This window comes from Agelaius phoeniceus, chromosome 1 (assembly GCF_051311805.1).
Source record: "Agelaius phoeniceus isolate bAgePho1 chromosome 1, bAgePho1.hap1, whole genome shotgun sequence".
Taxonomy (NCBI): Eukaryota; Metazoa; Chordata; class Aves; order Passeriformes; family Icteridae; genus Agelaius; species Agelaius phoeniceus.
The window spans coordinates 17169223-17411103 of record NC_135265.1 but is presented as its reverse complement, the minus strand read 5'-3'; the positions used below and the strand labels follow the sequence as shown (position 1 = coordinate 17411103).

The window sequence follows — 241881 nt, the reverse complement described above, 5'->3', positions numbered from 1 at the left end:
TTTAGATGACAAATCAAGCTTCTCTAATTGCCAAATTGTATCTGCTCCTTCACCAAGAGACACCTTACAGAGTTTCTGAGTCAGAGTAACCAGGCAACCCTAAGCCTCTAGACTAGGAGGCAAAGGAAAATGTGTACTCCTACAGCAAGAAGAAAAATTATCATTTCAATCTCTATTCAAAAATTTGTCATAATAGAAATAATGTTTGCTGTGACTCAAACATTTCAAAGGGTGATATAAATCCTCAAGCTCAAGATGGCCCAGTCAGAAGCTGAGGAGTTTCTTTACAGCTCTCCCAATGCTGCTGAGCAAACTGGAATCCTGGCAAGAGCTGGTCAGACAGCTCTGGGCCTCTGAGCTCCAGCATGGTAGTTTCTTTTGATTCCTGTTAACTATGTAAAGTCATACCAGGGAGATACCAAATGCCAATATGTTGTTTTTCCTGGGGAGAAATCCCCTGATGGTGCAGTCAAAGCCAAGTCTTTACAGTGCAAATTTCTGCTAATCCCAATCATGACCTTCCAGCAAGGTGGGGTGGGCATTGTAAGCCCAGCTTTGCCCTGCCTCCCTGAGGTTTGGCCAATGACCTGACAGAGACCACAAAATCATATTTATTACAAAAAAAACCCAACCTTAAAAATAATTAAATATGCATATATATGTGTATCTTGGAAGAAGAAGCCAGAGGAAAGGACCATCAGCACTGGTCATGGTTCAAAAGGTGGCTAAACTGAGAAGCTAGGGCATTCCTTGTGGTGCCCCCCCTTTGCGAGAAGTGCAAAGAACAGTGCTGCCATGGCTTCAGCAAGGAAAGCAGTGGTCTGGAGGGCCAAATATTCCATGGTGATTGTGTGCATGTCCTTCTCTCAGAGCATCTCCCACAGCTGGGAGACCTAGATGAAATCCACTTTCCACAGAAGCAGCAGTTTAGGCCATCAAACCATTGTCCTGATTGCTTCTGATCAGCTTGGCTGCTGGATGTAGAGTGCTAAAATAGCAGCAAAGTGACAGATACTCCTCCCCCCAGCTCTCCAACCTTCCCTTCTCTACAAGGATGTGTGTGCTTGCTGATGCCCAGCCTCTTCCCTGCTCCCTCTGGGGAGCTTTTCCCCCACTTGTGGCTGTCAGTGAGGTCTGGTAAGTCTCTTTTGCATTGGTGGCTGTGGTTTAAAGCCTTTCATTGCAGCCTAAAGAAATGCTCTTCTGCCTTTAAAAAGCTGACACAACACCCCCAGATTATTCAACAGCACTTAGGCACCACAGTGTGCCTCAGGATCAGTAACACAAGACCATGAAATGTCTCAGCTACACTTCAGGTACACAATTCCCAGGGGTGCAATGATTTGTGCAAGTGAACATCAGACTTCCTTTACCTAAAAAGGGAAATGAAAACTAAACACTGGAATTATCTTTGCATATATGTGTTGCATTTAGTGTCCTGTTTTCAATGCTGGAGTTACCCTATGGCAAAGACTTACAACAAAATCCTCTGTGACTATTACTCCTTGCACCTGTTTGCAGGTCTGTTCTCTCTCTGAGAGGAGCAGGAGGGAAAAAAGACTTTGGTGGTCCCTCTGGTATCCTCTGACAAGGCTCTTGGAAGATATTCACAGGTCTAGGAAGAGCCCCTCTCCCTCTCCCTCTCCCTCTCCTCTCCTCCCCTCCTCTCCTCTCCTCTCTCCCAATTTTTTTGTATTTTCCCTTTCTTCTCCACTCCTCACCCTGCATTTCCTCTCTGTTTTTTCTTTCTCACACAGATCCATCAGTTTCTTCCAGTCGTTTGCACGCTGGGCACTGGCCCAGGGGCTGACACTGGTGCCTCTGTCACAGAATTCAACATCCTCACCAAGAAAAATTCTGCTCAGAGCATTTCCCCTCATGGCCCCATGAGGTGAGGAGGAGGAGGCCAGGGCCTTAGTCCTGGATAGCAACCAGCTGCGGGCTTAACCTCAGCCATGGACCTAGCTCCATTGGTTTCAGATATTTCCATGATTTGCCACAGGTAAAGGCATTTAGATATTTGTAAGAACGCATAAATTAAGGCCTTAATTGACCATTTGTTTTAAGTACGGCCGTTCCTGGATTTGGAGGCATGAAGGGATGTGACTGGGCCTCACACTGAGTAATTTTTGATTCTTGCTGTTCTTAGAAGCGTATTGGATTACTGTGTTGGAGTGCTGGGAAAAAAAATCTCAGCGTGAGGAACGCTGTGACCTTGGTGCCCAAGAAATGCTGTGATCCTGGCACCTGGCTGGGCAACCTGGCCGGGCCTGAGCCATGGGCGGAAGGCACGGGGGCAGGGCCGGGTTCCCGCAGCCGGGCCGGGCACGGGAGCGGGGAAGGCGGGAGTGACGGGCAGGGGAAGGGCTGCCGGGGATACGGCACGGGAAGGGCAGCCGGTGACAGGGCAGGGGAAAGGGTGCCGGGGACACGGCAGGAGAAAGGCTGCCGGGGACATGGCAGGGGAAGGGTTGCCGGAGATACGGCAGGGGAAAGGGTGCCGGGGACATGGCAGGGGAAGAGCAGCCGGTGACACGGCAGGGGAAAGGCTGCCGGGGACAGGCACGGGGCATTTCCCTGCAAACGCGCCGGTACCATGTAGGACCGAGCATGGAGCTCGGAGGCCCTTCCTGGACGCCTCCGGAGCTCGCAGGAGGAGCGGGCCCGCCTGGCAGGCGGAATTTCGGGATTTTCGGGAGCGTTTCCAGGCTGGCCGCGGGGCAGCGCGCCCCCTGGTGGCGCCGAGGCGGCGGCGGCTCTGCGCCCCTCCCGCTCGCACCTTCTGCCCAGGAGGGCCCGAACTCTTTAATAAAGGAGTTTAAATAAAGGAGTTGTGAGCGGGAAAATCCATGCAAGATCTATACTGATTTGTGCCGAACAAGTTTCTATTGTGACATTACCCTAACTGGTCATCAAGTCCTATTTTGCAACTAAATAATATTTCCCCATTTGTGTAGGTCTCGATACAGTTCAAGGTTTTAAAAGAGGTTTTTCAGTGCCAGTTCAATGCTTAATTAGACACTCACTCAAAAGCAAACTTTCCCAAACTATATGATCAGAGTAACAAATCTAAAGAATGGTTTATCTGCAAATGTCCTGAGTATTTGACATTTCTAAGTGAAATCTGCTGTGAATAAAAATCTGCTGAATATCTTCTGTGATATGCAGTGATCATAAAAGCAGCTGAGTCAGATCAGTATGTATTTTTGATAATACAGTCTTTTACCTGTAATTAACTGCGATGGGAGAAGTTCCCCCAAGTGGTTTCCAAGTCTATTGCAACATAAAGTAAAAGACACAGATAGCAGTGGAAGGAAAAAATCCTTTATTTATATGGTGGTTACAAAACAATAGAAAAGAGAGAGGCAGGTAAGTAAGTGAAAATATAACGATGCTACACAGTTTTTATGCCTCTCCTCTTTGCTGTATTGCCCAGTTATTTCCAGGAGACATTTTGGTAATCAGAATAAAAGGAAGTGCCTGTGCTTCCAGGACGGGTGTTTTACACCTTGGTTTTAGGCGATGAGAGTGAAAGGGGAGCACCCTCCCCGAGGGCTGCCCTTAGCCCAGGCTGCAGAGGGCAGGCACAGGAACTGAGAGCAGCCCTGGTGCAGAGAACTGGGTGGCAGCACTGTCACACCCATAGGCAGCCCCCTCTGAGCAGGCATGGCATGGGAAGAGCAAGTCATCCCAGCATACTTCTGGGTTTGCAAGCACTGGACAACAAAGGGTAAAGAAAAGGGCAAAAAACAAAGGTGGGGGCTTAAAATACTCTTCTTCTCCTGTGAGCAACTCTGTGGACTCCTTGGGCTCTGCTTGGATGCAAGGCATGTGATGTTCAAGGGACTTCATACAAAACAAAACTACAGCATCTGTAGCTCATGTTCTGGTGCTTTCTGACACCCTGCAAGTAAAGAATGACAGCAAAAGTAGTTTAAAATTCACAATAATGTGTCTGCAAACAGACATAAAGTCACATTGGTTGTAGGCAGTGGGAGGATGGGACTATTTAACCAAGTCTGTCTAAGGAATGGGCTAACAAGCACCACGCTTTCCACCCCCATAAAATCATCTTCTCAAATGAGAGTGGATACAGAGGGAAAAGGAACAATATCTACTGCTGAGCATTACGTGCAGCTCTGGGGGCTCTCATCATAAAAGCAGAAGCTGATCTTTTGATCTTTGTCAAAATGCACAGGGTAAAGGAACAAAAAGGAGAGCAGAGACAGTGGGGGTGTAACAGCTGGGACACATCAGTCTCTTATTACTTCCATACTCATCCTCTTACTCCAAGAAGGCATTTAGCCTACAAGTTAGTGAGCACAAATCCTAAATTTGTGCTCACTAACTTGTAGGCTAAATGCCTTCCTGGAGTAAGAGGATGTAAAATTTAGGATTCTCTAAATTTTCCATGCACATGTAATCCCCCTGAAAAATGGGGGATTTAAATTTAAATAAATAGTTGAAGTTTGATGCCAGGATGCTGATGGCACTGAGGTGCCAGGCCTTACTGGGGCCCCCATAATCCTCTCAGGTTGTGCAGGTGGCCATGCCTTACCCTTGCTGCAGGAATGGCAGGTGAGCAGGAGACAAAATACCAGCTGCAAATGGAAAGTGGCCCCTGAATCGGTGAGAAAAACTTCTCAGAGTCCTAGAAAACTTCAGCCCTATTCCTGATAGCAGCCAAAGAGGAAAATTAAATATTCAGGAATTAACACTGGGAGAGTAGTAACTAAAAGAGGCAATGTCACATGCCACAGTGTAAATACTGTAAAATTTGGAGCCACCTTCTTTCCCCACACTATAAAAGCATAAAATAGACCTAAAAAGGTGTTCTTTAAGATGATCAGTGTATGTAGCAGCTACTGTTTGAAGAGAATATCACTGAAAACATTATGATCAAAGGAGGAATTGCTAGAACATTTTATAAGTGACAGCTTTTACAAAGTTAGCACTTATTCAGCAGGGCTCCACCTACAACAGCTGGGAGTCACTCTGCAGAATTTGTACACAAAAGACTTAAAACAAAATGAAGTCTTTAAAAATTTTTTTTATTCACCCACTGTGGGAATGACAGCACAGGAGAATGGAGCAACAGCCATTGCTCCTCCCCATGGCCAAAACCCTTGGAGTCACACATATTCATGTTTGAAATTCAACCTGTGGATTTGGCACCATGTTTTTCATAGTGGCAGCTGTTTCTCTCATAGCTATTAAATCCTCTTTCTGCCTCAGTTTCAAAACATGCACTTACTATGAAATTAGCAAGATGAGAATGTTTTGGAGGCTATATAAAATGGAGATGGGCAGGTTTGGGTGGCAGAGCTGCAGGGCTGCTGTTGGCTGAGCTGTGCACAAGGAGGAACTAAAACTCATTGTGAGTGGGCATGGTGTGTGAGGTGACAGGGAAGCCCACAACCTTTGCAGTGTGAGTCTTGGCCCCTCCAGGAAGGCAAAAGGAGCCAGAGAGTTCAGTGAGGTTCCAGATGATCAGGAGATGGTATTTCTTAGAGCTCCAAGTTTTTATCTTTGTGCAAACAGCATGAGACAATGTGCATTTCAGTCATGCTTTGGGGGAGAGAAATGGGCTTGGGACAAGTTCATCCAGTCACCTCTGAAGTTGGGTTTTCACAGAAGATGGAATATTCATTTTCCTTCAGTCTGCCCTCACAGTAATACTCTAGATCTGCTTTGTTGCAAAGTAAATTGTTCTAAGCATACCAATTCTTCCTCCTTCAGTCAATGTGCCTCCCTATGAAAAATTGCCCCCTGACCTTGAGTTGTTGTAAACCATATCATGAAAAAGAGGCACCAAAATGTGGTTAAAATTGCATCAGTTATTATCTTGTGGTCAGGAAAGAGCAATGGAAATATCAATATCAATAATATTAATATGTTTGTTTCTGGGAAGGAAGAAATGAGATACTGAGTGGCAAAGGTCTCTAAATTTTCCATGCACATGTAATTTAGATGGCAATATAGTTATAAAATAAATATAAAAATACTTATTAGATTTAATTTCAATATACAAAAAAGGAAAGATATTAAGCATCCTTCCCCCTTTTTCATAAAGAATACCTCTATTCACTTAGAAAAAGAGATGCATAAATCTTTTATGTGACTAGAATAAAGATTGTCAGATATTTTATTCAAGGAAAGATCTATAGAAAGAAACCAGAAAGCATTGACATACCCTAAAAGGACATGTTTAACAAATGCCCTCATTATGAGTAATTCAGTTCAAGCTGCAGAGCTGTGCATGGAAGTCTGTGCTTGAACAGCCATAAAATCAGAGCCTCATTTAGGCTGGAAGGGACCTTCAGAAGTCCAATGTGTGGTGGCAGGAGGGCTGGAGTGAGCAAATGTCAGACACAGCACAGGAATGGAAATCACAGCACAGCTGTTGATCTTGTTCTTGGCATTCTAATAAGATGTTGCCAGGGCAGATCACAGCATTTTTCAGTAAGTTGAAAGAAAGCTTTCACTAAGAGACATTCAGCTGAGAGCTCAGTAAGAGACCAGACTGAGATTAGTCCAAACCCCAATTTCTTAACCTCATATTTCACCCTTATAAATTTGGATACCATCCAAGAATACTTATGATATAACAAATTTAAAAGGCCACTAAACCTCCACAACATGACAGCTACAGAGAAAAGCAGTTATGTGACAGGGCAAGCACTATGACTGCTCAGGAGAGTGTGAGGTGTTCCCTAAAACCAGTCTCCATTGGTCCATGGGGAGAGAACTATAATAGAGGAAATGTTTGGAATTTGAATATCTGTATAGAGGCTTTGCCCCAGAGGTCCTGGTTGCCCTTGATGGGCTGCAGCTGTAGCCAATGAAGATAACTGGGATAAAAGGGGGTGGGTTAGCCAGTCAGGGAGAGCCTTGGAGGAGCCCTGAACTGAGAGAGAACAGCATGCAGAAGAAAGAGTCAGTGAAGATCTGCAGCCATAAGAACACACCAAAGAGGTATGGACTTTAGAAGTCTGATAATATTGTTATGGGACTCTAGAAATAATAGAACAACAATTGGTGACCCTGATGTGATAGTTAACAGAAGATAAGACAGCTGAGAGCTGTGGCAGCCAAGAGCTGCAAAAGAACATAGCCTTTGGGTCAAGGAGCTGTGAAAGAGTATGGCCTTTGAGCAAGGAGCTATGGGTGTTGTACATGGCCTGTGAGTCATGGAGAAATGTACGTATTGTACTCAACATCTGTACAACTGTTAACTCAAGTAAAAGAAAAGGGGGAAATATAGTAGAGGAAATGTATTTGAATATCTGTATAGAGGCTTTGCCCCAGAGGTCCTGGTTGCCCTTAATTGGGCTGCAGCTGTAGCTAATGAAGATGACTGGGATAAAAGGGGGCAGGTTAGCCAGTCAGGGAGAGCCTTGGAGGAGCCCTGAACTGAGAGAGAACAGCATGCAGAAGAAGGAGTCAGTGAAGATCTGTAGCCATAAGAACACACCAAAGAGTTACAGACTTTAGAAGTCTGATAATATCATTATGGGACTCTAGAGAAATAATAGAACAACAGAGAAGTGAGTAAAACAAGTTGTGCTTTAATACATGTGCTGGGTACCTGGGTGCCCAGCGCAGGCTTTCCCTCTGCTCTGACATGGGAGAGCATCTGCCAGGGGAGGGGATGAGGATGACAGGGCAGGCTCTGCTTTGGCAGCTGCAGCATCTCCCTGATGCCTCTCTAGTTTAAATTTGAAATGTGAAATATCTCTACTCTGGATCTGGAGAAAATCATGACACAGTTATGTGCCATCTTCTGCTCCTTCCCATTTCAGTAGTGGGAACAAAACAGTGTTCAAATAGCAAAAAATTTCTAGTTTAGAAGGTAAATTCTGGCTAGATCTGACATGGTTTTGTCATAATATATGTGAACTTACCTCATTCACTCCTGTCATCTCAGGAGAATGTCACTCTCCCAAGGGGATGGCAATGTGTTTTGGTAGCACCTCTTCCACCTTTCTTCCTCCCTGGGGGAGTGTTACTTCTCCTCCTGCTGCTGTGATTGAAACATTTTAAATGACAAAGCATCTGCCAGGTCCCCAGACTTGCTGTGACTCTGGGCTCACACCCCAAGGCAGCACTAGGCAACCCTGCCTCCCTCCTGTCCTCCTCAGAGCCACTCTTAAGGAACTAAAACATGGGTCAAAGTTTTTTGGGTTTTTGTTTGGTTGGTTGTTTGTGGGGGTTTTTTTGTGGTTTTGTTTTTTTGTTTTTGTTTTTTTTTTTTTTTGGTTGGTTGTTGTTTTTTGGGGTTTTTTTTGGGGTGAGGATGTTTTCCTTGCCCATGGATCAGCAGAGAAAGCTGTGGAGGAGAGAGGGAACCTGATCTGGAGAATGAGTGGCACCTCAAAACAGGATGCTTCTGTGGTGAGGGGCTAGCTACCTGTGGTCTGCAAATGCCTGCCTTAGGTGGGAGTGAATTCTTAAGGACTGTCTTAAGCCACTGATTTTTTTCACTGAGGTAATTATTTCAGCAGAAATATTTGCATTTTAACTTTCCTAAATTAGACAAGAGAAATCTCAGGCACAGACCGAGAACAGCACAGACACAGACATGGCAGAAATACCAAGGATGACTGGACAGATGCAGACAGCAGACTAAAGTTCAAGACTCTGGAATATGTCTTGTCTTTCTCTAATATAACTTAAACCAGGCTACAGTATTTACAGTAGTCCTGTAACAATAGCAGTGCAGGAATACTCTTTACTGACACTGGCTCTATTTTACTTCTATCTTTTTAATTTCTGAAAAGAATAATGTGAGGCCCATCAGAAACTAGACTTTCTCAAAAAGATGCAATCGTTCACATTTTGATCCACTCTTGTTTTGATCCATCCTAATGTTGAGAAAACACAAATAATCCTGTGTCCAAGAGGCAGGGGATCCTGTGTGGCTGTGGAAGGGGACAGGGCTCTGGCCATTCCTCCTGCTGTGGCTGTCCATGTTGCCAATTCACAGAGCCAGTCCTGCCAGGGAATTGAAGGAAAACAGGCAGTTCTGTGTTTTCTGTAATCCCCATCAAATCCAACTCCCTGGCTTTTTCACAGGAGATAACAAACTGGTGACAACGTAAAGAAATATCTTTGACACTGCAAAGAAATTACTTTGAAAGACACAGAAACAAGTAGATCACAATGTGTCCACAAGCCACTGTACAAACCTTGTTTGGCTTTGCTGCTTGATCTCGCTTATATCCCAGCACAGAAATCCATGCAGCATCCACTGTTGTCAGCAGGGTTAAAGAGCTCAAACTTCTATGCATTTTCTGATTTAATCTTTTTGAGGTGTAGATGTGGATGGAGATGAAAAGTTTTGCTTTGTTTGAAGAACAGACCCTTGTGAATGCATTCTTCTGAGATACAGAGAACATATTTTTCTTTTTTTTATCAGACCAGCAATTCCTGCACCTAATTCCTCGATCCCAGAGTCAAAATTTCTCATTTCCAGGAAAGCAGGGCTCCATCACACATAATGGTTATTTAGAAAGGCAAGCACAAAATAACCCTCCTTTCTTCTTTTTTTTACCTCCAAATTTTATTGCTGAGGACCACTTAATTCACTATGAGGTATCCCTCTGGTCAGTTGGGGTCAGCTCTGTCCCTGCCCAGCACCTTGGCCACTGCCAGCATATTTACTGAGGGAGGAGCATGACAAAAAGAACAGGTATAGAAGGTATGCATTTTTGCAAGCACTATTAAGAAACAACCAAAACATTGGTGTATTGTCAACACTGTTTTGGTCACAAATCCAAAGTACAGTCCACAAATCTGAACTGCTACACAGGAAATAAACTCCATCCAGCAAAAATCAGTACACACAGAGAGGAAGGACAGTTGTGATACCTACAGTCCATATTTATGGATGGTCATTTGCACTTCTATTACCATCACTCAGCACAAATTACAATTTGCAGGTTGCCCTCCTGTGGCATTCTGTAATTGACAAGCAATGAAATTGCTCCACTGGGTTGTTCTCCTAATCCAAAACTGGAATTGAGTCAATTGCTACAGTACAAGCCCCCCCTCATAACAGTCAGTGACAACATTATATAGACATTTTGCTTCCTTTGAAAACTTAGCATGGCCCCTGAGAAATTAACAGCACCACATCTTCCTACATTGACTGCTCTGAACAGTCTCAAACTGAGAGGTGATATATGGATCTAGATTTGTCCTGCAGAAAGCCAGTCTGGCCAGCTCAGCATTACTTCCTCAGGAGTGTAGGCAAATTTGCTGATAGAATAAAGCAAATTAACCAGGAAGCATTTAACCTAGTCTGGTAGTAAATATAAATTGCCCTGAAAGCTGACACTCAATCCCAGGTATAAGGTCATGCATATTGGAAGCTGCCTGTTACCAGGTACAGGTCACAGAGCCTTTTTGGAGAAAACATTCGTGCTTTACTTGATTTCTCAGAGCCAGACAGGTATTTGTGCCATCAGAGCACACCAGTACCACAGATCACTGGTGGGAGGGGATGGCTGGTGCTCCTTGGGTGAGCAGCAGCAGGCCCATAGTGGCCCAGCAAATGCACAGCCAGTCCAGCTGTGTGCACACTGGGAGCCCTGTGCTGGTGAGTGAGCACCACTGTTCTTCTGTGATACATGGACAGTGCACTGCAGGCTTCCCTGGGACCAGATGGAGTCTTAAACTGTTATCAATTGAGTACTTTCCATTGGAGTACTTAGAAATTGAGTCCAGGCCACTTCACTGCCAGGTGGTTACTGACAAAAGAGCTGAACAAATGTCAGGGAAACAGAAAACAATGTTAATTACACAGTTTTTAAAGGCTCCTTAAAAAATATAGTATTCTACAAAAGCCAAGAGGCAGAGGGGTGACTCCCTGTGAAAGCACCACAGTAGATGGCAAAGTTCAGTAAAAGACTGAAAATGATATCACTTTGCTTAAGCAGCATTTTCTCTGCTTAATGTTTAAATCATCCTACTAACCAGTTATTTTCAGCATAAGATTTTGCTTGCTAAATGGTAAAGCTACTCAGCTAATCATGTACATGCTCAGTTTAAAGATAACTGCACTTGGAGCTCAGATGCAGCCTCAGGCAAGCACAGAGCCTTCATTTAACCAGTGCAGTGCCAGAATCCCCCCCTGAGCCAGGGAAGTTAGCAGGGATGTGCAGGAGTGTCTTGGCCCTCGGGGGATGTTGGTCCTTACAGCCCCAGGTGGAGGCACAACAGGACAGTGTTTGTAAAATCCAGGCCCTGCAAGGTTTCCAGAGAAGGGGGAACATCATCCAGAGTGGGATTCTGCTTTTGTCTGGGACATTGGAATGTAGATGTAGCCAGTGAGATCTGGGCTCCACGAATTTCAGCTGCATCAGGATGAGGGAGAGCAGAGGTGCCTGACCCAGTCCCATGGCCAGATTCCCAACCAACCTACATGGCTGTGGGCAGGCTGGCTCTTGGAGCCTGAGAGGGATGAAGCCCACTCTGCCAGGGAAACCAAATCTGTGACAGCCTCACTCACACCCTAGGCTTCACCAACATTATTGACTTCTGCTGCTGCAATGTGGTTTACATGCTTAGCTCACAGACATGTGAATATAGATGTGGATTACTCTCATGCTGAATTCAACCACGCACAGAGACCCAGGTAGTGAAAGACAACCAAGCCACTGAATTCCAGCTTAATTATACAGCTACTTGTAAATTTAGGAAAGGATAACTGGAACAGCTTAATGTAACAACTTCATAAAAGATGGGGAAGCTCTTCTTAGAGCTGGGAGGCGTCTTTATTTTCCCCTCAAACTAAGAATAAATAAAGCAGTTTCTTTCTGCATTGAGGAAATCTAGAGCACTATGCCATGTGTTTTCTCCCTTGCACAGCACAAGTCTGATCATGATTGTTTCACCCAGCATTGGGATACCATGCACACAGTGCATATTAACCTACTCCCTATGGTGTGTGACTGTCAGAAGACAACAGGATGAGCCCTTTTCCTTGGCTGACCTTCTCCTTGATGCACCTGCACCCACAACCCAAATTGCAATTGGTTTCCTCATCAAAAGGCTGCAGAAAAAAAAATGAAATTAAGGCAGGCTGCTACACTGAGGAGATGCCAGCATGGTCATAACACTGTTGCCAAGTGAGTGTAAGTGATCCCAGCTGCAAAATAGACTAGCTGGCTGTTAGATCATCTTTTTAAAGTAGCCCCCCAAGTTATTAAATTCTATCTCATATCTTAAATATGTTTTGTGCTACCACTATGATGGAGCCAGCCTTGTTAGCTTTCCTTTTGACAGGCTCTGTCAAAGTCCCAAACACAAATAATGTCTGCTGTGCTGTGCCTCATTTAAAAATAATAATAAAAAAAGCTCCACCTTAAATGTTTGTTCCTAAAATTGGTGCATCTCTGTACAAATGCAAAGTAGGTGACTAAATGTTCTAGGACATGTGGCATGGTGACAGTCTAAATCAGGTGCTGTAATCACCAATTTGCTTATCCTTACGGGTATCCAATCTGAGCAATTCAGCATCCTGAACTGTGCCAGCTGTGAGCATGGGTGCCTTGCAACTCTACAATACAGATCTATGATGCATTTTGGTTTCCTTCTTGTACTCCACCAGCAGGAGTATAAGCAGTGCCCTTGCTGTGTGCTGTCACTGTTCTGATGGCACTTACCCATTTACTCTTTGGCTGAAGGTGTATCACAGCAAACCTGTCAGAGCTCGGTCACATTATGCACGTGCTTTTGGATTCCTGAGCAGTGAAACTGGTGATAATCACTCAAAGCTCAACAAACTTCCTCTTCTTAGACTAGGCAGCATCTGCTGATATTTAAGCAGCATCTACCTATCCACCATATCCAGGGCATTTTGCTTCAGGCTTATGGATGCAAAGGGAGGAAAGCAGAGCCAACTTTAGTTATAACCACTCATGAAGGTGCCAATTCTCCTTCCCCTCAGGCTTGGGAAGAGATGTGAACTGTGATGTTTGAAAGATCCCTTGCACCTGCTGCAGCACCCAGCAGAGCTGTCAGAGTGACACTGCCCCACAAGCCATGGGCATGTCCCCTGGGGCAAGGGCAGCACTGCCTCTGAGCAGCTGTGAGACCATGCAGCCAGCACAGGGGCACTTAACTCACAGTTACCTAATAATACAGGCTTTATAAGGTGTGGATTTTCACTCAGCTACTTCTACAGGCTGGTCATGATTTACTGAAAACTTCATTTAATTCTGAGTAAGAAATAAAAGTTGTAAGTTATTGGTATACTTGAGGGTACTCTCAGGCTTATCATCTTCATTCAAATGCTGACTGGACTTAATGGATGCATTCCAAATGAACAGAACTTTAGGATAATTAAAAACTCCAAAGGAGGGAAAGTTACCAGTGGTATGGCAGTTACTTAATACAGATGAGTAAGAAATAGACTAACACTTGCACAAGGCTGCATATGCCATCCAGAACATAAAACTCATACTTGGCATGTAAGTCACAACATTTGAGCATTTCAGTCCTTTCTGTAGCATCAATAAATATTTTGAAAGTTAAGTGTTGAAACATTTGGTGTCATCCTCCAAATTATGAGAATGGAGCTCAAATACTGTGGCTGAGGATTTTAAAAATGATTTTTGGCCTAAATTTATAAAATAAAGCAGAAACTGAAATGCTAAGGATGCTCCTTATCTCCAGGAACTGAGACTTTAGAAGAACACAAAATATTAAAGGAAAGCTGAAAACTTGTGAGAGTTGGCACAGGTAGAACACTACATAAACAGACAGGTAAAATTGTACTAGCTCTGTCAGACTGAGCAAAATGCTGTTTTGCACAAAACAATTGAAATTCTTTTCTTTAAGGCTGTCATATCCATCTCCTGTAAATATGAAAATGAGGTAATCTATTAGTTCACCATTCACTGTGACGCCAGTTCCCAGTTCCTGCCACCAGCTCCAGCATCCCACACTTCTCCCTGTCAGCATTTTACTGCCCTCAGACACTTAACAACCTTTCTTGTTAAGAGTCAATCTATTACATAGCTGCCATGGAAATTTGTGGTGAAATATCTGTTTATGCTTGAAGGGACTGAGGCTTCAGTTTGTTCCCCTGCTCTGCAGTGCCTGGTAGCTTCCACAGGGACCTCCCAGGATCATGCACTGCCAAAGCCAAGGATTTTGTGGAGGTAAAGCTGCCTGGATAACATGGCATTTCCCGCTGGGGAGCTTCCTTCTGGTCAGCAGTGTAAAGGAAAGTTCTTTTTGTGCCATTCGAGCTGGCATGTCATTTGGGCATCAGCTGAATGGATTTGTAAAGTCACAAGAGCAGTTTCTGTGTGACTTGAGGCAGGCAGCCAGGGAAGATGAGCTCCCACCCTGGGGGCTGGAATCTGTAAGCAGTAACAGCAGCACATCCCCTCTGTTATCAGAGGTAGGACACACAGAGGCAGCGTCCTCACCAAGTTATGTCTCTTTGGAAGTAGAGAGGCCACTCATGTGGTCTCTGATGAAGAAGTTCTGCTGATGAGTCCCCAGATTCCCAAGGCTGGCTCTCCTACCAGGGGTCATTCCTAGAAACATTCAGGAGATGGTGGAGAAAACATGTGCAGGGATGGAAAAGAGCTGAGCTAGGATGTGACTTTGGTGTCAGGGTGTGCACTGCCCAGCCTCCCACCTGCTCGTGATTCCCTGTTCCACACCAGGCGTGGTGGCCTGGGTGAGTACACAGTGAAGCTTGGAGCACCCTCCCAACCCAAACCTGCTATGCATAATGGTTGAACAGATTTTGGCTGGAGGGAATTGGATTAAATTACTTTGTTTTCTACTGATAAAATATTGACATGAGTTTGGAAGGAACTGCCTTTCAATCATCTCTTTGAAATGTTTGGGAGAGGTGTGATCCATGTAGTACCACTTCCCTGTGTGACCTGTCTCTACCATGACATGCTTCTACCAGCTCTTGGAGATGTAGGGTTGACAAATCTCAGCTTTCATCTTTTGAAAAATAACTGCAGTTGTGAAGACAGACATAAAAACACAATGCAAGAGCAGTCTGTAGGTACAAAATTGAAAATACCCATCATGCTTCCACTGTAAAGGGAATCAGTTCATTTTTGTCTGTTAATGAGATGGTTCAGAAACTTTGCAGCATTTTCAGGCTCGAAATGACTGGGAGGGGACTCTGTTCCAGAAAAGCCTGGGCTGCTGAAGTGAAGCCAGTGAAGTCAGTGGTACTAATGAAAGTGAAGGTTTGCAAAATAAAACTTTTAAAATGCACATAAGCAAAACAAATGAGATTTGTCATCCTTTCAGGGTCTCTCTAAGTAATTGCTTTTTCTGCAGTGACTGTCATCTATCATGCAATGAGGCAATGCTGCCAATGTAACTAACCACCTGCATCCGCCATGACTCCAAATCCAGATTCTCAGAAATTTCACCTGTATGAAATAGTGGCGTCAGTTTTGGGAGCCCAGCCTGCCCTGGGACTGCACATGACAACAGCCCCAGCAGTGCTGTTCTCTGGTTGAGTGCAGAAATGCACTTTCTAGGTACTTTATGGCACCAAATGTCATCTTGACTACATTGAGATGAAGATTATGGATTACTTCTATTAATTGACTGCGCATACAAAGACTTGTGATGCAGAGCAGCAGGTATGTGATGTGTCTGGCATATGGAAGCATGGAGCTCCTGTTTTCACCAGGGTGCCCACCCTGTGCAGCCAGCCCTGCCCACCCCCATTGCAGGAGTCCAGATCCCCACGCACCCACCGAGGCCAATGCAGTTGTGACTTTGGCTCACCCTGTACTTACAGCTCTTACTTAGGAGAAAATTATTTTGCTTTTTTAGCAACTGGTTTTGAGGTAAGTCTTTTACATTTCCAGGATATTAACAACTCTCAGTTGTTTGTTTCTAATGCAGAACCCATTTATATTTATGAAAAGGAATGTGTCAGAAAGTACTAGCAAATTATACCAAGGAAATCTCAAGATGGTTTCACAAGTCATTATTATCATCCTGTGAGGTCAGGAGGAAACTGGTTTGTTTAGTGACACATTGTTTGATTTAGCAGCTGAGTGACTCACACCAAATTGAAGATTTGTTGCTACATTGAATGCTTAATTGCAAAGATAAGCTGTGCTGTTAGTTCAAAGATAGTGTGTAGGCTGAGATGAGCAGATGCCAAAATTGTGAAGACAATTGCTGAAGTTTAAATTACAAAGTCTGAATTGAAAGCTGTGATTAAATAAGGACTGTTCTTCATTAATCACTATTTAGGTTTCCCCCTCTTTGTTTCATTCTTCACTTCAGCAGAAGCAACACTATAGAGAGGACCTGAAGCAGAGCTAAATATCAGTGACTGATTTGAATCTTGCTTACATGGATCCTCCATTTCCACTATGTAATTAACACCAGTAAAGCTACCCAGGTGCAAAAGTAATCAGAATTTTGGCTTTATTAATTCATTTATTCTGAGATGGGCTGACAGCATGCAGACCCCTCCCATCACCTCTGTGTCCCGTGCTTTTCCCAAAAGCCATGTGTGTGAGCACCATGTGATCTGTTCCATGTAATTACTGAAGCTCACTCCTTCCTCACTTGCTGTCTGCTGCAAACAGGAGCAGCTCAGCTGAGCACCCAATATGAGCTCACTGGTGGCAGAGAGTCAGCAGGGTCATGGAAAAACTGGGATGCTGAGTTGGGTGAGAGCCCTCCTGCTGGGATTGCCCCCGGCTGGGCAGGAGGACAACAAGGAAGGGCAAGAGCCACTTCTTTTAAGTCTGTTTTAAAAGAGCTGGCAGAGGCAACCCTGTTTCTTACCTGGGAGCCGAAAGTCTTGTCTCTGTGTCCTGATGTCCTTGGGGATTTAGAAGGGAGGTGACAGAGATTAAGCTCTCTCTGGATAATCAACTATGTATGTTTAATCTTAACTTTTCAACTGGTAAAGGAATGACATAAACCTTGGGGACAGGAAAAGTGTGTTTGGTTTCGAGTGGCAGGTGGAGGCAGAGGGATTCGCCATAGTGGGTTGGCAGGACGAGGCTCCCGGTACCCTTGGGGAGCCTCGGGCACCAGAAATGGCCGAGACATCTCTGTCCACAGCGGGGGAACAAGATGCAGAAAATTCCCCTCGTTGTTGCGAGCTTCTTGCTTTGCTCACCAGCAGATGGGGTAATGTCTGACACCAGCAGCAGCTCTAGGTATAAAACAGGAAAAGCTTAACTATTCATGAAGGAGAACCCGGATGATCCCCGCTTCCTCTCCGCCTCCAGTTTGAGGGTTTGAGGGCTCGCTGCCGGCTGCTGCCCGCTCGGATACAGACGAGCGCATCCGCTGTCTAAATCAGGTGCTGTGGCTGACAGAAGCAAAGATAAAACTGCGGGGCAATGATGCCGTGGCTCCCGCGGATGCCAGCACGCCGTATTTGCAGGGACACTGCTGGTGCTCATTACGGACTCACGGAGCGCAGCCAGGGCCGGCAGCTCCGCAGCACAGGGGGGGCAGATCCGCAGCACAGGGGGGCAGATCCCCAACACAGAGGGGGCAGATCCGCAGCACAGGAGGGGCAGATCCCCAGCACAGGAGGGGCAGACCCGCAGCACAGGAGGAGCAGATCCGCAGCACAGAGGGGGCAGATCCGCAGCACAGGAGGGGCAGATCCCCAGCACAGGAGGGGCAGATCCGCAGCACAGGAGGGGCAGACCCGCAGCACAGGGGCGGCAGATCCCCAGCACAGGGGGGGCAGATCCCCAGCACAGGGGGGGCAGATCCCCAGCACAGGAGGGGCAGATCCCCAGCACAGGGGCGGCAGCTCCGCAGCCAGGGGGGGCAGACCCGCAGCACAGGGGCGGCAGATCCCCAACACAGAGGGGGCAGATACGCAGCACAGGAGGGGCAGATCCCCAGCACAGGGGCGGCAGATCCCCAGCACAGGGGGGGCAGATCCCCAGCACAGGAGGGGCAGACCCGCAGCCAGGGGCGGCAGATCCGCAGCACAGGGGGGGCAGATCCGCAGCACAGGGGGGGCAGATCCGCAGCACAGGAGGGGCAGACCCGCAGCACAGGAGGGGCAGATCCGCAGCACAGGGGGGGCAGACCCGCAGCACAGGAGGGGCAGACCCGCAGCACAGGAGGGGCAGACCCGCAGCACAGACGGGGCACATCCCCAGCACAGGGGCGGCAGCTCCGCAGCCAGGGCCGGCAGATCCGCAGCCAGGCGCCTCCGTCACGCCGCGTCCTTGGGTGGCGGGGCGGGTTCACCCCGTCCTGCGCGTCGGGAATCGTGTCTGCCACAGCACTGCCCGCTTTTTCGCTAAGACACCGGCTTAAAAACGCGCTCTGCATTTCCCGCAGCCCGGGGGAGAAGGAACACGCTGTTCATTGCCGTGGCTCCCCGGGAAGCTGCAGTGCGGCCGGCTGGCAGCTGTCGGCGGCGTGGCTCGGCTCGGATGCTCACCCCGCAGCACGAGTTTGGCTCGGGGGAAACTAGGGGAGGTATTTGAGCAGGGTAAGCACACAGTGAAAGCTAAGAACAGAAATCATCGATAAATAAACCCCAAAGCTGTTGGCTGAAATCCCACTGAATGGGCGCCGGGAAAGGCGCAGGCGTAGGTTTGTGATGCTGCCGGCACGACACGGCGTGGTTCGTGCCATAGATCGGGACAGCAGCCCAAGGGGACGCGACGCGGTTCTCAGTGTGCCTGCCTGCGTGACAGTCCCTGAGTGTCACCACAAACCCAAACCTGAGCAGAGATGGCAGTGCCCTTCATCTGCAGGGGGCACCCCAAGCACACCCCGTTGCTCTCATCACACCCCCACATCAGAACTCAACAGCTATCGTAGTTTTATGGAAGTTACAGAAAATAGTATTTATTATCGACCCCAAGCCAACAGTTTCCCATTGCCTTGGGGAAGATTAAATAAGGACCCATGAGTGGGATGTAAAGAAGCAAAGCGATGATTTGATTCAGAAATCATGGGTCTGGGGGGCAAATTTCAAAGCAAAGCTTATCCTTTTTCTAAGCGGGGGTACGACAACACCGAGTGAATCATCACTCCCAGGGGAAAAATAGGAGGGTGAAAACCCTCCTACCCCTCCTGTGAAAGCGCTGTCTGTGCCCAGTTGTTCCCATGAAATAACAATATTGGCTGCCGGGCTTGTTCTCCCTTGCAAATAGATTAGGCTGCTGCTGTTTAAGCTTATTGAAGATAATGCCCTCAACTCCCAGGATTACCTTATCAGCAGCAACCAGATGGAGCGTATCAGTCATTCCACACCTGTTGATCCTACATGGGAGCCAAAAAATTAATTGCTTAGAAATGTAAAAGTAAAAACCTAAAATCATGGAGGGGGGAAGAGAAAGAGAAAAAAAAAGATTAAAGGGAAAAAGTGGGGAGGGATGGGAACTTCTTGCCTGATACTGGTATGAGTGTCAGCACATTTTGGAGGATGTCTTATGCGGCATCTGATGCAGTTTGCAAACGCGTGAGGATGGAGACCCCAGAGAGCAGGTATTTTTGGCAAGAAATAGCTATTTAGCTGCTACCAGCCGTGTTTAATTTGCATACATATGACTCGTGGAGATAACAGCAAATGCAAAAAGCTTTCTGAAAGGATGCTGCACAGGGATGCTGTCAGCTTCCCGCTCCCGGGGTGCCGCTTCCCCGCCCCGAAGCGCTGCCAGCGGGAATGGGGCTCCCCGTTCGGAGCCGCGAGGAGGAGCTCCCGCCTCGGCTGAGTCCCCCCACGGGCCCGTGTCTGTTCCCAGCCTCCCCGTGCTGCGGAGCGTGGGGGAACAAAGGCTCCCAGCCCGTGACGATCTCCAAGTGCCCGAGCCACGAGTGTGAAGCAGATTAGATCTCCACGGCTGCCACGGGAACGTGTACCGTGAAACAGCTTGGGGAGCAAACACATGAGAGAAGGATCAGGCTTCTTCCATCTTCTATTAATCACTAGCCAGAGTTTAAGTGATGGGAATAATGGCACCAGATTAGGGCAAAATTCATACAATGACAAATATAGAAAACCTGATACTTTCAGTGTTGCCCTCTGTCCTGAGGAGCCCCGGGGCTGGGGACGAAGTGAGGGTGCAGGGATGTTACTCAGCTCTCCGCACCCGTGGGGCAGCGTGCAACCACCGCAGCCCGGGAGGAGGCAGCGGGGCGGGATCTCACCCTGCCCCACACCTCGCACGTCTCTCCGGGCACTCTGCAGACTCCTTATTCCATGCACATGATGCGGCTGCAGGTGCCTGTCAGGTTGGCGGGCTGCGGCCGGCGGGCAGCGCAGCAGCCCCGGCTCCTCGGCAGCCCCCGATAGCGAGCGGGGAGCATGGGCTGGAGCCCCGGGGCACACAGAGTGCCCGAGGCTGCCCGGCAGGTACAAACCTCCCGGTGCCCATCCAAATAAGACCTAGAAGATGCAGCTAGAGTGCGTGTGCACGCACTGGGGAGACAAGTTACCTGCTTTTGTCACTGTAGGTAGCAGTAGCCCGAAGACGCAGGTGGTGGCAGAGGTTTGTGCCGTGGAGAAGTGGAGGAATTGCCTATCACACCCCAGGGGAGCCCCACTCTAAGCAATTACTCTATAAGGCCTTATTTTTAGAAATGTCTTATCATTTCAATTCCCTGAAACTAACTTTGCATGATTCAGACATTTTGCTGTGCTGTATTAAATTACAGCAGTCTTTCCACACTCCTTTATTTATAGATAGGAAATTAAAAGAGTGCTGCTAGAAACAGCCGGCACTTAAGAGTCTCCTGATCAATTTGCACAGCACACATTATTCCTCCTTGTTGATTTAGCATAATTTTTAATTAAAATTGGCAAATCTCTTAGGCCAGTCTGCATTCACGACCTTTAGCCCCAAATATGTTAACTCCTCACTGGAATACTTGGGCATTTATTCTCGATCTTTGTCTCTTCTTTTAATTTTCTCCCATTAAGTGATTTCTGACAGTGACAACTGTCAGAAATTTCTTATTCTCCTTATTTACCCTATTTAGACTTGCATAACCTCTTAAGAGCTCCTTAAGAGGAGCTGGACTCTCATACTTTACTTCTGTGCAGGAGTCCACATCTGCTGTGACATTGCATGGACCAGTCATGTTGGGGAAGGTTGGTGATGTCTTAAAGAGTTCTATAGCACTGTTATAGTGTTATATCTAGTTATAGTTATACACTGTTATAGTGTTATATCTGTAACACTGTGGCTTGAAATAGGTGTGAGAGGGAGAATGGTTTACAGAGCTGAGCTATTTTCATGCAAATAGAGGACCACTTTCTCAGCATTGCATTTCATGTCCTGTCATATGTAACAACAGTTTTGTTGTCCTCAGTGTAGCAGATAAACCTCTGGGAGCTGAGTGCTGAAACAGAAGTCTATGTAGCTGCCACCAACAGATTTTTTTTTCCCTAATCTGCAGCACTGCTTATGAAATAGCACCAGAAGCCTTGTTGGGCACAGCAGTGCCCTGTCCATACTGCCAAATTGCTGGGTTAGCTCCTGGTGTGTTTCAGTAGGGCTGTTGAGGGCTCTCCTGATTCATTCTCAGTCCCTGGATGGAGAGAGCAGAGCTCCTGATGGGCAGTTCAGGGTGAGTCACTGGGCATCGTGAGCCTTTTCTGGCATCTTCAGCATTAGGGAAATGTGTAGAAGGTCACCTCAAAGATGATTAATAATGAAGTGGAGATTATGTAGAAAAGGTCTGCCTACTGGTTCACAAAAAAACTGCTGTAGAAGTGCCTATACCAGGAAAAATGGGTAGGAATCTTCTTGTGTGACTGGTCACTGAAGGTTTCTGCAGTGTTACATGGCAGAAATAGATGCCTAAAAGCCTTTACCTACCTCACCTGTCTGTTACAAGTGTTCTTTCAGATGGGATGAATCACTTCCCTGGAATTGCCTGTTCCTCTTCACTGGCTCTAAAGAGAGTTATTTGTCTTCATTTGGCCAGCTAAATACAACCCCAGGCAACCAAAGGGGAAGAAAAAAGAGCTTTTTCCTCTGTAAGGAATAGGGTCTGAGTTTCTCACTGACTCTCAGTACAGGAGGTACAGGAGATTTAGGGTCAGTCTCTGCACACTCTGTAACAGTGGAGGGAAGCAGACAGCTCCAGGGTAATCCTGATTTATGGGCAGCACTACCCTGGCAGTGCCCAGCTCTCTGGGCTCCACACAGACAGCACCAGAATCTGCTGCTCCACAGGCAGCTCACACCTTTGTCCCAGCACTGCTGCAATCAGTCCAGCCAAGGTGAGTTGAAATAATTCCCTGGAAATAAAACGAATGAAAGAAAAGAAACCCCAGAACAACTGAAATCTATTGTGGCAGCTCTGCCACACTCTACGTCTATCACAGCAGAAAGCAATCCTTTATGAAAGAGATGCCTCTTGGAGTGCCACAAAAGGACCCATAAACACAGTCTCTATAAAAATAGTCATCAAAAATGTGAGTGAGAGCCACGAGGCTGCACAGACTTTCTGTAATTTCAATCCTTTTGCAGAAAATTGCGGGAAAGAGACTAGAAATACATGTATATATTTATGTACTAAACATTATCTGTCAAAAAGATCACAGTAAGATTTTTGTCTTTTATGAAACAACAGTGACATCCAGTGGTGCTGTAGGTGTAGCCAAGGAAAGGTAAAGCTTTTCACCCTCATGGGAGGCTCCCTGCCCCTCGTGGGAGGCTGGCAGGAGGCAGGCAGCTCCAGCTGCCCCCTGCCTTCAGCAGCTCCTCTGTAAGGGATGAACCTGCAAAGGAAAAGAGAAAGAGGAAAAAAACCGGTGTTTTTCAGAGCACGGAGTGACGATGCATGCATTTCAGGGGCTTTGTAACAGCACACACAGGTAAAAAAAAAAGCAGCCAGTTTTCAGAAAAACAACATCTTCATGTCAATTAAAGTCTACTTCCATGTAAACAGATGCATCCTATAAAAACCTACTCCCAGGCACTTAATTTCACTTACTTTAAGACATAATTAAAATTGCCTTTTTCGTTTCTTTAATTTCTCTCCCATTTTCTGTTTTGTGTACTGATTTGTAACCTTTAAAAAAATTTCCTTGGGCTTTTTCTCTAATCTCTTCCAATTCCCCCTTATTTTTCTACCATTTAGATTTGGATTGGCTCAATTAAATTTTCTTTTCTACTTCTGACTGGTTCTCTTGAATAAGCTCTCAGGGAGTGTCTGCCTCCTTCTGCTGTCATTTTGACTTGCTTGCTTATCGCTTTTCATCGATTTTCCTGTAGGATTTCATTTAAATCCAATTTACAGTGTCAGTAATCTGGGTCATTTCTTTTAGTTAGATTTAGATTCCAACTAATTTCCTTTCCATTGACAACTGTCCAGCTCGCTCCATTTAAATCATTGTACTCACTCTGTCTCGGCCACGCTGTTCCCTTTCCAGCTGGGGCTTGCTGGCTCTCCCTGCTGCTGGCTGGGAAGGGAGGGAAGGGCTGGATGGCTGCGAGATCAGGTGGCAGGAGGCAGGGCATCGCAGGCAGACACCCTCCCCAGCCTGGCCTCCAGTTATTTACTTGTGCAAGTGGTGGGAGTGCAAATCTTCCCTCTGTGCCAGCACCCCCGGCAGTCTCAATGCCGGGTCCAGCTGGGTGCAGGAGCGCAGCGCCAGGGACAGCAGCCCCAGCATCCCCAGGGACAGCAGCCCCAGCATCCCCAGGGACAGCAACCCCAGCATCCCCAGGGACAGCAGCTCCAGCATCCCCAGGGACAGCAGCCCCAGCATCCCCAGGGACAGCAGCTCCAGCATCCCCAGGGACACCAGCCCCAGCATCCCCAGAGATATCTGATCCAGCATCCCCAGGGACAGCAGCCCCAGCATCCCCAGGGACAGCAGCTCCAGCATCCCCAGGGACACCAGCCCCAGCATCCCCAGAGATATCTGATCCAGCATCCCCAGGGACACCAGCTCCAGCATCCCCAGGGACACCAGCCCCAGCCTCCCATGGACACTGATGGGAGCCAGGCTCTGTCTGCATGGGTGTGCCACTCCTTGGCTTTGTCGAGGAAGAGTTATTTGCCAGAGCACATCTAAAGAGCCATTAATTAGTGGTGTGAAGCCAATACTCAGTAAGAAAAGCATTTGAAACCCTCCCCCTCATCCCTGAACCATGATGCATGCTCTTGTTCCCAGAGTAAAATGGTCAAAATTTGTTTGTCAGGCATGACAGCGAGCTGTGAATGCTCTTCTTTCCAGGGTAACTCCAGGAGGTATTTGTAGCTGTATTATGGTCCTCTCATTTTTGCTTTCTTTCTTTTTCTTCTGTCTTATTTTCTTTTCTTGCATAATTCACCCATCCAATTCCATCCTTGAAATGTAAATGAAGAAGTTGTTTCATCAGATCTATATGGAAAATCATAAATTCTCTTATCTCTAACAGCCTAACCACACATTTGGGAAAAAAACCCCACACTATAACATTTTTTTTCTCTCAGAAGTGTACTTCTTTATAATATTTAATTAAAGATATAAAAATAGTCTCTCCAGCTATTTTCCAATAGATCTGTCTTGGCTTTCTTCTGTGAAAAAATTAGGAAAATTCTTAAAAAGGAATTAAAAAGTAGCTATGCTTGGAAGCAAAGCTGCAGTTTGCAGCTTACATTGAATATCACTACCACAAACCTCAGCTGTATCTATTAGAAAACATTATGTGCTCTTTCCCTGCCATACACCCATCTTTTGTCCAGTTGCCAACTGGCTTAATCTTTCATCAGCAACTAATTTTCACTTAATGAGAATTTACTCTTAAGTGCCTTTTCCCTCAGGAACACACATTTCCCCTTCATCCAGCATGAGTCTTCCTATGCAGATTGCAGCAGTTATTGGAGCATGATGAGCCTTATTACAGATATTGATTTGTCTTAGGCTGCTGCCTGGACAACTATTAGCACTGAACCACCACACACAAGGATCTGCCTTCATTTTTCAGTGGCTGTTTGTTTTCCTGGTGGGGGCATAGGCAGGACCACCCTGGTCAGCTCCTGATCCTGCTCTGTGCCTTGTGAGGACACACTGACCAAAGGCAAGGTGGAGGCTGCAATGGGCTCTCACCTCTCACAGATGGTGCAGGGTTATTTTTAGACCTGCACATCAGACACAGATTTGACTGATGGGAGCTTGCTTTCAGCTGCTCTGCCTCTCAGTGAGTTTTTGAAGCAGCTCCGTGCTGCTCCCCACCGTGACTCCTCTGGGTTTCCACTCTTCAGAGCCAGGAGAGCAATGGCTGCCTGAGCACTGCAGGAGGAAACTGGAGAGAGATAAGAGGACAGCAAGGGTAGCACCTTGTTGTAAACATGGGCAGGGTGAAAGTCACTGTAAATATCTTCAAGATGTCCTGAAGTGTTCTTATCATGACATGGGCCCACTTCTTGCTGTAATCCATGCACTTACTTAACTTTTATCAAGTGGCAAGTCTGACCAGGATCTAATAACATTCAAAACCACTTGAAGGAAGCTGGACAAGCAATATCCTATTATGCATTGATACTTGCTGCATGGCATATTAAATGTGTAAACACTTGCTCTCAAGGTATGCCTCACTTGTGAGGAAACTGCTGCAATAACAGCCTGTATGCAGATCTGGGCACAACTTTCTGAGGAGCAATCAGCAAACAAAAAGAAAGTTTCTTCCAAAAAAATTCTCTGAGAGAGATGAATCCTGTTTCTTAACTGTCTCTAACATCATACTGGGTCTGCTATTCATGTACCTGGAGGTCTTTACTGAAGTTGTTCAGTACCTCTGTCCAGTGTTTGTGCCTTCTTTTTTTTTTAAGGCCTACAGTGTTATTTGCAGTCTCCATTTTTCTTCTTTCAAAGGGGAAAAATGAGCACTATTATCTTGTCTGGTAAAAGATGAAAGCAGGCTTCTAGAACAATTTTACAATCATGAGGCTGTTTCTCTTTAACAAGGTGTGTTATAGCTGTGCTTTATCCCCTGCTCACCTCTGCTGGAGCTCTGGTCTCAGCTTCCCAGAGCCCATGGTCCCCTGAATGAATGAGAAGCATGCCAGGCTGGGGACAGGGAGCAGATGCCTGCTCTGCAGGCTTCTTTGGGCTGCACTGTGGTCCCTCAGGCCTCCCCAAGCTGTCTTGGAGGGAGTGAGGCTCTCACAGGGGGTGGGACAGGTCCTTACCTACAGCACCTTTCTCCATGGGATACAGAAGCTGGGAGAGCCAATAAGAGTTCTGGGGACACAGCAGCCAAATTAAACTCCTAAAGTGAAAATAGGTCTGCCTCACACATGCCCTAGAAACACAGAGCTGCCAGATACCCTTCCCTTCTTTGCTTTCACCATTTGATCGAGTTAGGACATTAGGCATAATTAGTTTTACTGCTGCATTGGCAATCAATTTAAAATTAGCAACTTCAGTCTGTTTGTTTGTTTGTTTGTTTGTTATCAATGAAACTATCCAAGGGTCTAAAAGTAAGTGCAAATTAAGAAATAATTGCAGAGGTTTATAGTTCAAGTCAGGCAATCTCCTTAGAGATTTGGGGCTGTTTAAAGGATACCTGTTTTCAACCACCACTGCACCCTGATCCCACCAGCACTTGCATGCACACAGTCAGCAGCTTACATCTTCAGAAATGACTAATGGTTATTATTGAGGTTTAATATGAAGGAATTGCTATCTGCCTGCACACACCTACTCTTGTGCCTAAAATCAGACCTCAAACATGCAGACTTGTGAGGCCACTGGCTGCTTGGTCAATACAGGGCAAAGTGTGTCTGTTGTTTTCAGCTCTTTGGCATACACATTTAGCTCCTTGTATTTCATGAGCAGTTTGCAAAGTGGGGTAATAGAACCATGAGTAAATCTAAGATGCAGAAGTAGGTATCTGGGTGTTCAACCCTGAGTAAAGGAGGTGTTTTCAAAGAAATTTTCAGTTTTAACTGACATAACTGCTATGCATGCTCTCTTAGAAAATTTATGTTAAAGGGAAATTATCTGGAGAAAGACAATCCTATTGGTAATTAGGGCAACCCTGACGATGGGGAGAAATAGTGCATTTGATTCTATTTATATCAGAAGGTTAATGAATTACTTTATTATACTATATTATTCTATACTATATTACACTATATTATATTACATTTAAACTGAATCTGCACAAAGCACTTCACTCAACTGCTCAGAATTTCGTGACCATCTCCTGACTGACAGTCTGCACACAGGCTTGGCCCTGATAGGGCAAGGAAACAAAACACCATCACTTTGGGCAAACAATCTTTATCTTGCATTCTACTTCAACACAACACAGGAGCAGAAAATGAGATAAGAATTGTTTTGATCATTCTTTTCTCTGCTTCTCTCAGTGTTTCTCTCAGGTTTAGAGAATGTGAGTGCCACACATCCTGCACTGACACAGGAACAAAGGAGTGGTTTGAGGATGCTTGAAAGGACAGTGGCTCTTGCAGGGAGCTGGATGGGAGCAGAGCTGGTGTTTGCTGGTTCCTGCTTCAGTGCAGCTCACAGGGGCATGCAGCTCTGTTACCATAGCACCAGGCTCTCCTGCAGCACATCTTCCAGCAAGTGCTGGTTAAGATCTTTTTTCTTAAATCCAAGAATCCAAAGCAAGTGACACGTTAATGGAATGTCTTCAAAAGAAAATATACACTCTGATACTATTATATTGTAATAAAGATGCTGAATCTGCAAGTTTCCCTTTGATTTTTCTCTCTCCTCTCTCTCCAGATTTTGAATCATCTTCCATCAATATACTATAATTTCCACTAGCTGGAGTGGAAATTTGCCATGAACAATGGAAAATGGATAAGAGGATAAATATAGGTGCTCGATCTTAGCACAGCATTCTGGGTTTTGTTTCTTATCATGGCATGTATTACAGATACTGAACAAACTGAGGGATAGTAAGGGCAAATCCCTATCCAGTCTTGGTTCAAGACCAAATTCAACATATAAAATAACAAAGGAATGGCAACATGGCAGTAATGCCCTCTTATATTTTCAACCTATGGCCTGGAGCTTCAGGTATTTTTGTGCATTGTAAAAAATAGAAGCCTGATCACCCTGGGTCCCTCAGTCCTGAGTAAAGAAATAGTCACCTTCAGAGCACTTCTGATCCCATTGCACCAAGAGACAGCCCAGGATGTTGATGGTCAGCTAGGTGTTATAATTAAATAGGGTAATTTCAGCCCCATGTTTACAGTTTTTAAGCAGGGAGAGATTTTTAAAAGTGTTCAGTTTTTGTCTCTAAGTCCAGGAAGCAGTTAATCATTTACAAATATCTAAAAGCATATTTTTTAGTTACACCAAAAAGGTTTTGACTCAATCTATACATTTTTATTGGTTTCTCTGCTCTCATAAATCAGTTTGTTCCCAATAAGTGTCAAGGAAGGTGCATCACTGCTGTGATTACTTCCCATAAATTTAGTACCTTTTAATCAAAGAAGGAAGCTTTGTATTGTGGCAGGCAGCTTATAAAGTGGCTTTTACCAAGCTGAGCCACTTATTTGTAAGCCTCTCTATTAGGGAGTTACAGATAAGCCATTTGAGAACTGAGCAAGCTCTGATGGCTGGAGACCAGGGGTAGTTTCCAGTGATACTGATGCAGATTTGGAGCAACTGCCCTGGAGTTAATAGCTGGATGGATAAAAGCTGAAAAGTCCTCCAGCCACATCCTCATCATCCTCAATGCGCAGGTCTTTCTTCTCCAGAGCTTCCTGCTGCTATGGAATATTTTGTTCAGAGGGAAACAGGAGCACCACTTTGTTTTTCAGCACCCTTTTAATCTTGCAGCAGGATTAAAATGCTTTTTGGTTTAATGCTAATCATATGCCACCTGATTTCAGAGTGGCCTGGAGTTCCTCTAAATGGTTTGTGTGGTGTGACGAGGCTGCTTCTGAGAGGATTAGAGAATTGTGCATGTCATTTAAGGTCAAAAAGGCCTCCCCTTCATTTTTAAAATAACAAAACTTATTTTCCTAAAAATTCTGTCTCCCTGTAAATATAATAATAATGATGATGATGATGATGATGATGATGATGATGATGATGATGATGATGATGAAAGATATTATTATAAAGTATTGTCCACTTCAGAGGCCTTGCTGGTAAGGGAAGCACCCCCATGTGATCAGCAGTGATTACTGTGTGCTCTCACTGCCAGAGGGGATGCCCTGAGGTACCTCCAGCCTCTGTTCCTGGGTGATAATCCCCTTTGGAACCCTGGTGTCACCAGCAGGGCATATCCCAGGCATGGGGCTGGCTTCTTATCAGACTTCTCCTTTCACCAAGTTGGGATAGTGGGATTTCTTTCATCTATTCCTATTTCCTCTACCTTGTTTTTCCCCTCAGGCAAGGCTACCTAAAAACTTAGGATCAGGGTTGTGAAAATGTGAATTAAAATCTCCTTAAGGACCAGAACATCTGTCTGCAGATCTACTGCACATTTTGAAAAGAGCTATTTTGCTGACATAGCCAGCTAATTTCTTAGACACAGTCATGAAAGATAGACTAAATCACCTTGAGAATGAAATTATTTTCTTATAAATTAGCCCTTGCCACTTTTCTAGTTGATAAATTTAGCTAAATTTTCAATATCTATTTTTAACCATCTTTTACATTTAATTTTAGTTCATGCAATATAGCATGATGCAAGGTATCTGAATGTTTGGAGTCCTTGTCAGCAGAAATGATTGGCAGCCTGAAGCAAAAATAACTCACTATGATGGGAAATATATAGAATAGAATAATTTCTTTTTGCATTCAAATTCTTTTGGGGAGGGAATTTTCTATGCTAGGTTAAACTCCTACTCCCTTTCCTCCTGCCTCCTCTCACTTCTCCACGCATACTTTGGTGGTTCCTGCTGATATTTTTACTGCTTCTTTATTGCAATATATATATTTTCAAATATTTGAGTGTTTTAATTTTTCCCAAGAGCAAAGGATCAAACAGTGAAAATAATTTTACCTATCTCAGTGCAATCTGAACTGATCTCCATCTTAAAATAGGTATTCTTCTGAGGCGTATTAGCTTTATTTAAAAACATTTCATTACATTACTTGATTTGCAAATTAGTCATTTAACATTCAAATCTTGTCTGTGGGAATATGTTCCATATAAGATCAGATTGAAACTCCTGACTTGGGAAAGAGACATATAGAGAAGGTGAAAAGGTAGTGACTGTTTCTCACTAAAAAGCAACTTAAGGACATTAAATGACATTTCCAGCAAGTCTCAAAAGATGAAGCAATTTGCTACAGAATCCCTAATGGAACTGTGGAATCAGTTTTTGCCACAAAATGCCAAATGTGGATCCTTAGGCAATGCTGGGCACTGGAGATATGGCAATGAGCTCACTTCAGCTTTTGTCCAGCTCACCCTGTTGGGTCTTACACTCTCAGGTTACTCTTGTGTTTCTTACCCTACATCTAGAAAATTAATCTAGTTTCAGATTAATAGATAACAAGTTCATGCTAATCCATGGATGTAGTGCTGTTATGAAGGCATAACTCCCTCATTCCATGGGGGCAGGACACATAAGGCTCAGGACGAATTCCCACTCCTATCCTCATGGCCCATTCAGCAGGTGAAACAAATTCCCCTTTTTGTTTCTTAGCCCTCAAGGAGACTGATTACACTCAGATGGTAGATGGCTTTTTGAAAATAAGAAAACAGAAGTTGAATAGACATGCACCAACACTTTGGCAGGGAAAAAATGTTTCCTTTCTGTGCCAGTCCTTCATTGCCCTATCAGGTAAATACACTGCCTGCCAAGGAGATCTACTCTTTGCACATAGACAGACAAAAAATAAATATGCAAATCCTCCACTGGGTTCCAGGGAAGGCAATAGGAATCAAGCAACCTGGACTTGAAAAATCTCATAATGGTCAGACTTCAGATTCATGTTTTTCCCTTCCCTTTAAAAAAGAAAGGATACATCTGTGTTTCTTGCAAAGTTGTGCCTGAAAGCTGCTGACAGTAAGAGTTTTGCATCACCCACTGCCATGAGCAAGCCCAAACTCTGGTGAGGGGAGCATTGCACAGCCCCAGGATATGGCTCAGCAGAGGGGCCCAGCTCTGGGCTGCTCCTCCCTGAGCTGTCTGCTAACCCAGCTTGACCATGGAGTTCAGGTCAGGCCCTTGGAAGAGGTCAGCTTGACCATGAGCTCAGGTCAGATCGCTGGAGTTCATGACCATGGAGTTCAGGTCATGTCCTCAGTTTAGCTAATCCACAGTTTGCAAAAGGAAAAGAGGGCACAGAGCTTCCTGAGGGGCCTTTCATAGCTGACCCCCAAGAACAAGCAGTGATTAATGCATCCAACTTTTTCCAGAAAGTGCTGATAACATCACAAATGCTCCTATCCCCCCAAAGAACTAGAGCAAAGATAAACAGAATTTTCTTTACTTCAAGGGAAATCATGTGGCTTGGTAGCCTGTTATAAGAGAAATAAAAATTTGATCTCTTTGATTCCTTGTGCCCGAATGACTTAGAAATATCAGACTTTCCAGGTGGGTCCCACTCCCTTAGGAGTCAGAGTGTTCTGTGATTCTCTCCTCCCTCCCAATTACAGCAGAGCTTATAAGTAGTATTGATGGCTTTTTATATTTATAGCTTATTTGTGCACATTTTTTTGCAAAGTTAGAAGAGTATTTGACAGCGCACAAGAGGAAATACCTCTGTCATTCTGTGGCTGCCCATGATGCCAGCGACCATTTGCTCACCAAACAGAAAGGATTGCCTCCTGTAGAAAAGAAAGACAGTGCAGTGTAGAAAGAAGCTCCACAGCATTTCCCCAGCACTTTGGCCTTTAGGACTCCCTGAAGGATCAGCACACATCCATTTCTTGTAACACTGGGGAAGGTACAATCCTGCTTTATGGTCACCCTAATGCTGTTTTTCTAGCCTGATGCACTATGTCAAAGTCAGGCAGCTTCATATGGCAGCACTTTGGCTCCTTCTGATTGAGGTTTTTTGTCCCCTCCGTCTTGGCAGTTCAAAAAATGAGCTCCATTTAATTTGAAATAAAGACAATGGATGTCAGCACTGAAAATTTCCAGTCTTTGAGAGGAGAAGAAGGAGTCAAGCAGCTGCCACGTGCACAAGGCTTCTGAGAGGGCTTTTCTCAGACTCAGCAGGGAAAATGAGATTCAGGCAGACTGTGTAATCAGTGATTCTTTCCAGCTCCTGAAAAAGAGGAAATAGACTTAAACATTCAAATTAAAACATGCAGCTGAACAAGCCATGAAATACAGTACCTACAAAACCAGCCTGGTTTGAGCTGTGCACTTTGCAGAGAATGTGGCTCCTGTGCATGAATAGCTGTGAGGAGATAAGAAAGAAAACAGAAGACAGCTGTTCAAAATAAATATTACTTTACTTCTGTTTTAAGAATAAGATATCTCTAGGCTCATCTAGAGCTCATCCTTAGAGTTTGTAATAGAGTGGTATTATTTTTTATAAATGAAAATGTCAGAAGTCCAATGTACAGGTTTCTGAGTTTAATAGAAATAGTTTCTGTTGTGATGATAAGCTTTATATTCTAGTCACGATGCATCAGCAGTTTATTCTGGAGTTCATTCTGAGGAGGTAATGACTAGGAAAATGACAAAGAAAACTGTTACTGACCATTAGTGAGCAATCACTCTGTCATATTACCAAGATAATTTAGATAAATATGGGGTTTAGCTGTCTCCAAGGGAGACGGGATGCTGATATCTTAGATAGTGCTGCTTTTTAAAGCTTTTCCATTTGATGAATATAGATTTTTGCCTCAAAGACACAGACTAGTTCCCCATATCTTCCTGATGGAAATAGTAATAGCTCATTTCAGTGCTGTCATCTTTGCTCAGTTGTGTAAAGCATGAAGCTACTGAGTTTTGCAGCAAATATGGAAAACTCTGTTTGGAAACATAAGGTATTTAATAAATGAATGTAGAGTATACCATGTTTTTCTTCAATTGGCTTCCATTATTTTAGCAGCTGCTAATTATGCAGTGTTGATATTTAGAGAAAGAGTAACAGATTTATCTGTTCCATCTGGATAATCAGGCTTTTAGAGCATGTCCTTCTACCAACATCAGACTTAACTCTTCCTGTTTCTTTTTTTGATCCTGAGGCCATATCAGGTTAAATTAAAAGGTGGAAATTTCAGTTGAAATAACTAGACATTTTTGTTCTAGTTTTTAAAATAGTTTCACTGTTGTCATTACTGGCATAAGATGGCTTAGAAGGAGCTGCATTGGATCAGCTGGATATTAAGATTTGGATTAATAATACACAGTCCAAAGACTTCCAAGATCCATCTGCCAACACTAGGTTTAAGCAATCCGTATAATATGGGGTTTTCCATGTTGTACATCAAATATCACATTTTTCTCCAAAAACATATAGTTTTGCAGGAAGGTTTTGCAGCAGCCAGAAGACTGCTAAGGTCTAAAATCAGATATTCAGGTGCAGGGGACACAGAAAAGCAGCATTTGCACTTTGTACGTGCAACTGCACTATACATGCACGAGACAATCCTGCCCAGTATGTGGAAGTGCTGTAAAGCCACTGCTGTAAAGAATTCAGTCCCCATTGTCCCCACAATCTCCATATACCCATGCACAGCCCCAAAATGGATGTGCTACACATCATCCTTGGCACGAGCAACTCAGCTCCTGTTCTGTAATCTGAGCTTTCATCTTTAAATTGATTCCGTGTTCTTGTGCATTGTCAAAGTGATGAGATCTACCTGGAGTGGAAAATATCCAGAGCCAGGACCAGAAGGATGTGCAAATCACCCTGATTCACCTGCAAGGACAGTAACTCTCCAGGCACAAATGACAATTTGTATCTTCAACTTCAGCAATCTTTTAACAAGGGATCAAACTAAACAGAAGAGGGGCTCAAGAGTCCTAAGAATTGATGTTGCAATAGACTCAGGATCAGACCCTGCTACTCCTGAACTTGTGGTCAATTTTTTCCTTGCAGCATGATGATTTTGCATCAATTTAAGTGGCACAGCTGTTGAATAATAGAAGGTCAAAATTAGGTCAATGGATGGGATGTGATAGAGCTGAAAGGACAGAACTGTCACATAGGGGTTGTCAGATGGGCGGGCTGGAGATGAAGCCTACCATGTCTTGGAGTTTGATGGGACAGAAGAGATATCTGTACAGAGCACCTGGTTTAATTTGGGGTGTGGAATAAACTGATACAGGCTTTCTGTGGGGCTGAAACCTTATGAGGCCATCCCAATCCATGAGAATAATCAGTAGCCCTGACTGCAGTCCCCATTCACACAGTCCCCTGGAGCAGGGAGCCTTTGCTCTCCAAAAACTACATTGTTTTTTGCAGACTTAAGTCCTGATTTCCCAGCCCTAAGTGTCAGCACTGCTGAGTGAGAGCAGATACAACCACTCCAACTAAACATATACTCAGCACAATAGTGAACTCATTTTGGGTACTTGGGGGCAAGTAATTCTTCTCTGTTGCACTCACCCAGCCTGGTGGGAGGCAGTTCCTCCGATGAGCCAATGAAAGTACAATTAATAAAGGCTAAATTTTCACCATTCTTGTATCCTTGATGTAATTCACTCAGTTTGCTTACTCTGTTGTTTTATTTTACTCAGTCCAGACTTTCCTGTTTTTTCAACCTATTTTTAGCCCAGCAGAAGTCATACTGGATGCCATGGCTATTTCCATAGCAACAGGCTGTTCTAAATCTTGATTAGGATTTCTTGGCAGTGCTGTTTTCTCCATGTCTGTTTTTTGAAGAAGGAAGCTTTAGTCAACCACAAACCTTTAAAGAAGACATACACCAACAACTGTAAGTGGATATAATTATTTTCTGGAAAAGGACACCAGAATTCAGTAGGATGTGTTTTTATAGGATTTTTGAATGTAGAACTGCGATATAACATATATGCTAAATACACCACGCAGTATGTGGTTCCAGAAGATGACTAAAAACATCAGCCTCAGGAGAACACTTGTTTCTTCATATTTAATCCACACACTTTCCTTCCAAATTGTGTGTCACAATGCTTTGTCTTTCTGTACAATGCATTTTTTTAGTGTTCAGGTTCCTCTTTTCAGTCAGATGTGTTTTCATCAGGGCTGTCTGGCCTTTAACCAGGGACCAAAGGGAGATTATATGCTTCTGAAGTCACTAAGCAGGCACTCAATTTTGGTTGTTTTCTTTTCCCCCCATCTCAACTTTTCTGAATCTTTCTGCCTCTATGTGTTTAATTCACTGGCAGTACAGTTCTCAAAGGAGATAGTGGAAGGATATATACCTGTTATGCAGTCAAAAAACTTGTGACTTAAGTTGCTGATGAACTGGCATGATCTCTGTAATACTGTGTAAAGGTTTCAGGAGCTTTCAGATTAATCTGAATTAATTCTAAGAAATAACAGAAGAATAACAAAGCCCCAGTGCACTTTCTGCAAACAGTAGCATAAAGGCCAGCAATTATTTAATTTGGTTATCTTATACAAGCAAAAAATTTTTCATTTATCCTAGCTGGTAAATTAATATGAGCATGATGGTCCTCCAGGTTCCAATCAGTTCTGTGCTGGTAGAGTAGAGCTGCAGAGCTGGGTCAGTTATAAAATACCAGTATTGACCTCTTTGTCAGGCTGAACTCTGCAGGTTAACTTCACAGAAAGTCCCTCTTTGGTCTGTCTGACCATTGCTCAAAATGTTCAAGCCTACCACAGATGGACAAAACATAGATATGTATCTCCCAGACAGACCCTAGTGGGACAGCAGCTACCACTTTTTTCAATTATTTTCTTATATTTGTATTTAAAGAATTACTGAAAAACATGGGAAAGTGTATTTATTGTTCAACACTTTTCTGGCAAGAGTTGTAGCAGTGGCCAGATCACAACCACAGGCAGCCCAGGGCCTTGCCCTGAGCAGTACCCAGCAGCTAGAGAGCAGTAAAAGCACAGGGCAAGCTTGGAATAAGCTCTACCATTCCAGCCTTTGAAAAAATACATCTCTGACACTTTCTGAGAGAGAAATAAATATATATTTCACTTTTGTCAGTGGATTTTTCTTTGTGGAATTTATCTCATTGGTCCTGTGGAAATGACATTTAGAAGACATAATTCTGCAGCAAGGAATAGCAGTTTTACTCTTCTTTATGGGGGAAAACCCCCCTTATTTGATTTGCTTTGGGCCTATGAATTTTTCATCTGAAGTCCATCTACTCTTTCCTCCCTGCTATGTTCATCTTGTCCAGGACACTTGTGCTCTCAGAGAGTAACTCTGCTTTATTGTTAAGCAAATGTATTCCAGTGTAATTAATAGAAGTTGCATTATATCCATAACCATCCAATTTCCCTTCCTCTAAACTTCTTCCATTATGTTCCCTGTGGGCAGAAATCTGTGGACCAGAACTACCTAAACAAGTGAAATCCAAATACATCATGCGCTGCTACAGAGGCACAACCATGTTCACTGGTTTGTTCTCTGTTCCTTTCTTGTAATTCCTCATGTTTGGTGCATTTCTTTGACTGCTGAACTTTGAGCTTGCAATTTTAGTATGATACTTACAGCCCAAGATTTTGCTTGTCAGGTCAAACAAGTTTTCATTGTGCTTTATGTTTATCTGAATTCAGCCTAATTTTTTTTTTTTTTTTGCACAGTCCAACATCACTTTTAGGTTCTTCTGCTGCTCTTAATAACCAGCCCTAGTTTTTTTCTTTCTGCATAGCTCTGTGTCATCAGCAGCCCACATCACCTCCCTGCTCATTCCATTTCCAGGTTGTCTATGATTATGCTGCACCACTCACCCCACTCATAATCACCTCTACTGTTAAAACTGGTCACTTACTCTCTTTTTTGTACCTTGAAACCAATGAACATGTTTAGGCCAGAGCCATCTTTTCTTCCTCCCTTGCAGCTGAACTACTTTGACAAGTGTGACAAGACCCATGGTCCAGTCCACATCCAAGAACTCTTGGGTGTCTAAATTCACAACACATGTAAGTCAATGTCTAGATCTCTTGATGATGGGTGGAAATTATCTGATCTTCTCAAGTTGTTGCAGTTTTCTTCATCCATATTTGCTCCATTACTTTGCTTGCTGGCAAACTCATGTTTTTGCCCCTGTGTTTGTAACCAAGTGTCACTGGCACAGCGCGATGTCTCCCAGGCGGGACTGGAGCACAGGCTGTGCAAGGGCACTGAAGGTAAAACAACATGAGCATTACCAGGGCTCTCATTTCACACCTTCCTCATTTTTGAAAGTGCTTCTAACACTTGTGCTTCCATGAACAATATGGATACAGTTTTAACACACACTTGTTCATTGTTGATACTGGATAAGTGATTTAATGAATATGGTAACTGGCATGCTGAAAAAAGGAAAAAAGTGTCATGTTTGTAGACATCCCCACAGGCACCATCACAGCCACCCCTTACAGACAGCCCTGCAGCCTGGTATGCCCCAGCCTCCCCACAGCCACACACAGCTGAAAAGACAGTGTGTTTTAACATGGGAGGAGGGAAAACACAGACTGAAACAGCAACAAGCACTGCCAGTCAAACCACCCTCCAAGCTGTTATACTTCCCTGAAATGGATGCTCTTACACAGCCTAGGGAGATTTTTAAATTGGTGTTTCTCACAGTACCTTTATTCAGGTTGTAGATACCTGATAGCAGAGAGGCACAGACTGTGCTGATGGCAAAATGTGGGCTGTTCACCAGCAGCTGGGGAGAGACACGACACAGAGTTACAAGTTAAAAAGCACAGTCTTTATTTTGTTCTATTTTTAATGGTGAAAACAATTTGATGTTATATGTAGTAAGTGACACTACAACATTATTTTTGTTTTCTGTCAAGACACATTTCCCCCACAAAGTCTTTATTTTACAAAAAACAGAAGGAAAAAAGTCAGCCTTCTGTCACAGTTTTCTAACATTTTGCAGTCAGCTGCACCATTACATGCCAGCCCTTTTTTGAGCAGGGATTTTGGTATATCATAGCCAGTGTTTATATTCTTGTGTTGGTCTATTTGGGAATAGAAAATCTATGCAGGATATATGAAGTAAAAGGATCTGTGGGAAGTAAATGAGTTCCCATTCTTGTTGAATCATGCATTAGAGAAGGTCACAACAAGACAAAATACGGTCACTTTCAGATAAAATATATGTAATAATATCAGCAGAAGTTTTCTTTGATTAAAGATATCTTCTAGAGGAATTAAGTGACGTTATGAAAGTGATATCCAAATATAGTTGCAAGATAACCTTTACTGCACTGCTTTTATGGCTATCAATTAAAAATACATATCCCCATGAAATTTAATATGTCAGTTGTAATAGCTCTGTAAATCTTAATGTTCTTCCATCTGTAGTTCAAGAGGTAAATTCATGGCAAAAAAGAGGACATCTTCTTTCCTGCAAGGGAATATCTGGTACTAGACAGGCATGCCAGGTGTAAATAAACATAAGCATTTATACATACTATGTACACATATGCATGCAAATACATAAAAATAAGTTAATAAAAGCCTTGTTTTTCTTTTATATGTGCTGCTTCCATGGTGCTCTTGTTGAATTACAGGATTAGTTCTGTTATTTGGGGGAACATTCTTTCAGCACCGATCACATTTTCCTTTGGCCCTAAGTTCAGCATAAACTAGACAGGCAGGGATTCTTGGTATCTAGTGCACTTCAAACAAGACAGAGAAATTAATAAAGAAATAGGTGTCATTATTTGCTTAGGTTTATACTCAAAAGACATATCCTGAGCAAACCAAGCTATTGTGTTTGGAGGACTGCTCAGTGCCCAGTGTGGTTTTGGTCCCTCATTTCCTTTTGCCTACCCTGCACATTTCAGTCCCTGGGGGTTAAGTGTGGCCTTAGCCCCACACATTTCAGATGGGGCTGGCCTACATCTGCCTTGCCAGAGCTGCTTCTGTCCACTGTGTTCACTGATAGGAGAGCCAGGTGATGTGGTGCTCCTCTGCTGCCTTAATAAGACCCCTGTCTCAGTCTACCCAAGGAATTGGCATTGATTTTCCCAACCTGTCAAAAGGTAATCCTAAAAAGGACCTCTGTGGCAAAACTTTAGGAAAATTCAGCATACACCAGAAAATACCCTTTGTGAGGCAGACACAATGTAGCATGTCTGGCTATATTGCTTTGCTCTCCAGTAAACTTTTATTATTGTGTTATGGTAACCTGGTGTGCTGGTTTGGGATGGGGTGGAGTTAATTTTCTTCACAGCAGCTGGTACAGGGCTGTGTTTTAGATTTGTGCTGAACACAGAGTTGATCATAGAGAGATGGGTTTGTTATTGCTGAGCAGGGCTTACACAGAGGCAAGGCCTTTTCTGCTTGTCCTATGGGTATACTGGCAAGGAATTTGGGGGTGAATGGAAAGATGGAAGAAGATACAGCTGGGACAGGTGACCCAAACTAACCTCCAAACCACATGACATCATGCTCAGTATATAAAGCTGTCAGGAAGAAGGAGAAAGAGGGGAATATTTGAAATTATGGCATTTTTCTTACCAAGTAACTATTGCACATGATGGGGCCCTGTTCTCCTGCAGATGGCTGCATACCTGCCTGCCCATGGGAAGAAGTGAATTAATTCCTTGCTTTCTTTGTATGCACAGCTTTTGCTTTCCCTATTAAACTGTCTTTATGCTAACCCCCGAGTTTTGTAGGTTTTACCCTCTCAATTCTCTCCCTGATCCCTGGTGGGGGAGTGAGCAGCTGTGTGTGCATGGTTGCTGACTGGGGTTAAACTACAACACCTGGATAGGACAATACAACCTCTTTATACTCAGTGGTCCCATGCATTTGACTAATTTTGCTTTCAAAATGCTGGTGGGAACATTCATTCTCCAAGACTTGTGTCATGGACATGCCATAGCCTCAATTAAAGCAATATAAAACAGTCAAGCATTGTCAAACTTGTTTTAAGTTTGGTGAGCTGCTGAACATCACAACCATACATTTTATGGCAGCATTTCTCCAGAATAAGGCTGATATCTCAGGTAAATGCTGCCACTGTTATGACAGAATCTTTTATACTCACAGAGCCTTAGTAGATTTATTAAGTTTTCTTCCCTCAAATCCTCACAGTTTACTGTATGTGACAAGTATAAACCTGGAAGAGTGACCCTTCAGAGATGCCAAGCAAATATAAAAGCATTGCAATGCCTTTTGCAAGTGCATCAGTCACTCATCTCCCAAGGCTGCAAGGTTTTTTATTTAAGTTATTGCAGCTTTTCCTACTTCTTGTTCTCTGTCTCCTTTGCCAGGTTTAGGATTGTGTGAAGCCCCAAGTAAGTGTGCTCTGCTTGCCCTACTCTTCCAAAAATCAACTGCTTCACTTCAATGGGAAAGACTATGTGGCTTTCATGCAGTGAGGCTGCTTCCTTCAGAAGGTGTCCTGGCACATCTCAATATAGTAGGCAATAATGAACTTTCATTTTGCATGCTAACCTCAGACCCCAGGTACTTTCTTTGGGTGCATGACTTTCAGAGTTTCTCTCCAATTGTAAGAAATTACTTTCTACTAAACCAAAATCTCAGCAAATTATGTCCAGCCTTTGGTTTTATAGGAGACCCCAATTCAACAAAATGTTCACACCAAATTTAGTCCTAAAGTTGGTCCCCTTCAGTCTGATGGAAATGAAAAGAGCTGCTGACACATGTTTTATAATAAAACATGACACAAATCAATCTGTTCAGTGTCATGTTTGACTTCTGGATTCTGATATCCCAGATGGCATTGATAACTCTGCATCCAGCCATTTAGTATCAATCTTTCTGACATTCTGGGGTCTCCATAGATAGAGATATCAATGCTCTAATTTATTAGACTGACATTTTCTTCTGCTATGAAACAAAAAGAAAAGGAAGAATTGAATGCCAGTGTTCATCAGAATAGTTATTTCTGATTCAGTCATTGACTATCCAGAGCATAAATATAGTTGCTTCATGTAGGAGCAAGAAGTCTTGCTTTTAGCTTTGCATTTAGGGAACAGATCATTCAATTCCCATTGCATTTAATTTTACCATAGGGAAAAACTTAATGTGACTTATGAATAAAATCATTATAATCATGATTATTGAACAAGATGAGAATAAAGTTTGCCAGGAACTGAGCAATTTCAATTCCTTGGCTTCATATTCTATTTACTGAATAATAATGTCATTTGGAAAACAAATGAAGACTAAGAATAGCCTTGCTAAAGAGAAGACAAGAACTGCTATTTAGCAACTTTTTCTTTCAGGTTGCTAGAAATAATATTCCATATGTTTCAGCATTTCTAGTGTTGTAAATATTTTTCTCTTTACATAACTGACTTAAACCATATGTCCTAGAGATTAGCCAGATCCTGCTATCATCTCAAAACTGATTAAGGCAAAGTCCATATCAAAGTGTCACACTATTGGCCATGGGAATCACAAGATGTGACTTTTCCTGCTTCTTGAGGACCCAGTGTTGATTATCATCAGAGTCAAGGCTTCTCCTGGACTGGGGCATTTCTGTGCCAGGCTTGAGGTCGTGCGTCCACATCACCACTGTGGTTTGACCATGAGACTGCAGTTTAAGCAAATCACCAGCACCTATCATACAGGGTAATCATACAGGGTAATCTGGGAGCCTGCACAGTGTCTCCCTTTAGGATGAAACAGAGCAGAAGCTGGGCTCTGCAGGAACACCTCAGGTGCTTTGATCAGTCCTGGTCAATTGGAGATTGCCCAAAGTGGCCACCAATTGTGGGCAGCATGGAAATCTGGCCCTCAGCACCCACTGCTTCTGTTGTGCCACTCTTCTGCCAACAAAGAGAGAAGTTATCTACTCATTCATCATGTCAGGAAAATGATGTTAGATGATAGACTGAAGGTATTTTGAGATGTAACTGGTAGGAGCCACAGGACTAACAGGCCAGGCTATTATAAGGGCAGAGACTGCTGTGTTCACTGTTGTACATTGCAAAGGAGAAGGATCCCTCCCATCATTAATGTCTGAACTACCCAGTCATAACACCTGAAAAAGCTGGAGGAAGCAGGGCATATTTTTCAAAAAGAAACCCAGGATATTATATTTTCAAGTGGTGGCATCAAGGACACTTTACATATAAAGATTTGTTCCGTAGCTTACTCTCCCTACTTAAAAAAGGTTTGATTTCAAAACAGCTCAGTTTGCTGAGTTCAGCTGCTCATCTTTGCATCTGTGCAGCAGTCACCTCATCCTGGATTGCTGCAGGACTATCTTGTTGAGGCTGCCCCATCCATGTCCAACCAATGCCTCATCCAACTCAACCTCTCCATGGCCCCCAGCCATGTTTGCACATGGGTTGTTGCTGCACTCCTGGTCTTTGCTGTCCCTGCCACATGCAACACGGAAAGTTTTTGAGGAGAAAGGAAGTAGTCTGAGGATTAAGCTCCTTTCCCTGAGCACTACAGCAAGAGAAAAGACAATGTGTTATCTCTGCATGTGACTAGACAATTTCCCAGCTGGTTCACCAGTGGGGTATCCTTGAGGCATTGTTGATCTGGAGCAAAGCAATATATGTAATAAAGAAATTTGTTTCCCAGGTGCTACCAAAAAGTTCTGAGACATGGGCATGGACTCAGACCCATCTCAGCCTTGGAACTGAGGGCAGCCTCTATGAGGAGCTGCTGCCTAAAGTGAATAATCCCTCTGGACTTTAGCATCAGCATCCACAGGTATTTGCAATGTAAAGTAAAGGCCAGCTCTGTATCTAAGAGATTAAAAAAACCCAAACCATAGGTTAGACAATTCTATGTTATTACTGGTTTAAAAATATTGTGTCTTGACATTTTCTCCCATAAGGTGGTCTTTGAATGAGGAGGGGTGTGTGGAAGGAGGAAAGTGTCGTTCTTATGCCCGTTCAAAACTTGTATCCAAATAAGGTTAAATTGCATAATCCCACCCAGGACAATTGCTTGGATTCCAATAAAACATGTAAATATGGTAAAGATTAAGATCCTCTTGTCAATAAAGAATTTGAATCTTTAAAAGTTCACACTAAACCAGTGGGAATATCTCCTGAGAAAGGCATTTCAGTTTGGCAGGATGGCATGACCGTGGCTTTGCAGTGGAAGTCTGGTGAAGAAACAAACTGCTGTTCTGCTGTTCCCTCTGCATCCTCCTGTACACATAATAATGTCAATTAGCTGAAGGGCTTGCAAGGCTTTCACTGCTGCTGTGCATTCATTTCAGTTCTGCAGGCACATCTGGCAGGGTCACGCTTCACTAACACTAAGTGGTAACACAGAAATAGGTGAGAAACAAATGGAGGAATATTATTAGCCAATGTGAAATTGCATCAGTCATGTTAAGACAGTTTTAAATTATTAGCTATTATAATTTTAATTGGAAAAATGTATACCATTATTAGTATCTAGCAAAAAAATTAAATAGTTCATCACCAGGAATATGCTATGCCTGCTCATTTTGTATAATATTACTGAGCTAAGTCATAGCCCTGAACTGGTTTAACAAGAAGTAGCCCCATTTTTTGTAAAATATTTGTATTTCAAGAGGTGGTTTTAATCCTTTTTGTGTGTTTGGGAGAATGTGGCATACTTTACTTTTTTCTGTTCATCTGTATGTTACAAAAGACCAAATATATTTTTCTTTTTATAAACAGGATTATGCCAATGCTGGACAAAGGCTTTGTGAAACCACTTGGTGTATGGCAACTATTTTAGCTCTTTTGTGAAAAATTTAAAAAATACGAAGCTCATGGGCCTCTACATCCAGTAGATGCTGCTGAATTTCCACAGACTACAAACTATAGCTGAGCAATGAGCTCTTCCATGCAAATAAGTTGTTTCCCAAATTCAGTATAACATTAGTGCCACTTAGCTGCTAGCAAGGCTGAAACTCCTCAGTGTCACTGGGATCAGTGAACTGACTCTGCATGGTTATATTTCAGTTAATGATAAAGAAGCAATTTAAGGATAAGTTTGTCAGGGAAATGCATCAGAATTTTATTGTGATGATGCCTGGCTTTGGAGGAGTCACATAGTTAAATCAGCAAACAGATGAATAAACAAAGCTCAGCTGACTGTAAATGCAAAGCAGTGGAGAGCAATTGATAGCAATTCATCCAACAGTGCTCCCTCCCCTTTACTTACTCGGCTTTCACTGAAGTGCAGGTATCTCTACTGAAATGATTAACATAAGGGTGTATTTTTTGCTACTAGTACCATATAATTGACATTTTTATCTTTAAAGTGTTTGCAAAGATTAACTAAGTAATCTTCACCGCTTTCCATCATATATAACCAAAGTAATTTAAAGTGATTTCTACAGAATTTGCATGTATTTGGAAAAATTTAAGGGTCTGCAAGGAGCTCAGATTGATTTTTAGAGAAAACTGTATTAAGTAGGGTGATATCTCCACATACACAAGTTCCAGTTTGATTTTGTGAACTTTCTGTGTCCTTAGGAGCAACCTTCAGGACCCACAAAGACAAGGTGATCAATTGCCTGCGTTGGTGTGAGGCTGTCACCCAGCCATGGCCCTGCTGCCTGCTCTGACTGTGCTGAGCCCTACAGCCCTGCATGGCAACTGCTGGCATTGAGGGAGGAAGATGTCAAGACCAGAAGAGAAGCAGTCACCTTCAAATGATCTGGATATATTTTCCCAGAAGCACTTACTGCCCTCTTCCACATAGCAGCAGCAGCAGAGCAGGTGTGCGAAGGAGCTTTCACTGCTCCTCTTTCCTCATTCTCAGACCCAGCCTTACCTTTATCTTCATTCTGTTGATTCTTCAATACCTTCATAGCCCCTCTCCCTTAAAGGAGGATTAAATAATTAAATTTGCCTGTACTCAGATTGTGAGCTACGTTGTGTTTCATTCTAGATGCACCCTGTGCTTGTGTTAGCAAGACAGAGAATTTGCATTCCACAAATAGATTTTGTTTGGGAAGGAAAAGGACATGGGCAGGGCAGCAGAAGAAACAGAAAAAATTCAGAGTAGAAATTGCTCTTTGGTGTAGGCTCAGAGTCCCCTGATCCTATGCCAGAGTAAAGAGGGCAGTAAGACATGGATCACACAGTTGTGTCTCGCCTCTTTGGTAGAACTAGATATTTCTAATGAAATACAAAGTGGAGAAAGAGATTTTTGCAAACAATGGAGCCAGCCATTTACCAAAGTGAGTGATCCTGAATTACTCAGTCGTATCCCATAGCATCTTCAAGTTTGGAGATACAAGGAGGGCTGCACAAAAATTCCCATCTAAGGAAAGTACCTGTGCTGGGCTGAAGAATTCCATTGTCCAGGAAATGAGAAAGGGCAGCGAGGAGGGATGCCAGAGAGGTTGAAACACAAGATAATTCTGGAACATTTCCCCAGAATATGGATGTATTTCAAAGCAAACTGAGGCAGCTGCCTTGTGTACTGGCAGCAGTACCTTGATTGCAAGCATCCATCACTCCTGCATAGCACAGCTGTGACACCAAGGGAAGGACCTCTTCATTCAAGTGTGTATCTATTTAACATCAAAATGGAAGCAGTCAGATCTCTGCAGTGTGAAGCCAAACACACAGAGAAGGGGAAGCCTTGCCCCAGTGCTATTGCAATGAGCAGCAGCCAGCAGTGCCCTGGACCAGTACACCTGCAGTGACTCACTGGTCCTGTATTGCTGTAATCAGAGAGTCCTGGAAGCCTCACACCTGCTTTGCTGCAGGATGTTCCCTTTGGTTCAGAGTGAAACCATCTTGTTTGGGTACAGAGAAGGAAAAAGGAGTCTTGTGAGGGAGCAGGAGCACAGAGCAGCTGAGGGACGAGGTGGGACACTTGCTGGGTCATTAGGAGAACAGACATGTCATGGAAGTGAACAAGGTTTGGTGCCACCCTCTGCATGGATCCAAGACCATAACAATTTTCAGGAGAATACTCTCTAAAGTATTTATCACTAGCAAAGGAGTGATAGCAGGAAACCCATTTCTTGCAATTTTTTTTTTCTTAAAAAGCATTTATGTTTCCTCCACCCACACAGAAATGGAGTGAGAATGATGCTCTCATCTACTGAGCCATATGCCATTTCTAGTTTTTTTTTTTTGTCTAAGTGAATCTTCAAGTATTTTAAAGAGCAAGGAGGACAACAGCACCTTTCACAAGGATAATTACCTAATGCACCTGCATCAGAAGAGGGCCTGGTATTTCATTACTTTAAAGAAGAAAAAGAATCCAGTGGCAAACAATGGAATTATAAATCTATTCTTTGGGAACACGCTATGACAATAAATCAATGGCTGTATCCCTCAGTTCCATTTTCAGCCTCTGTAAACTTCTCAGTACCCCTTAATTGGTTGGATTCTCTTATTGATTTTTACAGCTTGCAGGGGTCACTAAGGTTGTAGAGAAGCTGTCTCTCTCCTATGCCACTCTGTGTTGCCACCCACTGTGTAATAGGCCTCCTGCTACCTTTTAGAATTCTACCTTGCTCTCTTTCAATATTCAAAGCAAATTGTCAAAAATTAGCATTAAGTATATGAGGAGTTCATTGTCTGTAAAATGCTTGATTTTAAAGTAATTTTGAATGTAGTAAAATACTGAAGAATATTTCTACTGGAATTTTAGGATGACTGAGTTTACTTACAAATTTCAATATTTATGTCTGGAAGAGAAACAAACAAAAGGGGAAAAAACCCAGTCAAATTAAAAAAGAAGTAATTATTCAGAACTCAGCAGCTGAATTACTGCTCACAGTAGCTGTGGATGGTGTACCTCCCCTCCATCATTGTCATCACCTGCAAGGGCTGCTAATAGACATTATGAGGGTCTTTCATCTATAGAAGTGCTAATGGATGCCATTCTAATGCTGTCCATCATAACAAATTATAATAATTTACAACACGTCCACAGAGAGATGGGAACAATTCAAAAATTAGTAATTGAAATAGCGTGGTGGCAATTAAAACACTTGTGGTTAGCAGCTGCTTCCAAATTGCTATAAAGGGGTATTTACATAAACAAGGGCTTTCCTCTAGCAGAAGGGGCTTGTGTGTCTAGTAGGGTTTGTGGTTCCCTTTTCCAGTATCTGGGCATCCAGCAGCAAATGGAAGAGTTCAGCTGCATGATCATGTTTATACCTTCCCCCTTTAAAGAGCTGCTTTGGGGCATTTTTATGTCTGGGTGTCCCCTACTAACAAAGCAATTAAATTACACTGAATAATAAACTGTGTTCTTAACCTGTAATCCAAATACAGATATTTTCCTTCTAATACACTTTTTGAAAGGTCTTCCTTATGTATTCTGAGATTCATTCTGAGACTGTCTTCTAAAGAAATCTCTTTAGTATTTAGACCTTTGAGGTGATTTGTGTTTGAGGGATAGGATTTGTCTGAACTCCTCCTCTATGGAATTGCCTTCAATCTCTGAGGATATGCAGAGGAACAGCCTTGCCAGCAAAGGCCATATCACTGGCAGGTTTTCTTTTCTGATTGGTCTGGGCATTTTTCAAATATAAATAAGACATTAATAGGAATAAGATACAACTTTAATCCACTTAGTTATGTAGGTACTGTTATTAACTGACTAAATTTCTCCAGAGCCTGTAGTTTCAAGAGGAATTTCAGAATTTCAGGGACCAAGGTGTGAAGGGGCTGGGGCCAGACTTAGCTGTGGTGCAGGGCAGAGGGAGATGGAGGAGGAAGAGAGAAGGAGAAGGATGGCACTGGCTGTGAAGGAGAGTGTGTTTCAGCATTTGAGAATCAGTGGGAGGGTGTGATAGCAGGGCAGGTGTATTTGAGACACATGTCACTTGTGCCCTGTGCAAGACAGGACAGGCAGAGAAGGTTTGTACAGAGTAATATAATATAATATAATATAATATAATACAATATATTTCTGTAGTTCATGTTTCTAAAGAGTCAGAGAAGGTAAGAAGTGAGCAAAGGTGTTTGCTAACTTGTTTGCTTGCAACTCTAATGGATGTGACAAGCTGCGGAGGAGATGTTTCCAGAAAAAGCAAAAAGAGTAGTATTAGAGATCTAGAAACCTAGTTTACTTCACTTTAGACACCCCTCTCTTTACCCTCTCTGCATTGAAAGTGTACTCATAACATACATCCTAGATAGGAAAGTTTTGCTGGTGTACTATTACAGACTGAGAGAGAAATGTCACATGTTGACAAAAGGCAATTTTCACCATATATTGACAAGATGATGCACTAATAAACTGGTTTTGGTCTGTTCTTTCTTTTTTTTTTTTCTATAAGGAAAGTCTGGATAGGAGGCCAAGAGAGAACTTACATAAGAGAAAAAGAAGAAGTAAGAGAGAAAAGCTATTTTATCTGAAAGAACTGAACACTGTCAACTCAGTTATCAATATGGAACAGTAATATTTTAGAAATGTTTTTGTTAACTTTTATATACCACTGAATATGACTTGCCTACTGTCAGTAAGCATCTGGAGGGAATGAGCTCATTTTTTTTCAGGAAATAACAGTATTTAGTCAAACTGTCATATTACTCAAAGGCAATACCACCTATTAGTGAGAAATTAGAACTGGACAATGTCAACTTGATAAGAGCCATAGAATGGTTTGTGTTGGAAAAGACCTCATAGATTACCTAACTCAACCCCCCTGCACCAATCAGAGACACTTCCCACTAGACCAGGTTGACAAAGCCTCATCAAACCTGACCTTGAACACTTCCAGGGATGGAGCATCCGCAGCCTGGTCCAGTGGTTCCCCACCATTACACTACAGAATTTCTTCCTCATATCTAATCTAAACCTACTGTCCTTCAGTTTAAAGCCATTCCTCATTGTCCTGTCACTACATGCCCTTGTAAAAGGTCCCTCTCCATCTTCCTTACAGCCCCCCCAGGTACTTGCAGGCTGCTCTGTGATATCCTGGGACCATTCTCCTCTCCAGACTCCAACATCCCAAACTATCTCAGCTCCTCCTCATAGGAGAGGTGCACCCAGCCTCTGATCACATTTGTGGCCCTTCTCTGGACTTGTTCCAGTAGATCCATGTCCTTCTTATGTTGTATGTGTCCTTCATGGTATGTGCCAGTTAATAATTCAATGGAGTAGAATAATAATTAATGGAAAAGAAAGGTAGTGGTTTCTCAATTATTTGAAATCTTAAGAACACTAGTTTTTCTGAAAACATTCTCTTGAATGAAAGTCTGCAGCTACATTATGCAAGAAGTCATAACCAAAGGACTGGTGATCTCTTTCTACCTTTAAAACACATAATTTCATTTGCAATCCGCCATCTGGGCAGAAGTACCAATCCATTCGAGACTTCTTCACAGGTGTAGGACTATTCTAACACACATCTTTTGTTCATTTTATTTCTCTCACACAACTTTTCAAAGCCTTGACTAATATTTTTTCTTGAAATACCCATCTTTTGAGCCACACATAATTTCAATGTTCTCTCTAGGCTGGCAACAATTACCCTATGGAAACTACAGAACAATAGTTACTCTTATGTATTTCTGTATCTTTCTTTCTTGGCTATTACATCACTGATGAAATCTGCACATGCTGAGAGCTTTCCCACCCAGTCACCAGTAACAGCCTCATTTTCTCTTGTAGGAATAGTTATTTCACTCCTCACAGTTTATGAAGAAGGAGTCAACTGTGCTAATATGAACCTTTTCTTTGTTTTTTTCTTTTTTTCCCTTTAATATGAAATAATATACCAATCTTGTGTGATAAAGTGTCAAAGTCATTATTCTGTGCTTTTTCATTTGTCTTATATCCTTCCATTCCTTATCATTGATTAATGAATCTCATAGACTTTTGCCTTTGACTTCTTTTTTGACCATTTTTCATATTTTATGAATCTATGCAGATGTGTGTGATAAAGACTTATCAATGTCAGCCTTCTTCTACATCTTCTTCTTTCAAGAAAAATCACTCTATTTGGCTGGATCTCTGCTTACCCTTTTCAGAGAAAGGGTATTCAGGCCATCTCTCACTGACGACCTGCTTTATGTTGGCTGCAATTAGCATAGCCAAAAAAAATCATCAAAGATTAATATCTGGAGTTAGGGATTTTGGAGGATTGTTTGCTTTGTTGGTAGGATGTGTCTCAATCTGAAGGTGATGTCCCATTGCAGCTGACACAGCATTAAGGGTTTGAAAATTTCAAAGGAAAAATGTTCTTAATAGCTATTTTTGTTTATTACAGAGTGCACAAATCTTGCTGAACTACTGGTCCTTATGGGCTCCTCAGACAGAGAGGCTGACTGGACATCTCAATGCTCACAGCTGACTGGGACCTGATGCACACCAGTCACTGGCAACTGATGGCAGCTGCTTTTCCAACTCACTTCATATGCTGCATCTTCCAGCGCCCCAGTTTTCTTTGCCCATTTCCCTCCTTTTCTGGATGGCAGCTAAAGTTTCCTTCTTCTCAATGAGAGTCTCCTCTGCTGTGTCACTGGCCCTCTTTCATATCTTCACAGCAATAACAGCTTTTACTATCCCGCTCTGCTGGGGTTACCTGGCACTTGGCATGAAAGGCATCACCACATGACACAAATTTTTTAGAAGAACCAGCCACACCAGGGCACAGGCTTCCACCTGTCAGTCCCAGCATCTGGACAGTTTGTATTGCCTGGGTTTGCTCCCCAAAAAGATTAAAGAAAGGATTGGAGTGAAGGCCTTCTTACAGATTGAAAGCTGAATAAGGAGCAAGAAGCAAGCACTAGTGTTTCACAGTCCCTTTTTAAGATGAGAAGTGTGGACCAGTTCTGGGATAGTTTTGTTCAACATCTTCATCCATCACAGTGAAAATTCCAGGTTTCCAAGTGTTCAAGGATCCAACCTAATTCTTACTAAGCAACTTCTGTATCTCTCCACTGTACATCCCCAAGCCTCAAGCTGTTGATTATAGCTCATATAATGAAGTTAGCAATAAAAAAATGAGACTGAGGTTTCAGTTCCTTAGATGTCTTTTATGCCCACCATTGATGTGTGGCTGATTCTGTTAAAAAAGAGAAACAAAAAATAGTGAAGGATTTTGTACAGTTTTATCACCTTAAAGGATAAAAAGGAATGTTAAAGACCAGGAATGTAAATCCCAAGGTCAAAAGCACTGTTGTCATCATACAGTCAATGCCATTTTCATCCACAGTATTTCTGTTAAGAGTGTACTTCATGTGATGCTGCAGGAGTGATGTAGATGTTCTTCATGCCCTTGAAAATTCTCCTCTGCACTGCTTGGAAGAGGATCAGGTAGGTACCTTACTGGATGGATGGAATCAGGAACCACATCAGAGTCAGGATGTATTTCAGGAACCAGACAGACTTTATCCAGCAGCAATGTGCCAAAGTCCTTCAGAGGCCACAATGTAAGAATGATAAAAGATTTCTTCCTCTTTTTTAATAGTCTGGGGAAAGTATTATGAGCCCAGATGTCTAAGGAAAAAAAATGGACTTCCTTAACAAAACCCATGGCTTTAGTGTTCAAAAACTGGTGCCCCCAGTAAGGAAGATCTCAATTCTGATTTAACTCTCAGATGCTCCAGATTTTCTCTTACATCTCAAAATATACACTTAAAAACCTGCCACCAAAGACTTATGCTATAAGTCAGAGTGAGAACCTGAAGGACAGCCCAAATGTGAGATGGACAAATCTGACCTGTGTCTGCCACCTCTGTGCAGGAGGAAGCAGAGCACAATATCTAATCAGAGGACAGATACTTTGAATCTTGTATGCAATGTCCCAGGGATCAGCTGTGATCCTTGGAAATAACTGTTCCTCATCCACAATAGATAGCTGTGATACATAGCTGTCACTGTTGTTTTTCCCAAATGCCAATCAGAGAAATCATACGATTCATAGGAATCTGGGGAATAACTGCATCTGTCTGTGAGACAGACTGGACTGACTGTGACTTGTTTTCTTCCCTGTATCTGTCATTGCAACTGAACATCAGTAGGGAGATCCAAAACTCAAGATTGAGCAGTGCCCTAAAAATGAAAAAAAAACCAAAAAAAACCACACACACAAAAAATGCAAAATCATTGCCTGAGCTTCTGCATAAAGCCAGGCAGGCTGCCAGTTCCTGCAGAAAAGGAGATTAAGAGATGAGAGAATTACCAAGTTCAAAGGTAGAATGCAACTGCAAAACACTGAGCCTGATTCACTGCCTGTGGGTAAGCCCTGTGTGAAAACCAGGGAGTCAACCAGCTTCTAGCAGAGACTTTAAGTATTTGACTGTATAAAACTAACAGAAGTTTCTGCCTAAATGTTTCCATGCTTGTTCCAGTGTACTGCAATAATTGTTCTCAGGCTTAGTGCAGTATGAAATACTCAGTGTTTCCTTGCAATGAAAAAAGATGTTCATAACAAGAGTGACATCATCACCCGATGCAAAGCATTGGAACCTCTCACTCTGCACAAAGCTGCTTCCCAGATTATTTTTTAATTACTATTTCTAACTTTTATCTGGACCAGATAATTTTTATCTAGACCATGACATTTCCATACTCCATGGGAAAATCAGTGTTTTCACTCATGCCATTTCACTTACCTTTTTTTTGCCCCTCCTTTCTCCATACAATGGTCCAAACTCACCATTGCTGTGTTGTTTGCATTGTCCTTTCTGAGCAGTCATCTTCATCAGGTTTGGACCTTTCCTTCTTGACTCTGGGTATCTCCCTGGTACAGTACAGACCACCTGAACTGTGTCAGGAGTCTGTGGCCCATCTGGTCACTGCCCTAAGGGCAGAGCTAGCCCATGTGGAGGAGGTGTTCACACTCTCCATTGGGTGTGTCCCTAGCTGAACTGGGGTGGAGGATCTGATTTGCTGGGATTTTGAGGAGATGTACACATACCAGAGCAGGTCATAATTGGAAATTAAAGTTTAATGATCACCCTCTCAGCACCAGTAACCCCAATAGACATTACATGAAGAGGTGCAAAGTTTAAAATGGACCATAAGATGACTAGAGAGGAGGATGGAAATGCTGGGACTGACATGCTCTGTCCTAGACAAAAGGGACTGAATTCTCCTGAGCTGAATCCCATGGAGGAACTTTTGATAATGTTTCTTTGTTTGAATGCACTTTGACAGCTCAGAGGAAGAGGACAAAATAGAGAGTAATGACCAAAGTGTGTGGAAGGAGAGGACACTCAAGAGTGTAAAGAGAAAAGCTCCCAGAAGCCAGGATATCTTTAAATTGCAAATGCCATGAGTAGATATTCTCAGTAGCAGATTATTACCACAGTCCATACATTGACTTTTTCTGTGATCTGCCACATCTTACACACTTTGTCAACAATGTGGGTTATTGCTGCAGCCATACTTGCTGCAGGGCCTGTCTGTCCAGGACTTACAGAGTGGCAAATTGAGAAATCAAAGGCAGGCATAAATGCAGAGTCAATCTTTTTCTTCTAAAGTGTATTTTGTACAATAAGATGAAACACTTCAGGGCCAACCCCTCAGCCTCAGATGTCCATGTGTTGTGAAGCAGCTGATCTCCACGGGCACAGCCTCAGACACAGCACATCTCCAGGGTCAGCACATCCAGCAGAGCTCTGCATTGCACAAGACACACAGGACTTGGTGGCAAGGGGCTTCTTCTGGCCTGGCATGACATGGACCACTGTCACATGCTCCACTGTGGTTGATATGAAGGATGTGGGGGCACATCAGAAAAAAAGAGCATAGTGAGTACACTGGCCTGGGGAATGGGAAATTCCACACGAGAAAGGGGCAGGCAGGTGCCAGTTGTCAGCTCTGTGAATATATGATGGCTGGCTGCAACCCAGTACATTTGTACAATTAAAAAAAAACCCCAAAACATTAGTCTGAGAAAAGACAACAGATTGACTCAAAATGGTGGGGGTTTATTTATGTCTTCACTTTTGCATTAGTATCAGAACAACATCAATTCATTTACACAATTGTAATTCTAATATCTGATTTTTAAATGTGACAGTAGAATTTATCCATCTCTGCAATTCTCTTAATATCAGTGAGCCATCTTATCATCACACTTCAATAATCTGTCTGTGTCTGGTCTGTTCTGGTCTGTTCTTTCCATCCCTTTCCTTCAAATGAGAAAATGACAGTATTTTCCTTCCTTGTTCTTTCAGTAGAAATGATAGAAACTACCAAAATGTTAGTACATATTTCCATGCCTATATATGTGACCAAAATATTTTCTTGCTGATTTCAAAATCCTCAGCAAAAGTCACTGCAGTCAGCAAAATGGCATACTCAGGGCCTAACTAAAATTGTTTGAAAGGGAATGCTTGTATTATATTCATATTTCAAAATGATGCAGTCATTTCACTTTATCATTGACAGCATTAGACTTTTCTCTGTTTTTCCTAATGACATGCTGTGACATGGAGCAAAAATATTTGTTTAATTGCTTGAAAAAATGTTTTGAAGAAGTTTTCAAATGAAACATGCAGTGCAGGGTTCATAAAACCAAGCTTCTTTTTATGATCTAATGCATTACTGATATTGATTTCTGTAGAAATTTTTCTAGTAGAAATTTTAAACTCATCTTTCTTGTTCTACTAATTAATTCAATAGCCAGCTGATATCAAATCGGTTCTCTAGTGATTATTTCCTTCTCTCTAGGGTTTATGACATGACCTTGATGATTTGATATGATTTTCAAACCCACATTAGGCTGACTATGAAATGAAGGACTATTGCTGAATGAGCCAGCCAAGTTTTAAACAATTCTTAAATCTCATTAACATTTGAATTGGCTGTGCATTGATGAGCATAGATAAGACATGGTGCATCAGGATGCTTAGGAAAATGGTATGGAATACATACATTACATATATATATATGTGTGTGTGTGTATATATATATATATATAAAGAATTTCTCTATAAGTACAATTTATTTATTTATTTATTTCTTATTATATATTTTATTTATTCATTATATATATATATATATACATACATAATATAATTTTTTTTTTGAGAGTTAGGGTAAATCATTACTTGAAGACTTGCATTTTATCTTTGGAGATTTTCTCCAAAGATGGGAAGAAGAGATGAGTTCCGCAATTGTATTCCTTTGTTGAGGGATTTTGTGGATCTTATCCTGTGACTAAAAGTCAGAGAGAAAATATCCAAAGATGTACCTCAAAGGCCATTTACTCTGAACCCAGTGGTAGTGTGGGATAAATGACAGCCTGGATGAAAGTCACAAGACATCCCAGGCAATTTCTTCCTCCTCCCATGGAACAAGAGGTGGCCCTAGAAGAGACCCCACTCCAAATGCTACAGATCTCCACTCAATGGTGCTTCCTGGAATTATCTCTGCCCTGTCCAGCCTGCTTTCCTGCAGCAGCTTTTAAGGAGCAGTGCACAAGTCTGTGCTGTGCTCATCACCTTTGGCTGGCCCAGAAACTGCAGACCTCACAGCATTCATCCATGACTGTCTCTGCCAGGTCTGTCTACTGAAGTGCAACTGTTGTAGGTCATTCACTGAGCAGTGCTGCTGATGGAGGGAACATGAAAAGCCTTCTTGCAACATTACCTCAAATAGGTATGTGGTTTTTCTGTGATCTCTCTCGTGTATGTTTATACTGCTAAGAACAATTAAGTTCCCTTCTATATAGAAAAGTGATATAGTGACTCCTGGTATTTCATGATTTCTGTGGTGTCTCTGGTTTTAAGTGCTAATCAACTGCCTAGAATAACAAACAAGTACCTATGTAGATGAGCAGGGGTTTGTGCACATTGCATCAAAGTATAGGCAAAAAAGCTTATGACTAGCTAAATATGCTTTATGGTGAAAATGTTTGCTGATGCCAGTGTGTGGGAAAGTAAACTCAGTGTACTCAGAGGCTTAGAAGTGAGTCACTTCATTTATTAGCAGAAATAAGCACCCAGAAACTGTCTGACTACTAAGCTGCTCTGATTTTCTTTTACTTGCAAATCTTCTTCCAGGCAGGCCTAGAAAACTTCTGACGTTGTACAAGTGAAGTGTACAAAAAAAGAGAGGCATAAACACAGTGTAGCACGGTTTTTCCTGGATCTTTCCATATACTCATGTCTGCAGAGTTTGGCTGCTTTTCAGAATTCTTCTTTCCAGCAGGGCCTGATCCCCTCAAATCTTTGAAAGGCGCAGAGTTCCTGAGGTCACAAGCTGACCCAAAATTGGCAGAAATGGGGCCATTTCCTCACATTCCATGCTCCCAGCTCCTATCTCACACTCACTCACAGGCTGAGTGGCAGGGGCCATGGGAGGCACAAGCAGCTGGGTATCTGTGGCTCTATTATTTTTTCAACCTTTCATTTTTGCAGTGAAACTGAACCCCAGCAACAGCAGTGATTCCTGTTTACTGGGATTGCCCTCTGCTGGGCCAGGACAAGCTGGGCTCCCTGCACAGTGCTGCAGACACCAAGGAGCCAGAAACATCATTGTTCCCCACTCACCACTGGCTATCAGCTCCCTTGCCATCTTGATAGTCCTCGTCTGAAAAATGATTCCTAATGGCACCAGGGATTTCTAAAGCAGGGTAATGCCTTTCATTGTAGGAAAGGCTCTGGTTCACCTTCTTTCTTCCACTCACTGGAAAAAAATCAGAAAGGGTTTGATAGGGAAAGCTCAGGCACTTCACAGCCTGCCATTCCCCCTGAGAATCATAAAATCATTAAGGTTGGAAAAGATCTCCAGGATCATCAAGTCCAACCTTTGACCAAACACCACCACGTCACCTAAACCAAAGCACTGAGAGCCATATCCAGTTGTTTCTTGAACACTTCCAGGGATGGTGATTCCCTCACCTCCCTGAAGATCCCATTCCAATGCTTAACCTCCCTTTCAGTGAAAAAATTCTTCCTGATGTCCAGCATGAACCTCCCCTGGCACAGCTTGAGGCCATCCTCTTCTCCTGTCACTGGCTGCCTGGGAGATGAGACTGACCCCATGTGGCTACACCCTCCTTTCAGGCAGTTGTAGAGAGCAATAAGGTTCCTTGAGCCTCCCTTTCACCAGGCTAAACACCCCCAGCTCCCTCAGATTCTCTTCATATATATTCATATATATCAACTTACTCTCTAGACCCTGTACCAGCTTCACTGCCCATCTCTGGACATGCTCCAGCACCTCAATTTCTTTTTTGTGATGAGGAGCTCAGAACTAGACCCACGACTTGAGCAGCAGTGCTGAGCGCAGAAGGACAAACATTTCCTTGGTCCTGCTGGCCACACTATTTTTTATATAGTCTGGGATGCAAGTCATGGCTTTCTTGGCCCCTTGGGCAGACCTCTGGCTGAACATGAGAAGAAGTTTTGTTTGTTCATTTCAGAGGTTGCAGGGCTGAAACTGCACCCATGTCTCATGGGTCTGGAAATTCTACTGATGCAGTAGGTAATGCCTTTCAGTGCACTTCACACTGGCCAGGGAAAACTCCATCTAGGAAACTCTGGCTTAAATGGGTGACACAGCTGTTTAAAATGCTTTCTTGCATATTGTGTGTTAACATGTTTCTGTGAAAAGGCCTGAGAGAAAGGGCAGCAGGTGGAAGGATGCTCTTCATCCTGATGGCTCCCCTCCTGGTCTGAGGAAACCTGTAGAGGAAGAGGAGACTGTGCCATCCCTTGGGGCCACACAGCCAGCGAGGGGATGGAGGTGTTCCCCAAACACTTGCAGGCAGGGCATGGGGGCATGAAGGCTGAGGAGAATGCAGAAGTCCTGCAAGGAAGCAAAATATTGAGAAAAGTAGGATTCTGCACTACAAGAAACCACTGAAAATTGTTAGATGGAGAGTGAGATGCTGTCAGACCCAGCTTCTGTTGCCTACATGTTTGAGGTTAAGAGTATTTCCTCCAGAGGGGAGAACTAAGTCAAATGCTGTCTGTCACTTTTAGTTTGGGCACTCAAATGCTCAGGCTGATAACTCCTGTTCTGGATGCATAAAGGTCTTCCTTCTTTTCACTGTGAGTGAACATAAAGGGATATAACTTGCAGGAAACAAAAGTGAAAACTGACCTGAGACCAGTGTGTAAAAAATGAGCTTGAAATTATAGAAATTATCAATAAGTACCTCATGGTTCTGGAGAAAAATACAGCTACAAAAGGAAACAGGAAATAGAAAAATAAAATTTTATGCCCCTGGTGATGACAAAACCTATGTGGGCACTAAATGGTCATAGACAATTTTTAGCTTCAGGTGTTTTCAGAGACTTTATGTAATAATAGTTTTATATTTATGATCTGTGGCATTATCTCTAGCTGCCTGGGCTGGTTCTCCAGACTTGCCTGCATAGGTTGTGACTGTATCAGTTCTAATATAAATATGGCCAGCCTGGGTCAGTGACTGAATGAAGGAGGCTGGATCCTACAAAAAAGCAGCAGGTAGCATTCTTCCTTCTCTGTCAGTCTTATGTGGACCTTAGAATAGCTTAGGAACATCATATTACTGTCCCTTCAGTTTTAAAAACAAGGAGGGATACTTCAGGCACTGTAGAACTTGGGGTTGTCTGTCTGTGATTTCATATATACCTTTGGCATATGAAAGGACCATCAGACTCAACTTCCCATTTTGTCTTTGCATGATTGTGTCCTACTGTAGTAAAATGCCCCCTGCAATTTCCCCTGGTCATGGTAATCAGCTGTGTGTCTGAGTATGAACTGTAATCAGCCTCCAGGACTTACACTAGCAAACTCTATTTTAGATGTGGCTGAAGTGATTTTTCTTGCACATACAAACATTGCAACTTGCCCTTAGCCTTGCCTCATCTGGAACAGTAAGACTGTTAAAATATTTCACACAGACCTATTGAGCTATGGGCTCATTTAGTACTTCACTTAAAACAATATTGTGGGTGGACAGAAGTAATTTCTTGAAATACAAGACACATGCTACTGTATGATCATTACAGTTTCCAGCCTGTTTCACACCATTTGCCAGGTGTTAGCTGTAACCTGCCCCTAATGCTGAGCATTTTACTGGAGCAGTTTACTGCACAGAGCAACAAAATTAAGTCCCTTATGATACTCTTTGCAAACATTGGTGCTGATAGAGCTGATTAGAGCATTTGCAGTTCTGCTTTACTGTATTGTTGACTGAAATTTCAAGGTGAACCTTAATAGGGGAAAATAAATCACACACTGAACAAGTGTGTGCTCTGTCCCAGGCATGAACCACAAGATTCCAAGTAGTCAAGCCAACCCAATGACTGTTCTGAAGGACAACCTGCCTGTATATCTGTGGTGCTTTGACCCTGACTGGAGGCCAGAGCCTCACCAAAGCCACTCTATCTCTCCCCTCCACAACTGAGCAGGAGAAAGAAAATATAACAAAAAGTTATATATCTCATAAGTTGAGATAAGAACAGGAAGAGATCACCCACCAGTGGCCATCATGAGCAAAACAGACTTGACTTGGGAAAGTCAGTTGAATTCGTGCTAATCAAAATCAGAGTAGGATAATGAAAATAAAACAGATCCTTCTCCCCCCACCTTTCTCCTTCCTGGGCTTAACTTTTATTCCTGATTCTTGGAACGAGGTTTACAGTTAGTTCATCACATTGGTTTCATCTCTGCTTCCTCTGCTGGGAGAGCAGTTCTTCCCTCCTCCTGTAAGGGGGAGGGGGTGCTTACCACAGGACAGTCCTCCATGAAATTCTCCAACATGAGTCCTTCCCACATGCACCAGCTCTTCTTGACCTGCTCCAGTGTGGGTCCATTCCATGGGCTGCAGTCCTTCAGGAACAGGCTGCTCCAGTGTGGGCTCCCCATGGGCTGCCAGCAAACCTGCTCCCCATGGGCTTCCGACAAGGTCCCAGCCCTTTGGGCATCCACCTGCTCCTGTGTGGGGCTCCTCCATGGGCTCCAGGGGCACAGGTGCCTCATGTGTCATAGTGGAAGCTCAGCTCTGGTGCCTGAAGCACTTCCTTCCCCTCCTTCTCCACTGACCTTGCTGCCTGCAGAATCATTTGTGTCCCATATTCTCATTCCTCTCTTCTCTGGCTACAATTGCTTCTGTGCAAAACCTTTTTTTTCTCTTCTTAAACACGTTATCCAAGAGGTGCTGCCACCATGGCTGATGGGCTCAGGTTGGCCAGCTCCAGGTCCGTCCTGGAGCCAGCTGGAATTGCCTGTGTCAGGCATGGAGGAAGCTTTTAACAGACTCTCAAAGAAGCCACCTCTACAATCTGTCCCCCTCTCCCCCCGCTGCTATCAAAACCCAGCCACACAAATCCAATTCCAGTATCAGAAAACATCTATATATACATATGCAGATATAATTTGGAAAACTAAATCTCTTGCACACAGGAAAATTAGTATTTTCTTTACAAGCAGTAGTTAAAGTTTTGATGACCTTACAGAGTTGCTTAAAGTCAGAGTTTTGATTCCAGAAAGGGATTGGAGCAGACTGAAGAAAAGTTTAGCTGAGCACTTAGAGAAAAGGCAAAGCTAACAGACCACCTGGATTTCTTCATATCCTAACACTTCAGCAAGCAATTACAAGCCAAGTATGAGAAGAATCAAGAGACATGCTGCTCCTCTGTATGTGATCTTCCATTCTTATACAAAATTTTATCTTTTCATATAGCCTCTCATTAATTACCTTCTGTAAGACTTGCAGGACAAGGTCCCTTGGAATTTAATCCCAGAGTGGAGGAATTACCATCCAGTGACAGAGGTGCCGCGTGTGCTGAATGCAGACTTCTTACTGATATACTTAGCTTGAGTTTTCAAGCCTGAAAACCTGAATAAGTGCTTGAAGAATGTCTTAACGACTCTCATTTATCTTGGTTCATAAAAATGCAGCCAGATCTAATACAGAAAACCCCTTTCTTTTAAGGAAGAGAGACATTTACAGAAGGTTTAGATTAGTTCAGTAGATATTTAATGTAGGCAGAAAAGATGAGTCAGTGCTCATGGAGTGAGATAAAAGGTGCTGAGGTTTCTCTTCCATGCAAAGACATGTTAGCAGTGGTCAGACCTTTGACAATATATTAATTCATTGATGAAAAGCTGATGCTTGGCTTTTCTGTCCTTTGGTGTTCTAGAGAGACTTTCTCAAAGCACTCTGTGGTACTCTATTGCTTTTGAATATTTCTTCCTACAGTTCATTATGTATGATTTCTCCTGGTCAGAAGGTACTGCTTTGGTTAATGCCATCCTCAGTTACAAACCACCACCTATCCACCTGCAGTATATGTACACATCTGTACATTTAAATACAAAGTTTGGTTTCAAACTTTTGTTATGCTTGGGATGTTGAATTAAATAATACTTGACTCCTTCCTGCAGAGACAGCACAATGTACACACCCCTAGGTTTTGTTTGCCAGCTGGTTAACTGTGGGGATGTGAGAATGAACACCATAGGTAGATGGTTTTATCCTTTGTAGATGAGGTACTGCCCTATATTTTCACTGAATGTTCATTAGTAGCCTGGCAACTCATTGATTTGTGACTCTTAACCATAGAAATTAAAATAAAATTTTTAAAAATTTAGTAGAAGTCATTTGCCTGAAATCAATTATTTAATTGTCCAAGAATCCAACAACATGGAGTAAAGGGGGAATACTGTGTAGAGCTACTGTAAAAGAGGAGACACTGAGCATATTAGGTATTGACACTGGGTGTCACGATCAATTTTAAATGCTTGTTTTTATTCACAAAACAGAAAAACCAAAGAGCTTGTTCTGTCTCACAGAGCTTGTTACTCTGGTGGCTATTTCACAGTCCCAGCTGGCTGGGTGAGCCTGCACTGCTCCTGTAAAGATGGAAGCATTTCCAGATAGAAATCAAAAGATGCTTTTTGTTTTTCCTGCAGGCTCAGCACTCTCTCCTGTTTGTAGCATTGGTGCAGTTCTCTATCTTGTCTCCACAGCCCAGTTTTCTTTCTTGGTGGCAGCAGGATGTCTGTTAGGCAGCCTCATAGCAGTTTCTGCTGTCTTAGTTTCCTGACATATCGTGGCTCTTTTAACTACTTCAGGGCCTTTTGTCTCTCACCCAACAAGCATGTGGATGTTTGGCCCTTTGCCTCTGATGATTTCCATCAAAAGTTGCCATGCATATTTCTCACATTGCCCAATACATGGATCTCATGTCTCTTGGGCTGCCTTAGTTGTCAAATCCATTTTATTGCTTTGCTCTGGACTTCCTGCCATCCTGTGTGACTGCACACAGGCAGGTGTAGATATATGTTGTCAGCTGATGCAGCAAAGGAAATTGTAGCAACGACTGGAGCCATGGCCATGGCTGTTCTGTGTTTTTCAGTGATCTGGAAAGTCGTGCTGAGTGAGCACTCTGCAGCTCAAGCTCCATCACACCACAGTCTGTGGTGTGTGTCTGTCTAAACCCACGTGATTACTTAGTCTCCACTCAAAAGAAGTTTCTGGTTATACAAACAGAAATGTAGGTATGCTTGGACAATCCTTATACACTCTGCCCTCTATATTTCCTTTGGGTTTCATTAATGGATATCCCAATCTCTGGCAGCTGATAACATTTCTTACTTGATGACAAACGCACACCATGAATGTTCCAGACTCGTTCCTTAGGCCAGATCTCTGGCTGTAAAACTGCACTCTCTTGGGACTCCTAAGCACGACATTTTTCTCCTAGAATGTCACCATTTCCATCAATTTTGTTTTGGTATTCTTAAGTGGATAAGTTGCTATTTCCTTTTAATCCAGTGTTGAGTACAGAACCTCACAGGACTTTGTCAAAGATGGTTATGACCACAGGCCCTGTCAAGACAAGGGCTGAGCTTCAGCCAGCTGCATCCTCCAATGCTTTGCTGTTTCTTGACTTACCTGGCTCACTTCATACTCAAGACAGAGTGCCAAAACTGGGACAGCAGGAAAAATTGGGAGGTTGGCCTCAAGTACAAATATAAGCCCAAGGCTAATGTGACAAAATACATCTGAGATGATTACAAAGTCCTCTACCCATTTCTCAGTTTTAAAGAAATGATCTTAGCAGCTCATAGTGACAGAGGGCAGCTCCAAGGCAGAAGTGAGAAAGTAAAGTTTCCAGACCTTCTATAGGACATAGATTAAAGGAAAGAAAATAAATTACTGAACTACCAGCCAGAGTGACAGATGAAGCACCTTGCAGCAGCCTCCTCCCTCCTTCCTAAAGCGGAGGCCCTGATCCTGCCAGCAGTCTGAGATGCTGGTGAGGAGATCAAAGCCACAGAAAAAGCACCCCACAGCAGCCACCAGCTAGTTGCAAATGCCTGTCTCTTCTGTACACATGAGATCAGCGGAGACCTTCCTAAGGAGACTTAGTTAGGCTAACAAGAATGATACAGCTAACTCGCTGACATGGTATTGAATCCACATGCATGACCACTCATTTTCTTATAGTAAAAAAACTGTGGGGCATCAGATCACATCCAGAAAGACAGGTGGGAGCTTATGGGTAAATTTATGTAGCCAAAATCTAGAAATTCCATTATGGATGTTTTAAATCAAGAAAGAAGTCTGTAAATTTACCCCCAGAAATGGCCCTGCTCTTGATTCCAGAATGGAATGTTACTCATTGATTTGTGACTCTTAACCATAGAAATTAAAATAAAATTCTTAAAAATTTAGTAGAAGTCATTTGCCTGAAATCAATTATTTAATTGTCCAAGAATCCAACAACACAGAGTAAAGGGGGAATACTGTACTCTTACCATATAGGGTTATGGTAAACCACAAAACTCCCAGAGTCCTGAGATTTTACTTTACCAGAAAGATTCAGGTCTAGCCAAAGAACTGCATGATGGATGCTGCTTGAATTGCAGGCCAGAAGACAAATTAGGGGAGCCAAACAAAAAGTCCAGTATAAATCACAAGAAGAATATATTTTACAGGTTTGAAAACTATAGTAAATGAACTTGATGTAGGTGAGAGATGGAGTGTCATTTTGAAACTATTTTTTGGAAAGAGTTCACAAGTGTTCATACTTTCTCTAGTGGGGCCAGACTACAGTTTTGGTAAATGAAGCAACTTCTGTGCTCCTCCCCACCCCCACTACCAAGAACCATGCCAGAGAACGGTTTTATGTTAAAATGTATAAAGAAAAGTAAATTTCATGCAGCTGTAGCAGTGACAAGAAATGTATGACAGTAACATTATTTTAGTTCCTGAAGAGCTACTTCAACAGTGGTTGGCCCACTCTTCCCTTATGAGCTATCTCTCCTTTCATTTCCCCAAGAAATGTCTTGGTTTTGTTGTCTGGGATCCTCAGCTTCTTGAAAGACTTCCAAGGCATCCACAGGCCACATAAGGTACATCTTCAAACATTGAGGAGAGACACTAAGCTTCACTCCCATTGGCAATATTCTCAGTTCAGACAGCAGGACAGAGCTCTTCAAATGTGCCCCTTGACTCAACACCAGCCAGCATCAAAGCAGACCACCAAGGAACCCACTGCTTTGCACAGGGCTCACTTTTATTTCAGCGCACCAGAGGAGATTTGTCTTAGCTGGTGTCTTTTGTAGTGTCTTGATTGGCATTGAATTAGGCTACAGCCGTAACTTATATTTTATACATTTAGCAAATGCTGTTGCAATCAGAACTATATTTGGCATTCAAATGCATGCATGCAGAAAAACTGGCTGAGTTGGTTAGCTCCCCATCTCCAGCAAGAAGTGCTGGCAGTGTGTCAGTCAGGCAAGGCTGCATGGCCACTGGAAGGAAACAAGGCCCTTGAAGGGCCTTGCCAAGTCCTCCTGTTCAGTCCATAGGATGCCTCTGGGACATTTTATACATGATCCCACTGCAGTGGTAGGGAGAAACCTGAGGAGCAGATGCTCCTTACAGTGCCCCCAGCCACTCTGAGTCCCCTGTGAGCCTGTTCAAGCCCATGTCTCACCTGTAGGCAGCAAGGCATTCCTAGGGACACTCCTGGGCAAGACCTCCTAGTCCTCTTCTCTGGGCAGATATATCCAGGAGAGGATGGCATTCTGAAACCACGCATTGTGCCTCTGAGAGGTTTGTGTTGGTTCACAGCATGCACCAGACATGTTCTCATAATATGGCAATTTACTCATGAATATACAAATGGCAGAATAGAACAAAAAACTTTTGTCTCTTACAGGCACATACAAAACATTTAAACATCCATGACACAGAATTTCATCTATCCTTGCAGCATCTTCAGATGTCTCCCAACATTCGATTTTACTCTCTTTTTTCTGGTTTAGATATCTACATGTCCTCTACTAACCAGTCAATAGATTTGAATCTTCCTCACAGTTGTCCCTATAAGGTACCCTTTTAGAGCTACCATTTTTAAACAGCAGAGATAGAAATTTAAAAGATATACTCATAAGACTGATTCTGAGATAAAAGTAAAGATGCAGGATTTCAGAAGAATCTTTGCTTTTTTTGGAATATGGTTGAGGTCCCACAAACAAATAATATTTATTGGGAAGAAGGTATGAAATCACACTATAAAACCAGAAAATAGCTGAAGAATAATTTGCTGATTCCTACAGATAAGCACACATGAATATAGGACGGAAACACCCACTTAAACAAGTGAATGCAAAATTTATAAAATTTATTTGTTTTACCAAAACACAGGTAATCAAGACCTATTTTTTAACTTAGTTTTTTTTTCATTGTCTTCTCTTCAGTTCTGCCCCTAAAATGGGCTAAATATTTATATTATGCATTCCCAGGTTTTCTTAGAAGCTGGATTAATGCTATTGTAATTTAACAATATGACAGCACAGCAAAAACATCTCAGCAGAGATGGAAGAGTGAAGGGACACACTGCATTGTCTTTGTACCTGTACTGATTTGTACTGTACTGTATGGTACTAACTAGCCAAAAGTACTGTTCTGTTGATTGTTGCTGTTGTTAAATGGTTCAGGGCTCTATAGTTCCTCAAACACTAACAGTATTTTTATTCTGCAACTGAATGGATTTGTTCTCTCCCCTGCACATGAGAGATTAATATGTCACATTCCTAATAGCATTAATAGGAGCTGCTTGAAAAAATCTTTTGATGACGTTTAGCCAGGTCATGCAGCAGCAATGCAGACCTAATTCTGCTCTGGAGGAAGCTGGATGTTGTCTACAGATCTATGTGAAATGAATAAAAATTGTGCTTGCAGACTCAGTGTGCTGTGTTAGATTCTTTGCAAGTCACCCTGTTGAAGAAATGAGAATGAAGCTGTATTGGCACTGAGGAGCATTCTCTAAAATAACGAGTCTTGAATTTTGTACTCCACATTTTTGTCTTTGTCTCTTTAAAAAACAACAAAACAAGCAAAACCTCAAGCCAGCGATGCAGAGATATGGGGAAATAGCAAATAGCAAATACAGAGAACAGTACATAGTAAACGTGGAAGAAACAGCAAACAGGAAGAAAATAGTAAATAAAACCATTCCATTACTACTTTTCCCTTTGAGAAAGATTTCATGGAACATAAAAAGACAGAAGAAAAACCTCAGTGCTATGTATAACTGGACAAAGATTTCTGCTGAGTATCAAATGTAACTTTCTTCTTTCTCTGAATAGGAATATGCTCAAGTTGTAAAGGTAAAATTATAAACAATAATTAAAGTGACTGATCATCCCACTTCACCTAGTTAGATTTAGAAACTGCAGAATATGTGATACATGAGAAGAAAAACTATTTAAAGCTATTCAGAGAACATAAGCATCGGCCCTTATCTTGTGAGCAGCTTTGAGGTACTGGCAAGGACATCCAAGACAACCAACCTGGATGACAACAAACCTGACCTAGGGTGACCAACATAAGGGAGACTCAAAGAAGCCTGAAAGAAACTGAAATTAATTTTTTGAGCAGCTCCAGTCACAATTGTAAGAAAGGCACCACCAGTGAGGTTTGCCTGGAAGACACATGAACCACTTTGGCTTCTCAGAAGCTCTTTGAAAGCTGGAGGTTGGACATAAACCTCCCATGTCTTTGACTGTAAGCACTTCATTCTGTGCTGGGAGACTTCACCACCAGGCGCTTCAGTGAGGGTGGTTTTTACAGACTATGACCTCAGCTACTTTGCAAACTAAACAGATTTTGTTTGGTTCTCAGTTTTATGTAAGATGAATCTCATGTGTGATATCTCACATCTCAGTGGATACAGCCTCCTGTCTGTGGAAGAAAGCACAACTATTTTAACTAAAAAACCAAACATGTCTGCAGTTTAGTTTGAAGCTTTCAGTCATCAATCTCATAATAAAACTGAGACTGAACCTCACAACATTGTGAAACAAACATTGCAGACTAAGGATGTGTCCTCACAACGACTGGAGACAGAGATTTTGAAAAGAGAGAAAAAGAGATAATGCATCTACTAGAAGAGGCAAAACAGTGATTCATTGGTCTACCTGATCATAACTCCACTGGTGCCTTGATAAATAAATCTTATCATAACTGTGCAAGAAGACCACAAATCAGGAGATGCATAATCATCTGAGGTTTGGTACAGAACCTCCAGAAGAAGCTCAATAAATGTGGCACAAAAAAGAACTGGTAAAAAACCCCCAATTCTTTGAAGAATATTAACTCAACATTGATTTTTTTAAAATGGCCTTTTTGCAGAAAAATGTTATCACTCTTAGAGCAGCTGGTGACCTCAATAAGCCCTCTGTCCCCAAGTGAAAAACAAAAAGGCCCTGTGTTTTAGTTAAACTGCACTTGGCATCACAGCAAGCATTGTAAGATGGTACTGCCATCTTCATGAATAAGGAACATTTGATTTATTTATTAGTTTGAAAGTGAGAAGATTCTGGGAATTTGTTGTCAAGCCAGAAGACTTTCTATTGTATTACCTGTTCTTCCAATTTGTATAATGAAGCTGCGGAGAAGAAGAAACTAGCAAGTGAATTAATCTTTTATGAGTTATTTTCAGTTATTTCCTAAGTAAAGACATAGAGTCCTGTGTATTCATATTCCCTCAGTCATGGTTTAGTACCTAAGACACTTGAGCTTGTCACCTAGGTCCTAGGATGCAATCCTATGTAACAAATGCCTACAAATTAAAGTCTGCCATCACCTACATGCCAGAAAAAAAGTGGGAGATGGAAAGGCTATTTCCTACCTTGTTTTCTCATGGCTGGTCAAGAAACAGTGGTAAGAAAATGAGGAAATGCTTGCCCATGTACCTTGTTGTTTATCATTTTGCCCGTCAGGGAGTACAATTTGAAGGTAAGTTAGAACATTTATTTAATTAGTCTGCCACAAATGCTCTCAATGCAAAGTCTGAGTCAGTTAATGATACTTTGCCATTCTGGTATTTTTCTATTTTATCAGAAACTGTAAACCTCCTGCAGGCAGATGAAATACTTTTTATTAGTCCCAAGGGCTTAGCTGTTCAATAAATTAAGAGGAGGAAATCCAAGACATGTTATCTCTTCTACCTGAATTAATTGGCAAATCGTTCTCTGTTGCATAACAGGTGCAAAACACATCATATCCTGCGCCTTGCTCCTTCTGAGACAGCCATCTGAGATGCTCTGATGCTTTCTGAGCAGTGGGTCTTCTGTATTAGATTTCAAAAGCAAAATCTTGCCTGCTGCCTGTGAGCATGGAGATCTTTACTGCCTACTGCAACACCTTTGGCAATGGGCTGATGATGTGCATGTGGACTGCAGCATATTAATAATCCTGGGAATAAACAGTACCAGAAAGTGTAAAGTATTGCTCCTTATTGTTGTCTTATATCTAAAAAGGCAATAAGGGAAATAACTAATTTTCTTTTAAAAGTATTGCTGGTCAAGTGTCAGTCCCCAGCCCATTCCAAACCAACACAAGTTTTACTGTTACCTTGAATGACACTGGGGTTAGGAATGCAAATCATAATAGGTGCATCTGATAATAAGAAACACACATGTGCTCCCCCAATCAGAAAACAGTGCCATAGCAAACTCCCTCACAATCATAGTAATTCACTATTTGATACTTCATGCAGCTGCATTCTGAACACTAAACTAGAGGACATAGCTTTCACATGACAAATTTGGTAGTTTCTTGAGTCAGACAGGCCCAGGGAGCATAGAGTCAGGCTCACTGTCCTTCCAGTACACCCAAACAGAGCAGGCAGGAGGTTTGCATTGCATGGGAAATGCACGCTAAGCCCTCCTAGGTGAGATTTGGAATTTCTCCTAAGCCAAAGTCTGTTTTTAACAAAGAACCCCAAACCAAACCAAAACAAAAATAATTGTTTGTATGTGTGGAAAGTTTGTATGCAATTTGCTGCTACACATGGCTCCTTTCTTTGGATTCAAGCAGACCTGAAGGTAGAAATGTGAGCTCAATTGTCAGACGGCAGCAGGGAGCAGTGGGTGGCCCTGCTCTGGGCTGTGCTCTGCGGTGAGCGCCAGCCTCCCCCACTGCTCTGATCTGCTTTCCCTCTGCATCCCGCCGGGCCCGCGAAGCAAGGCAGCTGCCACAATCAAAGTCAGCACCTCAGGACACAAAACCATCTCTGAGAACAACCTTTCTGCTCTAGACAGGCTGATTGAGGATGGCAGTGCACACAGCAGCCCTGACCTCTGCATGACTTATCAAAAGTCAAAAATCACATTATTGTCTCAGTTGTGTGTGAAAACAAAGACTAACCAGCATGTTTTAGCTAAAAGGGATAAAGCAAACAGTCTTGGCTTGTTCTGAGGATGTTCTCCACAGGAGATTGTGTCAGGCAAAAACAAGGTAGGAAAACACCCTAATAAAATCCTGAGGCCAAGAGGCTGCAGCAGGAACACCACATTTTCACAGCTGTGAACCAAACTTGTGGGCTATCCAGTCTAGGTTTGGACCTCCAACAGTGAGCAATTTCAGCTCCACCAATGAAAGGTGCATGAAGCACTGTAACAGGTAGAGATGGGATAAGACAACCCCATATGAAATGCCTCATCCTAATTCTTCATTTGGGACTGGCTTGACATCTGGAATAAGAATTTATGGTCTGGTCTTTCCAAATAGTGTGTTTGTGGATTCCTAGTTGTGTAAGGACAGGTCAAGAAGGTGAAAAGAGCATTAGCTATTATAAATTATTCTATATCTTTATTATATATAATATATATATAATATTAAATATAGAGCTGAGATGAAGAGAATAATACTATGGTCACAGAGTCAAGAATAGGCTGTGCTTCAGACTGTCTGCGAGTGAGGCCAGATCATATCTTAAAACCAGCTCTTCTTCTCAGTACTATCTTTGTAATGGGGGGTGAAACAGCCCTACCTCTACTCCCAGCAACACACTCTCAGCCCCACTCTCTCACCCCTTGAGACACTGTGCTATGGTGTGGAAACCAGCTCAAAGTCCAGTTCACATAGGACTCTGTAAGGGAAAACCCATCACCTGATGGGTTTGGTGCATGATGCTCATAATTTAGGGTGGATTGAAATTAAATTTAACTTTGCATGATCCATTCCTCTGAGACTTTTCAGCATTAGCAGTTGCAAAGGCTGCTGATCTTGAGGAACAGAGTTTAGGCCACTCAACCTGTGCCTTACAGCACTTTCATAAAGACCATTTTCACTTTCAGGACTGAAAACTTCCATAGGGTTAGATCCATTACAGCTCCTTTTCAGGTTTCCTTAACAATCCCTTTTAAAAAGACATTTTAAAAGGCAGACTGAAGATCTAACTCTGGCACTGGAAGGCAGCTAGACACAGAAACTGCTGGACCATTATACTAATTGCAACTTAAATGTTTTAAACAACAGCCAGATAAGTTTACCTCAGCTTTGCAAAGGTGTATTATTTAACAAACACACAGAGTACAGTCTTCTTTCCTATCTAGAAAATGTGAAGGAGAAAAATTTTTACTTGATTTTTACTGACTGTTGGCTTTGAGGCTTTGAATATTGGCTATTTCATTTAGTTTAGATCTTGTTTATTGAAACCTTCAGAGCTAATTTGGACAACTTACACTGCCATGTTGTTGTGACTTATAATTCATATTGAATCATGTCAGATACCATCTGAGGTATAAGTGTACAGCAGCAAAATCAATACTACCTAATGTTACATAAACTTTCTATAAAATGCATTCTGTGATTTTAATGCAAACCATGACAGAGTACAGATAAGGTATATTTAAAAACTAAGCTTCTAGTCAGAAAAACACTAGAGGTTATTAAGTTTATCTTGATTATCTTATGAGTGTTTTTGACAGAATATATTATCAGGTATCTTCCTAAATGTGAACCCCTGCTACCTATAACAACTTACATGAAACACCAAAGCCAGTCACTCTAGATATCTTCAATTAGCCCTAAGAATCTATAAAATCAGTCCATCACCATTTGACAGACTTGAATCTGGCTACATGTAGGTTTCAAAATCTTAAGAGATTAAAAACCATTCAAAACCAGGCATGTTTTTAATACAAGTCTGTATCACTCTGTCTCCTAAAGAATTTCATTCCTGAAAATAGCTGGGAAGCAGAATTATTTTCTGATACAGTTTGCAGCTAATGGCAGAAATTGAGGGAGTTACAAATAATGGAGAGAGATGATCGTAGATAGAGCAACTGGAAGATTTAGCACACCAGCTGCCATAATCAATATGCAATTATTACTTTCAGGAACACAGAATCATTGAGGCTTTAACAGCTTTTCATTGTTTTAATTTCTTTGCCTTGATTTGAAGTTAATCTGAAGTAGACAATATACTGGTACCTTCTGTATTTTATTTCCGTGTTTTAAGTGACCCTCAGTGTTTCAAAATCCATGTTTTTATTTCAAAAAGTGCTTGTCACCTACAAAATCCTAATGACAATTTGCTTCTAAAAACCATCACCACAGAAATGTTGGAAGTACTCTGGGAGAGCAGAGGACCTTAGGTTCTGCTCCTGCTACCAGATGAGATTACAAGGCTGTCTCATCATTCAGGAGAGCACTGGGACACAAATGTGGTAACAAAGACAGATAAGTTTAAACGGATGGCACACAGCTTCCCTCCTCTTCCTTTAATTTTTTTTAATCTGTTTTTTTTTAAAAAGTAAATATGTTTTTTTTTTCAAATGTGTTTACAATCAACCAGAAAAGGAGAGGCAGCTGGGAAGACAACAAACTGCAGAGCAGAAAGCAGAACTCAGTGTGTCTGTGTCTGTGTGCCACTGACATAACCAGGCACAGAACCCTTCCAAATGTAATCCTGTTTGTGTCACTGTTTGCTATACTCTCTAACTGGATTAAAAAGAAAAAGAAGACAAATCCAAATCCTCCAAGGGCTATCTTTGGAACATCTTCAGGGATTAATGACAGGCTCACAAATAGAAAATTGTTTATAAAACTCATTTGTGGAGTGCCTCCAGATTAGGAGGCTGAGGAACTCAAAATAGTATGGGTAGAATAATGGAGAAAAACTCCAGAACAAGCTTTCCAGGTTATTCTCAGATTATGTTGTCAATCTCTTTTTGTGTCTATCTCTTCTTTTGCTTGAAAGAAAAAGAATTTTCTAGGTTTTATTTATTTTTTTGTAACTGTTTGGGATTAATAAAGCACGTATTTCCGAAGTGTGTGAAGTCTGGCAATGTGATTGTTACCTCTGGCTCCAAGGGAAGGAATAGACTGACAGCAAGCTACTGATATGTCTAAAACAGGGGAAAAAATGTGAAAAAACAAAGAATGTTGGGCAAATTCTGTTTATCCATTGGAAGTATTCTGGACATTATGTGATATTTCAAACTTCAATTTGTCCAAGAATAGTATTTTGAGTCTGAAATTTGAAAACCTCACAAGGAATTTCCATTCAAAATCAAGGTAGTTGCTTTTAAAAATGTTATTTAAAAGAAGGTACAGCCAAGTAAAGCCCACAAAATTGCTTAGGTTACCATTCTTTTCCATCTTGTTGCTGAATACCTAAATTATATTTTATAGTTCCTTACATATTATGAGGATTAGTAGTATAATTTTTCCAAATAGTAACCTCAACATCCATCTTAAGGATGTTGAGGTTACCATTTGGAAAAATTAAGATTAAGGATTAAGGATCTGGTGCCCTGTGACTCTTGCCAGGACTATTGGAACTGGTACAGTCTTGAGAGAAGTTTGTGTTAGATAAACCATAATGTCTTTAGTACCTGTACAGAAATGTATATGCTCTGGCTATCAAACAAGGAAAATTGTCTTTCCATCTCATTTGTACTAAATGAAATCTATCATTGCTGGCTAACACTTCCATTTGTGCACTGTGACCCTTTCAGAGGCAAAAGAAAAAACACACTTGTTCAACACTGAGTATTCTGTTATCACCTGATATGAAAAGAACTCTATTTGCTCCATTAAAATATGGTTAAATAGCAGGACCTGGAATGCAATGAATTGAAGAGACTGAATGCTAGATGCTAATTAGATGCACATATAAAAAATCAATTTAACTGCTTCAGTTATCAATACCCCAATGCTGCTTATACTTCACTAGTTCACAGTCCTATTTATATACCAAAGTACACTTGTGTTTAGTAGTGCCAATAGTGGTATTTGTTTAATAGGTATTTTACTTAATGTCAGACTGCTGATTACCTAAACTTTCAAGGGCTGGGAAGAATGATAACTGTGAAGAAATGCACATAACACCTCATAAGACAGGCACTGCTACTCCAGGATACAAGTGAGACCCTCCATACAACTGATTCAAAAAATGTTGCAAAAAACTATAAAGTACCAAACCTGAAATATCTAAGCAGTTAGTTTGGGAACTGCTGTATTAACAAGATGACCCATGTGACTAATAACACCATGTGACTGGTGTTATTTATTGCTTTTTTAGATTTTTAATCCCACAATTTTTAAGACAGCTTGATAACTGAGGGATATGTTGTGCACACTAGGAAATGGCAGTACTACAACCCCAGATCTTTACCTGCACATTTTCAAGACTGGCACTTTCTATTCCTCCAGGTATGCAGAAAGCAGCAATCCTCAGATGTCCCAACAGCTTCTTACTGGTTGACATCACTGCACGTAAGCAAAATCCTTTAATGTTATTTCAGTGATCAGTGTGTTCCAAGAAAAGGATAAGGGTACTAAGTAAGTAAAGGCCAGGACACATTTTACAGCATGGTTCTCTGCAGTTACCACTCAGTCTCTGAGCTTCTCTACTGCAATTTTTTAGAACTGCAAAAGGTTTTATATCTCAAATTTTCAAATGCATCTGTTCCCAGTATTTTGTTTGAAAAAATTAAGAGTACTTTTAAAAAACGAATTTGAGACACGAGTTCAAACTAACTCAGGACTTTCTTAGATGAAAAGCAACACCTGCAAAACCCTAAAACTTTGCTACCTCCACCCCAGTGAAATAGAAACAGCTGTGAAATTTCAACACAATACCTTGCACATTTTACTTGTAACATTTTTTTCCCTAGTGGGTATGAATCAATAAGCATGAGTTAGGCTATCACCATTCAAAGGTAACACTTCTGTGCTAGATGTGCAGCTCCTGGGTCTAATGACAGGGACCTACAGAGGCACATTTTAATGAAGAACTGTCATCTTCTGAAACCACTCTTACTTTCTGGCAATTTCTGTACTTATGGGCTTGTGGAGACAGTTTTGGAGTGGGAAATTCCAAAATTCTTTTGATTGCAGATTTAATTGGATTCATTAGTAACCACTGAGCTTTTAAATTATTTTCCTGTTTGTCAAATGTTCTGTATTATATGTGCAGTTAAAAAAAAGTCTGAAAAGCACATTCTGTTAATTTGAAGGAATACAAACATTTCTCCTTTAGGAACTAAGTTAGGTCATGGGACATGAAAAAACTGTTGAATAGTCACAGCTTTTCATCTGCAATGATCTGGGCTGGATGTTAAAGGTTTTGTATCCTATTAACAATCTCCTGAGCTAACCAGCCCCTTAAATGTGATTACAAGGATCACACATCTAAGACCTTCAAAAGGGGTTATGGAGCTCTTTTGATCAACTAAAGAAAATATCTGGCAAAGCTCAGGGTTGCTTTAGAGAAAACTATGCATTCAAATAAATAACTTATGCTTTTAGACATCCTTGATAATTCATTATGGTAGATGGCATTTATGATCAAAAGAATACTGAGCTAGATGTAGACAAACCCTGTGGTGGTTTTCCTAGAGGATATTTACTCAGGTGTTGCAGGAAGTACTGCTTCTCTGTAATAAACACCAAAGGGGAGGAGTTCCTTATATTTGCTACAGGCTGTGCTCAGCTAAGCAGCCAGAGAGGTCAAAAAGCACTTCCCCAGAGAGGTAAGTTCTTTTATTCCTATAGTGGTGGTCTTCTGCTAGTTAAGCATGCTTTTTTATTTTCTTAAGTTATCATTTATATACCTCCTGATCTTTTTGTGTATTGCTTGCTATTTGCATACGTACCTCATTAGCCATCAAAACAACTGCTCTTGAGTAGAATACTATTAAAAGATCAATCATAAGGAGAAAAAGAGATAAAAAGCAGGAACATATGTCTTAGGTCCCACAAACTCTCTATGGCTGAACTCTGCCCAGGATTTGGAGCCTGGCAGTCAAGGACCTCCTTTTGTAGGGAGGGTCCACTGTGTCCTGCCTATCTGCATCCTGACTTGATTTGGGTGTAGCATGATTTTTCACAATATATAAAATATTAAGTAAATTACAGCCTTAATTTGGTGCCTTAATCACAAGGGCATCTTTCCCATCCCCCCACACCTTTTTGTTATTAGAAGCTTCTAAGAGTGCAGAAGTCTGAATGTATCTGGAGTAAAAGAGGTCTATTATACTTATGTATGTTTCAGGTCCATTACTTTTTAATAATGAAGAGTAAGATATTCGAAAAGCAACTGCCTAATGTGATCTAATGATGAAGATGCTTTGAATGCTTTGAAAGGTTGTCTGTTCATACTGCTTTCATATTTGTCACATATTCATTTAAAAACAGTTTTCAGACTTGCACCCACAATGCTTCTAATGAAGGTAAAAACCATGTTGAAAGGCAAGGATAAAGTCTGAAACTAATCTTATCAGAATCTGTTAAAAAGAGAGTGTAGTATAGATGCTGTCTTGTGGCATCAAGCAAACTTAACTTCATAGCAGGTACAGCTGATGATGATCACACTTCATTTATCTTTTAATATATATATATCTGGATATTGTCAATACATAATATTTGTCCTTAATTTTTTCAAATTTATTTTGGGGCAGAGAAAGCATATACCCATATTTACTCTTGAACCTTGAAATCTCATCTGAAAGGTATTCTAGATAACAGCAAAGCAGTAATTTTTTGGGAAAATGAGGGGCAACAGCCAAGGCAGGTTGAGATGGAAAAAGAACATGAAGGAGTGAAAATAAAGGCAAAGGAGGAATGTGGCTGGGCTGCATAACACTGACTGTCATGTAATCATTTCATGACTAAATTTTCCAGCACCATCAGTTTCCATTTGATACACAGATTCCCTAAAGGCATAAATTCCCTGTTTGTTTCAACAGTGCCTAGCTCTATAGGCCTTGGACATTGGTCTTTAAACTTTGACTGGTTTAAACTAGCACCCTTTCTGCAGCAACAGGCTGCCATTACTTATATATTGTTCAGAATTACCTAAATGAAACAGATATGAGTTTTTTGGAGTTTCACAGTTCACCTGAAAAATTAATTAATGCCGAAGACATAAAGCGTTCAATACTTCAAGTGGTTTATCTGAGCCCTATCATGGGGTTTTGCCTTTGAGGTCCCTTTGACAGAGGGAGGGCTCACAGACAATTTTAGGTCTCCAGAGCTAAGGGATGGTAACGTTCATACACAGCGAGAATTAGATGAGGTGGGCAGCAGTGGCTTTAGGGCAGCAAGGAACATATCAGCTAATCACTGATGTTACTGTCTTTTCTGGTTCCTATGATTGTGTCTAAACACTTCTCAGCTCCTTGTTCCAGGTCTTGGATGCATGCAAGCTCTTTCTAGAAGAGCTATCAGTACCCATCACTCCTTTTTGCACCTGAATTTCCACTGAAAGGCTTGTAGCCTTTTTCTGATGGCACACTCTGGCCAAGCTTCTGCATGATCAGAGGATTAGACTGTCATGCTTCTGCATATGACTTGCCATCCACTAGACATGCAGCCAAAAGGGTGCCATCCACTAGACATGCAGCCAAAAGGCACTGGGGTGCCAGGCACTCCCAAGCACAACTGAAAGCAATGTGAGCTTTGCTCAGGGAGGGGGAGCTACCTGGTGTCTACTGTCCTTTTAAAAAAGATGTAAAACATAGCTCTGAAGCAGTTCCCCTTGTATCAGACCTGTCTGAAAACAAAACACAGGTTCGAATATTATCAGAAAAATGAAAGGAGACAAACTCAACTCAACAGACATAGTCTCTGATGGAGGTACCTGGTCCCTAGTGCAGACAAAGTTTTGCTGCTTCTTTGCAGTTCATTTTTTAGGGATGTTGCAAAGAAAGCCTAACCAGCATAATTAAAGCCTGGTTCATATACTATATAGCCACCGTACTTCTAAAATTTATCTACGTCCAACTTTTGAGTACTCTGTCTTCCAAATTCACCCTGCAATTACATTATTGCACTTATGTTGTGCTGTTGCGGTGCGGTCACCTCTCTGCACCAGGCATTAACGCGAGCTCGGGGCGTGCACCAGATGGGAATTATTTTTAGAGGGCCAGGTAGGTCCATTAGGTTTCCTCAGGGCAGCGCAGCCAGGGGCAGCCCCAAGGGCAGGAGCACAGCTCTCCCGTGCCAGGCCAGCAGCCTCGCCGGGGCTCGGCGGCCGCCCGGCTCCGTGTAATCCCCGCGGGGCGGATCAGGGCGCGGGGCTGTGGCCCGGCTCTGGAGGCGGCCGGCCCGGGATGCCCAGCGGCCCCGCCGGGAGGGAGCCTGGGCCGCCCCGGCGCCCCCGCCGCGCCCTGCCCGGGGCGGGCCGAGCCCTGCCGGCTTTGCCGGCGCCTGCGGGGGATTAGCGGGGCAAAGCGCTCAGCCGCCGCTGACCCCGAGGCGGGACCGCAGCCGGGCCGGGGCCGTCCGCAGGAGGAGGAGGAGGAGGGCGAAGCCGAGGCACGGTGGCCGGAGGTGGCGCGGCCCCTGCCCCCTCGGCGGGGCTGGCTCTGCGGGGACCGGAGGTTTCGCTGCGGGTAATCCCCGGCCGGGAGCGGCGGGCAAGGCACCGGGGCGAGCCCCGGCGCCGGTCCCTGAGGGGGGCTCTCCGCGGAGCTGCGCTGCCCGGCGGCCACGCCTCGCCGAGGGGCTTCGGGGCGGCCCCCGCGGGATGGTGGCCCGGCCCCCGAGGGGTGGCGCGGGCCGGGCCGGGCCGGGGCCTCCCGCCGCAGCCCCGGAGCTGACGGGAGCGGCGGGACAGGCGGGGGGTGCGCGGAGCCGGGAGCTCCAGGCACCGGGGCATGTGCGGGTGGTCTCTTGCGGTCTCTCGTTCAGATTAATTCTGCTTGTTTACACTTTTTCTTTTTTTCCTCCCCCTTTTTTTTCCCCTCCCCTCTGTTTTTTTGGGGTTTGCTTTGGTTTTTTTGGTGTTTTCGTTTTGGTTTTTTTCCGCTTGTGAGTGAGTTTCTGGATAAGAGAGGCGTGCGGAGCGGCCGGGAGGGATGCCCGCCCTGCCCGCGGTGAGGCAGCCGGGCGCTCCGGGGCGGGCACAGCGCTGCCCGCCCGGGGGACACGCGGGGCTGTGGCGTGACCGTGGCCTCGCAGGACACGTGTGCGGCCCTGCCGTGCCCGCCGTACGCTCGCACCCCGTAACTTCTTCGGCTAATGCTAAGTGCTAGCAAGTTTACTTGTTGTCTCCACTGCCTTCCTTATCTTGCTATCAAGTTACTGTATCGCTTTAATTTCAAGCCCTGACAAAGCCCATTGATACAGCAGCTAAATTAAGTTTGAGTTGCCACTTTTCTGTTGTTAGAAGTTCTGAGAAATGCGGACTGAGTGAGGTCACTCCATATTGGTTTTATAGCTTTACAAGGTTTTACTGTGTTAAAATAGGAAAATTAAGTGATGCTTTAGCTTTGAAAACCAAGTTATTTGCTAATATATTGATCTAGTGTTTAGTCACTGAAAAATTATCCTCATCATTTGCAGTGCCTCTCTTCTAGGAGCCACAAAATTAGCTGGATATAATTTTGTTCATGGATTGCTAATGTCATTTCATTACTTCTGGTGGCACAAAGTCCAAATACAATTTGACAATTCCCCCTACCATTATTAATCTTCTATCATTATTGTAATCCCCTGCAAAAATATTGTCTGTTGGACAATAATTGCCACAAAAATCTTTAGCTATCATTTGTTTTCAAAACATCAAAGCTTTTAAAATTGATGACAGTAGTTAAATTTAGTGGTTTGTTTCCTTGTTCTTTTCATACCCCCTTTCTTTAACTAAAGATTGGCTTTTAAAAAGGTTTGGGTTCTGTACTTGTACCATGTTTAAACCCTGAAGGATTGCAATCTAGTGGGTAGCCCCTATGCATGAGAATAAATTGAATGCTTACAGCCCTCGCTGATTCTTTAAGCTGCTGCTTCAAAATCCCCTCCTCCAATGGAGTTACCTTAGGTTGTGGGGCATGGCAGGGAATGGATGGAAACCAAGGTGGAACCTAGCACTGAAGTAGATCCCTTGCGTCTGAGAACATTCAGAGAGCAAAGGGCTGGAGCCTCCTGTGAGCAGGGCTGGCCAGTTCAGTCTTCAGCAAGTCAAAATGTCAAGATCAGCTGAATAATAATCCACAGATGAAATGTCAGTGTGGACACCCAATATGCATTTATCAATACCAGGAGATCAGGTACTGATACCACACAGCCCTGCTTCTCTACTGCGTGTAGAAGTTTTACAAAGGTCAAGGAGTCCAGAGGCATCAAATGTCTCTCAAAGCTGTCTTGCTTTGTTGGGAAAGTTGTCACTGGATAACAGTCACTGAAGAAAAAAAGTGTTTTTAGAAGAAGCAGTTACCCAGCCTTTCAGAGAGTAAACATTTAAAAGTGGCCTTAAAACCAGATCAATTTCTTCCATGAACAGCCCTAAGATTGATGTATGTACTTTGAATCGTGCTCAGGAGAGATATATTGCCTAAATTGATCACCACTCCTTGACTCCAAATGCTTTACATAACCATTTATTCCTGAATTTACATTAATTTAGGGATTGGTTGCTGGATTCAAAGTTTGCTTGGCAGTGTCATTACATGGTGCTTGCCTTGTTTGTGCATCATCAGACAATGTCCAAGTTGCCTGACAGCTTTCAGGTGGAGATATGGCTGGCTTGCAGTTTTCCTGTCTGTAGTAGGGAGCTGATACTCATCTTGTCAGATGTCAGACTAAAACTCTTTATTTCCAGCATTTAAGTAGATAGAATTAATTTACCTTAACATGTCTGCATCTGAAGCAGTGTAACAGGGCTCCTGTTGTAGGCAATGGAAACTTAGCCAGTAGAATCAACAGTGTCTGGAGACTGAGCTGTCTTATGCAGATAAATGCTAACCAGATGAGGTGAATCAGATTTTTATTTCTTTGTAATGGAATTATAGCATCTAACTTAGGTTCCTATAGGTGCATTCTGCACATCAGCTTAGGTGAAGCCTCCCTAAATTGATGTCTTGTGTCTTTCTTACTGGTGTAAGCACACAACAGCAAAAGACATGGACTCACTGTTAGAGAAGGTTGTTGAGTTTTATTCTTCATCTACCATAGCTGGGACTAAAGAGATCTTTTTTCCCTCTGGAAGGTTTCTTGCAGATTGGAAGGACCACTGAAAGCAATAGGGAATATATAGAGTAGAAACTAGTAAACAAATTGATGTGAAGTTGAAGAGGATAATTTGTCTAGACATATGGAAAGTGCAAAAATTATGTAATTATGCAAATCTGTTGTTTTAAAGTGAAATTACAATGCTAAGTGCATTCAGCTTTTGACAAATGAAGTAAAACCAAAACAAAACAAAAAAACAGCCTGCAAACCTGCAAACGTGTGTCTTTAACTAATGGCCAAACTAGATAATCTGCTCACACCAAGCTTAGATTTGAGTACAGTTCCCATTCAGATATAGGTTGCATCACTGTTGAAATCAGAGGCCAAATATTCCCCCAGAGTTGAATGGGAGTTATATTTGAATTTCCAGAGCAAAACTTACTCTTTGAATGATGGCTAAGATAATATGCTGTATAAATCAGTCATTATATCTCTAGCTGAGAATCTAAGCTGCAGTTCATGCTCTTAGTTGAATAATCAAATTATTTATCCAGAAATTGCTAGGTGCTAGTACAATGAAGGGCACATTGTAGCCTCATGCTTTTTGGCTTGTTGTGAGAATTCCGTGTGGCAGCCTTTAACTTTCTTATTAAGTACTTGTCAGTGTGGCATAACTTATGAAATAAGAAGAAATGTGGTTTGGGATTTGATTGTGCCATTACATTAAGTATTTGAAGGCCCCACTGTGCCTTTTGATCAGTGCCAGACCAAAGAACTTCCAAATCAGATATTGAATAAAGCAATAAATAGGGTGAAAAAGTGAGGTGAGATGGAATTTTTTATTTGATATAACAAGCTGTCTATTTTTGTTTGTTTTGTTTTTGTTGGGGTGATTACTTTTTCTGGCATCCATTAGGCAAGAGGTTGAAGTTTCACAATCTGCAGGAATGCACTGTGTCACTTTCAGAGAGGTAACAGACCTGATGTGCCATGTGTGCCATGTGTGGCACCTGGCATCTGCCAGTTGTGACATACAGGAAGATGTCTGGCACATTTCAGGGTAGGATGTGTGCAGGAACTGTCTGGTTAAACATAAGGAATATTTACAATGTGAAGGAAAGAGGAATGGGGACATATAAACCAGAAGACAACCTCAGTAGGTGTTTTTTGAACTGAACCAATGAGCTCCTGGTCCTAGTTTTCAAGACCAGAAAGTTGTGGTAGCCAGGAGACAAGATGCTGATGGGAACCTAAAGGCTGCATTTGTTGTAGTTAAATGTAAATAGATGTCTGCTTTCCTAATCCTGTAGGCTCCTGTGTGGAGGAAGATGAGTGACATGAGGCAAGGAGCTCTCATTTTATTAACTCTTTATGGAAGAAATGGATGTTTTCATCCAAGTGAGATGAAGGTCTATTCAGAAACTGTTGGGGGGGAAAGTTTTTTAGAAAGTTGCACAGTTAGGTGGTATGAAACAGTGGTGAAAATATTGGATTAACATAAAATACTCTATGTGAAATTCAGGCTCCATTGTGCTTTCACCCCAGCTGGCAGAAGCAAAACCAATTGCTTATTCCTGTGCGACTGTGTTGTCTCTAGTGCTCTGTGGCCTTGACTAAAAAGCCCTCCACAGGCCAATTGGTTTGTGTCTGAAGCTTTGGGTGTGATATATGTATTTCACTGAGTTGTCTTGGCAGCAATGAGATAGTCCAGAGGCAATATACTATGTTCTTTAGCAGGCTTCCCCTTCCCTCTCCAAACTGACTAGATACTGAAAATGATGGAGAATGCAGTGGTCTGTCAGCACAGCTGCTGAACATCTCTGCATATCAGGGCTATCTCTAATATTTGGCCTGAAATCTGCTCCATAGGGTACATATGTTTGATGTGAAGCAAAAAGTCACTTAGGAATGGCGCAAATAAATTCTCACCCAGTTTGTTATAACTGGCACCAGATCCCCCTCTCAGATAAAAAAACCACCAACCAACAAACAGAAAAAAAACCCCAAACCTTGTTTTATTGGAACTCCAAATCTATTTTTTCCTTGCCCTGAGCATCCTGAATTTATTTGCTGTGTCAGTCTGTTTGGCTCTCTCAAACTTACAGGACAATGTGCTCTGTGATTTAAACTTTGTTTCATGAACTCATTAGGAGCTATAACTAACATGACAAAGAGGGGCTCAATCCCCTTTTCCCTAGGTTAGTCTATCACGTAAATTCATTTATGCACCATTCAAGCCATCAGGTTTTGTAATTTATAACCTATAACTCTTAATTTGTACGCCTCCAAGCAAAACCAAAAAAGTAAAACCTAGCTGGGGGTAAGAGACTGCTTATCCCTTTTCCTCTGTCACGTACAAGTGTTCCCTTTATCACACCAAGTAGCAGGAAGGCCTCAGCAGTCCAGCTCCTCTTGGATTTGCTTCTAAAACTTTTTGGGTAGGCTGATATTTTATACCTTCCAGCTTGAAAATTAGGCCTATACCATTTTTTATAAGTGAGCAGATTCTGGGGAAACTCCAACAGGAAAGATGACAAGAGACAGAGATTTGCCAGTGATAATGGTGCATAATGCTTGTAATGGCTCTTGAGTTCTTTCAGACCACCTGTCTGCCTGCTTGGTGCTCTTGCTTTGACTTACTGGTGCTGTGCCAGCATTCATCAGGCCTCCCCAGCAGGTTAGCTAAATCTGAGCAGAAGCTGAGTGAACTGTCACACTGAACGCTCCAGAAGTATTTTAAAAAGTTCTTTTTTTCCTAGCGGTTCAAGGGTACATTCCCAGCTTAGAGGTTTGGATCAAGTTATAAGTTGTGGTGTGTTTTAAGTAAATTTTTAATGGTGAAGGGTATGATAAATTATCCAGTTGGTTGGGCATCTAGACATATTCCAGGAGCAGTCCAATTTATTGCTGAAATATGAAGTTAAATCATTATCAGCTTTGACAACTTCACTGAGATGTAATAAAACATTATCCATCATCCAGAATAGAACACTTGAAATCATTTTATTTAATATATTTTTTTAATAATAAAAGTGAAAAATAAACAATTTGTCTGCAAAGACTTGTTCTTAAACTTGGTGAAAATGAAGAAACATGGTATTCATTATAATTTATCCACGTTATTATTTTGAAGCTGTAAATCAAAAGAAAGAACTAGGGTGAATAAGTTTTCTGGAATAGCACTCTTAAATTATTGAACTAAATATGACAGCTACTGAATGCATATTTTTTAAGTATGTGGTGACTTTTCTTAAGACTAGATGATGTGGAACTGTTGTGATTTTCAGAAGAAAACAAAAGCACATGGCAATTTCTCTAGCACTTTTTCTCTGGTAGCCAAATAGCACCTGCAGGATCACGTTTCCTTAGCCCTTTAACAGTTCTCATTGTACCAGTCTCAGCAGACAAATAAGCAATTGATACTGGGAGTCAATGAATTTCAGCTTCATTCTATCAGTGTATAGGGAGTTAATGGAGCCTGGGAGGCTGTCTGAAGCACCAGGTTGGAATGTTACTTCTTGGAGTGTTCTGCTTAGTTTAAAATATCCCTGCGGCAGGGTGGTCTTTTGCTAATTTGAAGATTCAAGGTATCAGAGTTCCCAGCTTGGCTCTGGCACAGTCTAAATATGTGAAGCTGTTCTTTGAGTTCCTGTGTCAGAAGTGCTCATCTTCGAAAGGGAGGAAATAAATCTTCCTTTCTTCAGTGCTGCATATCTCCTACCACCTGGGTCAGAGGCTCCTGTGTTTTCTTGTAATGTGAGACACAGCAGGCTCTAGATTTCAATGGAAAATTACATATTCTGTAGAAAATAGCCTGTATGTAGACAGGCTTCAATATGGTTTGGATGCCTCAGTTCTTATGAAGGCAACCATTGATACTTTTTTACTTTTTTCCTCTTATAAAAAAAAAATCACTAGTCACAGGTTTAGTAGTATCCAGTAAGATCTTAAACAAACAGCCTCAATTTAAAATACTAAAGCTTAGAATGAGAAATTTTGAAATGCCATCATTATTGAAACCCTCAAAGCAAGGGTTTGAGATTATGAATCTTCATCCCTTTATCATCCCAAATTTAGTTATTGTTTTGTATAGTCCCCTAATTACAGCAGAGTGCAGAAGCTAATTACAAAGCATTTATGCATGAAGTGATTAAAAAATGCCAACAGAATTATAGTATTTGAGCACTACTTTAAAGGCAAAGAAAAAGAAAGTTTTGACTCAATTGTGTTCTTTTTTGGGGGCTTGACCTGAATGTGGTGAAGCTCCCAAAGCATGGATAAAGACTAGGCATAAGGTCATGCCTTAGGAAGAGACTACAATCAGTGTCCTGAGTAGAGTCTGTGAACCCCAGGGGACGGGAGAAAGAAGCAAATTTTGAATCTGGAATGGAAAACTGAGAATATACTTTTTACAGCTGTATGACTCTGGATCTTGATCTTTACTTTGACCTTAACCTGGAACAGTGTTAAGGGGGATTTCATTGTATCAGGTAAAATGGGTCATTTCATTCCCACAGTATTTGGAATCTGGCTGTATTTGGTACTGGCTGCAGTACCAAGTACACCACAGTCTGCTGCATGTTTCCTGGTGAATTGTATCTGTCATGGACCAGGGTGTTGGTGCAACCTGGTCAGTGATGGATACAATTCAGTCATTGTAAAAGGTGTTTCCTTTGCAGTATGTAAACCAGCTGTTAAAGGATGTACATTGGTAAGCATGTTTTCCATGACTGAGAGTGCTTGACTTGTCAGAGGACTATAGCATTGTGAAAAGATCTGTCACTTTGGTCTGCTTGGCCTTTTGAGATCTATATCATAATTCAAATCCTAAGAGTAGGCTTGTAAAAGTGATTGTTCGCTGTAAGAGTTTGAATGAACCTAATGCTACTATTAAAGATGTTTTGTGTGGGTTTCTTTCCACTTCTTGCCTGATTCTTGGTAATGGACCTAAATCCTTTGGAATTTTATGAACTTGACTCTCATTCCCCTGTCCCTCCAAAGATCTGGGAGTTACAAATATATTCATTGAAGTGCATGGAAAACTGGCTTCACTCAAACTTGATTTTGGTTCAAATTATCATTTGAATTTCCCTTCATTTGATATCATGTTGACTGCACAATATCAAATGAAGGTATGTGCAGTCAATGCAATATCAAATGAAGGGAAATTCAAGTGCAGCAGTTCTTATTCGTTGTGCTGTCTGTGCATGCACACTATATACAAAAACATTTCTAGAGTTTGAGGCTGGAGTGTGTATTTCTCTTCCCATTTCTAGGAAACGAATTGCTATTATCCATTTCTTGAGTGAACACTGATATCTCTTTTTCCTAGGAGCCATCATTTGAGATGCTTCCATTGTCTGGGAAAACAATAATATTTGATAGCTTTCCTGATCCTTCAGATACCTGGGAAATAATTGAGACTATTGGCAAAGGAACTTATGGAAAAGTTTTCAAGGTGTTAAATAAGAAAAATGGCAGCAAAGCAGCAGTCAAAATTTTGGATCCTGTTCATGTAAGTTACTTAAATTACTTGGTTAATTGTGAGTTTATGTAGTCTTTTTTTTTCCTCTTAATCTTTGTAGATAATTTGTATTAGAAGTGACTGTAAAATAAGCTATTTCAGCCTGCTATGTATCAGGCTAGCTATCAATGAATTTTTCTTAGCATAAGTGATCTTGGAAGTGGTTGCTTATGGTAAAAGTCAGAAATACACCTAAACTTAGGTATATTTCTTAGGTGTAGCTAAGGTACTTCGGTGTAATAGGTGTATAACTTAGGTGGAGCTGAGTTACATGCTGTGAGTGATACCTCAAAAATAAAATAGCATATTTTATTGTTACTGTTCATTCTGTGTTTTCAGAATGTGCCAAAATAAGTAGGTCTCTCAGAGGAATCCATCTTTTCAAATGGAAAATGCAAAGGGATTAGCTCTACACACAAAGCACCAGGCAACTGGGAGGTGGAATTATGAAGCTGTAGAGCACAGTTTTGTTTTCAATAACTGACATTTGTTGGGTGGCAGATTAATGCTCAAAGAATAAGGAAGAACACTAGTCTGGTTTGTACAGGCACACCCCACTGACATCAGTGGTGCTGCACGTGGCTTGGGACTTTTCTTAAGACCAAAACATGGGAAAGCAGCTGTTCCTATTTCAGAGGCCCTTTTAATTTCATCTTCTGCACTCCCAGTATGGGTTTGTTAGGTGTGTGCTTCCATGGCATGACCTCTGGGTAGGAATGGGTGAGCATGCTGTGCTGTGGGGACCCTACAGGTCTGGAAGTGCACAGCCACACAGGGCTCTTCCACCTCTGCACATCACACAGTGTCAGATTATGATCCCATAGACGCAAAAGTCTGTGAAATACATTGGTGAAAACATAGTGTCTTCCATTATCTATGCTGTGTTTCTTGCTGATCTGCTTTTTATTTCAGCATGCTTTCAAAGCAACAAAAGGGTGCTCATCTCAATTCAATACCACAACCTCTTCCTAAGTAAACATAACTTGCCAAGTGATAAGCATCTTGATGAGTTCAAATGTATTGGAAACTATTTTTGAATCTATTGCTTTCTGTAAACAAGGTTCTTGTGCTTACAATAAATAGGCATGACTTCCTTGCAGTTGGTGTTCATCTAAATGCCTGTTTGGCAGGAAATGCTTTTGCTTTCCTATGCTTCAGAAGTGTTCAGGAGTGATTCTTAAGTGGCAGCTGGCTATGGCAGGAGTTCCTGAAGAAATCAGTGAAACTTTCAATGTTCTGTACACTTGTGAGGTTGCAGAAAAAGATTAAAGGATGATGATAGGAAGAAAAAAGAAACAGTAAAGCTCATACTAGAGGAAAGTGAAATGGATAACGCAGGAAAAAGGAATAGAATGTAAAGGAGATGGAAGAAATTGGATGGATAAAGATGCAATATAAGAAATTGAAGATGGGCAAATATATAACTGATGAAAACAGGTTCCTTATTTTAATGAAAAAGTGGCAGTAGGGCAGTCAACATCAGTCTTCCAAGACTTGACTCTTAACTAAATGTTTTACCCTTTTTATTCTAAGAACACTATTCTTTGTCCTCTTCTATTTACAGGGTGTCTGGAGTAGCTGCTGTACCTCCATGTAACTGCTAAAATGACAATCCTGTATTGGAAATAAAGTGAAAGCAATAAATGAGTTCTTTTTATTTAAACTGAAAGTATTAATAATGGCTGCAGAGGGAGCCATTGCAATAAAGGAAAAGATACTTTATGTATTTTCTTCTTTATATTTTACAATTCTTTTTCTTTGGAGATTGTTTCAAAATTGTGCCTCTTGAGAGGTAGATGGGAAACAAAGCAGAAGAAATATGGTTTGGTTTAACCGATGTTTTGAAATTAAACTGGGAACCTACATTATCATGGGTGATACAAGACTGAAATAAGCTTTTAATGTTTAATCCTTTAGAGCACAGACTCTTTTTGCTGGGTAACAGCTCAGCTTTTTAAAACTGAAACAGGAAAGTAAAGGTGTTGAAATGAAGATGGGACTGAGAAGGCTTAGTCTTGTCCTCAGGACTATAAGTAAATGCCATTGTACTTTAGAACTCTTAGCCGAATTATCCTATATATAGGATGAAAATTTTCAGTCTGCCATTTCTAATACAGTTTTTTTAATGAAAGTAAATATGCTAAATTTAACTAAATATTTCAAGTTTTTTCCTTTATAAAATACCGAGGAATATTTTTCTTTCTGGTAGGCACAGAATGAATATTCTATCATTTAATTTCTCCTTATAATTGTAAAAATCTCATAAAATCTGAGTACCCCTCAGGAGACAGAAACCTCTATGAATTCACAGTAGGATAGTGGGCTAATTCTCTTCCAGTTTCCTCAAGGCAGTCAAAACTATTGTATGCTTTGTTTTTAATTTTTGGCTTTTGACTGTGTTTTTTTTTTCTTTCTTTTGTTTTTGCCAGATGTGTTTTCTGTCTTCATCACTGCTTCTTTCTCTTTCCATTCTCTGCCACCTTCAGTACTTTGGTTCTTTCTGCCTTCCTTGTATTTTTTTTTCTGTATTCTGTGTTGTGCTGGGGAAAATTACCTTAAAGTGAATTTCTCCTTTTTTAGAAAGAGGAAAATTCCTGCTGTTTTTCAATTGTTCCAATAACAAGACCTCTAAAATCCTTCCTTGTGAGAAGACTTATCCTGATAATCTTAATATGAAAGTTTAATGGCCTGATTCATGAAGATACTGGTGACAGAGGAAGTTCTTGGAGAACAGTCAAGCTGGTCTCAAGACAAAAGGTTCCTGTGAGGAACTTGATAGTAGAGACCTGTATAAGAAACAAGTAGGGAAAGTGCTCTTGGGGCAGTTGTGTTGAACAGAATGAGAAGGAGTATCATTCATTGGGAATACAGAACATCCCCTTTCTCTGCCATAGTCACTTCTGTTTGGCTTTGCTGAGACAGGTTTTTGGCACTGAGCAGAGATTTTCACTGATATGAAATCCATTCATATGGATAGTGCAGTTCATAAGGGAGCTTTCTTCTAGAATGGATTTTTCACTTCTTTTTGTGTAGTTGTAAATAGCAAATTGTATTAAAATGTTTTAAGTCTGAAATGAATGTGTTAAACTTTTTTTTTTTTTGAGATCTAAACAATGAGGGGAAAATGGCTGCAGATATTTGCTTTCATCTGTTGTCAAGGGGGATTGAATATTTTGTCAGCATGACTCAAATGCAGTGTAATCATCATCCCTCAATGAGCAATTCCAGTGCACAGATGGGAAAGGTTTACCTGAGTCATCCAATGCCTGCTAAAGCCTGCCAATGCCTGTGTCCATTTTTGACCTGAAGGGATTTGCACAGCTCCCAGTACATCTGTTGGCAAAACTGGTCCTCATATCTCACCTCCAAAAGGATTTCCCTCACTAAGAAACCCAAGGTCTGTAATGAGAGTGTGACAAAAAAAACATGATTATTATAGTTCAGTAGCAGAACCCAGAGAGACCATGGATGTCACCGGCTTCTGTGACAGCAGAAAATGAGAAGAATTCCCAGATAATTCTAGAAAGTGGGATGACAAATGAATCAGATGTGGCTGCAGTCATACTTGTTTGTGCACAAAGAGATAGAGAGGTAGTCCCAGTTGCACCATTTCTAGCTGGGGTTACCATTAAGACTAAAGCAATAACACATCCTTTCCCAAGGCATCTGCATACCTACCTACTTGTGGATTGCTCTGGTTTTGCCTTGACATCACAGAATAGTTAAGGTTGGAAGGGACCAGTGATGGGGTCATATCATCTAACCTCTGGGCAAGCAGGGTCTTGCTAGAGCACATGGCACAGGTTTATATCCGGAGAGTTCTTGAATCTCTCCAGAGAGGGACACTCCTCAGCCTCTCTGGGCAACCTGTTCCAGTGTTCTGCCACCCATGCAATAAAGAATTTCTTCCTTATATTCAGATGGAACTTCCTGTGCATCAGTTTCTGCCTGTTGCCTCTCGTCCTGTTGCTTGGCACCACTGAGAAGTGCCTGAATCCATCTTCTTGACACCCTCCCTTCAGACACTTGTAGAGGTTGTTGAGGTTCCCTCTCAGTTTTCTCTTCTTGAAGCTGAACAGGTCCAGCTCCCTCAGCCTTTCCTCATAAGAGAGATGTTCCAACCCCTTCATCATCTTTGTAGCTCTCCTCTGGACCCACTCCATTAGCTCCATGTCTTTCTTGTACTGAGGAGCCCAGAACTGGACACAGCATTCCTGTTGTGGCCTTACCAGGGCTGAATAGAGGGGCAGGATCACCTCCCTCAACCTGCTGGCAATGCTTTTCCTAATACAGCTGAGGATCCCATCGGCCTTCTTGGACCCCAGGACACACTGCTGGCTCACGGACAACTTGTCCTCCAGGATCCTTGCTCCTTCCTGAGGCTTGCTCTGTCATACTCCACATGTTCATTAGTCAAAAATGATAAAGAAAAAATAAAATAAAAAAAAAAACCACCTGTTTTTTATTCCCTAAACAGAACCAGGCTTTGTAGTTCTATAAATGCTATATTTGTGTTCTATTTGGTTTTTTTTTTTTTTGTATCATTTCAGACTACCTTTGAATTGACAGAAAATACTTTGTGGTTTTTTGGTTTTGTTTTTTTTTTTTTTATGGCTATCATTATTTATTTGTTAACTGCCATGTATTTCTCATTTTTGACACTAGGATATTGATGAAGAAATTGAAGCTGAGTACAACATTTTGAAAGCTCTCTCTGATCATCCCAATGTAGTCAAATTCTACGGCATGTATTATAAGAAAGATGTGAAAAATGGAGACCAGCTTTGGCTAGTTCTTGAGGTAAATAATACAGAAAAAAGGAGGTTTATTCTAGTTGCTATTCCATTGTTTAGTATAAACTCAGTGAATGAGATGCAAGTCATTTGTGTAATTTTTTTCAAGAGTAGTTGCGTGCAACAATGCTGTTGTTTAGTCCTTTTACTGTTCTGATTAAATTGTTCAATGTTCTTATCTTGTTATTACACTGATAGTCCTCTGCCTTCAGAATTAGGATATAAATTCTAATAAACTTACAGGATTTGCTACCTAAAATCTTTCTTTGGTGAAAGGCCTGCCATGGGAATCTTCTCGTAGTAGCATTTCTTTAAATATCACTAACATATGACATAGCAGTTAAAGAATACAGAATATAAAGAATAAGAATAAAGAATATGGTGATTTTTTTTTCCAAATGAAATTATAGAAATTATTTTATTTATAGTGATATTATTTTATTTATAGTGATATTTATTTAAATATCACTGACATATGACATAGCAGTTAAAGAATACAGAATATAAAGAATAAGAATAAAGAATATGGTGATTTTTTTTTCCAAATGAAATTATAGAAATTATTTAACTTAATTCCTTTTTTTCTGTGGGAGGTAAATGCACAAATAGATAAGTAAGCCAATAAAAGTAGCTACTGCCCAAATGCTGTTGACAGCAGCAGGAGAAGAGCATTTAATTTTCCTCAAATTAAGTTCAGACCAAGATGTGTTTGTCTTTAGTTTTGAGTAATCTGTGAGCAAAGGTCTTGATCATTACAGTTTCTATAGATTCACAGCCTGTTCCGTAAAAACTTCCTCTTGTAAAAACTTCCTCTTGTATCCAAAGGGAAATGAAGAATATTTCTGACAGCAATAGTGTGTTTTTCCTAGGAATCAAGAATTTTGCTGTCATTTGACCAGAGTTTTATAAGGTTGAGATTGAAGAATTTGGATTTGTCAGCTAATACAAATCTCCTACCAAATATCTCAATGATTCAATGGTATCAAATTCTAGAAACAAGCTATCAGCAATGCTTAAGGTATAAAAAAATCTATTCCAAATTCTTATTTGTTCCATTGGAAGATGTTTTTAAGAATGGTTTGCATTGCAAATCATAACAAATTATTAGGTTAGATTGAAATCAAAAGGTGTCAGGTCTTTGTGAAATGATCATCTTGGAAAATCCAGTAACCATTGTGTCTGCTGGGCATTGGAAACTCCCATTTGTGAAACTTCTGGCCTGTAAAGGATGGATGCCAAACAGCCAGGCTGAAGCAGACTGGGAGGAAACAGTCAAGTGTTTATATATTAGCTTCTATATTTCACATAGAATTATGTTCTTTAAGTGAAAAACACCAGCCTACGTGTGGAGTATATTTTATATTTACTCTTATTAAGCCAAGCTGTACATGAGCAAGTATGGAGTGTGTGGAACAGTCTTGGATGCTTTCTGTCACTGCACATGTTGATCTGTGAATGCAATGAATTTCAGCTGGTATGTGTAGATATGCATAAGCAGGAAAATAAATTTCAGTATTGACTTTGCTGAAGCTTTCTTATTAATAATACTGTATATGAAAGAAAACTCTCATGAAACAGATTTCTCTGTTCAAGTAGCATCTTCTTATCAGCTTGTGTGCAGCTTTACAGTTGCAGTTTGCTTTTCACAGCAGCAATTAAGGTGGCCTGCAGTTTATAAGAATGAGTATCTTTTCATCATCTCCATTTTGTGTTCTTTGATGGGATATGTGGGCAAGACAATTTGGAGAGAAAGTTTCTCAAATTCCTCTAGGAATGGGTTGTGACAGATGGTAAAACTCAGCATTTAGTAATGAATTTAGAATCACCACTGCAGGTTACCAAAAAAGTTATTCACTGGGGCGTTTGAATCCATATATTTTGATACTTGGGTTTGGGGGGTTTTTCCTAGAGGAAAAAATCTTCAGCTTTTTAAGATGTGTCCCATGCAATGTATTTTTAAGAAAACTGCTTATGGGAATGAATGTGAAACAAGAAACATCTGTAGAGAATGACGGTACTCTTGACTATCAGTTCAGAAATGCCTTTCTCTCTGTAGGCTGCACTCAGTTAAGCTGAACATCTGCTCCTCCTTGGATGTTGTTCTTATCACGTTTATAGTACACAATGTTGCAGGAAGGAGGATTCCTGCCAGGTGCATTAAGCTTTGCCATGTGTGACCAGAGACTCAGGCAGGAGGAACTCTCCTACTTAGTCTGTGTTAGAAAGAAATCCCTTACTTGGGATGAATCAGCTTAGCAGTTTGGTGTCAGCAGACAGCAGCATGATGACACAGCTGAGGCAGTGTGCTGTAGCCCATTTCATTCTGCTCTGGATGTTAATTCAGAAGGAAAAATATCTGAGATAGTTGGAAATCACCTGATGGAAGATGGAGTAGAGAGGAATCGTATCAGGGCCCTACAGGTGGGCATGTAGGTCTGGGGCAGGTGGGGAGAACAAATGGCACAGGCCTTGCCTGGTGCAAAGAACAACCTAGGCAAGAAAGAGTGAAGGCTGAAAGGCCATAGCAAGGTAAATGGTAGGTATTACACAGCTTTTACTTGCTGCTGTAAACCAGAATCATAGTGCAACACATTTCTTTGGTTCACTTCCTACAGAGATCAGGTAGAACTTTTAAGAAGCATTTCAGTCCATTTTCAAAAGATGCAAAGTTATGCATACTCTATTTGAGATTAATTTGGTTGAATTTGAGTCACATAAGTATGCTAGTGTATTTTATAGTCATCAATATATTTGTATAGGAAATAGAGGAAGCATGCATTATTTTTACAGTAAAAAAACCCCAAAACTTATTTAATGGGCTAAAACTTATCTTGGTAGGGGAAAAATTTTGGAAGGAATAACTTTCCACCCAGAAATACAGTTTTGTAATATCAAAGCGTATTGCAGAAACCTCTCACTTCTGGAGAGGTAGAGGGAATTGCCAAGTGTTACAGAAATACATCCCTTTCATTCTGCTGAATGTCAAGAAATCTGACAAAATATTCTTTTTAGGTGTTTGGTTTTTTTTTTTCCCTGAAGTATGTACATGAACATTTCAAGAACATTAGCAGCATCCTGCTGAATTAGGCCAATGGTCCTTGTAGCTCAACTTTCTGTGTACTGTGGTGGCACTAGAAGATGCTATTTAGGAAGAGTTTGTTGTCCAGTTTTTGCAGTCCATTTCCCTCATGATTTCCAGCAACCATGATTGCTGTATTACAGACTATGTCCCAGACTATTCCATTTAGTATCCATTTATGGACACACTAAACATGATGCTGATACAGGCATGCTCTATAATCTCCCCTTATGAGCATACAAGTTGAATTTTTGCATCACTATTATATGCTGATTCCTATTTGTATAATATTCCACATAGTGGAATATAATATTTTCAACATTGCAAAAATGTTGCTAAATCTAATTGAATTTCAGTGTGAAGAAATTTAGACTCCTGCTCATATGAGAAAGTTTCTTCATATGTTTCTCATATGTTACAGTTTCTAGTGGCTTTCAGGCTCTACTTTCTAGACAACTCTGTTGTTAAAAAGTACCTGCAGAGTAGTTTTGTACAGATGCACAGTCCAGACTGAGTGAACCTGATTTATCTTTATTCTATGTGGAACCTTTTGTTGATCTAGTGTAATCTTCACCAGAGAAATCATGTGGGAGTGTAGAGTAGCTTGTGCTTGGAATCAGCTTCTCTGAAAAGGTGTCATTTTACCCTTTCCTTTTCCCTCAGCCTTTTAACATGGGAGAAATCATTGAATAAATTGATAATTTGTGTAATTCTGGATTTTTTGCTAAGTGGTATACTTTGAGTTTCATTGTCTAAATGTTTTTCTTTATGTTAATTGAACCTGCTAACCAGACACTGATAACTCAAAAGAATTACAGAAATATTGTCATGATGGATTATTTTGATTCAGTTGGCAGCTATGTTTACTGATTTATAATTTGCCTGAAGTGATTCAGATTTTTTACTTACCTTTGATCATTTAAAGTTAAAATTGGGAGGGAAAAAAGTGAAATGTACACATGTCTAAATTCTCTTTTTAAGTCCTTGGGATGCTTTTACTTGAGATGGGGTTTTTTCAGAAAGAAGGAAAAAATCTTAAACCCAGTAAGCAGAAGCTCTCAGCAGTTTGAATTAAAGTAGAAAACTAGTGCATCATTTCATCTGCCACTCTTTCTGCAAACATAGACAAAGTGAAAACCCATGGTTAATCAGAGTACGACATTGTAACAATTGTAAATGTAACACCATATGGAAAAAAGGAATAATATCAAACTGCCGGGCTGCTATCCCAGGGTTGGGTTGGTCCATTACTATTAGTTTACTTCCAGTAAAGCTTGCCAAGATTCTTGTAACAGGGAGGAGCTGAAAGAGAACCAGCCAACAGTTACTGTGTCATGTGCACAGAGTAGCCCACCAGTGCAGCTCCTGCCCAGTCTCCAATCACAAGGGCAGTTGCATTTGGTGAGGTGTTTAAATGAAATGAGAATGTGACAAGCTGAGATCCCTGATAGAACTCCTTTCTGGTTTTATGGCGATCCTTTGGAAGAAGTACCATTCTTGAGTTTGCCTGGAGATGGAGATCCCAGCACAATGTGTATGTAGAGTATAAGTTTTTCACTCCTTTCCTGTCAGAAAAGTGACTCTTTGTAGCAGAGAGCTTTCTTCAAAGGTTTAAGCCAATAGAACAAATAGCTTTGGGAAAGGAGAACTGGATGGATAACAGAAGTCAGTTGTGATCTCAATCAGCAGTAAGCATTTGTCAGCCCTGTAGTACTGGGAGTTACTAAGGAGGATTTGAAGGAGGGATGGTGCTATGGTTTTCTGGTTTAGCTGCTCCTTCAAAGCAGAATGGAAAACACATTGTGCCTACAGATACCCAGTAATGGATACCACTGTGAGCTGATCAAGGATAGAAGTAGATCTCTTTTTCCATAAGAAATGGTATTAGCACTGCTAAGGGCTTTGACAGGTAAAGCATGCAGCTCATGTTTGATGTGATTGAGAAAAGGCAGCCAGTGTGAGGGTTCAAAGGAATAAGGGCATGGTTGGAGATAGCTGGTTAGGGATAAGTACTCATTAAAGCCAAGAGAGGAAAGTGTTGCGAGAACTCCTACACAAAATTAAGAATGCTGTAAAATACATGTACACGGCTGCATCTGGCCTGGAGTGAGTCTGCTGTGCTGTTGCACTGTTGTATCTGCTCTTTGGAGAGAGAAATTTAGCAAATCAGATGTTTCCACATGTTTGCAAATCTAACTGTGGTCACAAAGAGAGCCTTAGAGTTCATGGAATATTTATAAACTTTCCTCACGGATTCATAAATGAACAGTGACAGCACAATTTACATGTGTGTCAGAGAAAAATGAGTATCATTAATGCCCAAATTTTGTGTGGTTAATAGTCTTGGATCCTTCACTGACCTACTAGATGTGAAAGAGCTTCTGTTCATGTTGCTTTTAAACATAGCATGTAATTCTAATAGAGGGGGAAGCTCACAGAAGTGCATCCTCCTTATTTAAACAGCAACAACAAAAATCCTATGCTTTGTTATACAATGTCCTATCTGTGGAGTATGTTCATGTGAAGAAATAAGTCTCAGCAAGTCCAGTTGCTGAGAGGATGGGAGATTTTTTTTCCCTACTTCAGAGCTGAGATGTTGATAGTGCAATTTTAGGTTGCAGTGTGGTTTCTACAAAAGAGGTGCAACAACTGTCCAAAGATCCAGTTATTGGTATTTTTATTTTTTTAAAAAAAGGCTAAAATATTTCACTGCTGTTGCATACCTTAACTTGAATGAGGCTTCAGCTGTTTGAGACCTGGAAGTCTGTGTGATGTAAAATATAAAGAAAGACAAGAAACTGCAACAAACTAAATACCACCCTACTCCTCACCCTCCCCAGAAAAACCCAATGAATTAAAACAAACCCAAACCACCCATGACAGATTCTTTAACTTTTACAATCACCTCAGTTTTTGCAGTAGATGGCAATATATTTATGCATTCAATGTTGATTTTCTAAGCTATATAGGGAGAATGATAAGTTCTGTGTGCTAGGAAAATAGATCAAATTTTTTTTTTAATCTAGATAATCTTCTTGACTAAGCTTGTGATGCTTTCACCTCATTCCCATATCTCAGTTTAAAAGGAGTAACATGTATGGAATAGTGGCTTGTGAAGGGTCTTGTTGTGTTGGCCATGTGGGGATGGCAGCACACTCTGACAGAAACAGATCCATCCCCTGCTCCTTTTCCAGGCACAGGCCACCTCTTCAGGGGGCTGTTTATGCCCAAGCAGGCTGGGCACAAAAAAGCAAAGCTCAGGGCAGGATGAGTAGTTCTGCCTTCTCTCTTGCTGAGAGAGTGCTCAGTGCTGTGCTGTGCAAGAGTCCTGATGTGTAAAGCCAGCAGTAAAGAGTTTTCTCCCCATTAGCTTGATCTTTTTCCTTTCTCAGCTCATGGAGTTGTCACTCTTCATGGCACCTCTCTGTGCGTGGAAGAGGAAGAGAGGAGTGGCTGTCAGTGTTGTAAAGCAACTAATTCTTTTTCTAGATGTGCAAAGATATTTGGCTAAAAATATTTGCAGCCTTGGGTTCTGCAGCCTGCAAGGAAAACACAGAGCCTGGGAAGTCACTGATCATGCAAAAGTTCAGTGAGCAAATTCATGCCATTGAAGGTGTTGGGACTTCAATTGTTGAATTCCGTTTGACTGAAGATTTTTTAAAAAATCATACAATTATAATGAATCAAGAAGCATTTGGGCAACACTCTCAGACACATGGTGTGAGTCTTGGGGTTGTCCTGTGCAGGGCCAGGAGCTGATCTCAATGATCCTTGTGAGTCACTTCCAACTCAGAATATTCTGTGATTCTATAAGGAGAGGGTAGAAGTATAGACTGGAGTTGTTTTAATTGCTGTGACAGTTTAGCAAGAGTGGGAAAATCCAAATTCAGTCACTTGATTCTTTTGGTGAGGCCTCTCTGAGTAATGAACAGTGGCTGGAGTCAGCCCCACAGGAATTTGCCTTGAAGCAAGACCCAACAGTCTCTCTTTAGCTTCTAAAAAGATGAGCCTACCTGAGATGAACTAGACACATCACTGTATCAGTTACTTCTCTTTTGCATGAAATAGAGAACCCTGTGGTATGGACAATTTAATAATTTATTTAGGATTTTCCTTTGGCATGTTTACAGTATGCTTTTGTTAGATATAGGAATGACTATATGCAGATGTGTTTCCATCTATAGGAATAAAGGCAAGCTATGGATTTCAAAAAAGCTTTGAACGGAAGTTGTGCTGTTTAATGGAATATATAATAAGAGTTATAATAGGAAAACAGATATACAGCTGTTCCTGGTATGTGATATTTGCTATAAAACAGTAATGTTTCAGGCGATTAGTATAGTGGAAAATAACAAGTTCATTTAGATTTCATAAAAGGCTGAGTAAAGGGCAGGAAGCTGTCATTTGCCTAAATATTATTAGCTATTTTCAAATGGCATATATAGCAGAAAAATTAAACAATGGAAAATTGCTTTTTCATATTTCTTAACACAGGTCATTTTTCAGAAATGTCTTTGGTTATAATTGCTCTATTCAAACCAACACTGAATGTTTTGATCCATTACATGCCTGAATTGGGCTTGATTTCTCCATTTCTAATGTGTCCCTCTTTGCTTCCCAATTATAGCAATTTTTCATTCTTGAATCATATCCTATTTTTTCAAGACCAAAGATGTGTGGCTACAACTATCATTTAATGCTTCAAACTTTTACTAAATACTCATAATTTCTCTGCATAATTAATATTTCATAATACATTGTGCTTTGCACTGTTTGCATCTTTTAAATGACTGGTTATGGCCCACCTTGCTGGAGAATACTCACATGCAAAAACCTGGTTCTCAGTAACCCCTAACAATTTTTGCCACCATGCAGTAAAGCAGAAGCCCAGAAAATAGTTTTACAATACCACTATTTAATTCAGTAGCATAGGAATAATATGCCTCTCACATTCTCATATTTAACATCACTTTGCTTTCTGTGCATTTTATTTTTGAACACAATTTTTTCCAAAGATGTAAAGCAATTTAAAAACAAAATGAAACAAAACAGCAAAACCCACATTTGTGTAGTTTTTGATTAGATCCAAGATAACCAGACCTCCTTTACCTGTAATGGAGCATCATTCATTGAAAGAATGCTTGGACTGAGAGTTGTTTTTTCCTTCTTTGAGGGTTTGCTTTCTGACACCTGATGGTTAGGTGCTTAAATTCAACTGTGGTAGAACAATTTTGCTGCTTTTGTGCTCAGTTTACATGCTGGGTCTCTTTATAAAGGGAGTGACTGAAGGCAGTCCAGTGGTAGGGAGAGGGGTCTCCTCCCCATTCTTTGTCAGGCAGAGGTGGATGAAAGCTGCTGACCTAAAGGAGAAAAGTACTATAGCAAGGAACAAGGAACTGGGAGGTTCAGAAACAAGATTGGTGTCAGTGGTGATGAAAGGTTTCCTGGGGTCCAGAAATAATGCCAGCATTTGTTGCTGCTGACTTTGCTGAAATCAAAGCCTGGAAGCAGGGAACTGCCTTACACATACACAGTGAGCAGGGAGAGATTGGTTTACAAAACACTTTAATTTCAATTCTGTCCAATCTAGTCTCTCCAAGTTAATCATTCCAGTAGTTCATTAAAATAGAAAAAAAAGGAGAAGAAAAATATGGCTTCTGAGTTTAGCATCATTTTGCTTTTATAAAAAGTACCTTTAAGAAAGTCCTTCAGAATATGCTTGCTTAGTAGGGTCCTGTGACAGAGTCCCCCAGCTCCTTTCATGTGATGTGTCCCACACACTCCCATGAGGAGACAAATTGCCTTAGGGATGAGTGGGATTCAGCTTCACTCCTTTTGTAAAAACAACCTTTAGACAAGCCCCATTGTTTGGATCTGTGCTTCCCCAGCCATGATTTCAAACTCAATAGGGAAGATTTCTATTGCAGTAATTTAAATTACAGTGAATTAGGCTAAATTACTGTCTTTGTGTAGAAACACACACATAAAATGGATTATGAGTGGTGTGGACATGGCAGTACTTGGCACTACTGTCCAAACCCTGAATAATATAGAAATGATGCTACAGAAAAGGAAGGTGCTTTGAAATGTTTCTTAACTGGTGAAGAGTGAACAAAAGTAACACAGCTCCAAGCAGGAAATAAAAGCTGTGAAGTGCCTGCTGTTACCACAGGCTGCCCTATTTGCTTGGGGGTTTCTGTGTGTGTTCTAGAGCCTCAGCTAAGGTTTGCAGCACAGTAGAAATAGTTCTGTCATTATGGATCCCAAAGTTAGTCCCTGTTTTTTCTCCCTAGCCAAGGGAATGGTTTTGCCCTCTAAATGTTATTTTTACCACTGTTCCTTGGGTATGATAAAATGACGAATTGCACTGTTTGCTTTATCAAAATCTTCTTTCCTCATAAGATGCCTCTTGTATTTGCTCAGAAAGACCTAGCTTTTTACTGACCAATGCCTCTCAGTTTTGTAGTTAGGTTACCTCTTATTTTGCAAAATGACCCTTCCATTTATTTGATTATTTAAAAATTACAGCTGTGCTATGGTGTTGCCAGGCCATGAAGCTATAGTTGAAGCTCATTCACAATTTCTGTTTTAAATATATTTCGCTCACAGTTGCTTTCCAACTTTTTTTACAAAAATTGCTTGGTACCACTTCAGCTGTATAATCTTTTGAGAAGATGTGCACAGGTGATACATTGATTTCTTCATTAGCAACTTGATGGGGATGTAAATATAACATAAAGATTGTGAAATATGGGATGGTGTAATGTAAAGTTTGTGTTGGGATGAACTAGAAGGGGAATTGAGTGAGGCTCTGTCCATTAAACCTTTGTAATAGCACTATCACCTTCTTGCCCTTTTTTCACGATATTACAAATGTTTTAGAACAGAAAAATCCTTCTTTTCAGGATTAGGGTTTTCTTTTTCTTGTTTATGTAAAGTCTGTTTGGCTTCATTCAATTATGCTGATTTTGAAAGAAGAAATTTAGGCAATAATTGCATAATTGCGACTTTTCCATTTCGGCCATGATGTGAAGATATCTGTGATCTGACTGAGAAATATGAATTTGTGAAGGCCAGCATTGCATAAGATGAAACAGACAAACTTTTCCTCTGGCTGGCTGTCTTGTCAGTGCATGTGCATGGCAAAGAAAATGAGAAGTTAAAAACCAAACTGAAAGGAAAGAAATCAAAAGCAACAAATAAACACCCGTGAGGCTGTGACTAACACAGCCCTGGAGGTGCTGGATGATATAAGATAGCAAAATCATAAATACCCCATGGTTTTTGATCACTGGAGCAAAATAATTCAGGAAAGATGCCTGTTTCAGTAATACAATTTGTTCACGCTAAATTGAAAGCAATCAACTAAAAGCATAGAGAAACCATTGCTGTGGTTTCTTTGGGTTATGGGGTGTCTTGTCCAGTTGTTAGGAAAAACAGGAACTACAGTGCACATCTTTCTTCCATTGGAGATGAAGTTAGGACTGTGCTGCACAGACAGGAGCTGTGTAGTGAACCACTCAGCCCATTGAAGAAACTGATTTACTTTCCTGTAAGTTTTCACAAGAACCTTCAGGTATGGGTGGTAGGTGTTAAGTGCTGTCAGTGGAATGTGCTCTTTGGCAGTAAATAATTGTGAAAACATGTCACACTGTAGGCAGAGAGTAAGAATTACTGGTCACAGCTGAACTGTGAAATGGAAAGCCCATGGAGCTCTTGTTTGGAGAGAGAAGGCAAAGAAAGTGACTCTGGAAATGGCTGTATGAGGTAGATTCTGTTCTGTTTTGTTCTCATAGAGATCTCTTTTGAAAAGAGGTGGAAGGAAATTTGAGTGAAAAAGGCCCCAAAATAGCTGCTTTCACTCACCTAGGAAAAGAAAGGATGGTAAAATGACAGCAGGGCAAAGATAATGGGCTTAGAGAGAGTATGCTTTAGCTGGCTTCAGGAGCTGGTGGGTACCTGTACGTATGAAAAATAATGTAAAAATACAGGAAAATACCAGGGTAGCTGGCAGTTCTTTAAACACATTAAAAACACAATAACAAATTAACTGGTGCAGACAAAAACAGAAGCACAGTAAGAGACTAGTAAGAATGCAATTTCAGAATGCCTTCGAATAGGAGAAACAAAAATGCTCTCTAAAGCATTTAAAGGCAAGTTCAGAGGGTCTAATGTGGAGAGTGGTAAAGACAAGGTTACTAGAGAAATGAGATACAGTAATACTTAGTATTTGTCTTTACAAAGCAAAGAAAAATAATGTCCTAGGAAAATATAGATCAATCTTCTTAACTTTGAAACCCACAATGGTTCCAGAACCACTGTAGAACAAGCAGAACCCAGTAACATAAGTGGTCAACTTGGACTGGACCAGAACAAATTAGTACAATGTAATCTTTTAACATGATAATGTGTCTTTTGTGAGGATTTTATGTGGTCCCATGTGACATGCTTGTGAGGAAAATGTGGAAATACAGAAATTTCACAAAAACAATAAAACAAATTATCTCTTCTTCACAAAACTGGATTTAGTTCACTTTTAGGCTGGGAGAATCTCAAGTGCGCATCTGCTTTTGGTCTGTTTCTGTTCAGTAATAACTTGAGTGATGAAAAAAAGTCCACATTAAAAGTTGAAGTAGATACCTAGTTTAATTACAGGCACATTGGGGAATAGCATCAGATTCACAGCTGTGAATAGCAGAGAAATTTTTTTGAATCACAGAAGAGAGATTCATGCAAAGTACTGCTATCCATAGGAAGAAGAAATGGGACATACCTGACCAGGCTGTGGTTCTGCAGAAAGGGATTATCTGTAAAGTGGAGATTATTATGGTCTGCTCATCTTTTCTCAGCTAAAACAAGACTTCCAAGGAATTCTGTATGCAGTTTGGGCAAAATGTGAGACAAATATCAGTGGCAAATTGAAGGCAGTCCAAGTTGAGAAAATGTGGAGAATTTCAAAAGGTTAAAGCAATTAACACTGTACAGCCTAAAAAAGAGAAAAAATGGTGTATCATGACAGTAGTCTGACAGAGATGGAAATAGAAAATAATGATAATTTATTTTCAGATACTGCTGAAAGGAAAGGCAGAAGTAATGCAGTTTTGTTGGAAGCAAAAAGGATTCAGGTTGGATAGCAGGAAAAATGCTCTATCAGGCTAGAGAAACACAGAAACAGGCTACTTAGAAGGACTGGAATCTTCCTCAATGGGAGATTTTTAGGAGCAAGTTAGACATATATCTGCCATATCTGCAAGTACCAGGTCTCTACACAGTGCGTATGCGGTGGACTAACTGATTTCTTGAGATCCCTTTTACTCCTCTGCTTCTGTAATTTTATGATTACAAACCAGCAACAGCTAAGAATCTTCTGTTCTTACAGCAGTCAGTCTTGAAAAAAAGGTGCAGTCAGCTCAGAGACTGGCAGTGCTGCTTAGGAGAGCAGGTCAGATTATTGATCTATTCCAAGAACAGGGAAAAAAATAGAGATTAGTGCCTATGATGCTGATAGCATTCCTATATGTGATAACATTAAAGCAAGGTTGGACTTTCTTTCATAACTGTAATTCATTCATGACATAAATTGTGCATTGTGTGATGTGCTGCCCAGTCATTTATCTCTGAGCAGCCTGTAAAGATAGGGAAGGAAGTAATTGTAGTTGTCCCATTGTTTGCATCCAAGCTAGTGAAGGAAGATGAAAGCACCTTGACAACTGCAGGATGCAAGCAAACAGTACCTGACAGCTTAGTACAGATGCATAAGTCAGGAGCAGTTGGATGATTAAAGGCTCTAATAGCCCCAGCAAAAGTGCAGCTGATGGTTTTCTTAATAGGGGAGCTGATACTAAATCTTCAATGGGCATCAGAATCGAGAGGAGCTGAAGAGGAGAAATGTGTAACTGGGTCAGGTGAAGAGTGACTAAGACTTAAAAAGAACATCTGCATGACTGTGATGCAATGGCAATTTTTAGTGAGATTTCATGGGTTTAGGATCATACTTTTCTATATTTATTTTTTTTTTGCTTAAGATAGCTTAGCATACTAATAGCTCGATTACAGTGGCACATGGTTGTGGCAGATGGGTGGGTGGAGAACTGCATGTCATCTCACTCTGAGTCTTTGCCTTTTTGAGTGCCAGAAAATCATAAGGGAGGAGCCCTTTTCTGCCACTGTAGGAGATTCCTAAGCACCTCTTTTGGTAGAGCTATGCATGGCCATCGGAACTACAGCTCTTGAAGGCAGATTTTTAATTGATCAAGCTTTCTATTAAATTTTTCTTTCCATTGGTTTAGGTATGCAAGATTTCCTTTGTTCTTTCCCACTCTTTCTGCTTTCTGAAAATCCAGACTAGGAGCTGAATATTGTAAAATTAATAAATTCTGAACCATATAAAAGTACAGCATGGAAGGGACCTTTGGAAGTTTTTTGGTCCAACCCCTTGCTCAAATACTATTAACTGAAATGTTACAGGTTTGTCTTTTCAATTCAAGTTTGAATATCCTCAAGGATGGACATAACACAGACTCCCTGTGTAATCTCTCCCAGTGCTTAACTGAGTGGGAAAATTTTTCATTTATGTCCAGTAGGAATCTTCTGTCTTGCAGTGGGGGTTTTTGCCTCTCATCCTTTGCTGTGTGAAACTAGGAAGATTCTGTCTCTGTCTTCTCCACCTCATTTTAGGTAGCCTCAAGCCTTCAATTTACCCTCCTTTTAGTTGCTTGTTTTTGCACATAATATTTGCATTGTATTGATGCAGGCACTGAAAAAATTGCTGGTAAGGAAAAAATACCTCTAAATCACAAAGGGACAATAGAATAAGTGACTAATATTAATTTGATGAAAATTGCCCATGTGCAAAGTTCTGACATTTCTAAGTTACTTCCCTGTGGGACAGCCATGAATATCTTCCCTTCCTCTGTCTCACAGGCTGGACATTCCAAGAGTCTGTCCCTTTAATCTGAGTATATTCAAAGCAAAACTGGGGCTTCCATCTGATATAAACCACAAGAAATGTTTCTGTGTATGCAAGAGAATGTGTGTGAATGTGTGGGGGTTTCTAGTGTGGGACAGAAAAATAGAGTTACGATGCTCTCCTCCCAGAAGAGGTCATGTCTCATGACAGGTGAAAGGTCATTTGATTTGGAGACTTGCTTTGACCTTCAGGGTGGGGAGCAGCCCTGGGGCAGAGCTCAGGCAGACATGTAGCTCCTGCTCTATGGCTGTCCCAAGTTCTCTGTGCATCTGTTGTTCTTTGCTTAGTGCTTGTCATCAAGTTGTTCTGAGGAGATTTTACCAAATGCTGTAGAGCAAATGGCACAGACTGATCAGCTGCTTGGTCATGTAAGTTCACAATGTTTGCAACAAAGTAATAGCCACCAGCACCTCCCTTCACCTCATGCTTCACTGAAAACTGGAAAGATCTTTTTTAAAAATTATGTCTGTTGTCTTCATGATTTCTTGTCATCCAAGCATTTCAGTTGACTTAACTTGAACTGAGCAGCTTTACTAAGAGGCTTAACAGTGTTTTTACTGTGGACAGCATACTACTAAGAAGCAGCAGATATCATAATTATAAGCTGCAATATTTAACAACACCCCAGGAAACTTTCTGTCTGGCAGTACTGCTAAATAACATTTATCCCATAATCTCTCATTAAAGGATTGTATAAATCAAGGTTATGTGATTTTTAAAAATAATTTAGGGTTTTTTACTTCTCTAAGTTTCTATAGACTAGATCTTGATCAACATCCCCGAGGATAATTTATTTCCTTTCTACTCAGATTCCCAAGCAAGCATGGTCCATCACTGTATTGGGCAGGAGTATTGTAACTTTCTGAAGCTTCTTGTTTTGAGATAGAAAAGCCAGACTCGTTAGGAGAGGGATTTTTTGAGGTGTGTATGATACCTCTGGATTGAGTACACATGCAGCTTGATAACCTGAGTCAGGAGAAAGAATCACCATTTCAGCTTTAGTTGTGTGCAGGTTTTAGGGACATATGGCAGCTTCACCTCCAAAAAATGCACAGTAGAGATAGGAAATTAGGGCAGATACAAGATTTTATCCATGATGATAAAAATAGAACAAAGTTAATACTAACCTGTGTCATCGTTGTCGTCATCATTCCCCCTCCTGCCCACACAGTGTAGAGCACACACATGCAGTGTCTGCCATAATCTCCTTTTCTAATTGTGGTTGTATTCCAATAATCCCTTTTCCTCCTTATAGCTGCTTGCGGTCTAATACCCAGCCTTTTTCCCCTCTTCCTCCTATGCTGGTGGTCTCAGAAAAATATTTATTGTCTGATGTAAGAGAAAGTAGTACAGCTCTAGAACATCCTCAGCTGAGCTTTGTCTAAGCAGCCACCCTGCCTTGGGATTTGGTGGAGGGTTTCCATGGTGGTAGGGCTGACCTCTGGGTTCTTTATTTCAAGACCTTTTTAGCTGACCTTTTATATACCCTGGTTCAGTTTTTGTTTTGTCTAAAATAATCACAGTTTTAGTATCTTACCTTACCCAATATTTTCAGTAAGTTTTATCTTGCAATGCAAATATTTATCTCGTAATGAAGATTTATATCTTATGAGAGTAGTAGAAAAATTAGTTAGAGCAACATGTTAAAGAAAGGGAATATTAATATTGCTGACCCAGGCAAATAAGTTCAGTATTGGCTTTACTGCCCAAGCTTTAAAGAGGGTGATTTCTGAGATGTAGTTTCTCCCTTCTTCTGCCTACAAAAAGAATATATTCATTTATGCATTGGTATTCTTTACATTGAACAGGTATGCAGCTCTGTAAAGAAAAAAGATCCATCTGTTAGAGGCAAAATATAATATGAGATAATGAAGAAAAATAATTTGAAGAATATCATATGTGTAATGTATTTCATAATTGGTTTGTTACTTGTCAGACAGTTTCAGTGCTCTGAATTCAAGAGCTTTAAATTAACCAGAATTTTCATAATCCTTTTGATTTGATTAAATATGTCAGTGATGTGCCAAAGTTAAAATGATAGAAACCCTGAAAAAAATGTCATTGTGAAAACATAACTAACTTGAAAAAGTCAGTGTAGAAGGCAGACCAGCATGGCTAATGGCAATAAATGAAATCCTGCTTGGGACTCTGATCCTTATCCAGCAAAGCATTTAATCCCATCATTTAAGCATAGGAGTTCTTCCCTCTCTGAGCATGCATATTGTCCCACTTAGGTAAGGGTGAGGTTAAGTGAGTTCCAGGACTGATGCCACAGAGCTCAGCCCCTGTCAGACCAGAGCCTTTGCTGCCCTGATGGGGGAAACATCTTGCAACAAGTGTTATGTATTGAATGGCATTTCTGTAGGCATTCCTGTGGTGCAAGTTCAGAGCAGCCTAGGGGTTTCAAAGGTAGTCAGAGAATTATTGTTATGTTTGAGTAGAAAAGGATAAAAAATGCTTCTTACTGTAAGGTGCAAATATTTTTTTAATTGCAGCACAGAAAAAATGTAGGGGTAAAGAAGAACAGATGAAAAATACACTTATACAAAAGAATCTGATGTCTAGAATTCTGCAGTTGAAAGGTTTTACTGGTAAATTATGCTCTTGGTTTGAATATACTTTAAATGTAGTGCAAAGGAATTACTGTTTTGTGCTGCATTGTTAAAATAGCTTACATGGAAATTTAGTTTCATGTGAAAAGCTACTAGATGATAATACTGTGTAAGAATAAAAGTTTATTTTACTGTTTTATTGGAAGCAGCTACTCCTTTACAGAGGCAAATGGCTCTTCAATCAATGAGTATTGTCAGGTGCATTATGGATAGTTTAAGGGCTTAAGTGCCTACTTCATCTTTGCAGAGTGTAACTCCTACAGTAGTAGGTACCCACTAAAGTTACATCGTTGCTTATTCCAGCAGAAAAATTGTAAATTATAAAAATGAACATATGAAGTACTGCAGTCAAAACTAATCTGCTGGTAATGTGTGCTCACTATCATTTCTAGAGAGCAAGGCCAGGTCTCTTCTCCCCACATAAATGGGACAGGACAGGGGTGTGCAGGAGTCTGGCTGGGCTCTCTCCTCTGGAGACTGGGAGAGGATTGTCCAGAGCAGACTGTGGCTCTACATCTGGAACAAGGAGCTGACAGGGCTGATACAACAAGGGCTATAATTAATCCTACACCCACAGCACACCTTGTTTCAGTGGGAGACCTTTCTTTCCACAGTGCTTTCATCATATTCCACAATGCCCATGCCTTGTGTATCACATCTCCCTATGCTAGGAATTAAGTGCTGCTTGGCAAAAAAGGCAGCTTTACCCTTGGTAGGTTTCATGCTGCAGAAATTTTTCTGCTGCCTGTCTACTGATGACTTAAATGCATTTTTTCTGTGCATAGCTTTTGTACCTGAGAATTGATGTTGCAATAATCTGCATCGGTAGCGAGTTCCACATGATGAATATAAGAAGCAATTAGTATGCCCCACAAAACATGCCTTCACAGCTAATTTATTGCATTGTAATCTACTTCTGTTTCAGTGAAAAGCAATCATGGATATAGGAAAACAAAGAGATACACTACTATACTTGTGTTTGGACAAGAAGAATTAAACGCAGAAAGTAGTGAAAAATAATTGGCAAAAATTGCTGTGTATGTTGTTTGTATAAATAGTAGACTTAAGGACAAATTTGTGGTTTGTCAGTTTAGTAGAATCTCGTTTGGCTACAGATATAAAAAAATACTGAAAATGAAAACCAGGTGGCTACTCCAGCACTCCTTAATTCCTTTTTATATTTCACTTATGTTTTGTAGCTGTGCAATGGTGGATCTGTGACTGATCTTGTGAAGGGATTTCTGAAGAGAGGCGAAAGGATGAATGAACTTATAATTGCTTACATTTTACGTGAAGCTCTGATGGTAAGATAGGCTTTCAATGAAAGGACAGTCAATATTCAGCTCATACTTTTTCTTGAAATGAATGAAGATCATGTCCCCACTAACACAGCTCACTATCTTGTATTATAGCAGTGTTTAATGAAATCAAGGCAATGTGTAATTAGGATGGTTCTTTTTAAGCAAACAAGGTAAAGAGCAGTTAATCTGTTCATTTCACTAGTAAGAGAATGGAAATTGATTTCTGACCATTGATCAATTTTCTTAGCAAATGCAGTTTGCCATCAAAATTGCTTTTCTTTTAAGAAATAGCAGAAATACCATCAAAATACTGTTCAGCCTCCTATGTCTGGATCCAAACTGTTTTTAAAGTAAAATAATCCACATATCTAACAAATTCAAACCCTGCTACAAGAATTTGGTTCTGCTCATTAGGATCAACTGTCTTTATTTATCATTTTCTTATAACTGAAATTTTACTTTCTCTGGTGGAATTTAGGTCTCAGTAGTTTTCTTTGAGTTTATGGTTTAAAGTTATTATATGTAGGTTTATAGTGATATTTTCATGCTCTCATCTTAAAATTTGTATTTGTCATAAAGTAGGACAATGAAAGAATATTTTTCCTTGTCATGTGGCAAGTGGTTTTGCAGTAAGAATGACATCCCTGTGGTTTTGGAATTAAAAAAATGTTTCAAGTACTTTTCATTCTTTTCCACTACCTTGTTGTTTCTGCAAATGTAGTATGGAGGACAGAGCTGTTGTTAAAGTTCATGTTTACATCTCGCCTTCCAGGGACTGCAGCACTTGCATGAAAACAAAACTATCCACCGTGATATTAAGGGAAATAATATCCTTTTGACCACTGAAGGAGGAGTCAAGCTTGTGGATTTTGGTATGTTATGTTTACTTATATGTACAATGTTTTACACCTGAAGTATGGAAAATAGAGTGAATAAACCAGAAAATACTAACTGTGTTAATTCTTTGTTAAAAATCACTTGGATAACCAATGTTGCTTTTTTAAACTTGATAGATATTGTAGTAATTTTGGTAATGCTGTTTCAATAGCATGGCTAAAAAGCAGGAATTATAATACACTGGTGGTAAGTGCCAAATGCCTTGAGGCACAGAGTAAGTGAAATGGCAAAGCAAGAATATAGGATTCAAAATAAAGTTGGTGTTCAGTTCCTCCAGGAACCACACACTGGTTGAGTGAAATTAGGAATTGATAGTAAAAAGCTTCATGTTTTATATGAGAGCATTTAAAATTTAATAGGTATTGTGAAGAATGGGAGTGCTCCACCTCAGATGCATATACTTCCTTTATTTGATTTAAAACAAAACGAGATATTTGAAGGCAGTAGAGGAGGAAATATTATATAGGTTATCCCCACTTTCTAAAGCCCGGGAAGACAGATTTTGACAAATCTAAATCTGAGGATTGGTGTTAAAAGGGTCAGTTGAAGCCTGTTAGGCCTAAAGGGATTCCTGAATGCTCCCATCTTTGGTGTCACCACCAAAAGGGAAGAGGAGAGATGTGGATAAGTGGATGCAACCTGTTATTTATCAGCAATACCACAGTCATTTGCCTAAAAGGTTATGTTTGTTTCATGTGAGGGGTATAAAAATTTGCAGTGCTTGATGTTATGAACAATTATGTTCAGGTAGAACACTGCCTTTTTATGTTAAAAGTAAATTTATTGGTCACTATTTTACAGCACAGCAGACAACTGTAAATATATTTAATTCAGCAGATGGAAAATGTTTGTTTTTCCTTTGTCCTCCTATTTTGTTAATGATTCAGATGTAATTAATATATAACAATTGTTTAAACTAATAGTGGGATTTTAACTCTCTTTCTGGCCAGTAGGTTGTATTTGTGCAACTCTCGTGACTTCACACACAAATTCCCAAAACTGTTAGGGTTAGTAATTATTTTGAAATGTCATGTATTTCCTTTATATTCCTCAGATAAAATCTTCCATTGAAAAATCTTTGTATTTCCTAAATCATCTGCAATATACTTACTAGTATTTTCTGGTAGTCTGAAAGTTTATTGTGAGGCAAAAATCAGTATTTTTGCACACAGACTTTTAATTTGTTGTGGAAAAAATTTTTAAGGTGCTGGAGGCAATTAGTGGATCAATGCTTCTGAAAATTAAATCACTTATGCAGATATCAAAACTTACAAGCTGTAGGGATGAGGACCTGAATTTTTTATTCCCCAGGTACTGCAATCTCCTGATAAGGCTGTAATTTAAAAATAATCTTCAATTCTTGTGGGAAAATTGTGATGCCAAAATACAGATTAGAACATGCACAAGAAACAAATATACATACACACATATTTATGTGGGCTCAAAAGGAGCCTGCAATAGCTGCAGTCTGTCCTTTCAAAGGAATATACAAATGGCACTTTAACTTTGGAGTAGATTGATATTTTCCCTGGCTTTCCCCCACCTCCCCAGGAAGAAAAACAATCTGAAGCCAATAATGAGTAGTTTCAGATGGAATAAATTTATAGTCTTCATAAAATCATCATGGAAGATGTACCATTCACCATTCAAGCTGCTGCTTAAGGTATTCAGCTGGGATTTGTGGGATTTGTATCTTCTACTTAAGGGGATTTAATCCCACATTAATCAGATTCCAAGATCATTTTTTAGCCAGGAATGTGAGTTGATAAAAATCTCTCATGTTGGCATTGCTACAGACTGTTGTACATAAACATTTATTGGATCTGGGACTTAAACTCAGTGATCTTTTATTATACATGCCTATAAAATTGACAGGCTACAGAGTAAGATAGACATGGAGGCATAGTGTCTTTTTCACCCAGTAAATACTCAGAGGAAGCAAAATTTTTGATTTAGGCTGAACCAATTATTAAAGGGGGCAAACAAACACAAAAAATTCCAACCCAAATAATCAGATCACCCTTTCTAGCATGCACACAGCTTTTCTGTGTGGAGAGGAGAACAGAGGCAGGGAACAAGGACTCCTTCAACCACCAAACACACATGACCAAGGAAGTGAGCATTTCCCAAGCTAAAGTTATCTGCACCATCCTCTTGCATGCTGGATGCTGATGAGGTGTTCCTGAAGAAGCCTTTGCTGTCCTCCCCAATACTATTGATGGTGGTTTTCTTTCTTCTAAACATAAACCCTGTGTCTGAAACATGGGCTTGTGAAGTGCCTTATGGAACACAAAACTAGAAAAAGACCTGTTCGTAGTTTGTGTGTGCTGTGCAATCATTTAGCTTTTTTTGTCCTCTTTTTAAAGTACATTTAGGAACATTTTAAGAGTCATAAGTGAAAAAACAATTACCTTCTAGTGAATTAAATCATGTTTGAAAATGGCTTTTTTTTCCTTCATTGCTTTTGTACTCTTTGAACTTGGTGTATAGTGTTCTGCCATGGTGAGTCCTTCCTTGCACTGCGGTACAAACTTTTCAGAAGTACAAACTTTTCAGAAGCTTCATTTTGTGACACAATTTATACACATTGCTTTGTGGTCATTGTATCATAGGTATTTATGTATGCTGGAACCATAGTTTCTGAACACTGCACAGTCTGTAATGGATAACCATCACAACACCCTTATGGAGAAGTAAATTACTTTAATTCCCAGTTAACAGCTGGGGATCTGAAACTTTGAGAGACTGAATTGCTTGAGGTGACACAGAAAATGTAGGGAAAAGCTCTTCCAAAATCCAGGCTAACTCTGAACAGTTTGCCTTGCTAGAGGTAGTAACAGTTAAAGAGATAGATTTTGAAAGAATACCACAGCCCCACACCCATGCCTCACTCAGACTGGTTTGAAGAGTAACATTTTTGCTTTCCCTTAAAATTCTGCTGCAATATTGTTTAATCACCCCAGTAACATTCTCGTATCTAAGAAACACCCAATCCCAATATACATTAATGATTATGTCAAATACCTAAAGGAAGCCGAGAAGAAAGTTGGAGAGTAACTATTTTTAAGAGCATGTAGGGACAGGACAACATGGAATGGCTTCAAACTGAAAAAGAGTAAGTTTAGATTAGATATTAGGAAAAAAAAATCTTTGCAGTGAGGGTGGTGAGGCACTAGAACAGTTTTTTGCCCGGAGAAGTTGTGGATGCTCTATCCCTGGAAGTGTTCAGGGCCGGGTTGGATGGTCTGGGTGGGTCTCTGGAAACCTGGTCTAGTGAACAATGTCCCTGCCATGGCAGATGAGTTTGAACTAGATCATCTTTAAGGTCCCTTGCAACCCAGGACATTCTGTAACATCCCACAACAATGCTTCTGGAGCTCAATTGCTTATCAAGGAACTGTCAGATAAAGTTTAAGTTTAAACTGTCCAAGCCACAAAAATTTTGAAATACTGTTACCAGGGATGCATCCTCTGGCTTAGCATCCATCTGGTATGATAATTTAGATCAGCAGAGAGAAACAAAAATATTTTTATTTTTTACAGAAAATGAGTACCAGCCAAGGGGATCTACTGTGAGAATGTCAGATTCAGTCTAAAAAGCCATTAGACTTCTAAATACATTAATAGTCCATATTTTCTTTGTAAGACAAGGCTGACTGAAGGCATTTTCACTACCTGAACTTTTGTGGGAATTAGCTCCTAAGCTGTTCTGATAGAAAAGCTTTGAGGTAGGATGTTCTGCCTGAGAATTGCAGCAATTAGGCTTCAAGCAAGGAATACCCTCTACCACATTATATATTTGAATTATATTCAAGTGTAGCTGCTATGTTTTCAGTATAAGATAGAGATTTGATAGAAAAATATACATTTACATTAAATTCGTTGTAGCACTTTAAAGAGTGACTGCTATGTAATCTGTTATATAGAAAGAACTGGAGTCAAGTAAGGTGTGAATTAAATTCCTTTTTTTGATAAATATTCCTAATTATATTCAGTTTCTTATTACTGTTCTGTGGAGAAAGTCTTTTACATCTGTTTCAGAACTTTGGTGGCACACAGTGGATTGAAGTTAAAAAGACAGATTTCAAATGAAATTTTAGCCTCTAAAGGTGCAGGAAATTAATGTAATGAAGTTTAAAGAAATTAATTTAATGCCAGATACCTTTTGAAAGTCAAGTGACAAATTTATATGCAGACTTTTCTGCTTAAATATCTAAGTGTCTGATCTTTTTTCATCAGTTAAAAAAGCTGGCCTGGAGTCACTTGAACACATAGCACACCTCATCTGTAATAAAAATTCATACATTCATCTGCATCTTATAATGTGCAACCAATTTCATGGGATACTAAGGGTGTAACATCTGCTTCTGCTGACAAATACTTGCTTCTTTGGATAGTCCCTCTCAATTCAGTTTCTTTTCTTGAAATCAGGATGCTGCACAGGGCCTTTCACACATTAATGTTAGTCTAAGCCACAGCTCTATAATGTGTGGTTTCAAAATGGGAGAAGAGATATTTTTTATTTTTTTTTTTTTTTTTTTTTTTTTTTTTTTAAACTTTGGTCTGAAAAAGTCTGAGTGACATTTCATTTGAAATTATTTGAAATTATTTCTGAAATCTCCTGCCATTTCAGTGCTTCTGGGAGCTCAAAAGCCAGGGCTTTTCATGCTTATATATATATATATTTTAATCAAAGAGGATCCTAGAGGACACAACTCCCTATCAGCAAACTAGACAAGTTGCTGATGTCTCAGAAGCCATGGAGGAAAGAACTATTTTTCCACTAAAAGCTGTGTGAAACACCTACGGTCACATGGCAAAGTGATTCTTTTAGCTAAAAAGAGGAGACTGTAAGGCTGATGGAAAATTTCTCTTTAGCTATATTTTTGAGGGTTGACCTTTAGGCTGATAGTCTTTACCAAGAGACAGGTAGCTCATACTTCTTCAGGACTACTGAAACCTGCTCTCCCAGACTAGAAATATCTCAGGATGAGCAGCTGTTGCCTTGGAAATGTCCAGGAAAAAATATAAATTATACTTCCCCACTTAAGAAATGCATATTTTTCCAGCAGCACTGTTTCTTTCTGATGGCCATGCCCGTCTGTGCATCAAACATACTTTCATATCACATGTAATTAGACCTTTGCTGTTATTACCAGGAAAGGTCCCTGGGAAAAAAAGTCAGACATCTAGATTGGTATTAGAAATATTCAAGTACCTGTAAGGAAAATAAAATGTGGGTAGACTCATTAAATCTTTGGAATTCGAGCCTACTTTTAGCCACAAGAGATCCTATGACTCCTGATAGTTTGCCCAGTGGTGTAACTGTGGGGAGGGGGATATTGGAAAGGGTTGGAACTGTGTATTTTCAGTTTCTTCTTAGTTGTTTTGTTAATAGTACCTAAAACTCTCCATCCCTAGAGGCTCTGGAATAGCAATACGTAGGAAAGATCTATGTTTTTTAATATGTAAAGGAGGTTCCAGTGGAAAACATGGAAAAAAGGTAATGCAATCTCACTGCTGCTGGCAGAGGGTGGAAAAATACAAGCTGTGTTGCTGCAGTTAATAGAATGTCTTCAAGTGTTCCTTTAGCACTGTGGATAAATAGGTTGCATAATTAAAACATTTATTGTAATATTAATGGAATATATAGTGAAGCTAGGGTGATTATCACACTTTAAACACATTTAGTTTGCATTTTTCTGCTTTTGTCATGTTGGATGTAGAAGTTTGTGTGAATATTGTCTTGGCATTCCAAATGCAGTTTCAGATATCCCACTTTGCATATAGCTAGCACAGTTTTAACATGGACAGGGTTTATCAGTAGGCAGGGTCAGCTAGAGATTTACCCTGAGAACAACTCATTGAGGGAAGAATGAATTGGGGAATGGAATATGTATTGCTCTATTTAGACATACTGATATTGCTTTGTATAATACTTGAACTATTGCTTCTCTGTAGTTTGGGAGCTGCAGGTAGACAGAGGTCAGCTTTAGTGTTTGGAATGTAATTGGGTTATTATTTTGCTATGGAGAGAATGATCATTCTTCCTTTAAAGCTATCTGAAGTATTTCAAAGTTAAGAAAAAAAGAAATCTTGATACTGGCATTCCTAGATGGCCTTATTATTGTTGTTATTCAAATTGCAATTTGGTGAAACTAATCAATGGCAAGACACAGTTTTGGTAGCATATTTTTAAATTCATTCTATGTTTACTTTAAAATGAATTCATAATTTCATTTGGGCGATACTAAATGCAATTATTAATTCCATAATTCAATTGAGTCATTAAAATAAATTTACTGGGGTTTTTTCCCTCTGGAAAGAGTTATTCTGCCAACATCCTGTATTGTCTCAGTGGTATACTACTCTTCCTTAGAAATTATGGATTGTTAGTAGTGCTTTACCACTACTAGTGATCAATAACAACTGATCAACATGAGTTAGAATGCACAGGTCTTTCTGTTAAGTATTGTTCCATGATATTTATATGTATTCTGATACAGAAATACAGGCCAAAACATTTAAAATTCTGTGAATGGGCTAAAAAGGTTGAATTTTTGAAGTGTATCTGAGCCAGCAGCTGCTGTAATGACAAAGCAAGAGAAGTAAAATCAGTTATCCTGTACACATGTCCAAACAATGGGGACAGCCTCCATGGAATACTGAGTCCATGGTACAACTGCATCTTGATAATTCCATCTCTTTAATTGTTCAGATCTCCTGGTTTTCTGATGGATGAGGGAGCATTCTGCTGGTCTGGGGGGAAAAGAGCATCTGCAATCTCTGGTCAGAGGTTGGGCAGGGAGCTCCAGCACTGAGTGTCATCCTTTCACCACGACACTTCGCCGGCTCTCGTGTTGTCCTGCTGTGACACAGTGCTATGGCCATTCCTGACATGACCTAAATGACCACAAATTGCCTTGTTAGAGGCAGTTTGTTGACTGATCACAGCTCAGCCTGGCAAGTGTCTGAGCCATGTGGCATTGCAGAGGCTCCCAAGGACTGTGCTCAGATGGCACGTGGCACAGGTCAGGCTGCAATGGAGGGAGTCTAGAGCCACCTTGTGATCAGAGAATAGGTTGAGAAGTCAGTTGTGACTGATCCAAGTTCAAATGTTGGGGCATTTTAGTTTCTGTCCCTTTTAATATATATCATCTTTCCCAGCTTTGCATGTCCTGCTGACACTGAAGAGGAGCTCAGCATGACCTTGAGTAGTGTTCCAAACTTTTGTAGATGACTTATTCTGGAGTAGTCAGAATATCCTACTGTGTTCTTTTGTGCTTGCCCTGCATTAGCTATAAATGCTGTCTGAATCATTCTGCAAAAATGAAACAATTAATTAATTTAATTTAATTTGAAAGTTCAAAAGTAAAATAATTTTCTTTCTGCCTTTAGCTTACTTTAAGCAATGAGTCATAGCAAGACTTGTATTTGTCTTAGTCATTCTAGCATACATCCATAATAAAGCTGTCTGCTTCACTGGTTCAGATCAAAACCAGGCTGTTATTGTGTTGTCATTTCTGCATACCATATAGCATGACATTCACATGTTGCTGCTAAAATGCAGCAGGAGACATGGCAGAAGCCAATAAAAGTAAAAGACTTTAAAGAAATCTTTCTTCGTGAGCAGCTTGTCAAACTGCTTTGAACCCAATCAAAATAATAATTCCAAATTTTTCAACCCAGGGTTAGCAGGGATAAGATGGATTGCATTGACTTGAGCTGTGGAGCTTTTTCATTGTTGAATGTTTAATTCTTTGTTGAAGGCTTAGTCCTGAAAATTTTTTGGGAGGGCCATGTTTGAATGAAAACCTTTGTGCTGTCCAGTAATAAAAACCAGAAATCATGTGGCCAAATGCTATATCCAGGATAAGCTGTTCACTTGGTCTTTCAAATATTTTCTTCTATTAATTCACACAAGGATGTCACTGGTGGCTTAAGCATTAAAGAAGCTTGACACTGAAAGCTGGTGTCAGATGCCAGAGACACATGAAGTGAGAACATAGCCCTTTCTGACCAGCAAAGACTGCCACTTGGTTTTGTCTTGAGTCACAAAACAGTCATCTCTTGAGGTTATTAGAAACTCTCTAGTCTCATCTGTGTGTACTAAATTCCATTCATTTTTTTACCTGAAGATGGAACCCAGTGACTTATTTATACTGGAGTATTCCAGTCCCGAGGTATTTTAAATATTCTGTTCCAGCTGCATAGGATGCAGTTTCCAGGATTATTATAACAGGAAAACCATGTCATAGAACAATGAGAAAAATTTCCAGAGTTTTGCTAGTCATACAGGGAGAAAAAACATCCTTTTTGGGTATCAAAGCAGCAGTCAGTTTGAAATGAAAGGTATAAGAAAGGCAGCATCTGAGAAGGAGGAATTTCCTCACCATCATACTGTACCAGATTGTGTGTAGCTGTACAAGTCCCTGAGGCTCTAGAGAAGAGTAGTTCTCCTATCCAAGTACATCTGACCAATTGTGCAACAGGACAACAAATGTTCCTGTGCATCCCTCTCAGGAAACCAGCTGAAGCCCTGAAGCATGAGATTTGATTAGAATCATTGGTGGTGTGATGCACTGAACTGGCAGGAGCATGTGGAGGGGAGCCTGGTCACCTGCTCTACTGGAGGCCCAGTCTGAAAATGAAAGATCTTGGGTTTATTTAAGAAAGAAGGCAAACCCTTTTGTTTGAAAAAAGATTATAAATCTCACAAATGTAGTGAATGTTCTGCCTTTTATTTAGGGCAATGTTTGTCATTTTATTATCAGTATGTACCTTTTAATGATTCTGTATCAGATTTAGGATTTAATTTTTTTTTTCCTTGTATGCTTAAAAATAATTTTTCTTTGTCTTGAAGCCTCATGGTAAATTTACCATGAAAGCCACTGGACTTTCATTTCATTAACATCCATTTATATTTGTCCTCCTGTATTTGATAGTACAGATTAACTTTTTTATCCCCTACTCCATGTCTCTTGGTTTTGTAGTAAATGCCATGGATTTTTCATCTCCCAGGCAGTTTATATGTATGGTTTTCCTGAATATTAAGTTTTTGATCTTTCTGGGCCTTTTGGTTATCTTTTGGATATGTCTCTTTCAGTTAAAAATTTGCATCTACAGTGTGTGTTTTCCTGAGGGTTTGGGAAACACTAGTTTTCAACAGTAAAACACTATGTACATCAAAATAATACAGAAAGATGGAGAATGTGACAAAGGAGAAGACAAAGGTGGAGGCCCTGAATCTCTTCTTTGCCACTTTGTCTTAACTTGTAATCCCAGATCCCTGAGACCAGTAAGGAAGTCTGGAGCAAGGCAAATGTACCTTCAGTAAAGGGGGATCAGGTTAGATAACATTTAAAAGAATCAGATGGACACAAGTCCATGGGGCCTGTTGGGATGCACCCAGGAATGCTGAGGGAACTGGCTGATGGCATTGCAAGATCACTGCCAATAATCTTTGAAGCATCTTGGAGATTGGAGGAGATTCCTGAAGCAGTGAAGAAAATTATTTTCATTCCAGTCTTCAAGAAAGGCAAGAAGGAGGATTCAGAGAACTACAGTCTGGTCAGACCCACATATGATCTCCATCACAGAAGGTGATGGAGCCAATAATCCTGGAAATAATTTCTAAACTTCTATACAAGAAGGTGATTGGGAGGAGGTGGCATGGATTTATAAAAAGCAAGTCATGCTTCCTCATAACATAGCACCTTCCAACATAAAATGCTGCTGAAAATTCTAATACTTTTGACTCATCATTTCAACTTTGTTTCCTATTTCTTTATTTCCATCTTATAGGTCAGAATCTGATTTTTAGTTCTAGACTTAATTTGAGCTCTTCTCACTGACCAGAAGTTCTCAAGCATGATTTTCTCACAACAGCTCACTGTTGAGCTGTATAGACTTTGTGCTCTTTTAATTTAAAAGTTTACTTTTGGAGTCAGTTTATAAGGCGTAAGGAAATTTGAATATTGACGTTTTTTCAAAAAGTTTCTGAAACATCTCTTGTAAAGTCATCAAACCCACCATTTGTGTCCTTATGGTCTGTTAGTAACATTTTCAATTAAATGTCTTTATGCTTCCTATTCATGATAAATAATTAAATCTGGGAGAGGCTCTTTGATCTCCTTTTACAGTCTTAGTGGGGATTCCACTGTATGTGGTTGCGTGTAGTTACATCACTAGTGTGTTGTGATGTTTGCCATTTGGACTACCAGAATTGCCTTGATTTAATATTGTTCTTTCCCTGTTGTCTTTTGTCATTTTGTAGTATGAAGGAATTGCATGATTGAGGTTTTTCTTAGCATTTTGTATGCATTTCAACTGACCTGTCTGAAATATTCTGTCTGGATATGTATCATTACACCAATACAACCTGAAATAAGCAAACAAAGAAATCAGTGTCAAGGGTATCAGCAATTACAGAGGAATTGAGTTATAACTCCACTACTGTTGAGAGGGAAGTAGCTACTTCCCTGTTTGCATCCTGACAGGAATAGTGGCTTCTTCTCAAAGTGAAGCTTAAGGTGCTAAAGGAAAACCTGGGACCATTAGGACCTGCTGCCTCCAGATCTACTCAAAAAGGGAGAATTATAAAAGACTGACATGAGACTTTAGGGCAAAGAGATGTGGAAGGAGAGGCCACTTTTTTCATCATACAACATGGAACAAGAGCAGCAAAAGATACCTGCCAGAGAGCTTAAGGGGAATGCAGTGTGAAACACTGCTGCTGTTATACATCTGTTTCCCTAGGAGATTAAAAAAAGATTGGGAAATAATTCAAAGCATTTTGGCCTGTTTAGATCTGTAGGGTTAATAGTGTGAGCAGTTTTTGGTCCAGACACTACCTTGAGCAATGATGGAGTTTCATGTTCTTAATCTACAGAAGATCACAATGAGGATGCTTTGGTAGTGAAGTGTACACTGAAGGCACAAATAAAGAAGGAAGAAATAGCTAAGGGAGTGTAAGCCCTTGGGGGTAAGGTCAAGGTCATTATATATGAATGCAGTCTCCCTGCTGTGTGTGAAATGTGAGATTAGTACAATTTACTAGGGCTGCCCCTTCCTTCACCAGCATCAGGCACTAAAATGGGCATACTGCTGTCACAGGACATCATCATAAAGGGATGTTGTACAGCCTCCCAGTTTAGATCATAATGTTGTCTGCTCAGATTGGGCACTGTGAGACAAGTCTTTCCTAATAGTAGGGAACTAATTTCTGCCCTGTTTTTTCTTTTATTGAGTGCTAAGGTCAGAAGCAGATGGCTTTACTTGAAAGGGTATTTCAATATGCCTGTTTTCACAATGAAAATCTTGAAAAATACTCATAGTGTAAATGTCCTAATTTTCAGTTTTTATTAGTAAAATGGTGCCTGAAAAAAATAAGAAGAAATGCAGCTGTATGCACAATATTTTAATTTTGGTGTGCTTTGGCACTATTAATGCACATACTTATAAAGCTCTTAACTTTCATGAGAAAAATAAGTCATATGTAATAAAACATATTACAACATATTTTAGATTTTCTTAGGATAATATTTGGCTCATTTTGCAACAAAGCAGTAGTAAATGGGGAGGAACAAGATTTGGTTTTGTTTGAAAATATGTAGGTTAAAAAAAGTGGCCAGCTATATGCTTGACTGGTTACTGAAATGCTGGAAGAAATGTTACTAAGTGTGGAATTACATCATCTTTCCTCTATACACAGAAAAAGCCCAAGGAAATATCATTTGTCATAAGACCTACGCTGCATAATCTAAAATGCCACTTTAATGCTGAGAGCAAAAGGATTAAAAAAACAACCAAACAAAAAGCACACAAAACCCTCAAGAGCCTAAAGAAAGTGGTGAACAATTCAAATTAAATCAGTTTTTTATTGAAATGAAACAAGGTTGAGGAGGAAAAAAATCTTCAGTTCATTTAATAATTACAGTTTGAAGAGGGAAAAAACCCAACCGTGCATAGACAGAGAAGATTGAACACATTAATGTACCTTTTATATTTTGTTCCTAATCTCTACAGAAAGTTATGATTATTTATAAGATCTGACACTAGAATCATAAAAATATAGTCAGTGTCTTTCTTTGCCTGCAGATCTGAATCTCATATCCTTGTCCAAGACTGCAAAAAACGAGCTTTGCACAGGGGACTCCCACAACATGGAGGAAGGGAGAGTAGCCTCAGCTCCCCCTGAAATCAAGGAGATCTCACATAATAATGTCTGTTGGCATCCCTGCAGTGGTTTCAGAGCTGAGGTGATGTGTGACATGTTTTTCTGGGAGCTCAGAACAGCCACAGACTCTGTGAGCCGGAAGCTGGATCTCAGACAACTCCTTGAGATGGCAAAAACAAAGCCCCTGCTTAGCTGAGTAGAAGTAGGATTGATGGACTTTGTGCTAAGACTCACATTGTCCTGCTTTCCATGATGCATAACACTGTGTATTGGACTTTCTGCAGACATAAAGAGAGAAAAAGATGGAACTTTCTCAAGGCTGGTTTAGACTAGAGGGAGGCAGCCACAGTGGTTGCATTTATCTCAAAGAAGCAGGTGGGGTATTCCTTACAGTCTTTATTTTCAGATGTTGCATACTTTTCTGTGAGAGCCGAATGCAGATATTTAGTGTATCAGAGCTGAACACGTAGCTTTAGAGTGAAAAAACAGATCAAGGTCTCTTTACCTATACTGAAAAAACCCACAAAAATCAAACCTGCCCAGACAGAGGTTTAATTAATATTCCCATTGGATAGTTAATGTGAATTGCTCTTGTTATGAACTGTCTGCAGGCTTTTTAGGAGGAGAAGGTCAAGCATTTTCAAACCAGACAATACAGAGTTGAAACTGGACAGTGGTGCTCACTGGAGCTTCATGTGTTTCAGAGCAATGAAATGGAACTCACAGAGCGAAACCAAGTCCTTTTACATTTTAAAGAAAAGACAGATGTATGCATGAAAGCAAAATAAGTGAGCTCCAGTGTCAGTCAGACTGAGGCTGGAGCATGTGTATGTAGAGCACAGGACCTTTCTGGTCATCCATGGCATCAGCTCTTCAGAATATGCCTCTGGTGGACCTCACTGTTGGCTATTACTCAAACCCATAATAGTTTAGGGCTTGCTAGCTGAAGGGCTGTTTTTCTCCATGTGTGGACTTCACTGTTATTTGTGACTCATAAATCCATAATAGTTTGGGGCATGCTGGCTGAGGGGCTGTTTTTTCTATGTTGTACTGTCCCTTTTGCATGCACTATTTCCAACCAGTACACCCTTGTTTTTTAAGGAAGGAAGTTGGTGGCAGGCTGCTCAGAATTGTGTTGTAGCCCACTTGAATTTCTAATATTTCAGTGTCTTTTAACTCAAAACTGCAAGGAACCTTTGAACTTCAGAGTTCACGTTCCAACCCTTGGCCTGAAATAGTTAATTCCCTAAACTACAGCTCATATTGCAAAGCTGATTTACAGGATTGTTGCTTTGAGAATGTGCTTTGAGCATGGAGAGACTTCTGCTTTTGTAAGAATTTTTGAGGTTTCACTGTTTTGTTGTTTCTTTTTTATGGCAGAGCAGTTAAGAGATGAGAATAGGTATATTTTATAGTGTTAGCATGAAATATATATATATATAATGAAATGGAGGGTTAGTGTCAGTAGTGAGCATTAGAAGGCGTGGAAGGTGCAGTATTTTTCCACCCTCCCTAAGGTGTTTTACTGCTCTCTTAAAACAGGATGTAGAAAACCTTTAATTGACCAGTCAAAAAATATGGAGTCAGATTAATAATCAAATGCTCATTTGGGACTGTGTCCCGGTCCTGCTGAAGCCACTGAAAAAAAGGATGCAGAGAAGCTTTCAGGACTGGGCCTCTCTTTCCAGAGAACTGTAAAGATGTATCTGAGATTCACCTGTGCAGGAAGTTGTAGCATGACAAGAGGAGGATGTCACCCTTCAGAGGGGCTGTCTTGGATGGAAACTGCTCTGCTGATGGCTTCCCCTCGTTCTTCCAGGTGTGTCTGCTCAGCTGACCAGCACTCGTCTCCGTCGGAACACCTCCGTGGGCACCCCGTTCTGGATGGCTCCAGAGGTCAGCTTTCAGAACATTTTGTCACTGGTACTCGAACTGCTGTATTCTGCATTTCTGCTCCTTGTCTTTCTTCCTGGTCCTTTCACCAAATGAAACAGCAATGTCCTTTTAAAAAGTGCTTTAAACCTTTCTGTCTTATATGTTTGCAAGAATTAAGTTAAAATTAAGTTTGGTTTTGAAATTGCAAGATTAGAGGCAGGGTGCAAGACTCTGAAATGCTTACTAAAATGTTGAAGAATATAGAGTGCTACTATTGGTACTTTCCAGCCTTTCAAGCTCTGAAACTATAGATATCTCCCCATGGATGAAAGGAGCCCAAGGTGGTACTGTGATAAATTATAGCTTCTATTTTTTGACTTCTGCATCTGGAAAGTTTTTGATACTATATATCCATACTTGATTCATCAAGAAATTGAAAAGGTTATTATGAATGAAGAAGCTGCACTATGATTCTCTGGAGGTTTTTCCTGACTGAAATTGAAGCATATACAGATACATTTTAAGCTGAGACAGGAAAAATATTTCCTTATAAATAAGCTTATCTACTTAGAGTATTTGTGGGCATACAAACACACGCAAGTACATCTGTTTATAGTACATGAAACTAGTCTGTTTATACATATTTATTTTTATCAACACACTCTGTTCATACATATAAGTCTAGCCATTTAACTAATGGTATACATGTTGGTTTAGATCTGCACCTAATGGGATGAAAAATTCTAGATTCATCCAGCATTATGGATAAGCTGAAATGTATTTAAAGGTAAATACTTTGCTGTGATCTAATGAACTTTGTCCAGATTCACTTGATCTGGAAATTGGCTGATTTGGTTGAATAGGGACCCAGTAAGAGATAGTAAATCCAGCTTCTGCTTTTCTGATTGTTTCAGTTCATAGAGAGAGCAGTATACTTACAATAATTACTTAGAAAGAATAATGCATATAAAGAGTTGTAGGATTGCTGATTTTCCTTCTACTTCCTTTGTTATGGGATGGAATTTGTTCAGCTGAAAAAGCCATGGATTTGTACCCTTTCTCCAAATCGGAGAACATCTGGCTGGAGAATGTGGTGTTCATGGACACCTGCTTTTTCTAGTTTAAACACTGGGGGGGGTTGGCAATTGGGTGGATGCTTTAGCTTTCTAAATGTGTGCATATCTGTTTATTTCACTGAGTAATCTGTAAGAGATTCCTCCAGCTGTGGGTATGCTCTTAAATGGGGACATTTAACCATCCCAGTCTTTTACTCCAACAGGTGATTGCCTGTGAGCAGCAGCTAGATAGCTCTTATGATGCTAGATGTGATGCATGGTCACTGGGTATTACTGCAATAGAGTTGGGAGATGGAGATCCACCCCTTGCTGATTTGCATCCCATGAGGGCACTCTTCAAAATACCAAGGTAATAGCTGATGTCTTTGTTTATTGATGGGTTAGACTGAATCTTTTCCCTAAAGTTTGCTTTCCAAAAGTTTTTGCTTCCCAAAAGTTTGCTTTCTTCAAACTTAGACAATGTAAGTTTGTGGACTTGTTTTATATTATTTATACTAGGAGGTATGTTTAAAATACTTTGCCCAGTTGTATTTTCTGCAGGGTCTGCTTTAACCATGTGGGCACATTGAGAAGTTCAGAGCTGATTTTTAGCTACATTTGAGAAAAAGTCATAGGGCCTTCTCCTGAGTGAGCTGCTGCCACGTGAAAACAGGACTTGCTTGAGTCTCGTATTTTCTGTTACAAAGAATGATGTATGATAGAAATACAGATTCTGAATACACAGCCACTGTGGTGAACAGGTCCCATATTTGTCTTTAGGAGTTATCTTCTGTCCTCTGAAGCAGAGGTTGTTCCCCCACTCCCATGCATTTAGGCTTCAGCTTTTCATTAGCTTGTGCTGCTTCTGGCAGTTCCAGTGTTGCTGTCCTTGGGCAGCGCAAATAGCAACTTATTTTGTGTTTTTTGCTTTGAAGCTGGAAATGTAAGTAGGCAAAGTGCCACTTATGGCATTTCAAAGAACATCAATCTCCAAGTCTGTAGTAATGATCATACAGTAGTAGTTTGTGGATTTCATCCTAGGAACTGGAGCAGTACCACAACAGCTGAGCCCCACATGGTATATGTAAGTGCTTGGAGTCCTTTTCAGCCAAGACACCCAAATTAGTTTAAATTACCTTTACGTTTAAGAAATCTTGGCTGACCTGGCACTGAAGCAGAGTATGAATGCTCTTCCTACCTTTGCTTGCTATGGAAAAAGCAGTTGCAAACTATTTTGGTCAGTCACTGCAGCTAGGACTTCAAAAAAGCTTCTGGCTTATACTCTCACAAGTACTGGGCACCTTTCTGCTCTGGAGCAATATAAGATCAATACTCTTTCATTCTGTTTAGTAAAACCTGAGAGCAATAGAGTAAACATTAAGCAGCACTTGAAGAAAAGAGTTTTGGTTGATTGAAAAGAGACAGCAAGTCACCTTGTCCATTGGCTGGTCATTCCTTTTGTCTTCACGGCCATACTCAGTGAAAATGGCATCTTTGAATGGAAGAAGACTGTCAACACTGTTTCAACTAAAATAATACCTAGAGTAAATAGCTCTAACAATAGAAAAGAAAGCAGTATATCCATTTACAATAGATCTCTATTTAAACCTTCACTTCTGATTATCTTCTCATGAATGAGGAATAATTAATAAAGAACCAATTCCTTTGGACATTTTGTTCGGCAGGTTGATGAATTCAGTCCTTCTGAGAAAACTTAAAATAGAATTGCTTTTTAGAATTTCTCCTAAGAAAGTATATTGTTTCAGGCTTGAAAAAAAGGAATTTGCCATTGCAAGTGAATAGTGATTAATGAGTTGTTATTTTAATTTCTTTTTACTGATTTGATTGAAAAAAATCACAGAGATTCTTAGCTACACTTGGTAGATTATCTCGATGCTATTTCTCCTTATTAGTTATGTAAAGCAGGAGAACCAATGAGGCATTGCATCATCTACCCATGCTTCTTTTACCAGTGGAAATCAATATCTTTTTTCAGTGGCCTTCTAAAACTCATTACTCAGCCTGCCTTCACACATTGTTTTTGTCAAGTGAGTAGCTTATTAACTTATCACCACACTGACCTTTGCAGGAATCCTCCTCCAACGCTACAGCAGCCTGAACTGTGGTCACCTGAATTCAATGACTTCATTAATAAGTGAGTAACAACTGAGACCACTCTGGTTGAATATGGAACATGTGTAAATGTCATGTGTAAAATATCTTTTGTGGAAATCTGTTGCAACTAATACTCTCCCTTAAAAGGTTGGTTAGTAAATCCATTTGACTTCCAAGTGAAGCTCTGTATTTATACGTGAAATAGCATTTCAATACCCTTGACTTTTTAAAGTTAAAGAACATTTATTTTTAAAATTCAATAATTTAACTTTTTGGACTCATCAATTCTGTGAAGTTGTATCAGTTTTTCGTGCAGAGCTGTTTTGATTAAGACAGATATATTTATTATGGAGTCATGAATGAACTCCAGACAGGCATTTCAAAACTTAACTGCAAACCCTCAATGATCATATGTTTTTTTCTGCCAGCACAGGTGCTTGACTAAAGATTATGAGAAGCGTCCAACAGTATCTACTCTTTTGCAGCATGATTTTATTAAGCAAATTGAAGGAAAAGAAAACGTGCTACAAAGGCAACTCATGGAATTTATTGATGTTCATCAACAAATGGGAGTCACTGAAAAGGCAAGGTAAAGGTAGCTAAAGAGTAGACCAGTTGGGTCAGTTTTGATACTTCCACTGTTTCAGAATGACTAGCACTCAGAGAAAGATTCAACCCTTATAACTTTAGATGGCAAAAAAATTGAAAGTTTAATATTTGAGGTCCCCTGTACTACCAATGGAAACAGAGAGGCATCATGATTCACATGTGGGATGAAACAATCTTTAGAAGTGCCTCCCATTTTTTCTGTGGCTCCAGATATAGTCTTAGACCCCAGCTTTTAGAAGGCTAAGTTTAGGTGAAATTAATTTTGGCATTTTCATACATTTGCATGGTCAGCTAATGTTTAGTTTGAGCAAGTATGCTAAAACCAGCTGGCTGGGTTCCTGTAGGAATTGGATGTTTCTGACTGAAATAAGTGATGGTCCTAGCAGACCATGTTTTGCAAACTTCAAATCTTATGTCTTCTTGAATGGAAACTTTCTTTCTTCCACTAGCATCTAAGTGATATCAATTCTGAGCAAATCACTTAACAACTGATGGCTTTTTTTGAAAATACTTAAAAATGTCTTGGCTCAGTTTTACAATTGAAAAAACTCCATACAGTACACATATGTATCAGATGTGAAATGTAGAACAGTGTTGAAGTACCACTGGTGTGACTGCTCCTGCTTCAAGGAAAAGCACCATGCTTTTACTTTTTTTTTTTTTAATGGAACATGAAATTTAAAAGTCATTTTGGCATTATCATTTATGTGGAAAAAGCTTGTTAAAATCTACCACATTTCCTTTGACACATTTAGAGTAACAATATATACAGCAGTCTTCAGTTCTAGTTCTGGAGAATTTTCTATTTACTGTATGCTTTGAAGATAATAGTAAAAATATATTTCTAAATAATTATGACATTGAAGTTTTTTCAACTTTAACTGGATATGAGAGGAGTAGTGCTTTCTCTTTTCTGACATTGCAGTATAAAACTATGTGTTTGGCTTACATTTAAGCTTCAGACTGGATTTAAATGCTCTATATATTGCAGACTTGACATTTGCTTAATCCAGAAAGATTCTTGAATTCAAATAAGCTTATCAGATGTCAGTGCTGAGCACTAAACCAGCAACATAATCCAGACTTTAAATAGCATTTATTTTAAAAACACAGGGAAATGATATGTGGTAAAATAAGTCCAAACGACTAGGTTATATTAATTAAAATCTTATTAACAATTGAGATATTAGTCCTTTAAAAGCCTAAATAATTTTGAAAAAAATCAAGCTTCCAGTCAATTAGATATTGTGGCTTTTTTTACCCATTTTAGAGAACTCACTTTTGTTTTCATATTCTTTTTTTTTTTCAAATCCTTTATTTTTTCATGTAAATGCTGCATAAAGCAAACTGCATGAACTTTTTTTTTCTGTACAATACAAACATAAAGAAAGTGGCCCAGTTTGCATGTGTACAGAGCAGTCAAGTGGTACAAGAAGAGGATGATCTACTGGTATTTTCTCTGTCCTGTTTAAACTGTGTTTTATAAACTGATGGCTCTTCATTAGAACTAGAATTTAAGGGAATATATTACCATATATTAGTTATGGTAATATAATGAAGTTACCTATCCATTTATAGTTGATCAAGTGTAACTTTTATGTCAAATTTCCCAAAGGAAAACAGAATTTTCTCTTTCAAAATAATAATAAAATGAAATATATAGCATAATTTCTTATTTGAATCTGTGAAAAAATGTACTTGTTTAATTCAGAGTGTAATCTAAATGGCAGGGTTAAACTGAGCAGAGCCCATATTTCGGTTTACCAGTTTAAAATACTAACAAGTAGTATTTCTAACCTAAATTATTTTGTGATTGTGCAATTTTGTGAAATACAGTTAGACTGACTACAGAGCAGCATTTGTATTTTTTTCTGCTGTGAATGATAAGAGACTATGCAAAGATTTTTAAATTCAGTAGTCATGCTTTTTAAAAAGTCTTTTATTACTAATTCTTTGTATCTTCTGACCTTTAATCTGCACAAAGCAAATGGTGTTAAAAGCAATGTCTGTACAGAAGTACCATGTAAATCTGATTTGAAATCAAGACATAAGTGTTATAGTGACAAGTCCCCTGGAAGAGCTGCTCTTTTCTTGTTTATGCTATTCTGGCACTGTTTTTACAGTAATGTGTTAGGGTCCTACTGTGAAATTTCTGAACAGTGGAATGGCAACTTTCAGCAGTGGCTGGCAACTTTCCTTGTAAAACTTCTTCCTGATCTCGAGCTCACACTCTCTCGGTCCCTAATTTGAAGGCATAACTCTCCTCCTTCTTTACAATGGGAGTGACAGTGGGAGGCAGGTAGTTGAAGGGGTTAAAGATCTTTTCCTTCTACTGCAGGAAGAAATCCTGCTACCTGAATTGTGTTGTTTAAATGGGCATTGGAATATAAAGTCAATAAACTTGGTAATGTTGAGTTAAAGCTGAAAATTAGGAATCCAGTTATTTTCTTTGTATGTGTTTACTCTCCTCATCAAATTTAATTCATTTATTGCAGTTTCATATTTCAAAGGAAAAAAAAATTAATAGCTGAAGTCCCGCCACTAGGTTTTATGGTGTGCACTATTTCTGTTTTCACTCCAAATCAAGTCACCTTCTTAGCTCATTGGGCTGAGGTACAATTTGGTTCTGACTGCTTTCTGCAGCAGTAGCCTGTTGATGTGCTTGTGATCTTACCTTGCAGTTTGCTGAATGTGCAGTTGATACAGCCCAAAAAGAAAAGCTCATAATGTTATGTCACATTCTCATGGGTTTTTTGCAGAGGACCTTACCCTCATGTCCGATCCTTGTGCACTGTGTGTGCTCAGGAAGGATGTGAAATCTCTAGGCACAGAGTGGAGCCACCCTGAAGTCTCTGCCATTGGCACCATTGTTCCTGAGGTATTTTCCCACACTGAGGAGTCACTGAGTCATGAGGGCTCTCAACCTTCCCAGTGTTGTTATTCTAGTGAAGAGCAACCAAGGTTTTTAGGTCCTGCATTGTACTGCATCCTCTGAAGAGATGGAAACAAGAGAAACAAGAGGAAGAAAGCCCACCAACCACCTGACTAACCAGAGAAATCTCAATTAACACTGATAAAACTTTAGATAGCAATGTACCACTGCCTGGCTCCAGGTTTCATCGAAGTGATAGGTAAAAGTGGTTTTTCAGTAGCCTTTGAGCAGTGTTCTAGCACTAGAATATCTTGTGCTACTCAAGACTCAAAAAAAGCATGAATACTAGCAGTAAGCTTCATTGAAAATTCCACTTTTTTACTTTGAGCAAATGCAGTATATTTTTTTCTAAAATAATCATATTCTTATGCTAAAAATATCTATTTGCAACTTAACCTTTCCTAGCTCAGAACTTAGGCTGAAATGACAATGGGAATAGCAGGAGAAAATATTCCTTGATACATTAATATTTTCCCATAGCATCCTGACTATAGCATCTTTAAAATCTGCTGCTGGGAATGATATATGAGCTATATATCAAATATGCTGTATGAGATATGCTATATGGGCTAAATTCACATTAGAGAAGAGGTGAAGCCGGCAGAGTTGCATACTAAGTGCAATTAATTTTGATGGGTTTTTTGTGTGGAGAGTCCCTTTCAGGACAGGGTCCCTGAGCTTGACTATGCTTTCAGTATAGCTGTTAAAATTTATAATTAGTGATGAAAATAGTTATTAAAAATGAGTACTGCAGCATATACCCAAAAACAGTTCTAAAAATACACTGCTTGCTCGGCCAAAAGAGGGAAAAAATCCCTGCATTGTAAAGAATTTTACTCCGCAACAGAAATAGCTGTCTTTGAAACAACCTTCAGAACTGTCGCATCTACACCTGACAGTCAGGCTTGTAAGACTTTTATCTCGAATTGTTCGGCTGTCTTCTTCTTGACTGCTTTTACAATAATCTCTGCAGAAATATGCAATGATTAGTACATTGTGTATTTCCTGGGAATTGTGAGTCATTCCAGAAATGAGCTGTACATATGAGGGGTATTCAGTGCACCTAGATTTCAGCAGATGACTCTGGTCCCCAGATTAAGAGTTATCTTTATATACTCTCTGAGTAATTATGGGAAAGAGACCTATTCTACTGCAAAATGAGGCAAAGTTTGGGGTAAGCTGAATTATTTTCTTAGGAGTTTGTCCTCCTGTATTGGCCATATAGGGTTGGCACTAAAATCAGTAACAGAGTCCTAAACAGTTGCTATATTTAACTATTTGGAAAGGCCAGGGAGATAATTTCATAGAAGTTCATGTACAACATGCACAAAGGTGACTGTCAATTTATTGACCCCTATTAAAAGCAGGGAGTACCATAAAGTTTCCTTTCGTGACTTTTCCTGATTGCACAGACTTGTGTCGCCCATTTTCTGGTTGTTCACTCTGTCCCAGTCTTTCTGACTCATCCTGACAGTGGAAAGCAGCTGACAGCAGCTGACAGCTGACAGCTCTGCAGGGCAGGCTGTAGGAGAGGATGGGAGATCCCCATGCTGGCTTGACAAAGACAATATCAGGAGCAGTACAAGATAGGACACACAGAGTCCAGTGCTGTCTTGGCCAAGGTCTCCAGATGACATCTGGATGGGAGTAGTGGCTGAAATGGGGGGTTTTAGAGTTTGAATTCAATCTTTGATCCCTTCAGACCATTTCTTCTTCTCCTGGAACTCAGTGTGGGCTTTGTTATACCAAGAAGTCTGTGCTCCTGCATTGAGGACACTCCTATGTAGGATGGCTGTGCTGCAAACCTCTCTCAGGCTGAGAAGCAGTAGGGAGTTCTGGGAACAAAGGCCTTAGAATAAGCTGATCTCCAGTCCCATAGCTATAGCACATCTCTATATCTGAATAATGTTCTTCTGTATAACACAATGGACAACAGCAATGCCTGAATGAAGAAGAGTTTACCTTCTGAAGAAAACAGGAAGATGTTCCTCCTGCATTCAGAACTCCTCAGGAAAAATGCTCTGCAAGTGGTACTTTACTGTTGTGCCAGTCCACTTGCTCAAGAACTCATTTCTCCTGAAGGTGGGACACTTCAGCAGGCATTTCATGCCCATGAAGCTTCCCCTTTATCATCTCAATATGGCTCTGAGCACAGGGCCTGGGCCTGATTCATGAGGAGCTAATCCCAAAGAGTCCTTTTAGAGATCTCCTATTTGCTCAGTTAAGAACACTACTTCCCCCTGAAATTTGTCATTTATTGTCATTGTCATTTACAATACCTGTATCAGGGATACAGGTATTTCTTGAGGCTGTTGTGAAAGAATAATAATCTGCTTTGTTTACAGGTCATGGAAGAGCAGCACAAATTTTTTCAAACAGATTGTGCAGAGTTGGGCACAGGCCACCTCTGAATCAAAAGCCCCATAGCTCTGCAGGGCAACAGTGTGCTCTGAGAAACATAAGCTGCACAGCTCCCTGAGACTGCAGCCTGTAGTGTCAGTGCTGTCAATCATTTAAATACAGAGGGGAACACAGGTTTGTCTGCAAAGCATTATGCAGATGCAGCTGGAGGCTTATCACTGAAGTGTTACACTTTCTAAAGTCAAGTACAGATTTTTCATAGGTAGCAGGCTGTAGTTTTATTTAGGCAGATTTCACAAGATATCTGTGAAGAAAAAAATTGGATTTTAAGTTTGAATTAATACTGCTTTGCCCAGCCTCCAGAGAAGTAGAATCACCAGCAATGACAGATCCTGTAGAGGTTTCTCTGTGTTGCATATTTGTCATTTTACTGCTGTTTGTAACTACTGGGAGGTGTACAGCTGTTTCCACCTTCACCTTACAAAAACCTCATTATTTTTAGTTTCTTCTGTACACTCAGACTAAGGCCAGCCCTTTTACTGTCACTTCTTAGTCTGTAGATGATTCTCCAACCAGTTTAGGCAGAGAGTTCAGCAGGGCATCATGAGTCACACTTGCCTTTTCATGGTATTTTTGGAACTATCAGAAATCTTTAAAATACATTCTGACAATTTGAAGAAAAAAGCTGCGGTTGCCTCATTTTGATTTAACTGAATCTTGAAAGATAAGTGGGGGGAGGGGAGCATTGATGTGAAAGAAAATGCACAGAAACAATGCTGCCTTGGCTCATTTTCTTGTCCTTACTGCATTGAAGGTTCTGGCCTTAAGCTGCCTGAATTGCTTGTCAGGCATGCTTGTAAAATCCAATGCATCCAATATATTTTTGAGCAGAACAGAGATACATGGTTATTTCAGTTCACAATGTCTATGTGCATGATCTTAATGAAACTTCAGCACTGATGTCAACAGCACTGATGTGGGCTTTTTTTAAGTGGAGTGAAGCAGTATAACTGCCCTTGAGGGGTCTGTGCCCTTTGACAGCAAAGTGGAAAAATATTGTGTTCTGCAAATCTGCCACTCTTATGTACTCTGGAGAATGGAGAATATAATCTAGCCCTACAAGCGCTAGTGTTCTCATAATGTCAGCTGAGGAGGATTACAGGAGGATCGATTTTATGTAATTAAACTTCCCTGGCATACAGAGATCTGTTTCCTTAAAAGAAAAAAAAAATAGAAAAAGAAAAATGTCCATGACGGGAGCATTCTCCTCCCTTCCTGCACAGCAATTGTTAGTTTCTTACAATAAATGAAAATTGGTAATTGAAACTAATCCTGGGAAATACCACTCTCTCACTGATATGCAGTAACATTTAAGGATCCAACTTATTAAAAAAAATGTGTTCAATGTGTAACAGCTCCACCAGAAATGGAAAGCAAAGCTTGACAGATGCTTTGTTTTGGGTCTTTCTTCAGCAACAGAAAAAATAGAACAGTAGAGCTTGACATAGTCCTGCAATTCCCACATCTTTCCCTTGTGTGCATATTGGTAGCTCTCTCTCAAAGTCACACTGATATCAGATGCATCTTCTGGACATAAAATGACCTTCATACAGGTACAAAGGAGAAATTGTTTCAGCTGTCGAAATTTAACTTTTTTCAAATGAAACTTTTAAAAAGAGGGATAAATAGGAGTGTGAATTATAGAGGGGATGAATTTCTATTGAGAGGATTGTCTGCACCTCTGACTTTGGATTCAATAATGTCCTTTAGCTGCTAAATGCAAATCAAACAGCAGCAGATCATGCAAGGCTGAGGAGTTAATTTAAATCTTTATATTACCACCTCCTCTTTAATACTGCCTGGAGTACATGCTACCAAAAGTGGTCTCATACTGTTGTTGCAAAGACAGTACTATCAGGACAGCTCTCATGGTAAAAGTGGATTCCAAAGGAAAGGGAAGAATAGGTCAAACCTGGGATAATGTAGATCCTGTCAATCCTTTGGTTCATTTTGCTTTCTGGTCACTTAGCCTCCTCACTGGATACTGTGCTGCAATTTTAGTACAGAAACTGTGAAACTATGGTAGCTCTTGCAAGGAAGTCTTACATATTTGTGTCTTGATATTAAAGCTGCAGAATTAGTCAGCTGTGGGTGTGAAGCTCCTGCCTTTACATTGTGGACAATTAAAAAAACTCTAGTGGTATATGGCACCTGTATAAAGGAGGAAGAAACTGGCACCAGGATGAGGACAGGCCATTCTGTCATCCTCAGGGAATGATTGTTAGAGACAAGAAAAATTGAAAGAAGTGATAGATGAAGTGCACTCTGGTCTGGATTTCCATCATTCAGATTGTGGGTGCACTTATAGTGTGGGAGGGCATCATTTGCCCATTTCTTCCAGTCCCTTTTCAGTCCTGGCAGATAGGTATTGCACCAAGTTGGTGTCTGCTTGAGTTTCTGCATCTACATTCCCTGGTAGTGCACAGCCAGCATGACCTGAAGCAGCACTCATGAACTAGGTGATGTTGATGGAACAGGTACATATGCAGTAAATCTGTGGGTGTTCAGCTTTCCCCATCAGTGTGCTGTTCACTCACTCTAACTTTCCATCTTGGTGTGACTACACTCTTTCTTCTGTCATCTGTTCGCTGTATATCAAAATTCTTGCCTGTGTAGAAAACACCTGTCTGCTTTTATCTATACCATATATCCAAATACCAAAATTAAATAAAGAATTTCCCTGGTCTTGTCCGGGATCAAGGTAAAGAGTGAGTGCTTCACACAACAGTTTCCTGGCTGTCTCAGTTTACCAAGGTAAATGTTCCTTGTGTTTGAGAGGTTCCTTCCCACCAGTGGCATCAAAGGGAGTGAGGTCATATCAGGAGAGCAGATTTACTTAATAGTTTTCCTGTGCTTGTGCCTTATTACATATCTGAGCTTGATCTAGTTTGTGAACTCTGCTATTACTTATCCAGTTTCTCTTTTCCCTTATTTTCCCTCATCTCATAAAACAAGTATAACTAATATGAATTGTAAACCTTGCGTTCTCTGCTGTGTTTGCTCTATTTAGCAATGCCTTTACTCTTGGATAAAGCATGATCCAAGTCTCTGGGAATTTTCTTGCTAATTAAAATAAGGCTGCATAAAGTTGGATTTATGGTTTGATTGAAGGAGAAAAGAAATCTAAGACAAATTTAAAGTTAAACTTGAAGTTTAACCCTGGTAAAAAAGATATTTGAAATTTTGTTTCCTTCTCATGTATGATTTTTTTCTCCTAGCAAGTCCAAGAAAATTTGGTCAAGATGTATTTCACTTACCCCAGTGGTTCTGCAGCACTTTGCTCTATAGTGTGGTCATCTCAGCCAAACTTTAGAGCACTGTCATTACTAAGCTAAAAATGTTTCTGTCCTGAGTGCTTTGTCAGCATCATCTTTGCTGTACTATTTCATCATACACCTCTGGTTTTGTCCTATACATACTGTTAGCAGGATCTTTTTTGCATGTTGGTACCAGAGTTTCAGTCTTACATGCTTTATAAATAGGTTCTTTTTTTTTTTTTTAACTTGTATTGCCAAGCTCCTGTCTTATAGCTGATGTAGGGGTGTGATCTAAGGAGGGATCTATAGAGTGACAAAGTTCTTCATGGAAGCATTTCTGGAATCAAATCACAGCTTTTGAATTGTCAGGTACTGGTGTGCTATACCAAGAAGTTGACTTCTGTATTGCTTTTCAAACATTTGTGTGTTTAAATTCAGAACAATGGAAAAGCTAGAATGTTTTGGCCTTCAAGATAGTTGCAGATGCAAGATCTGCTCTATGTTTCCTTACGTCAGGAGATTGTATCTCTTTCTTTTGTAGATTTGAACGTATTCACACAAAGAAAGGGAACTACAGTAAGTCACTAGTTTCAAACCAAGAAGAGGTAGATGATTTAGCAACCTTGGAGGTACTGGATGAGGTAAGAACCTCTTCTTTTTTGATGTTTTCCTGTAGAGGATTAATCATATTAAATTGCAATGGTGTGCTGTTGATTTTCAAATTCAACTGTATTGTCACACTTCAGTTGTGTAAGTGTACAATGACATTTCACCACTTTATGCCAAATATTTTAGACACGATTTACTGTGTCAGAAAGGTTCCAACTCAAAGCTAAAACAATCTCGGGAGTTACAGCTGCAGACCAAACAGTATTGTAATACCATTGACTAAACAGGATTTATACCATCGGATTTTATTACACCTAAGTATCCAGTTTGCAATGGTGTGTGAATCTGATATTGGTCTAGGTCCAAGACCTTCCATCACTGTTGCTTGAGCACTGAGAGTTGCCTTAAACTAGCTCACCATACTCTCCCAGACTAGGTTCTCACTGACTTACTTTGTTGGGGAAATGCATGGGGGTCAATTTATGTCAGCTGAGCCTCTCATCTGTCAATGCCTGCTGGTGAACCTTTGACCAAATTACTGATACAAATACCACTGGTTTGTCAAAGTTGAAAAATTAGTCCACTGGGTGCAGGGAAACATGGTATAAGGGAGGGAGGAGGTCTGCTGTGTTTATGCTTTAAGCTTCAAAACCAGAAAGAAGAATCAGGCTGCAGCACATTATCTGCAGGTCTTGGAGGCCATCAGTGGTTGTAAACAAACTGTCATTCTTCATCTACTGGGCTGTGCATAGACTATAATTCACATTCTCTTATCTGTAAAACTTCTCTGGTATATAGTACCTTTGTCAGTGCAGAATATTCATTGTGGCACTTGAGCTGGTAAACTGTATCATACTGACAGCTCACAGAACATCTTCCATCTACCCAAGAGCTTTGTTATAGCTTGATGTTTGGTTAATTGTAATTGAACTAACCCAAAATTCATCTACTGGACAAAGTTCAGGTTTAAGCATTTTTTTAGTATTAGGAAGATTAAGACTGTTGTGGGGTTTTTTTCTCTTTTACCATGATACATATAAACAATCCAAGCTAAAGAGATTTTATTGCACAAAAACCCCAGACTAACTGGAATACATCCCATCTCCTCAGAGATGGAGCATTCTCATGGAAGTCCTCAGGAAGCCTCTGTCTAAATGCATTGTTTGACTATGTGGTGTTACTAAATCAAATCCAATTTAAAACCACTTTCACATATGATTGGCAGCTTCTCAGAACTGTATTCTTTCTTCCATTCAAATTTTTCTTCCAGTTTAGATAGCCCCATCATCGGAGCAAGACAAGAAACCTTCTTTCTATCAGTACAATAAATAATTTCAGAAAGGGCAGAAGTTCCCCTAAAATAATTCTGTAATGTGAATATGGTTTTGGCAAAAAGGAAAGAGAGCATTCAAAACCAAAAAGTTTATCAAGGCAATTGAAACCCAAGATTTTTCTCCTTATGTTTTCCCATGAAGGAAATATAGCCTCTGCAGCTGTTGAGAATTCAGATTGTAAGTGTATTAAACAGGACACAGTGTACAACGCTGTGAATAGATAGATGAGGAAGGAAAGCAATTCCTTCTGTAGTCCTCTGCTGCCAGTTGGTCTGTTCCAGAGGGTATGAAGCCTAAATATTTTCACATGTACCCCAGATTAGTCTCAAGGCTGGTTGAATTTCTTCATTCAACTCTGTGGCCTGTTTTGATTGGAAACCTAACCAGGCACTTTATAGACCCAGCTGTGTATGCAGAAGAAGCTGAGGGAAATTACATCAAGAAATTTGAATGCCACTAATGGGCTCTTCCTTTTTCTTGGTTCTGGGGGGAACTGGCTCTGCAACAGCAAAGAACAATCACAGCAGAGACTGCTTGTTAATAGGGAAAGATGCCTCATTGTTTACATTAATGGGAAGAAAACAGTTGAACATCTGTGTTGTATCATAACTGAGAGTAATGTTAGAGCAGCTGTAGTGGCAGTTATGGACTCAATCAAATGGCTCTTGCTTGATAAGTTACACGAAACTTTAGTAGTAGAAATGTAGACAAGACTGTCTCATGGAAACCTCTGATGAACTGAATGAAAACTGAATGATGAACTGAATGAAAGTACTTAACTCCTTTTTCTACAGCCACTTGATGATCTGTAAGTATGTATTGTTCAAAGTAAGACAAAAAATTAGAAATGCTAGTGTGTTTGAAAATATTACTTACTTTTGATCATGATCCATTGTACTCCTAACTATAAATACCTTCCCTCCACACCCTCACCCCTTGAAACGATATAAATATTTTATACATTTTCCTAACATTCTTCTCCCCCCATGTGATTGATGGCTCCTGTTCCCTTTCCACCAGAACACAGTAACAGAGCAGTTGCAGAAGGGTTATGCCAAGGACCAGATCTACACATACGTTGGGGACATTCTCATCGCTGTCAATCCATTTCGGAACATTGATATTTATTCTTCACAGGTGTGTGAAAGATATTGAAGATATTTATTCTTCACAGGTGTGAAAATTTAGGCTTTTCTATTATAAACTACCACCAAATTCCACTAAAATATAAATATTAGTGTTAACTGTAAAGTCAGACCATTCTTAAGATTTATTTTAGCTTACTCTCAAAAGCAAAATTACCAGTAGAAATTTTCTTTCAAGTGCACATTGGCACAAATTCTTAACACTTGCTGAAATGAAACACTGCAGAAATGAAAAACTCCAAAATAATTAATTTCTAGTGTCTTTATGTCTACAGTGTAGATCATGCACAAAGCAATCCTGTAAAATGTTAACTGCTGTGAATCTATCTCCTTATTGTACAAAAGGGAATTTGTGTCCCTATTATACAAAAGGGAAAAATATTAAAGTCAGATCATACAATAATTTGGGGTTATTAATTATCAGATACTACAGGTACAGAAAAGATCTCAAGTTTTGACATGCAGAGATACTAATAGGAAGGGAAGCACAAATAAATTTAAATAAGTTGGCACCATGAGGTCTGACAACAGTAAATTTCTCCTAATAAATTTAGTTTCATAATGTAATCAGGGCTAAAATTATAGAAAATTGCACTTCATTTTTTAGCAATTCTTATAGTCCTAAGTACATACAGATTCATGGTGTAGTGACTGCAATAACAGCTCCCTGAGAAAACACCACTGCTGGAAACTTCAGCATGCTGTACACTAATCTAAAAATAAAACCAAACTTAAAAAAAAAAGTTTTTAAAGGACAATAATAATGCTTTTATTTTTCTTACACTTAGCATTCCAAACTGTATATTGGAGCCAAACGGACTGCCAACCCTCCTCACATTTTTGCTGTTGCTGACATAGGCTATCAATCCATGGTGACATACAACTCTGATCAGGTATGGATAAAGTGTCTAATTACATCCTCTGCCAGGCTGAGGGATATGTGATGAGCTCAGTCTTGCTCTGTTCTCTGCAGTGTATTGTTATTTCTGGAGAAAGTGGAGCTGGCAAGACGCAAAGTGCCCATCTGCTGGTGCAGCAGCTCACTGTCCTTGGCAAGGTAAGTGTGAAAGGGGATGTCTCTGTGAGGCTTTAAGGCTTTGCTATCCTGGGTCTAAAGTGCTGAACCTATGGACAAGGCAGTGGTTGTGGGGTGAGACTGTTACCAAAGAACATTTTCCAAAGAACATTAGAACATGATGCTCATCTATCTGCTCCTTCCTCCCTCCTAGGGTCACTTGGAAATATGCAGAGGTTTCCACAACAAAAAGTACCCACTGCAATGAGGGCTGTGACTTAAGTCAGATCCCTGTTTAATTGAGTGCCTTCAAGTTACCCAAGCAGTAGTAAATAAAATCTTCTTGCTTCTCATCCTTCCACAACCAGATTGATGTCAGTGGGAGAGTCATTCTGGGCTGTGGCCATCACAACTGTGTAAATAAAATGCCATTTTTAGCATGCCTGAGGTGAGATGAAGGCAAGCTAATGGATTGGTAGGGTGCTGTGGAGCAGTAACCAGATACTAACAAGGATCCTAAAAGCAGATTGGCCATCTCAAAGCCACAAACCTACAGAAACAATAGAAATTAATCTGTAGTGTTGTTATCATTATGTGCATTATTTCTTCCAGACAGTCTTGTTCTGAGGATTGCTATATTCTGACATATTTAATTTTATATACATATATACATATATATACATATACATATTATACATATATATATATATATATATATATATATATATATATGCTTTTTTCTCCATATAATTTCCATGGGAACAGCTGCCCTGATTATGTCACACTTCACAAACCAAATGAGAAGATTAAAGGAACACCTAAAAATGCATGAATTTGAATAATCACTGATAATTTGAAGCAATGTCTTTTTCATATCCAGGCTAATAACAGGACTCTGCAGGAGAAGATTCTCCAGGTGAACAACCTTGTAGAAGCATTTGGGAATGCAGGCACTATCATCAATGATAATTCAAGCAGATTTGGAAAATATTTGGAAATGAAATTCACTTGTGGTGGCACTGTAGTAGGAGCTCAGATTTCAGAATACCTCCTTGAAAAATCCAGAGTTGTCCACCAGGCAGTGTAAGTATGAAAATTGTATTTGACCTAATTTGGGGTTTACAGAGTAGGCCTATGATGCAGGAAATCATCTTGGTTCAAAACACAAAGATGAATGAGGTATCTGGATGTTTTTCCTTAAAAGTTGTATGTGAATAGCTTATGAATCTGTAAGCTAGCTGAAAACTACTCCAGATTTTTTTTTCATTGCCTCCTGGGTTATTTAAACAAATCTTATAAAAATGCCCATGTGATATATAAAATAAGAATGTGCAAAGAATTAAAAACTTACTAATAGTTCAGGTATACATTTAATTGTGGGATTTTGGAGTATTGTGTTAAGTGTATCACTTGGATTTACTTTCTCTAAATTTCCTGTAGTATTGTAGCTTATTTCTTTGTTTGTTTGGTCATTTTCCATTTTGGAATATGTAGTAGGATATATGGAGGATTATGGGTCAAAGATCCCTGCCAAGGACTTGGGGGTGCTGGTGGGTGAGAGGCTGGACATGACCCAGCAATTTGCCCTCCCAGCCCAGAGAGCCAAACCTGCACTGGGCTGCATCAAAAGCAGCCTGGGCAGCTGGTAAAGGGGGGAAAATCTGTCCCTGTACCCTACTCTGGTGAGACCCCACTTGCATCCAGCTCTGGGGTCCCCACTACAAGAAATATGTGGACCTGTTGGATTCCATAGAAGGCCACCAAGATTATTAGAGGGATGGAGCACCTCTGTTACAAGGAATGGCTGAAAAAATTGGGATTGATCAGCCTGGACAAGAGAAGGCTTTGGGGTGACCAAATTGCTGCCTGCCACCTGAAGGAAGCCTGCAACAAAGATGGAGATAGACCTTTTTTGCAAGAACATGTAGTGACAGGATATGGGGCAATAGATTTAAACTGAGAGAGAGTAGGTTTAGATTCAATTTTAGAAAGAAGTTCTTTAGTGTGAGGGTGGTGAGGCACTGAAACAAGTTGCTCAGAGAAGCTGAGGATGCCTCATCCCTGGAAGTGTTCAAAGCCAGACTGGATGGGGTCTCTGCGCAACCCAGTCTAGTGAAAGGTGTCCCTGCCCATGACAGGGGAGTTGAAACTAGATGATCCTTAAGGTCCCTCCCAACCCAAGCCATTCTATGGTTCTATGATCTAATGGTGCCCCTGAGACATAGACCTAAGCTCATGCACAAAGCAGAGGTTTGAACACAATTCCTTTTTGCCATTCTGTAGTGACTGACTTAGGCATCTCAGGGCTCAGTCATGGTAGCAGTTTTTCACCAGTTTTTTTCTCATAAGGAGCACAGGAACCTTGAATATGTAATAAACCTCTGTCCTAGGTTTGGGCATGTAGCTTCTTGGCAAAGCATGCCAAGTCATAAGGCTCTTTTGCTGAATGTCTGCTTCTTGGTTCAGGACTAGAAGACACAACAGACCTACTGCATTCAGTGAACCAAAAGTGTATACCTCTCACACAGTCAGAAGGTTTTTTAAAATAACTGGAATCAAGCAACCCATTCGGTGTGGGTGGATGAGGAACGTGCAAGATCTCATAGAGGATCTACCAAGGGCAGAGCAGCACTGAGCTGCTTTAGCACTGAGCAGCAGTGTCAGGACAAACACAGAATGGCATGAAAAGGGTGTTCACAGGAAGTTCTGTAGTAAAGCTTCTTTCAGAGTCCTTTTTCACTTTGTGTGAGTCTTGCTTGTTATTAAAATAACATTTACTAATAGTATGTGTATCATTAATAAATGTAGCATGATTATATTACTAAATCAGTTTGTTGTTTCTGTTGTTTCAGAGGAGAGAAAAATTTCCATATTTTTTATTATATTTATGCTGGTCTCGCAGAAAAGAAAAAACTGGCACATTATAAACTGCCAGAATATAGACCTCCCAGGTAATGCAGTTTATTTTTGCATAAATTGATTACTAAGAAACACGGTGTTGAATTCTCAGCCTCGTTTACATTCTAACGCTGTATCCATCAACTCTTTCAGATATCTGCAAAATGATCATTTCAGAATAGTGCAAGATTTCATGAACAATACCTTTTATAAGTCTCAGTTTGAATTAATTGAACAGTGCTTCAAAGTCATAGGTTTTACACTGGAGGTGAGTGCTAATAACCCTTTTCATTTGTGAACTTCACCAGCTACCTTAATCAGGTAATATAAAGTATTCAAATCTCTCTTGTTCCTTTTGTTCTTTTAGCATATTGTGTTTATGTTTTAGGATCTTGCATGGTCAACTTACTGTTATATAGTAACATTTAAATTTTTAACGTTTCAAGGCATTGGTAAACCAATAAAATTATATTAGCCAACAAGGCTTTGAAATCATTGAACACAGCATAGCTGAGTAATTTGGGGAGGGGGAGATTTTAACAAATTTAATGCATAGAAAATTATGCTGTAACTGTTTATTAGCCAATAATTTTAGGCCTGTGAATATGAGCCTCTTCTCAGTTTTAAGAGGAGGTCCATGGTGAGAGTTTTAAAAAATTCATTGAGCTGATCTGAGTATTGATGAACTCAATACATTTTCACAACTCCAGGGATAAAGTTGATTGAAGTTCTTAAATCCCTGTGGAGATGAATCTCATCACTAAACAGTAACTGAACCCATTTTTTCTTTATGATCTCATATCATTGCTCAGCTAGCTGTTAAACCCCTCTCCTCAGTCTGTCTTTGGTAGAATTAAAATTTAAAAAGGACTGGATTTATAAAGGAAAAAATCCCATCCTGTGACCTAGTTTTGCCTAAAAAAATAAATAGTAGAGGTATGAACCATACTGTATCTGTGAAATATAGCACTAGTGCTTCAGAATGGATGTATGTTTTCATTTCTCTGACAAAACTGTATGTGGTAAGAAGCTTTTCACAAAAAATTGCTCACTTCAGTTGACTGTTTCTGGCTTTCCTCGATGTAAATATTTGAAATAGCTAGCAGAACAGATGTATTCACCTATTTTGTTCCTCTAGAGTCACTTTTCATTAGGTTGTAGTAGCAGTGGCATTCACAGTCTCTTTCTCCTCTACATGTTATTCACAGCTGCATTTAGTAATATCACACCTTTACTATCACATCCTTTCACTTGTGCTTTCACCTTTCCAGAAGCAGCATGAAAGGACGTTCATGGTTCAGCACTGATAGCAGTTTTGTCACAGCCCCAGAGACCTTGATAAGTCCTAATTTAAAGCATGAAAAGCAGAAAGTCTGTTTTTGTTTCCAGCTCTTTTGTTCACTTGGATGGGTGGAAACAATAATCTTGATCATCCAAAAGAGGCCTTCCATGTACATTGAAGATGCAGTTAGAACCAGGTCACTGGCTGCATTGTGCAGTTCTAGCATGGATCTTCACTTGATTAACTCAGCAAGCCACTGGGAGCTGAATCTGTGAAGAATTATCTACCTGTAGAACCCTGCAGCTTCAGAAGCAGGCTGAGTGCCATAGGCAATCTGCTTGTAGCCACTTGTGAGCCCCAGCCATGTCAGCCTGCCTTGAATCCTCTGAATTAACCTGTCTGAGGCTGTGCTTGCAGGGGTGAAGGAAGAGTCTTCTTCCTCTGCTGAGCTTCTGATATCAGATACACGTGCAAAGGCAATTTTTTTCAGTGAGAAAAATATCCCATAGGACATTGAATTCCTTTCCTAAATTCACTTTTTAGTAATGCAGCCTTAAGCTTTGACATTCATCTCAGTGCGCAGAGGAACTTCTATATAAGCACGTTCAGTGTTTTATTAGCAGAAAGCCATGGACAGAAAAAATTCTTGAGTTAAAACTGAGACCTAAACAAAGCTTTATTTCTTTGAAATTTGCTTTTAATTGACTGACAGGCTTTAAAAGTAAGTACTGTCAGTACTCCCTGTCTTAAAATCACAGTTTTATTTCAGGCTGCACAGCAAAATTAGTAAGAAAGGACTGGCTGAGGGGAACAATAATTATGTTGTATGAGATAGATCAAGCCAGATTTCAAACATACTGGAAAAGGGCAGAATAATGTCAGCAGTTACACATATTGTACAGCATGATGGCAGAAGTTAAGCTATCCATTTCTTTGCATTTCAACTGTGTCCCTAAGCTTAAAATGAAAATGAGTACTTAATCCTAAATAAACTGTGTGCCAATTATCCTCAGGATAATTTTTTAGAGTGAGCTTATCCAGTTTGTCTTGCTGTCACTGGAATCACTATTTATTAACTGCTAGATTAACTTCTGAAAGTGTTGAAAACAAGCTCAAGCATTCTAGAGCAATTAGAGATTTTATCTGAGTAAATGATGCCTGACATGGTTCCAGCAAAGCATTGAATAATATGGATAAAATGCCGTGCAATTATAAAAAGTTCATAGTTGTAAAATACCAATCAGATTTTCAAAACTGCTTCTTATAAAACTGCTACAAAAGTTTTCAACCTGCTATTTATAAAATATACTATTACTGTATGCCTCAAAACACACAGTGTCACAGACTCCTAGTCTGCTTTACAGGTATACCTAGAATTTTCTGAGTAAAAAACACTCAGATCATCAAGTATAATGATAAACATTCACCATTCAGATGAAAATTTGCAGTTAAAATCTAAGTCCAACCTGCAATGAAAGCATTATTTTACTAACTCCAAATATTATTTGAAATTTATGCATTTGTGTATAGGTACTTAATTTACTGTATATATCACTTCACTGTCCAGAGTAATAGCAGCCTTTTTCATGACAGAGTCCCTTTTCACAGAATCACGGAATTAACTAGGTTGGAAAAGACCTTTGACATCATCAAGTCCAACCTATTACCTAACACCAGCTTACCAACTAAACCATGGCAGAACCTCCTAAATAATTTGAAATCTAAATTTGTTTAAGCAAAGTCCATATTAAGATGCTTTGGTGAGTTCCTAACTGATATTTTGAAGGATAAAGTGCTTTGTCAAATCAGAGATGTGAGGCCTCACTCTTCTCCCAGTGAAACTTTTTCTGATGACATTGGTGGGAGATGATATAGACCTATTATTTGGAGTACCTTCATTTCCATGATGCAAGAAACATCAATACAGATTTTTTTTCTACTTCTTGTTGATCTAGGTATTAAATCTTTAGACATATTTGCATGTCTACACAGTGAAGGGCAGATATAAGTAACCTCTGAATTCTTTCTGAGTAAGAGGGTATGCACACCACTGTTTTTTATTTCCTTACTTCCTGTCAATCCTGTCCTGTCAACAAGTACAGAAGAGAGGTTAGGCTATGGTTTATCTTGTCCTCTTTGACTGTCTTACTTTTGAAAGACTTTGCTAAGCACAGAATGGGAATAATTGCTGAGAACAGCACTCCTAGAAGTAGTGGGCACGTGGCAGACAGCAGGAAACAGCACACACGCATATGCCATTGGCACAAACCGCAGAGACAAATTACCTGGCTATTAAGTATTGCATTTTTTTAATATACTTTTCAGGAACTTGGAAGCGTGTACAGTGTCCTGGCTGCCATTTTAAATGTGGGTAACATTGAATTTTCTGCAGTAGTATCTGAACATATGATTGACAAGAGCAACATTTCCAATCCAGTAGCCCTTGAGAACTGTGAGTGTTTTTTTCTTGATTTAACGTTTTTTTCCTTTAGTTTTCATAGCAAATTTATTTTATTGCAAGAGGTATCAATGAAAACTGTATTCACATGGAAATTTTGCAAGAATAATTAAAAACTGAAGGTAGATTAATTCTAAGCCCACCTGAATTCAAATGCAAAAAAGAAAAAAATTTCCATGCTATGCATCTTATTTGACTAACCAGTTCACTGGCATACAGGAAACATGACTAATACTGCAGATGCCTGAAAAAAATCTTTGGAATTTTTCCAAGGTTATTTGAACATTTGATGGAGAGCCTCATTAACACATTGAATAGTTTTTTCCCAGTTTCTTTCTCAGCTGCTCATTACTTTTTCCCCACATGTGCCTGTGGAAATATGGCTCACTAATTCTTTGGACGGGATGCCTTACATTATAAGCTGCTAGGAGGTAGAGGAGGCAAAGGGCCAAAGGTTCTCCAGAAATTTGCTAGACTTTCTCAGTAATTACACCTGGGAGATAATGAAGTCTTCATGCTATCTTCTTGCATGTTTTCTTGCCATAGAAAAATACTGTGGAACTGGGAAAGAAGCACCCTTTTTTTGGAGCAAAAGGAGAACAGCAGTGACTTGTATGAGTGGGTTATAACTGAGAGGAGTATTCACACCTCACAACTTGGGTACTTCTTACAGAGTCACCTCCCAAAATCTGTCTCTGAGCTCTGCCTGTGACATTCCTTCCCAGGTGCATCCCTGCTGTGTATTCAGGCAGATGAGCTGCAAGAGGCCCTCACCTCTCACTGTGTAGTGACTCGAGGAGAAACAATTATTCGTCCCAACACTGTGGAAAAAGCCACAGATGTCAGAGATGCCATGGCCAAAGCGCTCTATGGGCGCCTCTTCAGCTGGATAGTCAATCGCATCAACACTCTACTCAAACCTGACAAACATTTAAGGTAAAAGGAGATTTTCTAGATTGAAGATATATTCTTTCTGGGGTAATAATGTTGTCTTATGCTAGAGCATTTAGTGGAGTTAAGTTCTTTTCCTCTGCTACTTTTTTGTTTATGACCCCACCATGTCAAAAATGGTTTGTCCTGTTCATAGTACATAGTGAAAATACAGTAGATATGGTTGGAAAAGCATCTGGTGTTTTCCTGTTGATCTTTACTATTTAACCCTTTTGTTTCCTTTTGTACTTTTAACCCCATTAACTTTTAACCGTTTTTCTTTTGTATTTTATTCAGAGTAAGCTTTTGATATTCATCATGTTGATTACATTGGTCAAATTCTGCTCTTATTTACACTGATGCTGTTGCTTTTGTCACTGTTGTTATAAGCATGGTTTCATATATGTGTGGGAACAGTTTTTAAACACATTTATTGGAGGTATTGCCCACTTTACCCTTAAAGGGTGACATTTTAAACACCATATCAATAGCAAATAGCTTTCGGTTTGCATCTGGATTTCCTGGATTTTTTCTTCTTAAACATCAGAGGAGAGCCAAGGTTGCAATCCCAAAGTTTGTCTAAACTTTTAAGTATTTCATTATAGCAGAGCAACAATAAACAGAACTTTAATCAGTAAGTGATAGGATAAAATCCATGATAGATGGGGCAGCACTTCTGGCCTGTGTGCCTCTCTCAGTTGTCTGTTACAGAGCCCTTTTCAAACTGAATACTTGCTTTTATGCTGGTGAAGAGGGAGAAAATTCAACCTGAAATGCTCACTATAAAAAAACCCAAACAACTTTTGATTTATTTTGTGGTAGGAAAATAATTTGCATTTTCTGTTTTTATGTAATTAGCTCTGAAAAAGGAATGGGGCAGATAAATTTTAGCAGTCTATTCATCAAAAATGTAATTTTGAGACAGATTAAATAGTCACCAAATTCAGATCTCTCCACAATGAAACATTTCCCTTTCTGAGATTGACTTCATAAAGAAGTTAAGTGCTATTCATGAGTATTCATAGTATTCATGCTATCTTGAGGCTGATTCTTAATTTCTGAATTCCTAAATCTTTATTAAAAAATGGTTACAGATAGCCCCTCAAAGAGGTTGTATAGAAAGAATGCGATTTATATTTTACTTGCCTAGATAGGTCACTAATGTCAGCCTCAGTTTATTATAAAATTATATCATCTTAATTTTTTGCTTCAGCAAATAAGTATTAGAGCTTTTTTCCAGTCACAGAAGTGGTCGCATAGCTTGAGTATGCCCTACTTAAAATATCAAACTAAAGTTTTTCCAGTGCTTCTCTGGAATTTAATTGGTAATTTAAATTCATACTACATCCCAGTGCATAAAGTAGCTATTTAGCTGCATAAAAGGTCTAGCTAGTCATTCTTTCTACTTTAATGTTAAACTAAGCAATTTTAATTGTTATGAGTAAGCAATATGAACAAATAATACTTAATGACAACAGTCTTTAATTTCAGGATGCTGGTGAGTAAAGCTTGTGTTATTCCAAGAGAAACAAAAAGAACTGCATGTTCTTTTTGTACTGTAATCAGCTTTTTAGAATAATTACTTACAAATATTAGTGTAAAAAATAAAATTTTCAATCCCCTATTCACTTATCAGTTGACTTATTTGTTGTGTATCTGGTCTGCATTGCAGTAATATTTGAATTGATCTGCATTTATTTATTTCAAACTAATTATTTCAAATTGTCATTTTCAGAGAGATCTGGTTCAGCAAAACTTATCCTGTCTTACTGGTGTACAGATTTGGCCCATGATTTCCTTTTGTGAAATAGTAATGAAGGTGGTTAATGAAAAGTAAAGATAAACAATAAAAAAATATTTCATCTTTGCAGTGAAAATGATGACGGCTTGAATATTGGAATTCTTGACATCTTTGGCTTTGAGAATTTCAAAAAAAATTCTTTTGAACAACTGTGTATCAACATTGCCAATGAACAAATTCAGTTCTACTTCAATCAACATGTCTTTGCCTGGGAACAGGTATGTTTTGGTTATTTTGATTAAGCTTTAGTGTTACTAAACACAAAAACCATAAAGCTTTCAGTATTACTGAATGTATAAAACCTTGTCTCAAGAAACTACATTGTTCCTTCTCCATGATAGCTTGTAAATAGCAGATCATAAAAAATGTTTTTTAAGTATGTTTTCCATGAAGCAGTGCTTGCTATTTGCAAGTAAAATGCCAACATAAAATGCATTAAACTTGAAATTTGTAGTAACTAAGCAACAAAACATTGTGCACTGTGATAATCTGATTGATGCAAATGCAATGTTGTTTTCTTGAGGAATAATGAATGTTGTAATGTATGAGTCTCTAGTAAAAAAGTAAATGAGTGGTAACAAAATTTTGAAAGTGCAGGGTTCATAATAGTTTACTAATTAGCTCAATGAACACTGAAATTCCATTATTAAAAACTGCAAATCTCACAATTATTTCTTTCTTCTTGAGAAACTAGATCATGTCAGCTAAATAATGATGGATTTAATCTAAATCATTTACTTTAAAGCAGAGAAAAGGAATAGCATTGTAAATATAAAAGTTTATGAATTTGAAGAGGAGAGGGGAAAAAAACCTCAAAAAATCATCTCAACTTTGTAAATAATTTAATGAGAATTAAATTAACCACCTTTAAATCAGTATTCAATATTGTTCTTTGAAGAAATAACATTTTCAGGGAAAAAAAAAGATCTTGCTGAAAATTTAAATATTTCAGAATTCTCTATGGCAGAACAATCAGAATTCAAACCAGAGGTGAAATTATACTTTTGTTGTTTTACTGAAATTATTTGTTTTACGATACATGTATTAATATTCTCCTGAACTGTAATTTTAATTATTAGTAGAAACAGAGTATTTTTTCAGTGTTAATCACTGTTTCTTTTAAGGCTGAGACAGATACAGGTTTGGAATGTGTCTATGTATGCAGGTGTGTACATGCATGTACATGCATGTATCAATCTAGAGGTGTATATATTTATGTGTAATATGACAATTTTTTTTTTTGGCTCAACATGTTTTATCCTCTTCCCAATTATTTCAGGAAATGTTGTCTTGCAGTCTTGGATCTTGTAGTTCTTTTTATAGATTTATGTGCAAGATTACCAACACAGGTGTTTCCTTGGTTTAGTGTCATCTAAAAGCCAGAGAAAATTTACTAGATCTACTGTAATTACTTGGGCATCTTCTTTCCAAAGTACACCAATTCACAAAAGAATGGCTTTGGATATTGCTGTTTCTAAGAGTTGGGAGATGGAAACAGCACAGACTGCAGCATCAATATTTATTCCTGTCAGACACAGGCACTGACCAGGTCCCATGGACTTGCATTTGTCCACTTTGCTTCAATGTTCACTAACTTGATCCTCCCGTGCTAATTTTAAGTCTTCCTTGCTCCAGACTTTTCCCCTGGCCTCAGGAACCTGGGATTACCAGTCAAGACCAATGCAAAGAAGGCATTGAATATCTCAGCCTTTTCCAAGTCATCCATAAACTTGTCCAGCAGCAGGACCACATTCTCCCTAGTTGCCTTTTGTTGCTGAGAGACCAGCCTTGGTGTTCTTAGCCCTATTCCTGTACATCCAAATATTGCTTGAATGTTTCTTCTCTTTTTTAGAGTCAAGTTTAGTGTGATCTGCCTTTGCTTGTTTCTAGGTATCCTATTTCAGAACTTTTTGGTCAGATCTATATTATTGCAGAGTTTTGTGGTGTCACCATGCAGTAGGAACAGTTTGCTCCCTTGCATGTGCTTTGCTGCACCATGGTCAGGGTGGTTATTCTGCTACTGAGCAAATGAGGGGAAAAATTAGCTTCTTATTTTGGCAATATATAGTTTGCCCATTTCCCCCTGTAGGAAGTTAGTACAACTCCTCTATAGACTCAATGAAAGGGAAAAGTAATCTTTATTTACAGAATCTCTAAGTACATCAATTTTACCCATTTCCATTCATTCTCTCACAGATTTCATGGACTCTCAGATACATAGAATGCACCATGGTGTGGGTGGGTGGGTGTGTCTGTACTCAAATGGTCTGGCCAAGAAAATTTCTGAGTGACATATAGAATAATGGACAGCAGCTGGCAGTTCTTCATCATGTCTCTTACGTTCTTCTTGCTGAAATAGATTTTGGACATATCTTTTACAGCCTTTAGCAGTCATTCTTTGCCTCAAACTCTTATTTACTTCAGCATTCATAACCTTTAGGCAAGGTCATTATCTGGCTTTACTTGTTTGGAACATATATATTTTTATGCCTACAGTCCATTTCCTTGGTGGCCTCATAAGAAAATTGTGTGTGATGTGCTATAACCTCACAGTCATGCTCCTGCTGTCAGGTTTAGAGGGTGTTCCACTCACTAACTCTATGCACTGTGTTTTTATGTAAGTGAAGGCCTTCTGTTCTTGATGTAAGGAACTCTTTCCTCAGTTTTATTGTTATGAACAAATGTTCTTCATTCAAATCACAGGCTATTACACAGCTATTCTTTTAAGCCTATTTTTTCTGGTGCTTATATGCACATTCCATTCATATTTCATTGATACCAGTCCTAATATTTCTATTAAAAGTTTTCACATCCAGCCTGTAATACCAACCAAGTGATTGTCTACCTTAATGTACATCAAACCACTACATCAGATTATATCAAACTTCATTATAGTGTCTTGTAGCAGTCTCCAAAGAGACTACAGGAGTGCAGAAGGAACTATACAGATTAAGTTCATGCAAGTGTGGGTGTAAATCTGCCCCTTTCAGAAACAGGAAATGAGAAATGTGTTATTCTGCATTACAACCCAATGGCACAGAATGATTTGTGGTATGATTCATAGTCATTATCAGACATCACTTTTCACTTCTTCATTACATGGTTGTCCCAGTTTTACATCATAAAAACAGCCTTTGAGAAAGCAGGTGGCTCCAGAATCTTTCCTGTTCACTGTAAGGACTCTGCTGTGTTGACACCAGTAATGTACTTTAATTGTAAACTAAAATAAAAAATATCATTGATGGAAAACAAACACTAGGATGACCTCTGCCCTTTGCTGATGTATCTGCCTGACTTTACAAATTACTTTATATGCAAGGGTTTGTGTCTTAGACTCTAAAATATAGAAGTTATGTTTACAAGAAGGCTGATGCCAGAAGTCACCAAGATCTTTGTTGGCTTTCCCTTAGCCCTGACTGTTGTGCTGCTGGAGCTGTCCTGTCACTGGGAGCCAGGCTAGTGTCTCTCCACAGCCCTGTGCAGTGCCAGACAGACATGTCAACCTGCCCTGTGCTACCTCAGAAATCTGTAACACAACACTGCATTGAACCCTGTAGATATACCCAAGGAAGACTGAAGAATTTAAACTCTTTTATACTTCCTTCAAGAGACATTAAATGTACAGATACATTGTTTTTTCATTCCTCTCCCTGTTTTGCCCTGTTCAATATCATATCACATGCAATTTGATGAAATTTGACAGAACTTCTGGGAAGCTGAGGCCTAATTGGTTGATTACAGTTTAGTTTGTCATTAACTAACGTTCACCTGGTAAATAGTGATTATGTCATCAGAGAAGGTGAATCATATTTAGGCAACTTGACCAATGAGGCCAAGTAGTAAATATACACTCATAAGGCTGAATTGTACTTTCAGTGTTGCAGGTGAAATTGTTTTATCATTGTCAGTGGTCTCTTTTCTGTATCCGAATCTGAAAAGTGTTCCCAGTTTTGCTTTCCTTGAAAGTGTGGCCCACAAAAAAAAAAAAAGGCCACAGTAGTGACAGGATAGAAGAAAGGAACAGGTACCATCACAACCTGAGGCTCAGGGTGTCAGCTAGAGTGGAGTGTCTGTGGGCCAACATGGAAAACTCAAGTCAAAATGAAGAGAATTCATTCTTTATTGTTGACTTAATGTTTGCATTTAAGAATAAAGGCTTTAAGAATAAAGGCTTTTAGGCCTGAATGCAATCTCCTTTCATTAATTTAACAGAAAGACTGAAGTGGATGTATAGTTTAAGATAAAGGTAGTGTAGATTTCCACTAGTCAATGGAGACAAATAGATATATCCCTATCTCTGCTGACTGGGGAGAGAATGTGGCCTCTCAACTTAGTCACTGCTTTTTGTTTTGCTACCACAAGGGGTTTTTTTGGTCAATATAAAGCAAAGCAGAATTTTTTGGCCCTTCAGTCTTGTCCTTCAAGGTGTTCCCCTTACATATTAGATACTGTCATAAGTTACTTTCTGTCAGCTCCATGATCTGCAGGTCACAATGTCCAGCAAAACAGCCTTCCTATTCCTTTCCCATTTGTCATTCCCCCCGTAAGCAGTAAAAGGTGTAATGGCAGATAGGTAAAACATTTTGGAAAGTAGCAAGTTTGCTGTCAGTTGGGAGGATGATACTTTTCGCATTAAATATATGTAATGTTTATTTTACATTCTCATGACAGCTTAATCTTCTAGTTTCAGCTGGGAAAGGTTCCTTGTGAATAAGTCCCTGGTGTCCCCATTTAAACCAAAGTATCATCATAAAATGTTCTCAGTAAATGGCATTACTTTATCAAACATGAAGACCATTTCCTAATGCATTTTGTAATTCTTTATTACCATTGGTGTAACCAGGTGGTACAAGCTACTGTTACATAGTTTTGATCATAGGAAAGATACCATGAGATGGGAGCCCAATTAATAGTGTAACTCAATTATTCCTTTTGACATCCCATCCACAGGAATACTTTCTAATAGATTATACTTTATAATTTCAAGAAGTAGCTATTTTGTGGAGCTTTCTTGTCACAAAACATCACAGGGGTTTACAAAATCCTGTAGCTGATTCATCTTATTAATTCAAATAAGACCTGTTTCATTACAGTTTTATGATGTCTATCATTAAAGCTTTTATAATTGCTGATTGTATCCTAATTATGTGGTTGAAACCAGCACTGCATCAGAAAATGTAGTACAGTATCATTTCTGAGTCATCTGTCACACTGGTGCCTGGCTTGGTCATCAGCTGTCCTTCAGGAGCCCGTGGGAAGTGATGGAGTGAACTCCTTCATATCCTGCTGGGGAGATGGCAGCATCACCAAAGCTGTCAGGGCTGACACTTGTCCAGTTGTGAGACACAAAGGACACAAACTCAGTGGTCACACACACCCCTTGGGGGTCAGGCCCTGTGTGCTGCCTGGGCAGGGAGGGGAGCAGGTGTTGCTGTTATAGCATGGTAGTACAGCTTCAAAAGTTCCTTCCTTTTTCAAGGAGAGCAATTTTATCAGCTCTCTAAACCAACCTCTCTCACAAGTATTTGAAGTTGGAAAAAGTTTATGATTAGACAGGTTGGTTGAGGATGTCCGAGTGTCACAGAAACGTTCTCCTCTGATAGACCATCCTGAGCAGTCTCTCCCCTTGTCCCCTTGATAAGGGCACTCCTGATAATCCCAAGCAGTAACAGCTGGTTCCATGAACATCTGTGTGTCAGTGTAGCTGTAGCCCTCAGTTAAACTGCCCTTACTCCCATGTTATCTCTGGGAGATAACACAGACTCATTCCCTTTCTGCCACCAGCTCCTACAGGTCTATAATTAACTTCTCACCTATATCTGTGATACATTTATTACTCTCCTGTCTTGTCCTGCTACTCAGGTCATTGATTAAATTAAAAAGCAAAACTCCACCTGTCCACTGCTTCAGGGGAGACACGAAAGAGGTTAATGTTATTTGTCTCAAATGAGGAGGCCTCATGGTAGGTGAGATTCTTACTGATTACACCCTTGTGTGGCATATAAACTGAATTATAACCTATCCTTAGAGTGAAGAGTGTCCTGGGAAATTACATCAATCTGGATACTGGAAGAGTTTATATATATATTTCGTGTCCTCTTTCAAATGGATCAGCAGTTTTTTATTTGTGTTTGTATTTTTAGAGCAGTCTTATTGATTTTATGCCTTTGTTGTTTCTCTGAGATTAAGAGGTATGAAACAGGTGCTTTTCTGTTGTATATGAAAGTGAACTTCTTTTTTAAATGCTCAATGTGTTGCCTTCTTCACTCATTTGACTCGAGTGAATGACACATAAGGAGAGGCCTTCCAAGGTTAGAGGTCTTTGAACTCGTTAATATTAGCCATCATTCATTTTTGTGACACTCTTCTCACAATGGATTCAGGATGGCAAAACTGTGATGTTAACACCATACATGAATACAACACTTATAAAGTCTGTCCTTTGGCAGAGGGATGATTTTAAAGTCGATCAACAGCTCTGTGTTTCACAGTACAGCCTGCACAGGACTGAAGGCATCCCTGGCACAAACAGCAGAGTTGTGTGGTAGAAAACTGCTATTGCTTTACCTAATTCAAGCAAAAATGATGGGGGGTGTTAGTCCCTAGAGCAACCTTCTCTTGGTAAATCTGCAGCTGTCCTCTGCCTTGCTAAAGGATTAAGGAAGGTCATTCTTGTATTCTTCAGCTGTAATCTAAATTATAGTAAAGATAAAACCATTGCAACATGCTGTGGACACATTTGGGTTTTGTTTTTTTCTTAGTCTGGAAGGAATCCAGATATTTGCAGTCTTCAGGGAAAAAAACAGCCAGACCAAACCAAACAAAAGAAGCAAACAAAGAAGTCCAGCCCACCAGCTTTTCTGTTGTTTTTGAATCTTGGATAATACCTTTCCCTAGTTCCTTAAAAGGAATGAAAATATGTTAGAAGCAAATCTGAGGCAATTTATTTAATTCTCCACTTGAGAATTTTTCCACCTGTTTGAGGAGGGTGTTCAAACAAGTAAAGCCACTGGAACCTGTAGTCACTTTTGTAAATCTTAGCCATCACTTGGATCTGAGCAATGAGTTGGGAATGTAAATATAGCTTTAAATGGTAAAGAAATTTTCTACATTTCAGACCAGGGAAATAAATAGACCCTGAGGTCTCAATTTGCAAACAATATACTTTATCTTCTTCAACTCTGTTTCTTTAATTCTTGCTATTCCTGTAAAGTACCAAATATGCCATAGGAGTACTGAACTTACATATTGAAAACCAAAATCCCAGCTGACATTTGTTTCAGCAGAACCTTGATGGCTTTAGCCCTGAGGCATACTCTCTCAATGCAGTTTTAATTTGCTACAATTGACAGTTTGTGAATTATTTTCTGAAGTGGTTCTGTGTACACAGACAAAGCATGCCTTCTGTTTCTTGCTGCAGAATGAATACCTTTACGAAGGTGTTGACGCCAGAGTTATAGAATATGAGGACAACAGGCCCCTCCTAGACATGTTCCTGCAGAAACCAATGGGTTTATTGTCTCTGCTGGATGAGGAAAGTAGATTCCCACAAGCAACAGATCAGACACTTGTAGGTAAGTGTATGGTTCATTTCACAGTTTTGCAGCTTGTCTTCTGTTCAGTTTCTGTTTGGCACGTACAGTTCAGACTACATGCTAGTTATGTTTTTAGTGAGCACCATTTCAGTGTCAGTGTGTTTGAGGGAGACATGCATGCTGGGATGGTTGTGTCCTTGAGGTTCATAGAGAAACATCAAGAGTACAAATGAACCTAAGCTGCTGATTCAGGTTTAAAGTTCTCCCCACTTCAGGAATTTTTTGCTGCAGAGCTTGAAAAGCAAAGATCAAACTGAGTTAAAACTCTAGATTCATAGAACAAGAACATTGTTTGCAAAGTTCAGTCGTGCTCAGCTCTGAGATTTTTGATGAGCAGTATCTGAGCAAGAAGTTTAATACTTTTGAAGAGTAATGACTGCAAACATGCTTCAGTGACTTTCAGCAAATTCTGAATTACGACTTTAGGTGTTTTAGAAAACACTCAGAAAGCAAATGCTTTCTGAGTGTCTTCTAAAACACCTAAAGTCGTAATTCAGATCCTGAATATTTCAGTGCTGTTGAGTAGCTGCAATTACCATTGACTTCATTATTTCAGTGGTATTTCTGTGCAGATAAATTCTGGTTTTACTCATTTTGAATGTGCAAAATATCAAATTAGAGTTTTAGCCAACATGCAATCAGAAAACCTAATAACATCCAGTAACAATGCCCATGTTAAAGCAATTATATGAGCTTGTTGTTCTTTTATCCTCATGCTTTTTAGTCTACAGTACAGAAGCACTCAATCAGTGAATGTTTCTTCACAACTCCTCAAGGAATCCTAGGAAAGATTTCTGCATTTCTTCATATATATAGATAAAAATCTTGGAAAGGCAAGCCCTGGAAGTGTTCAAAACATATGTGGATGTGGCACCTGGGGACATGGCTTAGTGGTGAACAGAGTGGTGCTGGATTAAGGGTTGGGCTAAATGATCTTAGACATCTTTTTCTACCTTAATGATTCTATGATTCCATTATTTTCTGAGGTCACACATTAAAAAATTGGAACAAAGCAAGTAACTTGTCCAAGAGCTCCCATATTCTCTATCCAGTGTCTTTTGTTACAAGACCATTATGGTATCTCTGTCCTTGAAAACATCAGTGTCTGTTTGGTGCCTCTGCATTGGCTGAGAAGTCAGGAAGTCTCCTTGGAGGGATACAGCTTCAGAAGAGAATGTACAGCAACTCCAGTAAGATAAGCTATGTGTTTCCTTTCAGAAAAATTTGAAGATAATTTGAAATCAAAGTATTTTTGGAGACCCAAAAGAGTAGATCTAACCTTTGGAATTTATCATTATGCAGGAAAGGTAAGACACCTGATGATGTTAGTTGGTGATTGTGGAATGGTGGGACTGGCAGGAAGTAGAAGAGATCATCTGGGTTGATTGTCAACAGTTGTCTCTTCAGTCCAGACATGGGAATGTTGGCAGTGCCTTACATATCAAAAGTAAATTGAAAAGTTATTATCCCTCATTTTAAAAAAAAAGCAGTAGCAGGAGTGTATTTTTCTTAAATGTCACCAGGTAAATGAACTGACTGTATTATAGAAGACCCAAAACTTAACTACATAACTGGTATGTAATGCAACTCAGTGCTCTTCCCCTTAGTTCCTCAAAGTCCTGCACCATGCTTGTTCCCACTATTTCTAACCAGGACCCAGCTCCATTCTTTCTACTACCTCCTACACGCCATCAGCTTTTATTAGTTTTGTTCTTGGTCATCAGCCAGACAGAGAGTGCAGGCCCTACTTCCTGCTTCATTCAGTGAGCTCCTTCCTTCCTTCCTTCCTTCCTTCCTTCCTTCCTTCCTTCCTTCCTTCCTTCCTTCCTTCCTTCCTTCCTTCCCTTCCCTTCCCTTCCCTTCCCTTCCCTTCCCTTCCCTTCCCTTCCCTTCCCTTCCCTTCCCTTCCCTTCCCTTCCCTTCCCTTCCCTTCCATACAAGGTGACTGGCTGGTGCTGCACAAACACAGAGGAGCTGCATGCAGCAGGATGGCACTGGTCACCTGAACCTGCCTTGGGAAAGCAGGAGCTCCCACCTCCTTCTGAGCTCTTCTAAAGGGTACAGAGTGACCACTGATATCTCTCATAGGAAACCATGTTGGGTCTGTGCAGTGCTGGAGCAGCTGGCCCGGGAGGAGACAAATACTGCCCATCAGCTGATGGAAAATACCTTACCCCTTGTGTAAAACAGCCAGCTACAAAGAGCCTCTTGTAACTCCTCTGAACCTCATCTCCAGCTGAGTTGAATTTTACCAGCACAGCATAACTCACTGCAAGGAGTGGAAAGCCAGGTCTCCCTCTACCATTCCTGTTACCAGCCACTGAATATGGGGAAATACACCAGTGCCCCATCAGTGTTCAAAAACTCCTTCATTAGGAAGTTTGTTCACTGTCTAACTTATGTCTCCATTGCTGCCATGCAAATTCATTACCCCTAGTCCAGCTTACTGTGGAACTGGAGAACAATTTATTTCCTCTTCCTTTACAAGTTTTTTTCATCATTTAAGACTGTTGCTGGGTTGTTCTATGATAGGTTTTTCTAAATATTATGTCCCGGTATCTTCTACCCTTCTTGGCAGGTCAGGTTTTCTTGTGAATCTCTTAGACCATCAAGATAGAACCCTGAAGCTACAATTTGAATTAGGTACACCATTCTTGGAATTTTTAGAGAGATTTCAGTTGCCAGTATGCGGTTTGTGATTCTGCAAACTTCCACTACAATTAATAGAGAGATCCCTAGGAAGAGTGTTGAGTCCTGGGTCCAGTACAGCATAATATGAACTGCACAGAAAGATTGTACAGTCATATGGGTAATGCTGTGTGATGTGGTTGACATCAAGTGCATTGTTAATTGTGCATTAGCACATGTACAGGTGTAAAGGAGGACTGCAGCACACTTGTCCTGGTGATAAATCCACACAGGTTAAAACTACTACCTGCATTAGGAAAAATAAATGTCTCAAGCTACTTTGGAGTTATAGATTTGCTTTTAGTGATTTGCATCATATCTCAGTATTGAAAACATAGAACTTTCAGTGATCAAAAAAGAAGACTAGAAGTGAGAGTGACCCTGATTGCTGAAAAACTATTTGTGTATCTTGTTAAAGTAAAAGCCCTATTCCAGAAAGCTTAAATTTACAATTACTTTTCAAAATCCAAGAAGATGTATAAATGCACTTTTTAAACAGGTTCTATATAATGCAAGTGGATTCCTAGCCAAAAATAGAGATACTCTGCCAGCTGATATTGTGCTGCTACTGCGATCATCTGAAAACAACCTGACACGACAGCTGGTAACTCACCCTCTCACAAAAACAGGTATTGCTGTGTGGTGATCTTCTCAGCTTTCTCCAGCCTTTATGATGACCATTGCTAGGTTTCATATGATCACTCATTGATGACATTATACACTTTGTGGCTTCACTTTCCAACCATGGAATCTATACTGAATGGAGCTGCAGCCATCTCAAGCTGCAGGGGAGATATTGGTCAGGTCAAATGCCAAGGAAGTGGTAGAGACTTCTTTCAGGGTCCTGTCTTCAGGGTAGGGGATCAAGACAGGGAGTGGAGTGCATCTCTTGAGCTGAGGACTGAACAGGAAGGATTAGGTAAGTCATTGGCCTGTTTTGGACAGGGCATTTATAAATTGCTTCAGTGCAATTTATCTCTAAGTAGCAGAGAACAAAGGTTGGGGCTCCTAACATCTGTTGCAAAGACTGAGAAGACACTCCTCTATTTTCAGTCTTAGAGTTCTTTACAATAGCTATCTGTTGGGGTCCTTGTAGTAAGCTCTTCCTGAAGAAATTTGTAAGTAGAGGTGGAGGAATAAAACTGGCTCTACAGAAAAAATTACTCCTAAATTGCACCTTGTTTGAACTATGTCCTTGCAAATTGTCCTGCCTTCCACTGCAGGATGATGGGTAAGTTTACTTACAACCAGTTTGTTATTGTGTTGTAGTACTCCCTGTGTGATGGCATTGATGCCATATAGTAAGTACTTTACAACATTACTTTCTTGTACAATTACATGGGAGACATATTTCTACCAGAACAGAAAAGCTATATTGGAAGAGCCTAATGGAAATGAAAATGTTATCATAACTTACAGAAGCTGAGGTTTTGGCAAGGCTTCTGTTCTTTCAAAGGGAGCTTTGCTAGTAGAATGCAAAATTTGGTCTTGGAGTTTTATTTTAAGTGAGTGTTCCTGGAAAAACACAGAGTTCAATGCCCTTGCCTGAACTTTTTGACTTGTTGATATTTGCTAATATACTAAACTATAATTTCCATGGAGTCCAAGTAAGCATCCAAATAGTTCCAAGAACTGATCCCAAGTCTTCATGTTTTGCAAGATAACTCTGAAGGCTGTTTTTGTCTTCTTGTTAAATATTGTGAAACACTGCATGTAGCATTTCAAAACTGACTCAAACCTTCCAGCTACAGCCACCTAAAAGTTAGGCTGATCTGTGTTATTTATCTAGAATCAGAGTAATTGCAGAGAATTACCCAAAGTCCAACCCATCTTGCCTATCTCTTGGGATGAGAAAAATCTCCTCTGAAGGTGTCTCTCTCCACTGAATACAGCAGGGATCCTGTAGACACCTCACTTTCAGATAGCTAAAGTTAGCTGTGAGTAATCCTCTCTTTTTCCTTCCCACCTTGTGATACTCAGCTGAACCCCATGGAGGTTTAGGCCTTGGTATCATCACATAATACCAGGTGCATTACCATGACACATATTTGCAGCTGTTATTCCAGCTCTTATCCACCTCTTCCTGATAGCAGCTGAGCACAGAGAGATACAGGCTTTCCCAGTGGAGAGGGAGATCACAGAGGTGTTATGTTATTAGCAGAAGCAGTGGCAGCATGCAGCAATATTTAGAGTTTATCAACACAGAGAGGCATGATGGAAAGCTCAGCAGAATTTTCATTATTCCTTGAAAAGACCAGTATCTGTGCAAAACATGTCAATGCACCTAGTCCTTCAAGGTCATCATAATAAAGGTATTGCTTGGCTTAGAGTTCCAGAGTTAGAGCTTTAAGACTTTGCCTGTGCTAATAAACCAAACAGAGCCAGTGAATAGCAGCTGAAACATTCCCACAGGGCTGCTTATTCTGATAAATGATTAGAATGCCTCCCTGGGACAGTTTTAGTCCATGTGAGCTATTAGCCTTCCAGGAATACTGAGCCACACTTCAGAGAAAGGACAGGCCAGTGATGGTTTCCAGCAAGTTCTATGGAAAGATACAATCTTATTTTTACTGGGGGTTGAAAGTGAAGTAAAGAGTAGAGTTTAGGTGTATAAACTTGAGTCATGCCATGTCACTTTTCCTCAGGGCCAGGGAAGGGTATTAGCACTTTTTTCTTTAATATGTAGCATTAGAACTAGAATAGAACGGTAACATTCTTAGGGTAAAACCACAAGGATGGTCTAAGATGTATCTATCTTACCTTCTACAGCAGTCTGTTTATTTTTTTATCTAGCAGATGACATATGAGCTGAAGGAGAAAAAAACATGTTCTGTGTTCATGCAACTTCTTCAGAGCTCATTCCATCCCAAGGGTTAAAGGGGAAATGAGGACACACTCTGAAAAAGTCAATGATCTTTGTAATCATATGGTTTCACTGGGAGCATGAATAGGGTGGTTCAGAATCATTCTTAGTTTAGATGAGATGTAAGCACTGTGGTATGTTACTTTCTTTCATCTTCCCATAGGTAACCTAGCACACACCAAAAGCAAAACTACAATCAGTTATCAAATGTGGACCTCCCAAAAATCAATCAGTCATACAAAGGTAAGAAAACTGATTTTGTGATTCTGCATTGAAGCCTAATTTAAACTAGAAAGGCAGTTGCTGTTTTGGTATTGAAAGTAAGTGAGTAACCCCTTCCTTGGTTTTTCTCCCTCTTCTATTTTCTTTTCTGTTTAGCTGGATATCTTTGTGTTGTGCAATTCATATTCCTTCCGTGAGGTAAAAACCTAACATTTCCCTTCTTTCTGGCTATAGTTTTATAACAACTTCAGGGGAAAAAAAATACTATTTCCCAGCTGTATTGTAGCAAAAAAAGAAATTAAAATATTGGTGTGGAGTATAGCTACATTCCTTAGAAAACTATCAAATTAACAGTGATGATGAAATAACAGACAGGACCTCAGACATTGTCCAGTTATTTGTGGCAGTGATTAGATGCTCTGTTACCAACTTGTGCCCTTTGTGTGTGTGAATGTTTGTGTATTGTGTAGCAAAGTGTTGGTGTCACTGATTTGTGCTAGTGATCATGCTGTAACTTTTGCTGTTTAGAATACTTTTAAAATTATGTATGTTGTCTGAGGGGTGCTTTCTTGTGGCATTGGAAAGGGCACTGCAGGCTAACTAGCGATAAAATGTTTTTTCTTCATCTTTATAGAATGAAGCAGGAGATACTGGACATCATCCAAGAGAAACAACCAGCATGAAAACACAGACAGTTGCTTCTTATTTTAGAGTAAGATGTCAGATCTTTTAATAAATATTTCTAGAGTACAAAAAATGCTGATTCTTTTACTTTTTGAAATGCACCTGTTGAGTTAGAGTCAGTAGTGATCCATTTAGAGTTTGTGGACTGTATATATGGTGCAGCAGTCTGTGCAGTACAAATATCTTGAGGAGATTGTGATGTTTCATGTTTAACTGTACTTGGTTGCACAGCCACCTTGCTGTCATGGTGATGTATGATGATCAATATTAATCTTTCACTTGCTTGTTTTTCCACCAAAGAAGAAAAAGAGAGATTGGAGATTTGTGGTATAGCATTTCCTTAAGAGTTTTAAAAAGAGGGAAAACTTAATTGGAAGCAGGAGCTCCAGAGAAAGTTCTCGATGGTCACTGCACAGAGGCCACCCAGAGTTCATCCTTGTGGCTCCTTCAGCAGTGCTCTGGATCTTCCCAAGCACTGGCTCTGCTGCTGGTCCTAAAACAGCAAATAGCAGTGAAGAGCATCTGAAGTGGTGCACAGAGTTGGTTCTACTCTGAATTTCCAACTCTTGTTTAGTCATCTGTCCCAGCAAACCATCAAGTGGCTGAGGGAATGTTCATGGTGAATGTAGCGCACAGCTCAAAGGAATGCCAGGTTTGCTGATGACACTAAATTGAGAGGAGCTGTCAACTTCTTGAGAGCAGAGAGGCTCTGCAGAGAGACCTCAACAAATCATATGACAATTCAGAAACACAATGACCAAATTCTGCATCTGGAATGAGGCAGCCCTGGTTGTGTGTAGAGACTGGCGAATGGGAGGCTGGTGAGCAGTGCCATAGAACGAGATCTGGAGGTCCTGGTCCATGGCAAGGTGAACCTGAGCCAACAGTGCCCTGGAAGCCAGGAGAGCCAACCCTGTCCTGGGGGGCATCAGGCACAGCATGGCCAGCAGGGTAAGGGAGAGGATTATCCTGCTCTGCTCTGCACTGGGGCAGCCTCACCTCGAGTGCTGGGGGCAGTTCTGGGGGCCACAATATAAGAAAGAGATTAAACTGTTAGAGTCCACAGGAGGGCCATGAGGATGGTGAAGGTCTAACATTTAGGAGGGGAGCCCTATGAGAAGCAGCTGAAGTCACTTGGTCTGTCCAGCCTGGAGAATGGGAGGCTGAAGGGATACCTCATTGCAACCTTCAACATCCTCACGAGGGGAAAAGGAAGGGCAGACACTGATCTCTTCACTCTCATGACCAGTGACAGGACATAAGGGAAGGGCACGAAGCTGAATCAGGGGAGGTTTATGTTGGATATTAGGAAAACATTCTTCACCCAGAAGGTGGCTGGGCCCTGGAACTGGTTCTCCAAGGAAACGGTCACAGCACCAGCCTGGCAGAGTTCCAGGAGCATTTGGACAATACTTTCCATCACAAGGTGTGATTCTTGGGGTGTCCTGCACAGGCCAGGAGTTGGACTTGATGATCCTGATGAGTTCCTTCCAAGTCAATATATTCTTATGATTTTATGACCTGTAGGAGTTCACTTACATCTATGTCAGAACAATGAGGAGCCAGATCTCTCTTTTTTAGATACAGTTGCACAGCTTTGTGGACTGGGAAGGATAATTTCAGTTTAGGTACCACAGTGGTCCAAAGCTATATACTGTTCGAATATTCTAGATGGAAAAAAAAATATTGAATCTCATTCAAATTAATGTCTATGACTCAGTGCATTATCAGCACTTCTAGCATCAGAGGCTGCAAATGAGTTAATTATGTTTACACTTTTCTGATACTATTTTCTGCCATGGACATCCTTGCTTAGATCATGATAGCTAATGCTCTTAAATAAAAATCCACCTTCAGCCCCACTGGTTTACTCATACACAGAAATCTATGGGTGACTGAGAAAAGCATATGCCACCTCAGACTGCATGGAAAAAAATGTATCCATTAGCATGTCCTACTTGTTTGTGTTCAGTTGGCACACTGGTGATGGAGCTAATTAAGCACTTTGCTGTATGGTGCAGCTTCTGTCCAGAACGGAATTGCCCATTTTAATAGGAAACATATGGCTCTTGACGTCCTACACTGGTTTCATGTAACCAACCTACTGCTGAGCTGCATTACCTCCTGGCTGCCTCTTTCTGTTGAGTCAGGTTGAATCTTGAGGAATGAGTCTCTTCATTTGTGTTTTAATTTGATCCTCCCATGAAGCAATTTTTCAAAACACCAGTCAAGGTTGTTTACAGTCAGATTCCCCTCAGCTGGCATGGAGAGGCTGCATCCCCTCTGCTAGCCTGGTACTCTGGGGAGGTGGGAAAATTGCAGCTTTGGAATTGTGATCTTCTAGCTTTGCCATCCTTGGAAGTTTCCTCTTGGCAGGGCAGTTACCATATCACCATCAGTCTATACAATGAGCAGGACACACCAAGATCAGAGCAGTTCAACCAGCCCTTCTTCTGGGGTAGCCTTCATTTCCTTCAGTCTAATGAAGGAATTGAAATATTTACTGGCTTGCTGCTGTTCCCCTTCCCATCCATTGATGGATGATTTACTCTCTAGGTGAAAAAGGGTCTTCAAATAGGTGACAGCAATAAAAAGAAAAATGGCTGTAATTACCTAGCAAAAAATGGCTGTAATTACCTAGATAAGCAAGTAAATGTGAGTGTAAGTATTCTGTCATATGTTGGACATCATCGAAATCTGTGAGAATGTTCTGGATGAAATTTGGTACATTTATTTGGAATCAGTGTTTCTTGCAAGTAGTATAAACTATTTGATGCTTTTCTAGCTTAGAAAAGCTAGAATTTTTTTGGGGTCATTTACTTCATCTACTCTTAAACTATCAGCCTAATGACATGTATATGGTTTTGGACATGATTCTGATCATATGAAGTAAAATTTCAACTACACATGGACCTATATACCAGTTTCCCAAGTATCCTGGTGACAGATCTCTTGTTACTTTTTTGCAGTATTCTCTGATGGATTTGTTATCCAAAATGGTCGTTGGCCAGCCCCATTTTGTCAGGTGCATCAAGCCCAACAACGACCGGCAGGCAAACAAGTTTGACAAAGAGAAAGTGTTGGTTCAGCTGCGTTACACGGGAATCCTGGAGACAGCACGGATCCGCAGACAGGGCTACTCACATCGTATACTCTTCGCTAACTTCATAAAACGGTAACATCGACGTGAAGAAGCTCTTTTCTCTCCTACAATTGCCAGCCAGTGCTTGTTAAGCACCAGCATTGTTTTTGGCGTGGTCTTTGAAAAAAATAAAGGACATTTCCTGTGACAAAGAAGGTTATAGGCAGAATGACCAAGAGTAGTTCAGGCACAAGATTAGTAACGTGTTTTTGATGGGTAGGGAAAGATGATGAATCACAGAATGATTTCTGTGATTCAGGCTCTCTGAGCATTTGGGTAGAAATTTACTTGCTTATACTCTGCAAGTTTCTTCAAGGACTTGAGTATTAGAAATGCATTACTTCAAATAAAAGCCAAGAATTTGCAGCCACAGCATCCAAGGAACACCACAGTTTCTCTAGCTCCCAGGTTTCAGCACTGTGCAACATCTGCTTGTGCAAGGGTAGATGATGATTTGGGATTCCTAGTCTAGGGCTGAAAAGTTTATTGAGTGCAATAAACTGCATAGTGTTGTTTAAAATATAATTCATAGTATTAGTCACTTCTGTTAAGAAGCAGAGTAATGAACTCAGTGTGGTTGTATTATTCCTTTAGCTACCTTCTTCCTTCACCCCAAAAATCTGTACTTCTCTCTTACAAATAAAGACCCTGAGTATTTGTCTCAGTCAGAACAGAGTTGTATGGAATGGAAATCAAAACTGGGAAGAAGCAAGCATCACCTATTTGGACAGAAGCACTTAAAAGAAATAGTGCACTAGAAAGAGAGCTAGTAGCAGAGTGCTGCAGGTGCACGAGATGAGAGGGGAACAGCAAAGTGATGTTTTTAAAGCCCTGTTTTTGGAAAAAAATAATCCTGGAACTGTTGCTGTTTTGGAAGTATGCAGCTTTTAGAAGAGTGCAGCATGGAAAGAGATAGTTATCACTACATGATGTGCTGTAGCTTTTGGTAACTGATTTTTATTTTAAAAAATCCCAAACTTAACTGTTCAAGTAACATAGATAAAAGCAGTAAACATAATGGGGTAGCTCTCTAGAGACTGTGCCCCTGATTACAGTGAGACTGTGCAGATCACTGGCACTGAGGACGTGGCCCTCTAAGGAAAAAGGATTTTTATTAAATGTATGTCTTATTTTGGTTTTGGGTTTTTTTAGTAGTTGAGAGTTACAGGTAGACCTGAGATAATGGCATCATTGTTTGGTTGTAATAAAAATAAGCCAATTCATTGTGTTTTACAAAAAGAAAAAAAAGGGAACTGTAGGTGGTAATGAAGAAATCGACATTGTCTCTTTTGTTATTCCATGAGCAAACTGTTACCATCATTTAAAGCTGGTAAACCCAGGCTTTGTGTTTAAAGAACACAAGCCTGAATAACAAGAAAACCAGAATGTACTGTCAGGAAGCACATATAATTAATATAATTTTCTTAAATTAAAAAGCCAAGATAGATATGGTTCATTTTGTTATAGAGCATTTTGGAAAGTCCTGGAACAAACAAGTATTTTCTATCCAGCAGCTGAGCTGGCGTATCACAGGTAATTTTTATGAGTGAGCATCGTGACCTCTTTTCCTAGTCAGAATTAATTCTGAGTAATGAGTTTGCCAGATTAAGTGCTTACAGATGATGTGTCACAATGGCACTTACATGTTCCAAAAGGATCTGCAAAACTGATACCAAGGAGCTAACAAGAGCTGGGATGCATCTCAGCATCTATTCAGATATTAAGTATCTCAAAGGCAGATGGTCTAGCACATGAGACAAGATAGGAAATTTTTGTGACATTTCTAAATATAAAATAATATAATTTAGACAGAAAAGCTTTTAAAATATTTTTATTTTATTTTTATATTGCCACTGAAATCACTTTCACAGTATGTAGTGAGCAGGAAAGAAATGTTGTGCTATTCTACTTGGGTTGAATTATTTTTAAAAACCTTCTGGTGTTGGTATAGAATTAAAAAACTCTCCAGGGTTTGTAACATGTCACTCATCCACTTTTGATTGAGTTCCTTAGTACTGTGTAAATAAATAACTGCACTTTATTTCATATGCTGTTTTTTTTTTAAGTGCTATGTTTTCTCTCATGCAATTGTTTTTATTACTTAAAAGAATGGTTTAAATGTATGTGCATGTATTATCCTCCATTAATCAAATAAAGAATCATGCATTTGTCTTTAGGTATTACCTCATCTGTTACAAAACAAATGATGATCCTCCAGTCAGCCCGGAGACCTGTGCTGCCATCTTGGAAAAAGCCCACCTTGACAACTGGGTTCTTGGAAAAACTAAAGTAATTTTTTAATATACTGTATCTTCTTCATTCCAGTATGCTATTGTTAAGATATTAAACAATTTGTTTTCTCACCCATTTGGTTGGAGTAGCTGTTGGTCTCTACTCTTTTTAAAAAGTTAAGACCTTAATACACACCAGGAATGTGTTGGCAACCCTTGTTCTGGATTCATTTTTCCAGACTTATGTGAATTTCATGCTTGATAAAAGCAATTTAGTAAATAAACTATGTTTTAGGTTTAAAATTGGGAAATGGAGCAATTGAAGGTTCCAGATATGGATCACGTTTATATAATAATGTACATTACATTTGTGAGGTTAACAAAACTGTCAGCCTTGTAGTTTTGAAAACAGATTTATAGTTACAGACTGAAGATTTGCACTGGAACTTTCAAAAATCTTGCCATAAAAAAATTAATAAGCAGGGACTGATGAAAGATGTTGAAGAGAAGAGTAAGGTAAACTAATATCCCAAACAAGGAAAATGTTATCTCTAAGAATTATCCTTTAGGTACTACAACTGAAGGGTCTGTTCATCATTTGAAACCAGCTTGTAACTCTTGCTGATGTTAAATGGATTGAGTGAATAAAGGGCAGGGAAGGTAACTAAAACTTCTGTTTGTTTCTCTTTTTAAGGTATTCCTCAAATACTATCATGTGGAGCAGCTGAATTTAATGCGGAAGGAGACAGTTGACATGATTATTTTGATTCAAGCTTATGTCCGAGGGTGGCTGGGTTCAAGGAGATACAAAAAGATAAAGGAACAAAGGGAACAAAGTGCTATTAAAATACAGTCAGGTAATAGCTTTAAAACATTTAACATGTTGCTTAAAGTTAGTGCATATGTACAGTTGATTGATGAATGTGCATGCTGGATGTGGATTTTGCTCTTTTCCTGCTGTTACATTTGACAAAATATCTTATACTTGGTCATATCTGTTCTTATGAAAAAAAATTTCTTTTAACCAGGTTATTACAATCTCTTTACTGAAATTACATTTATCAGTGTTATATTTAAAAGGCAATTTTAAGAATGGAAGGATGTGATTGCACAGATGATACTCTTATTAATAATATTCTGGCATGCACTGACAAGGTTGTATAATGTAATAATGAAAATAAAATATATTAACTGTCCTAGATAATAAGGCAAATTACCCTGTTGATGGAGGCATCAACTGATTTTTTTAATACTTTCAAACATAATCTTATTTTACATTCTGATTATCTTGTGTTTTATATTCATTTGTTTCATAATAACTTTATTGACCAGAAAATGTATTTTTATGTAGATTTATTATTTGTGCTTGTTTGCCGTGTTTTCTGAAACATAAAGCCTGTAAAATATTTATGAATATTTGAATAGAGGTCTGTAATTCCAGAATATTTTTATTCTTTTTTGTACCTAGTGGATTACCTAGTTTTTAACATCTCTTTTCAGCTTACAGGGGGTTTGTTGCTCGTAAAGAATACAAAAATGCAAAGCATAATAAAAAAGTGGAAGAATATATGATCAAATTTCAAGCAAGTAAGAATTGTTTGCTTTCTTGGCTTTTAATGTGTTATCCATACACAATATGTTGACCCAGATTCTCACTATACTGATTGACTATGCTTATTTGCATGTTCTGTGGTATAACTTATCTATTATATGTCTATATACAGTGGCTGAAATGGGTGACTCTGTTACCTGCACCTCAGAGTGATTTAGGCATTTTCAATGCTGTAAAGTGGGATGCTCAAATGCCATAGCAAACCTTGTCAGTAATTACAAAGGTGACAACCCAAATGTAATCTAGTGTTGCCAGTGCCCAGGCTGTCTAGATTTAAACAACCTAAGATATGCCTTCATGAGTATATACCACCACCAGTGGTGGTTTTAATCATTGTCAGATGCATCTGTTAATTGCACTGGACGAGTGTGTACTGAAGATCACTTCACTGCAGTTGGTAAATCTTTATCTGTGTAGGAAACAATCTAAAACCAGCATAAAATCCAGTAATGTGCCAAAAATTAGTACACATCTGAACACAGCCAATTATATTGGAATATTTAGCAAATGCAAAAGTATAAAGTTACCATTTTACTCTGTTAATGTCCCAAGTGTTTCTTTTTGTCCACCTGCTTTCATATCTGTTGCATTTCAACTTCAGTGTAGTGAAGTTGCATTTCAACTTCAGTGTACAAGAAGCCAAAACTCAAATGAAGTCCATTTTTACTTAGCTCTCTCCATTTTTTCCCCCATTTATTTCTAAAGCAATACAAAACTTCTCTTCCAGTTTGAATACAAAGCTTAGACAGCAACTATATCATTACAAACTTCTCAGAAAACCTCAAAAGTGAACCAGAATAGTCTAAAAAGACCAGATGCAGCTTATATTGCCATGCCCATTGATAACTTGTTTTGTTTCAAAACTACTCCTGTTGAGTTGCTTTTATATGAAAGTGGAAAGAGAATTGTCTCAGAAATCCAGGAAACTCAAGAAGTATTCCAAGTGCTTTACAATTTCCACTTTTCTAAGGCTCTGTCAGACTGCAATATAAGATCCAACTGTGCTACTTCCAATAAGTATTTGTGTTTCTTTGTTATATCCAGTTTTATCCAGTTTTTGCTATATCCAGTTACCAAGGTTAATTTATACCCATTTTATATGGTGCTTCTTACATTGATTGACTGCACCTACTGGTGCCCAGGTTGGTCTAAGTTATGGGTGGGGAATGCTAAAGCACGTAAAACTTAGCACTAAGTTATATGAATGTGTTGGAACAGACTGCTAATGCTCCCTTCTCATTTTCAAGTGAGCTTGACCTTTTCACTGTTATGCAAAACACTCTCAGCAGAGCTGAAGAAAGAGTCCAATATATACCATGTCCACAGGATATTTAAGTCACCTGAATCCACTATCCCCATAATCTTGGTACTGCATTTGGAATTAAGAGTTCAACAGAAATATTTTGACAAAACACTATGTTATTTTTATTTTGCCAGGGATTAGCCAATTTGTGCTGAATCCTTGGAATTGTAGATTTGTCCAAATCACAGCACTGTGGAGACTGTGCCAGTTCCCATTAGGAAATTATTTGCGAGTTCAAAAGTTTTTGAAGCAAGATTCTGAATGCAATTCAGATTCTGATTAGGACACTTCAGTGTAGATGTCTAAATGTGATCTATATGTCTAAACTGCTGTTATAGTCAGTAGAGCCTAGGGTTTGAATAATTTTATTTAAAATCAGCAAATGCTCAGCTCATTTGCCCTCATACCAGTATCTAGTGTCATTCGAGGTGCCCTGGTTATCTGGTCTGGCCTCCAGCTTTCTTTCACCTGGTATAGCCAACTTTTCGTGTCCAGAAAGTCCCATCTGTCCTGTTCTTTCCGCCAGCTCCATGTGGATGCCTTGCTATCCTGGAGCACTTCAGATGGCACCAGATACCAATGTGCTGGCAACTGCATCCAGGCCCCAGTGATCTGTCAGCACCTAGGTGGCCCAGGGAAGGCCCATGTTTGAGTCCTTACTTCTGATTCAAACCAGAAAATTAACCTTGTGCCTCCCACAATGCACTGGTAGGGAGTTTCTCTGCCACAGTGCACCTGGTTACTGTGGAGCTTAGCACATCTTTCATGTTGAGCATTTTCATTTTGAATATTCAGTCTTTGCAGAAGGAGCATGAGCTAAGTCTTCTGTAACTGCTGAGCTATAAGATTCTCAGTTTCTCTCTGATCTATTGAGTGTTCAGCTAATTCCAAGCCTGTGCCAGTTGACAACCTGGTAATCTCTATAGGCTGATAATCAGGCATTTCCCATGGAGATGAAAGACAGAGTCAAATCAATTGCCTGAATCAGGCAAAGCAGGTACATTAAGCTCAGAGTACTGTGTTCTAGAGGCACTTGTACAGCTCTGTGCTTCTGTTTTATTCTGCATCTTCCTATATTTTCTTTATTCCAACAAAATTGAAGAAAGAGCTTGTTTGTATCCTCATGTAGAATGGGTACAGCTTTCTGAAATCTCAAAAAGGTTTTATGGGAATCATTTCAGATGAAACATAATCATAATAGGCACCCTGGTCTGTATTTCCTTATTAGCTTTTGTTTAATGCTGTTAGTATTTGACTGTCTGAAATGTATGTGGCACCCATTGCATGTTGCCTAAGGTTGTTTTGCATTACAATTTGTATCAGTTGCCAGAGGATACTTACTCAGGAAGAAGAGAAAAGAACTAACTGAAACAAGAAACAAAGCAGCAATAACAATTCAGTCTCACTACAGGGGATATAAGGAGAGGAAGGTCTTCAAAAGCAGGAGGTAGTGTTATTTTCTCTTATGTCACTCAAACGTGTCCCTTTCCAGTAATTGCAGCACTGAATAACAACATTATAAGATAAGAGTGAAGAAATTTAGGATTATTCTAGATATGTATGCAGAAGTAATGTATATTTATGTGAAGGTTTTTAATGACAGCAGCCAATTTTCTTATCTTTTCAAGACCAAGGAATAAAGGCACATTTAGGAGAAAGATCAACAATGCTGTACCTACCTGTAATGTTAATGTAACCTATAGATGAGTCTCTTTGGAATTAGCTCATAATAAAAAAAATGTTCAGACAAGAATGAGATAGATATCTGCGAGGAGCTGTTCTTGTTTTAAGACACTGTTCAAGATAAGCAAAGGTGATGACAGAGGAAACACAGAATACCTTTAGGATTGTGTGTATGTATACATTCTTGAAATGCTGAGAGGTTTATGCCTTATGTTTCTGTTAACATTTAAATTAATACTGTACTGTTTTATTTTATTATTTATTAATTCTTTGCTGTTTTACACAACCTAGATTGTCTTCATGGCAATTTTCCATTAAGTTTAACAGGGATGTCCCTTTTAACTTAAGAGATGATGATGATGATAATAATATTATCCCTTTTCACTTTAAGAGATACTACTACTGCTACTACTACTACTACTACTACTACTACTACTACTACTACTAATAATAATAATAATAATAATAATAATAATAATATAACAACAGAAATTGCTATCTTTAATTCCAGCTATAGGTACTAAATCTTTCCCATGTTGCAATGTATCAAGTTGCCAGTTAGTATACAAAGACCACCAAAGGTAGTTGTAAAGTTGTCTCTATTCTTCATCTCCTTCAGCTGTAATTTTTGCCTAAAACTCTGTTCCATTCAGGGAATCACTTAGAAAGCAAGAAATTGAAAATGCAACTACTAGCAAGAAGGAAAATGATGAAGAACTTCAAGATCCTGAGGAAAGTCCAACAGAGAGTGCCCTCCCTAGAACAGAAGAAGAAGCAGCTGCCATAGCAGAGGATGAATTATCTGCTGTGGAATTCCTTGAAGCACAACTGCAGCCAGCTCAAAATGATACACTGGAAGAGGTAGCAGCTGAGGAGACTCAAGATGAACCTGATGCTGTCACTGACAGCAAGTGCTCTGGGTACAGTGACACAGGGAATGGAGAGGAGCAACAGCAAACATCTAGTGAAGGAGAGGCAGCTCCTGTGAAGCAGAACCTGGCAGCAGAAGAGGTTAGTGAAGGTGAAGAACAGGACTCTTTGGAAGAGTTACCCAGCAAATCTTCTGTCAAAACCTCAGCTGAACCCAGATTCCAGCAAGAGCAAGATAATCAAGATACACTCAGTGCAGACTGGCAAAATCAAGAATCTGCTGTGGTCCAGCCAAGGACCGACAGGGATGTGGAAAGAAACTACCTAAAGCGTGAGGCAGTGATGCCTACAGGAGCTAAGGGAATCACAAGAAAAGAGTCACTAAGAAGAGGCTCATGGAAGCAGGCTGAGGCAGAAAAGCAAGGTTTAGAAGACAAAGAGAAGGCAGCAGTAGTAATTCAGAGTAATTACCGGGGTTACAGAAGGAGAGGACAACTCAGAAAAGAAGGGAAACTACCTTGCAAAAGTCAAGAGAAAACAATAAAGGAGCCAACAGAAGCAATACACGTTCAAAATAACAATCCCCAAACAACAAAAGGTAGGGAAAGCATCAGTACAGAGGCTGAAGACTCTAAGACACTGAAGGGAGACTCAGAGAAAGAGGCTTGTGATTTGGCGGCCTTTTCACGACAGGTAAGAAGTTTGTAAGCAATGTAGGTGGAGCATAATAGTCTGAGCAGTGACAGAATGGCAAAATTGTTTTACTGACTTCTATGGCACCAAGGTTTTGCTCTCTCAACTAAGACAGAGATTTTGTAATGTGTGCTCTATGAAAATGCATATTTTGGTTTGCAAGTGAAAACAGCCTTTTCAGGAAGGAGGAAAAGTCAGAGTACTGGCAAAAATAATATTAATCTGATTTAAGTTAAATGCAGAAGCTTTGCCTTTCAAATGTTTGTTTACCCATCAAGGTCCCTACAATTCAGTACACTTGTGAAATGTACCTGTAAATGAAACTAAAGCTGCTGTGCCAATGTCAGAGACTTGCACATGTGCAGAGAAGTATGCCTACAGCTGTAGAAGCAATCTTGCATCAGCAAGGCACCATCTGCTCATGTGTGTGAACCAATGAGAAATAGCTGTAGGACTGGACTGCAGTGTTGAGTTTCCTATATGTCTTTTTTCCCGCATCTGAATTTTTTTTCAAGAAATGAGGAGGTAAATGTGGTAGGGGTGTGCACTGCAGTCAGTGGAGCAATACCTTTTAAATTAATTCCCTATTTTACCTTTGATTACCTTGGAACATGTATACTTATTTCTATAATAATGTAAAAATATATTTTTCAGATATCAAAATTATCTGAAGATTACTTAGCATTGCAGCAAAAACTGAATGAAATGATATTGTCCCATCAGCTGAGACCTGTGATGATGTCCAAAGATAAGCAAGCTAATGGCCGGCTTTCTTCTCATGTTTGTCAGTCAGGTAATGTTTAACCTTACTGTTGGCAGAATTTTCATTTGTAAACAGGACCGACAAGAAGCTACTCCTGGTCATGTCAGGGAACAAGTAGATGAGTTAATTCCAGCTTCTCATATTACTCTGGCTGTGTATTTTTGTACTAAGCCCCATATCAGTATGTGTCTGGAACACAGTTTCCAGATAAATACCCAAACCTGGTTGGGATTTCTGTATTTACCTTTTTTTTTTTTTTGTCTTTTGTTTCAGTGCTGCTTAGGATTGCTGAATGAATGTAGACATACTATCACTAAGAATACTTTTATTTGGTAAAATTCCATATTGGCTCTAGTTAACTCATTTGTCTCTCAACTGTGTGTGCTATTGTTATGATATGGGACTATGCTTTCAAAATACAACAGTTTTTTAGGTAATATGTCAAACAATTTACTAAAGTTTATGACATATATGCTGAGTGAATTTTTAGCTATCTATAGATACAACTGAGGTTATTCGAAACCTGTAACTCCTACCCATGTTGGTGGGTATGTTGCATGTATTGCATGTATTGTAATTGCATATTAAGTTTTATTAATATTCAGCATCCATTTAACTCACACATTTAAGAGGGTGTGATCTCTAGAAATACATTTCAGAGTTATTTATATTCTGGTTAACATGGGCAGTGAATATTCCCAAAATGCAAACATGCTTGAAACAGCTTGGGTGGCAGTGGGGAAGAGTACTGGGAGAATAAAGAGGACATGGGATTCTGAGCATGCAGATCATTAAGACCTGAGCTCCACCAAAAGGACCCCAAAGACCCGTCTGAGCAGCTAATACCTCTTCTGTTGGAATAGATGTAACAGAGAATTTTCTCAGTTCATGTCCTGGGCTGCAGATGTGGAAGAAGATGAAGGCAGATGTGGCAGATAAGTGGCTGTGTCTCCATTTGTGTGGCAAGGCTTGTGTGAGCTCACTGCACTGCCTCTGGGGAAGAGCTGGGATAAGATCTAGGACTGTCTCTCACTGCCCAGAGCTAGTTGTGCTATTTTCATTATAACATTGTGGATTCAGTTGTCATGTGTGATGAAACTTCTTTCTGTTCCCATGACTACATTGAAAAGATCTTAAAAGTACTTAAATCCTGCTTTGGAGTCCTCTCAAATGGGCAAGCTGCTAAAATGAGGGTTGGTGTTTACACCTCTTAAGTGCAAACCAGCTGCTGGTAGGTTATCTGTGTAGTCAGCCTGTTTCCAAGACCAAAGTCTGCAAGAGAAAAGAAATGGGAAATGGAAAACTAAGTGCCATGACCTTTGATTAAAGACAGAGCAAGGTTTGTGATTGTCATTAATGGTCTTATATTGAATCCTCTACTAAATACTGCTGATTTTTTGACAAGATAAGCCTGAGAAATTAAAAATGTATGCTTAGGAAAATACCTCTTGGTTCTAACACATTTTCCAACAGAAGTTAAAGAAAAGAGGTAGATAGAGGGAAAGGGAATATACAAATCCTTGTTTTGTCAGTTAAAATTCTCATCAGTTGCAAGAGAGAACCAGGTGAAAATGTACCAGTATGTTCCTGCCATGTGCAAAATGCAGTGAAGTCTACCCTTCACACTGCTATTCATTTAAGTAGCTTTACAGGAGACAAAAGCTTGCCAGGGTTTGTCATCTGTGCATCTAACCCTGCCTAAAGGGGTGACCAGCTCTTCTCTTCCCTTTATCACTGAAAATGTCACGCTGCTTTAAAACCCTGTGGTGTCACAGTGCAGAAGCTTTCCAGTGGTAAAGTGTGCTAACCTGTCCACTGAAAAACCTTTCTTGGTGTGGAATGTGAACTTTCTTTTTCCACCCTTGAATGTAATTCACATGACAGGAAAACTGTTTCTTTTCCAGCTATGACCAATGCACAAGGTAGTGAAGACAATAATCCCACATTTTGCCTCTAAGCCAGTTGGAAACTGGCTTTATCACAAAGCTGCATTGTCTTAAGTAGATGTTTATCATAGCAAACACGATCGAACTAGATGCAGAGAATATTTAAGTAACAGTATGCCTGTGTTCAGTTCATTTAAGTTGTACTGTCTAAAACACAGGAGTTACCAACATTCTGGATATCATATTTTCTTCCTCTATGCAATATAGTAAAATATCTACAGAACCCCCAAAGATTTGAGGTAAGGTCCTGCAGATGGTGATGCTAAAGTGAAGCAGGTAGACGAGATGATCCACTGCCTTATTAACAGGGAGGAACCTTCCTGTCTACCTGCCTACATTATGTGTTACAGTAGGATTTATCCACACTCATTTACAGAAGGATATGCTTTTACTGCAGCTTTCCCTCTGTAGCTGCTTTTCCTGTCCTACTGTTATGAAGGCAGGGATTGTTGAGCTTTAGGTGTTTTTAAAATCATGTGGTATTTGCCTATTTGTAATTATGTCAATCATTTATATTTATTTACACTTTTTCATCAGCTTCACTAGTTATATATGATGTTTTACAGAATGAATTGCACATGAATTGTATTTTATAGCTAGATAGGAGAGTTTGGCTGCCTTTGTCTGGGGGTAGGTGGCCATTGTGCAGTAACACAATTTAGCCCTTCCTCTGATACAATATTTTATTACATCTGCTACCCATAGAAGGGGAGGAACTGAGGGGACAGCCGATGGCATACTGTGACAAATGTTCACGTTTTTTAAATTGTTTGCTTGTTTGTTTGTTTGTTTTCAATAAAAATGCAAAGCTTGCAGTTCAAAGAACATCTGAGCAAAAGGTTAATTTAATCTTAAATCCACAAGGTTGAGTTGTTCTTAAATGAGTTTCTTTGTTCTTATATAATGCAGAAAGCAAGCCACACAAGGTTCCTGGAAAAAACAAAATTCCCTGTGGCTAGAATCTCTGAGTAGGTTATACTTGCTTCTTACATGCTTTCAGCCAAATGTAATGGCTGCACCCCAGAACTGCACCCTTGGACTGCTAGTGAGCCTTAGGTTGCTGTGGTGTCAGAACAGATGCACAAATGGCTGCTGTCAAGTTTTTCGAAATCAAAACCTGAAGTGAGGGGAATTTGATCATTATGGGAGGATTTTTTTTTCCTGATGAATCATAGGTGCTCATCCCTCTACTTATTAAATGACAGTTCAAGTACAAAATCTCAGGAAGAGAATTTTCTATATTTAGAATGAAATTTACTTGGTATGAGGAACCCCAATGCAGCTGAGGACATTTTCAACTAAATGAGGCAATAAGACAAGCAGGGTTTTCATCCAGGATTCCTCCTGCTGTAGGCTGTCAAAGCACTATTTACAGGAATTTAATGGGCAGGCTTTGCAAGGAAAAGGGAGCATGTGTAGCACTGGCTGAGCAGAGCAGTATCCACCAGCCAGACTTCCTTCCTTGCAAGTGAGTAGTCAGCCAGGGAGCCCTGATATGTGGGACTGGAGAAAAATGGAAGGCAAGCACTGCTGGCTGGTGGCTCTCAGTTACAGGATTGTCCTTTGGGCACCACACAGCCAGGATGTAGAAGATCTGTTTTGGGAGTTCCTCAGATCCGTGGCAGAGCACAAGATCTGGAAGGCTGTGGAAGTGGAATACAGCCATTTCCATTAAATATCCTCTCTTGAAAGTCCAAGGTCAACAGGCTTAGAGAAATGAGAGGTGCTGGAGCAAGTGCAGAGAAGGGCAACAAAGTTCACAGCTGTGAAGGGCCTGGAGCACAATCTGATGAGGACCAGCTGAGGGAGCTGGGGGCGTGGAGAAGAGGAGGCTCAGGGGTCACCTTACCACTCTCTTCAATTACCAGAAATGAGGTGCAGCCAGGTCCAGGCTGGCCTTTTCTCCCAGGCAGCTGGAGACAGGAAGAGAGGATATGGCCTCCAGCTGCAACAGGGGAGGTGCAGGCTGTACATCAGGAGGAATTTCTTCACCAAAAGGCTTGTTAAGCATTGGAATGGATTTCCCAGGGAAGTGGTGGAGTCACCATCCTTGGAAGTGACTTAAGAAAAGTCACTTTCTGACTTAAGAAACAGCTGGACTTCATGCCATGGTCTACCTGGCAAGGTGGTCAAGGCTGGACTTGATGATCTTAGAGGTCTTTTCCAATGTTTATTATTCTGTCATTCTGTATTAGTGTCAGCCAGAGACTGAAACTGCTTCCCTCAGTGGGGCTGTGGGACTTAGGTGTGAGAGATCGAACACTGCCAATCTCTGCTGTACACAATCTGAAAGTTCTCAGTCTCTTGCAGTTTCTACTTCTAGGTCTGTGCCAGAGTAATCCCTCTGTTTTTTTCCAGACTGCTAAGAATTTGCAGCCATCAGCTGTAGTTTCCAAATCTGGCTGTGTTAAACATCCCATGAATTAAAAATACCTAAAAGTTACTAACCAGAATGTGCTTTTCTCAGTGCAAATCCCAAACTTGACTAGCTGCATCCTCATGCTGTGTACAATTAGAACAGTAAAAAGGTATGCACATAAATGTTGTAAGCAGTAATAATTATTAGCTTCTCATTATCAAGTTCTGGAATTCCAGTTGCTGTATTTCCGTTTTTACGGATTACTTTCAACTCCCTCTACAAAACCTAGACAATTACTGCTTTTCCTTTTGTTTTCCTTCCTGCTTAATTCTGAGCCTGGCTTTATACTTCTGTCTCCCTAAGATGGGGAACAGCTCTAAATCAAGCCTGTAACATTTCACTTAAATGATGTGAAGATGGCTTTGTCTGTTTCTCCAGGTGGCTTAATAAATAGAGACCTTTGATCCCTTAGATATTTATCACAGCTGTAACCACAATTTCTCCAGTCTTCAGTATGAAATCTGTTGTAAGTCATAGTTAATTTACATAGGCTTCCACAGATGTTGATTCCTCGAGATTGCTGTCTTCCAAGCTTATCATTGTATGTCAGAATGTACAGCCAGTTTAACCTAAAGGGCTGTTGATACTGACTCATCTTTATTCAAACCTTTTTTGCTCATCCTTGAACTTTTCAAGCACATGCAGCTCTCCTCAGTATGCAGTTTGTGGTGGTGTTCAGGATACACAAACATATTGTATACACATTTCAGCCTATTTGGAGCTTTCAGTGAGGGCTGAGTATGAAAGTATTAATTTGTTGTAGAATTGAATGTGCGTGCAACTTACGTAGGAACTTTTGTGGTAGTGCAAAATGAGCTAGCTGAGATACTGATGTGAATAAAGAATTTTTCTTAGATTTACTAAACCTTCTTGAATGTTATCTCGCAGCCACACTGTTCACATGCCTTTCCTGACCCTTAACTCTGTATTTCATTTATTCTCTATCACCACTGGTTTAACCTCTTTTTTTTTTTTCTTTTTGACTAACTCGATACACTTGGGAAGTCCGAGGAGGAAAATCCCCCATTTCCACCTGTTATTCCATCTGTTTTCCTCCTGATAAACCTTTAGGGAATGTCTGTGTCACATCAAAGTTTCCAGTTTCTCCTACACATTGCTCCTAAGGGGGGTGTCCCAGCACTGACAGCACCTGTAGATACAACAGCAGGGTGTGGGCTGGCAGCAGAGATGGGAGTCTCAGCACAGCCCAGTCCTTAGCTCTGCTAATGACTAACTAGGGTGTAGCCTTCAGCAAGTCTCCATGTGTCTTTGTGCATCTTATTTACCCTTCTAGTAGGATAGGGGTGGTAGTGCCAACCTGGCACTTCCAAAGCACTTCAACAGCTACTGTGGGAATGGTTTTTGTAGCAGTGTTGTAAAATATCAATTTAAATGACTGTTAGAGGGGAAACATTGGTTTTCCTTTTGCATAGAAAGCACATGGCCAGGTCTTGCTAAAGATACGTGAAGTCTTAAGGGAAAATAAGCTACAAGAGACTTTACTATGGAGAGACTGGACTTCAATAAAAACCTTTTCTTTGTAATGGAACACAGAAGCAACATCATTGCCCTGTTAATAAGTGAATTATTTCACTCCTCCTTTCTGCTTCATTGCCTGCTAGAGGAAAAGTATAGGCCATCTGGAAAACAAGTCCATCAAACTCACCATTTCTCACACTTGGGTATTTAATTTACACCCCCAACCTTTAATTTTACTAAGTAAATTATTTCTGTATTTATCAGAAACTAATAAAAAAGCAAATTTTACTTTGTGTTATCCAATGCAAGTAGCTACCACATCTTCTGAATTTCAGTAGCAGTGAACATGCAAATCTAAGTGCAAAAGGAACTCACAGCTTCCCTTTCTGGTGAAACAAAGAAAGGAAAACTTTACTGTGTCATTTGCAGGCAAAACTCAGAAATGCATTTTCAGTCCTATATTCAGTTTTAAAAAGGAATGATGGAGGTCCAAGCTGAGAATGCTGCCTGCCCCAACATGGTAGTTAGTCTCCTCAATTCTCTTGCACAGCTTACACATATGTACCACACAAGAGCTGAGATGAAAAGCTTTTTTTTACTGAAACCTTTATCATTGTCAGAATGGTATTTTTAAATGTATAAAGCAGTTTTCTTTGCAAAGCACACACACAAGAAGTGTACAAGTAATTTCAGTTGGAATAATTGTAATCTAGAATACAATAATGCTTTATCTGTTTGACATTGATGAATTAAATAATGTAACAGCATACACAGTGATGAATTCTTAGGGGACAGTAAAAAATCTTTAGGCATAATGAGAACCCTTTCATTGGGATTTTCCTAGAGCCCCCAAATTGGCTTCATTTCTTTTTTCAGATTTTCATGCAGTCATGATCTCTGACAAAATTTTTGAATGTCCTACAGACAGGGAGTTAGGTGTTTCTATTCAACAGCACTGAATTTTAAGGGATTTTTTTAGGGTAGTGTTTCCACTTTGGACTCCTGTTGTGTTTAAAAATAAAATAGCGAAGATATGCTTCTTCTCTCAAACAAATGGAAAGTCAGATAACTCCAGGTGGCCCATTTGAAATACAGCAAGGTAGCAACAACCCACATTAAGAGCCCAGTCAAGCCTGCTGTACCTATTGAAATCAAGGAATCTCACTCATATTTAATACAGGTTACTGAAATGAATTTATTTCATCTAAAATTAATTGTTTAACATGTATTATCTGTAACCTGGCTTAGAAAAACACCATTGTTCTCTTAGGTGCAAAATGTTAAAAAGATACTTGCACATTCATTACAGAAAAGCAGTCTGCATTTCAGATAAGAAACTAAAACAGTAAATATAATCATTATCCAAATACAATTTAAATTAACATTATTCATCCTGGCTTCTCTCTATACCCATGACCTTTACAAGCCTTTATTTATCACACATAACAAAAAACTTAAACAGCTAATTTTGCAGGAGTCAACACTGATGTATTACTGATCATTTCTCATTTTAAATTATCATGCTACCGTACCCTTAATTAAAAATATGTCTGCTGTACATGGGAGAGGTTTTTTTTCTATCATGTAAAAGGGTTTCTGATGGTCATAGGGGAACAAAATGGTGTTAAAGTCATTTCATGTGGAAGTTGATTATATTAGCAAAACACATTTTAGTAATTCACTGGGATCTAGATCCCCATTCCAACCTCACACTATATTCATTTATGAATGAGGAGATGTTTTTTCTCCTGGACTTTCCTTAGTATATCTGTGATGGGACAAGGACAAGATCAAACCTCACTTGATAATGCAGGATACCTCAGATAATGCAAGATACCTTCACTACCCCATGACCCATCTCTGCTATTGGTGTTCTGCTGCTGTGCAACCCCCTTCTCCTTCATTATGAAGGAATTGCTGTCACCATTAACATTTCCTGTAGCTGAAGGGAAGGAAACCAGGCTCACCAGGCTGTTCATTTGTCCCTCCAGGGCCAGTTCTGTGGTCTTCCTAGGCATTAGGGACCTTGCACTCAGTGTTGTCTCTGTGACAAACTACCTATGAACCCAAGCACTGTCAGAATTGCATATAGATTTTCAAAAAGCGAATACCCAAGATATTTTTCTAGTTCTCTATGTGCCAGCCAATGTAATCTGCAAGTCAGTGTCTAACTCTGAACTGGGAGACTGCCGGGGAACAGTAGTTCCATTTTGTGTTAAAATCTTGATTTAATTTCTATTAGAGTGAAGGCATTTTTCATATGTTGGTAGAAAGTTTTTTGTAGAAATAGAGACCAGAATTTGAGTACACTAACATAGACTACATAGGATGTGATGGACATGGTCATGCTGTGTTGCCCAGTGGCACATGATTTGGCTTGAAATGAAAAGTCTCAGCAGGACACCTGGAGGAAAATCTTCGCTGTGATAATGTAGAGGACAACCTCTGAAACACAGGCCTAATGCTAGTTCCCCCATTCAGCACCTTAAAGATTGACTTGAGTTTGAAGAAAACATCACCTCTGCCACATGGATCCCCATTACCAGGCAGTGGCCTCACAGTAGCCATTACCCTTCAGAGCCCTTTTCTGAATGTGGAGCATCAGCCCTTTTCAGAAGAGCAGGCCTGTGCCAGGCAGACCTCTGGGCTTTTCCAGCCTGGCATTCATTATTATGTGGCATTTGTCCCTGTGGGCAGTCAGGACTCAAATGGATAAACCCATTCTCTGCTGATGAAAATGTCCAAACCAGTTGCTTACTTGAATTACTGCAAGCAGTAAAAGTGACTATGTGGATTTTTTTCTCCCTTTGGTGAAATTCTCTCCTGTTTTTTCCAAAGGCCTCCATTTCTGTGAAGAAATAAGCTTTGCTGTCTTCTGCTTTTTTACAGTTGTGGCCAAAGTAGAAGACTCTCGCCCAATGCAGAGACCCCCCAGAAGGCCACGGAAGCCCAAGACATTAAATAATCCAGAAGACTCCACCTACTACACTCTAATACATGTGAGTTTAAGAAGCTTTTCTGGGTTAAAACTGTCAGATAATTCCCACCTAAACTATATTTCTAATTGTCCAATTCCCATTATTCTTTTCTAATGCAGCATAAAACCCATGTCCTGCTGAAAGGAGGCAGGCCACAAACTTTAATTTCAAACGAGACTTGAAATGGAAGTACAGAGTTACCCAGACTGGGGAGCTATGTCAGACTAGCATTTACTTTTGTACCTAAACACACTTTCATTATGGGCATAAGTAGCATTTGCATTTTCAATACCCAAATCAAGTGCCCTGTCTCCATCGTTTCTTTGTAAGTCACAGGAGAGAACCAGGAGAGGCACAGGTTTGTTTGGAGCTATTTTGAGCATCTAAATTAGTACTTATCTTGCAGAGAGAGCAAATACTAAAATAAATTGTATTAGTATGCACACTGTAACTTCCTTTACAAATGTGTCAGATTGTGATTATGAAGGCATTGGCAAATACCAACAGCTCAGGAGACTAATGGATTTGAGTGTCGCTATATATAGCCTTTGGTCCAAGTTCAGATACCAAGTACTGCTTTCCCCTCTTGACTTCAGTGCCCTTAAACATAGGAAAAAAGGCAAGAAAGTAAGCAGAAAGAGTGAAAATGTAAAAGCAGCTCAGAAAGCACTTCCAACAAAAAAAGCAATTAAACTGATTTGCTCGAGGTGCCTGTATCTTAGTGACCTATTTTAACAGCCGGTGAGAACCCAGCTAATAAACTAACCGTAGCAATTGCTTCTCCTTTCAACAGAAGGTGTCACCAGGCCTGTAGGGATGGTTGTGTCTGGCATACCAAAAAAGACAAACACAGCTATGTTTTATTCTGGGACTCTGAAATAACACAGCTTTGGAATGGTGATATTCTGAAAAGAAATTGCATTCTTAAAAATAAATTTGCACGTAAGAATAAAATTTGTTTTTTGAAAGCAAGATTGGTGAGATAAAGGACTGAAATGAAAGGAATGACACATTCTGTATTCAGAAATTTTTGAGAAGCACAATTCTGAAGTAAATGCCTATTTAGGAAATTAGTACTATAAGGTCAGGAATATAGTATTTCCTGAGAGCTAATTTGTTACATGGCCAGCTCTGTACCTCAAAACAGCCATGGCATCAGTGCAAACAAAAACTGCAGTAGTGCCAGAAGATTTTTAATCAATTTTTTAGCAGCAGCTTTTCAAGGTATTAATCAATATTACCTTCAATGAGTTGTATTTTCAAGAAGGTGTGAATAAGAGAAACCTGTCTTCCTGACATGAAGTTCACTGGTCAGGGAAAGGTTCAACATAAATATCTATACACTGAAGCTTAGAATGGAGACCTACTAGTTGTTAAATTCTTAGACTTTAGATGAGTCATTAAGCTCTAACTTTAGATGGTAGTCAGCTTTAGAGGGCAGTCAGCTTTCCCAGCTATTAGGGATCTTCTACCTTATTAAAAATCTCTGTGACCTTCAGGCATTCACAGATTATTATCAAGCCTGGATCATATGAACGTGAAGAAACACAATATAAGTGCATTTTTAAAAGAAAAAAATTCTCTATCTTTTGCAAAATCAGATATTTCTATCACATCATGCTAATTAGACACCTTACATTCTCACACATCTCCTTGCATATCAGATGACCTGCAGGGGTATACATGTATAAATGAAGGCTGGCGATAGCCAATTATTTATATAAGGCATGAGAATTTTATTTTAGGGTATATTTCTTTAAATCAGCCTATCATTTTGGAATTATATGCCATGTTCATTTGCCTGCATACTGAAGTCCATCAGGATTTCTGATTCTCAGTGACTTTTCAGTCCCCAGTTCTAATACGCTTTCACTCATTTGCAAGAAACACAATTAAGACCACAATCTGCACTAAAAACATACTGCCTTTGAAGTATGATATGTTAGGTGCTGCAACATAGCATTGTTTTGGCTGTAGGGATAGAACTCTATTAGAGATAAGAAATTATTCACATTCCCTATAAATCTTCTCTCCTCTACATTTTTAGAAATCTTTTATCCTAAAGGTTCTTTTGTCACCTATTATATTGTTTCCAAATGGGGCCTTTGTCCATTTTATTCTACTAAACCTGTGTGAAGACTACATTGGCATTAATGAGAACAGGATTATGCATCTTCCCACTGCATTGCTTCTATTCATGGAAATTCTCATGGCATCACAGTAAATTTGCCTCAGTGAGATAGTGTTGTCAACTTCATTAAAACAGCTGTAGCTATTTGAAAGTTTTAGATCTCCTTTTTCTGTTCTGATCATCATTACTTTGGCTTTTTTTTCAGAGTATGGCAACAAATTTGGGAGCAACAATGGTAATCTCATTCGCAGTCTCAAAGGTTCTTAAAAGAGGGTTTTCTGGGAAATTTGCTCATTTTCTATCATTTCTTTTACTGAAAAATATACAACACTCTCCTACCTAACACCGATGAATTGTATGTTTGCATAAGCTTTCCTTTTAGTATTTTAATTACTTTTTATTTTCTTAGAAATCAATCCAAGATGAAAAACGGAAACCAAGAAAAGAAAGGTAATTTTTTTCATTATTTCGCTGTTGTCACCCCAGTACTCTAGAATAGTTTTTCACTGTACTTCAACCAGGAGAATAAAGCATTGAAAAAAGAATGGTAATTTGGTGATTCACAGGGGGACATGTATACAAAGTTAAAATGCAATTTTCTTTGACTAAAATCCACTATAGAATTCAGCTTTCCTAAAACATGGCCCTTTTACCATGGTAACACAGGCATTATAGTAAGATAAGGTCCACATCAAAGATAGCTCTGACACAGAAAATAATTGAAGGTGCTTAAAATTCTAGTCAAAGCAAATGGGCAACCAGTTCTTCTTTGTCAGCAAAAATACAAAGACGGTCAAAATTTTCTCCTAAAAATATATGAGTGGCTGGAAATAGATAATAAAAAATTAAAACAATCACTATGAACAACAGCTAAAGAAGAGTAGCCCTTGAAATTTGAACCAGAAGTATTTTCTTCCCAGTATAAGTAGCCTATTTTGATGAATCTCTGAAGAAAAGAAGGAAGCAATAGGTATATTCTGATATTCTGTCCTTCCGTATCTTAGATCCTTATGTGTGCTGCAGAGCTGGTTTGCAGCTCCTGACATACATCATAGTTTTATTTTATTTGTGTTTCTCTACTGAGGCTTTCCTGCTTCCCCCCTCAGTGGCAGTGCTGTGGCACCGTGTGTGCGAGGCAGCCTGCTCATGGCTGCCAGAGGAATGGGCTCTCTGCACTGGCCTCAGCTCAGTACAAACTGTTGCAGAATACAAATTCCATGGCTAAAATATGTACCTTAGAGGATGTTGCATGACATTACATTTATAAAAATATGCTCACAGCATTGAGCTTTAGTCAAGCACAGTTTAAATTGCACTTGATTATGCCGCAGCTTAAAGGACTGACCTTATGTCCACATCCCCCATGTTTGGTCTCTTTCAGCTTTTTTCCTCATGTCATTTGGATCCTAAAAAAATTTCACACCTATTGACTCCAGTCTAGGGGGAAAAAAAACCTAACACACCAAAATCTAGTGTTTTCTCTCATTTGCCTCAGTTAGGTTTCACTCATCTCAAATCTCGGTAACCAGTTCCCTGACTGCATTTTCTCTCATGTGCTGACTCTGTATTAGTGGAACATAGCAAGTTAAATCAATTAATTACTTCTGGTTTCTAACAATGTGAGGATTGAATTCTGAACTTCTCTATTCAGTTTCTTTTTAGGATATTATTTCCTTCCTTAGCCATTCTAAAATGGATGTTGGGATTGATTTTTTTCTGTATGTATAATACCCTGGATAGCATTCACCTAACAAAATAAGAGATATCTGCATTATTGACACGCATATCTGAACTAGTTGCTTTACACTGTCTTCTTGCACTCAGAGAAAAAATAGTCATATTTAGGAAAATTATTCATCTCTTGCTCAAAGAGATATCTAAAATAAACCAGATTAATTATACCATAAAATTGCCTCTCCACTGAGTCTAATGGCAAACCCCAAAAATTTCAGTTATGTCTCCTCTATGAATATATAAAAGTATTTAGCATTTCAAAATTCTCAATATCTATGTTGTACAGCAGCCACACTTCAGAGGCTGATTTTTTGTGCCTATATATATTTTTCCTTAGATCCTCAACACATAAACAGAATAATGATATTTGGCTACCTTGGGTTTGTATGCTGAAAATAATATTGAAAAGTGAAACTGTTAACTTGGTGTTCTTATTTATTGACAGTCTGAGCAAAGTGCTAGATTTAGATATCTACTACCAAGAAATTTCATCTACTGACTCCAGCTCCAAGGACAGCAGTACTACCACAAGGAGGAAGAGATACCCAATTGAGCGCAGGACTTCCATTTTACGAGCTACTGAGCGGTAATTCAGACAAAATAGCAATAGGAAAAAATAATTATCCTTGTTGACATATGCAAAATATTAATAAAAAGAAAAGAAATGCACTTTCAAATTACACATAAATCTATTCTTTTAGACATGAAATTTTGCAAAACTGTCTTGCAAAACATATAGCTAAAATTTCCCATCTCAAAATGGGAATATCTGACATATTCCCCATGCAAGAGGGATAAATTCCAGTGTGATTGGTGTTCAGCCTACCTGCCAGTTTTTGGTTTCCCAAGACATTCTACATCTCTGATCTAAAATAAAATTAAACTGAAGCAGAACCTAAAAACTCTATTTCTGATCAGTTAGGTTTTTAACAGGGTGGACATGCACCAGACGTTCTGCATGTTTTCTGCAGGTAGGACTCCAGCTTGACTGCCTCCTTCTCCTGCTGTCCTGTGGCAGCACAGGTGTCTGTAGCCTGCATGCACCTCGCCAAGGTGGGCAGCCAGGAGAAAAACTCCAAAGGGAGGGTTTGCTCAACCTCCTCTCTTCCCACATAGAATTCAATAGAGGGTAACCACTATTGGGCTAAGGCTTAAGCCAGGCTAAGGAAATTCATATTCTCACTCATGCCAGGGCATTCACACACACTGCATATGCAAACACACATCTATGTATCTTAATATAATTGTATCTTCTTGCATGTTCCCAAATGTAAGAAAAGCTTGGAAAACTATCTAGGTCAAAGTCTTAAGGGAAACGCTAAGCCTGGGATGAGCACTGAATTTGAAAATGCATCTGTAATAATAGAGAAAATGTTTTTAAAACATTCAGAATGTAGAATGTTTTGTGCACCTTATGTATTTCATTTCTGGTCTTTTTTCACGTAGTATCTAAATTAGCCATTTCAATCTACTTCAAGAAGTGAAGCATTGAGTAATTTTTATTTAGCAGTTTACCTTTGACATTGGTATAGGACCAGTAGTGGGGGCACCTTAGTGTAGAACACTACAAATTTTTGTAATTATTTTAGAGTAATTTACTTTTTAAATAACTGTCTTTTATGTTTAATCTTGCTCCATGGTAACAGCTGATGCCATATCACTATTCCAGCCTGTCAGAGGTGGCATCCAAAATGCATCTTGCCATCTGAAAATAAAATGAAATGAGATGGACGCTTACAGTGAACTCCAAAGACAGGTTAAATACAGAGCAAACAAATTTATGCCAACTGAAAATCTGGTGCAGTAGCCATCAGACAAATGCTACTGCAAAGCATCCCCATGCTCTCAACTTTTTATGTCCTTTTATTATGCCCCCTTCATAGGAGAACATGTTGTTCTTCTGTGTTCATCTGCTTCTAGCATATAATGTGTTTGTTCCGAGGTGCCTGTTTTGTGCAGCACAGGAAGAGGCCTAGCAAAGTCAGCTGATTTTTTTTCTTTCTTCTTTTATTTTTCCCCCACAAGGGTGGAGGTTAAGCAGTCGATTAGGAGTGTTTGCCAAGGTAAATGTTTTGACTTTTAATTTCTAAAACACTTCTGTGCTTAATCCCCAGGTCGAGGGTTGCAGAAAGACCCCTGGAAGAGAGCAAAGCCGAAGATAATCCCTATGACTACAGACGACTGCTGCGGAAGACCTCACAGCGCCGGCGCCTTATCCAGCAGTTCTAGCTGCTGCTGCTGCTCCTGCTGCCATTTGGCTTTTATTAGCATAATTTTTTTTTTAATCATTTTATACCATGTGTTTCCTTTTTTTTTTTTAATCTTCAATGTTTCAAGTTTATGTGTGCATTCATGTGGATATGAATTACTGTGGTTTACAGCCCAACACCATTGTAAAGGGACGCTGTCAGTCACACATCCTATTCTTCCCTAATAAAAAAATCAGCTTTCTTTCATGTACCATTGCTACATCCGAAAATTATTAAACAGCTTAAGTCTTGTTTACTTTCTTCAGTGCATATTTCTTTTTTTCCATTCCATCAGTCTCACCCAATCAAAAAAATAATTTATTTTATAGTTCCCTAGTTAAGCTTTCTAATTTCCATATTCAACTTCAGAAAACCTTAGTTATTGTTTCTAATGAATTGTTTTACAGGAAAAAAAAATTACAAGAGCACCATGGGGGAATTTCTGCTTATTTTAGTTTACATTGCTTAAATTTTGGGATGACCTGTTTGTGGCAAGTGTCCCTCTAATGAAAATGTATACGATTAAGTGGATAGCATACTATGGCAATCTATTTCATTATTGACTTTACTGTAAAGCTAGTTGCCAGTTTTAAAGGTCAATATTGTGTGTATAATCTTTATGTTGGAGATGTTCATTTATGGGAAGTATATCCAGCCCTCTCCTCTGCCTCTGAGCTTTGTGACTAAGTGATGAACTTCTAAATCATGTTTGCTTTGTTCTCATTTGCATTAGATTTTTAGGAATCTTAATCTCTGGGGTACCAAGAAAGGAATAGAAATACACTCTCTGGTTGATTGCTGCTGAAATGTAATGATCATTCTTAATCAGTTCCACTAGAAATTAAATGAAAATAAAAGCAATAGTCCCAGTGTTCAGATTTCCCCCTGATTCCGTATTCAAAAGACCTTATTTCACAGAAACCACACAGATAATTGCAGCGCTTCCTTTCAGGATTCATAATTGCGTGTTCCCAGCTGCAAAGCAAGAGAAGGCAAATTTCATGATCACAGCATAAAGGCCTGATCCTACTCCGTTCCTCAGCTCTCCTGAATGTGACAATTGGCGGCAGCAGTCAGCCACAGGGGCTGGGTTTGGCCTTTTCCCCAGAGACAGATAACCATGGCTTCCTGATCTGTAACTAGCTACAAGGCTGTGCACCGGATTAAAACGTACTGCAATGTAAAATTTGCTATAAATTGTTAAAATTTTGAAATCTGTTCTAAAGTTGCTCTGTCATGTATTAATAAAACGGTAAATAAAAATGTACAAAGCAGAGATACAGTTGATTGTGTCTGAATTACACCCAGAACCGACAAAACACTGTGGACTGGGGCATGAGTGAGCAAGGCAGGGAAGGGCTCGCAGCAGCCTCTGGCCGTGGAAAGCTGGAGTTATTGTCTACGTGCAAGCCAGTGTGATGTGGTAACTGGAACAGACTGTAATTTCACGTGAAGAAATGCCTGGACTGGTCTTCTTCTGCTTTCCCACTGCAGCAGTGTTATAAAGCATTGAGCCATTTCTGTGAGGTCTCATGGTGGGCACTTCTCATACCCATGTGGGTGCCTACAAAAAGCAGAGAGATGCCCCGGGCTGAGCACAGGGCCTGGCTGCGAGCAGCGCGGGGGCCCTGCGTGCCCAGCTGTCCCGGCAGAGCCACATTCTCACCTGCTGTGGTCCCGCCTGCTTCCCTCCAAGGCCAGGGCTCGAAATCCCTCCTGTGCCAGAGGAGAGGCAGCCGCGGCCGGGAAACGCTCCCCCGAAGACCCGGCTGGGTGGAAAAGGGAGCTTTGGTTGCCTTCAGAGGCGTCGTGAAGGGAATAGGGACAGTTATTCTCGTGCTCTTCCCGTCTGGCCGCCGGGCCCTCCGCTTCCTCGGGGCTGGAGCCAGGATGGCGGTGCCACCAGGGTCCCCAAACCGGAATGTCACAGGAAGCCCCCGGGAACGCCCCGGGGCTCCAGGGACACGCGGGGGCAGCCGCAAGGCTCTTCCAACACGTCCGAACGAGCCAGGACGCCCCTGCCTGTCCGGGAGCAGGAGGGACAGCGGGAGCCCAGCCCCCTGCGGGCCCCTCCACCGCGCCTTTTCCGCCGCGGCCCGGCCCGACGGGGCTCACGCCGGTGGCTGTGGCCGGGCCGATGGGACGGCGGGGGCTCGGGGGCTGTCTCTTCCCCACACCGGGACCGCCGGCGGCACGGGCAAGTGCGGAGGTGCCCCGGTGCAAAAGTGGGAGGTGTAGTGGGGGGATTTCCCTTCGCTTTGCATCTTAAAGGACTGAGGACGCTTCCCTGTAGTCCCAACCTTCCCCTCGAGGTACCAGGCTGCACCACCGCGGCCACGTACGCCAAGACTTGGAAAGCTACCATTCCACTCCACTCAGCGCTCGGCGGCACCGGCACCGGGCGGCTCAGCCCTCTCGGCCCGCCCCGCCGGGCTGCGGCCGCACGGACGGTCGGTGGGGTGAAGACGGCGCCGGCACCCTGGCTCGCCTTCGCCCCCCAAGGCAGCTGCAGCCCCAGCTCAAGCAGCGCCCACACCTCGGGTCTGCCCCGAGTGCCACCGTCCTCCCACCGCCGCCCCTCGCTCCTCCGACGCAGCACGGTGCGGACACGCCTTAGAACAGCCGTCGCCGCTGGCCGCCTCAGCGGGCACCTCTGCCGTCCCGGGCAGCAGCAGCGCCTGCGGGGCGCGGCCGCAGCAGCAGCAGCAGCAGCTCGGCGGAGCGCACCCCGGGGGCGCCCACGGGAGACGCTCCCACCCACGCGTGCCCGGGGCGCTCCCGCCCCTCCGCCTGCCGCCGCCTGGCGCAGCCGCGCGCACTTACACACCCGCACACTCACACTCACGCACACTCGCTCGGGCCGCCCGGGCTGCACATCGCCGCTCCTCGCCCGCCCCGCCGGTTCGCCTCCGCCATGGCAAGCCCCGGCTCCGGCTTCTGGCCCTTCGGAGCCGAGGAGGGCTCCGCCGCCGCCGAGACCCCCGGCACAGGTAGGAGGGCGCCGAGCGGCCGGGCGGGACCGGCCCGACGGAGCCGCCGTGACAGCGCTGCCCGGTCGCCGGAGCCCCCCGCTCGATCGGCGGGACGAAGCGGGGACCGACGGCGACTCCAGCCCGGGCCAGCGCCGCGGGGCTCGGCGGGGCAGGCGGCTCCTGGGGAGCGGGGCCGGGGGTCGGGCGAGAAGCCCTCAGCCCACTCCCGTCCCACGGACCCGCCGCTCGATTTTCTCTTACAGCCAGAGCTTGGTGTCAGGTTGCCCAGAAGTTCACGGGAGGGATCGGAAACAAACTCTGCGGTAAGGGCAGGGAGGCCCCGGTAGCCCGCGGCGGGGGCGCGGCTGCGCGCCCACGGAGCGCCGCGGGACCTGCCCCGGGCCGGGGGGGCGGGGGACGAGGGTCGATGCCCCGGTAATGAGGCCGTGTGTCCGTGTCGCTGTCAAGCTCTGCTCTACGGAGATGCCGAGAAGCCCGTGGAAACCGGAGCCAAGGCAGCAGCCCCGGGGGTAGCGGAGCCGAGGCCGACCTGCACCTGCGACAAAAAACCCTGCGGTTGTCAAAAAGCGGACGTGAATTACGCCTTTCTTCACTCAACAGGTAACGGCGCTCCCGGGGCAGGCTGCTTCTCTAAAACTAACTAGAAAAAACCAGCGGCTCGGTCGGGAAATCGCGCCCGCCCGCGTTGCTCGGAGGCGTGGGGGGTCCGGCGGTGCGCGGCGGAGCTCGGCGCCCTCAGCCCTGGCCCCGCCGGGCATTTCTCAAATCTGCGAAAAAACGCGCGAACAAAACAAAACAAAACAAAAATCACGAAAAGAGAAACCCAAAGCAGTAAAATCCCACCTATTGGAGCCCGCACTTTTTTCTTTCTAAGGAACGCTGAAAGCATCGAGCTTCTCATTGAAGACCCCGCGATGTAATTAAGGTTGGAAGGGAGGGGGGAGATAGAGCGCTCTCCTACTCATTTGCTTTAATTCGATATATTTTTGCACTTCATCTTTTCTGACCTTGGAGGTATCGTCTCCTCCAGTAAATAGATCCCAGCTCCCCCCTGCCATTTGCTAGCCAAGGACTCTTCCCGTTTGCTCTGCAGCCCGGGACCCCAAATTAGGGGCTTCCACTATAGTCTGGTTTGACTGAGCCATCGCTCTTAAACAAAAGCTCTGTGTACACCAAGACCCCGTGCAGCATTGTCTCAGAAAAAGGCATTAAATTATCAACAAGTCACTTGCAGAGGAGAGTCACCAAGAAGGTATTTTATTGCAAGGCAAATGACAGTTTTAAGGGTGCTGCTTGTAGCATTTGTTGCTCAATCTTTATTTCCTGTGAGATTCGTTTTCCCTTTTGTCTTGTTTCCCTGCTCTCACTGTCTTAAAAATTAGTCTGAAATATACTGTGGACAGAATTGGCCAATTTAGATAGGATATTAAATCTTGTTATCTCTCAGGACATTCCTCTAAATACAACCTTGCCAGTTTGGTTATTAAATGAAAACAAAACCTATTTGTATTGACTAGAGTGTAAAGATTTTGTAAACATAAATGGGAGAAGGTTTTGTTTAGAATCTATGCATGTGGTCATAAAACAAAGTTAACTTTTAAATTTCTCCATTCCCAGATCTTCTGCCGACATGCAATGGAGAAATAACTACTATGTCTTTCCTACAAGACGTTGTGGACATTTTACTTCAGTATGTGGTGAAAAGTTTTGATAGATCAACAAAAGTTATTGATTTCCATTACCCAAACGAGCTGCTCCAGGAATATAACTGGGAACTGGCAGACCAGCCACAGACCTTGGAAGAAATTTTATTGAACTGCAGAACAACTCTGAAGTATGCAATTAAAACAGGTAATAGCAATGCTCATTTTCTACCCTGTATGGTCTCATCCATTGATTAAAGGTGTCATTTCAATTTAGCTTGAAACGTTAAAGATTGAAGCAGCGACTGTATTTTGTCAGCTCCAAGCAATTTCTAGCAGAGACAGAAATCGTTTTCCAAAATGATAAAGCACTCCAGCAGCTCCATCTCTGTAGCTGTCAGTGCAGCCTCGCACACCCTTCCCGATTTAAAATTAATGCGTCTGTGCGTCGGAGTTGCCGAGTGTGCCACAGAGCAGACTTTGCACCACCTTCTCCACTTTGTGCCGTTCCTTTTCATCATCTCACGTGTGCTGTCCCGGCGATTGCCTCTTGCTCCCTGCAGAGCGGGGTGCGGCGGGCGCGGAGCTCGGGCAGGGGGGAGGCCATGCCCGGGGGCAGCAGGGACCAGCCCATGTAGCAGCCGAAATCACAGCAAACGGCCTGTAAATCCGAACTCCGAGCGGCCATTTGCCGTGTCTGTCACTTCGCCTGCAAGACATAAAATAAAAAGATAATTTAGCAGGACCTTACACAGAAATATCGAGGATTTAGTTTCAACTTTAGGCTCAAGCAATAAAACCAAAGTCCGATTTAACAGCCATTTGTTGTTTTTCGCCGGGGAAAGCAGCGATGGGTGACTCCTCCCTGCCTGGGATCCCCGTTAGTCGTGCCCCCTGTGGGCTTCGTGCAGGGAAGGCAGCATGGGGCTCGCCCAGGCGTGGGGAAGAGCCCGACTCCGCACCGGGGCCACCTTAAACCGCGGCGGAGCAGGCGGAAAGCGGAGCCGCAATTACGGCTGTCATTGGGAAATAATAGAGGGTCCGGAGAGCTCTTAGTGGGAATTTGAATTACTGAGAAATTGCTTTAAAATAAATGTGAAGCTGTTTACTGAAAGAGACAAAAGGCTGATTTGTGACTAGAGGTTGAGAGGAAAACAAAAAAATCTGAGGTTTTGAGAAGAGAACGGAACAGACTGATCCTGGTAAAGATTGTGAGGGATCTGTGTAATCCTCGTTTAGGGGTGGAAATGACCATCCACATGTTTTGATGCATGGGTCGGGTGCTGTCAGGATGTTTGTAAAATATTGAATTAAATAGTTAGGTAAATGATATCCAGAGGAGCAAAGTCGATCAGTCTGGATAGGGCATAGGAAACGTCTTTGCACAGAATGATGAAGAATGTGCGATCTGTGATTCTGGGAAATCAAAAAATAGGGTTTCTAGGCTGATTGCCATTAATCGTTTTTTGTTACAGCCTGTTTTCTCGTAACAGACCTATTTAATTTTGTGCATCCAAAAAAAGATCCTTTAAAACAATGTTGCCATTTCTCTTCCTCTCTAAATAATAACGGAGGCTTTCCCATCCTGGCATTTTATAATTTGTTTTAATGAAAATAATGTTTTTGAAGTCTGAAAACGGCTGCTGGGGGGTTTTGTGAAGTGTGGTGGTGTGGTGGGATTCAGCCCAGGGGGTGCAGAGCCACCTCGCTTGGCTGCTGCTGCTCCTCAGCGCCGTGGGGTGACAGCCCCAGCCTGGGAGGGGGTTCACGAAATGCGTGGGGTTTACACCTGGAGCCCTCCGGCACGTGCTTCGGAGTAAAACACTGGAATACCCTCAGAGGAGGGAAGAAGGGCAGCATGGTGAGGTTTCTGGCGGCAGCGTCTGCCTTCACTCCTGCCGCAGAAGCCCCTCGGACACGGCCCCTCCTGGGCGGCGTTTGGCTGCAGGGCCCCGGAGGCTGATTGAAAAATAAATTGTATTGCATTAGCCTCACAGCTGGATACCCAGGTCCGGGGGTTCGACGAGGCAGATGGCTGATTCTCCGGCCGAGGGGCAGGTGTGGGTTGCTCCGAGGTGTTGCCTGCATGCCACGGCTCACTGGGGTGCCCGGGGAAGCCACGCTGGAGAAGCCACGCTTTGTGCCCCTTTCCCAGCAGAGACAGAATTCTTGCTGAGAGGATGTAAAAGGCAGTGACTGTGAATGCAGGGAAAGATGGGTGTGAAATTCAGTTACTGTGTTCTTGACAGTTGAAAATGAGCAGGTGAATTGAAATACGAGCGTTTAAAAATGGCTTGGAAACTCCAGGAGGAGTGCGAGGAGCCGGTTCTGGCCCAGCCTTGCTCCCTGGCCGTGCACGCAGTGAGGCTGCAGGCACGGCCAGATTCAGTGCTGCCAGCCATGCCTTCATCCGTGCCTTCATCCGTGCCTTCATCCGCGCCCAGCCCTTCTCCTGGCTTCCCTGTGGGGGCTGCAGAGGCCGGACGTTCCCGCCGGGCATGCCCGTGCCTCAAGCCGGTGCAGGTGGGAGGGTGTTTGGGAGGGTGTGTGGGGCAGAGGCAACGCCTTTAGTGGGGAAGCCCGGCCTCGGGTGTTCCTGTGCCTTGGCCCTGGTTCTTGGCCATCATCTCCCGATTTACTCTGAGATATCTATGAATACATTGTCTATTGCTAAACAAACCATTAAGTAATAATCTCCTATTTTCACCTCTCAACTAATTCTTCACCCTGTCACAATCTCTTTCCTAGTACCTCTTTGTTCAGGAGCGGCTTCAGCACAGGATGTGTATTTCAGGCAGAGGCAACCGGGGAGAGATTTTTGAGCAGCTCTCACAAACTCTTCTTGCCAGCAGAGCCTGTATTCTCAGCAAAGCCTCGGTTTTCCATGGCTGTCTAGCCAGGGGAAGGGAGCTCGCTCACGCAGGGAGGTGTCTCATGGACAGGCAGAGCCCTGCAGCTGGGGCAGGGCTCAGGCTGGGGCAGTGCATTCCCTGCCCTCCCGTGTTAGCGCCGCGCTGCAGAAGGGAAGGGCACGGAGTGGAGCGGGCTGGGTCACAGGTGTGGCTGCTGGGGCTCTCCCAGCAGCAGCAGCAGCAGCAGCAGCTCTGCTCTCTCTGTCCGGGCATCTCTCCCTGCAGCGCTGCTCCCTCCGCCTCGCTGGCTCCAGGGCACGGCTGCCCGAGCCCTGCGTGCTCCCGGGCCTGTTCCCAAGGCGCTCCCAAAGCAGGTGGTGTGCTGGGAGGTTTGCTTGAAGAAACAAGCAGTGACAACAGGGCTGTCGCCTTGGGCTGGGTGTGGGGCTGACACAGAACCGCTGAGACACTGCAGCTGCAGATACAAATTCTGCCATTCCCCAGCTTTTCGGTGTGCATTTCTTTCCAAAACAGGAATTTTTGTAACCTTCTTTGAGTCTTCTGTAGTCCATATCCACTAAAGGCTTTTAGCTCCTAATTTATTGTTGTTTCAGGTGGAATTTGTCATCCAGCTGTGATATGGAACCTAAGCTATAAATATGGAAATCTCCTTCAAAATCTTTCTGTCAGGGGAGGTGCAGTTCTCTGCAGGCAGAGACTCTGGAGCAGGATGGCTGAGGTTGTGGTGGTGGTGGTGGGGTGTGCGTTTCTTAGGTCCACCAACCCCACTCAAAGAGCATGAAGAGCAGGGAGCAAGATCCAGTTCATTCTGCTGGATCTGAGTGTCATTCCTCGGTGCTCAGGGGCTTTGGCTGCCTGTGTTTGGCAGCACAGACCAGGGAGAGGTGGCAGTTCCTGTCAGTGAGAGGGGGAGCTCTGTGCAAAACAGATCGGGCTGGATGGCAATAGCACAGGGCTGGTCTCAGGTTAAGAGCACAGGCAAGTGGAATTTGCGTGTGTGTCCCCTGCCCCACATCCTCAGCTCTGATCTGCCTGCTCAGCTTGATTGCTCTGCCTTTGTGTGCTGCAGGGTGGGAGCTGGGGAGCAATTCCAGGTGCTGCTCCGCCAGCCATGTGTCCACGCCTGATAAGAGGCCACAGGAGACTGAAGATAAGTTTTCTCTCAGTGCTGGGTCTGCATTTCCTCAATCATCTTGCTCTATCTTTTGTTTTCTCTGATGGCAATAACAGTACATCGTCTAAGGGTCAGGACAGGTGTTTTCCAAGCAGAGGCTTCCGTCCTTTGAGTTGGATGGCATTTAAGTAATTGTGGACTATCCATAATTTGTACCAGTAATTACGCCACTTATCAAGGGCTTGTGGGAAGTAACTAGTAAAAATTGAATTTTAATGCTTCCTATGTTTAATGGCTCTAGGCACGTTTTTAAAGAAAATCTCTAGGAGGATTTTAGAAAAAAAACAGCAACCAATTAGATTAACCAAGTAAAGAGACTATCAGCTCACTGAATATAGTCCTGTGCATCATTCTGCTGGGGCAGCAGAGCTTGTTTTTATGGCATTGGATTAAAATCACAGTTGCAAGTAGCCAGGCTATTTGTAATTGCACTCTGACAGTGAAGAAATGACAAGAACCACCACCTTCCCTGCCATCTTCGTACAATCATCAGCCATTGAGTCATGTGCAAAGCAGTCACCAAAATACTCCATTTTCTCATTTTGCCCTGTCTATTACAATCATTAGCCATTCATCACTGATGTTATATGTCCTGGCAAGCTTTTCAGATGGTGTCTCATGTGTGCCTTTCAAACCTAGTCAGGCAAAACCATATCCAGTGACAACATGTGACACACTAACGGGAGCAAACAGCTATTTTTGTGAGGCAGCAATGTGCTAATTTTCAAGGCATATTGAAAGGATAATAGGGAATGTTGGAATTCATTATTCTGTGTTGAGTATAATTACTGACTTTGGAATGAGAAAGAAGAGAAATTATCCTGCCTTTTTCAAGAAATGTATTTACTGCCATTTGCTTTGTTTCATACCTTGAAAGCGCTTCCTTCCCTATAGAAATATGGAGGTAAATATACTGTTCAGCACTGAATAGTTTCATTCGGAGTCATCAGCCTTTTGATAACATTTTCCATCTTATGCAGGGCACCCTAGATATTTTAATCAACTTTCAACTGGGTTGGACATGGTTGGATTGGCGGCAGACTGGCTGACATCAGCAGCAAATACTAACATGTAAGTAGAAGATTTTTTTAATTTAATATATAGATATTTAATGTAATTTCACAATTATGCTCTAAAATACTAGTTCCTGTAGCTGAGTGAAAGAATAATTTTATGTTAAAATTGCTGGGGAAAAAATAATCTGTTTTTTAAATGGTTGCAACAGTTATTTATAGAAAGACTTTCAGTGTTGTCCTTTAGGCTGTCATTTATACAATTTCATCATCGTGATAGGATGTTGGTTGTGCTGCCTCCCAAAAGCACACAAAAAATATATACAGATTAGCATTTTGCATGCATAAATATGTAAAATGAAAGGGGTACTTAGTGAGCAGTTGCATTCAGGTAGAGGGGTTATGTACAATCCATACCTGGAGCAGAAAGCCCTTGCTTTCTGTAAGAAAGAGATGTGGAATTTAAAGTGTGGGGATTTTTTCACTTTGGGATTAGGAAGCATTTTTGTGTACTTGCTTAGCTTCATGCACTGTCTGGCCATTATGAATAGGACTGCTGACACGTGCCTCTAGACATGCACACGGGTTTGTGCAAGGCAAAGGGGCTCTGCCCAGCATCCCTTGGATAAAGGGCAAAGCCTTGAACCTGGAAGAGGTGGGCAAGATTTTATTCACTGAAGTAGGTGGAAATGGATTGTTAAGTGCTCCCTGCATTTCTTCTTCTAGACATCTGATGTCAAATCAGAAAGAAGACTGTGGAAAGTATTGTGAAACAAAACTCTACCCGGTATAAGATAGAGTATATTGTGGCTATAATGTAATGTAATATTGGAAAAAGATTGTAGATTAAAGCATTAAATATGGACATTACTACATTTCAGGTTCACCTATGAAATTGCTCCAGTGTTTGTACTTTTGGAATATGTCACACTAAGGAAAATGAGAGAGATGGTTGGCTGGCCAGGGGGCTGTGGCGATGGGATATTTTCACCTGGTACATGACATTTCAAGCTTTCTCTATTTTTCAGACTGTGGTATATGACATCCCCTGCAGCTAAAGAGTAAATATAATTAAATATGCATGTTTGAGAGGACACTTGCTAGTAAACACCAGTGGCCTCTTTGAGATAAAGTATTGCATGTTTATGAATTTCAGGGATGTGATTATGAGGATCTGTTTGAGCAAATTGCACTGCATGATGAGCAGCTGTAATGGCACATGGGAAACATAATGAGAAGAGACATTTGCCTTGCAGTTTTGCTTTGCCCCCCCTTTTAATGGATTCCATGAAATAGAAAGACTGTTGTATTAATAACAGAGGGAAGAAACACAACAAAGCTCTCCATCACCGCAGGGGAAATTGGAGCAAGCAGGGAAAGACGTGGCATACCTTCCAGCAATTTCAGTAGAGTCAGGAAGACCCTGCCAGCATTAGAGCATGCTGTTAGCTTTCCATGTGAAGCTGACCTGTTTTTCTCAGTGGGGTACTTGGGTGATTAGTAATCTGAGTGCTTAAACCAGGTTTCTAACCAGGCTTAGAAACCTGGTTTCTTCAGGGCAAGTCAGTAAGGCAAAAAAGTTAGTGTAGAAAAATCATTGACAAACATTGTTAAGACTTTTTTATTTTTTTAATCATTCCACTTAGTCTTTTGATTTATACTCTTTGTCACCTCTCCTCTGACTCTGTAATTTCATTGCTCAAAAATTTTGGCTTGTCTATCTTACGAAATTGCAAAATAATGAAAGAATTTACATTGGGTGTAATATCTTGGCTTGTCAAAAGAGAACAGACTGTTAGCTGTTGCAGAAGGAGCCTTTCTGGAAGGGAAGTTTTTTGACCTAATGGAGAGAGAAAGAGTGCACTCTTGAGTAGAGCAAAGGCCTCACTGATATCAGCCTAGGACATTTGGCTCTCTGAGGCCATGGAGGGCAGGCAAGGCTCATCTTCAGCTTCTCACATCTGAATGCATATGTGGGAAGTGGTGTGGGAGTTTTATTCTGTCCCTTTCCACAGATGTAGAGAAATAGATGAGAAGAACTGACATTGCTTTTCCATGAGTTCTTTGTTAAAAAGCCTGAGAGCAAAAGCTCTGGCAGTTTTTACTGTGGCGCTTAGAGATCCCCCAGAAAACCTTGGCCTACATCACACCTGGCATCTAAGTGTGTCCCACGAGCCCAGGATCAAAGTGAAAGTTTTTGGAAACTGAGTGGTGGTTGGTTACCAACCCTGACCTGACTGGGTACAGCTGCCCTTGGCTCCTCACCTTGCAGGGACCTGCAGGGTGAGAGAAGAGCAATAGCAGTGCTGCCCAGCCCGTGGCAGCAGGCTGGGGGAGAGGCTCAGGTGTGTGTGCCAGGTCTGTCCCAGTCTGGCAAACTCAGGTAGAGGTTGTGTGAGTCAGGCAAGGTGTGTGCCTCAGGAGGAGCTGCTGGGGCTGCAGAAGGTGCTGCTGGCATGGGCCCAGGGTACTGCTGCTGTGCCAGAGCTCACTTCATCGAGCTGAAACCTGTGTGGGGATGGGCTCTCTGGCAGGCAGGTACCTGTGCTGGCATTTGCAGGGCTGCCCCTCTCTTTCTTTCTTTCTTTCTCTGCAATTTCTGGTTTGTGCAAAGTGCATCTTTATAATTTTCTCTGTTAAGGCAGCAATACTCAGTGTGCAGGTTCTGCTTTTTTGGGCAATAATCAAAATAATTTCTGTGCTGTCTTCTCACTTCATGTCTTCAGTTGAAGACCTTACTGTTGCAAAGAAAATGTTCCTTCTCTCTGCATTCTCTGGAATGTATTAATACATGTGAAGCATAAAAGCCTGACTGTTTTCTCCAAATTCTGTTAGGTGTGTTTTGTTAGCTGCAATTAACAGTGGATGTGAACACAACTATGAAATTAAAAGCTGAATGCAGGCTTATGAGTAAACTAAGGTTAAATGACTGAGTAATAAATACTAATAAGAAACCCTGGTATTGAAGAAACTAAAAATTTCAGTCTTGATTCTTTTGACACTGAGCCAATGACTTTGGACGAGATAGGCCAAATTGCTTCAACTTAGTTCAGTCACCTAAATCATCAATAGCAGCTCTTACATGACATCTGCATTTTTTAGGGACAGGTACCTAAGCATTTCCTCTTAATCTCTCCATTTCTTATTTTGTCATTTCAAAGAAAGGTGTTGAAATACATTCATATCTCTCCAGATAGTTGAAAGGGGAAGAAAAATGCCAATCTGTACTGACCTGTATGCCAGCAATGCCATTCTTCTGTGGCCTTTTCCCTTGGATTCACAGGAGGCCCAGTGAGGTCAGGGAAAACCCACAGCAGGGCAGCCTCACTGCAAGAGCAGAGCCAGGATACTGATTAGAAATGAAGGGCACAGTTGTGTGGGCTGTGGAACAGTACATATCTCTAGTGAGATTAAAACAAATCTTACAAAAGTCAAAACAATGTTAATTTGCTAGCACAGATAACCAACAGTGCTTCCTTCATCTCAAAGGATGGATTTTATCTTATCTCACTTAGGCTGTCCAAGCATTGGGTGTCTACCCTGGGCTGGTTACAGCAGCTCCTGTGTATTCCAGGGAGAGTGGGGATGTGTCTGCAGGGCAAGTTCCACCCACCACAAACAGCTGCCATAGGATGAGCTGAACCTTGTGCTCTTCACTCCATTTTTAGATGTATGAAGGTTGCAATAGTTGAACTCTACCTCACCGGCATTTCAACCTGTTCATTTAAAACTTTTTCTTTATATAAATACATGTGCATAAACATGGATATGCAATCAATCTGTGTGTGTGTATATATATATACACACACATATATATAGGATAAACCTGATGGATTTCATGCATACATGTCTGTCTGTGTGTGTGTTTGTGTGCATAGAAATTTAAAAATTCTCAGCATCTGCCTCAAGTACCGCATTATATTCCCATAGTGCTCATGCAGCATTAATGTAAAGCCAAACATTGCTCCACTGTAGACACAGAGACTCGGTTTGTAAAAAATCTCAAAAAGGAGAAACAGACCACTGCAGAGCTGTAGATCTGATACCCATCTTGAAGTGGGTTAAATACCCAACTTGAAATGGCTATTTTAAGTGAATGTATGCCAATGATTTTAAGGCTAGTGTTAGGGACATTTAGTCTTTTCCCCTTGTTCCCATAAGAAGACAATTAAAATGAAAAATATGTGTTAGAATGACCCTTTTTCCTTTCTCTTCCCTCTTCCCACTGCACTTATCCAGAAGATAGCGGCTGTGGGGTCTCAGTGGGTGGGTTTGCTCAAAGCTGGGGCATGAAACACCACCCTGATTTAGGAGGGGAGAGCACAGATTAGGTTACACTTGGAAATCCCTTAGGATGCCCCTTGTGTGGGCACCTGCTTAGGAGATGGAATAGAATGGGGATTATGTGTTGATGGCACATGGAAAGCTAAGACTGGGGACTGGAGGAGAGATGGTAGTTAGAATGAGGGTGAAAGGAAGCACCAGTCATTTTTTGCAGTGGTACTTTTTGCATAAGTGTTCTTTTGTGTGTAGTAGATCCTGTTATTACACAGCCCAGCTGTGAGGAGCATCAGGAAGAAGAATCTGTGCTTCTGCCACAAGGCAGAGACATTTATATAGAAAAACTGTAGCAAGACTTGTTTGTTCTGAAATGATATTACAATGAATAGAAGAAGTAACAGTATATTACTGTGGACTCCAGGTGGTGCCATATCTAACATGTATGCTATGTTGATTGCACGTTTCAAGATGTTCCCAGAAGTTAAAGAAAAAGGAATGGCAGCTATTCCCAGACTGGTTGCCTTCACATCGGAACATGTATGTGTTTCTGTTTTTTCCTATCTGTTACGTCTGCTTGTATGACTTTATGATGAAGAAAACAGCTGAACAGGAATTTGTTGACAACTGTCTTCATTTCTGTTACTCCTTCACTGGGAATAAAAACATGGGAAGAGGCTGAATTTTTTATCTATAGAGGGATGATCTCTGCACTTCCTGTGTCTGAAATCCAGGCAGAGCAGTCTCTACAAACCAGTGCTATTTCTTTGCTCTCACTTGTGTCCATATAAATGTTGATGTGAGTGGTAAGGACCACATCAAATGAGAAGAGCTCGTCATTGGGCTTCAGCACTTTCTGCCAGGAATGTCATCTGTTCTGGGGCAACAGAAAATCCTTTTGAGTCAAAATCTTTCCACCTGAAACCACTCCTGCTGTTATTTAACGAGAAGGTGATAACATACATGAAGACAGTCCTATGACAATGCTGTGTGTGTGTGCAGCAGAACAGCTGCAGTATTTGCTGGGCAACTGGGCTTCACTGTGAGTTTCTGCCTGTGAGCAAAAGCCTCAGCACACAGGGGTTCATCACAGGCACTGCTGGGACCTGCCAGGGGCTAGGGAGGTGGGCACATGAGAAACAGGACTAATCCTTGTGAGAGGGTTCTTTGCTCTTTGTGCAGCCGTATGGAAGTCTTTGTTGGGAGGGTTGTTTTTGGCTTTACAGCCATTTGGAACTCCCTGCAGCTTAGAGTGGAGAATGTGGGTGCAGGAGGAAAGAGGAAGGTTTATCCTCAGGAGGGGCTGAGGCTTCATTGTCAACTTCTAAATTTCTCTCCAGTTGTGTGGGCTCAGCCAGAAAGGACTCACTTGTGGCCAAGGCTCAGCAGGATATTGTCCATGTTAGGTAACAAAGTCCTCCTGCTGCCTCTTTGGACTTACCGTAAAATTCCATTCTATGCAAGGGTGAAGAACAAAATACCCTAAAAGTCATCACAAAAGTGCAGGAGAAAATCTCTCAGAGGATGCCTTTCATAGCAGTAGGATGGGATGAGATGTGATACACAGCTGTGGGCTCCATGTTGCAGAATTATTGTTCCCATAACAGTTAAAGAGGACAGTCTACGGATGAGTAGCAACTTTCCAAAGCTGGATGTACAGCTAGAGATACATTAACCACACGGAAGTAACAAGCCTAAGTCGTACAAATGAGGTTCAACATGATTATTTAAAGTAACAAATCCTGTTAATCATTAGAGTATTTCATTGTTTTCATAGTGATGGAATGTTAAACAATGACCCAAATTGTGCTAACAGTCTAAAAATAATGAAATGAGCTTTAATAATTGTGTTTTCATGCCAGGGAAGAAGCAGTTCCCTTAGCAAATTAAACATTCGAAAATCAAATATACTAGAAAATTCATAGGACAGCATCTGAAATCCATTACATTTTAAAAGTATCTTAAAATTGCAGTTTTGTCCCTTCCTCAATCAAGCTTTATAAAAAGTATATTCTCATCTTCTAGAGAAGTTAAGAAACTGCACTATGTGAAGACAGGGCCCTTTAACCCTTAATTGCCCAAAGGATATGGGATCATGGTTTAACCCTCAAATCAGCAGAAGCTGTTACAGAAAATTCAGAGGCCTAGAAGTACAGTCCTTTTTAAGATAGGAAGTGTCATGCAGGACCTGAACAGACACTTAAGCTATGCAAATGTAATTTGTCTCATTTATGACATCATGCTGATGATCTACCCACTTTTAAGACTCCTTGGCCTGACTGAGGTTTCTCTCTGCCACAGTTGGATGCTCTTGAAAGACAATGGCCATGGAGCAAGTAAATTGTAGAATCATAGAACACCCTGAGTTGGTAGGGATCCATCAGGATCATCAAGTCCCATTCCTGGCCCTTTGCAGGACACTCCAGAAACCACACCATGTGCCTGAGAGCATTGTCCTAAAGCTTCTTGAGCTCTGTCAGGCTTGGTGCTGGTGATCACCTCACTGGAGAACTATTACAGTGCTCAGCCACTTTCTGGGTGAAGGACTTTTTCTATATATTAAACTTAAGCCTCCCTTAACTCAGCTTCATGCCTTCCCTTGTGTCCTGTCACTGATCATGAGAGTGAAGAGATCAGTACTTGCTCCTCTGCCTCCCCTGATGAGGTTGTTGAAGACCACTCTGAGGTCTCCCTTCAGTCTCTCCTCCAGGCTGGGCAGACCAAGTGACCTCAGCCACTCCTCATATGGATTCCCCTCCGGACCCTTCACCTTCCTTGGAGGCTTTCCTTGGACACTATCTAGAAGCTTCATGTCTTTTTAATATTGTGGCACCCAAAACTGCATGTAATATCCAAGGGGAGGCAGTTCCAGTGCAGAGCAGAGCAGGACAATCCCTCCCTTGCCCTGCTGGCCATGCTGTGCCTGATGCCCCCCAGGACAGGGTTGGCCCTCCTGGCTGCCAGGGCACTGCTGGCTCAGGTTCAGCTTGCCACGGACCAGGACCCCCAGGTCCCTTTCCATGGCACTGCTCTCCATTCTCTCATTGCCCAGTCTCTACACACAACCAGGGTTGCCCCATCCCAGGTGCAGAATCTGGCACTTGCCCTTTTGAACTTTATATGGTTGGGGATTGCCCAGTCCTCCTAATTTATCGAGATCTCTCTGCCCTTGAGGGAGTCAATAGCTCTCCCCAGTTTAATGTCATCAGCAAACATGCCCAATATCCAGGTAAGTCCTGTGTCCAAGTCATTAATGCAGGTGTTGAAGAGCACAGGGGTGAGGATGGGTCTTTGTGGAACCCCAGCAGTGGCAGGTCACCAGTCTGAGGTCACCCCATTCACTGTAACCCTTTGTGCCCATGATCCAGTTGGTCACCCACTGTGTAACAGGGTTGTCCAGCTGTGAGCTGGATGCTTTCTCCAGAAGGAAACTGTGAGAGACAGTATCAAAAGCTTTGCTGAAGTCCAAAAGGCTTAAATCTGCTGGCTTTCCTACCTAGATCAGTGGGTTATAGAATGAAATCAGGTTTGACAAGCAGGACTTTGCTTCATGAACCTGTGCTGGCTCTGACCAATGACTGCTTTGTCCTCCAGGTGTTGTGTTTCAGTACTTACCAGAATAATCTTTTCTGTGAATTTGCCAGCTACTGAAGTGAAACTAACAGGCTTGTTTCTGGGGTCCTTCTTCTTGCCCTTCTTGGAAGCTGGGATGATGTTCTCCAGCTTCCAGTCAGCTGGGACCTCTCCAGATTCCCAAGACCACTCAAAAATCAGTGAGAAAGGCTTTGTGATGACTTCAGCCAGCTCTTTGAGAATTCAGACCCAATAGATTTGTAGGGATCAGGCCCCATAGATTTGTAGGGATCAGGCCCCATAGATTTGTAGGGATCTAGCTGGAGCAGCAGATCCATAGTATCATTTCCCCATGCTCTGCATGCATGGTGTGATAGTAAACAAAGCTTAAAGTAACTGTATGTGTTTAGAAACTTGTAGATTTTGGTTTTGAAATTTTCAGTCAGATGCAAAGATTTTAATATCAGCAATTCTCAGTGAAGAATTTCAGCATCCCAGATGAGACACTATTTTCATTACTACCAGTCTAGAGCTCCCTGTACTATAAATGAATGAAGTTGTGTCACAGTTGCCACCACTACTACTGTAATCAGAATATGGCTCAGTCTGATGCCATTATAGGTTCAGCTGCCAGTGGGGGAGAAGGGAAGGGAGGAGTAATTCACAGCTTTTAAGTAATTACCTCCCTAATTTAGGAGTGCATCGTGTTCCAAAATTATGAGCCTCACTCTCTGCACAACCAGTGAAGAGAAGCACCTCTGGAGAGAAACCGAGAGCATCCAAATTAGGAACCTAAATATTCCTGAATTTAAATGTTCTAAATCACCTTTGGGAGGGCTTCACCTGCTTTTGTGCACTGACCATAAAGAGCCTCCTCATATACACAACCTACATTTGGTGCCTAAAGTAGGCTATGTGATTTTTCCAGCTGTGCGCATTTCCAGCCAGCAAATTTCCCCCAGCCCACAACTTAGCACACTCTGCTGCTGTTTGTTTCTATTTCCCCAGTGATAGTGAAGTACTCTGCAACTGCTTGGGTAAATCTTCCTCAGGTTTAATTTCATGAGATGCACTTGGCACTCAGGATTTCATTCAGTCCTCTGTATTCATCAGGGCATCATCAGTCTTCTTTCATTTGCACTGCTCATGATCAGTGATGTCCTTCAGGGCAGCTGTTCTGGACTGCACATGATGCAAGAGACCTTGACTCAGAGGGGAAAAAGTGATGGATGCCAGTTGTAAAAACCTATTTCAGTCTATCATTTCAAACACAATGAAAAATCTAAAGTGAAGGCCTCTTCCTGTGTTCCAGCATATCAGCTTTAGGCTGCTGTAACTGTTCAGAGGAGTCCATCCCTTTTTCAGCATGGAGAAAGCTGCTGAAAGGGATAGCTGCCTTCTCAGAATATTTTAGTTGTTCCATTTGGCCCCAAGGCAAGACCTGTTAAATTTTAACCGATTCCTTGTTGTGATTTTGACCTGCCCAACCAGTACTTAAAGAATATCCAATAGTAGCTGGAAATTGTATGGAGCAGTGATTACACCTAGAAAGCAAAAGGACAGAGTCATGCTGCCCTGAGGAGGAGAAGTGTGCAAAGGGGAAGTTTAGCTGGAGAGAAATAGGTGGGTGAAAGTTACAAAACAGCCTTTGGCCCTTTTCATTGCTGGTAGGAAAATAGCTTAAAGAGGCTTGCAGAACTTCTGTGGACTTAATTAATTAGGGACTGTGTGGGCTTAATCCACAGTTCAGAGAATGAAAAAAAGGCTAGTCATAATTGGAAAGACAAATTTTTTTTCATCTTCTCTGTTCTCCAACCCAGCAAGACTATTGTTCTTGTGTAGTTCACAACAGCTTTCTTACTTTCCCACTCTTCTAGAAGCCCCCTAAGAAGGAACATCTTATCAGGTGCTCAGTGAGGCAATAGCAACACTCTTCCTTATCATAGGTTTCAAAAACAAAATGCAGAGCTAAGAACTGACAAGTGTTTCAGTCTGATCTGACAATAAGGGACCTCTTCACCCAGCTGGAGAGCACAGAGGACCCAGAGGAGGCTCTACTTGCCTCTGGCATCTCTCCATCTGCACTGCTCCTGTGCTGAAACAGTTGCTGCTCTGGTGTGTGCTGACTGAAGGGGGGTCTGTTGGCTCTCCAGGGATCAGCATTGTAGACAGCTGGACACGCTTGGAGGAGCCTCATCCTCTGGGTGAGCACTGGGAGAGGTGGCTTGTGTGGGGTGGTAGGGGAGCACCCTCCCATCATCCACGCTGCAGCTAGTTCAGAGGAGGCAGCTAGCAATAAATGACCTCTTCAGCTTCATGCATGCTGCTTTCCCTTCATGGAAAAGCCCCATTAGTTTCAGGGAATGTGTCAAACAATTCCTGTATCTGTGGGAGAAGAGTGGCTTTGTGAAGTTTTTACCTGAACAGTTGCAGAAGCCTACCATGAAGCTTCTTGGTGCTGATGCAGAAGGAAATTAAAAAGTGACTTCTGTGTCTGTAGCTTGATAGACCATTTCACACAGGCTATAGAAGATTTTGGGTTGGTTTCTGTGTGGAATGAAGGAAAATCTGATCCCTAATCTACCACTTCCATGATAGGAGTGTTTCCCTCTGTCCGTGCAACCTAGGAGACACTTTGCAGAATTGCCACCTGCCAGAAGCAGTCCAGGGGCTGTTGCATGAGGTGCTGCTTCCAGAGGGAGATTTGAGGAGCCTGAAAGTCCTGTTTTTGATTTTGTAGCATAGACTACAAAGCTGTAAATTACACTCTGGGCATAGAGAGTAAGTAGGAATTAGATTTGTTTCCACCTAAGGAAACTTAAAATCCATCAAACTGATGGATTCACACATTTTTTTTCTTTGCACTACTTACTGCATAATAACTAGAAAATTATTTTTATGGTATTTGAAGCCAGGGGGAAACTGAAAATTGGGTCTTATTTGAGGAACAATTTAATTCAGGTAGCACCATTCAAATCAAAGTAAAAAAGCATTTTCTGGAAAACTAGTGCTCTAGTGCAGTCAGTCCTAAAGGAGAAAATCATCATTTGGGTCTCATCCTTTGTCTGGTATTGACCAAAATCCCTTGTGGCTTTTACACTGTCACAATATCCTCTTGATCTCAGTGCAACATTTCTTATCACATACAATGCTGCAAAACTATCTGCACTAGGAAAAAACCAAATGAGTCTTTCTGATTAGAAAAGCAGCATGAAGTTGTGTGTTTGAAAAATGCCAAAGATGTGCGTACTAGTATGTTTAGAAACATCAATATCCTCATTTCTCACCTGATACTAACAAGTAACTTTAAAAATTTAATAGCAGTAGGTAAATGAAACCATAGCAAATATACCTCTCATTGCAGTGTATTTAAAACTTGGATGGGACACAGTATAATTTTTTTGTAGGTAATTGAAGGAGAAGCTGTAGCTTGAAATCAGATAATAAAGATAGAATTCATGTTGCTTAATGTTAATCACCTGAAGTGTAAACATTTAATCTGAGTTAGTCTATACACTTTTTATGGCCAATAAAAAAGAGAAAGATCTGCAGAGGACAACTCATCTTAAGTCTGAAGCAGGTGCCAAAGCCTTAAGAGATCAGGTAGGTATGGAGGTACCTTTTTTCCCCCACCTTTGTGGGAGCCCAAACAGCAAGCCTAAACTAGCAACACATTTTAGATTATTAAGAGAGAAATAGCCCAGCCTACATATCCAGGGATTGCACAATGCTTAAAGCCCAAGAGAAGTGAATAGGAAAGTGTATTCTCCTCTTTGCTGGTGAATAGGTGATAAGGTGAGGCTGGGGGTCCAGATCTCCTGGGCACTGGGCTGCCAGTGACAGACCTCAGGGGAGTTTCAGCTGCAGGAGATCTGTCTTAGCTTGCTCAGCATTTGGAAACTGGTTACTGATAAGCCACCTCCACAAAGCTCATGCCACTCTGGATTTATTTAAGCGAGAAGCAGCAATCTGAAAACACAGCCATGCCCTGTGGGGCTCATGGCATTAGGATGGTTGGTTGTGACAGCTTCAACCATGCCAGATGATAAGCAAGTAATTTAGCAAGCTATAAAAATAGAAGCATCTGTATATTGAAGCACTTTAGGTAACAATGCTGTACTTTTCAGCATCATAGCATTTTTAATTATTCTTCCATTTTTCAGGGGGCCTATTCATTATTGCACATGTAATACATTTACACTGTCTCTACCTTACAAAGCTAACCATGTAAAAATGGCTATCTGGGGAACAAACCTATACCTAAGAGCATTTGAAATTTTAGATAATGGGAAAATTCCCCTGGCTCAGAATCACCTTTTTTTTTTTTTCTGACTGTCAGTACGCTCTTAGTCACTAATATCTATATACCTGTATCACTAATATCTATATCACTAATACTTTCTCCTTCACCACTGAATTTCACCACATTTCTTTCCAAATAGAAATTAGGTTCCTCTCGACTGGGGATGTATTTGCAGTTTCCATGCACCCTTTGCAGTGTGTGAAGAGGGAGGGAGGAAGCTGAAGTGACAGCCCATCCCCTTCTCTGTCTGCAAGCCCAGGACAGTGCTTAAACTCCAGACCTTCCAGCGCCCCCAAGCCTGGCTTTTCCTCTTTTGCTCCAGGACTGGCATCGGGCAGCCTGTGCCTGCCCTCCCCTTGTTCCCTGGCTCTCCCACCATAAGGCTTCAGATCCGTGTGACTCTTGCACAGCTGTCTTGTGAAAGGTGCTGTTCAGGCTCCCTTCTTGGGGTGTCTGAAAACTCTGTAGCCCTGGTATTTGCAAAGGGGTCACATTTAATGTCCTTCCTTGTTAGCCCAGTTAAATCATCTGTGAATAATTCTGTCTGATCAGGTTTATTTCTGCAAACCTTTTCATCTCTTTGACCTTTATAGTTTTCTGTGTTTACCATATATTACACAGGCAACCAAACTTTCAGCAGCATCATAGGAATATTAAACAAAAGTTTAATAGTTATCATTGTGAAAGTTTTCTTTGGTTCTACAAATATATTTTTTCTATTTTGCTTTCATCCTTGGTCTTTCAGAGCCTCTCAAGCACTTGGAGTAATTCCTGTGGTCTTGTCCTAAAACATGAAAACATAACAGCAGTCATATATCTGTGACTGTATACACAGATTGAGCCATTTCATATTCAGAGTTTGTTTAGAATTTGTAATTGCATTTGCCCTTCTGTGCACAGACTTCTGTATTTCTTCCCAGTTTATCCGTAAACCAGTTTTGGTTCCTGACCACTGAATTCCCTTCAGTCTCTAAAAAGCCTTCAGGCAAATGAGCTATCAGCACTACATTCATTTTTTTTTTCCCCAGTGCTCTTTTGGCAGTGCCATGAGACTTCTTAGCAAGGCAGCTGCACTTGGCCATATTCCAATAGATGTCTTTGAGCACATGGGCTTAATTTCCTTCCTCATAGTAGACCATTTAAATCCGTCTTTTCTTTTTTAAGGCACTTTGAATAGTTCTGGTTTTTTAGTAGAAAAACAAATTGCAACAGTAAATCTTTTTTAACTAGTGTGGAGTAAGCAGCAAAATTAATGAATGTAATGTCATCGACTCAAACCCCAGTGAAATATATCTGTGCCTCTTCACTCCTAAATATCTACCTGCATTTATATATTTACACCACCCAGTATTTGCACATCAGTTTGTGTAATAAATGAATAAAAGACAGATTAAATTTTTTTAAGTACACGTATTCAATTCTATCTTCATATAGCATATCTGTGAACTGTCATTATACTGGCAATATTTGTGCTCTATTTTCAGTTTTTGGAAAGTTCCAAGATACTTTCCTAAACTTGGAATTCTTTATAAGCCTCCTCCTGCCAATAGCCATTTCATGGGCTCTTCTCCTCCCTGCTCTCAAAAAGCTGCACTGCTGCCCCAGAGGGCTCAGGGAGGCCCACAGGGCTGGGAACAGACTTTTGTATCTTGGATGTTCAGAGGGTTTTGGATTGGTCACAATCCAAGCCTTCATCTACAGTGCATTTGTGCTGGGAAAAAGTCCACTGAATTCAGTGAAGCTGATGAAACTCATAGAAATGCATTTGTTCAAAAATTCAGTTTTGTGAAGGAAATAACATGCCATGAAAAATGTCAGTGTGATGGCTGAGCTGTGATGTTCAGTGTATAAATACTTCCTAGCACCTTGTGACTCCCAGCTAGAAAAACAACAGAGCAAATTCCAAGATGAAGATACCAGTGGCCAGTGGCTTTAATAGGCTGGATTGTGTCTGGGTGTCAAACATCTGCAGTGTCTGGAGTGCTGGTGGCCGCAGATGCTGTGCACTTCCCATTCTCACAGCAGATATCACAGGACTTTTTTCAGAGAGAAGGGGTAGAAACTTCTTCACCTGATGTCATTCAGCACCCATTCCAAACCAGCCACCCTTACTCTGGATAAATTTTTGCGTGGTGGTGCCTTTCTCCCCCAAAATGGAGAGGAAGCCTACTTGATGATGTCAGCTTGGTTAGGCTACCTGCAAGGGACAGGCACAAATCCCCTGTGGCTCATCTAAGTGATGAGTATGCATTCCATTTATCATCAGTTCCTGTGAGAGTCAGGCCAATGTGTGTATGTTTACTTTTCAGAGTGTGCTTACTTCAGGGACTGGGGTGGTTTGCTGTACTAGTACTACAAAAACTGATTTTACATCTAGGCAATGTGTTCAGGGGCTGCTCAGTACACATTGTTCATACACTGCAGCCATGTCCACCAGGGAAAAGCTGTACCAACCCAGTGCATTTAAAAAATAAATCTAGTATTAAAAATATTTACCTGAGGAAGTATTTTCAAATTGTCCATATATCATCAGTGAAACATGACTTAAGAGCAATCTGAACTTCTTAAAAATCTCTGGATATTGAAAAAGTCAGCAGACATCATGAAAATGTTAAGAATTTCAGCCAAAGTGGCAAGAATACAGGCATATAAAAAAGGGAGTTTGTACTGGAAATTCTTCCATAGCAATCTTAACCATAGCAGTCAAACCTCTATGAAAACTACTCCCTGAGAAATTTTTAAAACACAGAGGTTTTTTACTGCTGAAGTTGGATGTACATGTTTCAGTTCTTCTACTCTTCTTCCTCTTTCATTAAGTTGGTTTAGAATTACTGTAATTTTCAAAGTGTTCATTATGTATAGAGTCCTTTAGCATGCAGTGAATCTGTGCCCTCGTGGCCTTTGGGTGAAGGCCACACGTGTAACCATTGTGCCAGTCTCTTCCCCTGCTGCTCTCTGCTGCTTGCAAATACTCCCTTGACAAAGCCATAGTGATTACTTCTTTCCTTTGTGCTCTGCAAACTAGGTCTTCCTTTCTTCTTTAACACTCTGGACACTTAAAAAGCCTTGTTAGGTTTTTGTCTTCTGAACCTTTTTTATAGTGTTACATCCTAAATTAATGATACTGTAAAATCTAAAGAATTTCCATTTTTTCAATGTTTCATAAGCTGTAGTTAAAATTACTTTAGACAATATTGTTAACAGCTGTGTTTGAGTTAATACAACATCAAACTCTTGGGGCTATAATATATACAACTGTTGCATTATCATAATCACTGGAAGTCAATTTAGGATTATATACCAACACTGGCTCAGGAGTTAAGTCCTATGAGCAAGAGAAAATTAGGCCAACATGCACTCCAGTATGTAACTTACACATTTTATTTTGTACTTACAGATTAACTAATAGTCTTACTATAATAATAATAATAATAGCCCTATTCTGGTTATAAACTTCAGTAGCTGTGTTTATTAGTAGGAGTTATTACTGGCTTTCACTGGCATGACATCACAATTAGGCTTCCTATTTTCATTTCTCTCTTTTTCTCTGGGCAGAAGATACATTGTAGCACATGACTATGGGCATCACAAACTAAATTAATTCTGTGGAGAAGACTATTCTGTTTCAGTAAATCAAGCTCACAGCTGAATCTGCACAAGCAGTAGAAGCTGCAGGTTTGCATCAAGGTCCAGCATGGCCCAGAGTTGTGTCTGTAATATTCCAGGAGTAAACCCAGGTTAGAGTGATTGCTGTCCCTCTGGTTGATGGTAGTGACCTGCTTTGAAGCCTCAAATTACAGTGATCAGTTTCCAAAAGGGCTCTGAATATAATTGCTGCCTTGTGGAACTTCCTGCTGAAGGGTTTTCAAGGGTAGGGTTTTATATTAAACTAAATAATAAATAATAAAACAAGTAAATAATAATAAATATATTTTTTCAGAGTCACTTTTCTGTGAAGAAAGGAGCTGCAGCCTTGGGTATTGGTACAGATAGTGTGATTTTGATTAGATGTGATGAAAGGTAAGTAAAGATGTCAAATACACCTTTATTGTGGTGCATAATAGCATAACAGAGGATCATCAGGTGCTTATCTTAGAGAGAGTATGTAGGATGTGGGCAGCAGTTGGTGTAATTTGTCATGGCACTGTCATCTTCATCAGCTTTACACTAATTTATCCCACTTGAGGAACTGGCTCTGTTAGTAGCTTCTTTATGGGTCCATTTATGGAGTTCATAAAATATCTTAGAAGTTTCTTTCCTCAGAGGTTTCTGATATTTTTTTTTGTGTTTCATTCTGATGTGAAACAGGATATCAAACTAATATATTTCTTTACATTTTGTGCTAATAAACCAGGAGGAAGCTTGTTTTGGTCAAATCAGACTCTCACGTTTTGATCCATTAAAATGACCTGCAGTGGGCCTTTTGTAGGAATAAAATATTTAGGAGCATTTGCTAATATAATTCTACTACTTCATGCCCCCACCATCTTTCTCAGCTGGATTGCATTCCCCTCATGCCCTTGATGAGGACGTGTTTGTGATAGGATGTGCAGAGGAGGATCTTGGCAGCCTTGTGGGAAGCACAGGCTAAGAAGGATGGTGGTCCCTGGATACCAACAGCACAGGAGGCAGCTGATGTGCAGCTCACACAGGCTCTGAGAAAGGGTGGTAGATACCTTACTGCTTAACTCACCCAACTAAAAGGTTTCAATCCTCTGTGAAACCCCATTTTGAGAAAAAAGCATATTAACAAAATCAACATACTCTGATAAAAATTCTCTGGTTTCAGGAAAACACTTTCTATGGGACAAAAAATTAATAGAACAATTCTTACTGATTCTATTGAGAGAATTTCTAATAGAAAATGCTATTTGAGTCCCTCACTATTATAAGGTATTGAATTAATTACATCTCTAACAGAATGGAAGGCTTTGCTGCTATCAAAATACTCTGCTCCCACATTAAAAAACAAGCATCAAGTAAGCAATTTACAGTGCTTATCACAGTGCTTGCATATTGACTTATGGTCCTATTATCTCTTTATTAACAAAAGACTGAACACACCTTGAAGAGGATTTAATGACGTCAGAACAACCAACACATATCAAAATAAATCCCCAGTTGTTTCTATTCACTAGAGATGGATGTGGATCAATGGAGCCATGAATTCTTTTTCTCCTTGTGCAAATTCAGCGTGATGGTTTTCTGTGAACACTGCACAGATTGGCCTGCCCACGCTGAAGTAACCAGCAGGATTCCTGTGTGTCTCACAGGCACCACAGGGACACAGCAGACAGCACAGGGACACAGCAGATTGTTTGCAGAGGATGTGGCTTGGTGTGGTTGGGAAGAGCCTCTTTGAAGATGTGGGCCTCTGGAAGGACCATGCTGATACATTTTTGATGCTTTCAGTATGACCAAGCATACTTCCAGCGCCTCTTTGCCATTCTGACCCACACCTGCCAAGTTGGCCTTGTTTACCTGGTAAACCTTGACACTGCTTGGGAATTGCACTCTCCTGGCCATGAATTCCTGCATCTACTCAATGTGACATGAGGCTGGATAATTGCTTGCTTTGGTAAAAAAATTTGGGCAGTGAAAACATCTGCCCAGTGCTGTCTATGTTTCTATGCACAAGCTCACGAAATCAGAAACTATTAAAGATCAACATCTAAATTATGTTTTGAAGAGGAACTCATTGCCCTCCTTTGACATGGTTTTATTTTCTTTATTCCTCTCATAATCTGAGGAACATCTTTGGAGCATTAGACTACTACTGCTTTTCTCTAATCATGTACATGTGTCTGGAGGGAGCTCACAAGGAGCTGAATACTCTTTGGACTTTCCTTGCACTTCTGCAAGAAAAATTTGGGTTAATTTTTAGATTTTTAGAGCTTTTTATTTTTAGTTATTCTTTCCATATTTTACTGTTTTGAATATGCAGGAGAGATTTCACAAAAAAACTCACCAGTACAAACCCATTTCTACTAAAATAAATACCATCTTACTGTAAGCTATGTGAGGATGGAAGCTTACTAAACCAATAGTATCTTATTACAATGAATTAATAATTTTTAAAAAAGGACATGCATCTAAATGTCATGAAAACAGGTCAAGGGTTTACATGCAAAAGGAAACTAAAACTAATGGGTTTATTAGTTTCCACTTCATTTTGAGCTTTAATTAAGGTTCTTTTTTTTATAGCAGCAGGAATGAGGGCTTAGTGAAAGAAAAAAATCTGAAAAAATCTTTTAAAAGTTTTTAAAAATTTATAGCAATCTAAATGTACAACATTCAAAGCTGATGAAGACTTTATTTCTGTAACATGGGAATCTATCATGTTTGTATTCCTGATACTCATAGTGCCTCTTCTTTTATAGACTTGCTTGTGTCTATAGCAAAGAAAACCATAGCCTTAATATTCAGTATCAGCACTCTTTTATCTTGCACCTAGTTAATTCAGAGGATTTCCTAAATCAGCCTTCAAGCCTTACCCAACTGAATCTGAAGTGGATGGTACATGGTGGAGGTGTTGCAAATACAGTCAGTGCAAAGAGCCTGACAATGCATTTAGCGAGTCTGGACTGGCAGCTTCTCACACCCTGCTTCCAGGAGAGGCAAACATGTAATTCCCTGAGCCGTGGGAAAGTCACCCTGAGCACCTTCATCCCTGGGAAGGGAGTGCAGAGACAGCTGCTGACAGCACCACTGACTGGCACTGCTCAGGGCTGTGCAGCTCTTCTGGCATTTTCTGTGCCTGCTGATCTGGGGTTTGGGATTTGGCACCCAGTGAACTTCTTGGTACAGTGGGCTGAGCCTCTCCCTGGGAGACTGAGGCTTATTCCCAGGACTGTAACTTCAGGCAGGACCAAGAGGCTCCAAGGAGCAGCATCAGTCTTTAATGGGGTGGCCATTAGATACTTTCTCTCAGTTCCCATCACTATATTGATGCCAATATATTGACTAAATAAATGAGGTAAAACCCAGACTACTGGACAGAGTCTTTCTGTCCTCTTCAATGCAGCATAACTCTTGGCCCAAAAAGTCACTTTGCTCCTTCTTTGGGTTTCCTGTTAAGTGAAGAAGTAACAGCAAAAGTTGATTTCAAGTTACTGATATAACTCTCTCTTGCTCCAGAGGGAAAATGATCCCATCAGACCTTGAAAGAAGAATTGTTGAAGCCAAACAAAAAGTAAGTTTACCAGCTTTTCTGCTTCCAAAGATGAAAAAACCTGAAGAATGGCAAAGCCAGTTGTTTGCTTTCCTTGGTAAAACAACACAGGCTTGCCCATTAAGTTTTGATTTATTTCTTAGAAATGTAGCCTGCCAATTAATGAGGCAAGAGTTGCTGAGAAAATAGGTTTATAACTACTTTATAATATCCATGAGCTATTTGGCTTTCTTTTTTATATGATGTTTTGCGTAACATCCTCCTCTTCTATATTATCAGCCTATGATGCAGCTTCTCAGCTGAATATTGTCAAAACTTGAGTCATCATTTCGGGGAATTTGTTTTATTCTAATGCATTGAAAATATTTTTCATAGACTCACCAAATCAGTGGAAGGTAAACTAAAATCCACATATCTCTCAAAATGCACACACTTTTATTTGTTCACTGAGAGAAGCTAGAATTAAAACATCAGATTAAGGTATGCAATAAACTCAGCCCTGTGCTTTCAGCATTTATGTTCACTAGACATACAGCAGCCAAACCTGATTAATAACATAAATCTTCATTAAAAGCACATTTTTTCCAATAAAAACAATACAGTAGATTAAAAAAAATAAGGCAAAATGGTAATAGAGTGCCACTCAAACCTACTGACTGTTGCAGAAGGAAGTTTGGACTTTTTTGATGGTTTGAACCTCAGTTCTGTAAAAAAAAAGTAGCCACTCTTGACCTCTAAGTACTCCTTCTAAAATCAACATAACTGAAAATGAAATTAAAATGAAACACTTCTATAAATTTTAGCAGACCTCAGTTCTCGTAGTGCAGAAGTGATGGCTGATGAGGCCCAGCATTTAGCAGAGGGAGTTCAGGAGATAGTCCCTGGCCTCTGTGGAGGCTGCTGCCTTTACCTTTGAAGAGCTGTCTCCCTGCTCTGCCTTAGGGATGGGGCTGGAGCCCCCCACCTCCCGTGCCCCACATCATACACGGTGTTCCAGTGACAAAACTGGGGCACCCCATGGCCAGACTGGGATAATTGCACCGCAGCCCAGGGCAGGGCACAGTCCCCCAGAATCGCTTCTCTCGCTGTGGTGCCTGGTTGAGGTTTGCTCATGTGACATCCTGCAGTGCAGGCTTTTTTTGTTTCAGGCAGGTGGTGCGAAGCAGAATTGTTCTGTTGAGCCCGTACCTGTCTCGTGCATCCTAATAAATGGAGGATACTGGTTTGGAAGTTTGCTGCCACCTTAAGGTAGAAACTGTAATATCGCTGGCATCCAAACGCGGAGAAAATCAGTGTAACCGAGCAGGGATGGCCTCTGGCAGACACTGGTGGGGTCACTGTAGGGACAGCACAGCGGGAGCTGGGGCTGCCAGGGGATGAGGGGGCTGCAGCACTCTGACCATGCACAACGTCCCTCTGCTTTCTTGCAGGGATTTGTTCCTTTTCTGGTCAGTGCCACAGCTGGGACAACAGTGTATGGGGCATTTGATCCTCTCATAGCTATTGCAGACATCTGCAAGAAATACAAAATCTGGATGCATGTGGATGTAAGTACCATCATATGTGGAGGGCTGGATTACAAGGTGTATTAACATTAATTTATTCATTTTGGAGAGTGTCATCTTGTACAAAACCCATTGTATTTAGTTCCTGTAATTAAGTCTAACATTCAAGCACTGACTTCCCACTCCTCTGAAAGGCTCAGGTCAGGGGGATATTTTAGGAGCTGTGACTGTACTTGTACTTTTAGCAACTGGGACACTTAAGTTGACCTAGTTTGAGTGCTTTCGGCTTTCAGCTTTATCTTTAAATGCCATTAGTAAAGAAATAGGTAAGAAGCATACTGAGCACTGGCTCAGCTTCTGCAGCTGCTGCAAAATAAATATATAAGGAAAAGGATACATTTGTCTGGAATAAAGTACTGCAAATTGCTGATCAGGTTAATGCAAGTGCTAGGGAAATTTATCAGATTGGCTTCTTAGCTTTATCCAGGCTCTTGCCAAGAAATCTTTCTGAAGGATCATCTTTCAGCCCTAGAATATCTTCTGTGTCATTTTTGCAAATCCTTTCTCCAAAAAGGCTTGGTAATTGACTTCCCATGGGTTTGGGAGTCTTGATTTTGAATAACTGTGTCAGCCAAAATCAGTCTGTTCAAAGGAAGAATTTCTGTTTACCTTAAATACTCAGTCACATGAAATGCCTGCTTGTCCCAGATCTCTGTGAGGAAAGCAAATGAGTAGAGGGCAAGCAGTAGAGGGTCCAAAATATGAGGAAAATGCCTCAGAGCAGCTGAGATCCCAGTCTGGTTTGTTATTACAACTTTGTGACTACAAGAGAAAAGACAGCTGACCCAGGAGCAGATCTGCAAGTCGTTAATGACAGCCCCGTGTGCTGGTGTCAGAGGAGGGGCTGAGTGAGGGGTTTGCAGATGATGAGGGTGGGAGCCTAGATTAGGGGCTATTGACTGCTGCTTCCAAGCTACTGGGAGAAAATTGTGAGCACAGCTCATGCCTCAGGCCCCATCTGCCTGGTCATTTTGGAGTGTGCCACATCAGTGAGATAAAAAGGGTCCCAACTGATGGGAAGGCACAGATGTCATCAGGGAGGAAAGCAGAGCTCTCATGAAGGTGATGATGTGCCTTGCCTTCCAGGGAGCGTGGGGAGGTGGGCTCCTGATGTCGAGGAAACACAAATGGAAGTTGAATGGCGTCGAAAGGTATGGTTTATTGGTGTCAATAAAAAACATTTATTAAATGCATTTTGACACACTTGTGATTACCCTAGCAATGCCTGTAAAAATCAAGGATCATGTTTTCTCTGAGATACAGTTTGGAGAAATCATATAAACTGTTTCCAGTTGAAGCAGCATTGCAGAGTGCCCTTGTGGCAATTTGTTTTGAAGTATAAACAGCAGATATTCCATGCTTGTTTCTCTCTTCTCCCACCATGCATTCACAGGTCCAGAGCAGTTTCTGCAGCATTGTCTGATTCAGCATCCAACATGAATTAGCAATTTCATTTCTCCAAGAAGTGAATCTTGTAGGTCTTGTACACTGAAGTATAAAACTCAAAGTTCACCTGCAGTTAGGACAGATGTCCTGCTCTGTCACTTCTGGAGAGAAAAGCCCTTTCCAGACTGTGTTACTGATGTCTTCAGTCAGTCTGTCCCTGGGTATATACACAGTTGTAGTCATGAGCTCATAAACATTGCAGATAATGCAGATGAACATAAGTGATGCTTGTCCAGGCTGGAAGGACTGAACTTGAACTTAAGAACAGCTGGTTACTCAGAAACATTTCGATAAGACATGAAATCCTTTCTTTAGGATGTTTAGATTTATCTACATTCAAGGAAAGACAAAAACCATTCAGGATTTTTGTGAGCCACAAATGAGTGGAAGCTCAGAGAGTATTTAGAGAAATTTCAGAGGTGCTTGCCCTGTTTTGTATTCTTGCCAGTAACCTATTTAGTCCACTTTCTAGAGGCAGTGTACTGGGCTGGATGGAGTCACTTGCATTTCTGTACTTACATAGGCTCATGATGTTTGAGAGTAAAGCATTACTCCCTCCTTCTTTATCACTAAATCATATTGCTTGCTGTTCCTTGCCAATTAAAATTACAAACAACTTCCTCATCGTGATCCTGGAGATTAGGAGGATACCTTGATGATTCAGTTCTTTTCTCATACATCTCTCATGCAAAATTTGGAAAGCAGCCAATGATTCTATGATTTCATTTAGTTAAGACTGCCTGCAGCACTCCAGACTTTTACATCATGCATTAAAAGGACAAATATCCAGCCAGCAAAAATCTGCCTCATTGCCTTTGAGGGCAGAGTATGAAACAAAGGGTTTGCCTCTCAAATTGCTGTCCAAATTGTGCTGGAATGAGAAGTTCAGGTTAAATCTACTTTGGAGCATTTTCCACATGATAGCTTTAGATCCAGAACTCCACTGGATTTTATTAAGTGTTTTGATAAGTACTATCTCAATATGTTTGGCAGAGAATTAAGGAAATTTGGTATTTTGAATGTTGTTCCTCTCCTTGCTGGACACAGCGGCTCATTTCAGTGTGTCCAGATCTCAAGTAGGGGAACCTTTAGAGCAGACCTTTTAAGGACCTTTCTGTTTCATGGTAGATAATGGAGTCATCACAGGTCTGAGTAGAAGAGAACTGAAGCTGTTATTCATGTTTGATGGGAGAGGGAACATTTACTGCAGCACACTGTGCCCTGAGTACTCTCATCCTTCAGGTAACAGTCAGCCAGCAGAAATACTCCTGTCACAGGAGGATGACTTGCAGGACTGTCCTTACCACGCCCTCCAGTCTCCCCATGGCAGATTTCAAGGTGCTGGAAGGCACCCTGGAGGAAGCACAAGCCCCAGTGTGTGGAGCAGATAGGTCTGGCCAACATCAGGAGTTCCAGCCCGGTGTCCCCCGTGCAGAGGCTCAGACAGGGGGTCACAGCTACATGGGACAATCCTGTGTGCAGTGAGTGAGTGCTCCCTCAGAGCACCCTGAGCACCCTTCCCAGGGCTGTGGCTGGTCAGTCATTGCATCAGTCTGTATTTAATGATGGCTCAGGACCAAATTCTGCCAGTCATGAATCTCTCCTGTCATCCATTTGAAATCTGTAAAGGAAAAACTCTGTAGACTTTTTTACTTTTTGTCTTGGTCAGCAATTTCTTCAAACACATACTGATGACAGAAGCCCAAAATAACTGATAACAAATGAAAAATGTTGGATTTTTATTTTACATAATTAATTAGTTTTCTGTACACATTTGGTATGTAATTAGGTAAATAAGTGCCCATAAGGTAGATTAAATGTTTTGGACAGATAATTCCCATCTGGATGTTGTCAGTAAGTAACCCTTTTGCTCGAGAAAATGCATACCGCTATTGTTACTTAGAGGTCTCTTAAAGAATTTCCATCTGATTTTGCATAGGCACAAATAAAAGTAAAAAGTATCATATCAAGGGAAATTCATAGACCTGAGTGAATGTTCAGAACCATTAGCTTTGGTGTTGTAATCAGATGACTGACTGAGCTGATTAAAAGCTGCCAAATACTCAAAAAGCCAAGCCAAGTGGCCAGATGTTGCCTGTGGAAGACTGTTCCCTACAGATTTTGCAGCAGGCACTTGAACAGTTCCCATTTAAACAGCAAAGAAGAAAGCACAAAAGTACTGCCTGATGTCCATGTGAATTTTGAAGTCACTTGCTCTGAAGGAGTGGAAGCAATTTGGCAGGAGGTGCATAAACCTGTGGCACTGTATCCAAGTCCTACAAAGGAAAACACTGCTAGATTCTAACCTGCTCACCTCTGTTCCCATCAGTGTTACCTGCAAGTGTGCTCTGGGTCCTTTAAGTATTCCCATGCCTCAGTTGACTGATTTATACCAATTTATACCATCAAAATATGAATCACTGCACTAGATAAAATCACATTTGTGACCGTGTTCACGGGGGTTCTTGGATGAGGGAAGAGATGAGAATGTTGACTCCATGTTCAGAAGGCTTGATTTATTATTTTATGATATATATATATTACATTATAACTATACTAAAAAGAAATGGAAAGGAAAGGTTTCCTCAGAGGCTAACTAAGCTAAGAATAGAAAAGAAGAATGATAACAAAGGCAGCTCTCTTGGACTCTGTCTGAGACAGCTCGGTCCTTAATTGGCCATTAATTATAAACATCCAAGATGGGCCAGTCACAGGTGGAGCTGTTGCATTCCACACCAACAGATAACCATTGTTTATATTCTGTCTCTGAGGCTTCTTAGCTTCTCAGAAGGAAAAATCCTAAAGAAAGGATTTTTAGTGAAAGGATGTCTGCGACACACATGCACTATGTGTCCTTGACAGCTTGCCAAATTGGATGCAAATATATACATTTATCAGCTAACTCATCATATGTAATAATAGTAATTACAAAATAGCCAGTCGAGCATAACACAAAATTAAAATAATAAACAACTGGACAATCTTCCATTCAGCCCTCACACAGTCCCAAATGCCTCTTCTCTAGACTGTATTGTGTCAGCTCTGTGCTTGTTCCCAAAACCTAGGCTGACAGCAGTTTTTCCAACACATGTGTCCTGAAGGGAGGCAGAATCAGACTCTTTTCTGGCAAGATGGGTCAGTTCCATGCTTATTACTGTAGTTGTGTGAATTGCTGTAGCCAAGCAAAAATTAAGGAGCTACGAAAATTTGCTGTCATCAGAGCAACAAGAAAAATTACTTTGGGCCAGCTTTTCCAGGTTACTCAGAGACTTTGTGATACCTAGAAGTATTTAAATGAATTTTTTTTAAATGCCTGTGTGAGCTAGTTACGAAAATCTTGCTGAAACTGGAATCAGAGGGAGGGAAATCTGCTGGCTTGCCAGCTTCTTATCTGCATCTTTAATTGACTGTGCAATTTTAGAAAGTTCCATCAGTCAAGTGCGTGTTTATAGGAAGTTTGCCCTATGTTTGTAAAGTACAGATGACTCCCCAGAAAGTTTAATTCTGATTAATTTTAGTGGATAGAGCAATTATCCTGTGGTAATTTGCCAGGATTGTCATCCAAAAGCCAACTGGAGTGGATTAGGTCCCCTGTGAAGGCATTACTTTCCTAATATCAGCCATGATTATTTTCAGCTTTAGTTGCTCAGAAAAAGGAAAAAAGTGAGTATTGCTACATGTTTGGTATTATTCTAATTATTTCTAAATGCCTCTGGGGTTTCATCACATAGTACAATGTCTGAATTTCATGTGGTTTTCTGTCCCAGGGCTAACTCAGTAACCTGGAACCCTCACAAGATGATGGGCGTCCCACTGCAGTGTTCAGCCCTGCTAGTAAGAGAAGAGGTATGTCACAATATACGTGCTTCTCTGCTTCTTTCTGGCATTTTACTTCTGGAAATCCTGAATATTTTCTTCATAACTGTGCCATAGATAATACTTACTAATGTGATGAGGATTATAACAGGAACTGAGAAAAGACCTCTGTTTATATGCTTCAGCCATGACTGCAGGAGGAATTAAAACAGATGTCTAGCAAAAATGAGGCAATCAATGGCAATATCTGTAGAGTTTTGTGACTTTCCATTCTAAATGTCCATGGCTAAGTTGTGGCTGCATGACTGTGCAACCCCACTAGTTGCTGTGTAGCATAAAATGTAACTGCATGCAAACTCTGGTCCTCTTGGGGTGAAAGTTGTGGTTTACATGCATAGCATAACATTTGGTCCAGAATTGAGGCATCATTACACTTTCTAGACTTTTATGATATTCCTACCCAGCTTTGATCTATATATCCACTTTGGGGCACATGGAAGTAAAAATGGAGCACTAAGTGCACTTGGAATAAAAAGTAAATGTTTCATTTAGTGCTAGAATTTGAATTACCATTCAAGCCTGTAATTTTCATATAACCATCACTGACTGGGACAGCTGCCATACAGCCACCACTTAATAGACCAGCTATCAAAAAGCTGGTTGCTGTTTTGCTAACAGCTGTACAACAGATTGTATACAAAGTGATTGCACTTAGGAAGAGAGAAACTGGCTTTTATTTGCCCTCTGGGTCAGTTCCCCAAGACAAAGCCTGCCCAGCTGAAGTCAGTACCATCCCTGACTTCTAGTGCGAACAGATGGTTCAGATTAGGAAAAAGTCAATTTTTTCCCCCTCTCATTTTGCTATCTCAGTTTTGAGTTACACATAAAGATTAGGCTTGATGATAAACAGCCATGTTATGATTCTTCTTGGACTCAAAATTGCCATTTTAGGCAACAGCCCTAAGGTAAACCATAAACTTGGTTGAGAACTTAACTAGAGCCAGAACGTGGCTCTCTGCATTTTACTTAAAAAGCTAAAAAGGAAACTCATGCTTTCATGAGCCAGGTTTCCTCACCTTGTTGGCTTCTATCCCTCCCACAAAGGTACCTCTTAGAATGGTATGTTGCAGCCCAGAAATAGGTCTAGCTGGGTTTTTAAAGGCCATATGCTCTTCTGTCTGCTCAAAGCTTTCTATACCGCTTAAGCAGCCAAGCTATAGCTGCGGGCTTTGCAGAAAAGAACTGTTCCTACAAAGAAAGAAAACAATAAAAATCAGAATTTTAGAGACCAAAGCAATTGAAAAGTGCTGTGATAGTCTTTAGATTAGTCACCAGTTGTCTTGGTCTGATTCAGAAAAGAAGCCTTCAAAGGAAAGGAGGAAAAGGAACCAGAACAAAGAATAAAAGGCAAGATCCAAAAATTAAGTTAAGCATAAGATTGCTAGGAAGCACAATGTCCAGCTTTTTAAAAAAAATTATTTGGATTTGGGAGTGGATTACACATTGCTGGATCAGGTACCAAGGCATCTTGGGCACTGATAGGGATTAATCCATTGAGCAACTAAGTCTGGTTTTGTGGGGTTTTTTGATCTTCCTTCGGCACTTGGACATATATTTGGCTGAATATGGGTGTTTGCAATTTTTCACCCAAAGCAGCCCTCAAAGCAGTAGTCAAATCTGTGCTGACATCCCTGTGCTTGTGTCTTTGTGTCCATAAGGGATTGATGCAGAGTTGCAATCAAATGCATGCTTCCTACCTCTTTCAACAAGACAAGCACTACGACCTGTCCTACGACACGGGAGACAAGGCTCTGCAGTGTGGACGGCATGTTGATGTCTTCAAGCTATGGCTGATGTGGAGGGCAAAGGTAGGACTGCCTGCTGCACATTTGTTTGTATTAAAATAATGCACACCAGATACACTTGAGGTTTTTTTTTCCCTGTAATCATAATTTTAGAAAATACCTGACCTGAATTTCACATATATAACATGAAAGAAAGAACATTATTATTTTCTGGGGGTTTTATACTTTTAAGGATGGAGCTTCAAAGCAGCACACATGATTTTGAAACTTGAACTGTATGGCTTTGCATAGCATTTGCCTTGTGTAACTGTAGGAGTCTAACAGCATAAATCATATACCTAGGAATGTTGTTACAAAGATTTCTGGAAATAAAAGGATGTTTTAATTTTATTCAGAAATTATACATGGCAAATCAAGACTGAAATACCTAGGCAATACCTAATTGCATGCAGTAGATATTAAGTAATCTTTTGAAGGAGTGGAGGAAAGCTTCACTGGGAAATCTGTAATTACTTCATGTATATTGCTTTATCTATATTGCTAAATTTACTTATCTATATAAGTAGTAGATTTACTTATCTATATAAGTAGTATCTATATTGCTAAATAAGTTCTTGTGTGTATTTATTTAATCTGTTATGTCAGGTTGCCTAAGGTTGGTTCAGAGGAGATGAGATCACTGTTTTCATTTCCAGGAAGCCTTAAAGATACTCATGTGCTCCATTAAACCTCTGAGGAGGTATGGCAGTCTGTAAAGGAGGATGCAATAGCTGTAGTGCTAACTGGGGTCTGCAGAGTGGCAGGCGATTTTAGCCACATGTCTCTTTTACTCCAAGCCTTTCTCTCAGGGCTACCTCTACTCTGTTTTGAAATCTTTATACACAGAGGGATAATGACATGGGCTTTTTAAGTCAGTTCTGCACTGCCAGAACATATTTAGCAGGGGCATGTATCCATTACTCAGAGACATTTCTCCTAAAGCCCATTTTTTCAATATGCCTTGCACTGCTTTTTTCTCTTCTCTGCTTGTAATATTAACATTACAAAATAGGGTATGTGTTTCTTAAAGAGTTTATCTATTCCAGCTGTTTATTCCCCTTCTTCCCTTTTGAAGCTGCATCCTTTGTTTGAGGCGTCACAGTTGGTGATTGCAGTAACAATTATGATGTCACAGAGAGGATTATTACTTCTGCCAGGGAAGAAAAAGCAGGCTTTTCTGCAGCTCTTAAAAACACAGCTTCTGATTTTGTATGGTATCTATTAGAAGAGAGAAGAACACTACAGAGGCAGGGTAGTTTCTAAACAAAGTGTGCTTTTCCACAGGCATTAGACTGGGCTCTAGAACTGTATCTACCCATTCTGTGCTTAACCAAAAAAAAAATTATTCTTGGAAAGTCCTCAGCATATCATTTGTGGAAGATGAAAATCCCCTATCCTGAAAATAGTGGGAGGCTCCCCATGTCTGGAACTCAGTACCTCCTGACGACCCCCCCTCCGTGCTGAGAATATTTTGGTTCTCAGCAAAATATTCCTGAGAACCAAGCAAGTACCTGATGCTCATTTTGCAGAGTTGGCTATAGGGATCTCTTTGTCAAGAGCTAGTGACCAATGAGCTCTGCTTATCAAAGTGCCCTTCATCACATAGAATCAGATCCTTGATCTCACAGGGACTTCTGAGAGGTGACTTCTGCTGATGTGTTGGCAAGTATTGCATGGTCCTTTCACCCTTTTAATTCATAGAACAGATCGCTACATAACTTCTTTTCTTCATCTCTCTGTAAAGGGAACCACAGGATTTGAAGCACAAATTGATAAGTGCTTGGAACTTGCTGAATACCTATACAATAAAATAAAGAACAGAGAAGGGTATGAAATGGTGTTTGATGGAAAGGTATGTAGTGCAACTTCTTTTTCTCAGTTGAGCAGCAGTGTTGGCTTCGTTACCTATTGGGATGCTACCAACAGGTCAAGTCAAACAGCATGAGACAGAAAGCAGGGACCCTTGTTGTGCCAGTTCTCTCTTCCTCATGGAACGCAGGAACAAGGGAGATGAGGCAGCTGTGCATAAGTGTTCAGTTTGCTCAGTTTAACCCTGCTGCAACAAAACCCTGGTATCTCAGCCTAACACAACACACAGAGGTACAATGAGAACAAGCTCTAAAACTGAGTTGCAGTTTGCTAATAGCAGGGTCTGTTGGGAGCGCATGTACAGTACCCCACAAAATGCACAAAAAATGCCAACTAGTTCTTACTTTATGCCTTTCTGCTTAGTGGCCCCATAGATGTTAAATGAGCTAAGATGCTGTGCTGCATGCATTTTAATACAGCAGCTAGCTGAATCAAATTGAGAAGTAATAAATTTCATTAAATGTAAGAAAATCTTAGACTATCTTATGCAACACCTGTGGCTCCTGTTTACAAAATCAGATTCTGTATTATTCTGTCATGTAATAAAAGTAAATGACACGGTCCTCACCTCTAAATTATCTGTAATAGACTCTTGCCTTAGCCACACGATCCCTTCAGCCCCCAGAGGGGACAGGAGCTGCAAAATCCAGATGCCTTTCAGAAAGACATAAATATATTTGCCCAGCTGGATGATGTGTTTTTGCATCTGACACCCTGGGAATAAATTGCTTAAAATTATCTTTTCTGCATTAATAACAATGATGACTCTCAGTGGACCACAATAATGAAAACCATTGCCTGCTGTCACAAGATGATGCATGGGAGGGAGGGAAGGCATGAACTTAATTTCAATTGAGATATTATGAGCATTTCTTACAACATAAACCATTATTATTCTGTGCTTAGCCTCAGCACACCAATGTCTGCTTCTGGTACATCCCTCCCAGCCTGCGTGGAGTGGAGGACAGCGAGGAGAGAACGAGCCGCCTGATGAAGGTGAGCAGTGAAACCCCTGCAGGCAGGCAGTGCCCACAGTCATCTCCCCGGGCACAGAGCAAGGGAGGTGCTGGCAAATGACAGCTCCATGGTCGTTTTGCTGCAAGCCAGTCTGGCACCACCTTGTCTGGTCCCCAGGTGTGGTGTTCCCTGCCTTTGCCCCATGTGCAGAGCCCGTATTTGCTCCTTGTTTCCGTACTGGAGGCCCTGGGAACTGCAGTCACTAAACACAGCACGGGCAGCAAAAGCTCAGCAGCACCCAGGCATATGAAACCAATTGTAGCCCTGTTGTGAACAGTACAAAAAACAGCTACTGTGTCCCTGTCAGCAATATTGAGGGAGTAGAAGAGGGAAATTTCCCCAGTCATTTAAAGAGCACAACAAAGAAACAGGATAAATTGAATGCCTTTTCAGTGTGACATTTATTCCTTACTGGAGGTTAATGTTTTTATTAATATTGGATGTAATTTCATTTCAGCTGCTTGTAGCTCTCCATCCTCTATAAAAAAAAGGAAGTGTACTATGTTTTAATAACAATGAGGGTGATGACAATAATGAAAATAATAATAATACTGACAAGAATAATAGACATCACCATCGTCCCCTACTTTCTGTTGCTCTGCAGGTGGCACCAGTGATAAAAGCCAGGATGATGGAGTATGGCACGACCATGGTGAGCTATCAGCCCCTGGGGGACAAAGTGAACTTCTTCCGGATGGTCATCTCCAACCCTGCGGCCACTCACCAGGACATTGACTTCCTGATTGATGAAATCGAACGCCTGGGACAAGATTTATAAGAACTGGGTGTGAAAGCCTGTTCCTGGACCTCTAAGTAGACAATTAAGTTGTCACAAACTGTGCGAATGTATTTGTAGTTTGTTCCAAAGTAAATCTATTTCTATATTGTGGCGTTGGAGTAGAGTACAGTTTAAAATCAAGAAACATGGCTCCTTTAAAGTCCTTTCCTGAGTTTTAGAATGCCTCCTTGATAATTAGGTGCACAAAAAAGCTTCATTGAAACAAATAAGGAAGACCAGAAGATACTTAAAAATTTACCCCAAATTTTAACACAGTAATTATTTTAAATTAACAGCAATCAGACTGAATGATGCCAAAGTTGCCCAAAATTATGACAAAATCAGACTGGGGGAAGTGGGAGGGGGTGGTGAGATGCAGAATATACATGCTGTATGTTAAAAGTGAAAGGATTTTGCCTTTTTCGTAGTATTAGAACAGAATTTCTAATTTACCTATAGCAACATTTCAAATGTATTTAAATAAGTATAGTTTTACAAAAGGAAATATATATATATATATATAAAAAATCCTATTTTGTAAACTATATATTTTTATTTTATATGGGTTATAAAACTGCAAGTACAGAAGCTGAAAATTAACTGGGATTCTTTTTCTTTTGATGGAGGTGCCTCGAATATTTATTACTGCTTATTTTAAAAGACAAGCCCACGTAATACATTCTTTCTCCATGTCATATGGATTGTACATCTCCAGGGTTGGTTACTGAAAAACCTCAAGAGGACTGCAGCTCTTACAACCACTTAATAAGATCAATTACAGTACAACAATAGGATGCTATTATTCCTAATTATGTTTCCCACGTGGCCTGAGCAGACGCACAATCAATATACAGCGCTAACCAAGACTGAAATAAGGTTGTATTTGGATGGTTTCTGTGTTTAAAAAGCCTATTAAAAAAAAAGAAAGGCTGAGTAAATTCTTATCTCAAAACTATTTCTGCTGTGAGCAGTCCCAAACTACATTGAAAACCTCACAGCTACATTAAGAAGGTGAAGACTTCTTACAGATGTACAGGTCTGCAAGACGAGGCCTAAATTAAATGTGACTGTAATCTGAGTGACAGGGATGGGGTCTCAGTACAGACTGGTTTGTCAAAGGATTTTCACAGTGCTGGACACCATCCTTGTCTACAGTGAAGTCAAGATATGGCTATATCTGCCAAAGAACAACCCCTACAGAGCCTCAAAACCTCTTTAGAAACCATGGGCACAGCTCTTGCAGAAATTATTTGCTGCATCATTCCTTAGCTTTAGAGGTGTCTCTGGCATGGAAAATTAAATTTATCCTTTCTCCCCCCAACATGTGGAAGTGTTGGTAAGAGTTCTGCAGCTTAGACCTGTCTACTTATAACCCTACTAAAGCTTTGGTTTTAACTTTGCCTAAATGGCCAACTTGTGTTTGTAAAGCAATATGGTTTTGCTGTCTCTAAAATACTTGAAGACAAAAAAGAAAGTGCAATGTGGGTTTAATTTCATCTAAAATAGATAAATGGAGTATTGATTCAATGTAAAATGAGGACATGAAGTAAGAGGAAATAAATAGTGTCTGTAATTGTGTTGCCTTTATTATATTGATAGTACTGTTTTGTCACCTCAGATTGAGGCTGTGCACTTTAGATTTAAACTGTACAATGTTGCAAATCAACATGTGTTGCTGTATAAGCTTGTACAATATATTATTGATATGTCATTATTTGTGTGGTAGTAGTATTGACTCTTGATATTGTAAGAACTGCATTCACGCCTGTCCCTCTACTGTATCTTTGCTTGGTGTTAACCTCTCCTCTCAGCTTCTGGGCACGCCCCTCACCTCATTCAGTGGACTTCATTGCCACCTGCATTGTGTTTCAAGCCAAGCTGTAGAGGAGATACCAACTCTATCGGGAAGGCCTCAATGTGACCTCTGCTAAATGTGTCAAAATCAGCAGATTAATCACTGAAATACTGAGTAGAGCAGCAAATTATATTCTTTTTTCTTGCTGGGAAAAAGGCAAGCAAAGAACTTATAAAGTAAAAATAAGACAGGGACAATGACAAAGGTGATCAGTAGCCTGGTTACATCTTGCATGTGCAATTCCTTTTAAAGTGCTAAGTGCAAACAGCGTATTTATTAGATGTATGTGCCAATCCAAGATTTACATTTGGTGTTCCAGGAGAACCAGCATTTTTTTTTTACACATTACTGTACTTATTGCAGCCAGGAAGGAGCGGCATAGCAATCTGTTCTTGTGTTTGACCAAAGTATCTTATCTGTGGTGTTGATCTAAATCCAAATAAAAGTGTAACCTGTGACTCTGGGTCTTTTCATTAGCAGCACTGATGAGCACTCTAAGCATTTGTGCCATTTTGGAGAAAGGCCCCAATAAAGAGAATGTTTAATTGGAACTCTTTATGTCTCCTGCTGGATTTGTTCAATACAAGATGCATTCTGTTCACTACTGTAACATAAAAATATCAACTCCATGACCAGACTTTTTCTGAGTCAGTACTCCAGACCTTTTTTGGAGGCAATACTCAGCACCAGCATACAAAGGTAAATCTGCCCTCTGCTATTGCTGCACCTTATCTTTACAAGATGGATTTAGTTGCTATTTTCTCCTCAGACAGACTAAATTTTTTTTTTAATGCTCTGTTTTCGTCTTTTTATTTCACAAGTACTTATCCCCAAATTAACCACAGACTCAAATCAGCCTTCAGGACAGCAGTGAACACAGTCAGGGCACTTGCCAGGACAGCACAGACTATACAAAGGCAGCAATTTAAAATTGCTATGAAGTAAAAAAGACAAAACAACCAATACAAAAACTTAAGATTTTATGTCTCTCCTTGCCCAAGGCTACCTCCCTTCAAAATCTGCCACCAATCTGCTCTATTTCTCTTCCACCCTCTGCGGTGCTGCCAGTGCAATACCAGCAGCAGAGAAATTAAACTATGCTGTTAAAGCCACAGCAGTCTGGAAGCTCATGCCTGAAATGGGATTTTTCCTACAATTTCTTTAACTCTCTAGCAGAATTTAAGATTAACACCTGTGCTGAATACCTGCACAGAACCCAGCTAGGAGATCTGTAAGGAAATAGAGGGAGAACTTGTGTGGGTAAGTTACTGTCCTCATCCCAGTGAAGCTCTCCACTTGGCACTGGGAAGGGAAGCACTGGTTTAGCCTTTTTGAGCACTACCCTCAGGAATGGATGAAGATTGGGCTTGTAAAATGACTGGCTTTCCTCAATACCCAGTAGTTAGTAATTGCTGAGGGGTTAATGCAGAAAAAAACTGTGTAGGTGCACTCTTGCGCTGCTTCTTCAGATCCTTGGCTCTGGTGCCCTATTGTCAGCCACGAGAGTGGCTGAGGGGCAGATGAGAGGCTGAAGAAGTTGTCAGCCCAGCTGAGTTGTTAGTCTGATAAGACATGGTGGACCAGCCAAGGATGTGGCTGATGTGGTCATTGGCTCTGGATGGCTTTGGCTCCTTGTGGATGCTGCTTGTTCTGCAAATGGGCTCCAGGCAGGATCCAGGCTGTTCTCCCCTACCCAACAGCCTGCATCTCCAGGGAAGGCAGGGTTAAGTATCGGGTTAGTTGTACTTGACTGATGTGTGAGCATGGCTAAGGAATGAGCAAAACAAGACAGAGCTCAAGAAGATGTGTATCTTTTATCTGACTTAACCAGGCTAACTACCAAGAAGAAATTCATTCTAGATAGAAAGTGAGCCCCACACAAAGCCACGAATCTCTGTCTTTAATGTGCTAATGTCTGAGTCCTACAGTGTCCCATCACGTTTCTACCTGGCCAGCCTAAGTAAAGGGACTAATTCAGCCATCAAGGAAAAGCCAAGTGCTGCAGAAAGAATTACAGACCTGACTTTGTTCTTCACCGAAAAGACAGAACACCTAAAGGTCATGGCACTGTTCATTACAGCACTGTAGCATGAAGGTGTATAGGTTTTACACTGTACTTTGGAGCAAGAAATTGGGTCTGAGATTAGAAGAAAAGGAATATTTACCTCTTTCTGTAATAGAATAAAAGCCTTGCTGCTGAAATTCTTGCATTGTAAGTGAAGATGAAAGAACCCCTGTTCCATAAATTCCCATTTCATGAACAGAGCAAAGGCTGTTTTCCCCAGGCACAGAAAAGTCACAAGTCAAGCAAGGATGGAATCCTCCCATTCTCCCACTACTCTTCAACAGCTGTCCCAGCACATGTTCTCACTCCAGCTGATGCCTGCTGCTCAGAATTCCAAATGCATTCAAATATCTAACTTTAAATGATGTTAACCCAGATTGCTTAATCCCAGAACTGTAGAGTACTCACTTTTAGCCTGTGACCTGTACTGCCATAGGTCAGTGACCAACCATCAGGAAGGGCAAGTTCAATGCACTGGTCTGCAGTATGTGAAATTTCTAAAGGAATCCTCACCTTCCATAGAAAGGAATTTTTTCTAAAATACTAGATTTCACATTACAAGTAACAGGATCTAGTGTGTTACTGGCATCTGGCCTGCACTGGACATTAAAATCATGTCAGATTTTAATTATATAGCAAAAGAAAGATACAAACATTAAACTAACAAGCAGGACAGGGAGTATAAGAGTAGGTGTACTTAATTTGTCCCATTACCCTGGAAAATATTATTTTATATAATCCTCTATCACTAAATTTCCATTTTCTCCCACCTCTACCTCCTCTGTCCTGGTAATGAAAGTGATTCTGGAAGAAGAGATGGTTGGGACTTGCTGTAAACATGTTTTTGATGCTCTGAGAAGCTAAAAGGAAATTACTTGTATTAAAAGAGTCAGCTGCAGGCCCCAGCTCTTTAAAGGCAGTCTATAAAGAGGGATGGGGCTGTGTGGTTGGGGATTCCACACACCAGGACTGCCCAGCAGAGCTCCCCAGGTGCTCCCTTCTGGGAGGCAATGCCCACCACAGAAAGTGACTCCAGAGCAGTCCCTGCCAAACAGCTCCAGCTCATTTCCCTATTCAGATGAGCCCCTGCTGTTTGTATTGCACTGGCAGCCAGTGGAAGCCCAAGCCTGGCAGCAGTAAAAGCTGTAACACTGTCAGCTCCGGATTGGAAAGCATGGAAAGGACTTGGGGCACAGAACCTTTCCCAGGACTTTGTCTCACATGATGATTTTTCTCTTTCACCAGTATTTCCTTCTGACCAATAGAGATTCTGGAAATAAAATGTGAAGTTTTTAGGTGATTCTCTGTTTGGATTCCTCTTTCAATGAAGTTGACTTTGGGGCATAGGTAGTTTCTTTTCACCAGTTCCCAGATGCATGACTGCCACCAGCACACGTCACCAGCATGACAAACCCTCCTGGCTGCAAAAAGCTCAGAGAAACAAGGACAACATCTCTGCACAGTGCCTGCAGGGAGGACTCCTGGGGCAGGTGGGACTGTGCACCTTCCTTCTGCAGCAGGCACTTTCCTCACTGCTGGGATCAGAACACACAGAAATGACTTATGAATCCCCATCCCTTATCCTTGTGAATCCCTTTCCCTTATCCCTTATAACCTTTATGGTTATTGACATTTACGCCAACACTTTGGGCTGCTACTCCAAATAAGTCTACCTATATTAAATTTGGAAGACTGAGAATTAAACTGTATTAATAGTGATACTAATGAGCAGGATATTAATAAAATGCAGAGTATCATAAGTAAGATCCTGTTATTCACTGAGATTTGTGACAGTTCTGAATAGAAGCTTTAATAGAAATTTTTAGACCTGAAGTTTATCATTGTGTTATTTTCTGTAATAACTTTGGATTAAAAAAAATTGTTTCCTGATTTAAGACTACAGACCCAATAAGCTGCCTCAGGACTTCATATCCAACAGCAAATGACAAACAGCAGCATTTGATATAGTGCAAGTGCCTCCATATCTCACTCTGTCCTTTTACCTTCAATACAAATGAGTTGCAATGCTGACTCCTACAGAAGTGTTTTCCTTGCTTAACCAAACAGATTACATCTCACATTTACTAAAATTTCAATAGATGTCAGTAAATGAAAGAAATAATCATATTGAAGTGAAATACAAAATACATACAATTTATGGTAGTGGTCAAAATTTTCTGTTCAGCCACACACGTAAGGACTTGTTTGTGCATATCACAGTTCAGTTTGTGTTGATTCATTTCTCCCTTTGCCTTTCTCTTATTTCATGTTTTTATGAGCTGGTGTTGCAGAAAAATCTACAAGCAAATCATGTATTGTTGAAATGACACTGGCACCCAAGAGGTATGCACAGATCACCTCACCACTCTGCCATTGGTTCTGAAACAGCCTGCCCTTTTTTTAGCCCTGTGACAGACTTTGTCTTCTACAGATGACAATTTGCAATCACTTTCTTCTGCTAGTTTAGCTACAATCATTATGAAAGAAGAGATAAAAATGATCAAACTCAAAAAGCCTTACAGTGATTGGAGCTGATTGCAGATGCCTCAGTTGTAACACAGCTGAAATTACTGATGTATTACAGTCCTTGAAAGCAATTTAAGGGCAGTAACTCTTAAATGAATTGCAGCTATTGATCAGTAGCCTTCATATTTCCAAAGCCTCCTTTTTGCTCACATTGTAGGCAGCCTCACTTGCATCCAGGCTTGTTTTAAGAGTGAACAAATCAAACCACATCTATGGAAAACTGGACACATTTGGCAGGACAGGTCACCACAGGGTTTAATCCAAGCAGCACCAATGCTGCAGCAAGTTGGACTTCTGCATCACAGAGGACACTGCAATTTAAAAATACCCCTGCTCTCTCTTGGGTACACAAAGAACACCCTTGAGTAATGCACAAAGACAGCATTCTGCAGGCTGTAACAGAGCTCTCTTGGTACTCTTGTTTTGATTGGAAAAGACCTTTAAGATCATTATTCTAACAATTTATTCACCTCACACAGTCAAGTCCACCACTAGACCAAGAGAGAGCATTGTGCTGTCCATCATCCTTGGCTGTATTACTACGTAGTCACTGAACATGGACTAACTTGATGCTCATGAAGAACTGCTGCAAGAAGAGGAACAGCAGAAAAAATAGTCTGAAGACCAAGAAAGGTTCACAGAGAAGGTCTCCTCTCTCATTCAGTGTTTTGGTGGTTGGGACTTTCAAAAAATAGCACCATGAGGTCTCAGGTCCAAACCTAATTTTGTCAAATGAGATCTGAACCCACACCTGCACTCCAATAAAGTGCTCATTGGTGCATATAGGGGTAAGAAAAGCTCTTAATCCATTCTGTGGACATGTAATCTGAGTGAAGCTGTGATGGGGTTGGCACAAAACTGGTTAATAAATGTACCCAGAGAGTTTTCTGTAGGTGGCTCAGAGAACAGCTCTGCATAAGTCTGTCCCAGACCTGACTTTTGTCCAGCTGCTCACTAATGATTCAGACTGTGAAATACAGACTGTCAAGTGACTTGATGGTGTGGTGCCAGGAGGGGCAGAAATCTGGGAAGAACAGAGAAAAGGTAACAGCTGAATTCAAACCAATCTTGACAACCTGGAAAAATAAGATGAAAAAATAGTTTGGGTTTCAGTAAACACAAGTGAAGGGTGTCACTTCAAGCAGGACTGTGGTGAGTTGATCCTGGCTGGACACTGGCCTCTAAAGCCACTCTAGAACTCCCCTCCTCAGCTGGGCAGGGAACAGAGAATTTAACAAAAGGCTCATGGGTTGAGATAAGGATGGGGAGAGATCACCCACCAGTCACTGTCACTGGAAAACAGACACACCTTGGAAAAATTACCTTCATTATTACCAATCAAATCAGAGTAGGATAATGAGAAAATAAAAACTTAATCTTAAAACACCTTTCCCTCCTCCCTCCCTTCTTCCTAGGCTTCGCTTCAGATTTGCTCTACCTCCTCCCTGCAGCAGCACAGTGGGGTGGGGAGCTTCGGTCAGTTCATCATGCCATCTCTGCCATTCCTTCCTTCTCAGGAGAGAGAGAATTCCTCACACTCTTCCCCTGCTCCACTGTAGGGTTGCACACACAGGAAACAGTCCTCCATCAGCTTCTCCAACTTGAGTCCTTCCCACATGCTACAGTTCTCCATGAAGTGCTCCAGTGTGGGTCCCTACCATGGAACAGGCTGCTCCAGGGTGTGTCCCACAGGATCATAAATCCTGCCAGCAAGCCTGCTCCATGGTGGGCTCCTCTCCACAAGTCAACAGGTTCTGGCAGGAGTTTGACCCAGCACTGGCTTCCCACAGGGTCACAGCCTCTTTCAGGGGCATCCCCCTGCTCCAGGGTGGGTTCCAGCACAGGCTGTGGAGGGATCTCTGCTCCCCCTCTGTGGGCTGCAGGGACACAGCTCCTCACCATGGCCTCACCACGGGGCAGGGGAATCTCTCCTCTGGCTCCTGCATCACCTCCTGCCCCTCCTTCTGCACTGGCCTTGTGTCTGCAGCGTTGTTGCTCTCACATATTCTCACTCCTCTCTCCATTGTTTATCCCCTTCTTAAATATCTTATCCCAGAGGCTCTACCACCTCCACTGATGGTCTCAGACTTGAGCAGTGGGGGGTTCCCCTTGGAGCCAGCTGGAATTGGCTCTGTGAGACGTGGGGAAGCTTCTGGCAGCTTCTCACAGAAGCCACCCCTGTAGCCCCCCTGCTTCCAAGACCTTGCCAGTAATCACAGTCATAGATTGAAGGTGCTTTATGTAACAGCCTTTCAAAAAAGGGTCTCAATTATTGCTGAACAATGTTTTATCAGAGAGAAAAAGTACATAGTCAGCCTGGAATATATGAGTGGGAAAATGGCTTGCACCACAGACTGAGTCATCCTTCAGACCTAGTCAACAGTGAGGACTGGCACAGCCTCAACAAGGACATAATACTCACTTTTAGGCATCACACTTCCAGGAAGATACTAAGAAGAGACCAATAATTATTAGCAATCTAAAAACATATAATCTTCAAAGAAATAGTGAAAGTCGAAATGTCTGCCTAAAAACCATGTCTGCCTAAAAACCATGAAAGTCCTCTAATATCTAGAAGACTGCTGTAGGGAGGAAGGGATTTTTATTTCTTTGCAGTCACGAAGGCTCAGAAAAGAAACATTGTGTTCAAACTGCATCAGGAATGATGCAAATCAATATTAGAAACAGCTTTTCAGTGTTAAAGCTAATAAAGCCTGAAAGCAGATTACCTTGGGAAACCACAGGGCGTTGGAGGTGTTCAGAACAGGGTGGACAAATGTTAAGCAAGAAACAGATGAGGCCACTTGAAGCAGAGGCAAGGATCAGGGACTCTCTTTGAGACTCTCCTGCTGTATTTTTCTGTGCCTCAAGGCAGCAACCCTGGGTTGATCTGTGACTACCTGCAGTGCCTTTCAGTGACAGTTTCCAAGACAGTCTGTGCTGTGGATCAGCATGAAGTCCATTTTTCAGAAATCCACTGTAGCAAGAAAGCTGTAGAGATCTCAGGTAATGGGTGTTATAACAGATGTAAGGAGCTGTATTTATTGCCCTCCTTTGGCAAAGGCTGACCTGCCTGCTGACCTGCCAGCTCCCCAGACTGCTGTTACCCTGCCTTAACTATAGAGTTGGTTGTCTCCTAGATCATCAACTGTTGCAAAACGCAGCAGAAATTTCCTAAAAAATTC

The 241881-nt window shown here is 40.8% G+C and overlaps 2 protein-coding genes and 3 long non-coding RNA genes across 5 annotated transcripts; 3 read left to right on the top strand and 2 right to left on the bottom strand.

Moving 5' to 3' along the window:
• Positions 1-22450: 22450 nt before the first annotated feature.
• Positions 22451-23493, bottom strand: LOC129130287 (uncharacterized). Its single transcript, XR_008535528.2, has 2 exons — positions 23363-23493; positions 22451-22738 (listed from the first exon to the last, which is right to left on the bottom strand). It is a non-coding gene; the product is annotated as an uncharacterized LOC129130287 (long non-coding RNA).
• Positions 23494-34685: 11192 nt separating this feature from the next.
• Positions 34686-48109, top strand: LOC143695706 (uncharacterized). The gene is made up of 3 exons (XR_013185214.1): positions 34686-34784; positions 42537-42668; positions 44420-48109. It is a non-coding gene; the product is annotated as an uncharacterized LOC143695706 (long non-coding RNA).
• Positions 48110-73730: 25621 nt separating this feature from the next.
• Positions 73731-192170, top strand: MYO3A (myosin IIIA). The gene is made up of 36 exons (XM_077173813.1): positions 73731-73845; positions 85853-86035; positions 90710-90844; positions 108697-108801; positions 109571-109670; positions 123693-123769; positions 125028-125173; positions 126893-126958; positions 127352-127507; positions 136679-136778; positions 139101-139217; positions 140014-140118; positions 140199-140282; positions 141121-141323; positions 143093-143191; positions 143292-143406; positions 146746-146872; positions 147604-147814; positions 149680-149827; positions 157030-157183; positions 158423-158511; positions 160392-160521; positions 162919-162998; positions 163134-163175; positions 163612-163689; positions 166631-166836; positions 168981-169092; positions 169729-169891; positions 170535-170621; positions 173273-173396; positions 174286-175195; positions 175850-175988; positions 184692-184801; positions 187321-187361; positions 189091-189231; positions 190760-192170. Exons 2-36 carry the CDS (start codon positions 85868-85870, stop codon positions 190872-190874), a joined length of 4983 nt encoding a protein of 1660 aa, XP_077029928.1. The 5' UTR covers positions 73731-73845; positions 85853-85867; the 3' UTR covers positions 190875-192170.
• On the bottom strand, positions 99221-102748 carry LOC129122364 (uncharacterized). The gene is made up of 3 exons (XR_008534577.1): positions 102690-102748; positions 101783-101875; positions 99221-99276 (listed from the first exon to the last, which is right to left on the bottom strand). It is a non-coding gene; the product is annotated as an uncharacterized LOC129122364 (long non-coding RNA).
• Positions 192171-193692: 1522 nt separating the features above from the next.
• On the top strand, positions 193693-234656 carry GAD2 (glutamate decarboxylase 2). The gene is made up of 16 exons (XM_054638928.2): positions 193693-193884; positions 194130-194189; positions 194335-194487; positions 195505-195738; positions 200558-200648; positions 201472-201584; positions 205293-205408; positions 216685-216764; positions 219882-219936; positions 221346-221462; positions 222567-222631; positions 226694-226772; positions 228461-228610; positions 230331-230438; positions 231362-231451; positions 232077-234656. Exons 1-16 carry the CDS (start codon positions 193809-193811, stop codon positions 232248-232250), a joined length of 1761 nt encoding a protein of 586 aa, XP_054494903.1. The 5' UTR covers positions 193693-193808; the 3' UTR covers positions 232251-234656.
• Positions 234657-241881: the final 7225 nt, after the last annotated feature.

Excerpts from the sequence above, each read along its gene's own strand:
- MYO3A (XM_077173813.1), top strand. The coding sequence starts at position 85,868 with ATGCTTCCATTGTCTGGGAAAACAATAATATTTGATAGCTTTCCTGAT. Across the intron at positions 90,845-108,696 it reads AGCTTTGGCTAGTTCTTGAG|CTGTGCAATGGTGGATCTGT; the intron begins GTAAATAATACA and ends TATGTTTTGTAG. Across the intron at positions 125,174-126,892 it reads GCACTCTTCAAAATACCAAG|GAATCCTCCTCCAACGCTAC; the intron begins GTAATAGCTGAT and ends TGACCTTTGCAG.
- GAD2 (XM_054638928.2), top strand. The coding sequence starts at position 193,809 with ATGGCAAGCCCCGGCTCCGGCTTCTGGCCCTTCGGAGCCGAGGAGGGC. Across the intron at positions 216,765-219,881 it reads TTGATTAGATGTGATGAAAG|AGGGAAAATGATCCCATCAG; the intron begins GTAAGTAAAGAT and ends CTCTTGCTCCAG. Across the intron at positions 230,439-231,361 it reads AAATGGTGTTTGATGGAAAG|CCTCAGCACACCAATGTCTG; the intron begins GTATGTAGTGCA and ends TTCTGTGCTTAG.